This window comes from Cupressus sempervirens, chromosome 3, assembly GCF_028749045.1.
Source record: "Cupressus sempervirens isolate cs-2001-9-10 chromosome 3, ASM2874904v1, whole genome shotgun sequence".
Classification (NCBI taxonomy): Eukaryota; Viridiplantae; Streptophyta; class Pinopsida; order Cupressales; family Cupressaceae; genus Cupressus; species Cupressus sempervirens.
This window is the reverse complement of record NC_143120.1, coordinates 191,821,122-192,109,479: the sequence shown is the minus strand read 5'-3', so window position 1 is coordinate 192,109,479 and position 288,358 is coordinate 191,821,122. Positions and strand designations below refer to the sequence as shown.

General features: G+C 35.5%; 1 protein-coding gene and 1 pseudogene across 1 annotated transcript; one reads left to right on the top strand and one right to left on the bottom strand.

Moving 5' to 3' along the window:
* The first annotated feature begins 3,873 nt into the window (after positions 1-3,873).
* Positions 3,874-4,260, top strand: LOC149565464 (secreted RxLR effector protein 161 pseudogene; annotated as a pseudogene).
* Positions 4,261-78,793: 74,533 nt separating this feature from the next.
* LOC149565463 (Transducin/WD40 repeat-like superfamily protein) lies at positions 78,794-283,522 on the bottom strand. Its single transcript, XM_089818994.1, has 8 exons — positions 283,306-283,522; positions 253,331-253,538; positions 224,435-224,533; positions 198,599-198,673; positions 198,227-198,337; positions 169,228-169,319; positions 157,711-157,795; positions 78,794-79,549 (listed from the first exon to the last, which is right to left on the bottom strand). The coding sequence occupies exons 1-8, from the start codon at positions 283,443-283,445 to the stop codon at positions 79,163-79,165; spliced, it is 1,197 nt and encodes a 398-aa protein (XP_089675120.1). The 5' UTR covers positions 283,446-283,522; the 3' UTR covers positions 78,794-79,162.
* Between the last annotated feature and the right edge of the window lie 4,836 nt (positions 283,523-288,358).

Below are 288,358 nucleotides of genomic sequence, written 5' to 3'. Positions count from 1 at the left end.
AGCTCGGTGTATGCTTTCAAATGCAGATTTGGGAAAAGAATTATGGGCTGAGGCATGTAATGCAGCCATATATCTAATTAATCAGAGTCCTTCTTCAAGGTTGAACTTTGGAATTCCAAAAGAAGAATGGTAAGGCATAAGAGTTTCATACTCTTATCTTAAAGTATTTGGTTTTTAGGCTTTTGTACATGTGCCCAAAGAAAAAAGAAGCAAGCTGGATCCTAAATCCGAGCCTTGCATATTCGTTGGATACAGAGAGGATCAGTTTGGCTTCAAACTTTGGAGTTTAGCTGATAAGAAAATTAGTAGAAGCTAAGATGTAGTTTTTAATGAGAGTATTTCCTCATTCCAAGGATGAGATTACTACCAAAGAATACATCCCTCTATTTGAGATGATAAACAATGGTACAAAGTTACAACATGGGCACTCTGTTAATTCGTCACAGACATCACAATCTAGAAACTCATCTCACTCTTCTATGAGCAACGAATGGCAGGTACCAAGACAAAATAATTTGACACAAACTAATATGGTGGATGAAATTTCTTACCCACTACATAATTGTTTCTCTCCTCATGACTATAGAAGTCTTGACAGTCCCAATTCTATAATGAATGAATGCCATGGTGGAGCAAATGAGGATCACCGTCTCACAATGGAGACAACGGCTTTACACTCTGTAAACCATGACCCACACATTCCCAATTATATGGGGGGGCCCTATACTACCACATAATTAGTGGAAAAAAAAGCCACGACCACATGGCTAATAAGTGGCAATGCCATGGAAGGTAGGGCAATTATAATCACATGGAAATCACACCTCACAATAACATTGAAAACCTACAATATTATGCCTGTGTTGCAATTTCTAATGAGTAGGTTCAATGTAATAATGTGCGAACTCCCCTTGACAATGTTTACATTCAACACGATTGGAGACACTCAATGCTGAGTCTTTGAACCAACAGCTACCAAATATTACTAGCCCCCATGACATTGCAAGATCACACATGATACAAGATATGTGATTGTTCTCCATGGATGGTCCTCCATCCATGCACAATGACCATCAAGGCTATACTCTCGACAGAATGGGAGGTTCTTTAACCTCACACTATGACTTGCCATTACATTCATGACAATTGGAAATATTTGTAGAACCTCTAAATCATGGTCTTTCACTGCAGGCTCACACAAATTCTTTAATAAGCCAAATTCTAGTAGACAAATATGCTAGGCATAATTCACAAAACAATTCAGGCATATCACTTTAGAATCATGGGTGTGCTAAAAAAAAGAGGCAGGTAATTGTGAAATCCAATCATATAAGTAAATAGGGAGTTAAAATTTTGAATGGGAAAACCTCTATCTCTGGTTCTCCATTCGAATTAATTCAAGCTCAAACAGAGAATGTTGAAACTCAATTAAGAAGATCCAATAGAGAAAGGAGAATGTCGGCTAAATTTTTAGATTATGAGTTGTTATTTGCTGAAGAGGCAGAGCCTTCACTTTTGATTTTTGAATTCTTAGAACCAACAACTTGAAGATGTAAATAGTGAAAAATGGCAAGTTGCGATGCATGAAGAAATGGATTCTTTACTCAAGATTCAAACTTGGGATTTGGTCTCTCTTCCCCAAAATTGAAGACCACTCAGGAACAAGGGGGTATATCGACTGAAAGAGGAAGTGGTAGGAAAAAAATGCTTCAAGGCCAAATTGGTGGTAAAAGGATTTGATCAAGAAAAGGGGATAGATTTCAATGAAATCTTCTCACCTGTTGTCAAGATGGCAACTATCTAAACTGTTTTGGGATTAGCAGCATCTTGGGATCTTGAGTTAAAATCCCATTCCTACATGGTGATGTAGAAGAGGAACTGTATATGGAGCAGCCTCAAGGGTTTGTAAAGAAGAGACATGAGCATCTTTATTGTAGATTAAATTGAAGATTGTATGGCCTCAAACAAGCCCCAAGAAAGTGGTATATAAAATCTAATCGCTTCATGGCTGAACACAATTTCACAAGATGCCAATCAGATCCATGCATTTACTTCAAGAAACTTCCTAGTGGTGAGTTTGTCATTCTTCTTCTTTATGTCAATGACATGTTAGTAGTTGGCACAAATAAAACAATAGTTAATGAGTTGAAGGAGAAATTGGCAAGCAAATTTGCAATGAAAGACTTAGGGGCAGCCAAAAAGATTCTTGGCATGATGATCATAAGGAATAGGAAAAAGCGGGAGATCACTCTGTCTCAAAAACAATCCATTTACAAAGTTGTTGAAAGATTTGACATGGATGATGCAAAAGTAGCTCCTATTCCTCTTATTGGTCATTTCTGATTAATTTTTGAGTTGTGCCCAAAAACTCAAGAAGAAAAATAATTCATGGACTTGGATGCAGAAAAGAAAGATGATCCAGTGGAAGAGCAAGTGGATGAAGAGGAAATCATTTGCGAACCTAAAGTTGAAGAAGATGAACGAGAAGAGGAAGAGCATAAAGATGACAAGACTTACGAACCCGAAGTAGATCAAGATGATTTGAAGATTGCAAAAATGGAGGAAGAATATAGTGCCTTCGTTGGAGATCAAGCAGGTGGAGTAGTTGCGTGCATTGTTGACGACATAAAAGAGGCAAGCAAAGATGAAGATGTCAAACAGGTAAATTCTTATGAATCATGGGATGTTGTCTTTGATATGAGTTTAAAAGATATTGATGATGGTTTGCATGAGGATCTTGTTAGTCATGTATGGTATGCAAAGGAAGATTGGTATGGTGTTGCTGGATTTATTACAGGTGTGATTAATTCAACAAGATTGGATGAGGATGAGAGTTATACTTGGATAGAGTTCATTGCAAAGGAGTATTTTCAGCAGCAAACAGTTGTTCCGACTAGGTGTTGGAAAAGAAGAAAGAAGGAAATATATCGGCATCGGATACTTGTTCCAGCTATGTGTTGGAGAAAAAGAAAAAAAAACTTTCAACAGTGGCTACTTCATTTTGTGAATCCATATTCACAAAATTTTTCCTACCATGGGAGTCGGATGCAGGAGCATCATGCATCAGCAAAAATAAAATAAAATAAAATGTGGAAGATTTGTATGTTGGTTTTCTTGTCCCTATTGAGGTGGAAGCTTGTGGTGAAGATGAAGATGGTTCTATATCTTTCTTTTGACATCAAAGTGTGGGACACACTTTTCTATCTACCAAGGGAGTCTGATGCAGGAGCATCTTACATGAGAAAATTAAATTATTAGAAAAAAAAAAAAAAAAAAAAAAAAAAAAATTTTGGAGGAGAGAGAAAGTGACGAAAATGGAAGGAAAAATAATTAAAAATAGAAAATAGGAAAAGTGGAGAAAAGAGGAATCTCTATTTTCAAGGTGCATGGGTGGCATAAATAGAAAATAATAAAAATAGTTGTCATTCCATTAATCGAGGTGTGTAGGTGGCAAGTTCCTTAAATCATGCATTTAATATTTGTTGGGTGCTTAGTTGTATTTGAGTGAGAATTTAATATTTATTTAAAGGTAGTTGTATTTACCTTTTATCCCACATTGCTTGTATTTGTAATGTCTTGGGTTAGAAGTGCCTATTTAAGAAAGGCCTATTATCATTTGTAATCAAGTTCAAGAAGTTCAAGAAATAGAAGTTCAAGAAGGTTCAAGAAATGGAAGCTCTTCTAAAGAAAGTTGGAGAAATAGAAGCTCTTCAAGTGTAAGCTCTTGTAGTAAAGCTTTTTGTATGTAATCTCTTGTAGTGAATTTCAAGTATTAATGGATGATGCTTTATGAAGCATTTTTTTGTGATCTCTCTTGTCTCCATATTATTGCATTTTTGGTTGTGAGTTGGTACGGGTGGTGTGGCCGTCATCATGGACAAAATTCCTTACAAATCAGTTGTTGGTAGCATTATGTATGTGATGGTTTCTACTCACCCTGACATTGTTCATGTAGTGGGAGTTGTGATCAGGTTCATGAGCAATCCCATAAATGCTCATTGGGAAGCCGTTAAATGGATACTAAGGTATCTAAAGGGCACTTCAGATTATGTCTTATGTTTTGGAGGAAACAAGGTTTAGCTGCAAAGTTACACTGATTCTGATCTTGCCAGATATTTGGACAAACGAAGGTCTACCACCGGTTATACCTTCATTTTTGTCGGAGCTGCGATTAGTTGGGCTTCACGGTTGCAACATTGCATTGCTCTTTCTTTGACTGAGGCTGAATACTTGCTCTTTCCGAAGGTGCAAGGGAAATAATTTGGCTTCAATGGTTGTTTGGTGACTTGAAAGTTCATCAAAGTGAATATAATCTATTTTGTGACAGTCGCAACACAATTTTCATGGCACATAATCACTCATCACAATGTCACTCCAAGCACATTGACGCAATGCTCACTTTGTTCGTCATGCAATCAAAGAGGGCAAGCTGAAAGTTGTCAAGATTGATACCAAGATCAATCCAACTGATATATTCAGCAAGTTACTCAACAATATCATTGATATTGAATCCACACATTGCATATCTTGCAAGCACACAACTCCAGCTCAAAGACGTATCATTGAGGTACTTTGTGAAATGATTCACAAGACATGACGATGCTTTAATATTGTGCATGCATTTTTATCATGACACAAATAATGAGAACACTGGTCTAATCTCATACCTTGAATTTTCTTAAAAAATTCAAAAAACACTTTAAAATATCCATTTTGTGCATAGATTATTCTGATGCGTTGTATGTAATGCCACATTTTGCTCTTTTGTCTACAAGTGACCTAAAGAAAAATCCTTCTTGGAATTATCTAAAATATGTTTAACAAGTTGGTCTAATTGTGCATGTCCATAAAATGTCAACGGGTTCCTTTCCCTGAAAATCTGAAGAATTGCTCAACAAACAAGTTCCTTTCCTTGAAAATTTGAAGAATTGCTCAACAAATTCATTTTGTTTGGTCGGTACCGAATTGCCTAAACATTACATTAAGACTTAATTTTTAAACTAAAAATATTAAATAGCTAAAATTGACTTACTTTTTTTGCATTTCATTTTTTAGTTGCTATATGATGTTTAAAGATGGTCAGTGTGATTATGAAGTTTAACCACACAAAGGCATTTGACTGAAGCCAATTTTGTACCACTAAATACAACACAAACTGGCCTTAAAATACATGTGTTCAAAGATTCTTCTTCTTGTTGAGGTCCTTCACAAAATTTGATCCAGGTTTCATTTCTTTTCAATACTAGTAAATGACAATCGGAGTCACGCACTCTCTCTGGGAGACTTATCCCTAGTGAGCTCTTTAAGAAGCTTTCAACTTCACCAATAGACCAAAGACCCATTGACTTCATCCAAGATTTCAGCCACTTGAAATACTTAAACAAAATCTTCATTAGAATTTAAACATGTTAGGATGACCTTTTCCATTGAAATAGCATTTGTAAGTGTAAATATTGAAATCACACATTCCATAAGATGTTATATCTCTCTTCTATCGAATAACATGTATGAGAAGAACTATTATTTTTCTATGGATTCAGTGTAGAACCAATTCTTTTCTGATGCTTATTACAGATGCATGTGTAATAGTACATTCACTGAGGCATCAATATTTTCCCCAAATCCATGCTATATTACTTTAAGAGTTTCAGAAGCTGATTAAATTATTCGCATGCATGTTTGTGCAACGGTTGTATTCCATTAGTTACCATCTATAGGGAATCTATTCTGATGATTATGGATCTTTTAAAATTTCACTATAACAAATTTCGGCTTGCGAGAAATTTAACATAATTATTTTAGATATTAAATATTTTACAATTTATAATAATTGTTATCAAAGGTTTCAGAGTTGATTGTGTATGGAGAAAGATGGTCATAGAGTGTGACTTCAAATGTTGACACTAAAAAATATACTTAAAACACACACAATCTAATTAATTACGTTTTTCAATTTTTCAATTGATTATTTAGTTATGAGTTAGGAAATTATTTTCACACCACCAATCTCTCTTTTACTTTTGAATTATCTCTTTGCAATTACTTATTACCATTTATAATTTATTTGTACTAGGTTTTTAAAACTCACAATTAGATTATAGATTGTAGATTTAAACCTCACAACAATTTTAACTTTTCACGATTCAAAACTTACCTCGCATTCACTTTTCACTTTCTAGAATGTTTTACATTCATTTTTAGAAATTCATAGTGGAATTAGATGTTGTACAATTTGATTTCACAATGCATGATTTGTCAAATTCACCTCTTCTTTTTCATTTTTCCATTTTTCCATTTTAAAATTTTTTTATCTTTATTTTCAAGAAGTGAATTCAGTTTATTTTTTATTTAAAATTTTTCACTTCTTTTCCTTCCCTTTTGAGATTTTGTCACAACTTTCAATACAAAATTAATTTAAATTTGAAAATTTGATCAGGTGCTAACAAGGGTTGGGTGACCATAGGGAAGATGAATTCAGTTATGATAGTTTTCTAGGATAAAATTCTAATGCTTTTTGAATATAGGTGATGGAAAATATAAGCATTTCAATATCATACACTAAACATTATGTTGTCATAAAAATTGGTCATGTGACATTAGAGAAATATCAAAGACATGTCCTTATATAGGTTACCTTGACATTTTAATCATTCTCACTTCTTGGCCAATAGGTGACATGACTATACATGAAAGAAATGGAGGTGATGGCCCTAAAAAGTACATAAGCACACATTTTAAATTTGAGCCTAATATCAGATTAATTAATATAAAGGTTCAAAAATTGGTAGTTAAAATTTTTGGGTAATAATTGGATCTGACCATGGAAAAGGACTACAAAAGACACATGATGGTCTTACAATTTTCATCCATGGGAAATAGAGTCACACAAAGGAGACAACATAGGGAAAAAATGGACATACTAGACATAGACCAAAAATGGAATGCAAAACAAAAACTTTAACTTACAATATGTACAAGGTAGGTATCCTTAGCTCAAGAAACTTTAGAATGATTGTACAAATCCATTGACTGCTTGAGAGAAACATCTTGGAAAAGAGTTGTGGACCTATGCAAAACTTGTGAGCTTAGTGAACAAGATTACATACATGAGATGAGAAAATATTTTGAGCTATAAACCAAATAGCCATCTCTCATCGTAAATATTTGAGCTTTCCTAAATCAAATTAGTACTAGCTTCAATATTGTTGGTCATAACTCATGGAATATTTTGAAGCATACCAATATCTTCCATCTAAACATTTTCTTGATTATTTAGACTAGAAAATATCAAGCCACAAATTGGACAACATTGATAAAGTTTGCAATGTGGGGAAACTTAGAGAAAATGCATGTACTGAATTTGGTTTATGAATTTTACCTTCTTTGAAATTACCTACAAAAATATGTTCATATATATATATATATATATATATATATATAACACAAGAGTTCATTTCATTTGGATCCTTTACCAAATACCCACTTACTTCATTTTCCTCTTCATTGACGTGTGCCTCATATGATAAATAATGGTGACAAGACATCAAAGGATGATATGCAATTGCAAGAGTTCCTAAAAGTATGTATTCAAAAATAAAATATCTAAAAGTTGGACACTTGAAATAATTTCCTTTCTCAATGCTTCTTCATAGTAATCTTTATTAGTGAATTGTGGGAGGTCCCAAATTAGTGTGGCCCACTTTTTTGGACATTTTTTTTTGAAATTACACATTTTAAAGAAAATATGATAATTTAAGTCTTGAAAGGTCCCATTTGAAAGACTAAATTGAAAATGGTTAGATAAAACTCTTTTTAGTATAACTTATCTATTCCTTAGCCACAACTATAATCGTGTCAATGCTACTAAAAAATCACTTTAATATTAGCTTTTTTGTGGATCAAATAAATTTATTTGACAATACCAAATTTTAAATGATAGTACTTAGATAAATCTTTCTTATGATTATGAGTTTTACATATATTGAGTTTATTTTTTATATTTTACTAAAAATAGGTTGTCTAGTCATTCAAAATGTTGTCTTTTTGGTGCTTCAAGAAGAATAGTAAAATGGTTACAATGTCATGAAAAATATGTTGGAAATAGGTATTTTTGTAACCTTTCTAGTGAAAACAAAAGGAAAAAAAATTGATATATACAAATCAAGTTAGAGTGATAAAAATGAACCTATTTCTAATTACAGTTATTATCAGTTTAGAACTTAATAAACTATAAAATATTGAGCCAAAATGAATAAAACCAATTCCATCCTCTAGATATTGTTGTTCCAAACCTAACTTCAAAATAATTACATCATTGTTATTTTTGAAAACAAAGTTATGCCAATCCAAGTGACTATGACTCCTTAAGACACTCATTATTCCCACATACCACTTTTTGAAGGAGAAGGAAAATTGGATACAAATCATTTTTAATAAAAATATATTTAGAAACTATAAACAAAATGCTAAAGACACTAGTTTACATCATCTTGAAATTCCTAATAGTTTTGCATCAATAGTTGTTTGAAAATGGAGTTTTTTTACAATGTTGATCTTAGTGTCAATGTTGGACACACTATTGTGTTTTGACCCTTCAAACACTTCATATTCAGGTTGAATAAATGACAAAGAGTGAAAAATAGGTGTTTCAAATCCTTGTGTTTGGAGCCAATCTTCAACTTTCAAGTGAACTATACTAATTCTTATATTGTGATGTTGGTATCAAGATTTAACTATGTAGTATTGAGTCAAACATTGACCCATGTTTCATGAGTAGTGATTTACACATGAATCCATCCCTCATGAGAATAAATGGAACACTTAGCACTGAGTGGATCTAGGTGATGCTCACAGAGGTGAAGCACCGAGACTTCCTAAGAGGTCACCCATTTGAGTACTACTCCAACTCAAGCGTGCTTAACTACATAGTTTCCTCCATTTGAACCCACTCTGCTTGCAATCCCATTTGAAAAACCTTCACAAAGTGTTATACATTATGAACCATTCATTAGAAAGCCCCTTAAGCTCATCAAGTGATAAGTAGGAGATATTTCCACAACAAGTCAAATTGTGATATTGCAAATGGGGGTGCAAGTAGAGTGGATTTAACCATGGAGGAAAATTTGTAATCAAGTGTGCTCAAGTTGGAGTAGTACTAGGATGGGTGACCTCTCGGGAAGTCCCAGTGCTTCACCTCTATGAGCATCACCTAGATCCAATGAGTGTTAAGTGTTCCATTTATTCTCATGAGGGATAGATTCATGTGTGAATCACTACTCATGAAACATGGGTCAATGAGTTTGATTCGAAACTACGCAGTTAAATCCTGATACCAATATCACAAATTGACTTGCTGTGGAAATTGTTAGAAATAGGGATTACTGAAGGGGGGGGGGGGGTGAATTAGTACACACATTAATCGCCAACTAAATATTATTACTTACTTAAAATCATGCATAACAAAGCAATAAAGTAATGTTGAATAGTAATAGTAACAATGCATAAAGATAACTCATAACACCATATTTTGTTAACTAGGGAAACCCTGGCCAAGGGAAAACACTAGTGGGGATGATACCCACTAGATAATATACTGATATATAAGTTCCTTGTTAGAGGATGGACCCTATTAGGAGTCAATGAGAAAATTCAGGATAAGCAGTCCCTGTTAGGAGACTTTGAATCCCTGTTAGGAGATTTCAACCCTATTAGGAGTTGTGCTAATCTTGTTAGGAGTTGTGGTATAATGTATGCAAGAAGAGCCCACTGCCCAAACATGCAATTTCAACAACAAGAAGAGCTCATTGCTCAAACAAGTAATTTACAATTATCTTTCTTCCTTAACTGATCTCTAATCTTCAACTTGATCTTGGATCACCAGATAGCTTATATAAAACTTCACATATATCACTTTCACAAAAATTCTCTCATTACAATTCACAATTCACAATTCACAATTACACAATCTTACATGATAACACACTTCTTATCACAAGAAGTCCTTTGCATAAATACCATTCCTTTACACAAATTACTACTGGGTCACCTAAGACCACAATTAATTTTCCCAACTTAGGGTAAACATCTAGGATGTCGGCCCTAATTGGACAAGTAATTTTTTTGTAAACAAAACAATTATTTCCTTAAGTTCTGCTGTCCTACTTCATCAAAACACAAATATCTCTATTCTGTATAGTCTATACTGACTTTTGAGGTTATACATGTCATCACCAACATGTATACTATATCCATGTAACTTTGCTAGTCAGAATATGATGTCATCAACAAGTTATAAACAAAACAATACATTGTCGTAAACCAAATTCTATATTTAGATAATCTTCTGACTACTAAACACTAAGTATCTTTATTTCCAAGGTTTCCTATGAACATGTACATCATGTGTTTCTATAAATAACAACAATTACCTATCACTATTAGCCAATTGTCAAAAATATCCCCCATTGACATTGATGGCAACAAGATAGGGAAAATTGGCTAAGTGACAAAAACTTAACATAAACAACATATAAACATTACATCTATTACAACATGTTCAACTTTAGATATGCTCCCCCTTACAAAATACTTTACAATATTTTCTTCTTTCCAACTACTACTCTCCATGTATCTCCCCCAACAATTTCCCCTTTTGACATGTATACAATTTTCACATGTATCTATCCCCCTTTGACATCAATGGTAAAGGTCAAAATGTCAAGATTCTATCCAAAAAATTGTCCAAAAACTATCAAATCTGTTGTCCTTCCTTATGCTAATATGATCTTCATACAATCATAAAAAATAGTCTTTAGGCTATCCATACCTTTGGTCCATGTTTCCTTGGTAGACTCAACTGATGTGAGAATTGCACGTAAAGCATATGATGTAATCTCAATTGCATTAATATCTAAATACAAAAAAGTTGGAATATGTGTCCTTGGCCTTGACACATTCCTCTAGTTGTTTCTCAACAAAAGATAATTTTAGAGCAATGGATTCTCTGAAATTAGATGTCCTCTTCAAAATATGTTCTTTTCGAAGTTCCAGTTTCCTGATGTCACTATGAATACTGACAACTTGACTTTCAAAATCATCTACTTTGCAAGATGGATGCTGGATCTAGCTAGATAAAGCTTCTAGCTCACTCATCTTTAACTCTATTTAACTGTCCATGTCTTTAGTCAACTTGTATGATAGGGTACACTTAATATACAAAGTTTTCCCTTCTTATTGGCATTTTTGAAGTTCATTTATACAAGTATCAAGATTAACAATGTCATTCTTGATATTCTGACAAATGGTGCTAAACAAGTTAGGATCATGAGAAATTTGTGCCTTCACCTCAGCAACATGCAACAAACTTGTAAACTCTTCATCAAATGATTTTAGCACTACTTGTGCTTTTTGTTCAAGATTTGGTTCAGTGTGCTGAACTGCCAATGTACTGTGCAGTCTGTCTATCACTTCCATTAATGTTCTCTGTAAACTCTTCACTTTCCTATTTTTCTATATAAGTTTATATAAGGATGAGATCAGATCTATTTGATCATCATCATCAGCTAAACTAGCAAGAGAGAGCAGAGTAGATGAACTAGATGGTTTAGTCTCATCTTCCCTCTATTTCTTCACTGCTTCTTTTGCTCTTCTCTCTTCTTCTTCTTTCTTTTCCTTTTCGTCTCTTTCTCTCTTCTCTTCTAATCTTTTCTTTTCATCTTCCTCTGTTTTCTTTTTCTTCTCTTCTTCTACAATCCTTCTCTTATCTTCCTCTTCCTTTCTTTTCCTATCTTCCTCAAGGAGTTTTTACTTGGCTTCCTATTTTCTTCTTTTCTACTTCCAATAGCCTTTTCTCTTCCTCAATTTGTTTCAACTTATCCTTAACATCCTCGGTGCTTGGTTCATTTGGTTTGAAACCACCAAATGGATTGGTATCATCAATGTTAAGGGTAACATTGGTTTGATCAATTTGTATAGTGTCACCACTTACTAACACTTCTAAGGTTCTAAGAGTTGGAGGAGATTTTGCCTATGACTCTGACATCATTTGACTAATTGTTACTACAATCTCTCTTCTCAACCTATCTTTTTCACCAATCATGAACAAAAATGGCCTCAATTTATTTCTTAAGTATGGTGTGAGGTTATTCAATAATCATTTTATTTCATCTTCATCATCAATCTTGCAAATGGTTCTGAGAATAGACTTTTGAAGTTCAAGGTCTTCCTCCCTTGTAGGGGCCTTCTTCTCAATAAGTCTCTCATAGATTTTCTAGATTATAATGCTCTCAAGGTCCTTTAATTTCAGATTATTTGATACAATATATCTCAGAGTAGATATATCTATTTGATCTTTCTCAAAATTGCCGTAAAAATCATAAAACTTATTTATCTAAACAAAATTACCTTCATTTGCAATAGCTATATTAATCTTCTCAATCTTCATCTTCCAAGGTTGCCGAGCTTTTCCTACTGCTTGCTTAGGCGGAGTCACCATTTTTTCTTACTTGGTTACTTGTTCCTCATCTTCTTCATCACTGGAGTCAATTGTCAACAATGTTTTCTATCTTTTATTAGGTTCGATGGCCTGTTGTTAGACTCTCTTTGTCTTAATAGATATTGCTTCCACTAATCTCTTAGATTTTCTTTTCTGTTCACTGGGTTGAACATTGGACACTGCTGCATATGGAATGCTTTGTTCCAAAGATGTCCCAGCAATTGATATTGACAAAGGTTGTATGTTTAGTATACCTTGCTTCATTGTCTATCTTACAACCTTAGATTCACTCTTTGTAATTCTAGCTTCTGATAGTGCCTTCTTCATTATAGATTCAACCTTCTTATGTGATGCTTTCTCTAAGGTCGCTTGATGATCTTGTTGTGTGATCTCATTATATGTGCCAAATCTATACTCTGCTTTATCTTTTTCTGAATTGAACAACAAATAAATATAACCAACTGCATCATCATCATTCAATTCACAGCTCAAGGGATCAAGAAATGTCTCCCAAGGTTCCACTACTTGAATATATGTATGATCTGTATTAACTAGAATACAAATGTCTTCCTTGAATCTATCCACAATTGTAGGTGCAATTCTAAATCTCTATTTCATCTCATTCTAAAATGTTTTCATTATTAGATTTCCACTGTCCAATATCTTGTCTTTAGGATGCCTTTTGCATACCTCTAAAATCTTCTCCATTGTGCATCTGTCACTACTCATGATGTCTGTGACTAATATGTAAGGAAATCTCTTAATTACATGAAAGAATATGTGATTGATTAATGACTAGAATCTAAACACACCATTCTTTGTTCTCTTAATCTTTTCAAGGATTTCTAGGAGTTGCATTCTCAATATTTCACTCATATTCACTTGTTCTTTCTCTATACATATCTCATATGTTACGTGAATAAATCCTGCTGAGAGTTTATTAATCTTAGAACTTGCACAAACTGAATAAGAAATAATTCTCCTTAGAAATTTCACATCATCTTGATTGATGGTGTTGATCACCATAGCCTTTCCATTGTACACTACCTTAGTATAGATTTCAAATTTCTTCTTTACCATCTTCTTACCTATAGGTACATTCCCTTGTTTACTAAGACCAATTACCTCATGAATAAGGTCGACAGAAATGTCAACTACATTATCTTGCATCCACAGTTTACCATAATGTATCCTACTTAGTATAATCTATGTCCATTCATCTATGTCTAACTTACAGTAGAAGTGATATTTAAACAAGTCTAATTACCTTAAATGTTCAAATACAGGCTTCACTGCCATGTTGTGGTTGAAAACCAATTCCATGTCTTTGTTCATGAATTCAGTACCAATCAATTCAAACTTGCTATTCAAATAACTACCCACATCTTCAAGATAAACTACATTGTTTGGAGAGATAGACAACACTGAGTTAGGGTTTCCTTCATTAGGTTTTACAGAAACTATCTTTAATTTAGGGCTATCCTCATTCTCAACACTATTTACTATTGACATATCCATGATCTTATCAATTATGAACTTTTTCTGAACAAATTTGTGGAAAAATGATAAAATGCCTCTTTTCAAAAATAGGTTTGCTATGAAATCACTCTGACAAGTCGCTTCTAAATGCTCTTCACTTCAGATGTGTTCAAAATGAAATAAAAATCAATTCTATACACCATTTATTCCATCAACTTGAACTTGCATTAATTGCATACCTTGCAAATATGAAAAAGTTGTTACTTGTGTTTTGTAATCAATTAATTGTTCAAGATCATCTATCTAATCTTCAAATTTCACCCAAGGTTTACTATAGCCTCCTTCCATCATGACAAACATCCTCAAGACTTTGCATCATGAAATTCTCTACAAAAACATACTTTTCATCTTTTGCTATAGAATCAACCTTTACTACAATACCAGTAACTTTGAATTTCATCATAACTTGTTTAGATGAGCTCCAAATTAAAAGCGAGCTTAGGTACCATATAAACATAACTAGATACACCTTTTTCCAACTTTGCTACCTCAAATTCAGTCTTTGAATGATGTTCTTAAATTCTAATGTTGTGAACAAGCTTAATTCAACTTAATTGAATCAAACTCAACAACTGACTTTGATCTTCTTGATTCACCATCTAACTTTTCTTTTGAGATATCTACTCCTTTCATGAATGCTTTGTTAAGCTCTTGAAGTTCACTCACAACATTTTTGTGTTCCTCATTGTCTTTGTTAGTTCTAGAGTTCCTTTCATGGTTCCTTCTATCATTTCTAATGTTCCTTCCATCATTCCTTCTATTCCTAAAGTTTCTTCCATTGTTCCTTCTATCTTTGAGGTTTTTGTCCATTCTGCAATACTTCATTGTGTGTCCAAAGTTGTTGCAAAACTGACACACAGGTACTTTGCTTCTAGGATTTTATTGATCATTAGGTGCATGAAAATTCCAAGCAATGTGTCCTAAGTTGTTACACTTATAACACACGATATGTCTTTTGTCTTCATAAGATCTTCCTTCTCTTGATGTTCTTTCATTAGATCTTCTTCTATCTGTTGGGTTAGTATTTCTAGACATTCTTCTATTTCTTCTATCATTATCATGCTTAGGTTTCCTACAATCAATTGCATTATGACCCATACCATGACAATTATGACAATAAAAGTCCTTAACATGATTAAATGACTTATTAGTACAATCTCTTTTCATATGACCTATTTCATAACATAAAAAGAACTTAGCTCTAAATTCATACCTGGTTTCCTTAGGAGTTTTTACTTGCTTTAGTTCATCCAAGATTTCAACTTCCTTGCTTTGCTCATCTTCTTTAAGTTTTTGAGAAGATTGATTGGAGTCAATCTTATCATTGCCTTTTTCTTTTTCTTTTGGATCTGATCTAATCTCAAGTTTCTTTGTAGATGTGTTAATTAGGTAACCAAGACTAGTCTTATCATAAGTAGCTCTCTGTATTGATATTGAATCATCAAGCTTTTCTTTGCTAGAATAAAGCTTCTCAAGCTATTGTTTGCACTGTGTTAATTCACCTTTCACAATAGTATTGTACTTGTGGAGTTCTTTGTGAAATTCTTTCAGTGTTTCAAACTCATATGTTTTCTTTGCTAGACTTGCTCTCAGATCTGCATTTTCAGTCTTCAAATTAGATTGAACTTTGCTAGGATCATTTCTCAAAGTCAATTTTAGATTTTTAATCTTCAACTCACGCTTCAAGATCTTGTACTCTATCTTCAATTTTGAATAATCATCATCACTAGTTCTAGATTTAGTAGATTCAAGCTTTTATTTGAGATGTTCAATCTTTTCCTTTAACTGACCAATGTATACTTTGGAGTCCTCATATATGTCCTTCATCTTATCTCTTTCTTCAGTAAGGAGGTCAATTTTTTCAAGAGCTTCTTCAAGGTTCTTCATCAACTATTCCATATCCATAGGTATCTTACTTAAGTTGTTAAGGCTCTTCAAAGTAATTAGGCTCTGATACCAATTGTTAGAAATAGGGATTACTGAGAGAGAGGGGGGGGGGGGGGGGTGAATTGGTAATCTACAAGCTTTAGTCACCAACTAGATATTATTACTTACTTTAAATCATGCATAAAAAAGAAATAAAGTAATGCTGAATAGTAATAGTAACAATGCATAAAGATAACTCATAACACCATATTTGGTTAACCATGGAAACATTGGCTAAGGGAAAATCTCGATGAGGATGATACCCACTAGATAATATACTGATATATAATTTTCTTGTTAGAGGATGGACCGTGTTAGGAGTTAATGAGAAAATTTAGTATAAGCAGTTCTTGTTAGGAGACTTTAAATCCCTATTAGGAGATTCCAACCTCGTTAGGAGTTGTCCCGACCTTGTTAGGAGTTGTGGTATAATGTATGCAAGAAGAGTCCATTGCCTAAATATGCAATTTCAACTACAAGAAGAGCTCACTATTGAAAAAAGTAATTTACTATTATGACTAATCTTTGATCTTCAGCTCAATCTCAAATCACTAGATAGCTCATATAAAACTTCACATATATTGCTTTCACAAAAGTTCACTCATCACAATTCACAATTCACAATTACACAATCTTACACAATATCACACTTCTTATCACAAGAAGTCCTTTGCATCAATACCATGGCTTTACACAAATTACTACTGGGTCAGCTAAGACCACAATTCACTTTTCCAACTTAGGGTAAACATCTAGGATGTCAACACTAACTGGACAAGTAATTGTTTTGTAAACAAAACAATTCTTTCCTTCAATTCTACTTTCTTGCTTCATCAAAACATGAATATCTCTATTATGTAGAGTCCATACTAACTTTTGAGGTTAAACACATCCTCATCAACATGTATACTATCTCCATGTAACTTCGCTAGTCATAATATGATGTCAGCAACAAGTTATAGACAAAACAATACACTATTGTAAACCATATTCTATACTTTAGACAATTTTCTGATTACCAAACACTATGTATCTTTATTTTTGAGGTTTCTATGAACATGTACATCATGTGTTGCCATAAATGACAACAATTACATATCACTATTAGCCAATTGTCAACATAAATATCTCCTACTTATCACTTAATGAACTTAAGGGGGTTTATAATGAATGGTTCATAAGGTATAACACTTGGTAAAGGTTTTGCAAATGGGGTTGCAAGAAAAGTGGGTTTAATCATGGAGGAAAATTCGTAGTTAAGAGTGCTCGAGTTGGAGTAGTACTGGGATGGGTGACCTCTTGGGCAGTCCCAATGCTTCACCTCTATGAGCATCGCCTAGATCTAATGAGTGTTAAGTATTCCATTTATTCTCATGAGGGATGGATTCACGTGTGAATCACTACTCATGAAACATGGGTCAATGAGTTTGACTCAAAACTACACAGTTAAATCCTGATAGCAATATCACAATGTGACTTGCTATGGAAATATCTCCTACTTAATTCTTATATGTTCATTGATTTTTTCATTCTTTCTGCATTGATTCTTCTTTGTGATAACCTTCATGGAATTGAAAATAATTATACTCAGGTTGCATGAAGGGTTTGAGATTGTTATTATTTGATGCATTCCTCTCCTCTTGGAGTTTATCTCCAACTTTTATGCCAACTATACTATTCATGAAAAGTTCATCAAAGTCTTGAAAATTGAAGGTCACAATTTATTAAATTGAAGAAGATACTTGTGATGCTTCACTTAAGGTTGTCTTTTCATTAGTCATATCAACACAAGATTTTGTGATAAATGTAAAGTTTTGAATTCATCAATAGAGTTACCATCTTCAATTATCAATTGTAGATGAACATGAATACCTTCTCCACATTAAAAATTACCATATGGAGATTTGAGACATGGAATAAAAATAACACATGATTCATCTTTCAACATTCTTTCTTCATGTCATTATCTTGAATCTTGTTATGTATGCATTTGTGGAAATTAGTGGATGTCTTTTCTTAAAACTCCTTATTTTCGAGTTCATAGAAGATTTCTTCTTTGGTAAGACAATTTTTACTACATTTATGACATGCTTCAATATAATCTTTCTCTTCCATGTTTTCCACTTTTTCTTGATCTTTCTCTTGTCATGAATCATTGTGAGTGGATACAATTTCATCTTCTTTGACCCCAGAATATTGTGACAAGTCTCCTCCAAGATTGGATTGCTATACTTCTCATCAATACTATGTATATCATCAAATAAATGGTTCTTTCCATCTTTTTATTTCATCTCTTACAAATTTTATAGGTACGAAGGATGAGTTTTATCAGGATCAAGTTGCATATTTTAATAGAAGCTTTTTAGATTATGAACTTGTTTAAGATCATCAAGATCTTGATTTATTCAATCAATATGTGAATGAGGAGGTGCAACATCATTGCTGTTTAAAATACTCCATTTAAATCTTTCATTTTCATCATAATAAAACTTTATTGCAAGAACAAAGAAAATATCTATAGCATAAGAACATCAAATAGAAATATGATAATGTCCATCATATAACTATAAACACAATTTATATCTAAATATAAAAACAACTAGATATCATCATAAAGAATCATGTCACATCACTAGCATTATCATGTAGATATGATCAAACTGGACAATATAGCATCTAACATCTATCAGCTATGATATTGACAATAAAATTAATGTCAAATCATAGAAGCATCTCAATACACATATATACATGAAAATCATAAAGTATCTCTCGAATCAAAATAGGATATGGTACAAAATGCAAACATGATAGGCACTATAGAAAATATTTAAGAAGTTAACTGGTTTAGGATTGTCAAGAGTCTGATCTCCTTGAGTAATAGGTGCAAGAGAAGGATCACTTTATTTCTCATTATTTTCTCTAGCCACTAATTTATGCAAGTGATCATAAACAAGAATTCCAAACTTTGTTCCTTCCATTTCTTTAATCTTTTTCAAAACTTGAAGCTATGAAGGGTGTATATTGTTAGAAGAAATTGCATCCCACCATAGAAACTTTTTAAGAATTCAACTTGTATTTATTTCAATATCTAGATATATATCTATGTTATCACTTCCACCTTTTTTTTCTTTCTTCTTGTTATTACATACATACATACATACATACATGCATACATACATATATATGTATGTATGTATGTATGTATGTATGTATGTATGTATGTATGTTATACATATATATATATATATATATATATATATATATATATATATGTATGTATGTATGTATGTATGTATGTATGTATGTATGTATGTATGTATGTATGCACACACACACATTCATGTACACACACAATATTTCTCCTCTGCCATCCTTTACTTGGCAAGATGTTTTTCTTATCATTGCTTTTGGTCTTGTGTGACTTTTCTTTCATATTATATCCTTTCTTTTATCTTGCATGGTTATGCCCCTAGGCTTTTCTTTTGGTAATCTTTTCTCTCTTTTTTACAATCTTCTCTCCCTTACTCATGGTACGACATGACTCATTCTTTAGAGCCTCAACATTTCTAGGCAATAAAGCTATAATAATTTGGTAATTTGTTAGCTCCCAAGGATTATGGGCTATAAGAAATTTTCTTTAAAATAAATTTTCCCTCTTTATAATAAGAGGGAAATGAAATCTTGAGTAAGTGAGCTCAAATGGATACATCTATCTGAATAAAAGCTAGAAAGGTAGAAATAGTTTCTTGGGGATAAATATCATATCTCAAGATTTAAAAAGATAATGAAATCCAAATACAATTTAATTCTTAGGGTTGTGTTAAGAATTCTGGGGAAGATTTCTCCAAGATGGTGGATAGGCCCAAAACTAGTATTGAAGTCATAATTGTATTTTCAGCTACAATTCTTTGATTTCTAATTTTTGAAAGAGCTTATTCAAGAATTTTATGCTATAAGAGTTGGAAGCTATCTTAGACAACATAGATGATAACCAATGTATTCCTAAAAGAAGTGACTATGGGGTGAGGAACCACCCGGTCCTAGTTTCTTTTTGTTTTGCCAATTACTTGGGCTTAGCCCTTTCTTGCATGTTTTGTACCTTGTTGGTTTTTTTTTTCATGTCCCTCTCCTTTTTTCTTAGTCAACTTGGCCTTCCCTTTGGTTTCCCCTTTTAGTTGCTTCTTGAAGTTCTCTAGTTTCCCTTCCTTGTTGAGGTCATCATTTTCCCCTCTTCTTGTGGTCTTTCTTGGTCTAGTTTCCATTTGGCTTTATGCAATTACATGCACTCTATCATGTGTGTTTGTCCATCTGGGTTGCAATGTCTACTCTCTCCTAGATCAAGTCCTTTTCATGGTTTTTATTCTATATATATATATATATATATATATATATATATATATATATATATATATATATAATATTTTACATATATAACATTAAATTTCTTATTTTATTCTTTATTTTAGTTTTATTTTGCAGAGCTATGTAAGTTAGCATGCAAAGAACATTTGGAAAAGGTTATAACATTCTCAAGCCAAAAACATAACTCACATATAGATTAAACGAAAGAAGGTGCAAAAGAGAATGCAAAGCATAAGAAGAGCACCCAAAAAGCCTCCTTGATTTTATACATGCATCCAATGATAGTGATGTATTCTCAAACATGCTTCAAGCCTTCAATGGATGGGAGCCTTCAAAAGGGTAAAACATGGTGTATAGGGTGAGTGAGGATTCCTACATGGAATAGGTATAATTTAGTGATTTGTTCTTCAAAGGGGCATTATGATTTTGCATGAAAGTTGATTGTTAAATTGTGAAGTGAGAGGGTTTCATTTATAGGACAAGGATGTGAGGATGGGGGGCCAAGATGCAAGGATGAATGAGGGATGAGGGAAGGTTAGTATGCAAGGAGAGGGGAGCACATGGATTGTGCTTCTTCAAATCCATAGCCTTGTGACAAGTGTCATAAGGGGATTGGATGTGAGGGGATGGCCAAAGTGGAGGGTCAAAGTGAGTTATGAGGGAGAATGAGTGTGGAAGAGGGATGTAAGAATCTTTAAAGAGCCATTAAGTCATGTAAGAGCCTTAAAGTATTTTATATAGGAATGTAAGAAGGATAGGATAGAAGTTTGACTTTTCTTTGGCTTAGGACTTCTTGACGCTTGGTTAAAGTTGTGCACATGTTTACGGTCAATTAGGCTTACCTTATGAGGGAATTAAGATGAAAGTGACATGTTAGAGGGATGCAAGTGGCATAGCACTTATGAGGTGGGTTAATTAGTTGGGTAAATAGGATTATCATGGGTGAATAGGTTATATTTAGCTAATGACATGGATTTAGGGATAGTTAGAGGTTGGGGGATTTGATTAAAATGATTTATCAAATCAAAGGGGAATTTAGGATTAAATAAAATAGATATTGTTCATTTGTTTAATTTAATAGGAGACTAGGGATTTAATTTATAATTAGACTTTTGGTTGTCATTTGATTTTATCAATTGGGCTATAGTTGATTAGCTAAATTAACTGACTAGTAGGTGACATTGAATTAATTAAATATTAAATACTTAATCAGTGATGCCTTAGGAGATGACTAAATAAGATTACTTAAGTAATGTAATCATATTTAGGTGTCTACATTATTAGCTTATCTCTTCTTTTGTTTATGATTTTCTCCGATAGAACTATTTTAGATGGGTGGGCTATGACTTTCATAATAATAAGCCCATTCAAGAGCTTTCAAGGGTTGATCATTCTAGTGAGTATCAGGATATGATGAAGATTGTAGGCAATTTAGGAGAAGTGTAGGTAAAAGTATAGTTTGATGGGGCTTCTAAAGGAAATCCAAGGAGTGGTGCATGTTGTGTCATTTTAGATGCAAAGGATAATATTTTAACTATTAGTGTAAAATCACTACTGAAAGGGACAAATAATGTTGCTAAATGTATGGTGGCAATCTTTCCTCTACAAGTGGTGAATAATGTGGTTGCAAGAAAGTTCACCTTCAAGATGATTCTCAGATTGTGATCAACATGATTGTGAGGGGTAAAATAGAAACATTGTTCCTAGACAAACACATTAGGTGCATTAGAAGGCTTGTGGAGGGGTTTGAAGAATTTTGTGTAAGCCATACACTACATAAAGAGAAAACTATAGCTGATAAGATGGCTAACATTGTAATTAATTTGAATGAAAAATATGAGTTGGTGGAAGATTTTAAAAACCTTTCTTTGTAAGCCATTTTTTCTTTTTGGGGGTGAAATAGTAATGATGGTGCAAAATGAGTGAGAGAAATTGGATTGTGAGATTATGATGCAGGGAACATGAGAAGGATTTATGGGAGTGAAATGATAATGAGTTGATGGAAGGGAATCACTCATCACTTCGTTTGATGTGCAAGAAAAACTTTCCAGATATAAGAGGTGCTATATTAGTCTCACACAACATTCTTTCTCTCATGAATAGTGATTGAAAAAAAATGAAGAGAATAGACATGGAGGATAATTTCTACTTTTTGAATCTAAAGAAGAAGTAAACATCCAATTTTAGAGGGGAAATCATGCCACCAAGATTGGTCGAGGTGTTTTAGATTGATGATGAGTTTGTGCACATAGTTTGCAATTTTTTTGGTGATGAATTCATTAGTGAGGAATTTTTCTACAAATAAATGTGGATGTTTCTTCCCTATTTTGTGTATGAGATTTCTTGTTGCCCTAGAGAAAAGAAGAAGCATTGTGGATGGTGAAAATGTGTTTGAAGCCAGAGTGATGATTGGGGGTGATGTGATGGTTGGACATGGAAGATATTTTCATGGGTTTCCCTATAGTAGAAGGGCACTGGAGGTGGGTCGACGATGCAGTTGAAGGATTCCAACCTTTTATCTTTCTCATTGAATATGACATCTCTACTTCTTACAATTTTATGAGTTTCAAAATCCCAAAGCCTATAACCAAATTCATCAATGCCATATCCAAAAAATACACATTTCATTGACTTAGCTTCCATCTTGGTTCTATTTTTAGAATCTATATGTGCAAATGCTTCACAACTGAAGATTTTGAGAAAAGAACAACTCATCTTCTTACCAATCCATGCTTCCTTTGGAATACCACAACTCAAAGGAGTAGAGGCACCTCTATTAATCAAATATACAATAGTATTGAAAACATTTTCCCATGTATTTAAAGGTAGCCAAACATGCAACCTCATGCTCCTTGCACACTCCATTATTGTCTTGTTCATGCATTCAACCACTCCATTTTCTTGTGAAGTCCTTGGAACAATTTTCTATATGCAAATACCATTAGTGGAGTAATAATCTTTAAATTATTTCCTACAATACTCAGTACCATTATCAAATATGAGACATTTTAATGTTTTACCGGTCTCATTTTCAACCAAGCATTTCTATTTCTTAAAAGTTTGAAACAAATTAGATTTCTGTCTAAGGAAATAAACCCATACTTTTCTAGTTTCATCATCAATAAATGTAACATAATAATGAGAGCCACCAAGGGAAGATACCTAGGCTGGTCCCCATACATCTGTATGCACAAGATCTAATTTATCATTTTTCTTTTCCTTCCCACTCTTCACAAAACTCATTCTCTTTTGTTTTCTACACACACAACTTTCACAGAAATCCATATTGACACATTTTAGACCTGGTAAAACTTTTTTTGAATGAAGTAATTTCATACCTTTCTCACTTATGTGCCCAAGTTTTTAGTGCCATAGCACTGTATTAGAATCTACAACAAGAAGTTGTTCTCCCTACTTAATTGCAACAATTATTCCTGAACATTAATTGTTCTTGTGAACAATTAAAGTAGAAGGAACAATATGACCTGTACAAAAATATAAGGTGCCTACTTTCACACCTTTTGCTACTACAAGAGAACCTTTTGAAAGCTTTCAATTTTTATCATTAAAAGTAACTACACAACCCTCATCATCGAGTTGCCCTATTAAAATTAAATTTCTACTCAGCCTTGGAACATGTCTTACCTCATGTAGTAGCCAATGATTTCCATTCTGCAACTTAATCGTAACTTTTCCCTTTCGAACAATTTGACAGGGTTCATTATCCCCCAAATAAATAAAACCCCAAAATCCCTTTGGACATAATAAATAAAATAACCTCTATGGGGTGTAGCATGAAATGAAGCCCCATAATATAAAATCCAAGAATCATCAACACTTTCTAAAGAAAGAAGCAAAGCATCCTCTTTAGATTTGTTACTTACCACATTTGCCTTCTTCTTTACTTTTGGTTTATCTCCTTCCTTAATCTTTCAAGTCCAACAATCTTTCTTCTTATGCCCTGGTTTCCTATAGTAGCAACAATCTCTGGGTTCTCTGGATTGAGATCTCTTCCCCTTTTATTTTCCTCTTTATTTCTCATGATTTATAGAATTGTTTCCTCTCTCAATTGATTTGCCTCTTATTTGTGCATTCAAAGCACTTTCTCATGTAGATCCACCTAAGGTTTTCCTATGAGTTTACTCACTTAGAATATCACCAATCACATCATCAAATTTAAGGGTATTAGATCCAAAAACATAATTATTCACAACCATTACCAATACATTACAACTTTCTAAAAATGAACACAAAATCAAGACAGCCCTAATTTCTTCATCAAAGTTGAAATTCACAGAAGATAACTAACTAGTAACATTATTAAACTCATTTAAATGATCTACAATAGATCCACCTTCTTCCATCTTCATATTAAATAAAAACTTCATGAGAAATACATTATTTGAAGCAGAGAGCTTTTTATACAATTTTGCTAGGGTTTGCATAAATCTTCCATTGTCTTCTTTTTTTTAATGTTAAATGTCATTGATGGTTCCAAGCATAATCAAATACTTCCAAATGTCTTTCTATCTAAAATTTCCCAGTCCTCATCTATCATAGTTTCATGTTTCTTGGTTTTTCCATCCAATGGCTTCGATAAATCCTTCTGATAAAGATAGTCCTCCATTTGCATTTTCCATTTACCCATTAAACTTCTTAACCTTTTACTTACTCTCGTCTAGCATTTCTCCCACTCAACTGTGAAACCTTCCTACAGAGGATAGCTAAACAAATAATGACGACAATTTGGCTAACAAAATAAATGATGACAGTTTGGCTTTGATACCACTTGTTAGGATTAACTGCAAACATAAATAATAGTTACATGCAAATGTAACCAATAATAAATAATAAATCACATAGAAGAGAACACAAGACACCAATATTTAACGTGGTTCACCCAATCCCTGGGCTATGCCCACTAACAACAAGTCCAATATTATTATTATTCAATGATTACAATCCATAGTCCCTTACAACTCAATACCACCACAAGAAGCTACAATATCACCATACATTATGAAATCCCTAACTCTAAGCCATTTTATACAAGCTTTTGCCACTTACAAAATTAGGGTTAGAATAAGCCATCTAATAGAAAATAGTGAGATCTCTCTCTCTCTCTCTCTCTCTCTCTCTCTCTCTCTCTCTCTCTCTCTCTATAAACCCCTCTAATTTGTGTCTCTTGGAATTCTATTTATTCTGGCATTTTTGAATATTTTGATGAGAGCTTAGAGGCAAAATAATATAGAAAATAAAGTGATGTGACATAATAAAATATGATTTTTCATTCATCTTGCTATTATAAAATGATTACACCCTTTTCATAGGAAATTCATATTACTCTAGAAATTTCTAACTTTAGTTGTCATAGATAAATATATGCCACATTCTAGAAACTACTACAACTGACACACAAAATACTTTAACCTAATATTCTAGAAACATCTTAATGACATAAATATTAACATAACAATGAATCAATTATAGAGAAATATAAATTAATACTTCTAAAACTCTCCCCCAATATATATATATATATATTACATAAATATTTACAATTCCCAAAACTTCTCTCAAAAAAGAAAATTGTCCTCGATAAACAATATCTTTTAAGCTTCTAGTTTTCTTGCTAGTAACCCTTAATCTCAATTGTGAAAATGTAGGATTTTCATTATGTACTTGTGGGATTGAATATTATCCATGTTGAACTTCATTTTGTGAGTGATCTCCTTGTGGAATTCTTGGCGGAGTTCCTCCTTGGTCATTTGGTTGATCCTTTTGATCTTCTTGATCTTTTTTTCTTCCTTTTCATAAGGTATTGCTGTAGTACCTATAGATATTTTGTCTATATTTCCATCCTAATATTCTTCCTCTTTAAATACAACATACCTACTCACAATTAATTTCTTGGTTATAGGATTAAACAACTTATATTCCCTAGAATTCCCATCATAACCAATAAAATTGCATTTTTCACTCTTATCATCTAATTTACTTCTAGTTTCCTTAGGAACATGTGCATATGAAATACAACCAAATATTTTGAAGATGAGAAATAATCCAATTCTTACTACTCTATACTTGTTGTGGAATCATGTCCCTCACAATCTTTGTTGGAGTTTTATCATGACATAAACTACACGAGAAACTTCTTTAGCCCAATACTCAATAGGTAGATTCTTTCCTTTCAACATTATCCTTGCCATTTCTATTACTATTCTATTCTTTCTTTCTACAATGTTATGCCCAAAATAAGGGCAAAAACACACCAACAAATTTTAAAAATTGAGGTAATAACAACTATCTTAAACACATAATAACATCAAATATGCTATGGGAGGATGACAAAAAGATAAAGTTATTTTCAAGTCACAAATTCTAGGTAACAATTGAGTTTCAATTACATTTCATGAGGCTACATAGTCAGTAGCTAGACATACTACACTAGTTCAAAACCATAACTCATAGTGCTACAAGAGCTCCGAGTTCAAGTTGATTAGTTGATTGATTAAACCATTTTTTCATGTTTACTAAGGTATGACATCATGTTCAAGAAATATTTGATCAATAACATAAGTTATGCTAGGATTTATTTGATACCTCTTACACTTATTTCATAATGACAAATTTTCTAATATCCCCACCAAATCATTACATTAACTAAACTAAGAATACTTGATAATCCTATTACTAACCTAAATAACCCTTAATCCTACTTACCAAGCCTACTACCTAAACAATTTTAAAAAAATACATTAACAAATACTTTTTCCAAATACATGAACTAATCATAATAAATAATAATAAACATTAATTACTATTACTAATAACTAACTTAACAATATCTAAACTACTTACTAACTACAATTTATTTGCAACACTAAATTTATTCACATACCTACCAACATCCTACATGCCCCTGTTAAGTGGCAACACATCCACCAAGGTCTACTTGGGCACTCCCCAAGGCTTGGTGTACTACCCAAGACTCGACATGCACTGCCCAAGGTTTGCCCAAGGTGGTACACTTGTAGGAAGACCCAACATAAGATAAGTTGGAACAAAAAGGTGGAAGGTGGTTTGCAATTTAATGTTGTCTACCTTGTTTTAAACTTTTAAACTTGCCAACTCTTTTACTCAAGTCAATGCCCAAGTCTACAATAAATAGTGAGGTGGACACTTGGTAGGGGTAATTTTAGATTTACCAATGCATGGAGATTGGAGGTGTTGAAAATAATTGTTCAATTACATATTGTCTTTGATGTTACACAAAATTTTAAGTCTTTGTCAGTTAGTATGTGCCGAACTTCACTCGTGCACCAAAGAAAGTTTGCAAGAAGACAGTGTCTACCAATTCACTCAAGCACCAAAGAGAAGTAGGCACAAAACCTATGTTAACCAAGCTCACACGATTACCAAATGAATTCAGTTTAGGATGTAGTGTTAACTAAGTTTACATGGCTAACAAAGGAAGTCTAAAGAAATTTTTTTATGAGCTAGTGTTGACCAAGCTAGGTTGGCTAACGAAGGATTTTCTTGAATCAACATATTTAGTTTGATGAATTTATTTTCTAAGTCTAGCTGACTTAAGGGATGAATATTGAATATTTGTAAGTATATTCAAGCCAACTTGACAAGGAAAAAGATATAAGTATAGGGTCAAGTTGTGGGATTGAAGAAGAGAAGCATGAGATTGAAGAGATAAACTAAGGAAGAAAATTGGAAGGATACCAAAGTATCCTATGTTGACTGAGCTACAAAGTTTTATTTGATCAAGGAGGATCAACTATTCAAGGTAGGAAAAAGATCTAAAATCAGCAATATAGTTGTGTCAACAATCAAGTCATATCATTGTTACTCTCTAATAATTGTAGTAGTGTATCAAATCTCTTAACATAATTATCTTAACAACTATTTGTCAAATCCTCTAACAAGGTGGAATTTCTAGATTGAAGTGTCTAAAGACCTGTAACAAGGTCACTCCTAATAGGGTGATCAAATCCTTTAACAGGGTCACACCTAATAGTGTATTTTGTAACCTTTGGCAGGGTTTTCTCCTAACAGGGCTCACTTTAGAAGAGTGAAAAATAGTAACTAGTTGCAATTGGTGATTTTTCCCAAATTGGATTTCCACATTAAATCTTGATTTCATATGTCTTCACGTTATTTTCTTTCTATTGCTTCAACTAAGTTAATTATGGTTAATAACATTAAACATCTTAAGAAGCATTTATTTTAGTAATTACCGAGTTACAAAGATTCTTAGTGTTTGTTGAGTGATTTAGTGCTAACCAAGTTACAATAGTATTTTCAGTTGCAACAAAGTTTGGTTTTGATTTGTATTAACATCTAAGGTGAGATTTATTTTTGTGGTAACTGATTCACTCCTCCTTTCTTAGTTACTCCTCTTTTATTTCCAACAATTGGTATCAGGGATTTTGGTGCTTGCAGAGAAGGTTTCAAGGACCTAAGCTAAAGATCATAATGTCTTATAGAAGGGAGATCCCTTAGTTGAACGGAGATAACTTAAAGATATGGAAGGAAATCATGAGATTGCATTTGGAAACCATTGGAGACTCAAACCTAAAGTACCTAGACACCAAGTACGTGGCACTTACTGGAACTATGATTGTTGAAGAAATTACAAAAAAGAAGAATCATAACATTATGATGATTGATATTGCTTCAACTCTCAGCTATGATGAATTTGATGAAGTCAAAGACTATGATACTGCTCATGAGATATGGATCAAGCTAAAAGACATCTATGGAGGAGATGATAATGTAAGAAGAGCCAAGGTAGAAAGTCTCAGAGGTTAATTTGATCAAATGATGATGAGAGAAGATGAGAACATTTCAAAATATAGTAAAAGAATCAAAGCCAGTGTGTGTGCAATTAGAGCCTTAGGAGGAAAGATAGAAGATGACACAGTGGTAAGAAAGGTTCTCAAAATGCTTCTTCCTATATATGCAATTAGAGTGTCAAGAATTCAAGAGATGAGATGCAATCCCAAGAATGATATAACATTGGATGTAGTAGTGTGGAGGTTGACGTCATTTGAATTAGATAACTGTGATAACTATGTTCCTAACACTAGCAACCTTCAATCTACATTTCAAGCCAAGTTATCACTCAAGAAGAAAGCTACAAAATCTAAAAGGAAATATGAAAATGAGGATAAAGATGGTTCTTCTGAAGATCTTGAAGTCATTGAAGCATTACTTGCAAGAATATTTCCCAAGGGCAAAGGGAAGTGCAAAGGAAACATTCCTTTGATCTACTTTTCTTGTGAAGAATTTGGTCACATTGTTGCAAGGTGTCTAAATAGAGAAAGCAAAGAAGAAAAGAAGAATAAAAAGTACAAGGGCAAGAAGGATTTCAAAATCTACAAGGACTACAAGGATAAAGGTAAGAAATCTTGTTACATTGCTAAAAATTTTGAAAGTAGTGAAAAAAGAAGATGAAATGGTCTACATTGCTATTAAGGATGAATTAGATGAGGAGAATGATAAGATGACACTTATCTCACATATTAGTAAGAATGATACATGGATTATTGATAGTGGTTGTTCTCACCATATGACTATTGATAAATCTAAACTTAAGAACTACACTATAATGGTGGAAGTGTTAGATTTGGTATTGATGAGTCAACTTATGTGAAAGGTAAAGGTTGTATTGCACTAACTAATGATCTCAAATGTGATAATGCTTATTGGGTTGAAGGACTGAAGCATAATCTACTTAGTGTGGCTCAATTGAATAACATTGGATTCAAGGTAGAATTCATGAATGGAAAGGCTAATCTACTTGATGGAAAATGTAATCTAGTTGGGATTGACGAGAGAAAAAAAAGTAATATATTCTACCTAGATCTTAATGGAAGTTCACATTTTATTGCTTAAGTAGAAGAAAGCTGGTTATGGCATAAGAGGTTATGTCATGTGAATTTTGATAACTTAATAAACATAAGCAAAAACAAAAGGGTTAGAGGCATTCCAAGCCTGAAGAAACCTGACATGGACATGTGCAAGAATTGTTAAATTGGTAAGAAGGGCAAGACAAATTTTAAAAGAAAAAACTATCATTTTGAAGAAGTGCTAGAGTTGTTACATACAGAACTTTGTGGACCAATTGGTATAGAAAGCTTCATAGGAGATAAATACTTTATTTTATTTTTTGATTATTCTAGAATGACAACTATTGTGTATTTAAAAGATAAATCAGAAGCTTTTGAAAATTTCAAATGGTATTTGGGTAGAGTAGAGAAAGAAATAGGAAAGAAATTAAAATGTTTAAGATCAAAAAAAGGTGGAAAATTCATTTCTAATGAATTCAATGAATTTTGCAATGAGAGAGGAAACAAAAAGACAAGTGTCTAGACTTGGCACACCTCAGCAGAATGGCATTGCTTAAAGAAGGAATAGATCAATCATGGATTGTGCAAGGACCCTTATGACAGAAAAGAATGTTGCTATCAAATACTAGAAGGAATCAATCAACACAATAGTTCATACCTTGAACTGAGTTCAGTTGATGAAGGATTCAAATCAAACACCTTTTGAATTATGGTATGGCTATAAGCCTAATGTGTGTTACTTCAAAGTATTTGGAAATAAATGTTATATTCTGAATGAGTCTAGAAAAGGAAAATTTGATGTAAAAAGTGATGAAGGCATATTTATGGGATATTCCACTAAGAGAAAAGCATATAAATATCTGATTTTCTCTACTCATAAAGTTATAGAAACTACACATGTGAAGATTGATGAGTTTGCATAAAAGAGCAAAGAAAAAAGGAATAAGGAACCTAAAGACTACATAAACTTTGTTTACTATGAGCCTAATATTGTTCCTAATGTTCAAACAAGTGGAAATCAACAACCTTCACTACCTGAGTCTCCAAAATCTCTAGTTCAACTTGAGTTGCAGCAAGTGCAACATGAGTCATCAGAAGGACCTGAGTTTTAGCAAGAGGAAAACTAGTCACAATCTAATGGACCTGAGTCATAGATAGTAGTACCTGAGCATGAAACAAAAGATCATGATGAACCTAGTGATTTCAAAAAGAAGGAGTTGAGACTTTTTGGATATGTCAGAAGGCATCATGCACTGAGAAAATCATTGGAGATTAGTCAGTTGGTAGAATGACAAGGAACAAGTTAAAAGGTACATGTTTTCTTACTAAATTTAAACCTAGATTTGTAAAAAATGCATTAGAGAATGAAAGTTGGATTGAAGCTATGAATGAAAAAATTGATCAGATTGAAAGGAATAAGACCTAGACTCTTATTCCTAGACCCAAGGATAAGAATGTAATTGGCACAAAATGTGTATTCAGAAATAAGTTGAATGAGAATGGAGAAGTTTCAAGAAACAAGGCAAGGTTAGTTTGCAAGGGCTATGCTCAAAAGGAAGGCATTGACTATGGAGAAACCTTTTTTCCTTTTGCTAGACTTGAAGTTGTTAGAACACTCAGAGAATATGCAAAACACAAAGAATTCAAAGTAAATCAGATGGATGTGAAATCAACATTCTTGAATGGAATATTAGAAGATGAAGTCTACATGGAGAAACCTGAAGGTTTCACTGACCCTAGCAAAAGGGACATGATTTATAGACTACACAAAACTTTTATAGTCTTGAACAAGCCCCCAGATCATGAGAGATTACACAAGTATCTCATAAAGATTGGTTTTCAAAGAACCAATGATAACAAAAACCTATACATCAAAGAAGGACCAGATAAGAAGATTGTGTTGGTAGGAATCTTTATGGATGATATATTATTTATTGGAAATGATGATTTGTATAAATCATTGTTTGAGGAAATGAGTAAGGAATTTGAGATGCCAATGTTTGGAGAGATCAAATTCTTTTTTGGCTTGCAGATTCAACTGAAGAAGGATGGTATTTATATTACTCAATCAAAATAAATCAAGGTGATACTAAAGAAGTTTGGAATAGAGGATTCTAGACCAGTTGGAACACCTATGTCTACTAGACACAAGCTTTCCAAAGATGATGATTCAAAAGAAGTAGATTAGACTACACACAAATCAATAATTGGAAAACTTCAGTATGTGGTGCATACAAGACCTGATATAGCATTAGCAATTGGAATGGTGGGTATATTCTCTATTAATCCAAAAGAAAATCATATGATGAAAATCAAAATAATCATGAGGTATCTAAAGGGTACTGAAGATTATGGTTTGTGGTATAAGAAAGGAGACAACTTTGAATTGAAAGCATTCATTGATGTTGATTGGGCAAGAAACATTGATGATAGGAAGAACACTAGTGGTGGAGCATTCTTTCTTGGAAAAAGGCTAGTATCTTGAACAAGCAAGAAGAAAAACTGTATCTCTCAGTCAACAATAGAAGCAAGATATGTTGCTGCAATAGTCAATTGTTCAAATATTGTTTGGTTCACACAACTATTGATAGGTATGAAGGAAGATATCAAGGATCCAGTTGTTGTTTTATGTGATAACACTAGTGCAATTAACATTTCCAAGAATCCTACGATGCATACCAAAACCAAGCACATTGCAATTAAGTATAATTTATTAAGAGAATTGGTGCAAGACAAGTAAGATCTGAATATGTGAATACAAAAGAACAAATTGTAGACATATTCACCAAGCCATTACCTAAGGATGCATTTTTGTATCAAAGAGGTAAGCTAGGGGTGATTCCCCTATCTGAAGCTCACTAATCAGATTTTAGTGATGCATCAACCAAGCATGTTGAAGATCAGTCAAGTTGATGCAATATTGTAAAGAGTAGATTGCATATGAATCAATACATCAAGTACATGGAAGTTCACTAAATTCTATCTTTGGCATGAGGTGTCAAAGAGGGAGAGTTTTGTCATACATTAGAGACATTTTATGTTTGATAGAGAAAGTTTGTTGTCATGTATTAGAGATATATTTTTTATATGTTGGAGAAGTCAAAGAGGGAGAATGAACTTGAGTTGATATCAAAGAGGGAGAGTTTGATATTGTAGTCACATCAATCGAAGATTGATCTTAGAGGGAGTTCACACTGACAGAGGCAGTTCTCATGGATGAGAATCAGAATGAAACTAAGGATATTATCCTTACTTTTATTTTTCTCTAAAGTTTAATTGTATTATGACATGTGGTGTTGCCATTAATGCCAAAGAGGGAAATTATTGAAAAAAAATGTTCAATTGTATATTGTCTATGATGTTACACAAAATTTCAAGTCCTTGTCAGTTAGTATGTGTTGAGCTTCACTCAGGTGCCAAAGAAAGTTTGCAGGAAGACAATGTCTACCAAGTTCACTTAGGCACCAAAGAGAAGTTGGCACAAAACCAGTGTTAACTGAGCTCACTCGATTACCAAAGGAATTTAGTTTAGGATGTAGTGTTAATTGAGTTCACGCGGTTAACAAAGGAAGTCTAAAGAAAGTCTTTTCTAAGTTAATGTTGACCGAGCTGGGTCGACTAACGAAGGATTTTCTTGAATCAACATATTTAGTTTAATGAATTTATTTGTTAAGTCTAGCTGACTTAAGGGATGAATATTGAATATTTGTAAGTGTATTCAAACTAACTTGACAAGAAAAAAGATATAAGTATAAGGTCAAGTTGTGGGATTGAAGGAGAGAAGCATGGGATTGAAAAGATAAACCAAGGAAACGAATTTGAAGGATAACAAAGTATCCTGAGTTGACCAAGCTAAAAAGTTTTACCTAATCAAGGAGGATCAAGTATTCAAGCAAGAACATATATCTAAAATAAGCAATAGAGTTGCATCAGCAATCAAGTCATATCATTGTTACTCTCTAATAATTGTAGCAGTGTATCAAATCTCTTAATAGAGTTAGCTTAAGAACTATTTTCCAAATGCTCTAACAAGGTGGCATTTCTAGATTGAAGTGTCTAAAGACCTTTAACAAGGCCACTCCTAATAGGGTGATTAAATCCTTTAACAGGGTCACACCTAATAGTATGTTTTGTAACCTTCAATAGGGTTGGCTCCTAAAAGGGCACACTTCATAAGAGTAAACAATAGTAACTATTTGCAATTGGTGTTTTTTACCAAATTGGGTTCCCACGTTAAATATTGGTGTTATATGTGTTCATGTTATTTTATTTCTATTGATGCAACTAAGTTAATTATGGTTAATAAAATTAAACATCTTAAGAAGCATTTATTTCAATAATTATTGAGTTCAGTGCTAAGCAAGTTACAACAATAATTTTAGTTTCAATAGAGTTTGGTTTTGATTTGTATTGATATCCAAGGGATCTGGGATTTATTTTTGTGGTAACTAATTTACCCCTCCCCTCTTAGTTACTCCTTTTATATTTCCAACAGGAGGATGGCGTTAGGAGGGAGAGAGGCAAGTGGGGTTGGTAGGATGGTAGCTAGTCTTAGGAAATAAATGAATTTTATTTTTATTTTTATAACCTTTTCATTCAACACAATGGTCTACATGGGTGGAAAGGTAAATGGGGGTGATGGGTGGTGTGGGGCCCACCCATCCCCTCCAAACTTTATTTTTTAATATATATATGTTTGATGCTATAAAGGAAATTATTTTTTGAATATTGATTTAATAGGGTATATATGCCCAAGTGAATATTATATGCCCCTATTATAATGACCGTTGAAAGGGGAATATTGTATGGGGAAATTTAATTTCCTCCCATACAATTCTTGCATCATGTAGATGCACATTTTGGATTTTTCTAAATGCATTTTGGTGAAACTTGAAAATGCTTACATGGTTTTTTTTGGAACCTTTTTTTTTCTCCATAGCAATATTACTAAATTTATTTTAAAAGGTTTAGGGATGAGTTAATAGGTAACATAAATGTAATACAAATAATATTTTAATAAAATGATTTACCATCTACTCCACTATATTTAATTAAGGTGCAACTATAGGAGATATATCAATTTTAACCTTGATTTTAATTTATAAACCTAGGGAGATCTATATTTCATACATGAATTTGATAACTTAGATAAATACTAAGAGCATGCGATTATCATACTTTTATTTCTTCCATGATTGGAAATATTTTACAGGATATAAATTGGGAAGCAAGTCTCAACATTAGAGCAATATTTCTTTTTCATTCCTTTAAAAAGAAAGAGTCAATCATGAAGCTACAAGGGATATGTTACACAATGAAGCCATGCATATATCTTCATGTAATTCATTTCTCTTATTAATAGATATGGAATTTACAATATTGGATCCTTTTCATAAATCAAAATTAAGATATAATTCCATCTTCATTACATGAATGCAAGATGAAATAAGAAGGTATCACAATGGAGCAATCTCCAACACAAGTGACTCAAGGACACCACCAAGGCTCTAAATCCAAATTTTCTCTACCATAAGAACCTACCAAAATCTTCAAATACACATAAGACCAACCATTGAGAGCTCACCTCCCAACCTAGGTCTCAAGGAGACTGCCCATTGAGCTAGGAGAACCAATAACCAATGGGTGAAAATCAAGTCCAAACCACAATAACACAAACACAACAATACCACCCATCCAAGGTACACACAATGAGAGTCACCTTGAACCCATTACAAAGGGGTAAAGGTGGACTAACATGTAGGAGATGCCAAATGTAAAACATACAAGAAACATGCCTCTTCCAAGGCTAGAATTCACATACAATTTCCATACTTTCTTCTTCTTATCACCCCCAAAATAATATCAGTAAAATTGGCATGCAAGGGCCCATATACCTTGCATTTCTTCCCTCTTCTCTCCATGAGAAGCGACTCTTCACTTCCAAAGAGCTCAACTAACCCCTTCCCCCATACATGGCCACTTCTTCCCTATCCAAGGGTAGGTAATGTCATCACTCCCTTCACAAATAATACAACAAAATCAAGAAATAAGAAGAACAACATTGAAACCAAACACAAAATCCCATCCCTTACATTAAAATATCACAAAATACATAATGCAAATATGCAAGTGAATACAATCACATACTAATCTATGTTAAAAAAAATAAGAACATGATTTTCATGGCAATGAAAATGAGCAATTTTCACAAGTGTTATGGTAGAAGGAGTTTGAGAAGAGCCCAATCCATTTTGCTTGCTCCAAATCCAAAACCCTAATGTCTATAAAATTATAGAGTGGGTGAACACCCTCTAACTCCTCTAAGGGCCTCTAGAAAGGCCTCCAAAATCCACCCACCAACTAGCAATAAATTTAGAATTAACCCTAAGTTCATTGGCCATCATCATGTCCTCTATCATAAATGCAAGATTGGAAAGGAATGTGGGTTTGGGTAAATTCATGAACTCACTCAATTTTGCAACATGTGGTAATTGGGATAATTAAAGGGCCACCAAAGCCACTAGGGGTTTCTAGTAGTGTAAAAAATGTCCCTAAACCATATCCATAATACTTAGACACTTATATTTCACTAAAATTGGCCCCCTAGGACCACTTTTTGGCCTCTAGAAGTGACTAGAAAAAATTGAGCCCAAATAACCTAATTGGTGGGACTTTAAAAGTATCTCAAATCAAGGCAAATTTAATAAGGCTCCTAATAAGTTAGTTGGGTTAAGGATTACATTTCCAACCTTAGTAGACATATAATTTACACATACATAAGACAAGTGTCAAATGACACTATAAAATCACATTACACAATATCTAACATGTCACTAATTGTATAATAAAATAACCTAATACATACATACAGATTATAGTCATGAATTGAATCATTGGACAATGAGGTTTAAATATCTTCATTAGATTCAAGATTGGTTTTATAGTTTGTACATATGGTTGGTTATTGTTTCTTCAATAAATTTCCATGGTAACTTTCCTGCACACTCAATTCAAATATCAATGGTTCGATGAAATCACATGTATATATGAACCGAATTGCATAATCAATTGACTGAACATTCTACATTCTCATTTTAATAAATATTTCCCATCTCTACACATTGATTAAATATAACTAATATGCATAATTAAATTAACCATTTAACATCTATAATCTTATTTCAATGAGATTATCATTTAAACAACATCAGTATAAAACACTTATGTAATTCAAACACTGTGATGTAGTCTATTGGTTTTAGTCATCAACTTTTTAAAACATAATTCATGAATTATTCTAAATCTAATTCCAATCAATATAATATTATCAAGCTGAACTATTTGAATGCATATAAAATAATTATTAAGGTAGCATAGATAACATCATCATCATAAGGTAAAACACCACATAACATCGTTAGTACAAATCAATGTTTAAATAGTCAAACAATGTATCAAGTCTCGAATCATAGAGTATCAAAACATTAATGTATCAACTAATATCAATTTCCATTAGAATACCTAAAATATAAAACCTTAGTTCATATCCATCATCATTATCATCTAACTCCATAACTTCTATCACCTAGTTATGTGGATGTATCCCAGATAACACATGCAATGCTTATGATTTAAACCATAAATTTGAGCAAGCAAATAACTCATGCCAATACAAAAGTATAACCTCTTGTATATAATACCCTAACAACCTTAACACATCATAATATACTTTTAATATTTAAACATTAATCTACTTAAGGGAACTTCTAGTGAGTTGATAATATTTATCTTCAAATTTCTAATGATTCATAAGAGGGTAAATATTAAGTTATATTATTGCAACAATCATAAAATCATTATACGTAAGATAACCATAATTATCATAATATCCTCTACATGGTTTCTAGAAAGAACAACGACATTTTACCATACCATTGCCTTGTTGTGCTCATATATCCATTCAAATCTCATATAAAGGATTTAACAGATAAATTAATTTTTAATTAAGTACATATGAGGAGGGGTCTTACATGCAACACCATTTTTTTGAGGCATGTACATTGTTGTAAACTATTTTTTAATTCAATAAAATCTAAAATAATCAAAAAATTTATTTGACTTATATTCTCTTTTTGTATTAGATATCAATACCTTGATGCATAAACCAATTTGCTTTTAAACCAATTTCTTGAATTCTTTAAATTTGCCAAATGTTTTAGATTTTTATTTTTGAAAATAAACCCATGTCTTTCTACTAAAATCATCACCGAATGTTAGGAAATAAATTCTCCCCCTAATGATGGTGTTTCTATTCGACCACATATATATGAATGCACAATTTCTCAAGGTTCCCTTTCACTACAGGACATTACTCTTGGAAATCTTTCTCTATGATGTTTAGCCGAATACAAATTTCACATGATGAACTCAATGATGCTTCGATTGGGGGTAAGCCTCTTACCATTTCCTTTATTTGAAATAAAGATAATCCTTTAAAATTTAGACGAGCATACCTCAATTTTCATATCCATGCTTGATCTTGATTTTTTCCCTTGAAACTTGCTTCAACTTCTTGAACCATATTGTTCTTCATCTGAAGTGGAAACATTCATTTATTTTTTAGTTCTACCCTTACAATCACAATTCTACTAGGATGCATATCAATATAGTGCACACATCCTTCTCAAAAGTAACTCTATGACCTTTTTTACTAAGATGTCCCACACTTATAAGATTATGCTTCAAATCAGGTACAAAGAAAACATCAAAAATAAATTTCTTGTCATGCTTTGTGATCACACTGATTGTGAATTTTCCACTTACTTTCACTATGTTATCATTGCCCAACTTCTCTTATGATTTTACTAAACTATCCATGCTTGAAAAAAAATTCTTTATTTCCTCTCATATAATTATTGTAACCACTATCTAGAAACTTTATTTATCTTTCCTTCAAGATCTAGACTCTTTCTTTCTTCTCTTTGAAATTTGTTTATGTCTCTTTATTTTACTCTAAATCTTGGATTTCCTCTTCCTCTTCCTCTACCAAATTAAATTTTTTTTTTCAAATACATTATATAGATAAGTACCATTACATATGTTCAACCTATCTTCATGATTCTACAAAGATCCAAACAACTCATCCACAGATAATGTTGTCAAATCCTGGGACTCCTCAATTGCAACCACAATATTATCAAATTTAATAGAAAAATTTCTTAAGATATTTTCAACAACATTTTGATCATTTAGATCATCACCATTAGTCCTTATTTAACACAATTTAAAAATCGCTCCATAGAAATAGGATCTTTCATTTGTAATTTTCAAATTCTCTTCAAGTGTTTGTAATGTAGCAATCTTTACCTTACTTTTACCTTGATATGCCATCTCAGGAATGTACCATGCTTTCTTGCCTATAATAGTTGTCTTAATCTTTCCAACAACTAAATCATCCAATGCTTGTCTAATAATTTTCAAATATCTTCTCTTCTTTTACCTAATTTCATCAAGCTTCTTCTTAATGGAGACACAACCCAACCACAGAATGGACACAATAGAAAAGAGAAATTATATTACTGAGAAAAGAGGCTAGTACAAACAGTGCTGAGAAAATAAACTTCAAAACATGCCCTACGGGCTTACAATAGCATAAATCTGGAGAATATTTCTCCTTATAGCACCTCCTCTCAAACTCCAATCCGAACTGCCTTTTACAATGCCAGAAATCTCCTTAAATAGACCCCGGAGGGTTAAGGACTAGGAGTACATTCTAGAAAGTGCTAGTAGGCATCCACCAACAAAATGGAAGGTTCTAGAAGCTGCGTTAGAAGTCGGTGCAAATCTAGAAGAATCCAGAAACGGTAGTCGAACTTCCGGGAGGCATAACTTTTGAACCGTAGCTTCGATTGACGAACCGTTTACATTTTCGGAAAGCTCTCAAAGTGCTCTATAGCCCTATGGACCAGTTTTTCTCGTCCCCCATTTTTTGGCCCTTTTCAAGGTCATTTAATGCTCCAAACTTGACTTTGAAGCATTCTTAGGAGGTCTCCAAAACTCGAAAAATTGCAATAACTTTCAAACCGTGGGGCCTTTTGACTTGATTCTTTTTCTGGAATGCTCTAAATCTCAATTACATTCATCTGGCCAAGTCGCACCTTCTAGGTCACCAAAATGATGGTCAAATTGCCAAAATGATGGTCAAATTGCATGCTCCTATTTTTTTGGGATTTTCAAATGCACTGATAGTTGAACTATGAGAGTTGGAACCTTTATTTGAGCCAAATGGGTATCCAAAAATGTAAAGACATAAAACAGAAACTAAGTCTAAGTACATTTTTTTTGGGTGACACAGGATTGCCCTTATACCTTTGGATGCTCCTGCATCAGACACCCAGGGTAGATTGAAAAGTGACCCTGTCACTTTATGGATGGTAGAGGAAATCCCAAATGGGAAACCTCAGCTGTTGAAATCCAAGTTGAGTCCTTGATCGGTCGTCCTTTCCATTTTACCAAATACTCTTCATACTGCTTGTTTCTGGTACTCCTACCCACACGTTGATCTAGAATGTCTTCTATCTCCTCCTTCTTAGAAGCAGGAATTGGACATGGCTCTAAAACCAACTCCTCATCAGTACCATCATCATGATACTCTGTCAAATTTGCAATGTTGAAAATGGGAGAAATGTGAATACCATCTGGCAGCTCCACCTCATATGCATTTCCTGAGTTATGTTTCTTCAAAATTTTGCAGGGGCCAAATTTCTTCATTTTCAGCTTGTTGTAAGTACCAACTAGAAATCTTTCTTTTCGTAAGTGCACCATGACAAGATCCCCTACTTGGAATTCCTTATGTCTTCTCCTTGCATCAACCCTAGCTTTATACTCTTGATTCATCTTGATAATGTGTGCTTGAACCTCCTCATGTAGACGCTTGATGTGTTCAGCAAATTCCTCAGCTTCAGCACTTGTTCTCTCCCCTTGTTCTATCTTCCTCAATTTTGGTGCAGTCCTTGGGCTATTCCCATATACAATTTGAAATGGTGATTTTCCAGTACTCCTATTTACAGAGTTATTATAAGCAAACTCTGCCTGTGGTAGAATCAAATCCCATCCCTTGGGCTTATCTCCAACTAAACATCTCAGCAAATTGCCCAGACTTCTATTTACCACTTCTATTTGGCCATCAGTCTGTGGGTGATGTGTGGAACTGAATTTCAAGTCTGTTCTCAACTTCTTCCACAATGTCCTCCAGAAATACCCCACAAATTTAGTATCTCGGTCAGAAACTATACTCCTTGGAAGACCATGTAGTCTTACCACCTCTTTGAAAAACAAGTCCGCAATATGGACAGCATCATGAGTTTTGTGGCATGGAATGAAATGTGCCATTTTGGAGAACCTATCAACCACCATGAATACTGAGTCATTACCCCTTTGTGTCCTTGGCAATCCAAGAACAAAATCCATACTTATGTCCTCCCATGGCCTTGATGGAATAGGCAATGGCTGATATAGGCCAACATTTTGACTAAACCCCTTGGCAACTTGACAAACCTGGCAACTCTGTACAAACTTCTTCACATCCTGTGTAATTTGAGGCCAAAAATAATGTTCTCTAAGAATGGCAATGGTCTTATCCCGACCAAAATGTCCTGCCATCCCTCCACTGTGTTTCTCCTTAATCAGATTTTCCCTCATGGAACTCCTTGGAATGCACAATTGACTACCTTTGAACAACATGCCATCCTGAATCAAATAGTCTAACCACTTGGTTCTATCTAAAGCAACAGGTTCTTTACAAGCTTTCCATGCTTCAGCAAAATCAGGATCCTCGGGGTACAAATTCTTGAGTTCATCAAACCCAACTACTTCAACCTGCATTGTTGTAAGCAATAGTTGTCTCCTACTTAATGCATCTGCAACCCTGTTAGATTTTCCACTTCTATGCTTCAACACAAATGTATAACTCTGCAAGAATTCTACCCACTTCATATGCCTCTAATTCAATTTACCTTGGCTATTTAGGTACTGTAATGCCTGATGATCAGTATACAAAACAAATTCCTTTGGCAATAAATAATGCCTCCATTTCTTTAAGGCGTGAACTATCGCATAGAACTCTTGATCATAAACATAATACTTCTTCTTTGCATCATTCAATTTTTCACTAAAATATGCAATAGGCTTACCTTCTTGGCTTAATACAGCCCCAATAGTGCTACCACTAGCATCACAGTCCACCTGGAATACTTTTCTGAAATCTGGAAGTGCCAACACAGGCTATTCAGTCACCTTCTTCTTCAGCAATTCAAAACTTCTCGCAGTTGCTGCAGTCCATTTGAACTCTTTTCTATCCCCTCTTATTGTATCAGTTAGAGGTGCACATATGCCACTGAAATTCTTAATAAACTTCCTGTAAAAGCTAACCAGACCATGAAATGATCTTACCTCAGTAGCAGACCTTGGAGTAGGCCATTCCAAGATGGCTTTTACCTTCTCTGGATCCATTTTGAGACCTTCAGGTGATATAACAAATCCCAAATACACTAACTCCCTTTTTGCAAAGACACACTTCTTTAGATTAATTAACAATTTCTCTTCCCTTAGCCTTTCAAGGACACTACGAATATGCAGTAAATGTTCTTCCAAAGTCTTGCTGAAAATTAAAATATCATCCAAATAGACAATAACAAATTTTTCCAAGAACTTCTTAAGTACCTCATTCATGAGCCGCATGAAGGTGCTTGGGGCGTTCGTCAATCCAAAGGGCATGACTAACCACTCATAAAGACCCTCCTTGGTCTTGAAGGCTGTTTTCCACTCATCTCCTTCTCGAATCCATATCTGATGATAGCCACTCTTCAGATCTATCTTTGTGAAGTACTGAGCTCCGCTCAAGCAGTCCATAAGATCATCCATCCTTGGTAAAGGAAATCGGTACTTGATGGTTATCCTATTTATAGCTTGAGAATCTGTACACATCCTCCACTCTCCATCCTTCTTTGGTGCGAGTACTGCAGGTACTGCACATGGACTTAGGCTCTCTCGAATCAAGCCCTTCCTCAACAGCTCCTGAACCTGTCTATTTAGCTCCTCTGTTTCAGTAGGAGTCATCCTGTGAGCAGCCTTGTTAGGCAAACTAGCTCCTGGAATCAGATCTATCTGATGACTGATTTGCCTTACTGGTGGCAATCCATCTGGAACATTATCAGAGATAATATCTCCAAATTCCCTTAGTAAATCTGAAACTTCAAACGGTATTTCACTACTACCTTCTTTATCTTTCCTAGGAATCAAAGCATAGCACATACGCTGATGTTTCATGCCATCTAAAAACTTCCTTCCATCAACAAGACAAATCCTAGCACTGCTACATACCTTTTCACCTTCCTTTTTCATGGGCTTCAATTTGTGGCGAACTCCATCCTTTGTCAGAGAGTATGTGTTTGCATGTCCATCATGTATTGCATGTCTATCAAACTGCCATGGTCTACCCAACAATAGATGACAAACATCCATCGAAATAACATCACAGAGAACTTCATCATGGTAACTCCCAATTTTGAATTTTACTAAACATTGTTCACTTACCAGGACCTTATGATCATCTTTTACCCAAGAAATCCGATAGGGTTGGGGATGTTTCTCCCTCTTGAGCTTCAGCTTAGAGACCATCTCTTCTGATACCAGGTTATCAGTGCTACCACCATCAATGATCACATCACAACATTTATCCTCACACTTGCATCTAGTACGGAACAAACTCCTCCGTTGCCCTGGTTCATTCTCACCACTTAGTAGGACTCTTTCATTTACCAAGGCCTCTCCTCTTTCTGCATCCTCTGAATGTGATGATTGTGCATCCTCATCCACATGAGCAAACCTAGCTTGGCCCTCAGCTCTCCTATCTGTCCTTCCTTGTCTTTGAGGGCATTCAAAGGCACGATGACCTTCTTCATTGCAATGGAAACAGGTACCACAGAAGCCTCCTCTTCCTTGCCCACGTCCTCTACCTCTTCCTCTTTGATTTCCAAAGTCTTGATCACGGGAGCGGTTGAAACCCTCATTCCTCTGGTTCTTGCTAGTACCCTCATCTTCATTTTTCTTTTGAGTTTCATTGTGGCCTCCAGATGATCTACCACTTCCCCTTCCTCCTTGACCGCGCCCTCTTTGTCTTCCTTCAAACCTTTTACTCAGCTTCTCTTCAACTCGTAGGGCAAACTGGTATGCTTCTTCAACGCTGGTCATTCTTACCAGACTTAGTTCCTCCTGGATGCTAGGTCGTAACCCACTGATATAATGAGAAACCTTCTCCTTATTTGCTTCTGCATGCCCCGCTCTAATCAGGAGTCGATAAAACTCCTCTGTATATTCTTGGACTGATCTTCTTGCTTGCTTTAACCCATGCATCTTCTTAAACAGATCAAGCTCGTAGTCCACAGGAATGAACTGCTTCTTCAATTTGTCCACCATGCGATCCCATCTTGTGATCTTCTCCTTTCCTCTTCTAAGTCTTTCCAGTTGAACCTCTTGCCACCAGATTTTGGCATGGCCTTTCAATTTGGCCTTTGCAAACTTAACCCTATCTGGGTCCCTTATATCCTCATACTCAAAGTATTCTTCCAGTTCATTGATCCAATCGATCAACTCATCTAGTTTCAAATTTCTCGAAAATATACCCACTTCAATTGTAGGTCTTTTCCCAAACCTAGTAATGGCCCTAAAAAGCCTTTCCTCTACAGGATTCAGAACTTCCCCGTCAACTTCCATTACTTCCTCTTCATTGTCATCCTCACTATTGTCATCTGCGGCAATATTTGCTCCTCTACGAAGCTCCTCTTGCAATGCTTGTACCTGTCTCTGGAGGGCTCTAACCTCCTCAGGATCAATAGCTCTAGCCCTTCTGCCATGCTCTCTTCGTGGAGGCATCTTCTAACTCGAACCCACAACCACACAGTCCTGGTGCAAACTGCCTCACAGTCGGCGCTCTGTCTACACACTCAGGAAAACCCGCTCTGATACCACTTAATGGAGACACAACCCAACCACAAAATGGACACAATAGAAAAGAGAAATTATATTACTGAGAAAAGAGGCTAGTACAAATAGTGCTAAGAAAATAAACTTCAAAACATGCCCTACGAGCTTACAATAGCATAAATTTGGAGAATATTTCTCCTTATAGCACCTCCTCTCAAACTCCAATCCGAACTGCCTTTTACAATGCCAGAAATCTCCTTAAATAGACCCCGGAGGGTTAAGGACTAGGAGTACATTCTAGAAATTGCTAGTAGGCATCCACTGACAAAATGGAAGGTTCCAGAAGCTGTGTTAGAAGTCGGTGCAAATCTAGAAGAATCCAGAAACGGTAGCCGAACTTCCGGGAGGCATAACTTTTGAACCGTAGCTCCGATTGACGAACCGTTTACATTTTCAAAAAGCTCTCGAAGCGCTCTATAGGCCTATGAACAGGCTTCACTCGTCCCCCATTTTTTGGCCCTTTTTGAGGTCATTTAATGCTCCAAACCTGACTTTGAAGCATTCTTAGGAGGTCTCCAAAACCCGAAAAACTACAATAACTTTCAAACCGTGGGGCCTTTTGACCTGATTCTTTTTCTGAAATGCTCTAAATCTCAATTACATTCATCTGGCCAAGTCGCACCTTCTAGGTCACCAAAATGATGGTCAAATTGCATGCTCCTATTTTTTCGGGATTTTCAAATGCATTGATAGTTGAACTATGAGAGTTGGAACCTTTATTTGAGCCAAATGGGTATCCAAAAATGTAAAGACATAAAACAGAAACTAAGTCTAAGTACATTTTTTTGGGTGACACAGGATTGCCCTTATACCTCTGGATGCTCCTGCATCACTTCTTTTGATCAACATTCAAAACAGACTCATCTAATGGTTCAATATAACCATTTAAAACTATTTCTAGTAGCTCACATGATTCAAATGTTAACTTTATCCTAATAGCTTGATTTTTATAATTTTTACTAGAAAACATTGGAATTAAAGGCTAAAAATTGCCTGGTGCCATTAGAAAACATTAGAATTTAACCTAATGCCATTTGGACTAGGGAAAAGCTTTCAACAAGAGAATTGCAATTCCATTCAAATGTAACCCAAATAGGGCACTAAGAATTCAGAAACTTGAATCATTATAGATAATACATATGCTATTTGTGTATTCCCAATATTTCTAACATAATCCATAATGCTTTGAGAATAAATCCTTTTTTTTTTTTTTTTTTTTTTCTGTTAGGAAAGGAATCAAGGTGCCAAAGGTTTCCACTAAAATCCTTGGAGAAATATAGAGTTTATATGTGGTGTCACAAACTTATCCTTCTCCAAAGCTAAGATTATCTATGAAATTGTATTCATGCCAAGTGAGGATACCTATAAAAGAGTGATTTTAGGTAACAAGAACAACAAAGATCAATACAAAAATATATTGATCATCAACCACCAATTTGATGATATGCGATTTAGATATTTCAATAGTGCTTCTTGTGCTCCCTCAACATTTCCTAAAGTATCATCTATATTCTCCTCAATAATATGTGTAAGACATATCCATAAAAATTACCATGCTTCAATATTATTATTTGATTGATATAAATAAAAATAAAAATGAATGAAGCACTCAAGTGCCAATTCACCTTTCTGAGAAACCTTGGTAGCCAATTCCATGAAGATATTACTTAGCTCTATGGTTGATTCCAAATTTTGAAGAGCTTCAACTCTTCTTTTAATATAGGTGTCTTGTAAAGGAACCATTCTATTGATGTTATGTTTGTGTCCTTGTAGGGGCAAAAGACTCTAATCTAATTGTCACTTATTTCACATTAATACAAATTGTAAATTAAACTTATCAACTAATAGTAATGTAACCATAAAATAAACTAAAATAATCATACCAATTCAATTATATAAAATGGAATAGAACATATAAAATTTGTAAAAATTTTGAAGTTAGAAGAACCCTAGAAGATAGTATAAGAATAGCAACAAGAGAGCTTATGGCAGGTGACAAAGGATAGGTATTTTGTACTAGGATGCAATAATTCATATGGTAGAAACTCATTGGGTTTTTATCTTTGGATACCAAAATTTAAATTTATTGAATTTATAAAAGGATTCTAGTTCTGTAAAATATTGGCCTTTCCTAGATTAAATATTGTCATGTTTCTCGATTTCACAAATTAAAATTTAATAACTTTCATTTATATTTTACAGAGAAGTTCTTGTAACTTTTTTCTTTCAAGTTTATATTCTTTGTAGCTTCGATGTTCTTTTACCAAATCTTATTTTCACTAAACTTGTACGAAGAGACCCTCCAAGTTCTTCAGAGGTTATATAATGAGTTGATGGATGGTGTCAAAACCTCTAGATTAGAAAGGTTGACATCCTTTCATCAAGCTAGCAAGTGAGGCAAATTGTAGAAACAATAGTTATTTTACCAAGGTGGTAGCATACTTGTAATTGAAGTGCTCCTATAGTTGTACAATGATTTCATGTATTTCCCCTATCACTTATCATGGAAAGTTTATTAGATCCATTTAGAGGCATTTTCCATTCTTAAAAATTTATAAGATCATGGTCAACCATAGTGATGAATGCATTCTCTTGTCAATCTAAACATAAATGTTTCCATATTTCTTAAAGGGTATTTTATTTTATTCTTTTACAAAGGTCTATTCAGCATTAGAATTTATAGGAGCTAGTTTTGGTCTATTTCAAAGACTTATTTGACACATATTCATGGATTATATCTACATTGTCGGGTGGGCATAAGAAAAACAATGTTAATGGACTTGTTTAATGAAAATTTATAAGAAGATATTTTTTGAAGTCTTTAATTAAGCTTTTGTTCAACATTTTATATATATATATATATATATATATATATATATATTGATAGGTGAAAGTTTAAATAAATAAATAAATAAATAAATAAATAAACACACACACACACACACACACACACACACACACACACACACACACACACAGATATATATATATATATATATATATTGGGCTTAAATATGATAATATACATACTATACATTTATCATGACTAATCTAATATTTCTTTATGCTTTCTAGGACCTATTATAATGAGTAATAATGACAAATAATTGTACCATCTTAGGAAAATGAGTGGCTACGAATCTTTCAATTAGTGAAACACAGTTGGTTCAAAAAGTACTATTTGATTAAATGCTAGTAACTCTACTATTATCTTTCACATTGAATGTTTTTATCTTGGTATAACCTATATAAGATGACACATAACTCCATTCTCATCTACTTCCTATAGCATCCTCTTAATATGTCTAGCACTTTGTAGGTGTTTTTCTTTCTTATGACACTTTCTCATCTATTCATGGACATGAATGCACTTCATCGTGTAGATATCATCACAATTCTTTTTTTTCTAAATAAATTGTATTGTTGGTGTAATTGAGTATTTACTAATTACACTTAAGTTTTCTTAGGATAATGCATTTTTATATTAGTTGTCATATCGACACCTAGGAGTTTGCATTCTATTCTAGCACATGGTGTGGGAGAAATCCACTTGCACATAGTTGTTGTCTCACACCTAATTGTTTGTGAGCTATACCTTTGTGTTGTTACTAAATTATCATCCTCTCATTGTTGCACATGTTGAACATACTTTGTTGCATAATGAAGGATGATCTACCTTTAGTGGACATGTGATTAAACCTTGTTTAGTTGATAGGTCATCACTTTCATCAATCCTAGTTATCACCCATTTCCTATATATTCAAGCACATCTACATTGTACTTAATCTAAATCTAAATATTAATTAGGCAATAGGTTATTAAGCATTGTACTCTTGGTCATTATTAACTTAATTAATTGATCTTCATTTTTCCTATCTCTCTTGTGCCATCTCCTGTGCTTCTAGATCTTGGAATTTACATTTATTACTAAGGAAAATTCTTACATTGTATCAAGCTTGAGGTAGTTCCATACATGGTATTAGAGCCAAATGAGCATTTCATTGCATAGCCACTAGAGAGCATTTTGCTTCAACCTTTTCAAAAGACATGATTCAAATCTAGCATGAGAATTTTTTGTAGGAGCGTTTTGAGTAGATTGGACCTCACCATTGCATCCAGGTGGTCATTCTAGTGAATTTTGACTATAAATATGCCTATATTAGTAAAATTCAAATTTGAGGTCAATTTGACTAGGAATTTTCCTATATTAAGAAAAAGTCAAATTTGAGGTCAATATTTTTTTGCAAATTGGGTTGGGATTGCTTGATCTACAATTTGATGGTATGATCTAAATTTTTAATTGAAAAAAATCATTTGTAAATTTATTTTTTCAGGGCCAAAATTTTTCTGGCCATGTCAACTTGTTTTGTTAGATAGATTTGAAACATATATAATGTTCTCTTCAACATGTTGGTTGTAGAGGACAAGTTAGCCTTAGTTCACAATCTCTATACATATCGGGCTTTGTCTTAGTCCATCCATGCATCTTGATTCTTTTTAATTTCTCTTTTTTGGGGAGGGTTTTTCCCATGATATTTTCCCTCTTTTTCTTCCTTATGAGAGATTTCATTTCTTTTTCATATTGTATATGGGCACCTAACATGGCCTAGTAGTCAGAACCCATCATGCATTGCCAGGTAAATTTTGTAAGCTTAAGTGCATTCCCCTAAGTTTCACTTAAGGGGGGAGGGGGAAAGGGGAGGTGATGTAATTAAGCATTTAATAATTATGCTTTACTTAGGATAATGCATTTTAGTTGTCATGTAGACATTTGCAAGTTCATATTTTAGTTTAGCACATGTTATAGGACAAGTCCACTTGCACATAGTGTTTTGTTGTACACCTAATTTTTTATGAGCTCCACCTTTGTGTTCTTATCACATTATCATCATCTCATCTTTGCACATGTTGCACATAATTTTTCGTACAATGGAAGATGATCCACCTTTAGTGGACATGTGCTTACACCTTGTCTAGTTCATAGGTTATCACTTGCATCACTCCTAGTTATCACACATTACCTATATATTGAGACAAATCTATATTGTACTCAATCAAAATCTTAATATAAATTATGTAATAGTCTATTGAGCATTGTAGTCTTGATCATTATTGATTTAATCACTTGATCATCATTTTGCCTATCTCTCTTAAGCTATCTCTTGAGCTTCTAGATCTTGGCATTTAGATTCATTACCTTAGAAAAATTATTACATTTTGTCAATATTGAGACAAATACTTACACATATTGATGTATCTTATATTGTTTATCAAGGTATCCTAATTTTTTATAATACCATTAGGTATCAAAAAATCATGTTTTATTCAAAACTGCATGAATGTTTACAAGTTCTAGAACACCAAAAGTCACCACAACCATAATAATTTGAAATGAATATACAGATGTAAGAAAAATAAATAGAACTATAAAAATTCTCAAAAATGTATGATTTTTTTAACTCCATATTGGTGAGGTATTAACTTTTGACTCACTGCTCAATATTTAGAACCATTTTCTCTATTAGAAAGAAAAACTAGAAATCTAGTCTTTGTTTAGAAAATAGCATGCCTACAACAACTTAATTTAAGGTACAGATGAAAGTCTCAACTTCAAATTTTTACTACAAAACCTATGAAATTAAAAATTAATAGAACCTAGAAAGAAATTTTTAATTTTTAATTTTTTTTTTCAATTTTCAACCTTTTTAGATATATGCCCTTGAACACTCTTGATTAGTTACTCTTAAACTTTTATGACAACCTCATTTACCTAGTAAAAATATAGTACAATGACAACTTAAGCCTTTACAAGATTCCACACATATCCATCTTAGTAATAAATCTTTAACAATATTATAACTTTCATCTACATTTGTCCTTGTATTTTGTCAGTCATATATCTTTTCAAGATTGATATAATAACCCTTTTTTCTTTAGTAGATGTTATGACTAATGATATTTGTGAGAATTTATCATCTTTGTTCTTTGTTTGGGAAACTTTCATATACCATCATTATGTTAGTATGAATGCTTGATGTTTCTAGAGGTATGATAGTATGGGGGATATTGTAAGTATGCCAAAGAGATGATTGAGTTCTTATATGTTGCATTCATAGTTGTGTTTTTCATTGATGCCAACATATCAATTTTTTGGACAATTCAATTAGAGTTATAGATCAATATTCATCTAGCAAGATTCGTGGTCAGAGAGTTATGTTCTATGCACTTAGAGGAGAATTTAGGAACATGTTTTGGTGTTGTGTCTATGTTTTTATAAAGAGATATGCATATTTGTGTGAGTTACATAATATTTTGTGGAGACTTCTCTTAGAGTGAATTTCTAGAAAGTGAGTACTGGTAATTATTCAATACCTTTTTGGTGAGACCAAAGATCATTCAATAGGATTGGGTTATGGTTGAAGACATGTTAAGGATTCCATGTTTAACGTAGTAGAATTAAATGTTCATTCTATGAAGATTTGTGATGTTTCTTCAGTGTGTTGTTCCTAGGAGGCTGAGTATTGTTAATATCATTATGGGAAGTGTATACTGAAATGCAATATCTTATTGTGATCTTGCACTATTGATTATACATTCAGAAAGACTCAAGGATGACTCAATTTTTCATTAGGACTTGGTATAAAGGAAGGATACTTTTCTTATTTTTGAGTATCCTCTGGGGATGTTTTTGTAACCAATGACACAAATTATGTAAGATCAGAGAAGATATTAATGTTGAGGATGTACTGTGAGATTCATAGGAACTTTATTGGTAAAGAAGTTTTTTTTATAAAGTTATATCATGTACTTGGATATGTTATCTTGAAGATTTTTTAGTGAAGATAGTCTTGAAGCAATTTGGACTATGGGTTCAATTGACTTCCAATCAACTCCTAACAGGGTTGGAATCTTTTGAGAGGGATTCAAAGTCTCCTAATAGGGACTCATATGTATGGATTGTATTTCACTTGATCCTAACATAATCTATCCTTTTACAAGGAACTTCTATATTAGTACATCATCTTGCGAGCATCATTCCCACCAGGGTTTTCCCTTTGATCAAGGGTTTCCCTAGTTAACAAATATGGTGTTATTATGTATGTTTATTCTTTTATGGTTGTTGCATCTCTTTATCACAAGTTTTAGATTTGATAAAGTTATTATAAGTTGTTTTAAGAATATAAGAGATTCACCCCCCTCTCAATTATATTGATGGAATTTACTTTCTAACAGTTGGTATCAAAGCCTTAGGCCCTTGAAGGAAAAGTTTAATAACATAAGGAGATCCATGGCTTCATTTAGGAATTTTTATTTTGAAGTTTGATGGAGTGAATTATGAAAATTGGAAGGAAAAGATGAAGACTCACTTGATGTGCATGGGTCTAAGATTTTGGAAGGTTAAACTCAAGAAGAAGGAAGTAATAGATGAAGATAAGCTTTATTCATGTGAATAAGAAGATAAAGATCTATTCATGCAAAATACACTTATTAAAGAAGCACTGTTGTTAGCTCTTCTAGAATCTGAATATGTAGAGGTAAAAAATGTAAAGGTTGCACATGAAATTTGCATTAGATTGTAGTGTATATTTGAAGGTGATGTGTATACAAAATAGTCTAGATTGTAGAGTTGGACATATATGTTTCAAAGTGCTAAAATACGGTAAGATGAAACTATAAGGGGATAATTTAATAGAATATCTTAAATTGTTGCAAGAATTGGAAGTTGTGGTGGAACCAAATTAGAAGATGAGATTGTGTGGAAGATTCTAAGAAATTTGACACCTCTTTATTATTAGAAGGCACAAATGATTCAAGTTATTCCTTGTACACCTAAACCTTTTGGAGAAAATCTTCTTGTAAATTTGTAGGAATATGAATCATGGATGAGAAAAATGAAGGAGTACCTAGAGTTGAGAATGTTTTCATTGTGCAAAGAGATAAACCTACATGAACTAGGAGTGCAAGTACAAATGGAGATTATGCTAAAGAGTGGACAATAAAATAAGAAAAAGGCAAGAAGTTTGATGAAGGAGTTGCATTGCTTATGAAGAGGTCATTATTCACCTTGTTGTCCTAAAAGAGAGAAGAAAACTAAGCCTAGGAAACCCTACAAATCTAGAATTCAAAAAAGATTCCTTCTTTGTTATTGAAGATGATGAAATTGATTTAAAGATAGTAATTTATTAGATAATAATGATAAAGATGATGAGATAAGATTTGTTTCTATTAAGGATGATGCAGGAGCATCCAGAGGTATAAGGGCAATCCTGTGTCACCCAAAAAAATGTACTTAGACTTAGTTTCTGTTTCATGTCTTTTCATTTTTGGATACCCATTTGGGTCAAATAAAGGTTCCAACTCTCACAGTTCAACTATCAGTGTGCTAGAAAATCCCAAAAAAATAGGAGCATGCAATTTTGCCATTATTTTGGTGACCTAGAAGGTGTGAATTGGCTAGATGAATGTAATTGTGATTTAGAGCATTCCAAAAAAAGAACCAGGTCAAAAGGCCCCACGGTTTGAAAGTTATTGTAGTTTTTCGAGTTTTGGAGACCTCCTAAGAATGCTTCAAAGTCAGGTTAGGGGCATTAAATGACCTCAAAAAGGGCCAAAAAATGGTGGATAAGAAAAGCTTGTCCATAGGGCTATAGAGCGCTTCGAGAGCTTTTCGAAAATGTAAACGGTTCGTCAATCGGAGCTACTGTTCAAAAGTTATGCCTCCCAAAAGTTTGGTTACCATGTCTGGATTCTTCTAAATTTGCACCGACTTCTAATGCAGCTTATGGAACCTTCTATTTGGTTGGTGGATGCCTACTAGCACTTTCTAGAATGTACTCCTAGTCCTTAACCCTCTGAGGTCTATTTAAGGAGATTTCTGGCATTGTAAAAGGCAGTTCAGAGTGGAGTTTGAGAGGAGGTACTAAAAGGAGAAATTATCTCCAGATTTATGCTATTGTAAGCCCTTAGGGCATGTTTAGAAGTTGATTTTCTCTGTACTGTTTGTACTAGCTTATTTTCTCAGTTAATACAATTTCCCTTTTCTGTTGTGTCTATTCTGTTCTTGGGTTGTGTCCCCATCAAAGGAATAAAGTATTGAAAAAGAAGAAGCAAGGGAAGAAACAACCTTAGTATCACATGTTGAAAAGAGAAAGTCTACTTGGATTATAGATAGTAGATGTTCTCATAATATTACTGAGATATGAAAAAGTTTTTTGAATTCAATAGTTATGATGAACGGAAAGTCAGAGTTGGAAATAATGCACCATGTCATATTAAAGGAAAAGAATCTATTACTCTAGATGGAAAGACTAACATTAAATATGTCTACTTTGTGGATGGATTGAAACATAATCTTTTGAGTGTTAGACAACTTGTTGAAAAGGGATATCAGTTATAATTTATAGAGAAGACTTGCATAATCAAAGAAAAAGATGACACACTGATTGGTATAGGTGCAAGAACTAAAGGTAATATTTTTCAGTTGAATCCCATTGAGATGACATTTTTGTTTGAAAATGTTGATAATAGTTGGCTATGGAGTAGTAGATTTTGTCACATTAACTTTGATAAAATTGTGAAGATAAGTACAATACATGCAATTAGAGATTTGCCTAAGATTATGGAACTTCCTAAAATAATTTTCAAAGAATATGTGATGAAAAGCATAAGAAATGTTCATTTTCGAGAAAAAATGTTTACTACTACAACAAACTTCAGAGATTGTGGACACAAATTTGAGTGGTCCTACGAGAAAAAGAAGATTTCATGGTAAAAGATACTTGATGCTTCTTATTGATGATTTTACTAGGATGATGTGGGTAGCATTTCTTAGAGATAAATCTATGGATTTTGAGAAAACCAAGATATTTAAGAGTAGAGTTGAAAATGAATCTAGTTTGAATATTAAGTGTTTGAGATAAGCTAGAGGAGGATAATTTATTTCAAATGAATTTAACATATTTTGTGAGGATAATGGTATAAAGAGACAAATTTTAGCTCCTAAGACACTACACCAGAATGTGATAGAAGAAAGAAGGAACATATCAGTAAGTGAAGCAACTAGAGAATTGATGTTGTAGAATAATGTATCACATGCATTTGTTGGAGAGAAACAATGAACATCATAGTATATACAATTAACAGAGTGCAAATTAGATAAGGCAATGGCAAGACACCTTATGAACTTTGGTTTGGACATACACCTACTTTGAATACTTTAGAATCTTTGCAAGTAAGTGTTATATCAAAAGGAATGATGATATTGAGAAGTTTGATTCTAGAAGTGATGAAGGTATGCTTCTTGGATATTCATTAAAGAGTAAAGCATATAGATGTTTTAATCAAAGATTCAAGCCTATTTTTGAGAGTGCTAATGTGAGAGTTGATGAAAAGTTTATAACTCAAGAGAGGATATTTGATTATGATTCTAACGGAGAAGCTAATCAAATGACTAATAATTAGAATGTTGAGTAGGAATTGTTTTATGAAAAATTGATTGATTTGCAGACTAAATTACAAAGGGAAGATTAGAGAGAAGAACCAAAAAATGAACCGAGATCATAACCAAGAGAAGAAATAAGAGTTGAGAAGGGATCACCTAATAGATATGTTGCAAGAAATCAACCTATGAACCAAATCAGTGGGAGTGCAAACAAAGGAGTTATGACAAGAAACAAGGTGAATAAAGAATTATGTTTAATATCACAATTTGAGCCTAAGAGCATAGATGAAGCTTGTAATGATAGATTTTGGATAAAAGGCTATGAAAGAATAACTTGAGAAGATAGAAAAGAAAAAAGCTTGATAATTAATTTCTAGACCTAAAGACAAGAAAATAATTGGAACAAAGTGGGTCTTCAAAAACAAGATGAATGAGCAAGGTGAAGTAGTGAGAAACAAAGCAAGGTTAGTATGTAAAGGTTATTCAGAATAAGAAGGAATTGACTTTGAGAATGCTTTTGCACCTATTGTTAGACTAGAGGGAGTTAGATTTTTTTGGCAAAAATAGATAACAATAATTTTAAGGTTTATTAGATGAATGTCAAGTTACTTTTTCTTAATGGAGAACTTGATAAGAGGCATATATTGAACAACCTGATAGTTTTCCTTTGAAAAAAGATAGAGATATGGTTTGCATATTAAAGAAAGCATTGTATGGACCAAAGTGAGCACCTAGAGTTTGGTATATGAGGTTGGACAAATATTTGATCAGTTTGGGATTTGAGAAAAGTAACGTAGGCAATAACTTGTATTTAAGAAATAATGAAGATGGTTTACTGATTATTTTAGTGGTTGTGGATGACATCATTTTTTGAGGTAATGATGAATCTAGAAAGAAATTTTTAGAAGAGATGAAGAATGAATTTGATATGAGTATGATTTGTGAATTGAAATATTTCTTGGGATTACATATTGTTTAGAATAAGGATGGCATTTTAATATCACAAACTAATTATCTAAAGGACTTGTTAACAAGATTTGGATTGGAAAATTGTAAACCTATTGGAATACCTATGGTGACAGGATATAAATTATTAGGCAAAGATGAATCTCTTGGTGTATTACAAAAAAGGTATAGAGATACAAAAGGGTGATTTCAATATTTGACATATACTAGACTTGATATAGCTAATGTAGTTGGAATTGTATCAAGATTCAAAGTCGATCCTAGAGAGACATATCTTGTAGCGGTAAATTTTTTTTTTAGATACTTGAAAGGAACTTCAAATTATGGGCTTTTGTATTGTTGAGTGTTGTTTTGCACAATGCTAAACAACAAGGATCCATTCGAATCTCTCTCTTGAAAAGCTAATCAAAAACCAACTTCAAGATTCAAAGTGGGTTTTTCAATAGACTAGGTAACTCAATTGAAGATAAATGTGTATGTTCATGAGGAGGCCTTTGCGGGTTCTAAACCAATCTGCATAGTTTGTTGTTGTTTGAAACGTAACCAAAAAAGAGATACATTTTTGTATTTTCTATTTATGATGAATGCAATTTATTATTGAAACTATATTAATTCCTATTTTAACCAAGTGTTTGAAAAGAAAATAACAAGGTAGAGTAATTAGAGATTAAAGAAAATAATTGAAAGGGGTACTCCTAATAGACATAAACCAAGGTAACAACACATTTACAAATTAAATTACCAAAAGGATCGGGTAGGAAACCAATGAAATTAGGAGTAGTGCTTCCTCAATTCTGGTGATGCAATAATTGATGGGAACTTCAATAATAACTAAAATATGTTTCACATTTCATCAAATTGTGAGGCCATGGAAAGTGTGCTTATGTGAGATAGGATGCTATGCAAGAAAAAAGATGATCCTTTCTCCAATTTGTCACAAATTATTGAGTCGTCCTTGAGGATTTCCCAATTTATAATTATAATATAAGATCATCTTAAGATGTTAAATTTACATGTTATATTATAATATTACAACTTTTCAATTACAACCAAATTGTCGTTTCACAATCTTCACATCTCTTCACAAGATGCTCATCTGCATGTGTGCGCTTGACCACATCATCTTCATAATATCTTCTACCTCTTTCCATGTCTGCATGACCAGATTCATTCTCTATTAGGAGATATAATTAAAACATCAAATATTGCTATCCAAAAACTTTGTCTGATCGATATAAAAAATAAATCTTGAATAACTATCCACTGTCTCCATATTTCCACATGTGCTCTTAACCATAGAATCAAGACACTTTGCAGAACATGTCCTCAATTTTATATTAACTCATCTTCAATCCTCAAACTACGTTACCTAAATCTCTATTTTTTGTTCTTCCAGTCATTACATAATGACCAATATGTTGACATCAATGACAAACAGAGTCATGAATGCCACACACAACCTCTGAATCATCTCTCTAGTAATGCTAGGATTCTACCCCATAGGAATACCATCAACATTCATGATATTAGGATTTGTGTATGAATCTCATATGGTTAAAAAGAGTGTTGAATTTACTTTCTTTTTCTTCAAGTCTAACTTATTTTTATTGAGAAATGAGTAAGTTATGTCCACTAGGGTATATTTTTTAGAATTTTGGTTTCCCAAATCTACACTCTAAATAATATGTAATAGTAGCTACGTATTTTTGACTAAGGAACTAAAAAATTGGTGCGTGAGTAGTTTATTACATTTTGATAAAATTTATTTCCTTCAAGGAAAATTCATTTTGTCATTTGATGGGTCAAACAAACCGATTTCTAAAAACTATCATGTTTATGTGGTTTCCTATCACTATTGCTACAAGATGGTGGTGGAATCATTTATATGATTATTTGTGTGCTTGCTGACCATGTGTGGCCTTGGAAGGTCTTATTATTCAATTCAAAGTGACTTAAGGTTTTTTCTTGTAGGTTTTGAATGCCCAAATCAAGTTTTGCTTTGTAGCCATTTACTAGGAAGTATTCCCATTCAGTAGTAGATTATTTCCAAGTTTTGTGTAAATCTTTTTCTTTGCATTAGAGTGGTATTAGAGCTCAGAAAGTCTTGGAAAAGAAGAGTTTTGGTATTTTTGATTTTTTTTTCAGTCTGTGGAGAGAATGTAGTTGCCAAAAGACTAGGTGGAGAGGAGAGACCAAGGTGGTGCAAGGACAAGGTCAGGCAGAAGGACATAGAATTGATTGGAGGAATGTACCTTTTGAGGTAATATTTGTGAGGCAAGGTTCATGGAAGAAGATACAAGAAGAGAGGAAGAAGAAAGAGGAAGAAGAGGAAAAGAGGAAAAGAGGAGAAGAAGAAGAAGAAGAAGAAGAAGAAGAAGAAGAGAGGGAGACAAAAAAGAAGGAGAAACAATACTTGAAATATGAGAAAGAGTTAGAAAAAAGAAACTTGATGATGTCATGTCCCAAAATTTCAATGTAATAATTAAATTAAATTAATCAATTAATTGGTCCCAAAATTTAAATATTATAATAATAGTACCTTTTGATTAGTTACTTTAATTAATTAATATGGGGTCCAAGTTGATAATATTTGTATTTTTGGTTTTGATTGATTTGGTATATCTTGAATCTATTTTTATTTTAATTATTTCCATAGGTGTTGGCTTCGGCTATCTTTGCAAACCCTTGGGAGTTCCTCCAAAGGGTATTTAAGTACATCATGTAGGTAGTAATTTTCATGAAATTTGGATATTTATTTGTAATATGAATTCCTATTGGAGTTTAGTATTCATCATTTTGGAAGTGAAAGATCTTCCCTACTTGGATAATCTAGTTTTGGTGGTATTCAACCCTCACCCTACTCCATTGTTGTATTACTTTCTTGGATCTAAAAATTCTATGCACCATCTTTGTTTGCAAATATATATATCTATATATCTTGGATTGGATTTTGAATACTTGTACTGGCATTATTTGGCATGTTTGGTGAATATATTTTTCACATGGTTTTGGCATCTCAAATTGGAGCTCAATCCATGGAAAATGAACCTCCATCATCCTCTTCCCTCTATTATACGGTCACTTATAACTTTTAGAACATAGGGACCCATTTCTGCTCCACCATACGGATCTCCACCTCGCTTGGCTACCATACAACCATCTCCCACATCTAGACTTGGCCACCATATAGTCATCCAAAAAATACCATATAGAATCCCCCACACCTACCGTGTGACTTTCCATTGGCAAAGCATAGCACATTCCTTACTGCTCTATAGTCAACTTGGAAAATCGTTCGGCCAACACATCCCATACTATACTGACATCATTGGATTGTGTTTTAGGGTGTCTGAAGCTTACTTATGGGTTTGGCTATCAAAAAACATGTAGTCGGGAGTAGAACATTACAATGGTATTAGAGAAAATTGTCTTCAGGCCAAGATTCCCTTCCGACTGAGTTCCCCTTCATATTGAGTTCCCCTACAGTTTGAGATTCCCTTTGGATTGAGATTCCCTTCGCATCGAGTTCCCCTTTAGATCGAGATTCCCTCCAGATTCAGTATCCCTTTGGATCAAGTTTCCATTTAGTTTGAGATCCCCTTCGGATTGAGTTCCCTTTTTGGATCGAGATACCCTTTGGATTGACATTCCCTTCAAATCAAGTTTCCCCTCGAAACCAAATCCCCTTTGAATTGATTTCTCCTTCAGGTCAAGATTCCCTTTAGATCAAGTTCCCTTTTGGATTGAGTTCCCCTTCAAATTGAGTTTCCCTTTAGATCAAGATTCCCCTCAGAACTAGATCCCCTTCAGATCAATTTCTTCTTTGGGTTGAGATTCCTATCGGATTGAGTTCCCCTTTAGATTGGGTTCCCCTTTGGGTCGAGATTCCCTTTGGATCGAGTTTCCCTTCAGATTAAGTTCCTCTTTAGACTGAGATTCACTTCAGATCAAGATTCCCTTTAGATTGAGGTCCCCTTAGGATTGAGATTGCCTCTAGATAGAGTTTCTCTTCGAGTCAAGATTGCCTCCGAGTAGAGATCCCCTTCAGGACAAGATTCCCTTCAGATTGAGATTGCCTTCAGACTGAGATCACTATCAGGTTGAGTTCCCCTTCTAAAAATTGTAATGCTATCAAAGCTAATGATCTTTCTAGCTTGCTAGGATGATTGGGAGATTTTGGTATTTGGATCACACTATGGTGTTGAACAACAATAGAGAGTGGTAGTTGAAGGAACTACAAAAGATTGGAAAATAGCTCAGTGAGGGTGATGATCTTCCATTAGATATATTGGAAGTATGCCTATGTAAGGTGAACAATTAACTTCAAGATTTATATAGAGAATCCTCTTATCGATTAAGGATGCCTTAAGTCAACCTAGGATTTTGAGACATCATGACAAGGAAAAAAGGTTGGCAGTTGTAACATGTCTCAGTGAGGTCTTGAGAATTTTAGCTTCTAAAGCACCCTATGATGATAACACCATGTAGAGATATTGCATTTGATAGTTGACAACTTTCAGAGTCTTGATGATTTTAGAAGTGACCCTTTTGATAGGAGATCTACAATATTGGAGAATTGTGCAAATATCAAAGTAAGTAACCTCCTCTTAGATGTCAAATTAAAAAATTTGGTCCATGATATGTTCCATCACTTCTTGGTCGGCATCAAGGAAGATCATGATACTAATATTTCAGTTGCTATGGAGATTCTTATGATTTTGTGCATTGAAGAGATGGATGAAATATCCCAACCCATCATATCTATGTTATGGGCTGTCTATAATCTAGAATGTATCCCCTCTATAGCAACATATAGATTGGTCAATAATGTTTTCAAGCATTTTGAAGAAAAACTAATATCTTAGTTGCACAAGTGGGAGAAAATGGATGACAATGATAAGGGTGATGCATTATGTGGGTGGAATGAAGGCATGACTACAGGGCTACTCTAGGAGGATTTTCTATATCTTTCTACTACACCAACATGGGGAGAACACCTAGATATGAAGATGTTGCTTGCATGGATCTTGTAAAGACAGGGACAAGTCCAGTTGTGCTCGAGGTTGTGCCCATCATTGAGGCACTATCTGTCATGGAGGTTCTATTAGTTTTTGAGGTTGTGTCCATCATAGAGGTTGTGTCTATTATTGAGGCTCAATCTTTCATTGTGGCTCTATTCATCCCTAATATTGTGTCTATCACCATGGTCATGTTTGTTGCTGAGGTTGTGTGTTAGTCATTGAAGCTATGTCCATCATCATGGTCATGTTTGTCGCCAAGGTTGTATGTCTATCACAGTTGTATCTGTCACCATAGTTGTGTTTGTTTTCATCACCATCACCATGTCTTTCACCATAGTTGTGTCTATTTTCATCCCCATCACTCTGCCTGTCAATGTGTCTATCATAGTAGTACTATCTATTTTTGTCACTGTGACCATGCCTATTTCTATCTCTGTCAATGTCATTATGTTTTTTGTTATCATTGTCACCATGTCCATCATCGTCATTATGTCTATTATCATCATCACTATCATATCTCTTGTCAAGTCCATTGTCATGTTTGTCACTGTCATCATTGCCATGTCTGCCATCTTCATTGTGTTTGTTGTCGTTACCACCATCGTGTTTGTCATCAAGTCCATTATCATATTTGTCACCGACATCAAGTCTATGTCTATCATTGAGTTTGTATCCATTGCCATAGTTTATTTTATCGACGTCTTCGTTCCTATCTCTGTCATCATAGTTTGTTCGTCATTGTGGTTGTGTTTTTCATAGTAGTTACATTTGTCACCATTAAGACATTGCTCGCTGTCAAGGCTCTATCCATTATTAAGGCTTGAACAGAGGTTCTATGTGCTGTTGAGGTTTTATCTATAGCTAAGATTTTGTTCGCTACCAAGGTACTCTCCATTGGGGCTTTCTCTGCCAAATCTCCCTTCACTAAGGTATTCATTGTTAGTGTTCCCTTCACTGAGTTACTCTTTGTCAAGGTTCCCTATACTAAGGTACTCTTCACTGTGGCTCCCATCATTGCAACGCCCTTCTCCAAAGCTCCTATCATCGAGGTACTTATGGCCGAACCCCCTTCACTGATATTCTCACCACCAAAGCTCTCTTCATCAAGGTTTCACCTGTTAGGAATATAATAGTGGTCGTTGTGATTGTGTCAGTGGCCAAGTTTGTGCCAGCATTGACATCTATGTGCATGACCATACCAAAAGATATTTTAAAACATAATGATGTGAAAGATTTCATCAATTTGTGTCATTGGAATCTTGCTAAAGGTTACAATTTTTTTTATATCAGAGTGGTGTAGCGGATGCTAAACACCAGTGTGGTGCAAGGGAAATTTGATGACAATTCACTCATTTCTCTTGTGTATTTTGTTTGGGATCCTGGTGACTTAGGACATGACAATATTTATATCAAAGTGGCACAGTGAACGTTTAATGACATTGTGGTGTTGTAGAGGATTGATGTCATTCCACTTGTCTCACCTATGCATTTGATTTGGAACCCTGGAGCTATTGGCATTTTGTCTAATGATGGATTGCTTGAGGGCAAGCAATCTTTGGGCAGTGAGGATTTTTCGTGTCCCCAAATTTCAATGTAATAATTAAATTAAATTAATTAATTAATTGGTCTCAAAATCTAAATAATATAATAAAAGGACCTTTAATTAGTTACTTTAATTAATCAATATGGGGTCCAAGTTAATAATATTTTTATTTGTAGTTCCAATTGATTTAGTATATCTCAGACCCATTTTTATTTTAATTGTTTAGGTAGGTGTTGTCGTCAGCTATCTTTGTAAACCCTTAGGGGTTCCTTCGAAGGGTATTCAAGCACGACATATAGGTAGTAGGTTTCATGTGATTTGGAGATTTCTTTGTACTGCGAATTCCTGTTGGAGTTCAATATTGTTTGCCATTTCAGAAGTGAAAGATCTTCCCTACTTGGCTAATCCAATTTTGGTGGGATTCAACCCTCACCCTACTGTGTCTTTGTATTACTTCCTTAGCTATGGAAATTCCACGTACCATCTTTGGTTGAAAATTCATATAACCATATATCTTGGATTGGATCGTGAATACTTGTACTAGCATTATTTGGCGTGTTTGGAAAATATATTTTTCACATGGTTCTAAAATTTCAAATTGGAGCTCAATCCATGGTGAACGACCCTCCATCATCCTCCTCCCCCCACCATATGATCACTTGTAACTTTTAGAATGTAAGGACCCATATCACTTCGCCGTACATGCCTCCATCTTTCCTAGCTATCGTATGACCATCTCCCATGACTAGATTTGGCCACCGTATGGTCATCCAAAAAATATTGTACGAACTCCCCCAACTTACCATATGGCCTATCATCAATGAAGCATTGCACATTTCATAATACCATATGATCAACTTGGACAACTGTTCAACTAACACATCCCATATCGTACATAAATAATTAGATTGTGTTTCGAGGTGTCTAAAGCTTACTTGTAGGTTTCGGTATCAAACAACGTGTAGTTGGGAATGGAACATTACATTGGTATCAGAGAAAATTGAATTCGGGTCAAGATTCCCTTCGGACTGAGTTTTCCTTTGGACTAAGTCCCCTTACGGATCAAGATTCCCTTTGGACTGACTATCCCTTTGGTTCAAGATCTCCTTTAGATTGAGTCCCCCCTTTAGATCGAGATCCCCTTTAGATCGAGATTCCCTTCGGATTGAGTTTCCCTTTAGATCAAGTCTCCCCTCAGAACTAGGTCTTGTTCAGATCGATTTCCCCTTTGGGTCAATATTCCCTTCAGACTGAGTTCCCCTTCAGATCGGATTCCCCTCCAGATTGAGTTTCCCTTCAAATTAATTTTCCCCTTGGAACCAAATGCCCCTCGAATTGATTTCCCCTTCATGTTGAGATTTCCTTTCGATTGAATTCCCCTTTGGGTCAATATTCCCTTTAGATCAATTTCCCCTTTAGACTAAGATTCTCTTTGGATCAAGGTTCACTTCGGATTGAGGTCCCCTTCAGATTGAGATTGCCTCTAGACAGAGATTCCCTTCGGGTTGAGATTGCCTTAAACAAAGATCCCCTTTGGGACAAGATTCCCTTTGGGTCGAGATTGCCTTCAGATCGAGATCACTTTTAGGAAAAGTTCCCTTTGAGAACATTATAGATGACTTAGAAGATAGAATTAAAGAAAATAAATTGATTTGGCACCATACACCTAAGGACAAGGTAGTATGGCCCATTCAGGAGCTCCCAAGAAGAAAGAAGGTAACAATGAAAAACACAAGAGGAAACGGTTCAATTTGAATTCATTGTTAGAGTTTAACTAGGTACATTATAAATGCATGTTGATCCACTTATGTGTGAAGATGAACAAACTTTTTTACTTGTTGATGAATCAATGAAAGAGTGTGTAGATATTGGGGTGCATGATGTGATTGATGCTAATGACCAAGCATTTGATGGTATTGTTGTTGATGAATCAATTAGAAGGGATGACACTATGAATATTAATACTAAGGGTGACATGGAAGGACAACTTGATGCATATGATAAACATACTTAAGAGGGTGTTACAATTTTGATTTCTAATGATTTGTATGCATTTTTACAAGAGTTTGATGCAAGTGAATATGTTGCTACAATATATGATTTAAGACATCAATGAATTTTTTATTATTGGAGTAATTAAATATTACTAATTACACTTTACTTAAGTGTACTTAGGATAATGTAGACACACAGGAGTTGCACTTTATTTGAGCATGTATTGTCTCACAACTTACTTTGCATGATACATCTCTGTGTTCTTATCCTCTCATTGTTGGACTTTCATGTACAATGGATGATAATTCAACCTTTCATGGACATGTGCTTAGTTATGATGCTCATCACTTGCATGACTCCTAGTCATCTTGCATTGCATACATATTGAGGCACTTCTACATGAATTGTATTTGAATCCAAATCTAAAGGGTATGAGCATTGTACTCTTGATCATTATTGACTTAATCAATTGATCATCATTTCCCTATCCCTCTTTTTCTATCTCTTGAGCTTCTAGATCTTGACATTACATTCATCACTTTAGATAAGTTCTTACATGGCAACATAGCTTGAGGAAGATTCTTACATGGTATCAGAGCTTAAGGCTGATTCTTACATAGTATCAAAGCTATAGGAGCTTCATTTCATAGCATATCTGGAGATATTTTTGTAGGATATTGGAGTTCTCTAGTGCAAATCAGATATTGGCATCACATTCAAAAGGTCAAAAAAATCCTAATTTGACTTTTGTTTCATCCAAATTGGACATCTAAGTCCAAATCTAGGATCATTTGAATTTTGGAGGTTCGGTAGTAGTGATTAGGAAAAAATAATTATAGAGATGATTTTCAAATAGTGATATCTCACTCATCCAAACTCCTTTTTTCAATTTTTTTTTTCTTTAGGGATAAAATTTTGTGACCTACGCATCAGTGCAGATTATTTGTGATCTTTATTACTGAATTTTTTTGAAAATCACAAATCCCAAATTTTACAACTTCAGAGGCTTTGTTCGAGCTCATAAAAATACATTTTCAAGTGTCATTTTTTAATTAGTGCATATTTTATAGAGAGCAATCTAGATTTTCTATCATAGAAAGGGCTTATTTGAATGGAAATTTTCACTTTCATCTTTTGATCTATTTTGGCCTATAGGGTACTTTTACTTTGTGGATCCTTTAGAGATCCCGTGTCCTAATTGTATTGAGTCTATTATTTCTTCATATTTGGTATTGTAATAATCAAAATTAAAAGTTCACTTTAGCCAAATTGAGCAAGTGGAAATTGTACTCACACTACATATAAAGTGCTAAAATCATATTTAGGGGGAGTTTCTTTGATTCATTTCTCTTTGAGGGTGATTTATTGATTTAATCATGACACACCACATCTAATTTTCATATAGTTAACTAGGGATGTATACTTTTACATTATGGGAAAAAGACATCATCACACATTGTATATGGCTTAATATCTTGCCTCATCTTTATGGACTCATACTTGAGCCAAAAACATATTGGAAGAGATATTCTTGGGAGGTTAAAAATGAACATATTACAGGTATCATTAGAATGAGTCTCCAATCTTTTATATATCATACAGTCATGGATGATAATAATTTTAATGCTTCTCCTCTCCTAGAACAAAATCTTATTTAGGAACATTTTGGAGATCCAAACATTCCTCTAGTACTAGTTGATCCAACTTCATCTTGTCTTAGTCCACTTGCTAATGTAGATAATATTCCCTATGATGTTGATACACTAGAGTTCATCACAAAGCATACAAAATATGAGTGATGTGATGATCAAAAGATTAAAGTTGCATCTTGTTCTCCTCTAATTGAGATAACTTCATCTATTGTTGTTCATGATGATACTTGGATTCACACAGCCATGGATTTAGGTGATTGAGTGCAACAAGAAAATCCTTATCTTCCAGTTACAACTCCTTAGGATGACTTATAGAAATTGTAGGTTTATTTGTGGAGTCCTACATTGAGGATTTGAGAGACATCATTGATAATTATTAGAATTAACCATAGACAAAAATAACAATTACATGCAAACATAATCAATCAGACAAAAGAGAACACAAGACACAAGGATTTAATGTGGTTCATCCAATCCCTAGGCTATGTCCACCAACAAGTCAAATATTATTATTGTCCACAGATTAAAATCTGTAATCTCTTACAACTCAATACCACGCAAGAAGCTACAATCTCACTATACATTATGAAATCCTTAACCCTAATCCATTTTATACAAGCTTTTTGTCGCTTACAAAATTAGGGATAGAATAAGTCATACAACAAAAAAATAACAAACAATGCCTTTTACAATGATAGATTCATTTTTGGCTTCAGTGGCACTACCCCTGAAAACCCCCATGGGGGAATTGCCCATCGACCCCACCCTATACTACAATAGGGAGTGCACCTAGGGTGCTACCGCAAGATCTTGCAAGGGGCATTGCTCCTTGACCCTATATTGAGGGCACTACCCCCAAAGCCCCATAGAGATAATCTAGGGGGAAACCACATCGAATAAACCTTTGAATCTGATTAGGCTTTGCATCACAAAAATGATATGGATTGAAGATGGTCTTTCTTTAGTTGTTGTGAGGGAACATTCTGAACCTCATCATTCTTCACTTGATCATTCCTTTGAGTTTGACATATTGTCGATTTGTCGATATAACAATTGGAGGATATCTATTTCAATTTAGAGAAAATAGTTCAGTCTTTGAAGATTGCTTTGCACGAGTCTCAAACTTCACTTGAGATGTCATATTGCATGGTTGATCATTCTCTTGTGTTGGAGATTCAATATCCTAAGACATCCTATATTTTGATGGTTTTTCCTATTGATTGGGGAAGATTCTTTGGTACACCTATGACACCATTTCTTCCTAAAGGGAATAAAATCATTCAATTTTCATGGTGCAGCTTCTACATTGATCCAAGACCATATATCAAAGGCATAGATTCTACACTAAGGGGGAGCTTCTTTGCTTCTCTTCCTACTTCTTTTGAAGAGGCATATTTGTGTTTGGAGTTTTATCATCATTCCTACATGAAGCAGGTGGCTTTGGTTCCTTGTTTGTCATCTTCTATTGGGCTTGATCTTTATTGGTTTATGGCATCTTCATCAACCAAGGACATTGTGACACATCAACAGACTTCATACTTCATATGGATTCCCCTTCCTTCTCCCTATCCACAATGGGAAGCATTCTTGAACTTGTACTTGGTGTATCTTCTTTCTAAGGGGAGAAATGTTGTTTGTAGGCATTTGACCATATTTTGTCTTCAAGAACTCACCTTACTTGTTGGATATTATTCACTATGGGGGGGGGGGGGGGGATTTTATTTCTCCTTGTTTCCTTCCCATGGAGGGACTCTTTTTTGTTAATGCATGATGTATGTCATAATAGGGGGGTCTTGATTACTCCATCCATCCATGCATGCATCTTGTCTTCTTTTTCATCTCTTTTTGAGGGAAGGTTTTTCCCATGAGGTTCTCTCTCTTTCTCTTCTTTACGAGAGATTTCATTGCATATCTTTTACACTTGCATTTTGAACATGGGTGCCTAACATGGTCTAGTAGTTAGGACCCATCATGCATTTTCATCTAGCTTTGCAAGCTTAAGTGCATTTCACTAAGTTGCACTTAAGGGGGGGTGTTAGTGTAACTAAATATTACTAATTACACTTTATTTAATTTTACCTAGGATAATGCATTTTCATATTGGTTGTCATGTAGAAACATAGGAGTTTGAACTTTATTTGAGCACATGTTATATCACATATCACTTTATGTTATATACATTTGTGTTCTTATCCTATCATTATTGCACATACTTTCATGCACAATGGGGGATAATCCACCACTAGTGGACATGTGCTTAGATGTGATGCTTATCACTTGCATGAAACCTATTCATCTTGCATTGTATCTCAATCCGAATCTAAAGGGCATGAGAATTGTACTCTTGTCATTATTGACTTAATCAATTGATCATCATTTTCCTATCTCTCTTGTGCTATCCCTTGAGCTTCTAGATCTTGGCATTACATTGATTGCATTAGACAAATTATTACATGGTATTAGAGCTTGAGGAAGATTCTTACACTTATGATATATGTTGAAGACTTGGAGTTTTGGAACATAGAGGTTGAGATCCTACTAGATAAAATAAGGCACAAAAAGAAACGAAGGGAGAGAGTACCAAATCTATTTTTCAGGGATAAAGGACCATGTGCAAATAATTGGAAGAATGTGAAGATGAGTTTCATTAGCAAGGGGTGCAGTTGAAGGTCAAGATGCAGGCCATAAACACCATTAGATGAAGATTAGATTAGTGAACTACCACCTATCCAAATGGTGGAGTTAGAGTGCATTTTATACAAGGAAGAGCTCAATTAGACAAGAAGGATAACCTACTAATAGTACCTGGTCAAATGGAAATGGATATCAATGGATCTAATTAAAACAACTTTTATCAACCTTATTAAATCTTAAGTGCAACAACTATATCAAGATCACCATACACAATAACACCAAATTTGTTAACTAGGGAAAACCTCGGTGGGGATGGTACCCACAAAATGATGCACTAATATATAAGTTCCTTGCAAGAGAAAAGACCTTGTTAGGAGTTAATGAAATATATTCAATACATATTAGTCCTTGTTAGGAGACTTTGAATCCCCATTAGGAGTTGTGGAAGGCAGAAGGGTCCACTATCCAAATAGCTTCATGGGCAAGATCTCCAAACTCATTGTCCAACTAACCTTAGTACTATCCTTTGCAAAATAATACAAATAAATAATTGTCCACAAAAAATTCTTTGCCAAATACAATCTCTTTGTCAGCTCTATGTGCCTTATTCACACAAAATACTTCTCCAATCTTAAGATATTCAATATCAGGTTCACTAGATCTTACATCCAAGTTCACATACTCGCATTACATAAAATCCCTTAGATTGTTTATTCACTTACACAAAATCCACATAATCACAAACTCACACTTACAACCAAGGAAAACATCTTTCCTTTATACCACGTCCTCACACTAATTATTGAATTGGTCTTGAGGCTTTCTCAATTTACAATTAATATAGGACCACATCAAGAAAATTACATAATATTGTTAGCTCACAGTCTTCACAATCCTTCACATGTGCAACCTCACACTTAGTGCGATCAACTATGCCATCTTTGTCAAGTCTTATTCCTTTGTACAACTACGCTTAACTAGACTCTATCTTTGTTAGGAGATATAATCTAATTACCAAAATTGCTTCTCATGAACTTTGCCAAAATGTTGTCTTCAATAAATCTCAAATAACTGTCAATTGTTTTCATATTTTTGCATGCACACTTAACCATATGATCAAGACACTTTGGAGAACATGTTGACAACTGTGTATAACCACATCTTCAATCCTTGAACCACATGACCTCTATCTCTATATGCTACTATGTTAATCTTTACAGGATAACCATTATGTTGACATCAATGACAAACACTTTTATGAATGTAACATATAATTATGCTAAAAATCTCCCCAATGTTCCAGCAATGCTAGGATACTCCCCCATAGGAATATTATTAGCATTCATGCTAACAATATCCCCCTTTGGCATTGATGAAAACATAGATGAGAAACATCTAAGTTCCATGAATACTAAACACATATCTCTATTGCAACTGCTTAGTTTACTCTTTCTTTTCAAATCCTCATCATCAATCAAATCTGAAACTTAGGAATATCTCTTCATCAATGTGCTACTCCCCATTGATTATCTTCCCATTCCTATGTACAATGAGATTTTTTTCATGTACATCTTCTCCCCCAGTGAGATCAATGAGAAATGTGTCATTATGTCAATTCTGCTACAAGCTCAAGTGTCCAAAGACACTATTAAATACCAATTACCAAGAGTCGTTTATGATTCAACTTAAACACATAAACTCCCCCATAAAGGAGCATCAAGCATCCAATCCAGATAAACAATAATGCTTTGTACCATTGAACATAGTTCTTCTCTTTGTACCTTATTCCTTGTCATCAGTCCTTTGTCCTTGCTCATAATAATTTGATTAATAGCATAATTCTTTATTGCATTCCTATTACCAGCCATTGTCTTAACTCTATCTTTATCTCCAGGTTCACTCCTTGGTTCTTCTCTTTGTTCCACAATTTGTATGTCATTCGAAAAATCTCTATCAGTCTCACAAAAAAACTCAATATTCTCTTGGTTAGCCTTTGGATTAGTATCTTCATCAGAATTATAATCAAGCATTCTTTCCTGAATTCCAAACTTCTCATCAAACTTAACATTTGCACTCTCAACAATAGTCTTAACTCTTTGATTAAAACATCTACATGCTTTACTTTTCAATGAATAACCAAGAAACATACCTTCATCACTTCTTGCATCAAACTTGCCAATATCATCTTCTCTCTTAATGTAACACTTATTTTCAAAAACTATAAGATCCTTAACTGAGGGTGCATGTCCAAACCAAAGATCATAAGGGATCTTACCAATACCTTGTCTTATTTGTACTTTGTTCATTATGTATATTGTTGTATTAATTGCTTCTATCCAATAATGTCTTTGAGATATTGTTCTCAAACATCATAGCTCTTGTTTCCTCTGTTACTGATATGTGTCTCCTTTCTACTATACCATTATTCTTAGGTGGGTTGAAAGTTATCTCTTAATGTCATTTACTTCACAAAAATAGTTAAACTTATTCGAAGTAAATTCTCCACCTCTATCAGATCTTAAGAATTTAATACTCAATCTAAATTCATTTTCAACTCTATCTTTGAACACCTTAAACTTCTCAAATGCTTCAAATTTCTCTCTAAGAAATGCTACCCATATCATCCTAGTAAAATCATCAACAAGAATCATGAAATACCTTTCACCATAGAATGTTCTTGTCTTTGTAGGATCACTCAAGTCTATGTCTACTATCTCCAACTTCGTTGATGTAGTAAATGTTTTTCTCAAATTTTTTTCTTTTGCTTTGCTATAACACATTCCTTGCATGCCATGTTAGTAGGCTTCATAATTTTAGGCAAATCTCTAACAGTAAGTGAGTGCTTACTTTCACAATGTTACAAAAAATTATGTGACAAAACCTCTTATGCCATAACCAATTGTTATAAACTTTAGCAACCAAGCATGTCATCTCAGTAGGATTCAACATAAAAACATTAATTCTTGATCTTGTACTAGTACCAATCAGCTTGCCATCTTTATCCTTGATAATGCATGTTATTTCTATAAATTGTAACTAATATCCTTTGTCAACTAGTTGCCCAACACTTAAAAGAGTATATTTCAAATCATCAACAAAATAAGCATCATCAATGTTAGCCTTTCCATCAAGAGTAATATATCTTATTCTCTTTATGTGATAGGTTGTGTTGTTTCTAAATCTAACAATTCCTTCATCACAACAGTTGAACTCAACACATTTATTCATATCACTAGTCATATGATGTGAACAACCGTTGTCCATGATCCAATTAGATTTCTTATTTTCAACTTGTGACACTAATGCCTTTTCTTCTCTAACTTTTTCTTGTTCAAGAAGTTCCTCCTTAGTAGCAATAAATCCCATTTCATCACTTTCATTATCACTTTCACTCAAAAAACATTTCTACACTAGCTTATAGATCTTCATCATTTGCATAAAGACCTTCTCTAGGCTTTCTAAGCTTGAAATTCCTTCTATAATTATTTACTCTTTTAGGCCATTTAGAAGCATAATGACCATACTCATTACAAGTCCAACATTTAAATATTTTTGCCTTCAGGTTCTCTTCTCACAAGTAAGGCAATTCCTTCTTCAATCTTCCAATCTTCTTTAGATTTCCTCTTCTTTTGCTAGCATAATCTCCACTAGCACTCACACTTCTTGTCAATGTAGGTCGAAAACTTAATGCCTTGAAAGTAGTCTCAATCCTAGTTAAATCTCCACTTTGTCTCAAACTTATTTCAACTAATTTCAATCTTCCCAGAAGAGTCTCTCTTGTGAAATATCATGTGCAAGGTATAACTTGTTCAATCATTTGTGTTATCTACTTATATGTAGGTGTCAAAGTTTTCAAGATCTTCCATACAATTTCAACTTCATCCTTTGTTCCATCACAAGCCTTAATTCCTGCAACAATCTCTGTAATCTAACCTTCTTAGCATGCTTATTACCTTCGTAAGTAGATTCCAAAGCTTTCCAAATCTCATATGCTAATATTAAAGATTTTACCTACTTTTGCTCATTTTCAGGAAGAGTTGTCATGCCTCTCTAGCAAGCATATTACACATAAATAGATCTCTTTGACCTTCTCTACAAGATTCAAGCTTGTCTTCATCAACTATTTCCTTCTCATTCTTAGTGGTCAACCAATATAATGGACCCATGCATAAAAAACATGTCTTCATCTTCTCTTTCCAACTATCATAGTTAACTTCATCAAACCTCGAACTTCCTTTTCTGAAATGATTCATCATAGATATGAAGTTGTTAAGCTTTTCCTTTAAGGACCCGGAGCTCTAATACCAATTGTTAGAAAGTCAAGTACACCAAGATAATTGAGAGGGGGTGAGGTAGGGACGGGGGTTGTGGGTGAATCAATTATCCAATTAAAATAACTTTTATCAACCTTATTAAATCTGAAACATGTAATTAATAAGTGCAACAACCATAGCAAGATCATCATACATAATAACACAAGATTTTTTTAACTAGGGAAACCTTTGATCAAAGGGAAAGCCTGTTGGGGATGATACCCACAAAATGATGTACTAATAAATAAGTTCCTTGCAAGAGGATGGACCCTGTTAGGAGTCAATGAAATACATTCAGTGCATATCACTCTCTCTTATGAGACTTTGAATCCTTGTGAGGAGATTCCAACCCTATTAAGAGTTGTGGAAGGCAAAAGAACCCATTGTCCAAACAACTTCATGGGTAAGATCACTAAACTCACTATCCAACTGATCTTAGTACTATCCTTCGCAGAATAATACAAATAAATAACTGTCCATATCAACTTCTTTGCCAAATACAATCTCTCTATTAGCTCGTTGTGCCTTATCTGCACCAAACACTTCCCTAATCTTAAGATATTCAATATCAAGTTCACTAGATCGTACATCCAAGTTTGCATACTCGCATTACAGAGAATCCCTTAGATCGCTTACTCACACAAAATCCACATAACCACAAATTCACACTTACAACCAAGGAAAACATCTTTCCTTTATACCAAGCCCTCACACTAATTATTGAGTCGCCCTTGAGGCTTTCTCAATTTACAATTAATATAGGACCACATTAAGATAATACAATACACATTAGAATGCATCTTTTCATAATTACATAATATTGTTGGCTCACAGTATTCACAATACTTCACATGTGCAACCTTAGACGTAGCGCAATCAACCACGTCATCTTCATCAAATCTTCTTCCTTTATACAACTGTGCTTAACCATATTCTATCTCTGTTAGAAGATATAATTCAATTACTAGAACTACTTCTCAAGAACTCTGCCATAATGTTGTCTTCAATAATCTTGAATAACTATCAATTGTCTTCATATTTTTGCATGTGCACTTAACCATGTGATCAAGACATTTTGTAGAACATGTTGACAACTACACATAACCATATCTTCAATCCTTGAACCACACGACCTCAATCTCTATGTCCCGCTATGTTAATCTTCACAGAATAACCAATATGTTGACATCAATGACAAACACTACCATGAATGCAACATATAATCAAGCTAATAATCTCCCCAATGCTCCAACAATGCTAGGATACTTCCCCATAATAATATTATCATCCATGCTAACAGATGCTACTTGGATGACTGAGGAAAATATCATCAAACACAATTATATTATTGCATGCTTAACTCAATAGGAAATGAGTTCTTTTTCTAAGGGTGTATGGTGTAGGGCACTATACACACTAATTAGCCTCATATAGGCAAAACGATGATTTTTGAAGAATTTTACTTAGTTCTAGTTGAATAATATTTTGTAAGGTTATTTTAGACCATTTCCAATCATTTCACAAAGTTGCTAGTTTTTAGACTTACAAATGCAAAGACTTTTTCAAATTGGAAAAGTTGTAAAAATCAATATTTTTGCTAAGGGGGGATAAAAACATGCAAAAGAGGTTAAAAAGTCACCCCATGAATGTGGATCAATTACATTAAACCAATGTTGACTTAAATAAGCCTTTTGGGCTTCATTTGTAAGAACTAATCAAGATTTGAAGTGAGTTTTTCAATGAAATCTCTCAGGTTCCCTTCTTAATCTAAGTGTAAACAGTCTGATAATGGCTCATTATAATTTATTTTTCTTCATTCCCACAATTTCATAGTGTTTGGGGTTGATAGTAATCTGAATCTACTTTATTTTTCCATTGGTTTCATGCTCTTTCATTATGTTTTGACTAAGATATCATTATATTTATGTCGAAAGGGGCAAAACCGTACCTACGGTAACTTTTGAGCTTCTAAAAGGTAAAACTTTCATTTCGCAGGGGAAATTGCCTGAATCTTGTTAATTAAAATGTTTCTTTTATCTTTCTCATTGGCTCATAGGTGTAGGACATGAGGACATTTACAATGGTTTTTGAGATGAAAAAGGACTGATATTTCATATATATCAGTAAAAATAGTATATGTTTTTGGCTTGCATGTTTGAATGGTAGATGAATATTGAAGAGTATTGTTTTGGGAATGTCAAGGAGGTTGAGTGAGGACCTTATTCATGATCTTACCTTGAGAGAAGATCTGGTGTATTATAAGCAAGTCCCTTTATACGGTTGCCCCTGTGAAGGTGACTGTGACAGTCATAACAACAACATATAGAACATTTGTTAAAAACTAGAAATCATTTTGATACAAGGTTACATGCATATGGAAAGCATTCCTAGATGTGTTAGGGTCCTAAACATGTGGACATGTCATAAATACACCATTGATCCATTAGATTCATGTTAGAAGTTGTGAATTGTCCTAGTTGTGTCTTAATTACTGGTTAAAATTTTAATTTTTGTATGTTTCAATGTTTTGTACTATTTTGTACAGAAGGTTTGGGGTATCAATCTCATATGGTTGAAAAAAGTATTGAATATATTTTATTTCCTTCAAGTCTGACTTATTTTCATTGAGAAATGAGTAAGTTATGTCTACTTTTGTAAGGACAACCTTTTTTGAATTTCGGTTTCCGAAATTTGCAGTCTAAAGAATATGTTATAACAGCTATGTATGGTTGACAAAGAACCTGAAAATTGGAGTGTGAGCATTTTATCACATTTTGAACAACTTTCTTTCCTTTGAGGAAAACTCATTTTGTAATTTGAGGGGTCAAACGAACTGATTTGTAAAAACTGTCATGTTTATGTGGTTTCATGTCGTTGTTATAGGAGGGCGGTAAAACTCTGCTATATGATTATTTGTGTGCTTGGTGACCATGTATGGTCTTGGAATGTCTCATTATTCACTCATAGATTTTGAATACTCAACTCAAGTTTCAGTTTGTAGCCATTTTCTGGGAAGCATGCCCATTTGGCATTAGATTATTTCCATGTTTTGTGTAACCTTTTTCCTCTACATCAACTGACAAGGGAAGGAATAAAGATGCAAAAGTGGGTCACAAGTGAATTTCACCTTTTGAAAAGTGCATTGCAAGTGGGAAAATGGATATAATACTTGCACTGAGAAAAATGAAAATGCATTTCGTATGTGCAATGAGAATATACATAGACCAAATTTCAAGTGATTTGAAACACATTTTTGGTTCCGTTCAAGTTTTGGAAGTGGATTACAAGTGAAGAGAAGAACGTGGTATTTTATAAGTGCAGAATATACCTCCTAAGGCTACATTCTGGGTTTTGGGGAACATGATACAAGTAATGCACTCTGTATTTGCAAGTGCAATAAAAACTTGCAATGAAGCTCCTCAAATCTGAAAACACATATCAAATGTACAGTTCAATTTGAAGGTATTGTCCACAAGCAAGTTAAAATGTTTGTTGTATTTGCAACTTCTAACAAGAAATTGTAACAAATTGATAAAGGCCCAAAATTCTCACTTCACAGAAGAATAATATGTTGAGACTGGAAAATATTTTGCAAAACTTGACCTTATAATCAGACCTGGAAGACTTCACTGGAGTTGACATTTTTGTGAATGATTACAAGGAAACCTTGCAAATAAATATCTTGCAAAACCATTGTGATTTATTTCTAATAAGTAAAATCATGTTTAAATTCGTGCAGATTCATCCTTAACAAACACACAAAAAGAAACACATCTTGAATGAATGAAATCCTAAAGCAACACACAAAATTGCAAGAAAATGCAACCAAAACACGAACACACTTGTCAACTTGAAAATAACGCTCAAAACACCAAAACACAAATTTTGAAATGCCTCCACGTGCAGAAACCTGAATGGAAACACATTAAAAACGAACTACAAAAGAATGAAATTGAGGGTCAATCATATCATTTTTAGAAGAGTTTGAGTTCAAACATAAACCAAATTCTTCAGGTGTAAAGGTGTTTCCATGAAAGTAGGGTTTCAAAGTTAAGGACAACACCATGCGCCATTTATCTGAACCAAATTACTATCTTTCTAGTCAAGCTTCATAACAAGAGAATGTCTTATTTTTACAAGTCAAAAGTTAAGGACAACATAGGCTGACACCATACACTGTTTATTTGATGAAGATTAAAATCAACCAATTTACTATCTTTCTAGTCAAGATTCAAAAGAGGGGAAGAAATATGAAGATAGTTTAAGGTCATAATCCATTGGTCCCTTAGACTAATCCATCTTGTGGACATCATTAAAACATTCATTCAGTTATACAAGCCAATAGACTTGTAGTCCTAGAGCCATCATATTTATGAATCAAAGTAAAATAGGAAAGAGGGATTGCACTAGATATATAACTCTTCGTACAAAATATGGACTCACTCTGTCATACCAAACCCAGACTATCGACAAATTATCAACATATCTTTCTATTTCAGTTGCTGAGTGCAAATTGTTAACAGCATAATCATTATATTGTACCAATGGAGGATTCGTAACCATGATAGAACAAAGTGTGATACAGTTTGAATACAAAGTCACCAAGTTTTGATTTAAATACATTTTCCCATAAATAATTGATATTTCTAAGTCATTAAGCATTGATTGATTAATTGAAAGCTTCATTATGGTGGTTTTTTATATATGATGCTTCAGATAAGCTCAATAGAGTTCTCAATGGAGTGCCTTTACTGTTATTTCTATTGTACTTGTGCAACGAGTAAAAAACATTGATTAGATGGAACGATTGGGCTATTAAAAGCTTCAGAACTTCCCCTTAACAGAATATGACTTCCCCTTAAGACTGTCTTAAGCACAATCCACATGTTCAAATCTCCGCATTTATATTTTATCGAACATAAAAATGTCAAACGTAATTTGTACATAAACATAGCATATTGTAAACACAAATACTAAAAACTAAAAAGCCAAGAATAGTATACATGAATCAAGTTGTCTTTAATATGAATAATCAACTTCAAAAAACATAAATGAAGCTATACTTCTGGAAATTCAGTATGATTAACAAGCAGAAAACAAACAACCAATAAAATACAGATAGCTTTCACAAAGGCCTTTCTTTGAGTAGACTTAAAGGGTATTACATTTGTATACTCCAAAGTCTTTCAGTGCAGCAAATCCAGCTCAACATACACCTAGAACTGTTGGAATCTCTACATGTCAGTCTCCAGAAAATACAACTTTATATACTCTAAACATTTCATCAATAATGTTGATGCGTATCATGCTTCATTCTTTTTTATGCTTAATGAATTGAAGGAAATGCTTATATGGCTATAAGTTTCTCATCAATAAGGTCGATGTCTATTGTTCTTTGAGTTTCTTGTTGCTTTCATGATGAGTCCAGGGGATATCCAGGCTTTATTCTTTGCAGACATAACATCCTCTGACCAGCAACACAGACGACCATCCTCTCCTCCTGTCCAGACAATATGTTGATTATGAACGGGATCAGCTCCCACATTAAATTGTGACCAAACAGATCTCACAACACCTATATGACCACCATCAAGAACTGCATTAACTGAACCGATTACACCAGAGGTTGGTTGGCATTGGCCACTTCTTGTGTTGTAGCTGACTGGAAAATAACCTAGTGAACCATCATTTGTGCCTCCCATAAGCCAAAGGTTATCTTGGGATAGAGAATAATGGCAATCAACAAAATAATCTACCTGCAAGAATTAGTAGATAACAACCCAAATGTTTAGTAAGAATAATAGTAAACAAAAGCTCCTCAGACCCACGAAATGCCAAATATTAGTTGAAGAAGATATTTATTAAAAACATGAACTATATACTGTGGTAAATTGCATTAATTTCAAGTACTTTACTACATTAATGCTTCCCGATGATATAAAGCCTCAGGACATTCCAACCTGGTCATTCTACAAATGATTTCATTAGATGAAAGTGAATGTCTTACATCTCATATGCTTGCAACCCACAAAAAGTCATACTTCCTAGACATATGTGAAGTAAGCTTTGGTAGGAACTGCAACATAGAAACAACTGACACACTAATATAGGAGGCATAATCTGCATATGGGTGATGATGGGACATGTTTTCAGTTTTTCTCTGAGATTCTGAGACAGGGGATTGGAAGATGCAAGAATGGGTATGGGGGATGGAAAAAGTTTCCTGGATTTTGGAAATGGCAGTGGAAAAATGACGGTGTGACTAAAGGGAACGAGGGGTTTGATGATAAAATAATATTAAAACTTAAAATAAAATAAAAAATTAAAACCAGCTATAAGTAAGTGAAAAGAAGAGATCCAAGAGTAAATTTTCTATAGTTTTAGTGTTCCTATCTGCTGGAGTTGGTGGAAATAAGCAGCAGCATCAATTATGGCCCGCCACTAATGATTGTGCCTTCAAAGAAGGCCAATGCAAATTATGTCAAACTGTTAAACCTTATTGTTGATAGGATGTTAATGTATAGCATATGACCAATTATGTTTAAATATGTAAAAATATCAAGGTTGCATGGGGAAAGGGGTACTTGGGTACTTTGGATATAGGAACGGGTATGAGTACAACTATTTTTCAAAATAAGGGATGGGGCTACTTGGGTAAATCAAAATATAATTTAGTATTTTATGAAAATATGAGTCTTGACAATGAGTTTTCAAAACAAAAACAGGGATAAAGTTTACACATGAAATGGATTGATTTCAATTTCAGATTTGCAATATGTTTGTAACTTAGCTACTGGATTTGTGCCCAGGAGGCTGGATTCAAATTCGGATCCTATCCGGATCTAGATTCAGGCAGGATTGTAATGTCCCCACTAGCGAGGACAATAATACCTGCAAAACCAATATTAGAATTTATACAATGATAAAATATATTTCACTATTCTACCCTCTATCCTGAAAAGGGACTCTCTTGATCCTATACCATTGACCATTAAGTCATGTGTGTTATCCAATTCGAATTACATCTTTACATATACATATGTATATGTATAAATTATCCACAAGTATGATTCATTAATATAAATGAATTTATAAACATAATTAAACATATATAATCCATTGGCATACCTTTCTTACCTTCATTTTTGCTTGGTCCATGTGGCTCTATCATTAGTCGGCCCTTGAATGAATTAGTCCTTCTAGATTATCTCAACTCTATATTTTCTTTCTATAATTCTTCATTTTCTAATTATAGAGAAAGGATAAAATATACTTTTTCTTTCTTCTTTTCCAAGAGTCACAACGTTTCATAATACAAATCCTTTGAAAAGTCACAACTCTTTATGGTTATAATCCTTTCGAAAAGTCACAACACTTCATAGTTAAAATCCTTTAGAAATGTCCCAATACTTTATAATTATAACATTTTTTGAAGAGTCACAACTATTCATGATTATAACCCTTTTGACAGTTCACATCTTTTCAATATCATAGATACCTTTTTAGAAAGTTACTTATTTTCTTCACATTACTTTCCTCTTCCATTTTTCTTTTTTGAACTCCTATCTTCTACTCTTCTTTTTTCCTCCTGTCTAAAATAAACTCTCCTCTCTTTTATATTTTAATTTTAAAGAGTCATATCTATTTGTTAAATATCTCTTGACTTTTCATTAGATTTAGTTAGTTTAAATGATTCTATGTTATATTATTTATTTACTTACTTATTTGTGTTTCTTATTATTTATTATTAAATTCTATTTAGAAAGTTAACATACTTTCTACAATATTTTCTCTTGTATTTAATTTTGTTTCTTTATTTATTCATTTTAATTTTATTTTTTTTAATTATTAAAATATTATACTAAATATTATTTCATTGATAATATAGATTAGAGAATGATTATTTCCTATTTTTATATTTTATTATTAGTTTCAATGTCTTTATTATCATTATTTATTTAATAACATTGTATTATCTAATTATTATTAAAATTCTATCTTAAAATGGGGATATGACAAGGATCCTTGTTTTGGATTGTGGATCTCTCTTGATCCACAGATCGAGAATCTAGATGAACACATGGTGCAAAACAAGGATCTTGCACGAATTTGTAATGAATCCCCAAGGACCCACAGGCCAAACATGGAATAAAAATATATCCTATGCATATATATTTTTATATAGAATGCATTGTTAGGAATATAGCTTCATTCGGATTGAAGCATTTATTGTTACTATGAATTTAATATTGATATATATATATATATAATGTATTATGCATAAGCTAAATCAACAATATCATTAGTCTAAGTCATGATTGGTTTATGACTTGATTTGTTTCTTGCCGTCAGTTATGAAATGGTATGAAAGGGAGTCACGGCCATGAAGGGCTATGACTCCCGTCACAACTCTTTATGATTGTGACCCCCATTCCTTATATTTATTGTCATCAATGGTAGTGTAATGTAATCAATCAAAGTGACAATTACATTATACATCAAGTGTCGAATAGTAATAGGTTCAAATCAATATATCAATAATCAATGAGTAGTAATAAGTTTGAATACATTATCAATAATCTGCATACATCAAACGATCACTTTGGAAGTCTACTCCTATCATATATATATTAAGACTGCAGTATAAACTGGAAGTAAACTTCAGATATACATTGAAATAAAGGACTGCGCTTTTCTCTATCATCGATCTATATTCCTTTAACATACACATATGTTGGTGTAAATAAGTATTTACTATTTACACTTACTTAAGTTTACTTAGGTTAATGCATATTTTATTATTTATTTATTAGTCACCTAAGAGTATGCGCACTCTTGTGAGTTGTCATGTTGACAACACAAGAGTTACCACTCTAATTATGCACATGGTGTCTATGACATAGGAGTAAGCACTTTATTTGAGCACATGGTGTCTACGACATCTCCACAAGTGGGACACCTCATAATGCTTATCCTCTCATTGATGCATGTACATTCATGCACAATGGAGGACGTGTGCTTAGTTGTCATGCTTATCTCCTAGTACATTCTAGAACCATTCTAGATGCATCTTAGAGGCCTTTATATATAGGCTCTCCTAATGTGTACGTACATGCTATATAATTGAGATAATATATTCTCATATTGATCATACTCTCTTGGTACTATTGTGCTTGTGCTTGAGTTCCTTGATCTTGGGTGAATTTTGCTCTAAAGAAAATTCTTACATGGTATCAGAGCTCGAGGAGATTCTCTTCACATAGTCGTTCAAGATCAATCTTGCTTCACCTCTTAGAGGACACCTTCGATCCAAAAATCTAGAGAATTTGCAGAAATTGGGAGCGTTTAGAGCCAAAGTGGACTCGCCATTGCATCTGAAACGTTGATTCGGTGAATTGACTATAAATTCGCCTATATTGGGCCATAGTCAAAATTGAGGCAACATTTTTTTGCAAACTGGCAACCTAAAGGCCTGATTTGCAAAATTGGTATGATCATTTTAGATCTGTACATTTAATTTTCAGATCTACATTTTTTTTCATCTGCATCTCTACAATTTTTTCGGATCTACATTATTTTTCGAGAAATTTTTGGCCATTAGGCCAGTAGGAGAGATTTTTGCAGGTGAAAATTGAAGGTCGCTGGTGCAAATCAAATATTTGCATCACATTTAGAAAGTCAAAAAAACCCCAAATTAGATTTTGTTTCATCCAAATTGGACCTCTGAGGCAAAATCTAGAGCCATTTTATTTTTGGAGGTGCGACGGTAGCAATTTAGGAAAAATAACAACAGAGGTGATTTTCAAACAGCGATATCTCCCTCATACGGACTCGTTTTTTCAAGCAATTTTTTTTTGTTTTAGGGTAGAATTTCGTGATCTACACATTGGTGCAGGTGATTTGAGATCTTTGTTCCTAAATTTTTCTACAACTCGCAAATCCTGATTTTTTCCATTTCAAATGCTTTGTACGAGCTCATCTAGACTCCAAATCAAGTTCCATTTTTTTTTAAAAGCAAATAATGTTTTGTCTACTTTCTAGATCTGCAATCGAATTATAGGTTCTATGGACAAAAATAGTGCTTTTAGAATTAGGCCCTAAATTGGCTATTGTAATCGCACTAAGTATAAAGTGCCTGAATCATACATTAGGAGGGGTTTATTGATCCTTTTTGCATTTGGGGGGGTGCATACATTTATTGATCTCATGGAGTCTTGTCACATATGTTAGTCTGGTATAAAACAGAAGTTGACACCAAGGAACTATCAAAAATGGAGTGCCTCAATCATTGCTCATCTAAGAGAACATAAGGAAGTGTTTCCTTCTTTATACTCGAAGATACCGCCTTCATTCGACTATCTTCATCTTTTTCTTCACTTTATGTATAGCAATATGAGTAAGTAATCTTTTGCTCCTCTTAGACTGACAAGTTTTCCTCATGATGTTTAGATGGCTCTTTGGGAAGCATATGGAGATCCACGAGTTCCTCCATTTCCTGAGGACATTCTATCTCCAGTCACTCCTATTATGATACCTCCAACTCTAGTTGAGATCCCACCTCCTGATGCTCTTGTTGATTCTACTGATCTAGTTCTAGCCATAGATGCTTTTGATTTAGTGTAGTAGGAAACATTATGTCTTCCTACTTCAGCTTCATGGGACAACTTCCTTCCAGATATTGCAAGTCTGTTCGTGGAGTCTCATATTGAAGATGTGGGAGACATCATTAATGATATTCGTCTTCTCTTTGTTAAGGTGAATACCTCATCTATTGCCATAGTGATAGGTCCAGCATAGTGGGGTACACTTTGCCTTCCAGTTCTAGAATCTGCAGATGACTTCTTGACAGACATTGCAGGTTTTTTTGTGGAGTCCCACATAGCAGATTTGGGAAACATTCTTAATTATCTACATCTTCTCTTTGATGATGCAGGATCTTCTTCAGTTGTCACGAGGGCTCATTCTGACCCTCCTGTCCATTCTCTACATGATAGATCCTCATAGGTTGACGTGATTGTGGATACTTATGAACAACAGTTGCAGAGGGTCTCTTTATTAGTTGAGGAGATAGTTCTTTGAAACATGTTCTACATACATCCCTACTAGATCTGCACTTCTTCTCAACAGTATTAGAAGGAGCGACCATCAGTATCGACACAGGGACAATTGAGCAGGTTTCAGAGACACCTTTCATCATCGAGATTCTTTCTACACACAAGGGAAGCATCTCACCTATACCTCTGCCATTGTTTCTTCCAAAGGGGAGGAATATTATTTAGCAGTCATGGATCAACTTCTACATTAGAGCAGCTATCACTAATTGACACTCTACATTTAAGGGGGGAAACTACCTTGTCTTCTTCTTCTTCTCTTTTATGGGGGGGAGGGACTTTTTTCTCTTATGGGGTTTTGTCCTTCTCATACTTCACTATTGTATATACTTGATGTATGTCGTAATGGGGGGGTCTTGATTACTCCATCCATCCATACATCTTTTCATCTCTCTTTTTGGGGGAGGGTTTTTCCTATGAGGTTTTCCCTCTTTCTCCGCTTTATGAGAGATTGCATTTCATTATGTACATAGGTACCTAACATGGCCTAGTAGCCAGGACCCATTATGCATTTTATCCTAGATTTTGTGAGCTTAAGTGCATTCTCCCAAGTTTCACTTAAGGGGGGGTGTTGGTGTAAATAAGTATTTACTATTTACACTTACTTAAGTTTACTTAGGTTAATGCATATTTTATTATTTATTTATTAGTCACCTAGGAGTATGCGCACTCTTGTGAGTTGTCATGTTGATAACACAAGAGTTACCACTCTAATTATGCACATGGTGTCTACAACATAGGAGTAAGCACTTTATTTGAGCACATGGTCTTTACAACATCTCCACACATGGGGCACCTCATCATGCTTATCCTCTCATTAATGCACGTACATTCATGCACAATGGAGGATGTGTGCTTAGTTGTCATGTTTATCTCCTAGTTCTTTCTAGAACCATTCTAGATGCATCTTAGAGGACTTTATATATAGGCTCTCCTAGTGTGTATGTACATGTTATATGCTTGAGATAATATATTCTCATATTGATCATACTCTCTTGGTCTACTGTTGTGCTTGTGCTTGAGTTCCTTGATCTTGGTGAATTTTGCTCTAAGGAAAATTCTTACAATATATATCTATATTTATAAATTATGTGTGTCTGTAATCACGAATCCTAATGGGAAAAATAAAAAATCACGAATCCATGAATCCAATTCACGTGCCTAAATCGGATTCATATCCTGAATCGGTAACTAAGATTTGTAGTAATGATATATGTTAAAGTGTTTAGATGCATAATAGAGAAGGAAAACTTTTAACAGGAACAAGAAGATCATAAATCACATAACAATGACATATTGCAAATGATAAACTTCTAACTCGAATAGTGATAAAGTTTACTGTTAATCAGTATTGTATCAAAGTTTCAAACTGATTAAACATTGAATTAAGTATGATAAAGAGAAAGATGATAGGCAAACAGAAAACTGAAACAAAAATAAAAAATCTTAATAAAGGTCCTTAGCTATGATGCTCTCCATTGAGTACCTTGTATCTGGTACTTTGTTATGTCTACCAATACCCACTACACATCCCAAGGGTATGATACGAGTACCCACGCAACATAGGAAAATACGTAAAGAAATCATAGCGTAGATCACATTACAAGTAAAAACATTCAAGTAATACCTAAGTTTTTCCACAAGCATCGTCAATATTGCCTTTGTAATCTGACACACTCATATTTTTAACCAACTATTTTGCAAAATTGTGAAACTTTTGAAATTGAGCACGATAACCATGTAAAGGATCTTAGAGCTAAGAGGGCGTAATCACTTTTGAGACCGATTTTGGTAGATGATATACAAGTTTTCCATTAGTATTAATTTGATTTTCGCCCTCTTTGAAATGACTAGGATACCAATAATGTTGGACAGGGAGTACATGCACAAGAATGATCAAGTTCATGAAAAAAGGAGCATATTCTTCAATTTAAAATTTTGAGCAGAACGTATCTCAAAGAAAATACTAGTAGCTTGGTCTTACATCCAACAAGTTCAATGAAAGATCATATGCAATATTCTTCCTCTAGGTTTTTTCGATTTCATTCAGAATTCTTGTAACAACCACTTTTTCATGGTCTTAATCAACAACTAACATATCACAAAAATACAGTTATTACTTCATTTTCATAAGAAGACAGTTATGTCAGTCATGTTCATATGAATGAAATTTACGGTTAAAATCAGTTAACAAAATTTCATAATTAAGAATTAAAAATACCATCAATGAATTTACTATGGAAATTAAAATCTACATACCATGGAATTCGAGATCGAAATCAATCTAGAGATGCTTCTGCAAGCACCTAGGTTAGTCCACAAATACCACTATAACATTATCAAATGACGACTACCATCCAATACCACTATATCAAAATCAAATGACGATTACCATTATATCAATTAGGGCATCACATACCACTGTATCAATTAGGGCATCGATTACCACTGGATCATTTAGGGCATCAAATACCACTGTATCACTTAGGGCTTCAGATACCACTGTATCATTTAGGGCATTAATTACTATTGGATCATTTAAGGCATCAGATACCACTATATCATTTAGGGCTTCAAATACCACTGTATCATTCCTTCCAATTTGCTAAACTGTGGCATTAACATAAGATTAGAAGATATACTCATAATCATTATTCTTATATATGAAAAACTAAAATAACAATCTTATATAGATATTCCATATTCAGTTAGAAGATCAACCAATCTAACTGGTTGCCAATTATATTGACGATAAGAATTGCTTTCATTTTAAGAAATAACTGTAATGATGATACAACTCAATTAATCTTACCTCCTACTTGAATATACATCATAAAAGTAAAATTAACTATTTCCAACAAACGTTTGAATGCATAGCTTATCTTTGTCTGTTGCACGTCCGACAACTTATGGAGAGGTGAAACATTGTCAGGGTCTTAGCCACCCAACCTCGGACCATAACTTATCCTAGCACAATCTCTAATGAGAAAGACCCTCCCTACCTAGAATAGACATGGAACATCTTCTCATCCACTGAGCATCCTGGTATCTAATCACACCACTTGACTTGACAGCAGGAGAATACAAAAAACATGATCATGCATGAGCTACTAAATGATATTAATCCAGATTTAATGTATCATATCTGACTTTTATTTCTATGTCATTGCAGACTCCATCTCACTTCATCTTTTCCATGGCTATATAGTCGATGAATCCTAGGTGCTCGGATCTCAGAGCAATATACTTTGTCTGTTGATTTTCAACTAATTTATGAATAATATATATATTCTAGCTTATCACAATCTGTGATTTGAAAAAGATTTTCTTAAAGATTGCAAAATTTATTATTTAATTCTAATCTCCATTGGCAAATGATTTATGGATTCATATTATGTTTTCTTGGCTTTTACTTGCCATGACAAAGCAAAATTTAAAAGAGGATCAAATCTATAATATCAAACAAGATATCATCATGATAAACATTATTGCTTACTACTATGAAATTCGATGTTATTGCACCTTTGTTTAAGAAAATCAAATTGGAAATATTGGTTTTGGGTGTTACACATAACCTAGACAATTTGGAGATGATGTCTTGTTGAACACTCAGCTAGTTGCCACACCTTTTATTGCAAAAATATTTAACACAGCTCCAACATAAGAGTACTCACGATTTCTGACAGAATATTGAAAAATGTAAGCATGAGCAAGGTAGTCGGGTGTTGGAAATATAAGAATGTCTTCCAGGCGTAACCATAGTGTATAAATACATCTTCAATCCTTAGCATAGAAAAGATCACATATGGCAGACTGCATTAAGAACAACATTGATATGAAAGGTAAAGGATTTCGAGTGAAATTGTAAAAAATTTGATTGCTTAAGTAGAGTATCTCTTATGGATCGAAGCCGGAATGAACAAGGAAAAAGTGATAATAATATATGGGAATCGAGTAAAACAGTTGCAATTGTCATGAAAGATACTCAACAAACTTGGGAAATATTTGATTACATAACCTGAGACTTCTATGGAAAGAAAGGAAGTAGGAACCCAACTAGCCGTTGTAATTCAGCCTCCCACATACGTTCTTCAAGCGCTAATATCCAATGTATAAATGCATCACGTTTTCTGCAATCAAGACTGTAAAATAAAAACTTGGAATGCTATGGCTGTAGTGATTCTCCAAATGGTTTTCTTGCAGGTTTTTTGACTTATGAAGGAAAGTCAAAATAAAAGGGAGAGAGTCGGAATTAAGAGGAAGGAAGTCAAGTGCATGAAAAGAGATACCCCCGTCTCTCACTCACGATTTCTTATTAAAGAACAATGTGATTCTTGGGCTACTGAAACATAAAGAATTATCTTGGCAGTTATATCTAGTAGGATTGACTAGTTGCCAATTATATTGACTCTCTCGCGGGGTGATCTTGTATTCCCCGACCCCTTTTTTGTGAATTGTATTCTAAGTGTATTTTTTAATAGAACAGGACTATTCATCAAAAAATTAAATGCCAAATGTTTAATTGGTTTCAAACAAGGAAAAGAATAAAAAGATGGAAAAAGAGTTGGAAGGTTATAATTTGAAAATTATTATGATTTATATTTATATACACACATGTAAATATATTGGTGAGGTGGCATCATTTTATTATAAGAAAATAATAAGATGGTGTCACTTCATTTTTATATCTAGGTGTACGTATATAGATATGTATTACAATAATATGGTGAAAGATCATTTAAAATCTTTGGAGGTACGCATTATATTTTAAATTAATTTATTTTATGTTTTAAATTGTTTATTTAATAACTCATGTAGTTCCATCGATTGTATCTTGATGTTCAAGTCGCTAAGTCCTCAACCCATTTGCCCAGCGATGGTGACGCTCCTATGCCTAATTCTTTTCTGACAATGCTTCCACCCCTTCGACGTGCTTTCTACAAAGAAATTCTCCATAGTTAAATCATATTATTATAACAAGTTATAAATAATCATAACAGCTAACCGCCTTTTCAATTTCATGAATTCGTGATAAATAATCAACTAGCATGTTATCTTCACATAAAATTATAACGACTAACCATCTTACCATTTTGCACGATTATAACAAATTTAACTGTCAACTGACTTCATGTGAACCTCAACGGCTATATTTTAAATTAGGTCAAACATTGGGATGTAACAATTCTATTGGGGTCAAGCAGGGCTGCCCACTTTCTTCCATGTTTGGTATATACATTGATGGGCTTGAGACTTATCAGAGGAGGTTCTTGCATCCTAAGGACGGCTGTTATCCTCATCAAGTCTTGATCTCCATCATTTTCTTTGTTGACGATGTGGTGCTCTTGTCCTCCTCCCTTGATGGGTTACAACGTCTTTTGGATGGCTTGGCCTCCTTTGATTCTTGGTAGCTAGTGGTTAACTTGGGTAAGACCCGGGTTATGGTTTTCAATTGCTTAAAAACCTCACATCTCCACTTCTTTTTTAGAGGGACCGAGATCAAGCTGAATTCCTGCTATGCTGATTTGGGCATCAAGTTTTTTGGGACATGTTTCAACTTGAGACCGGCCATGACGCCACATGTCAGGAAGGGGTTGGGTTTACTTTCTTTACTTGAGAGACAATACTTCAGACACCATTTCTAGGATACCACATCTAAGATGTCTATCTTAGACTCCTTGGTTAGGCCTATTGTCCTTTATAGCTCGACTGTTTGAGGGCCCTCCTTGTTGGCCACTAACTGGGCTTCAGTAGAGAGGGTTCAGAATCTTCATCTTCGGTGCTTCATTTGCTGTCAGTCAACTGCTCCTACCAATACTATCTTGGCCGAGTTTGGTGTGTATCCCTTCAGACTTTGCATGATCTTTGATTTGGTGAAGTTACTTCATAGACTCATGAGCTTTGCAGATTCTGTGATTGCAGATATCGTTATTCTTACTTGGCTTATTGATCCTTAGCTTTGATCATTGCCTCGGATCCTACTGGTCATGCTCGGTGCTGGTATGCTAAAGCTTCTAGTCTCCTTAGCTCTGTGGGTATCGATATTGACCACCTTCCTCCCCTTCAGAATTCCTTAGACGCTCTAGCTCATCTCCTACCCCCTCAATCAGAGTTGAATGAGATTACCAGGATGGACATGTATAGGAAGTATACTCACGAGACTTGGGTCAACCCGCTAGGGGGCCTCCGCCCTTGTAAGGCTTTCTATGCAGAGCACTATATTGACATTCCAGATGGCATCATCGTTTGACCCTAATACTCTTCCCAACAGTGGCCCTGTGCCTTGTGTATCCAATTAGGTTTTTTCAAAGTTGGCTCTCACCAGCTTTGTATCCAAATAGCTCACCAGACCAACAGACATGAGCGGATTTGTCAGTATTATGAGATGGGTGTGGCTAAGGTTGAGATCCATTTCCTATTCTCTTGTTTGATCTACTACGAGATTTGAGGGAGGTCCCATTGTTTATTCAGAGAGCGCAAGTCCCTGTCCTTCAGATATGTCGATCAATGATGTCTTGCACTCTATCTCCAGGCTTTCTGTCTTTGAGATCTCACTCTACAAGAGTTACCCCTCTGGATTTGTGTCCCCTCATTAGCTTATCACTTTTTTCTTCACTCCGGTTACCTCTACTAGAGGAACCAAGCAGTCTGGGAGCTCGTCCACAATTACTCACACTAGATAGGTGAGACTACATAGAGATCATATGCACATGCAGCATCAACAACAACGGTCCTACTCTCTGCAGCAACGGGGTTAGACTTCTCCGCACATAGATAGTCCCCTTTGGTTTTGAACTACTTTTCAACGACTGTGAACTGCTAGTTATCTTGCAGTTTCGTGGTCTCTCTTTTGTGGGGTTGTTTTTCTTTCTTTGCTTCTTGCTCTTTGGTTTCCTTTTTCTCAGACACCGTTTGGCGGTCCTGCTATCTTCTAGCCTCTTGTTGGACATTAATAATTTATCTTATCCTCTCTTATCTTTCCAACTCCCAGAGGCCAACAACCATCCGTCATAAAATTAAATCATATATAAAGTGGCACAGATTGAGCAGGTTATAAAATGTGATGCATAGGGATCATTCTGACAGTAGAGATGCTAGGCCAACCTGTAATGTCCCCACTTCTGTTTTTGAGTAATGAATACTAGAACCTGCAACAATTTGTTAGTACATGATAAAATATATAAAATTATGAAATCAATAATATGTAGATCTTGCAACATGTTAGTAAAGGATAAGATAATTAACTATTAAACTAATTATGTATAATCCCACACTAACCCACTTAATCCTTCAAGGATACAATACTCAAACTTATCTAACCCTCTAGTGAGAATAGCTCTTGATTAAGCAACCATCACATTGAAAGTGTGCCTCTGGGATCTCTATTAATGAGCGCACTCATTAACAATATTTACTTGGCAGAGGTCTTGCCTCTGACCAAACCTTTGATCTCTAACATATGCATAAGATTAACCACTACAATATATATATATATTGTATCTGGAGATTCATGATGAATCTTTCGTTGGATTCCAATTTGGAATCTCAACATTCTTATAGAATGCCCTTTGGTCTTTGAGTTCTCTTTTAGAGAATCCTCAACATTCCAAATGAATGTCCTCTAGTCTATGAGTTCTCCTAAAGAGTAACTCGACATTCAATGTCCTCTACCAACTCTCCATGATCTCTATTGGAACTATAAAGTTCTAATTCCAATAATATTTGATTTTAAATATCTCTACATCAATATTTGAACATACCTCTAGTTCTCTTTTGGTCTCGTACTGTAAAAATATTTCAGAAATAATTCTCACTATTCCCTCAATTATCTCTTTTCTCTATTGTTTTTTTTTCCTCTTATTTCATTGAGTTATTAAACTCCATATATCTGTTGTCTTACCTCTGCACTTTTTAACCTATGTGATACTGTAGTTAAATTTTTTATTTAAGATTCTTATCACTACCTCTAATTATCTTCCACTCTTGTTATCACTGGTCCGTTCAATTCTACTTAGCTTTATTTATCTTTGATTCTTCCTATATTGTCATTGTTATATAACGTATCACCTTTTTATGGTATTTCTTAGTCTCTCCAACTTATCGCCATCTCTAAATTCATTTATTGTTGCCTTCATATTTTCTTCTCTCCACTTATGACTGTCGTGTTTCTACTTGCTTAGATTTGCTTTTGTTCTACTTATCCTATCTATTTTTTGTCCGCTTCCCTCCTTTGTCTTCTTTTGTTGTCCACTATCATATGTGTGGTCTATGGTTATGAGGAGGGCCATTGGTTGCTACCAAGGTCACGACCATTGGTCGCGGCTTTGGTCTTGCAGCCAATGGTTCTTTTTGATTAAATTTATATTTTGTTTATGATTGGTCACTTTCATTTATATTTATAAAATTTCTTTCATATGTAATATATATATATATATATAATTTGTGTAATTAAACAACATTTATTCAAGGGAAAATTTGTAAAGAAATTCGTATAGATTTGTCTATTATCAGATAATTCATTTAGGAAATTACATATATATTTATTATAAAAGGATTCATTTTGGGATTATTACAGTCCCACTGTCTCAATTTTGCTCGTCCTCAAGCAATCTAAGACCCTCTTCTCTTTCCCAAGTGGCATCTTCATCTAGTAGCCCTTTCCATTTGATTAGATGTTCTTTTACAATTCTATTCCTTGGTGCCTTCTCTCCAGTATCAAGGATTACTCTCGGTTCCAAAATGAGTTGTCCATCATCGAGTGGGGTAGTTCTACACATGGCACTACCTGCTGATCCAAAACCTTTTCAAGTCTTGATACATGGAATATGTTGTGAATCTGGTTGTTACTAGGGAATTTCAATTCATACACCACTTTACCAACCCTTTTGATTACATTTTATGGTCCATAGAATCAGGGTTTGAGTTTCTTTGTTCTATTCTTGTTAATAGATGATTGCTTATACAATTGTAGTTGTAAGACTAGTAGATCTCCTTCCACAAATGATCTTTCCACTCTTTTCTTGTCTACATAGAGCTTCTGTTGATTTTGGGCATTATGCAAGTTCTCTTTTAAAGTTTTCATAATGTCGATGTTTCTTTGGATAAATTCTTGTGCACTAGGAACCCTACTTCTTGAGATGATTATTCCTTTGATCGTAGTAGTTTCATACCCATATAATGCTTTGAATGGACTGATCCCTAGGGACATAAGGTGTGTGATAATATAACAATATTCGCTAGGTGTAGTCACTTGATCCATGTTATTTGTTTGCTAGTGACATAATTTCTTAGGTATCGTTCTACCCATTTATTTACAATCTTGGTCTGCCCATGGTGCTAGGAGTGAGTGAGGTTCCTATTAGCTTGAATAGTTCTTGCCAAAATTTGCTAAGGAATTTATTGTCTCTGTCACTAACAATATTCTGTGATAATCCATGTAGACAGAAGATTTCTTTGACGAATATATCTGCTATTTAAGGCACTTTATATTTTGTGGAGATCAAGAAGAAGTGAGCAAATTTTGTGAGTCTATCTACTACTATATAGTTACTATCCTTTCCTTGAACTTAGGGTAATCCTGTTATAAAAACCATAGATATACTCTCCTATTTTTGGTTTGGAATAGGCAGTGGTTGTAACAACCCTGCAGATGTGATTGATCAGAATTATTTTGTTGGCAAAGCACACATTCTTGTACATCCCTTTTTAATCCCTTCCATGAGTATTCCTCTCTTATGTGTTTATATGTTTTATAATACCTAGGATAACCTGCTAATTGATTATCATGGTATTCCTTCATAAGGAATCCATTCATTTTGGATTTTGGAGTCAACTATATCCTTCCTTTGTAAAAAATGGTGGCATTTGGAACTCCAAAGTCTCGTTAGGTATCTTCCCTTCCAATACTTCAGTTGCAAGTTGATATTTGGCATAGCCTTCTATTATCTCATTTATCCAATCTCCGGAGATACTGGAAACATTGTTGACGTGGGGTCCTTGATAAGATATCTGCTGCTCTGCCATGTATACCTTTCATAAATTCTATGTCAAAATCATAGGCTTGGGTTTTGCTCACCCCCTTTTGCTGCCTGTCATTTAGATCCTTTGATTTGAGAAGCACAGACTATTATGATATATTTTTATTATGAACTTCCCACAAACTAGGTATTGACGAAATTTTGCAAAGGCATTCCTTATTGCCAACATCTCTTTGTCATAAATAGATTAGTGTTTCTCAGCTTCTATGAGTTTATGGCTTTCGAAAGCTATTGGGTGTTTCTTCTACATTAGTACAGTTCCTATTCCTTCTCTTGATGTGTCACATTGCAACTGAAAAAGGCATAGAGAAATCAAGTATGGCTAATAATGGGCATGAACTCATAACTTCTTTTAGTTATTCAAAAGCTTATTGTGCTTTACCGTTCCAAGTGAATGCTCCTTTCTTGGTTAAGTCTGTAAGGGGGGCTGCAATTTTTGAGAAACCTTTAACAAATTGCCGATAGTAACTGCATAGTCCCACAAAACCCCTAAGTTGGGTAAGAATTCTTGGTTTTGGCCATCCTTTGATAGCTTTGATCTTTTCCTAATCCACACTTACCCTCTTTGTTGATCTTATGCCGAAGATAGACTATTTCATGAAGTCCAGACTCGCACTTCAAATTCTTAGCATATAATGATTCTCTTCCCAATATACTCAAAACTTCCTCAATATGTTTTAGGTGCTCCTCCCATGTTTTTCTATAAATAAGGATGTCAACCAAGAATATAACAAGAAACTTCTGTAACTGTTGTCTAAAGGTGTGATACCTTATTAACTTTAAACTCACCCATTTCCACATCATGTCTCAGGTTTCTGGTGTGTTGGAGGTACCTAATGACATATTTGTGATACTACTGCGTGAAGGTGCCATGATGCTTTACAAGGAATACATTCAATCAACACATTATGTTGATACCTATTCTCATATGTTGAACTAGGAGGAGATGGAACATCTGAAGCAGCTTGTCAAAGATAAGAACATTGACATCAAAAAAGAAAAAGAAAGATTATAGATAAGAATGAGAAATTGGGATTGAGCTGGGAAGCGGTTGCTATCATACCCCCAGCGATGGATCCTCCAACTGCTGCCTTTCACTGCAATAAGGAAGAATGCAGTAATAACATTATAGGAGAGTGGGATTAAAGTAGAAGTCTATTTTCTGTTGCTTATATGTAAAATGATCAACCATGTATCTTCTATATTGGTCAATTTTGTATAATGGTAGATATTTGTATAGGAGTTACAGGCTGCACAACTGATTCAAATATAGTTTTGAGAATGCTACTCTGAGACAATCTTGTTGATGCTAATTTGAGTTTTACTAAGTACTTTAATATTAAAAAAATTGGGGAGATGGACATTTGCTTGTATTTAAGGTACTAGATTTTCAGTACACGTAAATGGTGCAGCAACATGATTGTTTCCTTCAACTCAAGGTATTAGACAAAGTGTTCCTTTATCACCCCTTTTATTTATTATCTTTGGTGGAATCTTTGAGTAGGTCCTTAAAGAAAGCCCATACAGATGGGGTTATGGAAAGGTCTAAAAATCCCACACAGATATTGTAGTCACCCACTCAGTATTTACAGATGATATTCTTCTTTTTGCTAATCTAAAGCTAAAATCATTAAGAGTATATTGGATATTTATATGTTGGCTTCAAAGAAAAAGATTAATCCAGGAAAATCCAAAATATGTACTTTCAATTTTGACCAATAGGTAAATAATACAGTACACAAAATTTTGGGCTGTCAATATACAAAATTACCATCTCAATATCTAGGATATTCAGAAATGAATTACAAGTTGGAAAGGTAGCTGCATCCCCTTATCAGGCATAATTCTTATGATCAAAACTATTTTATTAGCTGTTATAAATTATTTTATGACTGTCCTAAAAGCGCCCAGATCAGTTGTTTGTCTTTGAAAAACTAATAAGATCACTTCTATGGAGCAAAAATATGGATGACAAGGAGAAAATCCCTTTCATTTCTTTTAGACATGTTTTTTCAGATAAATTCAATGGAGGAGAAGTAGTACATGATTTAATAGCTGTGTGTGTCAATAATTGTCTTAGTTTTGCAACCATAATTCAATATGTCATTAAGTCAATGGTTTGTAACATCAAAATCATTTGAAAAGCACAGGAAACTAAAGGGAATCAGCATATTGCTTCGTATCTAGAAATATTAGGATCCAATTAAGCTTCTCTCTCAGATTCTTAGCCTAGATCGGTGACAATTTAGTCCTAACATGGAAGATTTAACTAATTACAAAGCAAACATATAAGATTATCATGATTCTAGCTATAATTTCAAATGCAATTGTGCAAATAAACTCTAGGAATGCTCTAGATAATAAAGAATTAAGCTCCAGATGAAATTTGACATTATTTAGCTAAGATGAATGAATTCCATATGAATTGAGCTTTGGGTAAGTCTCTTTTATAGACTTGAGATCAATTTGAACGGTGTAGATGCATCCTTGAGGCACAGTTGTGATTCATTCTCACTTGATCCATGTGAGTGATCCTTGATTGGAAGGATTTAAATTGATTATCCTACTGTGGTGAGATGGAAATAGGACATTTTATAGCCATGAGATTTTGAACTTTGATTTAACTAATTAGGCAAAGAGTTTTAGTTATTAATTGATCATGCTTAATAGCCCTTGAAGCTTGATTGCTTGATTTTTTATTTAAGATGAATTATGCAAGTTAACTGACGAAATTCACCAGCACAATTGAATTGATTGAGTTCATTTGAAATTTAGGACAAATTTAACTGATTTTGCTTAATATAAGCCTTTTGATGACAATAGCCCATTTAGATTACATTTGGGCCTTTGAATCAACGTGCGATCAGCATGTTAATTCAAATAATATCTAAGAATTGATGCAAAAAGCAGTTTGATATGGATTTTGACAAAACTGCTACAAGTTGGTGTTAATTTCGAGATTGCTCGAGACTAGAATGGATAGTTTGATGTGAAGTGATAAAACTGACAATTAGACTAAGGATGATGGTGATGTCAACATGTGAGCAATTTGATGTGAGGCGATGAAATTGATAACTTTCCGAAATTGAGGGTGTTAACAAATAACCGATTTGGTGCATGAAGCAACAAAAATGACCATTGTTAGAAAGATTTTGAAACCATTGTTGACCCTAAATGAAATGTTAGTATTGTCTATTAGTGCAAAACACTTAAGTCATTCACAAGGTAGAGTCGGTCGGTCTACACTGTGACCGAGCCACAATAGAGGCCGAGAGCTATGAAGAGAATTAGTATACAAGTTCAGTATGTGCCGAGGTAGATACAGTCACCGAGCATTTTAGTTGTTACCAAGTGATATTTGCACCGAGCATGATCGAGCATCAGAGTCTATATGTGTCGAGTTATACGGTTTTTTTGTATTTTAGTTTGGAATGGCACAAAACTATATGTAAACCATTTTGCCGAGCCTGAATTGTGTTTGTAAGTTCGACGAGCTAATCAAGGAGGTAATTACGCTTATGATTACGCATCATTAATCCCTATGCAGTATGATGGACCAATTAGAAATTGGAAAGGTCAAGCGGCAAAAAGGATGAATGTGGATTGTTGATTGTGATCTAGAAACTTCTTAAGATGACTATTTACGAAGGGTTTGAAGACATAATATGTTGTTGCGAATTAGAGGAATGTGTGTCTGTGAAGTTGAAGGAGAATCAACAAGTTGTGAAGGAAGGCGACTGAGTAGTGTAGTGACAAGATATTGCAAATCAGTCGGAGTGAGGTGATTATCTATTGGATAGATAAGATAAGATAATGATATTAATGTCCAACAAGAGACCAACAAAGGGTGTAAGGGACAGAAAGTGTACAAACAAGGGGGAGAAACTCAGCTGGAACACCAAACTGTGTCCGAAAAGGAGTGAACAAAAAAAGACTAGAGAGGAAGCAAAAGAAGAGAGAAGGCCTAACTATCCTTTCTCAGTAAGAAGTAATTCAGTACCAAAGTATACGACCTTGAATGATCAAGAATATGGGATTGCCTTTGAGTAAAGTTGGAGGAAGGGTGCCACTGTCTGATGAGTCCATGACGAGGTCTGACGGATCTAGTGAAGGATGGAGACAGGTGCAGTGAGCATCCGCTCCGTGCCCTTGGAGGGAGACGTGAGTGGGAAAAAGGTGGTGATGAGCTGATCCGAGGCTTGGCACTGGGGATAGATGAGCTGCAGAGTGTGGTCATGGAGCTGAGAAGCCTCAAGGAGGTAGAACGCTAAGCATCATTGATTATGGTAGTGGAAGAAGGCCGCAAAGGATTTGCGATCTCTAAATAAACAGTAGAACCTACCTTTGATCTCATAGTAAAAAGGATACCTGAAAATGAAATGGATCTTAATCTCAGTCTTCAGTAAAGTGCAAAAGCGGCAGACCTGATCGTCTTTGGCGAGGTGGTGATCCCTCTGGCATTGAAGCCGGTGAGAGCCGACTCTGAATGAACCTAGAGAGATGCAAAGGGAAGGACATCAACAACAACTCAAGTAAAAGGGACACAAAATAATCTCGTCCTTAGTCTCCAAAACGTGTTGCGAGTAGATGGCCATCCGCGGGCGCAGGCCCCCAAGGGGGGTTAATCCAAGTCATAGTGATGTACTATCTGTAAATGTCGAATCTGACGTGCCCATTCAATTCCTACTGAGATGGGAGGAAATGGGTCAAGGCATCCAAAGAGAACTAGTAAGGCACAAGATGATCGATGTCAGTCCCAATCGAGCTCAATAAAGTAGTGGCCTGGATATACCAACAATGAGCCCTAGTCATAGTCACAGAACTGGCAATATCAACTGAGGAGTAGTAAGCGAGGTAGAAGTATCTGTGGTGACTGTTAGTAGAGTCCGCAAAGCCTTTAAGGCGGTGGATGAACTAGACCAAATCAAAGATGGTGCTGAGCTTGAAAGGATGTGCCCCAAACTCAGCCAAGATAATACTGTGTTGAGTATACCTGCGACATTTGATAATTAGGCGGAGGAGAAGGGTTTGGACCAGCTCAACCGAGGCCCAATCTGAATCAAGAAGAGGTCCCCAAATCACAAAGCCGTATAAATTTGTCAATCTAACCAAAGAATCCATAAGAGAAAATTTGGACTCAGTGTCCTAGAAGTGGTGCCAAAAACACTGTCTCTCAAGAAGGGCGAGTGAACACATCCCCTTGGCAACCTTGGGCAGGCCTCAAAGTGACGGGTGTAATGTCCTCGATTTTGGCAGGTCTATGCAGTTGATAGAGTTAGCTCATCATAGCAACCCTCGTGAGTTGACAGGATGTTTTGGGGTGTCAATTCTAGACTTGCTATTTTTAGTAAGTCTATTTTTCGACAATTGCTATTTTTGGCAATGCAGTGGGTGGCTTCAGTAGTTGGTCATCACCTACAGTTAATAAAGCAACAAATTGCATGAGTTCTTATTTATTTATTAATCATTGAGTTGCATTATTATAATAATGACTTTAAGAGATATTTCTTAAAAAGCAAGTTGGAAAGTTTTTATAGTTGAGTTTTTTTTTAAACTCCCACAATTTCTGAAATGGAGTTTTAGGGAAACTTTGGCCAACAAAAGCTTATCATTTCATTGGGAAAAGGATGCTTGAATATATATTTTCTTTTGTACGTTTGTGGCTTTTTCCTAAGTTTTGAATTGTGAACCCTTGTTGAAGTATCAGGGTCTCATCTAAGAAGTTATTGGCAATTATGCTGAGGCATACAATTGGCCAACATTCTCCTACTGTGTCTTTTGTAGCTAAGGAGAATATTTTGAAATATTATATTTCTTATTGTAATTTGTTGCTGAAGTATAGCAGATGTGCAAATTCTCCTACTGTTTACACTATGGCTTGGAGAATTGAATTTATTGTGGAAGTTGGATTGGGGAATTGAATTCGATTGGGTCTTTATAATTTGGAGACTGCAGATGGTGGTCAAACTGGATTGTGGAACTGTCGTAGACTGCTGGCAGGGAATGTGGGCAATCAAATCGCATCAAGCAATTACCTTAGAGTTGGACATCTACTCCCAGGCTTACTACGATTTGCTGCCTAGGAAAATTGTGGGTCAATTGGTGCACTGTTGGAGAGTTTTGGGGTGGTTGTGTGCTGCCTAGGCACACCTAACAGACAGCTGGGCATTTCCTACTAGCCATGGGTCATACTAGTGTCGATAGCATGCATTCATGTGGGGTAACCAACCATTAGTGGCAGCCTGCACATTATTGAGTTGGCACATGGCAGATCACATTGAGAGCCAGCTAAAGTTAAGCAGTTATAAATCCGGTTCTTAATACTTTCAAGTTGATTGGTTACAAACTCATTATGCATTGTATATGCCTCTTGGAATAAGAAGTGGATTTGAGTGTTAATTTCTATGCTTCTTTCAGTTTTAATATCATTTAAATATGTTCCACAAAATATCATAAAAAATCAGAATACAATAAAACAAAAGAATACCAAGATTGTTCTCATTTACAATATTTAGTTCTAGCCGGCTAAGGGTTGTTACAAGCAGGGGCCAAAAAACTTGACCCCAAGATAAGTATATGAGAGAATCTCGATCGGCCGACTCTGAAAGCTAAAGTGATGAAAGGTCTTCAAACAATTAAAGACTATTACCCGAGTCTTGCTCAAATTCACCGCAAGCTGACGATGATCACAAAAAGAGGCTAACCCATCAATAAGACATTGGAGCCCCTCCAGAAGGCAACTAAATGCTACATCCCAATTTTTGACCTAATTTAAAATGTAGGCGTTGAGGTTCACATGAAGTCAGTTGGCTGTTTAATTTGTTATAATCTTGTGAAATGATAAGATGGTTGGTTGTTATAATTTCAAGTGAGGATAACAAATTAGTTGACCATTTATCATTAATTCATGGAATTGAGAAGATGTTTAACCGTTATGATTATTTATGATTAAATAATTTATTATGATAAAATAATTTAATTACAAAGAATTTCCTTGCAGAAAACACGTAGAAGGGGTGGAAGCATTGTTAGAAAAGAATTAGGCACAGGAGCATCACCATCACTAGGCAGATGGGTTGAGGACCTAGCGACTTGAAACAGGATACATCTATAGGACCCACATGAGCTATTTAAATAAATAATTTGAGAAACATAAAATAATTGAGTTAAAACATAATACGTACCTCAAGGATTTTAATTTATCTTTCATTATATTATCATAATAAATATTTATATACGTGCATATAAATATAAAAATGAAATGACACCATTACATTATAATAACTTAATATAATGATGTCACCCCATTGATATACTTACATGAACGTATGCAAGTATATATTATATTAATAATATTCAAGATATAATAACATTCGAATTATAATAATAGTCGAATTATAACCTTCCAACTCTCTTTCCATTCCTTTATTCAATCCTTGTCTATAATCGATTTAATACTTGGAAATTTGAATCGACTATAATCTTTTCAACTCCTCTTTATTTAAATTCTTTCTTCCCTCTCTTTCATAATTGATTTATTACTTGGTAAATTGAAATGGCATATGTTACATAACCAGCAGAAGCCAAGAAGGCACAACCTTCCTTTTATTTTAGCCATGAAAGGAATCCGGCACTTTTCCATATATTTTCGCCTGCCTTGCCTTAGCATCTGCGTTACCATCAACCTATTACATGTTTGCTACGTTTTCCTTCTAAGTCGTGTGAATCATTCAAGACGTGAGTTCCTTCTCAGTCCAATCTTTCATTTTGTCCACACCCTCGTATCATACTGTTCTCTTCCTTGCTCCACCAACGTTTTGCATTCCACAACCCAAGTTTCAGAGCTAGCGGGTGAAACAACTTGCCAACAGGGGTTCCAGCCAAGGACGGGAGGAGCCACGTCCAGACCAACTGTAATCACAATCATAGGTCATGATTAAATACAATCATATTTCAACAGATTCCTTCTTTTGCTAACCATATGCCCAACTATAGTCGGCTACAAGAAAAATAACATATACATTTGTGTTTCATAGTTTCTTCTTTCTTTGATTGTTGTCGGCTACATATTGATAAAGCTGAGATTAATGCAAATATGTTTTCATATACATAACTTCTTTTCCTGATTTGAATGCCTGACCATAGCCGACTATGCATTGTTAGACTAAGATTGATTTATAATACCTCGTTGTTGGTTCCCTGCATTGACTATCCTTGTGATTAAACATCATTTATGAATTTAAATGATAGATGTAAAACTTAAATGATTGTATGAACCGACATTAATAACCATGCTATCATAATTTTCGAACAAAATCTGAATACTTATAGATTCTCTAACATCGAGGAATTCACTAGCAAAGAAGCCATGAAATGGTGAAGAGGTGGAATGAATCTGCAAGAACGCAGAAGAGAAATCAGATATGATTAAGTTAATTATTTAAACAATAAATTCTGCAATCCTTAAGAATATCCTTTTTTTAAATCATAAATTGTGATAAGCTAGAACATATATGTTAATCATGAATTTGTTGGAAATCAATAGACAGAGCCGATTGCTCTGAGATCTGAACACCTATAATTCACCAATTGTATAGCCATGGAAAGGGTGAAGAGGTGAGATGGAGTCTGCAATGACTTAGAAAATAAAAGTCAGATATGATACATCGAATCTAGAATAATATCATTTAATAGCTCATGCATGATTCTATTAATGTAACACCTGTTGTCAAGTCTAGTGGTGTGGTTAGATACTAGGATGCTCAATAGATGATAGATGATCCAAGTCCAATTCCGAGTAGGGAGGGCCTTTCTTGTTGGAGATTGTGTGGGGATTAAGATTAGGTCCAAGGTTGGGTGGTAAAGCCCCTGACAATGTTTCACCTCTCCCCAAGTTGTTGGATGCACAACAGACAAAGATAAGCTATACATTCAATTGTTTGTTAGTAACAAGTATTTTACTTTTTATGATGCATATGCAAGAAGGTAAAATTAATTGACTTATTTCATCATTACAGTTATTATTTTACACCTAGTTGTGAGAGATAGTTTTATCTGATGGATTGTTAAATATGAGCATATCTTCTAATCTTGAGTTATTGCCATAGTTAAACAATCAAAAGGAAAGGAATGGTATAGTGGTATCTAGTGCCCTAAATGATACAGTGGTATCTGAAGCCCTAATTGAATTCCGTGGTATCCAAAGCCCTAATTGATATAGTGGTATCTGATGCCCTAAATGATCCATTGGTAATTGAAGCCCTAAGTGATACAGTGGTATCTAAAGCCCTAAATGATCCAATGGTAATCGATGCCCTAATTGATACAGTGGTATGTGATGCCCTAATTTTATATAGTGGTATTTAATGGTAATCATCATTTGATTTTGATATAGCGGTATTGGATGGTAGTTGTTATTTGATATTGTTATACTGGTATTTGTGGACTAACCTGGGTGTTGCAAAAGCATCCCTACAATGATTTTTGATTTCAAATTTTATGGTATGTAGATTTTAATTTCTATAGTTATTTATTGATGGTGTTTTAAGTTCTTAGTTAAGAAATTTTGTTTAACTCATTTTAACCGTCAAACAATTTCATATGAACAAATTTGATTTAACAGTCTTCCAATGACATTGAAGTAATAACTGTATTACTTTAAGTATGTTAATTGTTAATTTAAGACCTGGGAAAATTGGTTGTTACACTAAAAGAGCCACATCATCGGCAAAGAGGAGAATGGAGATCAAAACTGGGTGTATGTGGCAGCCATCAATCGGGTAGGCCTCTCTAAGAAAAGTCTTAGACCCATCAATGTAGATATCGAATATAGGGGGTGAAAGTGGTAGCCCTACTTTACCCCAATAGTGCTCTGAATTGGATCAGAAAAGCCATCCGAAGTCCTCAATTTGCCAACCACTAACTCATAGAGTCTCATGATCACAGCCAAGAGAATATCTTAAGTGTTAATGTCCTTGAGTCTCTGAAAAAGGGCCCCTCGAGGAACGGAATCAAAAGCCTTGCAAAGGTCTACAAAACAATAGTAGACTTCCATAGCACGATGTCTAGCCACCTCAATGATAGCCCGTAGTGTCAAGATGTGATCCACAGTCTGGTAGTCAAAATAGAACCCAGCCTGCCCTCTAGCACGACACTACTTCCTGTCAAGTTGTCTAGTAACAATAATGTTCAGAACTGTGGCATAAAGCTTAGCAAAGGTATGCCCAATCATGATGGTGCTATAGTTGTCGGGGTCAGAAGCCAACCCGGACTTGTAGATCAGGTAAATCACATGTCTCGACCAAGAAATAGGAAACCCAGTACAAACCACTCTGTTAAAGAGTACTGGAAGAAAGGAGCAAAGAATCGAAATACCGTGGTTGAAAAGCTCTACCTGAAATATGTCTTCATCGACCGACCTACTACATCTCATGAATCTAACGGCCTCACAAATCGTGGAGGGAGTGAACAAATGACAATGGGGGGAGGGGTAGGGTGAATGGGCAGCCGACTAGGGATATCATAAAGAATGGATGCATGGGGCACCAAAGAGTGTCATTCAATGGTGGAAGGTGGGGGAGGGCAGCAGGGGAAAACGGTATGCTAGAAAGCTTTCGGGTGCCAAATGAACATGTCATAGAGGGATCTACACTGTGAAGCCACAAACAACTGCTTCCTATGACGGAGAAGGTGATAGTACGAGGAACACAACTGAATGTAGGAGGAGGAACAAGCAGCAAAAGAAGCACATAGTGGGAAGACTTGGAGTCGTCATCATACCACTGGTTCGTAGGGCAGGATTTTTGATGAACAGGGCCAAGGGGGAATGTGGAAGTGCGGTGAGGAATGGAGAGGAGGGTAGACTCCTAGATACTAGTGGCCAAAAGGTCAAACAATTTCAAAGCCTGACAGGGATCTCAGAAGCGGTCAGGGAAGAGAAGTCATTGGAGGTGGAGGGTGAAGAGGTAGCAGTCAGTGTTTTAGGGTAAGGTTTTCCCACTTAGATGTAGCAAAGCCTAAAGTACAGGGGAATCAAGGTGATTCTCATTCGTTGGCCATAACTAACTGTAGAATCTTGTAGGAGAATTGGCAAGCTCTTGGATTTCCAATCTGTGGTTTTGGGAACCAACACCCACTACACAAAGAGTGACAAGACAAAGGACAAGGGAAGTTATTGTAGCAGTGACTAAGCCAAAGCTATAAGGCCTGCTCAAAGAAAAATATTGACAAAGAGGAAGAATACCTCAGTAGAAGCCGAGTCAAGCAAACCAACAAAGAATCAAAGAAGAAAAGTAATAATACCTAAGGACAATGATGATGGTGATGAAGAGAAAACTGAGCCAAAGACACAAGTCAATTCAAAATTGCAGTTCACAAGCCACCCTCGACTATTGATGAGTTTTGTGAAAACATTAGGGGGAGTGCAAGTATGGTAGGTTTTAAATTTATCAAGTATGATACACTGAACGCTACAGATAGAGCCAAGGTTGAAGAGGTAGTTTTGGATATGATGGCAACTTTTAAGTATACACCATTGGAGCTAGTTAATTTGATACCTAATGAATTGTACAATGGGATTGATGAAAGATGGAAATATGCTTTAAAGACTCAGAGGCAGATCAAAGATGACATACTTGCAAATGTTATATGCCTTAACTAAGCAGGGAGCAAATTTCAAAAGCCATGAGTGGGTATAACAGTAAATTTATTCCAAAAAGAAAAACATTTCTAATTTTGAAAAGCAAAATAGAAAATGTAGTGGGAGAGAGTAAAGTAATATGGAAGAAAATTTATGGACTAATGATTGATGATGAGAACAAGGATGAGGGAGAGCATGTTAGGCTTGAGACTGTTGAATTGGATATCACGTAAGATTTCAATGGGGATATTGTTCAACAAGGTGGAGAATAGATTGACATAGTCACAATTGAAGATGAACTATAGGGAAGTCCACTTAAAGATGTAACAAATGAGGAAAATGTAAAGACTGAACCGAAAAAGGAGGAAGCTCCACAATTAAAGTTAGCACAGGAGATATTGTTGAATCCAAACCCTATGCTAGAGCAAGTGAAGGATTATCCTAAGATTGACACACGGGTGAGCACTCAATAGGTAGACTCAGCACCTGTTATTCCAACTATTCCTGTTATTTCATTAAGTCCAGATGTTAGTCAAGGGAATGTAAATGTTAGTGAAGCCGAGCAAAAGAGTCAACCGGCTACTAAAGGAAAAGACACCCAAATGCCAGAACAAAAAGATGATGCCACTGAGGGAAATGACAATGTAAATACAAAGAGTGAGACGAATGAGAACAATCAAGAAGGTAAAGCAGATCAATCTGCTATTAGTGAAAGACCGAGTGCCTCAGGACCTCTTCAAGAAGGAGAAAAGGACACAAGACAACCGAGTTCAACCAATGAACTCAAAATTAGTGAAAAGAAGAAAAACAAATCAGCACAGCAGGAGAGTAAACTTGAGGAGAAAAAGAAAGATGAAGTGCCTCAGAAGGCGAGGAGACCAGAGAAGAGACACAAAGGCAGAGTTTGGAAGTACAAACACAAGATAAACAACAAACAATGCTAAGCTCTAGCACACTAGACTCCAAAGGCAAGAAAGTGAAGAGAAAGATGAAGTAGTTGTTGGGTGGATATTTTGCAACCGATAGTTTTAGGTAAAAATTCAGTTGCAAAATAGGATGACCAGCCATAGCGTGTGAGACAGAGTCTCTCCTACCTTAAAGGGAAAGCTCCCCCTTCTCACTGTTCCTTGGATCAACTCAAGGTAAGCAAAAAATTGAGAAATTTATAAACTGGGTGTTACTATTATCCTTTCTTCTTAACTTTCAAGAAAGAATCCACTTATTCGTAGGGCGAATAATGGGCAAGGTGAATCTCTAATTACACTTCTATCACGAGCTGGAAACAGTGATACCGATAAATTTTAACTAACTCAAAGGCTAGCCAAAACATACCAGTTTGGCTCTAAGTCCTGTTGTACTTCTATGTGGTAAAATTTTTACAATTAGGGCACAAAGACTCCTAAAAGTAATAACAATCTAACTATTTTACGAATTAAAACGAAAATACAAGCCACAGACAAAGCTTCTAGCTATGGATTTTCACAATTGTTCCTGATCAAAGCTCAGGATTCAATTGTTTCTTAACTCTTTTCTATCAATCACAAGATACAATATCAATAACAAAAGATAGTACGAATCAAAGGTAATTTGAATGAATTATAGACACAGCTTACAATCACACAAATAACAATTTCACTTAATCAAAGTTAAGTCTCAAATGCTCCTTTGTATTCACTTTCTCTCAAAATAGTGCTACACAAATAAAGTTCTCCTGGCACAATTTCTCCAGAGCTCTCTTGTATAAAGATAATGATGATTTTACAATGAGAGAGGCACTCCTTTATATAGGCAAAGAAGTTGAAAAAAAGGGGGAGGAAAAAGTGGGAGCAACTCAACCAACTTTGACCAAGTCTAACTACAAAAACTAAAGGGTTACATGCAACTCGCATTACATCTTTTACATACATGCAATTCGCATTACATGCAATTACACTTTATCATGTAATGCATCTTAAACAACTATGAAATAGAAATTACATAACAATCTTAAAGATTGCTTCTTAATGCTTTGAATTTCACAATGACGTCACACATTGTAGGAAGATCAGCAATCTCCATTGTCTTTGATATGGCTTCAATCCTCACTGCATTCTTATATGCTAATTGAACAACTTTAGAATTTGCTGTTGTATTATCCAACAAGTGTTTTGTCAAGGATTTGTACAAAACAAACTTGTTCATTGTGTGCGAACCAAATTCTTCAAAATCTACATCAGCATTGATTTTGATTGTATATTTTGAATTCACTCTCTCTGTTGCCAAAAGATTATCAAGATTATTAGTAACATAGCATCCCAATTGCTCCAAATCACAAGTAAGGCTTGTTTCAATTGCTTGACAATCTTCAAGAGCCACTTGCAATTTTGTGATCAACTTTCTTAAGGTCTCTTCCTTGTAACCAATGAGTCCTTGAAATCTGAAGAACATTTCACATGACGGAAGAATGTCACATGAGACCATAGCATTTAGATCAAATTTTATCATTTCATCCCAATCCGCAAGGATTTCCTTCAGGTTATCTGCTTCTTGAGTCAAAGAAGAAATTAAGCTTAGTTCCATTTTGTTAATCTCTTTGATACGCTTTAGAAGTGCAAGTGTTTTTGTGATAGCTCGAACTCCTTCAACAATGATTTCCTGTATCCAAGACTTAGCAACTTCAATCAACCTTCTTTCTTTAGATGTTTGTGATGCAACAACATTCTGAGACGATTGCTTCTGGATGACCTCATTCAAATGAGCTATTTCCTGTTTCAATCGATTCTTCTTTTCCCAAAGCTCATGACTGCTTTTTGATACATTTGCCAATGCATCATGAGCATCTTGCAAAGAACTCAAACGAGATTGCCTTCCAACTTCAACCTTAGTAAATTTATAATCAGAGCTAGTGAGTTCTTCAACAGGTTTATCTACTAAGGGCTCAGCAACCTCAACATACTTGGTTTTGTCAGAATCAACCAAAATTCTAAAAACAATCTTGTCCTTTAGAGATTTGGATTTAGTCTTCTTCACAGGAAGATTGTCAAGAGGAACAACCACCTTCTTTCTCTTCGTTGTTATTCTACTCAACCATGCAGGTAGGCTGAAATTTTCATCTATAGAAGCAAGCATAGTGGAGACCATTGGCATTGATCCAAATTGTATATCTATAGTGACTGAACAAGATTCAGTTTGCACTGCTCTAAGCATAGGAACATGTTGTGAAGATTCTGCCATGAAAAGTTCAAATCCTATCAAAGATGTATCAAGTTGGGAAACTTGACTACTAGTAAGAGTCGGAAAATCTTCAAACACATTTGCTAAGTGTTCAAATTGATCATGTGTAGGAACACGAGGAGCAACAGATAAAATTGGAAGAGCCATGGTATTAACTTCTGAGACGGGAATAGAGTGAGTGAAAATAGTAGAAAATGAATCTACATCATCATCAACCTCATGCAAAAAGGGCTCTTCATGTGGAGAAGATGTGCAAGCTTGTGCAGGCTTGGGAGGAGATATGATTCTTATTTCTCCTTCTTCATCTGAATCTTCTTTCTCGGATTCTGTTTCCAATTCTTCTTCTGATTCTGTCATTGATTCTTGAATTGGTTCAGGAACTTGGGATGATTTAGTCCCTTTTCCACCCTTTAATTTAATTTTGAGAGTATTCCTGACATTTGAAGATGAAGCACCATCTTTCCCTATAATTTCCAGTTGTGACTTCCTACCAGGAGGACCAAAGCTTCCACAATCCAGACCCATTTTAGGATTTACTCTTTTTAAGCCTTTACTTTTCAACCACTTGTTAATGTTTGCTAAGATGGATTGAAACCTGTCCATAATAGATGTACCTTTTTTTTGTTGCCATTGAATAAGAAAAGGACACGTTTTATCAAAACCAGCTTGATGAAATTCTAGATCAAGGATGTTGCCGTCATCTTCAACTTGGAAATCTGGAGGGATTTCCAACATATTAAGATCGATTATTTGTTGCAAGGTTAACCTGCAATAATCCATCTTCATAATATCAAGCTCTGTTCTCATATCAATCCAAATGTCTTCAATGTGATGAACATGAGTATAAGCCCTCTTTATCTAAGAGTTCATCTCTCGATAATCAAAGTCAAATCTAGCCTTAAACCTCTTCAATGTAATCAATTGTAACTCTGCTTCCATATTCTTCGCTTTAGGCACAGAAACAATTGAATAATTGCCAATAGATAAAGGCCTAGCTGAGGTGATGCCAAATCCAGGCCTATGTGATGCATGCTGATCATTCTGCACGTCTATGAGTTGTCTTGCTAACTCCATTAGAATAATTCGATCTGTAGCATACCTAGGTAAGGTATATGACTCTCCTTTGAAATACCCAACTGTCAAATATGTGAAAGTGGGAAATTGAAGAAAAATGCAGCCGTACTAGTTTACCTTTTCCCATGCTGCATTAGATACTCTTTTGATACACAACTGTTTGTCAAACAGACACCTGTAATGTCCAAAGAAAGCATCTTGGACTCTTCTGTAATGATACTTACTGTTAGCCAAAGTAATTTGGTCATAGTATTCCCAAACAGGTACTTGAAGACGATCACCTTTGATGGAAAGCCTCAAAAAAGGCCCCATAGCAGCAGCAATGTAAACTAAAAATGAATTCGTGTAAAAAGGTACTGATGTTCCTACATTGCATATCTGCTGACAGAGTGCAGTACTAATAAGCTCTCCCCAAAAGACATGTTCTTTGTTCTCTATGATTTGAAACATAAATTTGTACATCCATGGCTCAAAGTTGGAAGAATCCTTAAGACCACAGATTCTGTTGAGAAGAATGATGAGGTCCTTGTATTCCTGTTTAAAATTGGACAGATGAAGTCTTTGGCCACCTGGAAAAATTACTTCTTTTGTTGTCTAACCAATAAAGGTTGACATACTTCTGATAGTTACTTTTTTGTTCATTCCAACAAGCCAATGAGGAATCTTTGGTCAAATCAACACATTCTGATTTATGAGGAACTTTAAAGACTTGTTCAATCACTTCAAGGTCAAGTCTAATAATAACCTTGCCGTCAACATCTTTGATATTCCTTGTCTTAGGAGTGAAGTGCCGAGCACATTCGTAGACAAAATCAGGTTTTATGGCCGCCATGGGAAATGTAGAAACGAAATGGATGTTGCTTCTTTTAATACATTTCATCTCATGCGTAGCTGGAGCTTCAATCCTTTGTAGAAAATCGGCTACATCTACGTGACCAATCTTGGTGTCTAGTATGTTATCCAGAACAGATGTAACTGAAGAAGAAACTGCATGAGCCAATTCTTTGTCATATTGGTATTTCATCTTGCTCTTGGATTTGGAAGGTGAGGACATTTCTTGTGCTTGTACTGTAACACAAAAATTCCAAAACACAAATACATCGTCAGAAGGAATCTCCATGTAAGTGAATTCCAGAGCAGCAGTGAAGATTCGAAAATGAGTGACTTTTGAAGAGGAAGCATATGCATATGCATATGCAACGGAATGTGAAATGAAATGAAATGGAAGTATGAATATGGAAAATGGAATGAAAATGCGCGAAGGTGAAACGCATGGGAATGCGTGCAAAGTGAAAGTTGCTGATTTCAAAAGTGACTTAAATGTTTTCAAAGCTTTATTGAATGAAGCATGCATATATGTAAATGCAATATGTAACGGAAAGTGAAAAAATGAAATGAGGTGTAAGTGCGAATGTGTATACTTTACATGTATATGCGGATGCGGATGGAGGGTAACATGTAAAATATGTTATGAGGTGGAAACATGTAGTTATTCATGTAAGTGCAAATGCGTATACGAAGATGGAAATGAAACAATGGAGGTGAGATAATGAATTATATAGTCACTTTTGGAGGAAGAAAGAAGTTAAAATTCATGGAAAGCAAAAATAACATCTTTTTTGTCTTTTCAAAATATGACTTTTGATCAAAATCAGACCTTTTGGATGCAATTACACGTAAGACATTTTGTGTAATCGTATCTTGCAAATGGAAGTGAAAAATGAGATGGATGAAAATGGAAACGGAAAATGAGATTACATGCATGTGTGGATGGCGAATGAAGTGAAAAACATGTAATCGCATTTGTCGGATGAAATGTGAGATGTAATGACATGGAAACGGAATGTGAAATGAAATGGTAATGCTTTCACATGTAGTGAAGGAAAAACAAGTTTTTGGGAAAAAACTTGCAACTTCTCCAAAATGGAGAAAAACCGGCAACAAGCACACAAAACCAAAACAAGAGAAAAACATACCTTTGAAAACAACTCAAAACATGCCAAGATGTAATGCACTCCCAAAGATAAAATTCGAATTTGGAACTTGGGGAAGAACCAAAGACATCAAAATGAAGAAGAAATTCATATTTAAAGAAAAAATGCACATTCTAACGCAAAGATTTTCACAAATGGCATCCATCCAACGATTTCAAGCATCAAATCAGCAAGGATAAGCATGAATTAAAACACAAGAAAGAAGAAGTCCACTTACTTGATGAATATGTGCCAAAAATGAAGGGAAAGAGGCTCTTTCTTTGAAATTTTCTTCAAAAATGATGAGAATTTGTCAAATCTCCAAAATCCGAATGATAGAGGGCAGCAAACAAGGAGATTATTATGCAAGATCACAAAACGTGCCCCTAAATTAGCTCCTCATTCCCATTTTTAAAGATTTGAAAGTTCTTGAGCCGTTTTTGTCAAAACAAGCAAAAAATGTGATTTTCAAAGTAAAGTATTTTGATGATTTAACACCAAAATAATGATCCTCAACCACTGTAATCACCTAAAAAGGTAAAAACGACTTGATCTCATGCAAAAACATGATCAAATTTGGCAAATTTATGAATTTTTATGCAAAAAACGTGCCCTAGCTTGAAGTTTCAAACACGTTTTTGGGTGCAATAACTTGATTTTTGATGAGGGCAAAATGATCACCTCTCCAAAACATGATGAATGCAATTGATTTCATTCAAATCCATGAAGAGAATCAAAAGTTATGATCAAAATAGGAGGTTTTTGGAGCAAGAACATGTTTTCTTCACATAATAGGACATTTTTGTGTTCATTGCATATTTTAAAACATGTAATAAGGTAAAATAGGACCTTTTTGATGCAATTGCATGTTTTAAAAAATGTCTTTGGTTATAATCTCACTTTTTGAAGCCCATTACATATTTTAAAATGTGCAAGTCTCCAAAATCTCACTTTTTGGAGTTACATATTTTATAAACATATCTCACCTTTTTCATGCACAAGCATGAAAACTCAACTTTTCATGTCATTGTATCAAAAAGGTCCACTTTAAAAGCTTTTGATGTAATGACTTGAAAAAGGTCCTCAAAATGAATTTTTATATGCATTAGCATGAAAAGTTTCCACTTTTCATAGTTTTTTACATGCATATGCATATAAAATGTCAATTTTTAGACTTTTAAGTTATGCATTTCACTTATTTTTATAAAAATGTCAACAATATGGATCAAAAATAATATTTATATATTATATTAATCAATATAAGTCATAAACATTAAGTTAAAGTGACATTTATATAAGTATTTGATTTAAAAAATAAAAAATTTAAAAAGTAACTATATAGTTCTATAGTCATTTTAAGTGAAAAATTAAAAAGTAACTAAACTTAAAATTATAACATAAAGTGCACTATAGTCACTTTAAGTTATAAATTTAAATGAAAAGTAACTTTAAAACATAACAAAAAGTGAGTAAAATGTTATAGTTTCAAAAAGTGAATGTCAAAATGAAAATATAACATCATATTTTTAATTCGTGCTGTTGCACCTAAAATGTCCACTTTTGAGGCACTAAAATGACCATATCTCTTGACTAACAACTCCGATTGACCTCTAGGTTAGACCGAATCGAAGGGGAAAACGAAAGGCATAAGATGAGCGAATTCAAAGGACCAAAAACAAGCAAGCACAAACTCAAAAGCAAAGAACAAACTCTGAAGGCTTCAAAAATCAAGCAAAGGCTCCACAGAAAGAAAAACAAAAACGACTTGACAAAGGCCTTCAGTAAAACAATTTGATATTCGAATTGAAATGGATCAATCGATCAACATTAAGCAATTGAATATCAAATTCAAACTTAGAGAGACACGAAACTAGCTTGGAAAAGTTTCGTGCTGTTACCAACATTTTGTGGTGACAAAATGCTGGACAACAGTAGTCACCACAAGCTATAGAGGTAAACATGTTACTCTTGATAAGGAGATTGTGATCCCTACTTGTGACACATCCAAAGAACACTAAGTGACTTGCTAGATAGGAAGGCAAAGCAAGAGGATATGAGAAAAGAGCATCAACATAGGCAAATATTATATGATATCAAAGATGTATTTATTGATACTGTTGTTGTAGTATATTTGGATGAGAAGGCCCCTATAATTGAACAACTAATCAAAATAGTGGAGAGGCTGAATGACCCTAATATACATACTAGAGAAATTCATGTAGTGGTCAAAAAGAAAAATTGAGAAGAGTACTAGAAAAGGTTGCAAATGAAATTGAAATTTAGAAGGTTGAACTCTCCAATCTAATTATTGATTTGGAGCAATTTGTTACTAGTGCCAATACATTATTTTCCGAAATATGCAATGTTGCAGGATCAGATCTGAACTTGGATCCTAGTTTTAGTTCAATACATTTCTCAAAGATAAGATTTTTATAGGGGAAACAATCAAAATTGCTACACGAGTGCAACACCAGAAATGAGGTTACTTCTATACAAGCATTATTATTACCTCATTTGGAAGTTATGCAAAGACATTTATAGGATGCTAAGGATCTTATGCAAAGTCAGCAAGTGTCTATAGCAGTAACATGGTGAATCTCGCATCCAGATTGGAGATTGAAAGACAATTTCCTGAGACACTCAAGAATAATTGGGATAAAACTATGGCTATTGTGATGAGATTGTACCACCCATTTTTGAATGAGTTTGGTATAATCCCCAAGCCACAATTGAATGTCACTACTTGGCATAAGTGACAAAAACAAGGGGGAATTGTTCATATGATCAAGTAAGAGTATGAAGGGGGAAATATGTATGCAGATTTTGAAATGAAAAAGTTATGTATATTATGTCTAAGAAGTACAAGGAGGAACTTGAGTAATAAGGAGTTGGAGCTGAACATGTAAGAATTACAAGGGGGAACTTGAGTAATAAGGAGTCAGAACAAAAAACTGAAAACAAAAAGATGTTTGGAAAAGAATTTGAAAAAACAAATTACAGCGTACTATATGATGACCGAGCTATAGGTATGGAGTACACCCTAAGGGGGATTAAATGTCTTGAAGTATTTATTGTGTCAAATTTTGATCATGATAACTGTTTTTGCCACTAATGACAAAGGGGGAGATTGTTGACCCTAAAGGCAATCTTAGTATTGTCTATTAGTGCAAAACACTTAGTCATTCACAAGGCAAAGTTGGTCGGTCTACACTGTGACTGAGCCACACTAGAGGCTGAGCTATAAAGAGAAGAAGTATACAAGTTCAGTATGTGCGAGGTGTTGTTAAATAGATTATTCTTTTTTATTTAACTCTTGGGTGCCCAAATTTTATGAACAATATATGGTTACAATAGTTGGAAAGTTGCTTCTAAAAAGACTAACTTTCCTTTAAATTATTAGGTACAGCTCCCTGTTGTAGATTTGCAATGAATTATGTTTGTTCCTAAATCTAAAAAAGGGTATGTTCTTAACCTGAGAACAGGAGACGTACATTGAGCCAAACCTATACAGGATCTAACTTGGGCAAGAAAAGAACAAGGGAATGAAGCTCTGTTCATTCTTTGTTTTAATTTAGATAAAAGAGAGAACAAACAATTAACAACTAACAGAATGGAATAGAAAATAATTAACACAAAATACCATTCAATTGACTTTGCAACATCAAGTATTTCACACCAAAATTCGCCGACCTTTTATTAATCTTTCATTCCAATACATATATATGGTTACAACAGTTGGAAAGTTGCTTCTAAAAAGACCAACTTTCCTCTGAATTATTAGGTACAACTCCCTATTGTAGATTTGCAATGAATTATGTTTGTTCTTAAATCTAAAAAGGGGTATGTTCTTAACCCAAAAACAGGAGAGGTACACTGAGCCAAACCTATATAGGATCTAACTCAGGCAAGAAAAGATTTCAGAAGATAAATTAAAATTATGAACTCACCCATCTTATGAACTCATAAGACTTAAAGATTCAATATTGCATAACAACCAATGCTAACTGATTCAGCGAGAAACTAAATACGGAGAAAGAAAGATTAACTAGAAGGAAACATTAAAGGGGTCTCTCTTGAACCCATGATGACAATACTTATCATATTCAGTTCGCTGCCTCAAAACAAGGGAATGAAGCTCTGTTCGTTCCTTGTTTTAATTTAGATAAAAGAGAAAACAAACAATTAACAACTAACAGAATGGAATAGAAAATAATTGACACAAAATACCATTCAATTGACTTTGCAACATCAAGTATTTCACACCAAAATTCGCCGACTTTTTATTAATCTTTCATTCCAATACATATAGGACTCTAAGACGACTGTTACAAAAGAAGTTTAACCAATTCATCTTCTCAAAAATGACAAATGGCAAGAAGCCAGTTTGTTGATTACAATGATTACATCAAAATTTGGAACGGGGCGGAATATGAATCTAACTATAACTAATGTAAGTTAATATAGTAAAGAGACATGTCTCTTCAAGAAACATGCCTCTTTATATCTCATATATATATGCATTCATATAGTAACTTGGAAAACACATAAAATATCCACAAGTGCTATTACAAGTTACATAACAGATTAATGAATCCTATCTTTAACATGGTATTAGAGCAGGTCGACTCCCACCTGTTAAGACAACCACAACACTACAAATCATAATAATATCATCAATATCCATTACTATATGGGTTGGACATTTGATGAACTTTCATACTACTGAAGATTTATTATTGTTGTTGCACATCGTACGTGCCAATATCTATAATGCATTATGGAATATGAACACCTATTCAGAGATTACTGAAGTAAGAAAACATGTACGAAGTGCTACTTTGTTCTTATGTTTCGAAGATGGGAATAGCATAAATCATTGATAGCAGTCTTCAAGTATCGAAACTGGTTTAAAATGGATAAGAGGATCCCTGTAACATTTGATTCTGCCGAACCAAATTATGAATTTATTTGATGCAGATACATAGAAGCATATCTATATTATTTCCTTCTTCCATGAGGGAAGAGATGAATGGGAGAATCATTTATCAAGAGGATAAATTTCGTAGGAACATGGATAGAAGAATAGCTTTACACTTTAATGCAAAGACCATGATCATCGAAGAAAGACTTTACACTCTAAAACTCTGGTACCAGAAAATTGTAATTACTCTGCAATGATGATTGAAGTAAATGAAAGTTGCATTGAAACAAGGGAGAAGCCAAAATTTGGTGATTAAGGATATCCAAGGTGACTGTGTGCATGATTTGTGTCCAAGAAAGCTTAGAGAACTAAGCATTTAGAGGTTATCATTTAAAGCAACCTATGTGGAAGAGTGTGCAACTATCAATGGAAAACTGTGGTAGTCAAAAGAAAAATAAATAGATAAAAGAATGCTCAGAAATTGATGCAGTGCCCAATACTATATTAACTACCTTTCAAGAGCAGCATCTAACATCGAAGAATGACACAACAGAGCTTTCAAAGGATGCAGATTTAACCCTTTAAGTGGTACGGATGTCTGGGACAGAAGTATACAACAACAAATGTCTATCAATTTGCAGATCTGGTCTATTAAACCCCCACCCAATGGCCCAGCAATTTCATACCAAGTCCAAGAAGATTTTCAGCTAATATAGCTAATAGTCCGTGTAGTATCCAACGATACTTCATTCCTAGAGGTATGTTGTATTATTTAGGATGTGATTCTCAGACGGGAATGAATGTCTCTATTGGACAATGTCTATTCTCAAGCGAAACCATTTACTACGAGGCTTAGAACTTCGTACAACAAATAGAGATTAAAGTTTCTTGCAACATACAACACCATCTTTGATGACAATACAAATATATAGAACATGAAAAGAATTGCAGGGAAAGGTGGCTAAGGTCTATGAATCATCGACAATCACCATATATTCCATCTTCAGCAACATTCAAAGGAGAACACACAAGAAAGGAATTACTGGTGATCAATATATTTTTCAAGTGTCGTGAGTGGTATTTCAGCATCAAAACTTTAGGGACTACAACCCCTTGCATAAATGAATGTCACTAGAGTTGGAGTGATTCATCAAAGGCTTGTTGATTATTAATGTTGTATCTCTTACTGGGCATCAAGAAACCTATCTATGAATTCTATTGGTTCAATCTGCATATTCTGTGAATGCTATCTCAATAGTTCTTTGATGACAGATAAGTTTCTCCTGGTCATAAATTTAACTTTCTACTGAATGCGCAAATTCTATATGTGCGAATGAGAGAACTGATAAACCCATTGTGGGAATGGTGAGATGCTTGAAGACTCCTAAATGTTCATATCCAGAGAAAATTTATTGGTTCCTATTTAAGAGATGGTATGTCATGCGAGTGAAAAGGGTGAAAACTTGTTGTGTTGAGAGTGTGTTTAAGGGACGTAGCATGAAAATCATATGAATAGGCCCATGCCAAACTGATGTCTGAGAAATGGAAGTTTTTGGGGGTGTCACGTCATCGAATCTACAGAGCTTTGACTAAAATCAAAATAGCTCAAGATTGCATGTAATGAACAATAGTTTAGATTAATATACAATCTACTATTATTGGAATGGGAAAAGCATGAAAATTAAATTACAATCTACTATTCGGAATAACCATTGAAAGCTCTTAGTGTCATCGAAGATTATAGAGAAGATAACAAGTGACAATATAATGGAGCATTTTTATAGCTCGTGGCTAGCGAGCATGTAGATGAAATTCAACCATTAGAGATACGCAAAGATATAGCCAGTGGTCTCCCTGCTATAGAGGTCACTGAGGAAATTCTTTAGACGATGGTTTATAAAGCCTCCTCAAGGCACAATATACAAATATGTAAATCGGACTTAAGGAAGCAACAAATCATTGATCAGGCATAATAGAGAAGAAAATTGTAACACATTTGATGTACCAGAGGGTAGAATACATTCTCCTAGATTATTGGTCGATAGCAACATACACATGTTTTTAAGTTAATCACACCAAGGAGATGCATTTAAAAGAGTGTCATTCCATCAAGCTAAAATCAACTCAGAAGGAGGGATAGAAAACCTTGCATGTTTATCATTGGTATATCCGTGTGGGATAGTTAGTTGAACTATTTGAAATCTCTCTGAAATTCCTTTAAGATGGATCAAGAAGCATAAGAGATTGCATTAAAGAAAGAACTTGATAATTTCTACCATGAGACTTGAGTTGATGACTAACATAGTTAGAAGGTGATATCATTCATACATGATTGTCTCTCATTGAACTTGATAGTGACTGGCAAATGGAGAAAGTGGGAATTTTACATTGTAGGGGGGAATATAACCAATGTACCCTTCCCATTGTTTGACAACTTCTTATATGAAGGCATTTTCTTATTGGAGAAATGTGTATCAAGGAAGTTGATGTGTAGATAAGTATTTATATCCTTGAGTATTACTTTAGTCTCTATCTGATTTGTATTTTCATATGTACTATAAGAAGCTATGTGCCTTGATCTTTTTTGTTTTCTCTTAGATGTTCTTGCAGGAAAAGAAGAGTGAAGCATTAGTCATATGATGATCATGAAATTCTTGAAGCAAGATATACTTGGACGAAGAGGAATGATGATCATGAGGCTCTTGAAGCAAGATATCCTTTTTTATTGAGATTATTAGTATCCTTTTATATCAAGAAGGAATTTGACAATTCTATAGAGATAACCTTGGACAAAGAGGGTGAGTAGATATAAGATATGCTTTAGTTAAACTTTTGATGATCTTTATTGTATTGATTCAGAGGGAGTAGACCATGTCGAGATGGATTTTCCAATGATTAGATTAGAAACTAGAGCAGTTAAAGCACAATGATTCATGGGATAAACTTTCATGTATCTAAGTTGGAAGGCCTTATGCTATCAAGATACTTATTGAATTAGGGAAGCATGACATGACTTGTTTCCAAGAGGTTAGAAGAATGATAACAGATTCAGAGGAAGTCTGACACTTCATTGGAAAAAACCTTGTGCTAAGAGGTCAAAAAAGTTGATATCAAACTAAGAGGGAGAAACCTTATTCTCTGATATGTTTTATGGTGAATGTTGTGACAACACCACATGATAGTATTCGTGGAGACTTCATGCAAACTTTTGATGTCATACATGTATGAGTTTGTCCCCTATGTACATCATGAAGAAGTGACAACCTCTAAATGATTATCACTTGTATTAGAAGTTATTGAAAGGTGACGACCTTACAATAACTTGTATCATGATATACATTTTGTGTAAATGTTGAAATATATCATGAAAGGCTTTATCTTATAAATCAACAACTAGGCATTAGATGTTATTAATTTAACTATCTACAAGTTGTTTGCATAGATATATTTTAGGTACTTGGTGAATATCATTTAGTTGATGTTCTAATAGGCCATTACTCAGAGTACTTGGTGAATATCATTTGATTGATATTCTGATAGGCCAATGCTCATGTTACCTAATATGATATCAAATAGTAATTGGTAAATATCATATGTTGATATTCTGATAGGCCAATACTTATATGATATCATATACTGGAAATCTTAGAAGATTTCCTTTATGTATTATTTTTGAAATATTGCCTATGGTGTAACATTTATGTGTTTTATCCTTCTTCATTAAGAGGGAGTGTTAATGTTATAATTCTAATAGATAAATTATATTATATATATGAGATATATAATGTGTGACAAATATTATATATGGAATAATTAACTTATATTAAGAGTGATATATATATATATATTTAAAATCATTATAATCATTTGAGAGTATATTACTTGTAATCTAACTATAACTAATGTAAGTTAATATAGTAAAGAGACATGTCTCTTCAAGAGACATGCCTCTTTATATCTCATATATATGCATTCGTATAGTAACTTGGAAAACACATAAAATATCCACAAGTGCTATTACAAGTTACAAAACAGATTAATGAATCCTATCTTTAACAGAATCACTTCGCCTTCTTTTTCTTTTCTGCTTTTGTCCTATAGGCCTTAGCGGCTACAATGATTGGAATTAATTCTTCATGCTTATGAACATGTACATTAGTATATCTCAAGAGCCATTTAGAATGCTCTCTAGCCAAATCCTTGATAGCACTCAAACGATCTTGTATTTTCTCCAAGGCCACGTGTATACAGCCACCAAGTTTTTGGAGTTTGAAAATTCTATTCTGGTGACCGGAAGATATTCTCGTCAGACTATCTATGTAATTGGAGAAGTTTGATTGCATGACGGCTACTCCAATTATTCCCTTTCCTTGTCCACTAGTCTGTGAATCTGTATGTAGACCTCTCAAGAGTTCGTAATCTCTGTCTTGATCCTTCTTCACTTTAGCCTTGGTTTCCTTACGCCCTTCTTCTGCTGCTAAGATCATTTCGAACTTGAACTGCATGCTCTGAAGCCATTCAAATAAAGGCTCATCTCCTTTAGGCAGGTTCTTTGCTTCTACAGCCTCCTTAGTCTTCATATGAATGATCATCTTCAACAGAGAGACACAATCTTCACTCTTTCTTCTCTCCACGGCCAAAGTGGCTCTATTTGATGAAATATTATCCTCATCTATTTCCAGCCTCAATATAGCATTGCCAATTTGCTCTGTAATGGAGAGTCCCTCCAACTTGAGTTTCCGGCATCACTCTCTACCAATCTACTCAAAATATGTCTTCTTGGAGTTGAGAGATGAGCTCTTGAACATTTGCAGCAGTGGGATCTTTAGTAATAGGCATTCCGGAGATGCTTGCCAACGGGGTGACCAATTGCCTGATGAAGCCATTCAATTCTTGTATTTCCACCTTCATCCAGACCTTTGACAACTTAAGGCTCTCTAGTTGTCCTTCAATCACTTCATTTGTTGACTTCCATAAGCCAACTCTGGTATCGTGTTTGGCTTCCCCGAGATCCACTGAATGCAAGCTAAAATCATCAGTAGACATATCCTCAATTTTTCCCTCTTTGGTGGGTTTTGCTATCTCCATGGTTAGGTGCCCTGTTTTGGGATCTTGTCCGAGAATGGACAAAGTCTTTTGCTTCTTAACCTTACTCAATGCCAATCCGGAGTGGATAGCAAGAGATAAGGTATCCTTGTTGGGGACTCCATCTTTCCTTTTTCTCTCCCTATCTAGAGTATCCTCCAACCATGAATCTGTGATTATCACTTGGGAGGCTATTCCAAGGGAATCTATGCTAAACATCTTTCTCTTGATCAAAGTGATTGCCTTCGAGGTCAAAGAGAAGGGATTATTTGGGGCTTGTGAAATGAGCTTCGAAGAATCTTGGCGTTTCTCCGCCTCCAAAGTCTTCTTTGTTGCCTCATCAGATTCAGTGGATTCGCTGTCACTACTTCCTCCATCTCTTAAATCTACTACCTACACTTGAGGACTACTCGGTTGGAGAAGTGTAGCACTTTCAGATGGAACTGGGCTACTATGAGGTGAGGGGATTGGAGTGGCTATAGTATCTTTAGGATCTTCTGCTTTCTTCTTCTCGGCTTCTGTTGGAGTTCCAACCACTGGGGGGGTGCCATCATGACAAGTTTTAGCCAAAGGAATATTCTTGTCAGGAGGTTGATCACCTCCGCCTGATGCTTGAGCCGGTCCTTGAGTGATAACCAAGGTTACACTTGATGTGCCACCTTGAGAGGAGGAAGTTGCTGCGACTATTGGAGAAGCTTAAGCGGGTGTGCTTTTACTTCAACTCCTTCTGGCTATGGTCCATTCAACCCACTTCTCAATCCTTTTAATAATCCAGGCCATCATGATCTCTAGCTCTTCTCCAACATCTTCATAAGGTTCTGAGCTAATAGGAGTATTTCTTAGCTTTGTTAGATAGGTGTTACTGTACATATTCTATCCATCATCTTCTACTCCCTCAACATTGATATTAACTTTATACATCCTCACTTTATCTACTGTAAGTCTGGCGAAAGCACGATCACCGCTCTGGAACTCATCCTTGCAATCAGCCCAGTAGCCTTAAATGGTGGTGATGTGTTTGATCACACTTCCAATCTGCAAAACCTCCCTTGCATATCCATTCGGATCAAACATAGGTCTTAAGACCTCATGCATCTCCAATTTATATTTCGATTCGAATACCTTTAGCATGTTCTTTGCATCAAGATGGGACTCACAACTGAAAGCTCTCACCTTCATAGGAAACTCGTACCCTTTCTTCCTCAAACTCCTGCTCAGCACATTCACTTGGATTGCCTGCCACACAATCTTGATCAACATGATCATTTCACTAGGATATCTCGGCAACTTCAAGGGAAAACCATCAAAAGTTGCAAGACGCAAATATGAAAAGGATGAAAACTAGATGAAATAACTCCCAAATTGGCTAATGGCTGCCATGGCTTCAGAGTTGAATCTCCTCTCTGGGCATCCCTGTAGCTCCCTGCAAATTCTCATGTTGAATGCATCGTTAATTCTCATTTATTCTGCATAGCTATTTTTCAATTGTAAACATGGGTAGAATTCATAAGACTTCACATCATCAGGAAAATTTTCCACCCTTGGGAGGCCTAGCCATAATTATACAGAAGCTAACATGTAAATCAACAAGGACATGTAGAATGTGTTGTAGAATTTTGCAAAGAGCATTGGACAGAATCTCGCTTACCTTGTGAGCCCAATCAATATATTGGGTATCAGAGCAAATAAGATAAGATAAAAATATTAATGTCCATGAAAAACCAAAACGGTTTATGGGACTGAGCATACAAACAGAAGAGTCGGCTAAAGCAAAAGCACCAAACGGTGACTGAGAAGAAACAAAAGCAAGAGACAAACAATAAAAAAGACAAGGTAAGGACGAAGGGTCCTTCCTTGCCACAAAGAAATCAGTAATAGAGAGGTACACCCGTGAACTATCCATAGTCTTAGAATGCCGTGAAGAACTACTATAGGACTGTCACTACCTGGAGAGATTGGTACAATGTCTGACTAGCCAGGAATGAGAAGTAGTGGAAGGCCTTTTCAAACCCCGTGGAGGAGACAAGGGAGAGAAAAAGGTGGTAATGAGCTGATCTAAAGTATGCCCTTGAGAAATAAAAGACTTGATGCAGGAGCATCCAGAGGTATAAGGGCAATCCTGTGTCACCCAAAAAAAAATGTACTTAGACTTAGTTTCTGTTTCATGTGTTTTCATTTTTGGACACCCATTTGGGTCAAATAAAGGTTCCAACTCTCACACAGTTCAACTATCAGTGTGCTAGAAAATCCCGAAAAAATAGGAGCATGCAATTTGCCCATCATTTTGGTGACCTAGAAGGTGTGAATTGACCAGATGAATGTAATTGTGATTTAGAGCATTCCAGAAAAAGAATCAGGTCAAAAGGCCCCACGGTTTGAAAGTTATTGCAGTTTTTCGGATTTTGGAGACCTCCTAAGAATGCTTCAAAGTCAGGTTAGGGGCATTAAATGACCTCGAAAAGGGCCGAAAAATAGAGGACGGGCAAAGCTTGTCCATAGGGCTATAGAGCGTTTCGAGAGCTTTCCGAAAATGTAAACGGTTCGTCAATCGGAGCTACAGTTCAAAAGTTATGCCTCCCAAAAGTTCGGTTACCGTTTCTGGATTCTTCTAGATTTGCACCGACTTCTAACGCAGCTTCTGGAACCTTCTATTTGGTCGGTGGATGCCTACTAGCATTTTCTAGAATGTACTCCTAGTCCTTAACCCTCTCGGGTCTATTTAAGGAGATTTCTAGCATTGTAAAAGGCAGTTCGGAGTGGAGTTTGAGAGGAGGTACTGAAAGGAGAAATTATCTCCAGATTTATGCTATTGTAAGCCCTTAGGGCATGTTTTGAAGTTTAATTTCTCTGTACTGTTGTACTAGCTTATTTTTTTTCAGTTAATATAATTTCCCTTTTCTGTTGGGTCCATTCTGTTCTTGGATTGTGTCCCCATCAAGTGGTATCAGAGCTGGTTTTCCTGAGTGTGTAGACAGAATGCCGACTGTGAGGCAGTTTGCACCAGGACTGTGTGGTTGTGGGTTTGAGTTAAGAAGATGCCTCCACGAAGAGAGCGTGGTGGAAGGGCCAGAGCTATTAATCTTGAGGAGGTTAGAGCCCACCAAAGGCAGGTACAGGCATTGCAAGAGGAGCTCCGTAGAGGAGCAAATGTCGCCGCAGGTGATGACAGTGAGGATGACAATGAAGAAGAAGTAATGGAACCAGAAGGGGAATTTGACGGGGAAGTTGTGAATCATGCAGAGGAAAGGCTTTTTAGGGCCATTACTAAGTTTGGGAAAATACCTACAATTGAAGTGGGTGTATTTTCAGGAAATCTGAAACCAGATGAGTTGATCGATTGGACCAATGAACTGGAAGAATACTTTGAGTATAAGGATATCAGGGACCTAGATAGGGTTAAGTTTGCAAAGGCCAAACTGAAAGGCCATGCCAAAATCTGGTGGCAAGAGGTCCAATTGGAAAGAAACAGAAGAGGAAAGGAGAAGATCACAAGATGGGATCGCATGGTGGACAAATTGAAGAAGCAGTTCATTCCTGTGGACTATGAGCTTGATTTGTTTAAGAAGATGCATGGGTTAAAGCAAGCAGGAAGATCAGTCCAAGAGTATACAGAGGAATTTTACCGACTCTTGATTAGAACAGGACATGCAGAAGCAAATAAGGAGAAGGTTGCTCGTTATATCAGTGGGTTGCGACCTAGCATCCAGGAGGAATTAAGTCTGGTAAGAATGACCAGCATTGAAGAGGCATACCAGTTTGCCCTACGAGTTGAAGAGAAGTTAAATAAAAGGTTTGAAGGAAGACAAAGAGGGCGCGGTCAAGGAGGAAGGGGAAGCGGTAGGTCATCTGGAGGCCGCAATGAAACCCAAAAGAAAAATGAAGATGAGGGTACTAGCAGGAACCAGAGGAATGAGGGTTTCAACCGCTCTCGTGACCAAGACTTTGGAAATCAGAGAGGAACAGGTAGAGGACGTGGACAAGGAAGAGGAGGCTTCCGTGGTACCTGTTTCCATTGCAATTAAGAAGGTCATTGTGCCTTTGAATGCCCTCAACGACAAGGAAGGACAGATAGGAGAGCTGAGGGCCAAGCTAGGGTTGCTCATGTGGATGAGGATGCACAATCATCACATTCAGAGGATGCAGAAAGAGGAGAGACCTTGGTAAATGAAAGAGTCCTACTAAGTGGTGAGAATGAACTAGGACAACGGAGGAGTTTGTTCCGTACCAGATGCAAGTGTGAGGATAAATGTTGTGACGTGATCATTGATGGTGGTAGCACTGATAACTTGGTATCAGAAGAGATGGTCTCTAAGCTGAAGCTCAAGAGGGAGAAACATCCCCAGCCCTATCAGATTGCTTGGGTAAAAGATGATCATAAGGTCCTGGTAAGTGAACAATGTTTAGTAAAATTCAAAATTGGGAGTTACCATGATGAAGTTCTCTGTGATGTTATTTCGATGGATGTTTGCCATCTATTGTTGGGTAGACCATGGCAGTTTGATAGACATGCAGTACATGATAGACATGCAAACACATACTCTCTGACAAAGGATGGAGTTCGCCACAAATTGAAGCCCATTAAAAAGGAAGGGGAAAAGGTATGTAGCAGTGCTAAGATTTGTCTTGTTGATGAAAGGAAGTTTTTAGATGGCATGAAACATCAGCATATGTGTTGTGCTATGGTTAGTCATGCCCTTTGGATTGATGAACGCCCCAAGCACCTTCATGCGGCTCATGAATGAGGTACTTAAGAAGTTCTTGAGAAAATTTGTTATTGTTTATTTGGATGATATTTTAATTTTCAGCAAGACTTTGGAAGAACATTTATTGCATATTCGTAGTGTCCTTGAAAGGCAAAGGGAAGAGAAACTGTTAATTAATCTGAAGAAGTGTAAATTTGCAAAAAGGGAGTTAGTCTATTTGGGGTTTGTTATATCACCTGAAGGTCTCAAAATGGATCCGGAGAAGGTAAAAGTCATCTTGGAATGGCCTACTCCAAGGTCTGCTACTGAGGTAAGATCATTTCATGGTCTGGTTAGTTTTTACAAGAAGTTTATTAAGAATTTCAGTGGCATATGTGCACCCCTAACTGATACAATAAGAGGGGATAGAAAAGAGTTCAAATGGACTGTAGCAGCTGCGAGAAGTTTTGAATTGCTAAAGAAGAAGGTAACAGAACAACCTGTATTAAGCCAAGAAGGTAAGCCTATTGCATATTTTAGTGAAAAATTAATGATGCAAAGAAGAAGTATTCTGTTTATGATCAAGAGTTCTATGCAATAGTTCAGGCCTTAAAGAAATGGAGGCATTATTTATTGCCAAAGGAATTTGTTTTGTATACTGATCATCAGGCATTACAGTACCTAAATAGCCAAGGTAAATTGAATCAGAGGCATATGAAGTGGGTAGAGTTCTTGCAGAGTTATACATTTGTGTTGAAGCATAGAAGTGGAAAATCTAACAGGGTTGCAGATGCACTAAGTAGGAGACAGTTGTTGCTTACAGTAATGCAGGTTGAAGTAGTTGGGTTTGATGAACTCAAGAATTTGTACCCTGAGGATCCTGATTTTGCTGAAGCCTGGAAAGCTTGTAAAGAACCTGTTGCTGTAGATAGAACCAAGTGGTTAGACTATTTGATTCAGGATGGTATGTTGTTCAAAGGTAGTCAATTGTGCATTCCAAGGAGTTCCATGTGGGAAAATCTAATTAAGGAGAAACACAGTGGAGGGATGGCAGGACATTTTGGTCGAGATAAGACCATTGCCATTCTTAGAGAACATTATTTTTGGCCTCAAATTTCACAAGATGTGAAGAAGTTTGTACAGAGTTGCCAGGTTTGTCAAGTTGCCAAGGGGTTTAGTCACAATACTGGCCTATATCAGCTATTGCCTATTCCATCGAGGCCATGGGAGTACATAAGTATGGATTTTGTTCTTGGATTGCCAAAGACACAAAGGGGTAATGACTCAGTATTCGTGGTGGTTGATAGGTTCTCCAAAATGACACATTTCATTCCGTGCCACAAAACTCATGATGCTGTCCATATTGCAAACTTGTTTTTCAAAGAGGTGGTAAGACTACATGGTCTTCCAAGGAGTATAGTTTCTGATAGGGATACTAAATTTGTGGGGTATTTCTGGAGGACATTGTGGAAAAAGTTGAGAACAAACTTGAAATTCAGTTCCACGCATCACCCACAAACTGACGGCCAAACAGAAGTGGTAAACAAGAGTCTGGGCAATTTGCTGAGATGTTTAGTTGGGGATAAGCCCAAGGGATGGGATTTGATTCTACCACAAGCAGAGTTTGCTTACAATAACTCTATAAATAGGAGTACTGGAAAATTACCATTTCAAATTGTATATGGGAATAGCCCAAGGACTGCACCAGAATTGAGGAAGATAGAACAAGGGGAGAGGACAAGTGCTGAAGCAGAAGAATTTGCTGAACATATCAAGCGTCTACATGAGGAGGTTCAAGCACACATTATCAAGATGAATCAAAAGTATAAAGCTAGGGCTGATCAAAGGAGAAGACATAAGGAATTCCAAGTAGGGGATCTAGTCATGGTGCACTTACGAAAAGAAAGATTTCTAGCTGGTACTTACAACAAGCTGAAAATGAAGAAATTTGGCCCTTGCAAAATTTTGAAGAAACATGACTCAGGAAATGCATATGAAGTGGAGCCGCCAAATGGTATTCACATTTCTCCCATTTTCAACATTGCAGATTTAACAGAGTATCATGATGATGGTGCAGATGAGGAGTTGGTGTTAGAGTCATGCCCAATTCCTGCTTCTAAGAAGGAGATAGAAGACATTCTAGATCATCGTGTGGGTAGGAGTACCAGAAATAGGCAGTATGAAGAGTATTTGGTGAAGTGGAAAGGACGGCCGATCGAGGACTCAACTTGGATTTCAGCAACTGAGGTTTCCCATTTGGGATTTCCTCTACCATTCATAAAAGGACAAGGTCACTTTTCAATCTACCCTGGGTGTCTGATGCAGGAGCATCCAGAGGTATAAGGGCAATCCTGTGTCACCCAAAAAAAAATGTACTTAGACTTAGTTTCTGTTTCATGTGTTTTCATTTTTGGACACCCATTTGGGTCAAATAAAGGTTCCAACTCTCACAGTTCAACTATCAATGTGCTAGAAAATCTTGAAAAAATAGGAGCATGCAATTTGGCCATCATTTTGGTGACCTCGAAGGTGTGAATTGGCCAGATGAATGTAATTGTGATTTAGAGCATTCTAGAAAAAGAATCAGGTCAAAAGGCCCCACGGTTTGAAAGTTATTGCAGTTTTTCGGGTTTTGGAGACCTCCTAAGAATGCTTCAAAGTTAGGTTAGGGGCATTAAATGACCTCGAAAAGGGCCAAAAAATGGGGGACGAGCAAAGTTTTTCTGTAGGGCTATAGAGCGCTTCGAGAGCTTTTCGAAAATGTAAATGGTTCGTCAATCGGAGCTATGGTTCAAAAGTTATGCCTCCCGGAAGTTCGGTTACCATTTCTGGATTCTTCTAGATTTGCACCGACTTCTAATGCAGCTTCTGGAACCTTCTATTTGGTCGGTGGATGCCTACTAGCATTTTCTAGAATGTACTCCTAGTTCTTAACCCTCCGGGGTCTATTTAAGGAGATTTCTGGCATTGTAAAAGGCAGTTCGGAGTGGAGTTTGAGAGGAGGTACTGAAAGGAGAAATTATCTCCAGATTTATGCTATTGTAAGCCCTTAGGGCATGTTTTGAAGTTTATTTTCTCTGTACTATTGTACTAGCTTATTTTTTTTCAGTTAATATAATTTCCCTTTTCTGTTGGGTCCATTCTGTTCTTGGGTTGTGTCCCCATCAAGACTGCAGGGTAATCTCTTGAAGATGGGTGGCCTCCTGAAGAAAAAGTGCAAGACACCGATGATCAATATAGCTGAAGAACACCGAAAGAGAAGAACAGTGTCTGAAAAGGCAATAAAATCTCCCTCTGATCTCATAGTAAAGAGGACAACGAAATATGAAGTGGATCTCAGTCTCAACCTTCGCCAAAGTACATAACTAACATAATCTATTAGCCTGATCCATATGATGGTCAGTCTGAACCCTGAGGCGATGAGAACCAACTCTAAATGAGCCTAGAGAAAACCATAAGGCATGATTCCAGCGCCAATAGAGATAAGCAGGGCGAACAACAATACCATCCTAAATCTCAAGAAAATGCTTAGCATAGAAGACCATCCTAGGTTGCAGACCCCCCTGGGGATTACTCCAGGTAGTGGTAATGTACTGTCTATAAATATCCTGTCGGACATGCTCATTCAACTCTTGACATAAGGGGAGAAGATGAGCAGGAGCATCTAGCGAAAATTGATAAGGAGAAAGACGATCAATGTCAATCCCAATCGAACCCAACAAAGAGGTGGCCTGAGCGTACCAACATCGAGACCTAGCAAAAGTGTCAGATCTCACAATCTCCACTGAAGAACAGTATGCCAAATGAGAGTATCTATGCCGGTCAACACATGTCTCCATAAAACCACGAAGTCGATGAAGAAACCAAATCAAGTCAAAAATGACGGCAAGTTTGAGAGGATGAGCACCAAACCCAGCCAAGACAATGCTGTGAGGGGTGAGTCTGTGATACATCCCAAATTTTTGCCCTAAATTTTAAACTAATTATAATTGTATCAATTTATTTCTTCTTGATCATCTGAAGCAAGTTAGTTAATTATAGCCATTGTATCAATTTATTTCTTTTTGATCATATGAAGCGAGTTAGTTAATTATAGCCGTTGTATCAATTTATTTCTTCATGATCATATGAAAGTGAGTTAGTTAATTATAGCCATTGTATCAATTTATTTCTTCCTAATCATGTGAAAGTGAGTTAGTTAATTATAGCCATTGTATCAATTTATCTCTTTCCGATCATGTGAAATGAGTTAGTTGAAATATATATATTTTCATGAACATGTGAAAAGAGTTAGTTATTCTCACATTGATGAAATCTCTAATGGTCACTAGATGATTTTGAATTAACAATTTATAAATCTTGAATTGATGTGTTGGCGAAAATGTTGTTTTGAATGATTACAGGAAGAAGACTGAAGAGAGAGGGGAAGCATTGCTAAATGGGGTCATCGGAAAGGGATGGTCAAATGGTTCAGTCATCAGAATCGATAGGTTTGACCTAAGACTACCTTGGCAAGGCTACTAGGATTTGACAACATGTTACACAGTGAAACCGCATGAGCTATAAAAGAAACATTATATAAATAATATAAATTAAACATAACTCTTACCTTTAAAAGAATTATTGAAGAATTTATTATTTAATTATCATTAGACACTCTCAAATACAAACATATGTATATAAAAACAAGGTGACACCAATACATTATAAATTATAATCTAAAGATGCCACCTTATCAATACGTACACATGAACATAGATAAGAATATTTAATAATAATAAAATAATAAATATAACTCTTTAACTTCTTTTTTTCTTTTCTTCCCTCCTTTTCTTTCTCTTTAATCGATTTGAATGGCTATTGAATGGATTCTTGTAATTGAAGGAAGTCGTAGAGTCAAGCTCCTCTCTATATTATTGAGTCTCTTAATCGTATTGCAAGTCACCCTTCTTTCTTTCTCACTGTTGTTGGTGGCTCTAAGTATCTGAGATTTGTTTCCTATTGAAGTTACTGTACTTCCATTTTCTTTTCTTTCCCACATCCCTTGCTGCGGAAATCAGAATCATTAAGTCTGCATAACCAACCTCAGAGCATTCAAGGATATATCTGTGGAGCTGAGTAAGAGTACTGCCGAAGCAAGTAATGCCATTTACGTTTTCTTTAATGCTAAGTCTGTTTGTATTCATATGTTTCCATTGTTTATAAATATTTCGTTAATGCTGAGTCTGCTGAATCACATAACTCCATAGTGTATATTCTTCTTTAATGCTGAGTCTGTTGAACCACACATGACCATTGTGTATAATACTAAGTCTGTTGGATTCATGTGGAGTAAAAGAGTTGAATGTGTATACCATAGAAACATGTTTGCATTTTCATTCAATAAATTACATCACTCGTATTAGTTGTGTATTGAAGCATAGAATTCATGATGATGAAATATATTTACTTCAGACCGAATCCCAAGTAATAACATCTAGATTATAACATATGGAATCTGATAAACATTGATGTTACTTTAGCATATCAATCAGATTCAGAATTTAAAATATAAATACATATATATGTTCATATCACACAAAGATGGACATGAAATCATGTAACCAAACACCAAGGAATTAACCAATAATGATGCATGTTACGGTGAAGAGGTGTACAGCAACATCCAAGGAAAAGAACTCATGAGCACCTGGGAATCACCGGCTTGATGGCCTGAATGGTGAGGAGGTGTAGGGAGTCTGCACAAATAAGAAAGAAAACAGATCAAATAAATAATATACTAAAGAAATACTATAATAGCTCATGCATGTTCCATTTATGTAAGATGTTGTCAAGTCGAGTTGGTGGAGATCAGGTTTGTAGACTCAATTTGAAATCCTTGGCTAGGGTAGAATTAGGTAGATATGCCGAACATGTGATCTTTGTTGATTGTCCAGACGCTTCAATTATTTTGGAGAATAACTGATGGGACTTCAAACCACCTGACCACTCTGATGGCTAGGCTTATAAACATCCCAAGCCCGATCCCGAGGTAGGGAGGACCGTTCTATTAAAGTAGAATATGTGGGGATAAGTAATGGTCCACGGTTGGCAGGTTAAGCCTATGTCAATGCTTCTCTCACCAATGTCAAGGCTTGGGCAACGAGTTAAAGAAATTTCTTCATTTATATTGTATGTTTCTTTTAACCCCTGAATGAATAGATGGTTATTTTCATTTGAAGATAGAGAAATCATTTACTTTATGAACAGTCGTCACTTTATTTTCAATTGAATATTTAGAAGTAGTTAAAAGTTAGCAATACTTAAATATCTCTTTTGTTTCTCGTAAATATGTAAGATAGATTGAAATGAGTTTCTTTTAGTTATAATCAGATGGTATAAATCAATGTCATGTGAAATGAATTCAGTTATTTGTGAAACTAGTTTAAGTTGAGAATAAAATTTGTTTATGAAAATTTGTATGTTATAGTCTGTGACATCTAATGATACGTCGTAACAACAATGTTTGAACCCGCTCAATAGAAGCCCAATTAGAAGTAATAAGAGAAGGCCCCCAAACAACTGAACCATAGAGAACTGTCGGACGAACCAAGGAGTCGAAAAGGGACAACTTGGATGAAATATCCTGAAAATGATCCCTGAAGCATTGTCTCTCTAGCAAAGCTAGGGAACCCATACCCTTACTGACTCTGGACTGAATAGCAAGTCTCAAACTAAAACGTGGTCCTGAAAACTTCACACCGAGATACATATAAGAGGGAGTAATCTCAACCTCTTGTCCTTGAAAGAAAAAATGAAGATGTGAGGTCTTTAAATAGTTAAAGACCATAACTCGTGTCTTAGACAAATTGACCACAAGCTGCTGCTGAACACAAAAAGAAGCCAAACCATCGAGGAGTCTCTATAAGCTGTCAAGAGAAGAAGCCAAGAGAACCACATCATCAGCAAAGAGGAGAATGGAGATCAAGATCTAATACAAATAACACCCATCTCCGGGTTGGGATGATTTTAGAAGGAAATCCTCCAACTCATCAATATACAAACCAAACAGTGTAGGAGAAAGATGACAACCTTGCTTCACCCCAATGGTGCTCTGAATTGGATCAGAAAAGCCCATAGTGTAAACACATGATCCATAGTCTGATAGTTTGCCCGAAAACCAGCCTATCCTTTAGCCCTACAACCTCTTCTATCAAGCTCATTAGATAACATGGTGTTCAGAGCAGTGGCATAAAGTTTGGCAGGAATGTCTCTTATCATAATAGTTTTGTAGTTAACCGGATCAGAAGCAGGCCCAGACTTGTGAATCGGGTAAACCACATGTCTAGACCAGGAATCAAGAAACCCAGTGCAAACCACTCTATTAAAGAGTGTAGGAAGGTAAGATCCAAGAACTAGAGCACAAAGTTTGAAAAGTTCTACCTAGAAACCCTCTTCATCTGCTACTCTGCTACATCTCAAAGATTTGATGGCCTCCATAATACTAGGGTAGGTGAACAAGCGCCAGTAAGGAGGTCGAGTGTAGTGGAGAGGTGGCTGCCTAGGAATGTCGTAAAGCATAGTAATATGGGAGGTCAAAGAGCAGTAGTCGAGAGTGGAGGACGAGGGGGACCAACGAGGAAAAAGGGTACGCCAAAAGATTTGGGGATTCTGAATAAGCATGAAGCAAAGGGTTTTGCACTGAATGGAGGCAAAGAAATGTTTCTTATGACAAAGAAAATGGAGGTACGAAAGGCGCAAATGGGTGAAGGTAGGAGACTGAGCCTCAAAGGTGACACGAACAAAGTGATGGAAAGCTTTGCAATCAACATCAAACCATTTATTCATAGGACAGGTATTTCGACGCTTAGCTCTGAGAGAGGAAGGGGAACGGTGAGGAATAGAAAGGAGAGCAAAATCCCAGATGATAGAGGCAAGCGAATCAAACATGTTAGAGGCAGCAAACGACTCATTAAAGCTAGCGGGTGTCAAAAATCTCCTAAGGTGATACGTAAAAAGCTCACCATCACTCTCAGGGAAATGAAAGCGGGTAGGGAGGGAGATGGTACTAGCCGAGTAGAGCGAAGGCGGGGACAAATGGGGTGAAACGCAAACTGAAATGCTAAGAAGAGCATGATCAACTAAGGGGAGACGTGAAAAGGTGAAACTGCAAATGGAAGAAATAAAGAAATGAGAGGAAATGACATAGTCAACAACACTCACACCACCACAGTGCGGCCAGCAAGTAAAGAGGTCCGATCCAAGAAGGATAAACCGTTCAAAATCAACAACCCAGAAGACTCACAGAGCTGGAGGAGATGACGGCCATAAACTTAGAGCAATCCAAGAACATCCTTTGAGGTGCGCTGCAGGCCCATAGTAGTCGGATCTAACTCGAAAGTGCAGTTCAAATCAAAGCCACGATCATGTAAAGGAATTTGAAGATCCTTGGTTCAAGCATTGAAGTCTCCAAGAATAATACTATCACCCAAAGCTTTGAACTGTGAAATACTCTCATGAAGGTCACAATAGGGATCTCCATTCCCCGAGTCATAAATGGCATAAGGAGAGGAGGCCGGTGGAAAATAACAAATAGTAATAAAAATCTCTCTGTTGATATTTCCGCCGACCAATCTAGATCCACGTAAATCTAGCATAAGCGTCAAAGTGAACAACTAAAGTAACACTGAAGATATCATCTCGAACCAAACAAGCAACACCCCCAAACCCACGGACCTTATCCCTGCAAACTGACAGCCACTGATAACCAAGATAACCTAGAAGAGGGCGCATAGGGCTCTTGTGAGTCTCAGTAACTGCCAAAATATTTGAGGAACCCACCACATCCTGAAAAAGACCGAGTAATGACCATAAAAAACCATTACCATTCCAGCAGTTGACAAGAAGAGGAGGTCTCCTCTTGTCAGACTATTGTCGGGACTGTCATGCCGGTTTGGAGGTTGTCCTCTCTACCCAACCAATAGGAGGAGAATCACGAACCACCACTCTAAGATTCCTAATAACAACCCATTTCCCAACATGCCTAGCATCTGCCACAATTCCCCAAGCTTGTTTGAATTCTATAACCTGTGCCTTAGTAAGATCTTTGTCAAGATAAATTTTCGAGGGGAGCAAAAATAACTTTCTCTTCTCTCTAAGGGCACGAAGCCTATCTTGAAAAGAGAAGAATCTGATAAAAAGGATGTCCGCCGTACCAAACCAGCATCTATCCAAGGTAATGTCTGAGATACCAAGTTGATCAGAAAGAAAGGAATGTCCAGTAGCAGTAGGGTCAGAAGTGGGTGTAAGACCACAAACACGCAAGTTGAGCTCACGTGCCCGCCGCACCCACTCGTCATCAATCTTACCTTGAACAATCTTATTTATACTCAGTCTCGGGGTAGTAGTATTAGTATTGGTGCAAAGTGAAGCCCATGATTTCACCTTTTGTTTCGTTTCTGCAATTAGAGAAGAGTGTATGGTTGCCATCTCAGTCTATTGTTTTTTGATTTTGTCAATCCCGTCCAACTGTTCAATGACAGCCTCTATGTTGGATTTTAACCCAGCTATTTCAAAGATGAAAGTATTTGAAAAATGTTGAATCTTCATAGTGTTCGATTTTGTGGATTGTTTGAGGCTCGCAAGATGACTTGCACCAAAAACAAATATTGCTCAACAAAGTTTAAAGCTTCAACCTCACATTTCAATCTATGTAAGAGGACCATGATGTCGACAATCTCAGGTTTGAGATTAGTCCAAAATAGAGTTTTAGGAACCTTATTCTTGGCGCTCCATGGTTTTTGAAACCATGATTGCATGATCTCTTTTCTCCAAATCATCTTCTTCGCAGAGAATTCGGAAATGGCTCCTCCAAATGTCAAATCTGAAAATAATTCCTATTCCGGAACTTGAAGGCAATTCATCACAGTTTGCCTATCAATGAAGATCAACACTATGTCATCTAGCAATACAAGTTGTCTGGTGTCCAGTTGTAATGATTTGTGCATTCATAGATTAATTCCAGAGCCTGGACTACAACAGGAAAACCAACTGCCTCGACAAGCCCACATCCTCGAAGCTTCTCAGTAATGGGATGGATTGGCTCCGATACTCTCTTCTGAAAATCTTGCATATCATAGAAAAAGAGAGAAGTATCCATGAAATTCTGCAATGAAGACTTAATTCCATTCAACCCGTCGAAACTTGCAAATCTAGTTGCCATTTCTGTTTGAGAATGAATTTTGAATTCAGAAAAAGAAAAGAATAGCAAATGCACAAATACTGGCTTTTTGAAAAAGTTGTGCAAATTAACAGAATAATAGTTCAAGAAAGAGCAGTAGTTTTTGTAACTATTCATGTTTCCATCTATAGAGGAGTTGCAATTCATCCATTGATCTTTAGAATTCGTGCCACACGAATGAATTGAAGGAGAGATCCGTTGGAACAGTAAATGCATGGTTTTGACGGATATCTAGGTGTCTTTTCACTATTCCGTTGACCCAACAATAACTTTCTATCTTCCCATACTGACTTTCCCGTTTCCCTTTAAGTTTCGGGAAGTTACAAATAGAGTTCTCCGTGAGAAAATATCTGTTGAGTTGAACTTTGCTTAATAACTCTTTCCCGCAATGGTAAGGATGTATCCTATCATCATCTTGAGAAGTTCTATGCACAAATTGTGGGTCCAATCTGCTTACAAACTTGATTTTCTTTAAAATCCAAAAAATTATCCTCATGGGTTGAAAACCCGCTAAGGAGAAGACAATTTCCATTTCTTCACCCAAACTTCCCTTTTACTTTACCTTTTGACTATTGTTTCCTTTGGGTTCAGAGATGTCCAAAAGGAGTGCAAATATTCATTAGGGATCCACCTTTTGTTTCCTTTCCTTCAAAATTGCCTTTTGCGGAAAATTCACTTCATGGGTTGAAAACCCACCCAGGAAAAGTCAATTTTGAGTTTTCTGCTTGGAATGATTATAAGAGTTGTGACGAATCCTGAACATTCCTTGAGGTAGATAAATATAAAGGAACATGAATTTTCCATAGGGCGCCTTATTATTTTCTTAATTTGATCTAACTGCATCATTTGGTGCTCTTTGTGGGAAATCGCCTTCAAGGGTTGGAAACCCGCCGAGGCAAATATGAAGTCTGGATTTCCGCAAGCTTCTATTCTTATTTGAGAAAATGACAGGCCTCAAACAGATATAACTCCGTAAATAATCTTTGCATGAGCAACGTGAATCTCCATTGGATTAGGCAGTAAGCTACTCGCAAAATCCCTCCACATAAAGGAAAAACCACCCGGCTATGAAATGTGGAGGAGAGGAAAATGAAAAATCCGATGAAGACTTTTTCCACCTAAGGGGGCTTAGACCTAGTCTTGAACACACATAGGAAATTACTAAGACACAAGTAATCACTTTTACTACTCGGGTACAGGATGAAAAGTGAGGCAACACGAGGTAGATACAGTCGCTGAGCATTTCACTTGTTACGGAGTGATATTTGAGCCGAGAAATTCATAGAAATCAGTTCAAGCCAAGGGACAGCATGAAGAACCAAGCATGACCGAGTGTTCGAGTCTATGTGTCAACTTATATAGTGTTTTGTATTTGAGTTTGGAATGGCAAAAAATCCCATGTAAACTGTTTTGTCGAGCATGAATCATGTTTCTAAGTTCAAGGAGCTCATCAAGGACGTAATTACACATGTAGTTATGCTTCATTAATCCCTACGTAGTATACACCAATTGGAAAATTGGAAAGTAGCGGCAAAAAGGATGAATGTGGATCATTGATTGTGATCTAGAAGCTTCTAAAGATGACTATTTAAGAAGGGTTTCAAGACAGAATATGTTGTTGTGAGTTAGAGGAATTCATGTATGTGAAGCATAAGGGGAATCAACAAGTTGTAAAGGAAGGCGACCAAGCAGTGTAGTGAGGAGATATTGTGAATCAATCAAAGTGAGGTGATTATCTATTGGATAGAGAAGATCTATTATCAGCATCCTAGCGCAAACAAAAGGATCAAGGTATTGTTGCATTCTAACAAGTGTATTAGGTGAATCTCTTAACAAAGTGGTCCTAACAAGCCTATTGTAGATCTCTTAAAAGAGTACTCAATTATGATGTTAAAATCCTTTTGTAAAGTTAGACTTAACAGTCATAAGCTTTCAATAGAAAAGACCCCTCACAAGTTAGATCATCAGAATTGATCAAATTGTAGCCCTAACAAGCACTTTGTTACTTTAGTAGTGAAGATTTTGTGGGTGTCATCCCCACCACAGTTTAACCTTCACCTTGGAGGGTTTCTCCATTACCAAATCTTGTGTTATGTGTTGAGTACTTGTTTATGTGTGTTATTCATGTTATTAGATGTTCGATTTGATATTACATGTTATTACATGACGATGCGCGATTAAGGTTAAAGTTGAGGTGTGTGGTGAATTAAGTTTTATATGGGTTATGTTTGAAGTGGTAAAAGGTTTTGGGAGATTCCAATTCACCCCCTCTCTTAGCGTCTCACTTCTCCATTAGATTTCCAACAACCATGAGGTTGATTTGAATGACCAACTAGCTTGATGTAACTATCTATTCATTTTTCCTTTTATCCTTTGGTAATTGCTAATCTCTAAGGTGGTGGTGGCAATGATGGAGGCAGTTATGGTGGAGGAGGTGGAGACAAGGACCAACGCAGGGTAAGGATGAGAGTCGTTACTCCTTGAAGAGATCCTAGACCGATTTCGCCATAAGCTTAGTTGCACAGACAAGGTGGAGATGGAGGAGCGAGGAAGGATGATCTTCTTGAGCAGGGAGGTGGATAGGCACCACTAGTACTTCCTTTACATTGTGTAGACAAAAGTGCATGTAGTTGAAAACATGAGAATCCATTTTTGAGGCTCAATTAGCCGATATTACAAATTAATTGGTAAAATACTTGCTTGTCATCAATATATTAATATATACAAATGAATAAACGATGTTTCCTTAGGAAACAATCGTCAAGAATAGAAACATTATATTCTAGCTAACTGTTAACTAACATGTAATGTCCTCATTTTTGGTAGGTCTACACAGTTGATGGAGTTACCTCATCATAGAGACGCTCATGAGCTAACAAGGTGTTTTGGGGGTCCCAGCTGTAGATTTACTATTTTTAGTAGGTCATGAGCTGACAAAAATGCCAAACATTTGATTGTGAGGAAGAACTAGTGAAAATTTAGTGAAGATTGGAATTGCTCAAGTTATAACGGATAGGGGTTTTTACAATGGTATCAGAGCAGTTTCCTGCCAGCCTACAGGAATTACGGTCAGTTATTATTGGTGCCGACTTTGAAAATTTTCAGATTGATTTTGTGATTTGATTACCGACATTATGGATGGCGATAGAAGATTCATTCTAGGTAGATATTATACGTACAGAGGGTGTACTTCTTCGCATAGGGATGCAGTGGTAATGGGGGTAAGTGTGTGCGATGATAAACCTATAGCTACTTCTATGATAAATGAGCCATCTAGTGAGGCACTTAACAGTAGTACCTTAGATGTTCAGGTGTGTGTTGTTGATAGTGCGCATGTTATTGATTTTGAGGTTGACAATGATCACTCACCTAAGTGGAGTTGGGCTCAATTTACACCATCTGCAAATACAATTCAGTTTCCTATAGTGGTAGTTGGTGGTGTTTTTATATTTGCCGATTCTAATGAGGATTTGGACGTTGTGGATACAATGGAGGTGAGTGCATTTGTTGAGAGCAACAAAGAACCACATACTACACCTAGTTCTCTTGTGGCTTCATCTTTTACAAGAGTTACTAGAGATGATCAGGATTCTAGTGAGGAATGCAATGAGTTATATTTTATGGGGAGTCCGTACTACTTCAGATTTGTGTAGGATTCGTATGTTGTGCAGAGATTGTTTGTACCTACATCCAATGATTGGAAAAATGATTGGGTTAGTGCAGAGGACATAATGGGACCTTCTATGGATTTGACCACAAATGACACTTTGGTACAAGTGTTTGACGTTATATTGTAGGCCATGTTGTTGGTTTTGTTGATGGTATTGACATTCTATTGGTTTAGTGAAGACAAGGACATCGCTTGCTTCTTATGGGATCCCAATGGAGGTTTTTGTATGATGTCGGATTGCTTGAGGACAAGCAATCTTGAGAAGGGAGGACTATAATGTCCCCATTTTTGGCAGGTCTACACAGTTGATGGAGTTAGCTTATCATAGCAACCCTCATGATAGAATATAGGTGTTTTGGGGGTTCCAACTATAGATTTACGATTTTTAATAGGTCTATTTTTGGCAATGTAGTGGATGGCTTAGGCAATTGCTCGTCACCTACAATAAATAAGTTTAATAATTGCATGAGCTCTTATTATTAATTATTAAGTTGCATTATCATAATAATATTTATATTATTATAATAATGACTTTAAGAGATATTTCTAAAAAAGTCTGTTGGAAAATTTCAAGTGTTGAGTTCTTTTGGGAAACTTCCACAATTTTTGACGTGGAGTTTTTTAGAAAACTTTGGCCAACAAAAAATTATAATGAGAGCTCATTTCGTTGGGAAAAGCATGCTTGAATATATATTTGTTTTTTGTGCCTTCGTGGCTTTTCCCTGATTTTTGACTTGTGAGCCCTTGCTGAAGTATAAGGGTCTCATCTGAGAAGTTCTTGGCAATTGTGTTGAAGTATACAATTAGCCAACAAGTAGATAACCATTAAATAATAATAGATAATAATAGAAGCTATCTATTATCGTAATACCCTTCCTTAATGGTTAATCTATCCATGACACTAAGTTGTCCTCTAAATTTGATAAACTTACAAGGACCAAGAGGCTTGGTGAGAATGTTTGTAGTTTGATTTGTTGTAGGAATATACCGCAAGTCTATTGTCTTGTCTTCAACTAGTTGTCATATATGATGCCAATGAACACCCACATGCTTGGTTCATTCATGGAAGACTAGAATCCGTGCTAACTTGATAATGCCTTTGTTATCAAAAAACAAAGTGGTCGGTCCTACTAGTGACATCTACATGTCACCAAGCATTCAACAAAGCCAAACAACTTGACATCCTACCTTAATTGTCCCTTTGTATTCAACCTATGTAGAGGAGAGAGAAATTGCTTGCTACTTCTTACTAGTCCATGTGACGGCACCAGATCTCAAATTGAACACATCCAAAAGTTGACTTTTTGTTGTCAAGAAGGCCTACCCAATCTGAATCTGTGAACCCATTAAGTTTAGGATTAGAACTCCGAGAGTAAAGAAGTTCGTAATCTATAGTGCCCTTCACATAACAAAGCACATGCGTTGCTGCCATCCAATGATCAGTGTTAGGAGTTGTCATAAAACGTGAGATGTAGCTGACTGCGTAGCTGATATTAAGTCTAATAGCAAAGAGGTAGATGAGTCTGCCTACTAATTGCCTACATGTAGTATCTGACTTGGTTGATAACTTCAAACAGTTTTCCATGAATGTAGATGCAGGCTTGCAATCTTGCAAACGAAATTTATCTAATAGAGCCCTGGCATATTTAGACTAAGAAATGAATATACTTGAAGACCGTTGCCAAACCTCAACACCTAGGCAATAATGCATGAGTCTGAGATCAATGATATCAAAACACTGGCATAAACTCTATTTGATTCCCTAAATAAAAAATGTTAAAAATGACCATGATTTGGATTAAAAATCTGTTAAAAAGCCAACTGCAATTTTGAAAAATGGCTTGTTGATTTGTTGCAGAACATGGCAAAAAGTAAGGTTTATACAAACGTATTTTTTAGACAAAGGGCCACAAAAAAGAGACTTTGGGCGCATAGCGCAGATGAATTTACAAATGAATAAATGATGTTTCCATAGGAAATGACTGCGAAGAATAGAAACATTCTATTCTAGCCAACAGTTAACTAACAACTAACTAAATACTAGAAACATTCTAATATTTACAATAGCTTACAAATAGATAATAATAGAAGCTATCTATAACGGTAGTAATCAAGAAAGATCGCCGGATCAAGGAGTCAATCACTGAGAGAGATCATTGAGCATTTGAATGAGGTTGAGCGCAATGTGGGGCTATGCACTAGGGTCTGTAAGAATCCCACTTCCTAAGTTGATTCTTGCTTAACCTTCTTGTTTGAAAGAGCCTATGAAAATGGTTAGTACAATGCAAAAGAGATACACAAGTATTATTGAAAGAAGACTACATTCTATTCGCCAAGTAGTTCCCTCTTAATTAATTAAGAACCTATGTCGGATTAATTAAGAACCTCCTCTCTATACTCCCCTTATTACCCAACTGTCCTCTTTTATTAATATCCATTGTGTGAGATTATTCTTCAACTGTCGACCTATATATATATATATATATATATATATATGTTACACCATGGACAAGTCGAGCCTGCTAGGACAAGTCACAACTCATTTAATGTTTTTTAGTATTTGTTCTATTATTCTTTAAATATATAACAATTAATTGGATAATTTCAATATATATTTTTAGATGGTAATATTTTATTTGTAATTATTTAATATAGCATATCTTCATTATGTTATAATGGTAATAAATAACATTACCATTTAATATACTATGTAATTTTATTTATTATTTATTATTTATCTATTTACACAATAACTATTATGATTTCTTACTATGATTATGATTACAATTAATTTAATAATAACCTATAATTTATTGATTTATTATCAAATCTTATTAATAAAACAGGGGTATGACAGGGTCACAGAGCATCTTATTAGTATGGTCTTGATATTGGTGTTGTGCTAGATCCTTCTTAGAGAGTGCCCCATATTCCAGTTTTTTTTCCAATGTGAGGGTGTTGTCCCTTCCTACCAGAGTAAATGTTCCTCCGCCTTGTCTATCTCTATCTAGTCCAAAGGGTGGAAACAAGAACTGATCTGAGACTCTGCTTCTTTATTTTTTGTATACTGATTCACTAACTATATCGGTGATATATTGATATATACTGACCCCTTGATGATCACTTGATGTAATTTGATTCACTGAGATTTTTGATATATTGATGACACGATTCGATGTCTCATTTTGATCTCATTGTATGTCATTCACTAATATATATATGAGATGCAACTTACTTGATTCTTATCTAATGTGTTATGATGCTTATGCTATAGATGCATTTAAAAAAAAAAAAAAATTTACACATGGTATGTATGTATTGATCTTTATGTATGCAACGAGTTCTCTCTTTATGTGCTTCTATACTCCTTTCTGATATGAAATGCAATGTAACATAATCTGATAATGCAATGGATGCAAAGAATTTATGAATCACAAAATGTAATGATGCCACTAACATGTGATGTAAATCCTTTTGATACCAACGATAAAGATACTCAATCATGAATATGATTTAGAGGATGATTTTACCAGATTGGACTTAGTATCTCATACTTGATTTCAATTTAATATAGATTTTCCACCTCAAAAAAATGATATTATTAAGCACGTTTCACCAAAGCAACATGGTGTATACAATGCTAAAATGAATGCACTAGCTATGACCACTAGGGCAATTACCAATCATGTAGATATGTTATTTTTCATCATTGAGTACGTCGAGGCTAGTGGAACCCTCATTGATTGAAGTAGCAAATATGAGAATATGAAATACTACCTAAGTTGAATTCAATGTTGAAAGAGAACACAAGCATTAGGGCGAAAAAAGCCAAGAGGACCTAAGTGTTGCTTTCTTTTTGATATTGCAAATCAACACAAGCATCAAGGTATGAAGAACCCAAATGACCTGAGTGTGTCTTGTGTGACCCAAAAACATAAGAGATCCTTATGTTTGTGTGAAATGAAGGATGTTATGTCCGCAATGACCCTCAATCTTTCATATCCTTGGACATATTATGTTAGTTGCACCTTACTAAGAAATATTCAAGAAAAAGGACAAGGATATTTCTCCAACCTCATCATGGTGTTCAAATAAAAAGAGTCAAGGTATGTGCAACATGCCACATGAAATGTAGGCTCTTAGCACATACACCCAATTTGTTTTATGCTTTTGGATCATCGAAACAAAATGCTACAATATCAAATAAAACATTACGCCCCGTTTATTGCTTCTCTAGTCCATAGACGTCCTTGAGTTGCTTGGAAGACATAACAAGAGAAAATTAATGATAACAGATAATAAATAAAGAAAATTTCATAACTTCCTTCTCATTCCTCTCGTCTGTGGAAATCTTCAAGTTACTTGGAAAAGCATGGTCATCATAGCTCAAGCAAGTTTTTGTCTAGTTGTCAATTTAGTTTTGATGTCTACTTTTAGGTAGATGTTTGATTGTTGTTAGTGTTGAGAAACACCATTAATTGGGTGCGTTTGATATTCTGTTGCGCTTATGATTATAGCTCATTTATTGAATTTTAAGAAACAATAGTGATTGGTTGTGTGGGTGTTGAGAAACACAATTGTTTGAGTGTATTAGTGTTGAGAAACACCCTTGCGTTCTATGTTAGTACTAAGAAACACCTCTGTCCATTGGCAAAATAACTCACAGCTGGGATCTTACTGATTGATTTTGATTACCAAGATTATTGGTACCAAGACGACAATGACCTAATGGTATTTCTAGGAATATTCCCCTAGTTAGGTATGATTGTACTAGGACTAAGACATAAACTGATTCCACACCACAATTTTAGGATTTTGAACCAAATTCTTAGTACAAGATTGTGAAAGCAACTGAAGGTATATGCAAGCTTAAGCCACAAAAGGCAAGATAGCCATGCTACGCATTAATATATGGAGCATTCATTACAAGTAGCATGTAGTGTCCCCACTGCTAGCTTAAGGGATGAATGTTGGAACCTGCAACAAATTGTTAGAACATTATAAAAAATATATATAAGTCCTAAAACATATTAGAAACGCTAAGTAACTCAAATATGAATCTAAATGCTATCCCTTACTAACCCCTCCTAATCGTTTGGGAGGTACTCATCTCCAATTCACCTAAACCTCTAATGAGAAACAATTCTAGATTAGGTAAATGTCATATGCATAGTTCCTCCTTAAGGCCTGTAGGATCTTTATTAATGATTACACTCATTAATGATCAGTGATTGGTAGAGATCCCACCTCTATTCGAGCCTCTTATCTCTGACATATGCATATAATTAACCACTACAATATATATATTGTCCCTAAGAGATTCTCTATAAATCTCTCCCAGGATTCTGCTATCGTATCTCGACATTCATGAAGAATGTCCTTTGATCTCTATGAGTTCCCTTAAAGAGAAACTCATCATGACAACTCTCTACCAAGATCAGCTTGGTCTCTTCTAACAAAAAAATTGGTAATTGATCATTTTATTATATTATTTATAATCAACAACTTATATGAATTATTCAAAGTCTCATACCTCTCCCTTATCTTATTCCACTATCTCTAGTGTTCCTATTCAGGATTTTGTTAGTATTGAATCCTCTGTTGTTATTCATTAGATGAGAAACCTCTACACTAGAGACTACAATTGTTTGGTAATTTGACCTTATTGGTTATAATATTCTTGGTACTGGCGACTTGGGGAGTACTGTCCACGGTGGAATTGTATTATCGTGGTGCCAATATGGTTTGTGCACTTATGTTACTTTGTTCTTTGGTTTAGACATTATTGTCCTTCACACGTAGTGTCATCGGCAATGTCTTTTCCCTACGCTTCCTTCCATTTCATCTTTTGGTGTCCCATATACTATGAGATTAGAAGCAGGTTCCACTATTTATTCATAGACTACAAATCCCTTTCAACATTTTTCAATTACTCCGACCAGCGATGTTTAGTGCTTTACCTCCAAGAGACTTTGCAGCTCTGTGACCACTCTACAGCTCAAGTTTCCTTAGAGCCAGGCCTTAGATCTACTCAACACCACATTTTTCCCGCCCATGTCCCTTCCAGGGCCATGAAGCGGCCACTAGCTACACTAGTCTCTAGTCATACCAAATCTATTAGGCCTCGTCTTGGTTTCACCAGACAGCGGTACCTAAAGACGAGCCGAACCCTTGGTCACCCTAAGCCTTATCTTTTGGCCCTAGACATCTTTTTATCGAGAAAGGATATTTGGTCCTCTCGTTTGTTGTTGTTCACTTTCTTTGCTTTCTTGTTTGTTCTTCTCAGACACTGTTTGGTGCTCCTGCTAGTTGTTTTTTAATATTGTTGTTTCTTCCAATCCCTTGGACCCTGTGTTGGTCTCTTGTTGGACATTAATATCATTATTTTATCTTATCTGTGTCGTTGATTTTTAGGATTCTTTCTTAGCAATGTAAAGTTTCTGCTAAATCCTTATCTCTTAATCAAACTTTTAATCCAGTCTTATATGCTGAGAATGATCTTCTAAGTAGTATGAATATTGATGAAATTAGTGCTTGTTATAATGCAGATACAATACTGAATATTTAACCTTTTATTGTGATAGAGAATCTCAAATATAAATTGTAGGATATAAAATGCTTATAGGAGCAAACTGTTGTAACTATGTCCTATAATCTGCATTTACAACCTACTTATATATCCTTTCTAAAGGGTATGTCCCTCAAGGGACATAACCCTTCCTAACTTGGCACCTATAGGAGAGATATATATATCATTAAATGCCAACATTAGAGATATATTACTATTAAGAGGAAGTACGGTTTGTACTGTTAGACCTATAGGTTTATCTTGGTTAATATTCTTAACACTCCCTCTTAACCTGATAATCCTATAGAGAGATATTATATCTAGCAACACCAATACAAATGAATAAGCAAGAATTAATACTCTATATATGTCTGTCTCTTCTTAGTATGTGGTATCATAGAACACATGATACAAAGTCATATTACTAAACTTGTGATGTCACAAATCACTACTACTAGTGATATTATACAAGATAAATTTGAAGAGTAATCTTTTTATTTATCCAAGTTATGATTTCATAGAAACTGGTATTTCCACATCACAACATGATCTTGAGTTTTAAGATCTACCAAAATACAGGATAAACTTGGAGAATACTAAGATTTTTCCTTTATCCAATTTGTTAACCATGAACATAGCAATGTCAACATCACAATATGATCTTGAACTCATCTAGATCTTACAGTAGAACTCTACTATTTAGCACATTATCTAAGAGATCGTCACCTCTCATAATGTTTTATACAAGTGTTCATTATTTTTAGAGATCGTCACCTCTTAAAATAATGAATACAAATGGTGGAGCCCATAACAATCAATAGCCTGACAAAATAAAATTATTTTATTAATAATCAAGAGAGTACAAATGGATTACAACTCAACCATACCAAGTCTCCTCCTGAAGTGTTCTATCTTCACTCTAGATAAAGGTTTGGTGAGCATGTTTGCTATCTGATCTGCAGTTCAAATGTATTCCAATTTTACAGAATTCCTATCTACCATATCTCTTACATAATGGTAAGGAATTTAGATATGCTTGGACCTGTCATGGAAAACTGGATTCACTGAGAGCTTGACGAAACTTTGATTATCACAATGAATAATCGTGGGATTCATAGCTTGCCCAAATAATCCCACAACTTCCTCGACCATACTGCTTCTCGGGAGGCCATTGCTACTACAATGTATTCAGCTTCTATGGAACTCTGTGCTACTAAAGACTGCTTTCTACATATCCAAGATATCATTGCTGGTCCCCAATTGAAACAGCATCCTGAAGTACTTTTCCTATCTTTAACACTTCCACCCCAATCTGAATTAGTGAATCCATGTAAGTCTAAAGCAACTTTCTCATATTTGAGTCTGAGATTAAGAGTGCCTTCTAAGTATCTCATAATGTGTTTAACTACGACTAGGTGAATCTCCTTCGGTTCACACATAAACTGACTTAAGGCATTAACTGCAAAGCAAATATTTGGTCTTGTATTTACTAAGTACATAAGAGACCCAATCATCTGTCTGTAGAGAGCAGAATCTATGGATGGTGATTTTGCAACTGCTTCCTTAAGTTTATGTAGATTAGTCTCCATTGGAGAAGACATAGGTTTGCAATTCCACATTCCAAATTTCTTTAAAATATCTGATGTATACTTCCCTTGATTTAGTATGATACTGTCAGAATTCTGCCATACTTCCAGTCCTAGGAAGTAATGAAAGAGTCTCAAATCTTTCATCTCAATTTCTCTAGTTAGATCTTTCTTGCACTGATCTATGAGATGATCATCACCTATTATTAGTAGATCATCAACATATAGTATCAAAATTACCATATCATCTTTATCTCTTTTATAATATAAATTTGGATCAGTTTCATTCTTGGAGAATCCTAAGCTGGTGAGATACTTATCAACTCTTTTGTACCAGGCCCTGGGAGCCTGTTTAAGCCCATAGAGAGCTTTCTTGAGCCTGCAAACAAAAGTGTTAGGATCATGAGTTTCAAATCCTTCAGGTTGCTCCATCTTTTGAAATCTTTCCATTTAAGAATGTTGTTTTCACATCCATCTGATGTACCTTCCATCCCTTTCATGCGGCAATTGCTAAGACTGCTCTAACAGAGGTATATCTGGCAACAGGAGCAAAGGTTTCTTCATAATAAATCCCTTCTTTTTGAGAAAATCCTTTGGCTACAAATCTGGTTTTATACTTCTCAATACTACCGTCAGCAGCATGCTTTATTTTAAATATCCACTTGGAAGAAACAACAGATTTTCCTTTAGGTCTTGAAACAATTTTTCAAACATCATTTTTCATGATGGATTGGTATTCTTCTATCATAGCTTCTTTCGAAGCTGTATGTTTAATAACATCTGAGGGATTGGTTGGCTCTATTTTGGATAAATCACTTATGTTAGCTATATAACCAGAGAATCTTTTAGGTCTTTTGCTTCCTCTGACTGTGCTAGAAGGTGCAGCAAAGTCTTGAGCTGCTTCAACTATTTTAATGGCCCAAAGTGGTCTTTTCTTTGAATTGTCTTCAAAGTTCATATTTTGAATTTCATCTTCAATTTCTTCTAAGTTCTCTCTCTGGGACCCTGATTCACTATTTCTTTCAGAACTAGATCAAGGAGAAGGTTCATCAGAACTTATGGCTCTTTTGAATGCAAGATCTTCTTCAAAGATTACATCTCTGATAAGTTCAATAGTTTTCTGTCTAGGTATAAAAATCCTATATGCTTTAGAAGTTTCACTATACCCTACAAAAATACCTTTCCTCCCAGAAGTTTTTAACTTGGTTCTCTTTTCTTTTGGAACATGGATATATACAGGACATCCAAAAATTCTTAGATGACTTATATTGGGTTTTACTTTAGTAAATACTTCTTCAGGTGTTTTATCTTTAAGATAGGAGTGAGGACTTCTGTTTTGAATATGTACAGCAGTACAAGAGGCTTCTACCCAAAGATAATATTCTAGGTTTTGGTCAAAAATCATAGCCCTAGCAGCTTCTATAATTGTCCTATTCTTTCATTCTGCTACCCTGTTTTGCTCTGGGTTATAAGGAACAGTGTACTCCCTCTTAATCCTTGATTCTTTACAAAATCTTTTAAACAAGTCTAAGGTATATTCTCCTCTGTTATCAATTCTAAGGGCTTTAATTTTATGTCCTAAAAAATTTTTAGTTAATGGTTTGAATTCTTTAAATCTTTGTAGGATTTCTTCTGATTCCTTGCATTCTAAAAAGTAAATCCATGTTTTCCTAGAGAAGTCATCTATGAACAAGATATAATACCAGAATCCTCCAAGAGAAGGAACAGACATAGGTCCACATAAATCTGAATGAATTAATTCTAGTACATTATTTGTTTTCCTAGTATTATAATGAAAGGGACTTCTGGTGCTTTTACCCAGAGCACACCCTTTGCAAATACTAGGGTGGTCTCTATTTAATTTGGGTAACAGTAACCATCTTTTCCATAGTTGATAAAGTTTTAAAATTTAGATGCCCTAATCTTTTGTGCCATATTTCATTTGAATCTTCAGCGTCATGGACTAGGGCTTGAATGGATCGACTAGATTCTGTATTCAATTCATACAAATATCCCTTTCTTTGACCAATTAACTTTGCTTTCTTGATGGAAGAGTTCTTGGCCCAAGTTAATACTTTGTCATCCATGAATGCAACATTGTGTCCATCATCTTCAAGTGTTGTCATTGAGATTAGGTTTCGTTTAATCCTTGGTACATAAAGCACACCTTTAAGAAGAAAAGTATTTCCTGATTTTAGTTTCAAAATTCAATTTCCAATTCCTTCAACGGAGTGTGCTGAGTTATCACCAATGGTAACTTCACCGTTAACCTTCTCTGATAAAGAATCTAGAGTTTCTTTGTATTTCGTTATATGTCTAAAAGATCCACTATCAATTACCCATGCTTTATTTGAAATTTCATTTGATAGAGAGGAATACAAAACACGGTTCTCGGGATCATAATGTCATGTCCCCATTTTGGAGGCAATTTGATTTAATTAATTTAATTAATTAGGTTGTCCAAAATAATGAATATTTTATGAGGATGACTAATTAATTATTTTAATTAAATAAATAAGTGATATTAAATTAATTATTTATAAAGTTATCAAATAAATAAATATTAAAAGGTAACTTTATATTTAATTAATTTAATAAAGTGACTTGAATTATAAAATATTTTTTATAAAGTCACTAATAGATAAAATAAAATAATGTTCTAGAAGTTTCTAGAGAAAGTGGAGAAAAAGAATAAATAGGCACCCCGGGCTTCATTCTAATCATCCAGTTGTTTATTTCTCTCTTGACATCAAATTGTGATTCAGTCACATAGTCTATTGTGGAGCCAAGTGGTTTCAGATAGTCAGTTGATCTTTGGGAACGAAAACTCCCTTGGATTTGCATAACTGAGGAAGTGAAATATCTTCTGAAGGGTTTCACATTTGGAGGTGATACTTCAGTCACTTCAGTTAGGGCATCATTGGGCCCAAGGCCATTTCCAGCATTTCAGGAGGTTTTTTTAGCAGGGCCGAACTTATTGGAGGTCATTTCTAGCAAGTCCGCAGGCTAAAAAAGCAGTCTGAAAAAAGCAAGCCGAAAAAGCAAAACCGAAAAAAAAGCAGTCCGAAAAAAGCAGGCCGAAAAAGCAATACCAAAAAAAAAGCAGGCCGAAAAAGCAAAACCGAAAAAAGGCAGGCCGAAAAGGCAATCCGAGAAAGCAGCTCCGAAAAAAGTAATCCGAAAAAGCAGTTCGAAAAAGAAAAACGAAAAAAGCAAATCCGGAAAAAAGCAAGTGGAAAAAGAAGGTCGAAAAAAAGCAAGCAGAAGGGGCAGCATTGAAGGAAAATATTATAGCCATCCACAGTCAGGTTCTTCACTTCTCATTTGGCATATTTTATGAAAAATGTAGGTTTTCAGCTAAGTACAAAATATAGCTTCAGCACTTCACTATTTTCATATTGTACTTGTCTTTGTTTACCATTTGGCATTATTGGTATCAAAGGAAGGCTAGGATTTTGCAATTGAAAGAGCATTGTAATTTTTAGACTATCTATATTGCAACCCTAGAGTTTGATGATCAGTTTATTAGTTTGCATTCCAATTGTATGACAAAATATCAATTGGTTGTAAGCTCTCTTTTTGGCATAAATAATGTTATAATTTTGCATACTAAGTGTTTTTATTAATGCCACTTGGTTGTAGTGCATTAATGCCATCCTAGGTTGCATCCAAAGTAATTGTCATAATTACTAATTGCTGTAGCTGCATATTGCAAGTAGTTTAAGTCACATATTTGTATTGAATATTGTCAAAATTAGTTGCACATTCATGGTGGGTCATTTTTTAGACAATTTGGAGTCTTTTTGTAAGCATTCTCTTTGATGCAAATCGAAACTAGAATCGTTGGAGCAATTTGAAAAAGTTATATCAGTCAGAGGACCCTTGCTTGCAAAGTGTTTGACGAAATGTCAAACAACTTAAGTATAAAGATTTTTGGTGTTGGAAGAAGTTATAACCTATTGCGGTTATTACACATAAGTATCTTCTTCTCTAATGACATTTGTACAATTTGCTTGTTGTTTGGAATTTTCAGGACAATTAGATCTATAGTGTCCAAATTTTTCACATTTGAAACACTTTATTTTAGATAGATCTTTCTTGGGCTTTCCATTCTTTTGATTTCCCTTTTTCTTCTTGAAATGTTTTTTCTTGCCTTTATAGTAGTTTGTATTAAGAACGTGAAGTTCTTCATCTTCTACTTTTGGTTTCCCTCCTTTCTTTAGTTTTCTAGATTCCTCTTGAAGACAATCATTCTTGAGTATGTTAAAGTTCGAGAGCTAATCTCTGGCACTTATTCCTTGTGTGAATGTCTCCCATGAATCTGGCAATCCATCTATAGCCATAAGTGTTAATTCTGTATTACTAATGATGGTTCCTATGCTTGATAGTTCATCTCTAATGCCAACAACTCTTAAGAAGGAAGAACTTATTGATTCTTCTTTCTTTATGTGAATGTGATTCAGTTGCCTTTTTAGTGCAAGAACCCTGGTTGCATTGTTTACTTCATAGGTATTTCGTAATGCATTCATCATATCAAAGGCAGTTTGATGTTTTGTAAGCATAGGTATAATATCATTTTTAACTCCATCCAAGATAATTTGAATAGCTTTTCTATTTCTTCTGCTCCAACTGGATTTGTAAGGTTCAACTGGGGGTTGTTTGTATGCTCCATTAATGAATTGTTTTACATTGTTCTCTTCAAGAATCATCATGATTCTGAACTTCCAGGTTTCAAAGTGCTCTTTCCCATCAAACCTGTCCTCGGGTCTAATTGTGTAAGCCATGGTAGATAGAAGATTGTTGCTTGATGTGTACAAAGTCTGATTACTGAAATTTAGCAGAGCCTAGGTCCGATTGCTGGAGCTCTGATACCATGTAAAGTTTCTGCTAAATCCTTATCTCTTAATCAGACTTTTAATCCAATCTTATATGTTGAGAATGATCTACTAAGTAGTATGAATATTCATGAAATTAGTGCTTATTATAATGCAGATACAATACTGAATATTTAACTTTTTATTGTGATAGAGAATCTAAGATATAAATTGCAGGATATAAAATGCTTATAGGAGCAGACTGCTGTAACTGTGTCCTATAATCTGCATTTACAACCTACTTATTTATCCTTTCTAAAGGGTATGTCCCTCAAGGGACATAACCCTTCCTAACTTGGCACCTATAGGAGAGATATACATATCATTAAATGCCAACATTAGAGATATATTACTATTAAGAGGAAGCACGGTCTGTACTGTCAGACCTGTACAAGCAAAAGATCTCAAACCCAAAATACTATATGGAAAACATTCTTGTTGTATCATTTATACATTCTCTTATTATAGAATTTCAAGTAATAAAACATACGTTGTCTACGCTCATTTAGTAATTCTAGCTCTTCAGTCCTTGATATTCTATATTCTTAATTCATTAAGAGAACTCTTTGTAATACTCTCAAGGATTGAATCTCGACTTAGATGGCTAGGACTGCTTCCAATTTATATACAAGAGAAAAAGGTGTTGCCCCTTTTGGTGTTCTGACACTTTTTTTGCAAGCCCATGGTGTTGGATTACACTGCAAACACTAAACATTTCCTAATTTACTGACTCGTATGTACAAGATCTTCAAAATTGTTCTGTTGGAAGTTTTTGCTTGTCGATTTTCTTGCAGATAATAGATTGATGAACGTTAATGTTGTGTAATGTGGAATTATGCACATAACTGTTAAACAAGCTAAATAACTGAGAAAAGGGTGAATCAGATATTTCACACTAAAAAACATTTCAAATGTTGGCTATAGAAAAACATACATCCACTACTAGTATAGATATTTTGGTTAATACATAACAATACACCATCAAATGATAAGCATTAAGAACACAAGTACACCAAAACAATGAACACCAGATATGATGTGGAAACCCAAACTAGGTAAAACCATAGAGAAACTAATTTTAGTGAAATGAAAAACAAGATCTATTAAGGAGACATCAATTAGGTGATTTGATAAAATAAGGCTAACTGCTAGGAAGATGAATGGGTACTACCAGTTGGCTAACTGCCTGAGTAGCTATGCCCCAAAGTACAAAAAGGATCACTACTGAGATAAAAAGTGTAACCAAAATAGAATATAGCATCAGGCATTTGCAACTACTAGTTATGAACTATTTGCAACTCCTCGATCAACTTGTCTAAGTGGTTTGCACTTCCATTATAAAGAAATGTGAATTGCCTACTTTACATGCTTGAGAACTTTCATATATGTGAGATACATACTAAGTGAAACAATATATACCAAAGTCACCCAATAAATTTGTCAGCCAAAATAGACAAATGAAGGGACACACCACCTCAAGCAATGCAGAGACTCTTGAGCACACCAAAATGTGTATACAAACATCAATTCCAATAGTTATGATGAAAACACTATGAGTAACTATTTGTACCAAACAACAACATGCTTTGTAAAGGAACACTCCAAAACATAAGCTCCACACAACACCAAAATGATCAAAGAAACCATCAAGGCATAAAATAATGAATCAATTGATGTTTAGCCAAGAGTCATGAAGAAACTATGAGTCTAATAGCTTCTCAATTTTGTTCATCAAAATTATCCTTCTCTTTGCCTTCATCTGTGCTAAAAGATTGTCACTATGTGCTGCTTCCAAGTGTTGTAGTTTCAGCCATTGAATTTGACTACATTCTAACACAATGTTGCTAAAAGATGCCATTGCATGCTTTTCAAAGTATGAAAAGGGAAAAGCCTACATGGCTGAACACATAAATTTGAATGTGTTAATTACAGGATAGATATAGGCACATATTACAATGCGAATCCTCTGGTACAAAATTTGAGGCACCACATCAAAACACCCAAAAAAAATAACGAAGACAACACAGTTGAGGTTTCAAAAAGCCCACCAATTTCTAAATAACATAAAATTTTGGCTGCCACAAAATTTGAGGCACAAAATATGAGACATTCAGAAAAATCCGAAGACAACCTAATTAAGGTCTCGAAAAACCCACCAAAAACCTGCAATCAAACTTCAAATCTGGCTAAAAAAAGAGGATTTCATAAAAACCCTAGTCGGGTCTGTGGAACCTTTCTGAAAAATGACACAAAATTTGGGGAATCACTAATTGCAAGTGGTGAAATCCCTAGCTGCGAGTAAGAGACGAGTCCAGAAAGAGGTTGTGTTCAAATAACACTAAATATTGTCCAAAGGGAAGCAAAGACAAGATCACAGAGTTGCAGAAAAACGGTTTGAAAAAGCTCCAATAAAGCAAAGAAAGTGTTGTCCATTTCCAAAATACCACAGTATAAAGAAGGACAACTTGTTGAGCAAGAGAAACGAGCCCAAATCACACAAAAAAAAGGCTCAAACAACATGGGAAAGATAACACGAAAAATATCTGTAATGTCAGATGAAGAACAAAAGCCATGAAAAATGGAAGTCTCAGGGCTGAAGCCCCGTATGTCGCAGAGGAAAGGGGGCAGGAAATCAAGCTACTAGCATAGAAGAGGTTGAGCACGAGAAAAAACAAGCCATCTGAACCTGTTACAAACAAAGGTAGAATCCCTTCGTAAATGTGGAAGCACAAAAACAGAATGTAAAAAATATGTGTTGATGCCCATAAAATAAACTACCAGAAAAAAACATTCACGTACAAAGATAGGATGTGATGTTTTTTTGAAAATAATAACAATTTTTTTAAAAAAATCATTCACTAGAGGATTACATAATTTTCGAAGAAATTTTGTCTGTTGCTCTGATAATTGTATGATTGATTTACAAAGAACGAAACGTTCTTATAGGGTTTACAAGAGATGTTTCTAAAGAGAAACATACAAATGACATATAAAATCCATTATACAAGATATTTAGAATATCTAGAAGTGACCATTAAATATAGAAGTAATCTAACTTAGGAGACATTATTTTAATATAAATGACAAATGTACACCAAACTGAACAGAAGAAAGATGAGGACAAATAGATGGACCGTCAAATTGCATTGATTTATTCATGATGCTTTATGAGAAGAATCACCTACATAACACTATTTTATAAAAAAAGATCTTCTCTTGTAACATGGAAAACTGAGATACCAGAACATGAGACAAAACATTCTTACATGTGGTAGGTTCCAGTTGGCAGAGGCTGTTGTGCGTGCATCACCAAACACTGCCTCTTGCAATGCATCTTCCAAATTCCAAATGCTGAAGAATGTAGAAGAGATTCATAAACATTATTCAAAAAACATTATTTCGACCATATGAACAATAATGGAGTTGCAGCTAATTATTATTAAAATATGAATTGATGAAGAAAGCATACTAAAATAAACTCTTGAGGCTTCATTTTATAAAGTATAACAAAACATAATCAAACCTGAACATCAATTGGGAAGGTTACAGAACAACATCAGTTTCAAGGTTCAGTCTTCATGAAGTTTGAATCATTCAGATAGGTAAATAAATTTATGATTATTATATATTTATAAAACTGAAATCAGACAAAAAATTAAGAACTAGTAACCACACCTATAGGTGCCTATGAAAGCCTCAAGTGACCAATATTTATTCTCTTATTTGTCAGACCTAATCAACCACATCATTTACTCTTATTGTTATGTCAAATATAATATTTTTAAAAAAAAATTCCATTAAATGATGTAAAATTACATCAACATCATTTACATATAAGTTGCAAATCTCTAATATCCACATCATTTATGCAAAATATGGATTAAGAAATATCAGAGTATCATCCAACTTGAGTTTATTTTTTCACTATATTTTTATAAATAAAGTTGTGAAAGCCTCCAAATACAAAGGATAGAGTTCAAATATAATAAGGCATTAGCTATCCAGTTTGATCCATGCAGCACACCATCTGCCTCTTCACAAGGGAACAAGTGGCACAAAGGTAGTTTATCCTCCTAACCTAGCAACAAAGCATTGATTCCCCATCCCCTTCTTTGCTCAAGGGATAATCTTTGCTAAGGAAACAACTGCTAGTGACATTGTAAGCATCTAAAATGTTTGCTATCACCAATTTCTTTACTATTTTAGTAATGAAAACAACAAAATAAATGGCATTTCTTACATTTATGGCTTTAATGACCCAAATTTGAGACAGCACATAATGTATAGAAGATGCCAAGAACGAATGTTCCATCTAAAGTTTAAACAAAAATGTTCCTGATCTGCCCAAGCTTTCATCAAGAATTGGAAACACTCATCTAGGATTACAGACAATGAAAGATTAAGAAAAACAAATTACTTTTGGAAATTGGATATAATTTTGCACAAAAAACATTTTTCAATCTCTTAAGTCTATGAGAGAAGAAAGGAATTGCAATTTCAATAGTGGGCACATTGACTGTTGGCAATCGAAGTAAAACCATAGAGTTGGAATATTTTCAATTCATATTAGTCAATGCCTAATTTGCTATAACATCATATTTTAGCTTTGTCGAGAAACATGAGTGGTGGCCCATGTCAAGGCTTATCTGCTTTGCATTAAATTTGGATTTGTAAGTCTTGGAAATAATCCACACCCAGACTGATGATGAGCTGGCCAAAGAAAGGCTAGGTTGAATTGAAAGAGCACTCCAGCCGCAAATGGAAGTCCTACATTTGAGTCCTAGCTGGTCCATATGAGCCGTAGGTCAAAATGTGAAATCAAAACCAAGCTATGAACCAAGAACCTAAGGTTTTGCTTCATGGTAGATAGGGACTGTGATAATTTTGTTAATCCATTCATGCACATCATTATTTAACCGGGACATTCAACTACCTTAAGGAAGCCATATTTACTCTCACTCTTTACCCACACTTGGTTCAATTTCTTCACTTTGACATTCAGAGCATTGGGCAAAAATTACATTCTCCACTACTTACGAGTCATCTTCTTCAACAATATTGACATATTCTTGTTTGTTCTTCTGCTTCCACTACATATTGCCACTTGAAAACAGCTTTATTTAAGACACTTTATTATTGGATGATATTTTGGCCAAACAGTTGTACCAACGATTATTTACATCTCAAATCCTTTCACAAATTGGATATTTCTTTTGGGATCAAATAGAATTACTAGATTTGGGAGCTCCTCCAAATCGCTTCTTTGGCTTCTTTATGTCATCATTCCATGATGCTCCTCACTATGCTCTTGACTCAAAGACTCGGTTTGAGTTCCAAGATGGTTTAAATGGAAAGCTTGTTGACCAAGGCCATGAGAATGTAGGTGCCCCCTAGGGCCCATCATTGGTGTGTGCTTCACTACTTGACTAAAACAACAGAGATACTATACAATACAAAAAGTTGCACTCAAGCCACCATAAAGGTCCACATTGGAACGCCCATTGAGTCGAATGACAAATTAGCTCACACCATTCCATATCTAGTAAGGGCACATCAATGAACTCAACATGCTTCCTTCCCAACAATTTTAAGCACTTATTCTATTTTCAAAACCATTTTCGTTGATTTCGTTGCAGTACTTGTTCACTATCAATTTCTTGCCTATATTTAGCCTTCGATGGAATTCCCCACCTAATTAGGGCTTCTTTCCTAGACCACCCAACTATGATGAAGTGGCAATCATCTTTTGTAAGGGCTTTACATGTTCTCAAATAAATTGGCGATCGAATTCAGTACGGGCAGTCTCAAAGCCTATGTTGTGTTTGCAGATGACTATAACGACACCATAGCCTAGAATTTTCATACCAATATTGTAGTCCTATTTTCCAACAAATTTGAACATAATACTCTGTTATGTTTTTGAAGCCCCCTTTCAACGCTCTTGTTGTTTACCACAATATAAAAGATTAGAACATTCATGAGCCACCCTAGAACACCTTTTTCCATCAATAATGTACAAGATTAATAAACATGTTGTGATATGAGCACAAAGAATCCCAACTTGTTCTAACTTAACCATTGTAATCTCTTGCAAAAACTAACTTTATGTTACCAAATTGAACCCCAAGGAATATCGTCAAACAATTGTCATGAAACTTTTTTCGCTTGTTGATTCAGATTTTAGTCTAATTGTTCTTGCTAAAAATGATACCAGATGCGCTTTAGAATGATAACTAAATTTTCTACTCAAATATCGACAATGCAGATGCCATTTATTTTGGTTTTCTAATGCAAATATAAGACCAATGCGTAAGAAATAGTGCCTACAGCTCATAGATATTAATGCAAAGATTTGGCATGCAACATGGATACAAACAATTCATTTAACCCTTGGCACACAATTTCTTATTTCTTATTAATGACCAATTACAAGGCTGATAAACATGAATTCCCAAGTATTTTTGCAACCAATAAAGTCTGATATTATCGAAAGGAACCTGTAGCAGCAGCATGTATTCAAATTTACACCAAATCTGATATTGCAGCTCTCTGAGAAGATCATAGATTGTCACCAAAGCTTGCTAATGGTGATTGCGGACACAAAATATTAAAGAACATGCCCTAAGTCTGCCAATGCTGCCTCTAATATATAACTGGAACAAGGATTTTTGAAGGATTTTTACTCATTTCATCACAAATTCCCTGATTTGAACTTAAGTTCCTTGACTAGCTTAGCCCGGCTCTTACTCACACCCCTGACTAGCTTCAACAAACCAAAGTTGCCCAAACTAATCCCTCGGACGTGGGAACTTGAAAACTATCACTAAGACCACTACTCCTATTGCCAAAACAGATAGAGGAGGTCCCCATTTTCGATGGGGCGATGGTATGAAAACCTCACAACAAATGTTATGGATGCCTCAATATAACAAAATTAAACATAAGAAGAAATGTTGCATAGTATTACAAATAAGCATGTCCTCTATGGATACTATTGTCAACAGAGCACTGATATTAACAGATATAACTCAAGATGAAAATGATATTATCCATATTTCAGTCTTCTATTTCTTTGATAGTCTCAACTTTCAACTGTATAGTTAGTGATAACAGTAATCTAGTCCATCTCAGCCTTGATCTAATAAGAAAACATAAGTCATCTCTGCATAATTCAACTCACAATAATGTACACTATTTAGGTACAATAATTAATTACTTAATGCATCAAATCTCATCATGGGTGGAAGTAAGAGATGTTGGTAAGCAAGTAAAAGGGTGCCATCTAAGAAAGCCACCTTAGTGGGTTTCAAAGTCCTACCACCAAGGCCTAGAGGATTGAAGTCCAGTTCTTGGGCTTTGAATGGATAAGACAATGGCCCCACTACAATCTCCCGACCATTTCTATTATGATGAGCCATTCAACTATTAGGTATGAGTATAGATAAGGAATCAAGACAAGCATCCTACTAAGTAGGCCATTTTGCATGGATGTCTTTGTCCTGCCATCGAGGCCAAGGGGGCCAAAGTTCCGCTCTTAGACTTAGTAGGGTTGGCTTAGTCAAAATTATCACGACTCCATCCCTATGAACCAAATTTGATAAAACTGATAATAACATAGGAAATTGTATTTTTGAATTTAAATGTATTTAGCTAACTAATAATATTAGTCTATATGGATATATGTATGCACTTGCGTTCCCTTTGTGGTTGCTGGGTTTTTAATTAGTAATATAATGGAGAAATATTGTGCAAGTCATCTCCTTGACTATGACTTATCACAAATTGTGATTGTAGAGCTTAATCTAGAAGGTGAAATTATAGCGGTGACCCTACAAATACACTTAGAAGGTGATTCCTAAATAATCACAAACACCATCATTAAGGGTAAGTTTGAGAATTGGAGATTAAATGAACTTGTAAAAATATCACATGCGTCCTCTTAATGTTCTAAAATTTCAAAATTTCCCACATTAAAAGAGAGAAATATGATACTAACAGGATCTCCAATTGGCAGTTGAGTCAGTCGACAATGTTGACAGCATGGTATAAGAGAACCTCTGGGATTGTCTGCAAGTTGACAAGAGGACTTTTTAAGGCAAATACAGAGGATAAGTTGCGAACAATAATGTGAAGCCATAACTAAAAGCCCAATGCAAAATGGTCCAAGTGGGATGGGAGAGATAGCACCATGCAAGTGTAGTCACTTTTCACATTTTTCTCAACAGGCAACCATAATTTGTGTCTCTAGCTCTGTTCAGTAGCGGCTTTTGATGACTGCAACAATACAGTAAATGCTCACCAACTCTCCCTTCAAGCCTTGAAATCCATAATGGCATTTTGGGGAAGTCACCACCAATAGGTTGAAGAATGTCTTTGCATTCAAAGACAGGGAATTCCTACACAAAGTGACAGTGGTTCTAGGTGACGACTACTTGCAAGCAGAGGATCAATATCATACAGATGTGCATAATGCCTCCTTGTTCATGGGCTTGTGCCTAGAGCTTGGCATGAAGGCAGACATTAGATTTGTTTATGAAAAATGCATTCAGGAAGAATGACTAGGTGGTTTGGAGGAGATTTTGGCGTGAACAAGTACAAGGTTGGGGACGGTTGCCGTTGAAGGGGACTAATACCAAGTGGGCTGCATTGGCTCTCCTCTGCACCTGTTCCTCATTTGGATTGCACACGGTAACAAAGATGTTTGACAAGCAATGGAAAATATAGGGTTAAGAGGAATCAAGGACTATCTCAAGATAAAGGAACCTCAAGCTCACAAAGATGACCTTCCTCCCATGCAGGAAGGCCAGAAAAGAAGGCATGGTCGTCCCTTTGGAAGCAAGAAAATGAAGAGGCTTGAGGCTGTGGACATGAGACTATCAAACTAGAGATAGTAAAAGAGGCAAATGTTTTGAACAAATGCAGACTTTTCCTTTTTGCTGGCTCTGAGTCATGTTAGCCATTTAACTTGTTGAAAATGTTTTTCAACATGATTTTTATAACTGCAATATACTATCCTTTACATATAGGTACATATAGGTGCTCATAGGTGTGGCTTGTCTGATAAAGGGTATTTTTGTAAAAGTTGGGGTTCGGTCAAAAATGACAGGGGTGTTAGAAATTGTCAATAAATCTCAAATTTTTTGGTTTGCAGAGAGGGATTTTGAGCTGAAATGTAATATTAGTATATCTACATTTTCTGGAAACTTTAATTAATAGCAAAAAATTTACCAATAAATAAAACAGCTCTAAAATCTTTGAAAACTTAGTAAGACCTCAAAACAACTGCAATAAATGTGTTTGCATTCCAATAGGATAAAAAAACATTTTTTTGACTGTAAATATTTTCAAGTACCAAACATCAAAAAATATATCATCCAAATAAAAATATAATCAATCGATAAAAGAAAAACCATCTCTCATAACACTTGGAGTCAAATGGGCATATATTATGCATTTTCTAAGATTCAAGGTACAAAACCAAGTCTCATTCAAACTGTTTTGCTAATAAACCGAACATTCAAATTCAATCAAAGTACTGACTCGTGTAAAGTAGAAGTAGAAGATAGACACAAAACAACTTTTTGGATAATCATAAGACCAAAATTTTGATGTCACAAAGATTGGACATCTTGGTGCAATATTGGATTATAAACATTAAGCTTTTGAGCCAAGGGTTTTCGTACAACTTGAGAAAATGAAAAATTGTTAGGAAAACAAAAGATGGCCTACACATAACATTTCCTATTCACTTCTAGTAATGAGACTGTAAAATATAAGTCAACAATAGCATTGTCATATTCATCAAGCAAAGCAATGATATGATAAAAAGCCTAATTTAACATAAATTCAAGCCATAAATTCAAGCCATTTAGCCAAGAATATGGATCATTTCTTTTCAGGAAACTAATTTACAAGGCTATATCTATAGAAAATGATAGACCATCAAATGTTGTTAGGACTAAATAATCAATAAATCTTCACAATAACAACTCAATAGTGCAAAAAACAACAAAAGAAGTAGACACAAAATTAGATCATTATAAAGTTAAGCTTAAATATGAAGTAGACATAGCTAACTAAAATATAGCCTCAGAATATAGACCACTCAACTATCATAACAATAAAATGCTATCTTTAGATGGAAGCCTCACCAAAATAAAAATAAATTTTAATGTTTTTTTATCTTGCAAATTTAAATTGAAAGGTCTTGGTGATATGTACATTAAAAACTCTATTTAACATTTAATGTAGATAAGAAGTAGACGCAAACTTAAATCATGTGTGACAATGTAAGATGATATTACAGAAGTCTGAATACAGATAAAATTAAACATGATAAAGTAAACACAAAATATGAAGTGATTAGCAAGTGAAGATATATCCTCATAATATATATCATTCACTTCACATAACATTAAAATATTGTGTCTTTCGATGGAAGCACAACACCAAAATAAGATTGATTAAACATTTTTAATCTTGTTAATATGATCTTTGTCATGTGCACATTGAAGATTTTATTTAATGACTATATTCATCTATTTGTATGTGAATTGTTTTTTAAATAAGTAGTATCAAGAGGGTGCAAGCTCGTGGTACAATCATAGCACTCTTAGAAGCACTTTAACAACACATTAACAACAAGAATGTAAAAGTTTAGATTCAAACTCACAAACCTACCTCCTCCATCTCCTCCATCATTTGCTTCAAGGACATGTTGAGGCTGGCAATTTGGTACTTGTGGGTACTAACCAGACCACCACCTATTTTTCCTTTATCCAAACTATCCACCATAGCATTTCTTAGATTTAGCAATGGAGACATAGGAAGGGTAGGGTTGAAAGTATTTTGCAGGGATCGAGGGGAGGGAGAAGAGGAGGGATTGATAGTAGGAGTTGGGGAAGGGTCCCTCACAAGGCTCAGGGTCTCCTTACATGAGGGACTTTCAAGCTCACTGCAGATTTTGTTTCTTCAATGTCCGCCAAGAATGCCTCTTTCTTAGCAAGGTCTTTAATGGCTTTCTTATCCCTTTCCTTCGCCAATGTACTGGAGCGACAGGTTTGGTGCCTAATGGTGTCCTGATGACTATCTTCAATGTTATTGGTATTGTTCCTAGGGTTTTTACCAGGGCAAGTGTCAAAGGCTTCCATGGCCTCTACGGTTTTTAGCTCCCAGGGTTTTTGGAGTCAAGGAAACTCTAGATGAAACTGGGCTCACATTGGGGGTGGCCAAAGGGTGAAAAAAAATCCCACTATGATCGTAAGGATTCATGAGTGTGTGTGTACACATATGCATATATATGCATTATATATATATATATGGATTCATGTGTACTTATTCCAAGTTTGGCCTACGAGTCCTTGGAGATTTACGTCGGATTGTTTTAATCCGCGTGGATTTGTGTTGGATTCTCCTGGGCCTGCGTGGATTCATATGGATAAGCACAAAGTCTGGATTTGACCCTATGGGTTTGTCTAGATTCATGGGAATTTGGACAAACCCACAGGGTCAAATTCAAACCCTACATGAATCTAGAACAAACCGGTCTGCGAATCCGGACCTAGATCTGGTTCGGGGCCCGGATGCACAAATCTAGTAACTAGGGTTTTGGAAAATACTAGGAGATTGTACAAAGTGGTAAGGTCAGATCTTAAAACTATAGGTTCCTTGCTCTGTAAAAGAAGACTATTTAGGCCTAATTTTGATGCAATCAGCACTAGTCCATACAGTTGTTCCAAAGGGACCGTATTTGAGTTTAACATATGTTAGAGTACTCCCAAAAGGCTATCCAAAAGTATAGTTTATTTGGCTAATGTTTTAGAAAGTTTGGGTGAAAGGTGCAAAAATCAGTAAAAAAAAGACCTAATTGAAGGATAGGCCTAGTTGAGGGCTTAAAATGTGTTTTTGTGCAAGATCTATTTGTTGGGTTTTCTGATCAGTGGAAAAAAGTTTGTTCTAGTCCAAGGAGGCATACCAAGGTGTTGGAACAAGTAGTCAAAGGGTAGATCAAGTTTTGTACCTTTGAGGGCATTTGAGGGTTTTAGGAACATGTAGCAAATTGAGTGTTCTTTCAAGGTTTCAGAGTCATATTTAGAGTTTGAGTTGGAATCCTCTTGGCTTTGCATCATATGACCCCATTCCCTAGGTGTATGGACATTAATTGTTTTGTATAAAAGGGAGACCAATAAAATAATATGAAGTAATGCTTTTGTCAACGAAATCTTGGGGAAGGCATTTTTTTAATAAAGTCGATAGAGATAAAAGACGAAAACCCTTAAATGGTCAACTTGCTTGGAGGACATCTAAAAAAAGAAGCTTGGGCCTCAATTTGCATGATCTAGGTTATTGGTATCCGCTGAGCTCTCATTATGCAGGGTTGTAGCATTATCATTCTTCAAGAGAAAACTCTTGATACTTACAGGCTGGACATACCCCCAGCTTGCCTTTAGAGAGGAATTACATTGAATCATCAGCTGATTAGAGCAATTTGGTGATTGATGTGGTAGTTGTTTTGGATGAAAGAGGAGGCAGAAGTTTCATCTCAGAAGTACAGATCAGATTCATGGAGATAAGTTAAGGAAATTGTTTCATTCATAGCTGGGTCATTCATCACCAGGAAGAAGCAAACACCTTGAATTGAGAGAAAATTCAGTGTTTCAGCTAGGGTTTGGACTGAATGCGGGGTCTGATTCAGATTGGGAGTTGAAAATTTTGACTTTGTGCTGTGGGGGTACTTTATACTCAGCCATACCATTCATTTGCCAGCCCAATACCATTTCGAGCTGGATATGGGGTCTAGGTAGCAGAGCAATTCACTATTTTCCAGCAAGTTGGACGCCACAGCAGTTTATTTTCAGCTGGGTCACCTTCAGATTGGCTTTTTGTCAAAATTTCTCAATTTCTCATTTGTTGATTGTACAGATCTAAGATAAAAAGCTCTACTACATATTGTTAGCATTAGCTGGGTTGGAATAAGAGTTTATATTTATTACTTTGTGGTGTGCCAATTCATTTATAGGTATTTGTTATTTAGTTGCTAGCAGTTTATTGCATTTCTATTTCTATTTCTTTGAAAATCCAAAAAAAAATCAGAAAAGACAAAATCCTAACTATAAAGCTTGCAAAAAGCCAAAAAAATAGCTTCCATTCCCAAATGCCAAGTAAATAAGAGAAAACAATTCAAATTTCTGCCTTGGAAACCTAACAAGGTGTAATGTCCCGATTTTTAGCAAGTTCCTGCAGTTGGCCAAGTCGGTTCACCATAGCGACCCTCGTGAGCTGAGTGGGCGTTTTGGGGGTCTCAGTTATGGATTTATTATTTTTAGTAAGTCTATTTACAGTAGTTGCTATTTTTGGTAGTGTAGTGGGTGGCTCGGCAATTGGTCGTCAGCTGCAGTTAATCAGATTAAGAATTGCATGGGCTCTTATTTATTTATTATTTATTGAGTTGTATTATTATAATAGTGTTTATATTATTATAATAATGACTTGAAGAGATATTTCTAAAGAAACAAGTTCGAAAGTTTCTAGTGTTGAGTTCTTTTGGGAAACTTCCACAATTTCTGAAGTGTAGTTTTTCTAAAAACTTTGGCCAATGAAAGATTATAAATGAGAGCTCATTTCATTGGGAAAAGCATGCTTTGAAAATTAATTTTCTTTTGTTGCCTTTGTGGCTTTTTCCTGAGTTCTGATTTCTTTGCCCTTGCTGTGGTATAAGGGTCTAAAGTTGAGTGGGCAATTCACTGCTGAGGTATAGTGATTTGTGATATTCTAAATATTTATTATATCTCCCTAACTGTGTCTCCTGTGCCTGGAAGTTATTGTCTTGCTGAAAGATTGAATTCTGAAGGTAGTTTAAGAATTGCATTTGCGAGTAAGATTGCTCTGTTCTCCTACTGTTCTTTTGGTATCAAGGAAAAGAATAATTATGGGAAATTGTTTGGCTCTGTGAAGGCAATAATTATCTGTGATCTGCTATTGAAGGAAGCGAGTGATTTGATTGGAGGCTGCTGTCTCATATTACAGCAGCAGTGATCTTATTTATGACTGCATTTTATATTGCAAGGTGATGAGTCCAATCCAATACCCATGTCATCTGCAAGGGGGCCTGAATTCTTAATTACCAGCAGCTACAAATTTAATCTGGCTGCCAATATTAAAATCGTGGGTCTGAGAATTGATAGTGGGAGCTTTGTTTATCTTCAGCAAGGCTACATTAGCCATTTCTGGGCAGTGGCTTGTAATTTCTAGGCATTTGGGGGTTCAGCCCTGGTTTCGAAGGCATTGGGATTGGCGATTTTGAGAGTACGAGTCTATTTTGCAGTCAATATTGAAGACATTGGACAAGGAAGCACCAGTTTTGGGGCTGTTATTTAATACTGAAAAATCTGGGCAAATAATCAGGTTCCTTGTGAATGTTATTTGAATTTTCTTTACTAGTAATAATGATGCAAGCAATTTGTATTACCAGCAAGGAGTACATTAGCAATAAAATTCAGATTTAGTGTGTGAATTAGTTTTCAGACTTCTGGTTTTCATTCGACAAGTGAACAATCTGAAAATCGTACCTTGCAAACTGAATTGGTTTGATCAACATTATTGCTATGTGGAAAAAAAATGCCTTACCTTAAGTTTGGAGAAGTTACAATTACAAATCTATGAACATTAGAGCTCATTGCTATATTAGAATAATGAATGATAATTGAGGAGGGTTTTTACACAGGGATCTTTCATATTTTGTATTTTACTTACCCAAAAAAGTAACCAAGTAGACTAATTCTGACCTGAGTGTTTCAATGTGAGTCAAACACCAAAGTTTCTGATTTGAAGCTCCATAAAAACCAATCCGGGCAATTGATGTTCCAACATTCATCACCTATAAAACAAGCATACATTATACAGTGGTTAAAAACAATAACCAAAAATGTGCATGTCAGGCCTTTGTATGGGAATTCATTATTATTCAATCAAAAGCCAACATTATCCAAGTTGCAATAGAGAGAAAGGATTTAAAGAAGATAAAGTAAAAACTAAAAGCTCTAATGGAAGAGAAAAAAGTATAGTGCACGAAACTCATACTTTAAGATCAGCTATTTTTAAAAACTTAAGTTCACTAACCAAGATAATTTTGGAAATGTGATCTATAGCCCCCAATTGGAAACCATTGTTTAGTTTAAAAGAATAATATAAATGATGAATGTAAGTCAAGATCCATCTACAAAAAGATGATGATAGAAATCATGCACTCTTCCTCAAAAGGAGTCAACAAATAATCAGAAGTAAATTCCAAGCTTGATCACGTGGTAGTTTAACTTAAACCTATTTGCTCCATCCAACTGCAACCAACAAGTTTCAGTTTGCACAACAGCCATGGGAAACTCTGATTGCATTAGAGAAATCCAAAACAAATCTGTTGAAAATTATGCATATTTTAAGATTACTAAGAAATTCACCTAGTTTCTAAGGTATACATGGACGAATGATATCTCTTGGTGCAATGGAAGACAGAGACAATCAAGATCCACAATTTAATAACTACTATAATAGAGTGATCTATTTGAGAGCTATAAAATATGAAAAAATGAATCCAACAGTTTGTGACAAAATATGGCACTTATCAAGACTGATGAGTTTTTATCTCAAAAAGATCTTCCACAAAGGTTCAAGTGTGTATTCGAATATTATGATGTTTCTCTAATGGTCATCTTAGTCTTTAGTTTATTAAGTAGTTTCTATTTTCATCTTTAGTTCACAATTGTTTCTTTTAAAAACATCGTCTTTGTAAATCTATTTAAGGAATTTCCAACTCCACTATTAAATACAACTACAACAACATCAATTTACCATAACAAGGTATTAGAGCAAGTCAATGGGATTTCATAAAATTTGGTGATTTTTTTAAGAAAAATTTGAGCCTCTTTTGATCTGGAATTTTTCCTAGAAATTTGCTTTTCGATTTTCAGAAATAAAAATCATTAGAGGCATTTTATGAAACTTTTGTGGTTTATATTCAAGGATTTTTGCTAAAAATCGCAAGATTAGTGAACAGTTTTGATCTGATGATTTTTTGGTTGCAACAGAAGTCTCTGAGTTTTTAGGATTGCATGTAAAAGAAGTTTGTTATATCAACATGTGTTTGTTTACCATGCAAAGTCTCATGTTTTTCTACCCTTAAAAAATTATGATGGGTTTTCATAAAATTTTCCCTAAAATAATTTGGTGATGGGTTTTCATTAATTTTTCCCTTAAAAATTTTTCTAATGGGTTTTCATAATATTTTCCTTTGAAAGATTTCTGATTTTGTAATTCGCAAAGTTGTGTGGGATTCTTTTGTAGGTTTATAATTTTCTTAAAAATTTATTTGGTGGGTTTTATTGTTTTTCATAAAAAAAGGAAGCTTTGTATTATTTGGTTTTGATTGATTTTCCACCTCAAAAATCATGTTGGGTTTTGATCAATTTCTCCCCTCTCAAACCGTGTTGGGTTTTCATCGATTTTTCTGCTTAAAAATTGTGGTTGTTTGTAGTCCATTTTGGGGTATCTTGCTCATCTGCAAAGTTTGGATGGTTTGTCGATTTTTTCTAAAAATCGTGCTAGTTGTTCTCAACATTTGTCTCTAGTCTCGAGGAAAAGCGGCTTCGTTATCCAACATCAGGTTGGATATTTTATAATGATTTCAGGGCAGATATTTTGCTGACTCTAGGAGGGTTAGTGGCAGACTCATCTCAGTGAAAGAGTTAGTGGCAAGCTCTTGTCTCTTGTTGCAAAACATTCTAAAAAAGGGGACACCCTTCTCTATTTTTTCATGTGAAAATTTTTGCTTCTTGGCCATTAACATTTTTGTAGATCCAGGGAGGGTCATCTTAGTTAGTCTTTAGCTTATTAAGTAGTTTCAGCCCCCCTCCCCACCCTCTCAGTATAATCGTTTGCTCTTCAAAGTGTACCTAAACACATCCAAAACCTCGAAGAAAAAATTCATGTATCCACGTACCGGGTTCTCATACCCGCATCCGCATACGGATTCAAAGTAGTAACTAAGGAGATAATTGAAGAAGTGTTCCTATGCATGATTGCATTATTGTGTTATTATACACATGACTCTTGGAACTTGGTAAATAATAATATTATGGTGGATAAAGTTTAAATTGGTAAAAAATGGTTGTTACACTAATTCACATCTACACCACTCTATAGAACTATGTACACTTCAATTGTGCAAGTCTTAAATAGTGAGGTTTCTCATCTTAACCTAGGGTGTCATCCTCTTAATGCAAGTCTTGAGGCCCTTCATGGCCTCTCCATTAGATCTAAGAAGCTATTTAAATAGAAAAAAATGGGGTTGAGAAAGTAGCATGTTGAATGAATGAGTTGGTGAAGTTCATTTTTCCATCCTTAAACAATGATCTCCCATATGCGATCATTTTAAGTTTGTCCCCCTTGTAATTGTTTGGGATGCACTCTTCGGCCCTACCCATATCCTCATAAATATAACCCATTGGGTTTTGCTCCCTATCTCCCAAACAAAGAACTATAACCAAGATGTAGGTATGGGATGGAAAGTAATGGATTGTCCACCTTTTCTTGATATACAAAATCGGAAGGAAGCCCCACTAGGATCAAAATTAGATTCAATGAATAAAATAACCTAATGATGCACAATAAAAGACTAAATAAGAAAAAATGCAGTTTCGAGAAATACAAACTGGCAAAAACAGATAGGAAGGTATAATAATCTAAAACCAGAATATGAAAATTGCACTAACATGTAATCTTAATCTGAAGGTGATTTGCCAGGTAAAAAATGTTAAAGCTATTTCCAGGGAATTTCCGTGACAGGGATGTGTTTCTGGTACGGGTATAGATCAAAGCCAAAATTTAGGGGACGATATTAAAAAAATAGGAGAATTGTTTTATATAGAGCGAGAATTGAAATATGCATATCAATACATTGATGAGCCATTCACCATAGACATTTTAGAAGCACAATACATAGCAAATTAACAAAATTCAAATACTTTCATTGTAAAAATATGGCGTACATATAGCAAAAATGCCCAAAGGCTCCAAGTTTCATGCATGAAATGATATAAAATATTGAGATGTAAACAATGGATGTCCTATTATTACTAAAATACTTAAGAGTGAACAATAACATAGAAGTCTAACTCCATAATCAGATGTGCGTAAATATCTTAAAATGTAAATACTATAACTAAACTACTAAACAATATACGTAGGAGCTTGCAATAATATAATGCTATCCATAATCAGAAGGTGGTATGTCTAAGAGTCTAAATTTGATGCCATAGACTCCTCTTTCAACTACTGTTCACTCCTTAACTAGTTGCTCCTCATCTTGCTGCTTTTCTCCTTTGCAAATGTGAAAATGATTTTTTTTTTCCATTTTATGGTTATCTTATGCTTAGATTAGGTTTCTGTATTGTTAAATGTGGTTCGGGTGTCTTTAAGGACAAGCCAGCCTTGTTTTTCAAATTTAAAAATGTCTCTTTTTTTTAACCTTTATAGTCCAAAAATGGCTTGAGACATAGGGGATGGCTAAAAGTCCCCGGAACAGTTAGGGGACTTCTAGCCTCCCTACGGACTTCTAGCCATCCCCCTGTACCCTATTGTTCTCGAAGCATCGATTCAGAAACATCCCCTTTTTTTTGGGAAAAAGGAAGCAAATTTGAGGACAGAAAATTCCCATCTACGAGACGAGAGCGGGGGAAATTCAGCAGGGGATGTGTACTCGTGGAGCATAGTGTTAATGTTCTAGTAGCAGGGATAGAAATTATTCATACCTATGTATCTAATTTCATTAGATCTGAGTTGGCTTATATGTTTGGATAGTGGCATCCAAACATGATTGTGCACTTACAACATTACAGTCTTCTCAATCAGAATCGTTTGAATCTTCTTTTCTCAACATCTCCATTTTGATTGGCTCTCAGTCACTATCACTTCCATTTGGCTTTCACATCTTTTTCTTACAGCAAGAAGTAGAGTGGTGTGCCAAATTATTCCTTTTGAAACAACACTTACTAATATTTGTGGTTGGTTCTAACATCATGAGAGTCAGAGTTCATATTATTCTTTGTAATCTATTTTGCTCATTCACTACTCTCTCAACATTAGATTAGACTTTATCCTTCCGTGTCCCTCTAGTCGCCGCTATATAATTTGTCATATTTTGAGGATATTTGTCTCGTAGTTCCTTGTATCTGGCTTCGCCCAACTTTAATGAATATATTATTATTATGTTTCCTTATGTGTTAGCTAACGTGGAAGATATCAAGTGTTTTGTTTTTACATCTCACACAGATGTGGCATTGCTGGAAGATTTCTTTCATCTTTTGTGACTATCGATGATTTATTGTAACGACAAACCCATTTATTAAGATATTATCTCCTTAGTTAAATAATTTCTATAATGGTCAACTACTTGTCTGTAGTCCGTCTTTCAATCTAGATAGGAATGTTTCCTATCCTGTCTCTTTTGTCTTTAGTCCAGATAGGAATGTTTCCTATCCTATCTTCAGTTTTGTTTCTAATTTCGTCTTCAGTCTACGTTGTTTCTTTTAGAAACGTCCTTGTAATTCTTTATAAGGAACACATTTGTTCCTTTGTTAATCAATCAATCATTCGAAAATCCGTTAATCTACCAATTCCTGAATCTTGTAACATGGTATTAGAGCCATAATACCTTCTTCTTTTTTTGACAATTTTTTCAAATAAAAATTTGAAGTGAATTTTTAGTGTTTTTAAAAAAATTTCAGTTTGTCAAAATTGGCTGGTTTCTTTTAAAAATTTTGTGGCCCTTGCTTCTGTTGAAATCGCATTTGTTTGGGTGGCATTTCTTTGCAACTCGCGCCCAAGTTTCGTCTACAAATCGTGCCAGTTTTTTAGTCATCTCTGGTTACATATCTCATCTGAAAATTGTGTCCATTATTTCCTCCTTCTGTGGACATGTTTTTAGCTGCATTTTGAAAAGGTTTTTTTGAATCGCGGCTCTGTTTAGGCGCATTTTTGCAACCAACGTGACGTTGGATGTTGACTTGCACAACAAACACCATTATTTCCTCCAGATCGTAGATAGATTTGTTGTATTTGGTGCCGTCCAAGTTTTTTAAAACCCTCAACATTTGTTTTGCACCCAAAATTTGCCATTTTTTCTACAACATTTGTCATTGAAGCTCTTTTAAAGACCTATACTTTTTTTATGAAACCCTAATTTTTGGGCTTGAAAAAGTATTTTGAATAGATATTCTTGGTGGGGTTTTTGAGATCTCAAATGGGTCTTCATCAAATTTTTGTGGGTGCCTTATTTTCTGTGCCTCAATTTTCGAGCCTACGGATTTCAAATCCAACTTCAAATTCTTTCTAGGTTTTGTATCAGTTCTTTTGGGTACCTGTTGATTTTTTTTGGATCAGCTAGGAATTTGCCTTGAAATCCGTGCCTATTGAATTTTAGTCTTGAAGTTTGTACTTGAATTCTTCGAAATGGCATCTTTGACTAATCTGATGGATCTACAATTCAATTGCCGCAATTATAACCACTGGAAGCAGCGCATGTTAACCATCTTCAAGTATCATCATTTGGATGAGCTTGTTCTAGGCACAAAGACTCGTCCGACCTCCGACCAAGCAAAACAGGACAAGTTTGATGATCGCAATCGAGAGGCTATTATGCTTCTCAAGCTCTTTGTTATTGATGATCAGCTACTGCAGATTCCTTCTGGAAAGTCAGCTACAGAAATCTAGAAATATCTTAAGGAGCTACATGAAACATCTGACAAGATTCGGGCATTCTTTCTAAGAATCAGTTGTTCTCCATTATGATAGATGAACGTATGTCCTTGCAAGAGCATTTGACAAAGAATAAGGACATCCATGATCAGCTCGAAGCTATTGGTCAAAAAATGGAGGAAGAGAATATGGTAGTCATCACTCTGAAAAGGCTACCATCGTCCTATGAGCACTTCATAGAAACACTCAACATTACATCAACTAATGTTGATCTGAAGTTTCCAGAATTATGCACGAAACTTCTGCAACAGGATCGTTGGAAACAACAGTTTGGCAGCAGTGCTTCTACAGCCTCCTCAGAGCAAGCATTTGCTACAAAATCCTTTCAACAGAACATTGGCAACCATCAGTCTTCTCAGCCTTTCCAGCATCAACCTTCTACTCAATCCCTGGATGGCTCTACGAAGCAAAATGTACAGTGTAATTACTGTCACAAATTTGGCCATATGAAGTTCGAGTATTGGAAATGTTTGGCTGCCCAAGCAAGGCAAAATGCTTCCTAGCCAACAGCACAAGTTGTCGAGCTTCCTGATCAAGGTGAAGCTGCATTTTTTGCCTTCTGAATTTGTTTCTGTTTTTTCTGGGTTTGTTGATTTTCTCCTTAAAAATCATTTCATGTTGTCTGTAATATGCAAGGTTGCATGAGATTCTGGGTTTTACCGTTTTTTTCACAAAAACGAAGTTTTGTAATTGCAATCTATTTTGAGTCATAGCACTCTTCTAGCAAAGCTTCTTGGTTTCAGCATTATGTAGATCCAAGGAGGGTCTCAGTTATCCCAGAATGTTCCGACATCTGTATGTTGACCATTAAGGGAGGGTATTAAGATATTATCTCCTTAGCTAAATACTTTCTATAATGGTCAACTACTTGTCTGTAATCCATCTTTCAGTCTAGATAGGAATGTTTCCTATCCTGTCTCTTTTGTCTTCAGTCCAGATAGGACTGTTTCCTATCCTGTCTTCAGTTTTGTTTCTAATTTCATCTTCAGTTTACGTTGTTTCTTTTAGAAACAATGTCCTTGTAATTCTTTATAAGGAACACATTTGTTCCTCAGTTAATCAATCAATCATCTAGAAATCCACTAATATGCCAATTCTTGAATCTTGTAACACCATTTGAGTTCCACCTCTCTCTAATTCAAAATTTTAAACATCTTCAATTATGAACGCGAAGCGATTGTATTTTTCTCTTTTATGTGACCATATGTGTCATCAATGTGTGTGGTTTCATATTCAGTTTTCATCAGGAGTTGCCTGTGTGTGTAGGCACATAGTGTTCTATTGTAAGAAATGACTCAAAAGAGAGTTTCCCGTTCTGAAGATTATGATCATTTTTACTGTACAGGCATCATGTGCATGACACAAATTTATTCTATGTTTGATCTATGAATGATCACCTGTACGTTCATCATTTCTTTGTCTTAAGTATCTGCAAGATACATTAACTCTAGTATGTTCTGTAATTGCTAAGTGGATGTTGCCAGAATTATTATGAGGCTTACTACTTGATTGTTAAGTGTTAATAATCACTGGTCATATGATATTTTGATCAGCTTGAGAACATTGTATTGAAAGATTTGAGCTCTCAATAAAAGGATCTATATTCTACATGGACTGGAATTTTTCCTTGAGAGGGTTTTCCCAGGATAAGACTTTGTGACATCTTGTGTGTTTTGAGTTTTGGTCGTTTGCATTCCATTGTATTCTGGTTCAAAATTCAACATAGTATCAGAGCCAAGTTCAAGTAAACATCCAGAACCAGAATAGGTCAATTAAATTCTAGAGGAATGGTAATGACTAATGGGAGTTGAGTTTGAATTCAAAGAGTGCTAGCCTAGTTTGGATCAATTTCAATGCCTTTGTTTAGGGCTGTGGTTGATAGGTATGCAGTCAAGTTTAGCCCCTTTCTGAAGAATTGTTTGGCTTTGGCATTGCTCCAGAATTTTGGTATTATCAGCAATGGTCGGCAACATGTCTTGGATATTACATCCAGTGAAATCAGTGAATTTTGGCCTTGTGTTTCAACAGATTATTCGATTGTTCATGATCTAATTTCAATGAGTAACTAGTTGGTTTGGGCAGTGGCAATGGTTGTGCTGCAAATCCATTTGATAATTTGGAAGATCGTGCTCATTAGGTTCACTCTATTGATTGAAATGTTGTTTGCTAAGGCAGTTTCTTTTGTGGGTCTTGGGAAGATTCGTTTAGACTCTGGAAAATCGATAGACCTCAGTCTTTGCATGTATTTAGAAATCATTCTTATTGTGTCTTTCCTTCAGTTTGAATCCCAAGTCATGTTGTTTTTGTTCTCTTCGGCTCAGGAAATTCCATTACGAAGATTTGGAATGTGAGATAACCCAAATGAACAGTCATAATTCCAGGTCATGATCACAGTCAAATACAGTGATTGTATGCTGGTGACTAGGTATATTGATAAATCACAATCAAATACAATGATTGTATGCTGGTGACTAGGTATGTTGATAAATTGTTAAAGGAAGTGTTCCTTGAGCTTTGTAAAAAGATGTCTTGAGGGTAGGTCATGGACTGGCGGTTCAAGAAGCCCTTTTAACCCTTTCCAATGTCTCCCATGCATGGATATCATCAATCTTTTCTTCTTCAATTGTGTTGTCTTCATTTCTGAAAATCTGTCAGGAGTGAGGTATATTCTCAGGGTTGTTCCTCTTTCTTCAAGAGCTGATTGTTCAAGACATGGACTCTTGCTGGCACATGTTTCCTGATTCTCAAAGAGCTCTGTCAACAAACTGTATTTTCATGGATGGGAAGTCTGCAATTTCAGTTGTGCTGGTGTTGGAAGTTTTACTTTCTCTGTCTGCACTATAACCATGTGATGGCAAAAGTACAATTGATGGATTGTGAGGAAGCTTAGGCAATAAACAGATAAGTATTTATTATTGATCATGAATTTATATAGTTGACATAAATTCATGTTATATCTCTAAGAATAGTGTATCATGTATGCTTTTAGCTTTGTCCCGAGATATTTCTCTTAAGAATAGTTTGACTCTATGAACTATTTCTAATCCCTCTAAAACTGTTTCATGATGAATCAAGAAACAAACATGCGGACCCACTCACAGTCACTGAACCTCACTCTTTTTCTTAAAGATCCAATCTGTGTACTTTTCTAAAGGATAAATTTTACCATGGGATGGTGATGAGAGGATTGGAATCTTTGTGAGTTGCTGTAGCAGACATATTAATGATGTTTCAGATTTTAAGACCTGTCTTCTCAATCATCAAAGTAGGAAGCTTTGTTTACTATCATAAGAGGACACAAGCCATTTTATTTAGGGTTATTCTTCACTACTGAGCCCTCTGCAAGGGTGCATTGAGCTTATTTAGCTATCAATCCCAGATCAAAGATGCTTAAGGATTATGAGAGATTCCACTCCAGGGAGGTAGAACCTGATGCAACCCAGAAGGAAGTTATGCAGGTTAAAGAATGAAGACTCAGACTGTCTTGTGACCAATTTCTTCTAAAAGGAGATGCCACTCAGAGGGAGCTTATTTGCAAATCTCCGAGGCAGCAGAGATGAAGAGGGAGCTTTGTGAAGAAATATTTATGTCAGCTAAGAGAGGTTACAGTGTTGCAAGGCCGGCTTCTAAATCATGTGGCAAAAAACTTCAATTGCAAAAGCATAATTGCAAGTCAATTTGGATTTGACATTTGGTAGCTTGACAATGTTTCGATAGTGTTTGGTAGCTTCACAAGCTTTTTGTATAGTGTGATTTGGAATGTGGTCAAGGAGGACAGTCCTTCAGAAGTTCTGAAGGTGTGTGTAAGCATTTCTCTAAGGCAAGCATTGTAGGCAACCTTGAATGACAACGTCAGGAGGTTGATGCAGTGCTTGAAGATTTAGAGGGAGCTTGAGTAGCAGAGGGAGAGCGTCAAATCCTTTTGATAAGACACAACAAGCTCGTGTAGTAATGTGACTGTGAAAGGTTCTTGTTTGGTCAAAACTGGAATCAGTTGAATTGTTTTTGTGATAATCAAAGCAGTGAGGATGCTGCCATTGTTAAGAGGGAGTGATGTAGGAGCACCCTGGGTGTAAGAGCAATCTTACATCACCCAAAGATATTTCATTTCAGTTGTTTGAATAAGGGTTGTCTTAATGCAAAGTTGTTGTCTATGGAGGCTAGCTACTTAGTAAGTCAGTCATACGATCTCAGAATGTCCTAATTTTAGAGGTGAATATTCATCTTGGATATAGAACCCTACCAGTTGAGGCTCAGTGCCATATCATGAGTATTCATGGATTTATTGCGGATTTTTGGTGTGCAATTTTGGTATAAAAAACTTCAGGCTCACCATTGGAGGCCTAAATGTGCCCGCATGAGGCCTGAAAACTTAGTAGATGGGCACTTGCGCAAATTAGAGCTTGTAGATGAGAAGCTGAGGTTTCCGAAAAGTGGTGATAATAGCCAATCGGAGCAATGGTTCGAGACTTATGGCCTTCTGAAGTTGGGCCGACCAAAACTTCCAAAATAAATGTCAAAAATGTATTTGGTCAACTCTATATGTATTATTAGGGTCTGTCAGCCCTAGGTATTATGTTTGAGTATCTAGAACCTTTCCAAGCGGCACAAAATGCCTATTTAAGAAATGTGCAGACATTGTCTAAGATAACTATGGGTGATAGCTCGCAGCTTTGTCTTGCAGATTACTGTAATGAAGGCGCCCATTTGGGTTATCATATTGTAATTCCGAATTCTGTAATTCCACATTTGTGACGATAATAAGAAGCTCATATTTTGTTGTCACAAATGATTGTTTCTCTGTTTCTGTTATGTGTTTATGGTATTAAGGGGAGCACCCTTCATCAAGTGGTATCAGGAGCATACCTTCATCAGTGGTCAAAGAAGTTTGAGGCGAAATCTCATGTTCCACCCTCTACAAGTAGGTATGGTGGAAATGCATTCTTCTCTCGGAGAAGTCTAAGGTGAAAGCCCTTGTTCCACCCTCTGTGAGTAGGCATGGTGGAAGTCGTGTTTGACTCCATAACATTATATGATGTTTCTTTGTTTCACCCTCTAGGAGTAGCTATGGTGAATATTCTTGTGCTAAGATAACAATTTTTATTGAGATAATTTATGAAGAGATTCTTTTGTTAACATTCCTAGTTTGTTCTAGCTTCTTTATGCTTGTCATGTTTGTTGAGTAACAAGGATCGCTTCTACAAATGTACTAACACGACCATTGTAATTCATGTGTTCCAAATGCAGATTTGGATCTCATATAAATAAAAGAGGAGACATGTCTCTATAATGTAATCATCACGAATATTATATTAACATAAATAATAACATGTACAACAATATATGTATTATAATATATATATGATACACTATTTTATATATATATATATACACAATGATAAATGTATGTATGATATACAAGAATATATATTATTTAACATAGATAAGTATATATAGGAAATAATGATTTACCGAAACAATAATGTACATCAGGTTGAATCAATCCGATTGAAGTTACAACTTTAACACCCTTTCTTAGCTAGGGAGGATTTGAAGAACACACACATTATGCTCCCACGTATATGAAGAGGTATCATCTCAAATATGATATTCAATTCACTATGAGGCTAAATTTCTCACCTTTCATAACACACAATTGAAACAATTTCCGTAACTTTAATATAATATAATACAAGCTTAAACAACACCTTAAGTGTGGTCTAGAGTAGTAACAATGTCATGGTGTCTAGCAAGATCCAGCCCAAAGAACCATAACAAGTTGGTTATCATGGTGTCCAGCAAAATCTAGCCCAAAGAACCATGATGAATTGGTTATCATGGTGTCTAGCAAAATTCGGCCCAAAGAACCATGATCTTGCTCCTAGACATCCAACACATTTAGGTGCTACAAGTCAATGTAGCATATCTAGGAGAAAGGTCAAACTATTGATAAGGTCATCACCTTACAATAGTGACCTTACACACATTAATGATCGTCACCGTTCATTAAATATCATATGCGAAATAATAACTACCATGAGCCAAGTCAGAGGATGGTACAAAGGCTTTCACCTCAATTCTCTCTCACAAAGAAGAATGCATTACAAGGAATTTCACTTAGAACTTCTCCTCATAGAGAAGATATCATTCACAAAGGATTGCAACTCAAAAAATTTCACTCTGAACAATGATCCTAGGAAGTCAGGTCCAATAGTTACTCCTTTAGAGACTCTCTTCCCCCAAGGATTCTTGTTAGACTCACACTGAATCTAATATCAATTTTCTATTTTTCTGGTGATAAGTCATCACTTCCTCATGATATACATAGGAGTAGGCCCATCAACATCATGCAGTCACACACTTGTAATTCTAGACTCCCTCAAAGTATCAATCTTCTAAGCTCCAGCATTGCCTTAGAATAAGTGTCATACTACCTCTTAATGTAGAAGGATCTCATAATCTCAATTATCAAAGATGTTTGCTTCAAAACCCTCACTATATCCATTTTGATCATCAAGGTCTTTGTAGCTACTATGATTAGATTGAGTCTGCACAATATTTGGTAGCATGTGTAAAGTACCAACCTTCTTTTACTGTAAGAACATCCTCAAACATAAAGGAAAAAGATCAAGGCAAATAACCCTTATAGTATGTATACAATTACGAATAAGAGAGAGATAAATGTAAAAGACAAGAATACTTATCTGCTCATCAATATCCTTTATACAAATTGCTTTGATGAGGGTCCATGTGCAACAAGTCAAAGAACGTCTCCATATAAGCATTTGTCAAACAAGGGGAATAGAACATTGACTCTTATTCCCCCCACAATGTAAAATTCCCGCTCATTCCATTTGACAATCATTCATAAGTTTATCAACCTCTATGTCTAAAGTCACCATCAAATGCCTCAACTACCCAATCAGTCTAAAGTATTTGCAGATGTAAATTATTTGCCCTCAACAAGATATATCACATCTAATTATCCTATTCCAAATTTAAATCCAATGTCTTGTTGTAAGTTTTTGACATCTATTTCCTTCCACCTCTTGTAGTCAAAAGGTAATGCCCTTCAGACAATACTTGATCCCCTTTAGCAACAGATTCTTCAATTGGATTTTGCTTAGTCCTCACAAGGATTAGTGTAGAGAGTCTTCCTTGATAACTTTGTATTTGAAGAAGTATCTGACAAGAATTTAAGATATCCTAGCTTCTCAAGTTAATATACCCTCAAAGAAGTCAAATCTCCATGGTCAATAGGATGATTAAGCCTTAACAAACTTAGCCTAAAGATCACCCATACTCAAGTTATTGTAATTTGTGAATGCATGTGCATTTGTATTCCTTCATCCATTTGTCTATATGTAATAGGAAGGTCATTTGATCTCATATGATTTCTGTTAAATTGCTCTAGTCAACGTGCCATTATAGTATTTGATATAACTATCATCAATATTATAACAACTCCACTATGTATGACTTGGAAAGAGTATATCATTGTAGAACCACCTTCGAAACATCGCTTGAAAGTTTGAGTCACCCATTCAAGCCATGCTTTATTTGTGGGTACCATAGCAAGATAAGTGGAGTCGTGCTCAGTTACTTAGATTTCTTTTTGTTGGGCGAAAACATTAATAGATATGAATATGATGCTCGTTGGCATCTTGTAATTCATTGGACATTCTGATATGTCATGCAAGGCAGTTGTGAGGAACAACTGTGAGCAATTTACTATATGATCACACCTCAACACAATGATATATGTAAGTGTTGTCTTCCTTCGATGTAAGCAGTCAACCAAGACCATATCATAGCTCTCAGGAAGTCATCACTTTAGATTATGTTTATCGTTGATCCTTACCAAGCAATCATAGATTGTAATCTCCATGAGCATCCGGACCCAATCTGTCTATTCAACATAGTTATTGTATTTTGTTGTTACGAGTTTGCAAATGTGTAAACATTTAAAAACACGAGTTAATTCCATCAACTCTTATCAATCTGTTGTTGTAGATATGGAAAGACAAACTATCCAATAAATATAAAATACTAGACATATTGTGAAAGAATGTGGTCTTAATAATGTTTATTTCATGTGAAAATCTGGCGCGATTGGAAAACATCCCAATCACCATTGACAAACTTAACCAAATCTCTTATAGACTTCAAATTTGATGCTACAAATATTGATTTTTGAGGCTGTTGTCATGTTTAGGTGACCAACAGATCAGATTTGTTAGAAATCAACAACCACATATATAAAATTTATCGTATCTAGGTCATTGGCCCAATATTTGCATTGTCATAGTTATGACCAACTGAATTACTTCTTGTAGTAATCAGAGACGTGAATCGACATTCTTGACAATTTGCATTTGTAAGCTTCAAACACCACTATCATTGTCACTTCTAGCACCTTCTATTCATTTCTAAGGGATTATTAAAAACGCCACTATCACTGTCACTATTAGCCCCTTCTATTCATTTCTAAGGGATTATTAAATGTTTTAGATAAACGTTTAACAAAATAAAAATGTTATAATTCAAATCAAGATCACTAGCAAGAATTATCAATGAAAACAACCATATTTAGATGATGCAAATATTGTAGACAAAGAAGAAAGATTCAAACAATAACTTTTGAAGATCTATGTATTTCCATTATTTTTTATGGAAGATTTGATCTCTACAATAGTCACACCTTCAATGGCATCTTGATATTGGTGGGTGATAGCTATGTTTCGCTACTTTAATCATACATTTCATGTTATTGCTTTCATAAAACATTAGCACGACTATATTCATATCCATACCTTCAAAATGGTGTCGCTATCCTAATGCATATATTTACAAACTTTAAGTAATGACAGTGGTCTCCAATACATACCGACCTAGCACGATTGTCCTTACTACCCACTGTATAGTGAAGTGGTTGGATATGCGTGATCAGGAAATGCCTTTATTAATGATTATACTCGTCCGCAGCATTTGGTGCTTTCTACTTTCCCTTTAAATATATTTTACTATTTTCAGGTGTCTTTTACATGTAGCACTCAAATATATACATTATTTCATGTATTGCAATCTTAGTATTATTTACCTAGTAGTATCTGAAGCTATCCTGAGTACTACATCTAATCATAGTTGTACACGAGGAGGAAAAGGTGAATGCATCTCAATCTGAAATTGCATCCCCATCGTGCATAGAAAATCTTCATTGGAAAGAACTGGTGAATTCTCGCGCAGGCCTGTAATGCTCAAAGCCACGCAGATCTCTTCATACCCCAAGTGCCAACAAGCCATTTCTTTCAATGGACTCAACCATATAAATGCACTTCTCTGCTCGGGAAATTGAGCGTTGCGTGCTGATAACCTCCCTTCTATGCATCTATTATTCGATTTACATTTGCAACTTAGCTCTGATACCATGTTGAGTAACAAGGATCCCTTCTGCAAATGTACTAACATGGCCATTGTAATTCATGTGTTCCAAATGCAGATTTGGATCTCATATAAATAAGAGAGGAGACATGTCTCTATGGTGTAATCATCACTTAATAATATTATATTAACGTAAATAATAATATGTACAACAATATATATAATATATATTATTTAACATAGATAAGTATATATAGGAAATGATGATTTACCAAAACAATAATGTATATCAAATCGAATCAATCCGACTTAAGTTACAACTTTAATAATGCTACGAGATGTCATCATATATGAATAATCTCTCTTGCTAAAAGGAAGTGTTAATATTCTAGTACAAGTGACAGAAATTATTCATACTTGTGCATCTAATTTCATCCGACCGAAGTTGGCTTATATGTTTCGAAAGTGGCAGCTTCACACAATTGTGCACTTACAGCATTGAAGTCTTCTTAATCGGAATTGATTGAATCTTCTTTTCTTAGCAACTCTATTTTGATTGGCTCTCAATCACTATCGCTTCCATTTCGCTTTCACATATTTTTCTTACAGTAAGAAGTAAAGTGGTGTGCCAGATTATTCCTTATGAAGCAACACTTGCTAATATATGTGGATAGTTCTTTTATCGTGGGAATCAAAGATCATATTATTCTTTGTAATCTGTTGTATTCATTCCCTACTCTCTCAACATTAGGTTCAATTTTATCCTTGTGTGTCCCTTTAGTCGTTGCTATATATTTAGTCATATTCTAAAGATATTTGTCTTGTAATTCATTGATTCTGGCTCTGCCCAACTTTCATGAATATATTATTATTATGGCATCACTAGAAGATTTCTTTTATCTTTTGTAATTGTTGACGATTTATGGTAACGACAGACCCTTTTGAATTCCACCGCTCTCTAATTAAGAATTTTTAGCATCTTAAGTTATGAAGGTGAACCAGTTGTACTTTTCCCTTTTTATGTGACCATGTGTGTCATCAACGTCTAGGATTGCTTCAATTTTCACTCGAAGCTTTTTGTGTATGGAGACGTATAGTGTTCTGCTATTAGAAATGATTGAAGGGAGAGTTTCCCGTTGCTAACATTATTATCATTTTTACTCTAACAAGCATCATGTGCATGACACAAACTTATTCTATGTTTGATCTATGAATGATCACATGTACGTTCATCATTTCTTTGTCTTGAGTACTTGCAAGATCCATAAACTCTAGTATGTTCTATAAATGCTAAGTGGATGTTGGCAGAATTACATGAAGCTTACTACTTCAAGTGTTAACAATCACTAATTGTATTATATTTTGATTAGCTTGAGAACATTATATTCAAAGATTTGAGTTGTCAATAAAAGGATCTATATTTTGTGTGGGCTGGGTTTTTCCCTTGAGTAGGAGGGTTTTCTTAGGATAAGACCTTTTGCTTTCTTCTATGTTTTGAGTATTGGTCATTTGCATTCCATTCTATTCTAGTTCAAAATACAACACAAAATGCTTAAGGCGTTTTGTTCTTGAGAACAAGAAGCCTAGATGTTTTGTTCCCAAGGGTTCTACCTTCATGAACGGAAATAGAGAATGTACATATTCATGAGGATGCTTGATGTTGCTAGAATTGTAGTTGTTATCCTTGGAATGTGTTGATGCGAGTTTTGTATCACTTACATAACATATTAGTAATTGAATATCCGATACGAAGTATCAAACATACAATTCCTCTCTTGAAAAGTTATTGCTCATGGGATATGAGAATAACTCCAATGTTCCTTACACCTGTGGATACTCGCTTAGTTTTATCGATGTGATTTGTTGGTAATAACGTAGGCGGCCTTACGCTATTCATTCAAGGATGACTTGGGTTTTGGTGGGATGATGGAGGATGGTGATGGATTTGCAAAATATGCGGGTGGCAAATAATGTTGATGGTGGTGATGATGGAGGATGTCTCTGCCAATGATGATGTTGATGGAAAGCGATGGTGGTGGAGGGTGAATGGGTGTGTTCTGATACTTACCTTACTCCTCTAACTTGCTTCTCTAAGCTTCGACTACCCAGCTACTCACTATTCTACTCCTACTCCTATGAATGGAAGGTTAGCAAATGGACAAGGATCGAACCTAATGAGAGCTGACCAGCGGCCTCACTTCCACAAGTGCAATGATTCAAAGGAATAATAAACTATTTTACCACACAAAGCTTTCCAACCAGCCGCTAGGACGCTAGTGGTCTAGTATTGATCCCTATCAAACATTTACCAATGCTACCATACAACTATTCATCTACTTTAACCTCACTTAAACAACTTGAAATGAAACCAACTTTAACAATTTGAAAAGAAATCTAACTAAATGGAAGTAGAAAACATGCAATAATACCCAATGTTCTTAATCAACATGCAAATCACAACAATGAAAAAGAAAGCAATTTTGGTATTATCTTCGCAACAATTTCTCCAACCACCTTACAAATGAGAGCAAATGGCCTTATATAGAGGCCAAAAATACAACGGACAGTGGAGATCAAAACAAGATCAACGATCCAGATTGGATCCTCAAAACCCTAATTAGGGTTGCCATCCCATCGGCCAATGAGAAGCTGCCACCTCATCAATGGACCAATGAAAAAAGTGCAAAAAGTGACAACCAATGAGAAGGCACCAAAATGGTGGCCAATCAAAAATAGACACTTGTCCTATTCTAGAAGAAAGGGAAATTGCCACTTGGGCTTACATCAAATGATCTTCTAATATACATCTTCCCTTTTCTTTCATTTTCTTAGCTAAGGCAATGAACTTAGCTAGCCTTTCGTTAACTTCTTCCATAGGAGGACAAGGTGTGTGCTTTGCCTTGAGTTCCGCTGACTTCACCACGCTGCTTGCTGCTTGTAGCATCTTTTCAGGATCTTTCTCATATTCCTTTGCAAATCTTATAAAAGCACTGAGAGAGGAAAGGGTGCCCAAATGCTTCTTCTTGATAGCAACCTTTCCCAACTCATCCAACCTCGATCCAAAATCTATCTCGTTGACATACTCTTCTCCGATGTCTTCAAAATCAAGGGCTGCTCCATTGTCGCTCATCATGGTTGTAATGGAAGTGTCGATGCCTGGGCTGTGATGTGCAACTGCCTTTTGTATATCATTTTATTGTACCGCCATTGGTATCAGTTATTCGCCTCATTTTCAAGAAGAAGGGTGCTTTGGGCATCATATCCTCTTTGTCTTTCTTAGTGTTTGTCCGCTTGGGATTCTTACTAGCACTAACATCCTCCATGCTTGTCACCCTATTACAGGATGGTAAAGTGGTGGACCAGAAGGCAAGTAGAACCAAGGGAGGCAATCTTTAGACTAGAACAAAAGAGAGAAATCTGCTTAAGGACCCCTTTCAACTCTAAATGATTTGAAATTACCTTTACCAATAGCCAAGGGGGATTATCCTTCCTTTAGTCTGTCCTTCATCCGTATCATGTCCACTGTAGTGATATTGGTGTCGGTTATTCTCTTCATTTTCGAGAAGAAGGGCGTTTTGGGCATCATATCCTCTATCTTTCTTAGTCTTGTCCGCTTGGGATTCTTACTTGCACTAGCATCCTCCATACTCGTCACCCTATTACGGGATGGTAGAGTGGTGGACCAAAAGGCAAGTAGAACCAAGGGACGCAATCCTAAGACTAGAACGAAAGAAGGATGTCAGCTTAAGGACCCCTTGCAACTCTAGATGATGAAAATTCACCTTAACCAATAATCTTACAACGACTTTTCGAAATTAGGACTTGACCTTAAGAACTTCAAATCCCTTGCAAATCAGAAATTTATCATGCAATTCAACTCCAAATAAAATTACCCAACCTAGGGCAAAAATCGCAGCCTCTTGCAAAAATCAGAATTTTATCTCCAACAAACTTCGGCTCCCACAAATTTCGCCCTCCACAAAATTCGCCAAGCAAGAAGAGTGCAGATCTACTCTTACAAAATCGCCTACACCTTGAGAAGGAGAAGTGAGAAGTGAGGAGGAAATGGGAGAGAGGCCTCCTCTTATACCAAACATTCTTACTCACCCCAAGCTGGCCGACTTGGACCCTAGGAGAAAGAAGAAACAAATAATTAATGCAAAATTATGGCCCACAATTAAATACTTAACCAAAATTAATTTTGCCAAAAGGAAAATTGCATTTTAAAATTGCCAATAGGTTCTAAATTGCAAAAAGAAATTAAATGGTGTTTTCGAGATGTTAAATATTTCCATTTAATGAGCATTTAGTAATTAATACGTCATTAAAATTGTATTTTGGCTAACCAAAAGCCATTTTTCAATATTAAATTACCAATTTCATTAAAGACAAAAAGTTTTCAAGGCAATTTTAATCCATTAAAAACATTTTTTTGCAATTTCATTTAAATCGATTTTGCTAAGCAATTTTAGCAGTTTAACACATAAAATTATTTCTCTAGAGCCTAAAAATCGATTTTGCAATTTGACTTCACCATCACAAAAATTAATTTTCTTCACCCAAAAATAATTAAGAATTTCCAAAAGACCAAATTTAACAAAATTTTCATTTTTTGAAAATTATCCAAATTTATATAATTATATCCAAATTTTCAAAAGAAAAAGTCTAAGTAAAAAATTTACAATTTTATCCCGCCAAGTTGGAATTAACTTTGAAATTTGTTCGGCCTAAGGATAGAATTGGCGGCTCTAGAAAATCAAGTTGAAACTGGGTGAAAATAAGCTAAGCCTCACCACATTGGCCTGAAGGTGTCCAAGGCTCAAATTTTGAAAAAAAAAACAAAATTGTTGGACAAAACTAAGAAATTGCCAAGGTGATAAAAAAAAAGGGGTCCCCAAAGAATTTGGGGTGATGATGTGAAAACCTCACAACAGAATGTAGAAAGGAATCGAGGATACCTTCACAAATGCATGGATCTATGAAAGCCACTCTTAGATCTTCAATGTTGTTATGTTGGATTAGACACTTTCTATGCAAGAAGAGTACATGAGGATTGACAAAGAAAATTCTTGCTTACTTGAGAACTCCTCTACTCGGTCATTATAGGAGAGAAGCTTGCTACAATGTAGAAGATTGCCTTCAATATGATGCTTGAAGAGATGCTACATCTTGGATGCTTCCCTCCAAATCTTTGTGGCTGCTTGATAATCTTGATCACGGTTACCAAATTGAAGAGAGATAGAGTGTTTATATGCCTCATCACACATTTTGGGATTCAAATAAAAAGTCAAGCCGACCATGGGTTCTAATTTCCCATTGAAACACCATAACAGCACTCCGGTCCAAATATGGGCCCAAGGCATTTTGTTCGTAGGAACATAAAGCCAAGGGCATTATGTACTTAGGAAAAAAGCACCAATATTCAAATGGGGTGCCACAAAGGTGGGATAAATGCCTAATTAGGAGGGTAGGTATTTGGGTCAAGCATAACGGACATAAAATCTCCAAATCACCAAAATGAGGCCTAATTGAGCATCCAATTATGGGTGGTAATGTTTTATGACAGTACATAACGGCTCTGACTCCTATGCTTAAACATGCAAAAAGACTGAAGTTACAATTCTATAATGAAAGACTGAAATTTAAAATATTAAATTTTCAATTGAAATTCAAATTTAAATTATGAGGTTACTTTCACTATTGTTACAGCCCTCTCCTTCAACCTTCTTCAAATATGATGAGAATAGCCATGCTTGACTTGCAAACATCTATTTCAAGTAAGTCAACAAACCAATAATGCTTTACAACATTAGGAAATCATTACCAACTCTTGTAAAACCCAACAACTCTTTCCCTTGGGTATAATTTCTCAACCTAAGAACCCAGCGTTGATTTTCAATATAGTTTGCTATGCTTCTTGTATCATCTACAACTGGTCCTACCCAATCAAGTTTCTCATATTTCCTACAAAAGAAGATCCAGGCACTGTGTTGCACAGAGGGCAAAAAAGTGGTCAATATCTCTCTTCGAGCAATCTCATAGTTGGCACATATGTTGTTGTATTGTCAATTATGACTTGAACTACAATCTCAATGCCCAACTCAAAGACAACTATCTCCATCATTTGACTTCAAAACAATTACCTCACCACCTAAAGCTACCAAAAAGTTCATAATTGTGTGTTCTTTTCATTCATTCTCCCTTCTAAAAGAATAGCACCCTTATACTTTTGTCATTGCTTCATATGTTCTTCCACTAACTTTCTTTGTTTAGTTGCATTCGTGAGCAAATTCCCTCTTAAAGTCTTTTAGATAAAGTTCCCTGAAGCCTTTTCCCACTATCAATACAATTACCAAATTCTCCCAATAAGGTTTCCTTGCCGGTGTTAAAACCATAACTTCGATCATCATATAGATCTGACTGTGCAGATTGCACATACCTTATCTTACTATATTACCTTATGATGGCCTTTAAATATATTGCTCCTTGAAAAGGCATGATCGGCGATTTCATAGATAAGTGTGTGTTAGCATTTACCTTAACTAACTTTAGTTATTCTTGTTTGCTGAACATTATCTCCTTGGGCACCAATTCTGAGAATGCATTGTTTGGGCTGACCTAGTTAGGGTCATGTCCCTAACTAATTTTAGTTATTCTTGTTTCCTAAACATTATCTCCTTGGGCGCCAATTCTAAGAATGCATTGTTTGGGCCGACCTAGATAGGGTCATGTCCCTTCAAGGGACATGACCCTTGGTTAAGGTATTTATAGAAGGTATGATTGTAGTTAAAGGACACACAAGAAGAATAAGTCTGCTCCTTTAAGCAATTCTGCCTATACGAATTTATTGCAGAGATAAAACAAATTTCAGAACAGCATTTAATATTCTGATAACACCTCCTACATTCAGAAGATAAAGAAGATCATCTATAGCAAGGAAAAAAGATATTATCTAAGTTTGATTCAAGTTCAGAATTTGCAGAAACTTTACATGGTATCAGAGCTCTGGTAGTCGAACCTAGGCTCTGCAAATTAAATAATCAGACTTGATATATATCTAGCATCATTCTCCAATCTTCAATGGCATACACAATCAGACCCGAGGACAGGTTTGATGGGAAAGAACACTTTAATGCTGGGAAATTCAGAATCATGATGATTCTTGAAGAAAATGATGAAAAACAATTTGTTGATTCAGCATCCAGACAACCTATTGTTGAACCTCATAAAACTATCTAGAGTAAAGGAAATAGGAAAGCCATTCAGACCATATTAGATGGAGTGAAAAATGATATAGTACCAATGCTAACAAAACATCAAACAGCATTTGATATGATGAATGCATTACTAAATGCATATGAGGTTAACAATGCAACTAGAGTTCTTTCACTAAAAAGGCAACTAAATCATATACAATAAAGAAGGGAGAATCAATGAATTCTTATTTCCTAAGGATCACCAATCTAAAAGATGAACTTGCAAGTATAGGAACCATCATTAATGACACGAAAATAACACTGATGGCTATATATGGATTACCAAATTCATGGGAAACATTCGCACAAAGAGTAAGTGTCTGAGATAATCTTACTAACTTCAATAGACTTAAGGAAGATTGTCTTCAAGAAGAATCCAAAAAACTTAAGAAAGGAGGAAAATTAAAACTGAAGATGAAGAACTTTATGTTCTTAATACAAATTCCTATAAGGGCAAGAAGAAGCACTTCAAGAAGAAAAAGGGTAATCAAAAGAATGACAAACCTAAGAAACATCTATCCAAAATAAAATGATTTAGATGCGAAAAGTTTGGACACTACAAATCTAAATGCCCTAAGAATTATAAACAGCAAGTGAACTATACAAACATTACTAGAAAAGAAGATAACTATGATCCTAAGAATCGTGTATTATATTCGGCACTATCAAATGAAGTCTCATGTAAAGCATGGATGATTGATAGTGGATCATCTCAACATATTACAGGATACAAAGAAGCACTAGACTCTATATCAGAAAAGGTTAATGGCGAAGTCACCATCAGTGATAATTCAGCACATTCCGTCAAAGGAATTGGAAATTGCACCTTGAAACTAAAGTCGAGTAGTTCTCTTCTTCTCAAAGGAGTACTCTATGTACCAAGAATTAAAAGGAATCTAATCTCGGTTATAGCACTTGAAGATGATGGACATAAAGTTGCATTTATGGACAGTAAAGTCATAACCTAGGCTAAGAACTCCTCATTTAAGAAAGCAAAATTGATTGGTCAAAGAAAAAGGTATTTGTATGAATTAAATTCAGAATCTAGTTGACCTATTCAAGCCTTAATTCATGAAGTTGTTGATATAAACGAAATATGGCACAAAAGGTTAGGACATTTAAATTTCAAAACCTTATCAACTATGGATAGATAGATAGATAGATAAAATTTTAAAATCCACGAGGCTAAAAATAGCCTCTGGGACAGCAAGACAACTCAAGAAGACTTAAGTAGCACTGTTCGCTTCTTGTGCAGGATGATGATGAGTCCACCAATTGCTCAATGTACTCTTCGTTGAATAAGTTATGCCAAGAACTGTCACATATAGTATCCGCAAATTTATCTCTGATACTCTTGTAGGCCTCACATTCTAAAATAAAGTGCTGTTCAATTTCCACTTTCCCAGAATTGCAAAATCTGCAAATTCTCTCTTCCCAAGCCTCCTTTGGCCTCTTCCAACGCCCGGTCTCACACCGAAGTTGGTGAGAGTTGGTTCTCAGCTGAGCAATAAGAATTTTAGCCCTCTAAGAAATGTTGGCTCCTATGTATGCTTTTTGGAGTTGATCACAAGTGGAGTTGAACTCATTTATATAATATAGTTTCTTCCTCTTGATCTCGCTTCCCCAATTTCTCTTGTAGAATTTCTCCATAACAAAGACCTTTATTTCTTTATTATTTGTGGGGCACATATTGAATTGAATATTCCATTTATTCATTCATTTGATGTTTTGTTGCATCCATGTCCTTTTTCGCTTACATAGTGTGTCACTAAAGAGAATTTTAGGCCATCTATCCTCTTCCATTTTTTCGATTCTTTTTAAATACCTTAGAAGGCGAACCATAGCAAGTGCCTCAATAGGAGCAGCCCCCATTTCACTTAGCATGATATCGTATGGAACAGTGCTTTTGATTTTAAACTTGCTTGTGATCAAGCGCTTTTGGATTCCTTCGATTTGTTTCCATTGTGCTATAGTAGTGTTGCTGGCCCATAATTCACACCCGTAAAGAACAACTAGCAACACAAGAAGACCGAACAAGGTTTGAATAGTTTTCCAATCCCACAACTCCGCTTCACAGCACCTATTCTGAAGAGCATAAAAAGCCTTCCACTCACCTAATATCCTTTTATACCTGCAACTAGACAAGCTTAGTTTTTTGTTGAAATCGATGCCAAGGTATTTATACTCCACAACTTCTTCAATAACACTTCCATTGTAATAAAATTCATGTTGATGCTGTTTTTTATTATTAGAGAAAATCATAACCTTAGTCTTGCTGATATTGACCTGCATCCCCACCATTCCACAAAAGCACTCAAGAGAAGATAGATGATCTTGCAAACCACCAGCAGATTTGGCAATTAAAATGTGATCGTCCGCATATAAGAGCAGCTTTATAACAAATTCACCTAGCTGAATGCCTTCACCCTTTTGCATGTTTAACCAATCTTCCAATTTGTCAATATATAAACCAAACAAAATAGGAGATAAATGACAGCCCTGTTTGACCCCGATATTGCTCCTAAAACATTTTGAAACGCCATCTGAAGTTCTAATTTTGACTTTCACCTCTTCGTACATCCCATGAAATGCTCGGCCACAAAACATTTTTTTCATCCCTCACAAAATCTCAAGCCACCTGTCTTGCCAAAACTCTTCTGTGTGATTATGCCACTGAGAATATGTTCCTTAATTTATTCGCTGCTAACATCCCCTCAAGTGATTAATTTTACTTACATTTGCAGCTTGGATTTGATACCATGTTATTTTTTAGGATCGCTGCAAATATACTAAGCACTGCCTATTTTGGTATGTGTTTTCCAAATGCAGCAACCTCTTGTATTTATAATGAGCATAAGCCATGAAGAGACGTGTCCCTTCATGGGACATATCTATTCGTTAATTAGATAATTAATATAATAACTATACATACATACATACATACATACATACATACATACATACATACATACATATATATATATATATATATATATGTATATATATATTTCTCTCATATAATAATAAGCTTATATCTCATATATAAGGAACATGTATATATAAATTATATCTCATATATAATTATATTCATAGGTTTATCCGACTGAAGCTAGCAAAAATCAACAATATCTGCATTTGCAGACCAACTTGATGATAATTCAGTGATCTTTCTTCCATTTGTGTTCATTCTCATTAGTTTGTTTGGGCATTCATTGTGGTATATCTAGCTGCAAGGATCGGACATCTCCATTAGAGGTTCTCTTTCGTTGATTGCATCCGAAAGATGTTATAATCCAAAAATTGCATGCTTCTCCTATAGCTGACCATTCAAGGTTTCTCAAAACATATCAAGGGAGAAGCAATCATTGTTTTGTAAGAGTATGGTGGAAGCTATTTGAATGTTTCTAGCCCAATATGAAGTTTGTCAAAGATATGAGTAAAACAGTGAAAATTCCATACCTACTCCAACCCATATTGATTCCTGAAATAATATTGACAAGATATATCCATGAACTGCATTGAAGGTTGTCCTATACCTTATGGGAAGACACTCAAATCTACATTGGTCAACAGACAATCAAAATACACTCATTTTTGTGGATTGCAAACAAATATTTAGAGAAAGTGATGTGGCAAAGCTTTTTCAGACAATATTCTTTTACAGCATGGTGTGCATCAAAAAATATTGTACATAATAAGGACCCATTTTTACTAACATTTTTTACAGGAAGTATTTCAATTGTGTGGTACTCATCTCAAAATGTTTTCACCATCAATCATCCTCAAATAGACAATTAGACAAAGATTGTTGATAAGTGCTTGGGATAGACTTCTAATGTTGGCACACTATAATATCAATGAGTTAAGAAGTTACAGAAGAATGGTGGTTGATTCTTTTCACCAACAGAGATGACCCCATCTGAGGTGTTGTAAGGGCAACGACCTGTTGCTATGCAAGATTATCTTCCAGGATCTTCGAAGGTTGAGGAAGAAGACAGATTTTTATGGTAGCAACAAAAGGTGATTAAATAGTTGAAGGTCAACCTTAATCAAGAAGAAAAGAGAATGAAATAACATATAGAACAACACATGTCGAAGACATGTTTTGAGGAGAGTGATCAGGTTTTTTTAACACTTCCAGTTTACTCAAGGCTAGAGGAAAGAAGAAGCTGGCTCCCAAGTTGTATGATCCCTACAATATGGTCCATCAGAAAAGTGTCATATCCTTTGGATCTTCCACCGTCTTACAAAATAAATCATGTTTTTCAAGTCTCGTTCGTTAAATCAGTGTTCGCAAAGAATCTGCAGTACTGCACCAAGCTTTGAGAGTTAGATGAAGTTGCAAGTTAAGGAGAAAATTAAATGAGATCTGCAGATTGATAAGAAGCAATTGACAAGATGAACGGTGAGTGAACCATAGTTCGCTAACTCAAGTCAAAGAATTCTTGACAAACTCGACATTTTGAACTTGGCAAAAACTCCACAACATAAAAATACTAATATTTCAGTATTCAATAACATAATAGATCAAATGAGTTTAAAAGATTGTGAGGAAGTGTTTTTTAATTAATTTCATTCTTCAATACATGTGGATTACAAAATTGCATCATCATGCAAAATTGGATACTGGATACAAATTTACAATAGCTGTTGCTATAACTCATTAAGTACTATGAATTTGCAATGATTGTCTTTAGAAATCATCTTCATCAATTTCATATGTAACCAAATAAAAAATATGACAATTTGAGATCATGTTTTAATGTGGAGCCAGTTTTGTGTGTGTAGCCCCTTTGCCATTTCAAGGGCATTTTGGTGAAGCCATCACGAGGAGCTGAAGAAATTTTTTTGAGACTTTAATTTTGGCCATTTTTACAAATTTCTCATGTTTTATTTTAGAAATTCAAATGCTTAGAAAAAGGGGGAAAAAATCATGTCTTGAGATTTTTCACCATGCCCTCACCGAGTTTTGGTGACTACTCGGCCTAAAACCCAGCAAATTTTTGCAAGAAAATTATCCCTACAGACTTAAGAGCTAAACCAGGAAAAATAGCACAAAAAAAGCCATGGTTACTCAGAAACTTGACAAATACTCATACGGTTTGCAAACTATGGCAAGAACTCCTTATCAAGTGACAAAACCTCTTGGAAGAAGATGCCACTTGGGAACCAAACAATTTTCTACAGCAGTTTCCCACCTTGTCATCTAAACGTTTTGAATAGGTAGTATTCATCCAGGCCCAATATAGCCACAAAAGGTATTTTATATTTTACTGGCTCAAGCATTATGTTTGGTTTGAACCTATTAGTTATATCAGCTCAACTCTTTATATTGGGATTAGCTTGGCCCTTGAGCATAATTAATTTAATCATTTAGTTATCTATAAATAAAATTGAAGTTGAGGTAAATAGGACATCATCAAATCAAATTTTCTTTTCCTTTCATCATCTACAGATGAGTGTTGAAGAACTGCCCTCTCAAAGTGGTGCCTGTAACTTCCAAGGAGTACTATTTCTGCAATTGGCACTTGCTATTTTAAGCTTGAAAGTCTGTTATACATATTACACCACTGGACTCATTTGATGTGAACAATGTACTTTTGCTTCCTGCTTTCATCATAAATAGCTTTTGTTGATTTGCAGAGCTGTATCATTGCACACCATTCTCCATAGGTTACAGCATATACCTTAATTTGAACTAGTTCTTTTTTCTTTTTCTTGAGCATGTGATCAGGAAATGACTTATTTATAATTTATAATAATGACAGTACCAAACTGTATTTTCATGAATTGCAGACCTTATACAATATGAATACAACATTATATTATGGAAGGATAAAAATTATGGTCTTAGGTTTGACTTCCACATAATTACAAAATTGTATGTCTAATAGTTCAAGCGTACAAAGCTTTTAGGCAGCATCTCTAATTTCAAAGTTACTTGGCAAGCTCAATTATGTCTTGTGTATTTCTTAATTAATGAAGAATATTCAATATACAATTTTCCTTCCACATTGAACTAGTGTACAATCAATATTTTTAAATATCCTGTAAACTTATAGTTTGGAATATTCCATGCATACTATCTGACAATAAAAAATTTCAAATTCCATCCACTTATCTGCATACTAAACACATAAAAAGTTAAATTCAATAATCAATTCGGTTTCCCATCTATCTTGTTATTGACATAGATTATTTCAGAAGCACAACACCAATCCAATTCCTTCTACATATTCATTATTAAATCTACTTAGAGAAGATTATGTTCTTTTTTTTTTAATTATTCTTTAAAATTTAAATCCCAGTTGCTGAGTGGAGTTATTGCAGGAATACTCACAGAGTCCAGTTGATCATCGTCATTAATGTTGCCACTAGCATCATTAACACAAATCAATCCATCCACAGAACCAGAAAGTAATTTGTCTCTTTGGTTTGGATGAAATCGAACCTGACAGAAAATAACAGAATTTTAAGCTGACTTTAAAAAATTTACCAAGACATAAGACCTTCTACAGCTTCCAGCAAAAGCAATTGGCAATCCTTGGTCAACACAAAAGCAGAGTCAAAAACCAAACCGTAACCTCTAATCATATCCCTTGCATAAATAAATGCATACATCCAACAATCAAGATCTTCCTCGTTGAAATCTCAGAAAATAGTAACATATTTGACTGGTAAACAATAGAAAGCCATTATGATAGGCACACACCTGAGTCACATCTTCCATATGGCAGTCCTCCAAACATGCTACTTGTTTTTGATTTCTCCAATCCCAAAATAGCACCTATAGACAATCTAAACAACGTGTGGTTGAAATTTAATGCAGATTGAAAATGACACATAATATGTAATATCATCTTTTCACTTTGATGTAAGAGCAGCCTCTTCAATTATGGTCAAGAAACAACAACTATCGAATACAAAATCATCATTTATAGAAGTTAAATAGTTCAACAAATAAAACACCTTTGACAAGTGAAACAGAAGGTTTCCTGCAATTCCTTCTGCAATGCCTGAATTTTCAATGGTCAGCAATTGTAAACGTCTGAAGCCATCTGCTTATTTCTTAAAAGCCAAATGCTATCTAACAAAATGTAGGTATGTTGCATCTGATTATTAATGAGCAGTGAGCTATCTAGAGGAAAATGGATTGCACTATCAAGTGTAATGGAAGGACTGAAACGAAAAAATAGAATAATGCCAGATTTATGAAGTATTTCCTAAGAGTATATTCTCAGAGTAAATCCATGCTTCAAGAGAAATTTAAAATGCGGGTTATTTCTGTGGTATTCTAGAAAAGGTTTTGATGGCAGTGAGTGAGGAAAATGTCGTAAAAATAGTCAGTGGTAATGTAGAAAAGTACGTTGTTGCAAATAGATTAATGGAAAACCCCTCTGATTTTTATGAACTTGTTGCCCAAAACATTGCATTGATATAATATGCTGATGAACACTGAAACTAGAGTAGATCAGTGAAGTTGCAGAGCCTGCACAAAATATTTGCATATATATTCATAACCATGCTTGGGTTTTTTTTTTCATAAAAGAGTTCAGAGAAAATTCATTAGCAGTACCAAGCAGGTCCAACAATCTTTACATCCTAAGTGAAAATAGAGGCAAGAAATGCTTTATGACAAAAGAAGATGAAAATTGGCTCTGGCACTGAAGAATGGGACACATCAATTTTGACAATCTAATCAAAATTAGCAATACACAAGCAGCAAAGAATATGTTAAGAATCTCTAAAACTTCAAACACTACTTGCAATTATTGCCAGTTAGGAAACTGGTGTGAGGTTTTCACATCATAGTATCATTGCAACTGGGGACTCCCTCTTTTGTTTTAGTAGGAATAATTGTCTTAGGTGATCTTAGGCGATAGCAATTTTCAAGTCTCCAGCTCCGAGAGTGAGTTTGAGTAATTTTGGAAGTCAAGTCTGTCAGGGATATGCAAGAAAGCTAGGCTAAGCTAGTTAGGAAGGTGGAGTTGAAAGCAAGTGATTTGTGGGGAATGACTTAGAATCATTAGAAAATCCTTGTTTCAGATTCAATTTGATCTTAGAAAGTAACGTAAGATTATGGGAGGTTAGAACACTAAAGGCATATTGAATCCTGAAATTTGGTTGTCTAGAATTTCTTGAAAACTTCCAAAACCTAGAATCTTTATTATAACTCCTATGAAGTTGAAACCTGTCTCAAACATCCTAATAGTATTTATATAAATATAACTTTAAGTAACTTAAAGGTTATATGTATATAAATCCTCCCACCTCCTAAGCTGGAAAACGACCAAGCCTTGAAAGAGTGTTGCAAAAGAAAATTCCTCGAAGGGTGGCAAAATATGCCTACCCTAGAGGAAAATTCCTCATCCCCCCAAGATCTCCACCAAGATTAAAAAAGGCCAAGCATGAACACAATTCCCAAACTTGCACTATGATGAGAACGGATGATGATTAAGTGTTTGAGAAGACATTATAGGCTGGCAGAAATTAGTACTAAGTGAGGAAAATTTCACAAAAGGTGGCAGAATCCACCAACCCAAGGGAATCCTCTTTTCTCTTATAAGCTTGAATTCTGCCCTCCTTGTGAAAGGATGACAGGCAATTTGGAGCGAGGTATAACATGAATTAATGCCCTAGACTTGAAGGATGATCAAAATGAAACAAAGGGAAGGTAAGAGCATCACTGAATCCAACGAGATAGGCACAAATGCCAAGGATCAATCCAACTGATGATGATGGAAAAATCCCTTAAGGGTGGCGGATTCCACCACCCTCCATAGAATAAAATCCTCCTCCACCTCTAATTCCAGCCTTATGTTTTTAAAGCTAAGACATGCTCCCTCTTAACTTGCATAATGGAAAGTAACAAAAAATGGTAATGAGATTGATAATAAGCTGACAATTCAGTAAGAAGGTGAATCTGAAAATCAGACTTAAAGGATTGAAACCAAGGCTCTATATTGATGAACATGAGACAAAAGCATAGCATGAATAAGAAATGAAAGATGAGAAGCTAAGTGTGGGCAAGAAGTCAAGAAGATGGAGATCGGTAAATTGAAGAGTTTGAAGGTGCGAAAATCCTCAAGAGAGTGTGAATTCCACCACAAATGAGGACAAATCTTCATCTACACTCAAACTCCCTTTGAGTTGTTTGTCTTTTCACCTTATGTTTCAAGGCAAAATGTTTAAGTTAGTGGCATCTTCAAGAAGGAAGATTTTATTGTCAAACATGGAAGTAAAATGAAGAAAATCCTCAAGAAGGGCAGAATTCCACCCTCTTTGACAATAAAATCCTCAAAAATTTCAAAATTTCGCCCCATCTTGAGAGTTGTGAAGACATAAACTAAGTCTATACTTTGAGAGCAAAAACATGAGATTCATAAAAACAACACTGCAAGAGGAGGGTCAAAATCAGATTTTTTACTATGATAAAATATTTAGAATCCTTGAGGGGGATGCAATTCCCTTTCCTCTAAGGATTTTTGATCCCTAATAAAAACAAAGAACTTTACATAAAAAAGACAAGGCAGCCTTTGATGCCCAAGAAATAATTTTTCTTCTAATCTGAATTGAAAGTGCAAACTCAAGTCAGTGAACTCGAAGTTGAAAAACAAAATTGGAAAGATGGCAAGTGAGAATCAACCAAAACTTCACCTCTTTGAAAATTCAGAGTTAGAGGAGGTGATTGCATGTTTTAAATATGCAGTGCACTTGTATGCATTTCGGTGGCCAAGCCGAAATCGGGTTTAGAAAGGAACTTTACATATTTTCATGACTTGCATTTGCATGCATTTGAAATCCTTTGACAAATTGTGATTACAAGATGCCATTGCATGTAATGCATTTTTGCATGTCAAGAGGAAAATCGGGTTCTCTAGGATGCATTACATGTATTTCATTTCAAAAAGAACATGTAATGGAGTTGCATCACTTAAGTTTTCTCTTTAGCACATGTCTAATTGAAAATATCACTTAATTGAACATGTAATGGAGTGACATCATTTAAAGGGGTCAAATACATATTTACACTATATATTTTACATATTATATGTAAAAATGTTCAAAAAGTGATATTTCACTTAAATGATTTGAATTAAAACATTAAAGTAAATCTCAACATCAAATTATAACATAAAGTCACTTAAGTGATATATTAAAAAGCAACTCAACATCAACTTATACTATAAAGTGTACTATAATGACTTTAATCACTTAAGTGATAAATCAAAAGTGCTAAAGTAACTTACAAACATAACATAAAGACATTTTAAATTATATTTTTCAACAAGTACTACTCAACATTGTTGATTTCTAGAATTGCTGCAGATGTATTAACAATTGCCATGTTATTGATTGTGTTCCAAATGCAAATGAAGCCTTATAAATAAGAGAAGACAAGATGTCTCTACAGTTAATCATCACTAGTTAACAAATATATTAGTAATATAAATAACCATATATAATATATTACTTTTTAGTATGTATAACAATATATATATATATATATATATATATATATATATATATATGTAATATATGTAATATATGTTTACCGAAGGGGTGACTCAACTGTCACGTGACCTTTCGAATACCAAATCAACCCGTCAACTACAATATAGTTTTTACTGACAACAATATATACAATAATATATATTATTTAACATGGATAAGTATATCTGGGAAATGATGATTTAGCAATAACAATAATGTCTATCAGATCGAATCAATCCGACTGAAGCTACAACTTTAACACTCCCTCTTAGCTAGGGAGGATTTGTAGAACACATTAAGCTCTCAAGTATATGAAGAGATATCATGTCAGTATGATATTCAATTCATTATGAGGCTAAATTTATCATCTTTCATAACACACAATTTAAAAAATTTCCATAAATTTAATATAATACAATATTGTAAAGAACCCAATCAGCTCATTCCACTGCAATGCTAAAAGAAATTGTTTCCATTTGATTTATCTTGTGATTTTGTGGAGTTTACAAATTACAAGAGTTTTAGTTGGATAAATATAACTGATTTGCAATGACAAATTAAAGATAGTACTCCAACTCTTTATCTATAGCCCTTGCATATGTAATGCCAAAATATAGAAAAATCACAATAGATACACAATTATCAATCTAATTAACTATTCTTCCTTGCTCATACATCACATGCTGAAAAAACTCAATAAATAAATAACTGATGAACCTAGTGATGGTACTCAATGAGAAAAACATCCGACTACAAACAAATATTAGACCCAAGACAATTTGTTACAGTCTCCTCCAAGCATCCACATATGCAAATTGATTATATTCACTGCCTCCAATCAGTGCACAACCCTTAGAATGTGCAGAACTGAATCTCCAACCAGACTGGATGTGAGAATATAAAAGGACATCTACAAGGGTAAAATATATGCCCAGCTTGTTATCAAATTATAACAGACTTAATTCCAAACAGAAAAGATTTAGCGTTCCAAAATCAAGGAAGATTAATGCCCAAAATCTAGGGAGTTGTCCGCTCAAATAGTAGTCACCAATGTCGTTAATCTCCCACAACGTAAGCTTGCCAATATGCCGTCAAATATATCACCCAGCAGCAAGGGTTTCAAAATATCTTTTATGAATAGTAGACACCTAATGCGCAGGAACCCAAACACCAAAGAAAGCCCTCGATTGCAGGTGATCAAAGGGCCCAAACAGAATGAATTACTGGGCACTCAAACTTAGGAAATTCAGAAATTTAATTTTTCAACACACAGAATTATGTATTGCCAATGGTTATGAAATCCAGTAATGATGAATTCCCAATTTACAAATTGCATATAAAATGTATCTCCAGAAAAACCCAATGTTCAAATTTCAAAAGCAGATCAATCCCCAATCATAATGCTGTGGATTTCGAAATCAGAATTACAAATTGACAATAATCAGGAGTAGGAATTACCAATAATCAGGATTATGAACCACCAATCTCTATGTTAATGAAAAAGGTTAATTTAATTTCATTAATTAAATTACCTTTTCTCCCTTACTAAGATTTCGCTTTATGCACTTTTTGCATTCTCTATTTAATAATTAGTAATTATTAAATAGCTTTTACCTTTTAGGTTAACCTTTGTAACTTTTTAAGTTACCCTTTCGGGTTTTGATCTCCTTTTATAAGGATTGATTAGCGTATTTGCTCAAATCCTTAATGGTATCAAAGCCAAATCTATTGTAGCTTGCTCAATATTTGGAGAAAAAGGGGAACAAAGGTTTGACAAATCAGATCTAGAGTTTTTTCAGGTATTTCTTGAGAAAACAGGGGGGTCACTGATTTTTGGAGGAGTTTGAGGCCAAACGGACTTCACAGATAGATTCGTAACGTTGATTCGGGAGGCAAAAAAAATTTGCCCCGAAGGCCATACGGCCTCCTACACACACATCGAGGCGATTTTTTTAATTAAAAAAAGAGGTCATAGGTCATTTTCCAACCCACAGCCTCCTTTTCCGGCTGGCAAAGCGTTTTTCCGACGCTGACATCACTTCCCAACGCCGCTGTGGCCTTTCCTAGCCCCCAACGAGTCTTTTTCGACCCACCACTGTCAAGTGTTGTTTTCGGCTGCCGTTGTTGCTGGACACCACTACCACTACTGGACGCCGCCACTCAGCTCTAACACCGTTGGGACCTCCACCATTGCTCCGCCAGCCTCCACCATCTCTACCTCTGCCTGGCCTCCTCCCTGCTCACGTGGCTACCTCAACACTTGCCACGTGGCACTAGTACCACGTCAGCACCTGCCACGTGTCAAGTGCCACGTCAACTTTTATGGGCCCACTACCACATGGCATGCCACGTAGCACTCTTTTTTGCTATGACGGCCCCCTAGCCATCAATTTTAAAGCAATGAAACATGACGTCAACACTGCATCATCCCTCGTGCAAACCCTTGAAGTCTGTTTTTGACCTATTGTTGGTTTTTTGGCCATGTCTCGAGCAGACAAAGATCCTTTTTTGATCCAAAAGAAGCACCGAAAAGCTAGTTCCAAGACGGAAACAATGGCACAGGAATTTTTGATTTTTGATGTAGTTCGGTTGCCTATTTAGGCAACCAAAGCCAAGTGTTCAATTATTCACTCTAGAGGGCATATCTTGAGTATCCCAACTCTGCTTTTCAAAAACGTTATATTTTTGGAAAGCTGGTCCAGTTCTCTTTCCAGAAATGTTGGTTTGCCTTCCAAATTCTGCTCCAAGCTCTATCTATTATTTTTTTTGCTTTATTGCACTATGGTGTAAATCTTGGGTGTTTTAGGTTCGGGGATTGTTTTCGTGGCATGGGATCTTTTCTTGTGGGTTGTACTATCTGTTGTAACAGCTCTTTGCCCTTTTTTATCATTGTTGATATCATTTTTTAGCATGTTTAGGCAATCGCACTGAGAAATGTCACTCCTTGCATTTGCAGGATCTTTTTCATCATTGTGACTTATTGTACTCGCACTACATTATAAAGTGCCATGGGAGGATAGTTGTTTGTCTTTTAGTGCCCTCTTCCTTTGTCAAGTGAGTGTTCCTTCCACGACATTAGCTCCATGATGTATCCATGACACATGCCTTTATAAGTGTCTATAACTCTTCCTCACTCTTGATGTTCTTGGTTCTTTCTATTTTGTAGGAGTTATTGGCCCACTTTCCCAGTTGCATGTCACCTCACCCTTGTCTGCATTAGGGGGGGTTCTTATGTTGTTTCTCACGCTTCCTTGGTTCGATGGAGTGAGCTATGTATTTAGTTTTTGTTCCTATGTACTAGGTGGCTGCAGTGGTTGGGTACCTATGAATTTCAGTGAGATGGATCATTTACCATATAGACACTCTTCTTTTTGGTTCCTACTTTGGTTGCAGCCTTCCATGTTTGATTGATCAACTCTTCAGGCTTTGGTGTTTCATGTCATCTATATCTTCGAGTTTAGTTGTTTTCCTTTCTATGCCTCCTGATTCGATGCAAATTACAGTCTTCTCTACCTAATCAAGTTCTATTTCAATGGAGGTTCTTCATATCAACAGTTACTTTTGACAAAGCTTTCCAGCTTCTACAAGCTTCAGTGATTTTCTTCATGATTGCTCTTTGTTCCTATTTTCTGGAACAATCCTGTAGTTGGAGGCTTTTGCAGACCTTCACTAGGTTTTGAGCTATTCCTTTTTGGAGTAGAGTTTTTCCCACTGGATTTTCTCTATTTCTCTATTTCATAGAGATTGGTTGTGATTGGGTACCTTATCAAGCCTTGTTGTTGGGACCCAAGTTTGCTTTCAGCATTGCATTGTACTTTCCTTGCTCATTCCTGCATTGTTTGTAATTGTATTGTTGCTCATCTTAAGGAGGATGTTAGAGAAAAAGGTTAATTCAATTTCATTAATTAGATTACCTTTTCTCCCTTCTTAAGATTTCGCTTTATGGACTTTTTGCATTCTCTATTTAATAATTAATTAGTAATTATTAAATAGCTTTTACCTTTTAGGTTACCCTTTGTAACTTTTTAGGTTACACTTTCGGGTTTTGATCTCCTTTTATAAGAATTGATATTTTGTAATAATCTACATCTTTTCTTTATCTAAGAATACAATTAGCATGTTTTCACAGCAAACCCTTGCCTCCTCTTGTCTTTTTCTTCTCTGTGACAGGTTTTCTACATGCAGGTATTTGAGGGCTTCATGGATTTGATTTGTGCATTTGCTCAAATCCTTCACTCTTCAGTTTTCCCTCTCAGCCACAGTTGATACAGTAAGAGAAGACACTGAATCCCTTCAATAGACAATTTCTCCTCAGCCACAGTTGCTACAGAAAGAGGAAGCTCTAAATCCAGACCCTCTGATCTAACCACTATACCTTAGCAGTGGAATGCACAATCAACTACAAACCCTTATACTTCAACAAAGGCATACAAAATCAGAATTCAGAAAAGCCACAAAGTGTTTTTCTCAACAAATGGGCTTGTATTTATACCCTCCAGATTCCCTTTTGCTGCCAAAATGTAACTTCACTCAAGAAGACTCACCACACAACATTAATTAGAAGCTTCTGTTAGATTCTCTCACTTGACTTGGCTTAACTAATTAATAAATGGCTCTTTCCAATGATAACTCAACCTTCAACTTAAGTGAAATTATAAAGTTAAATTATAACTTTATAATAAGCCATTTAATTATTTAATAATAATTTGCAACTAAATATATAATAACTCCCAAAATACTCATCATTTAACTATGTCATCTGAAAGAGGAATCATACCTAATATTTCTCCATGCAACCAAATGCACTTTCCAAAAATAAAAAGAATCCATCTCGATCAACACCAACTTACCACAAATATTAAGTACACAAAACTAAGCCCAAACGAAGTCAAATTTGAGCCAAACGAAGACCAACCTGTAGCTTGTTGAATTGAGGAGAAGACAAGACCCTCCCAAGCCAAGCCACTACCTTAAAAGACCCTCTATCCACAATAATTAGCCTACGAGGATCACAATATTAGGCTAATCTCTCAAACTCTAACGCTGACAAAAATGGGGACATTTCAAATATATGCTTAAACACCACCTTAAGTGTGGTCTATAATAGTAACTATGTCATGGTGTCCAGCAAGATCCGGCCCAAAGAACCATAACAAGTTGGTTACCATGGTGTCTGACAAATTCCAGACCAAAGAAACATGATGAGATGGTTATCATGGTGTCTGGCAAAATCCAGCCCAAAGAACCATGATGAGTATCATATCATCGTGTTTGGCAAAATCTAGCCCAAAGAACCATGATGAATTGGTTATCATGGTGTCTAGCAAAATCCGGCCCAAAGAACCATGATAACACTTGCTCCTAGACATCCAACACATTTAGGTGCTACAAGTTAATTTAGCATATCTAGGAGATAGGTCAAACTATTGATAAGGTCGTCACCTTACAATGGTGACCTTACGCACATGAAAAATCATCACCTTTCATTACAAATCATATGTGAAATAGTAACCACCATGAACCAAGTTAGAGGGTGGTGCAAAGGCTTTCACCTCAATTCTCTCTCAGAGAGAATGTATTACAAGGAATTTCACTTAGAATTTCTCCACAGAGAAGATATCATTCACAGAGGATTGCACCTCAAAAATTCTCCCTCTGAACAATGATCCTAGGAAGTCAGATCTAGTAGTTTCTCCATTAGAGGCTCTCTTCCCCCAAGGATTCTTGTCAAACTCACTTTGAATCTGATATCAATTTTCTAATTTTTTGGTGATAAGTCATAACTTCCTCATGATAAACATAGGAGTAGGCCCATCAAAATCATGTTGTCGCACACATGTATTTCTAGACTCCTTCTAAGTATCAATCTTCCAAGCTCTTGCATTGCCTTAGAAGAGTTGTCATACTCCCTCTTAATGTAGAAGGATCTCATAATCTCAATCATCAAGGATGTTTGCTTCAAGAGCCTCACTTTATCCATCTTGATTATTAGGGTCTTTAGAGCTACTATCATTAGATTGAATCTACCCAATATTTGGTAATATGTGTAAAGTACCAACCTTCTTTTCCTATAAGAACATCCTCAAACATAAAGGAAAAGATCAAGGCAAAAAACCCTTATAGTATGTATAGAATTACAAATAAGAGAGAGACTACAGATAAATGTAAAAGATAAGAATACTTATCTGCACATGAAGATTCAGAAATTGTCTTCTTAGGTTATTTGAGAATGGAACATCTCCTCTCTAAAGAAGGTTCAAGTAGGAATGGAATATTGACTATTATTCCCCCCACGATGTAAAATTCTCACTCATTCTTATATTGTTGAACAATTTTGTATCAACCTTCTTTCTACTTAATAGATCTCAAAAATCTTAGTCTATCTGATCAATATCTCATATGATAATCGATATTTTGAAAGATAATCATTACTGCTTGGAAAACTGGAAGATTCAGTTTATTATATCACTAGCGCATGTCGTAGCTTTTATGTGCAATAAGACCTTGAGGTACTACCGTCACTTTCATTATGCTTTTGTGACCTACAACTTCTCCAAGTAACGCACCTTCAAATTCCTTATATGATTCTCTTACTTCAACATATGCTTTGATCACCAACTCCGCACAAGTAGATCCTTCCATCTCCAATTCTTGAAAACCATAGGTAACCCCAGTGTATTAATGTTTTTACTTAACAAAATATCGTCATCCCTAAATCCAACATCTTCAAACTCGCTGCAATATTTTCAATAAAATTAATCCTCATTCATTAAATGTAGATTGCCTCTTATTGTTTCTTGAAATTCACAACCTCTGTAATTATGAAATCATAGTCTCCTTATTTACTTTCATAATCGATATTCCTTTCATATTAACATTCCACTTACATTACTTATAATTGGGACTGCTAATAATCTATGTGATCAATAAAGACTTGATCCATCATTGCTATTATTCCTCATATCATCACCTCCTTGGTGTGAGTATGTAATGTTCCCTCTATACAATTACTTCGATTCTATCTGATTTCCCAATTTCAGGAGGGTCCTTGTAGTTTTATTGTAGAATATTTCTCACTTTCACTTTGATATGTAGTAGGGTTTGCCTTGGTTTTAAGGAGAACATATATGTTTTACTCTTCAAAATACATGTTAATACAATACCTCATGTTAAGGAGATCGTATATTACCTCAAATATAAAAATGGTTTCTAGAATGTCAACTCATTTGACTTCCCAGTTTATTAAATGCCAACTCATTTGACATTTAGAAGTCAAGTCATCTAACATTTGAATGAAGTTATTCTAAGATCATCACCTTACAATAACTTCTGCAAATATAAGTGTTAATCATTTAGAAGTCATCACTTCCTCATGATGTACACAAGGGATAGGCCCATATAGTTATGACAAAATTCATAAATCGCAGTCCTCTTAACTATGTACAATTTATTGATTGGTGGAGAGTCCTTCTCAACATGATCTACTCCCTCTGAGTCAATACATTTGTGATAACTAAAGTTTGACGTTCAGTGACAGAACCATATCCTCTATCTGCTCCCTCTCTTTCAAAGTTGCATCTAATGAAATGCCAAGCTCTCTCTGAATCTCAATCAATCTCACTTTTCCTACAAGAACATTCTGAGAGGAAAAGATCAAGGAAAATAACTCTTATAGTAATAAAAAATCACCTTTAATAATTATTTATGATAATGAATGGAACTAATTCCATTTTAACTCAATGTTAGGATTATGGAAACTCATTTAGTTATATTATTTCATAATTACAATAGACTATTAGAATCTTACCTTGGTTCCCAAGTCTTTCTATTAGTTCATACCTTAAGAGTACCTTTGATTTATTAATGTAAGGGAGCTTAGATATACCTTACCCTAACTTACCTCATTATGTGTGGCCCACCAATATTATATAACCCAAGACATGACCCTTTTCATGCATGATTAGGTTTTCTTGCCGATAGATATGGCTTCATGCACTACTCGCCATGTATAGAGTTAAGTCTGGATCTGCACTCTCCTCTATTCCCTTAGTCATCAGGTCGAGCCAATAAGTGAGGCTCTACTTCACCGAATGTAATTGGCATGATCCATCTTCCGTGATGTACTATTTGATCTTGTTTGACTTGCCCAATTCCATCTCGTTATTGGGATCATTAATGCATATTTATGTGCCACATCAATGTTGATGTCATCTTCTTTCCATCAATCTCCACGTTATTTATAATATAGTTTGCAAGTGCTTAAATATCTCATTTTGTATTATTTGATTGGTCTCCATTCAGCTATATATTTATTATTTCATTCATGTTCCAACCCTCAATAAACACTATCGATCCGAAGACATTGCCCAATCTCCTCCAAATTGGATTTTCATTGTTCCAAAAAGGAAGCCTGACGCCAATCCTCCAAGCACTTCTAGGACAAGTCACAGTTTGTACACTCCCACCCAACTTGCACACAAGGACCGCACATTATCATATCCTCAGTGGGAAACACAAAAACTCCGACAACAAGTTGAGTCCAACTTGGCGACTCCCAATCTTGAAGTCAAGCCAATCTTCTCGCATCCCAATTCGCCCATCTTAGCATTTGGTCAAGCCCAACTCACCCATCACCTATGACACTCTAATCTTCCCGCGTGGCCTAGCATTGCTCATTCACAATTATTACAGTTTCGATTGGGTCCCATGACTATTCTCGATGATCCAAGATGAGCTTGGCTAAGTCATAACCTAAGCCAAATCAAGGAATTATCCAACTCGTCATCACCAGATTGGTCCTGTGAGGATAAAAGTACCACAGATGGGCAATGCGACATTGTTATAGCAAACATTGGACTCGAGTCCTCAATTAACAAGCTCCTTTCCAAGCCATCATTGGTGAAATATTTTGATTGTCTTCAACATAACGCAGTAGAAATTATTTCTAAGTCTGTAGATCCTTGTTAGTGAAACATTTAATATTCATAGAGTTTCCCATTAGCAAAGGATAGATGCTATGTTCTTTTTTACAATTGCAGTTGGCTCTAATACCATGTTGGATTACTGCAAATGTACTAACAATTGCCATTTTATTGATTGTGTTCCAAATGCAAATATAGGCTTATAAATTAAGAGAGGATGAGACATGTCTCTACGGTTAATCATCACTAGTTAACACATTAATATATTAGTAATATAAACAACCATATATATAATATATTATTATATGATATGTATAACAATATATATATTATATACTATAATATATATATACAATTTTATATATATATATATAATTAATTTAACATGGATAAGTATATATAAGAAATGATGATTTACCAATAACAATAATGTATATCAGATCGAATCAATCCGACTAAAGCTGCAACTTTAACAAACATTAGGAATATAAGGCCAATATCTTAAATATGCAATTGAAGTTGGAGAACTCACTTTTTAGGCACTTAATCCTTGATATCTTTTGACCAGCAATTCCAATTAAGCCCCAAGATATCTCGAATCGAAGGGAAAACCGAAAGTAAGAGAATGAAGGAAACAAAAAGACTAAAACAGTCTAAACAAACACTCAAAAATGCAAAAGGGACTTTGAAGGCTTCAAAAATCAAGTATATGCTAAGAAACTGAAAAAATGGAAAAGACTTGACAAGAGCCTTCAGTAAAAGGATTCATTATATGAAATTGGGAATGATTGGTTGATCAATCTTGGCCAATCAAATAGTGAATTGTCTTAGAGAACCGCAAAAATCAATTGAAAAAGTTTTAAACTATTACCTCCATGGAGGACAACACTCTTCACCAAAGCTTGATCAAGTCTACAAGATGAAGATAATGAGGTGGCACCTAGTTGTCTTCTACCAATCGAGAAAATTTAGTTGTGCATGCTTCAATCATAATATGCTATGCCAAGTGTACAATTTTCTCATTGGCTCTCAAAAGCTTTGTAATTTTCTTATCAGCCAATGTGGTGGTACCTTCATGTAATTGGTTGATAGGGTGGCAACCCAAATTATGGTTTGCAAGGATATATCTCGTCCCTTAATCTCGAATCAATCTTAGCCCATGTTGCAATTGAAAACCTATAAAAGGCCAAGGCCTTCTCATTTGTAACTCATTATATTGGGAGATATAAGCTTAGGAGATTAAATTAGAGAGCTAGAAGTAGAAGTAGGTTTGCTAAGAGAGAGACTTGATGAAATTGTTGCCATAATGATTCATTGTTGGTCTTGAAGAGGAGATGCTGATTTGAAAACCATTTAAGAATACCTTAGAAGCTTGCGCTAGGTGGATGGAGTTGCTCACAAGAATGCATCTAGTAGAGTCCAAGTTTATCCATACTTCCTTCCGTTGAAGTAGAAGTTAAGTTCAAGTTGAAAGTTCAAAATTTGGAAAATCAAAACTATATTTTCATTACACAATGTAAAGCAAAATCTTTAGGAGCAAGTTGGTATCCATTTAATGAATAGCATAGGACCCCTTAGTGATTACCAATAAATCACATTATTTCACTAAGCGGGTATCCACAATTGAAGGGAACCTTGAAGTCAATTCACGACCATACTTTGCAAACTTAGCATGTGAAGTGATTTTATTCAAGAGATGATTGAATATTTGGTATGTCATTTTGAAACATTGAGTGTTTGATCCTACACGTTGTAGTGAAACAAAACTCAAATCAGCAAGAAGTAAGCAAGAGTCGCATTCATATTGAAGGAATATTCAACATCCAATCCACTGGATTATTCATACAAACCTTGGTGGACCTGTTGGTTCCCAAAACAGCAGATTGGAAATCCAAGAGCCTGTCACTTCTCCGATAGGATTCCACAATCAATTCTGGCCAACGAACGAGAATCACCTTGATTCCCCTGCACTTTGGACTTCACTACACCCAGAAGGGTAGACCTTCACCTCAAACACTGACTTCCTAGTTCAAGGCTTTTCTATAGAGAATTCAAGCTTTGGTGAGTTTTTCAGTTGGCAAAATCCTTGAACTCAATCAAAATGGAATTGCATGCTGAGTGTTTCAATTGAATGAATTGTACAAGGTTATAATAATAGATTTGAGGTTTGAAAGAAGGAAGTTATAGATTTTCTGACTTCAAATATAAATCCAATACTTCAATGATAAAAGACCAATGCTTAGCTTATTCGGGCAATAGAGTCAACTACAATGAAGATTATAACGTATAACTTTATAATGTTCTAAGCACATAAACTATTAACAGTTTAATGATCAAGACACGACAGATCAAATATATATACGCAATTCTAAACTAGTCCAGATTGCATTTTAACTCCTTATGTCGGGGAGACAGACTAGACACAGATTGAGAAACAATTAAATATTTCATAATATCTGCAATGATCGAGTTTAAAATGCCATAGATCACCATGTCCACTTATCTAACATAAATTGTTTATGGAATTTTTTAAAATAACTATAAAGGACAAATCAACTGAAGTTTAATTCTCCATGTCTCATATAAATATAAACAAAGGATCTTTTATTTTATTATTAAAATAAAATAAATGAATTTACATTACAAAGGCATATTATTAGCCCCTTATTCCTCCAAACAAATAAATATGAATGTTTTTCTTCTTGTGACTATTGAATCCAAATATGTCTTGTTTGTTTTCCGTACAAGGTAAACGCTTAAACACATGTAGGATAACACAATTCAACGCAGAATAGATACTTTATTCATATATGCATTTGCTGATTGCAATCCGAATACAATGACTGCAATGATCACAATGACAATTCCAAAGTCCATCTCGAACGTGGACATATACCTTTCTGAAGGGGTAACTCAAGAGTCACGCGCCCGTTCGGATACTACTCTACCCATTAGCTACACTATACATTTTACCGATATCATCCCCCCAAAAGAAAAGTCGTCTTCGGACGACTATAGAACAAAATTCAAAATAACAAAATATATAAATGCATAAGTACTAGACAGAGGGATGCGTCCGTGTCCTCAACTTGTTCAACTCCATCCATAGCTTGTAGACCTGTTCTTTCCTAATCTTCAGCTCTACTTCTACTTCCATTTGAAGCTCTATGGCTAACTGCATCATCTCTCTGAATTCTCCCAACTCCTCCTTCTCTGCTGCCATCTTTTCTTTTTCTACAGCCAACTGTTCTTTTTCTGCTAACAGGGTCGTCCTCTCAGATTGCCAGGTCGCCCTCTTAGATTCCCAGGCTGCCCTCTCTGAAGCTAACCTGGTAGCTGACTCCTCCCAAGCTCTCTCAGCTGCTACTTGATCCACTTGACTACTCCGAAGAGTGTACTACGCCTCCCTGTGCAACTTTTCTATCTCATGAATCAGAACCTCTACCCGACTCTCCATCTCAGGGTCTCGCGTCGTGGACCAATCCTGCCGCATCTCCATGGTCTCCACATCTAGCCATCCCCTCTCCTCAAAACAAACCGTAAAGGCAACTGGACATCCCAACCTCATGAAGGATACAACTCCCTCCAGCTCCTTCACCACTGACTCCAATACCTGAGTCTTTGTCGAAGCTAACCCCTGGCAAGCCTGAGATGCTAGAGCTGCGACCTCATCCAGAAAAAATGCCTCTGTCATCGATGTCTCCTATGCTACTGGGTGTTCCTGTTGTGTACCCATAGCCCTCTCCACAGCCTCCACCATACGCTCAATAGCGCTATGCGGTACTTCCTCCCTCTGTGTCTGCCCAACCTCCTGTAATGGGTTCTCTGGAACTACTTCCTGTGTGATTACCAGTACCTTCTCATCACACGTTTCAATACTTAATAGATTTACGCCTTGCTTTGGACATTTTGAATCTTCGTGGTCCCCTGGACCACACCATCTGCACAGTAGCTCTAGCGTCTCCTTCGTAGGACAGTCCCTGGCGAAGTGACCCCAAAGATTGCATGCCCCGCACTGTATCATCGGCCATCCACTCACATCATACTGTATTCTACTTCGGCCTCTATTGTTATTATTATTGTTTCCACCCCTTCTGCGCCTATTATTATTTCAATATCCACCCGAAGTTGCATCATTGCTCTTGTTATTGCTGTTGTCGAACACTTCCTATGTTAGTAATACCTGTTGGTGTCCTTTTTCTTTCAAGTTAAATGGGCTCTCCTTTAGGGAATGTCTTGCTACCTGGCATATGTCACAAAATTTCTTCTTCGAGCATGAACCCTTCGTATGGCCATCCTCTTTGCAATCTATGCACCACAATTCCCCCTTCACTGTGTCCAGATTCTTTTTCAAATTCTTGAATTCTTTCATCATCCGCAACATGTCTTTCTATAATGCTTTCACCTTCTTGTTTAACTCCTCATCGCTACTACTACTTTCCGAGGATGAATCATCTGAATCAAAAGATTTATGTTTTTTCTTCTTACTTGTCTTTTGTTCACTTTCCAAATCCATGGCACGAGTATACGCGTCGGTGTACGACACCGGTGGTACAATCTTCATCTTCTTTTTAAGAGCCGGTCGTAGCCCCTCCACAACCACCGTTTTTTCAAACCATCTGCTGGTTGACTCTCCATCTTTCCAATTAGTTCTTTCAATTGTCTGGAATAGGTCCGGACTATTTCATTCTTTCCTTGTTTAGTACTATATATCTCTGCCACTATCTCATTATCATCTCGGAGCAATCTGAATTCTACTATAATTTAGTTTTTAACATTCTCCCATGTATTGAGTTTCTGAAGATTGGTATTGGAAAACCAATCTATCGCCACACCCCGCAGGGTCGCTAGGAACTGTCTAACCCAATCGTCTTCATCCATCACGCCATTTGCTGTCCATATGGTTTCACATATTTTACAATGTCCGATAGGGTCTACTGAACCATCATCGTGAAACTTGGGTAATTTTTCTTTAGGACCTGTCATCATTACTTTCCTTTGATTCTGAGGGTACTTGTGTACCTGCGTTGTTCTACACTCCCGCGTTGTTTTGAACTCCCACGCTCTTTTGTATAACAATCTTGTTTCCAACAACCGCGTTGTCTGGTGAAAGGTCTTCAAGTGATGTTGTTCTATTCTCCACTTGTATCCGTCCGTCTGGTGTATCGGGAACAAAGAGATCACTCCATGCTCGTGCTCCCTCGGCACTCCGAGCCATGCGAGTTGCTTCCCTTCCATTCAAACACTCTCCCCTCGATGTATACAGGTTAAGGAACTCTTCCTTGTTTCCTCCACCAAATTTAAGTGTTGTCGAGTCTCCTCCAGCAATTCCTCGGCACTCCTCAGCCTACTAGGTGAGTGCACTCCCTCCATCTGTGCCTCTTCACCCCTTCAATGCCCCTCGGCAATCTGCTGAAGTCTCTACCTACGTTCTACCTGCTGCGCTAAAATTAAAACTTCTTGTATTGTACGTAGTTCATCCTTATTTTTCACCTTGTTCCTATCCTTGTTAAGAAAATTCGGCATTAATCTTCATATCATTCCTTCATTCCAAGTTCGTCTGGCAACAGCACCAAATATTTTCTGTACAGGGTAAAAGCTTAAACACATGTATAACACAATTCAATGCAAAACAAATACTTTATTCATAAATGCATTTGCTGATTACAATCCGAATACAATGACTACAATGATCACAATGATGATTCCAAAGTCCATCTCGGACGTGTACATATACCTTTCCAAAGGGGTGACTCAAGCGTCACGCGCCCGTTCGGCTACTACTCTACCCGTTGGCTGCACTATACATTTTACCGACAACATTGTTCTTGGCTAAAACATCTTGTAGTTATATCTTTATTTCCTTAAGGAAACGACTTTTCAGGAATAAAAGGTCATATCATTTTATTAAAAAATCATCTTGTTTAAGCACCCTTTCGTAAAACAATTTGAATTAATTTCTAACATTATCGAACCTTTATTTCCTTATCCTTGGCGATAATATTCAATGGATATCATTTGTATATTAACGATCTCCAAACAAGTATTAATAGGAACACTACTGGCAATCAAATATTCTTCTTTCAGTTCAATAGATGCCGCATTCGATCATGACCATAAATAAGGTGTCGAGCATCTTCTGTCATCGCTAGCAAAAAAATTTATATGCAAAGGTCTCCCTAAGTCATCCAGTTCCTTCTATAATCATATAGATATAAATTCATGTTCGCCGCTCAAACACCATTCCTTGTCATTTATTAATCTTCTATGTAATGCCAATTCATACTGTATGATACGAATTCCAGTGGCCTATTTTCTAGAGGTCAAATTCTAGTGCCCGTGAAAGCACAATGATTTGAAGGAGCAAAGAATAGAGTCGTGTTTCATTTTTTTAGATTTGTGGCTCCATTAGATCAACCTTGTTTGAATATGTTCACTCATATTGCCGTAAATCTTCTATCCTTGACCAATGCTATGGATTTCAACATCATCAAAATTTCTTTACTCTATGTAAGCATTGTTATTTGTGTTTCCCTTTATTGAACTTTACAGAATTTTGGGGCATTGAATAGTTGCACTTGGAGCAAAGTCTCACGTCATATGGAACAGCCATTGAATTTGATTCCTATTACCACTAACGTTTGCTTTTATACATGGTTGCTAAGTCATGTTTGCATGATGATTCCTGAGGAGACTCAACGATGATGTGTGTTAAACGGCAATGGCCTTCATACACATAGATTCTTCTGAAGGCTTTCAAATGGCAACCTTTCTCATAAACTATTCATAGAAAATAATAAGCTTTTTACTTCCTACAGCAAACACCTCTACAACACATCTGATAGCATATGTATTTGTCTTTGCTCAATATTATGAACTCACTGTGGACTGTGTATGCATACCTCCTTGCATTTTCTTTGGCACCATGTCATGCATATTCTTGACCTCTATTTTTGGAACTTTTATGTTTGATACGCTAACTTAGGATCTTGTTACTTGCTAACATCTTTTGATTGCAGTCCTCATGTGTTCACCATGATAGCAGTGCATACTATGATATAGATACCTTTAGTTTTGTATATTATCGAAATGAATGTATCATAATCAATAAATAATCTTCTCCGCCATTATTTCTTAAATGGAGACTCTAAAAATTAGAGTTCCATTAGGACCAACTCAAACCAAAAGTATATATTGATAGGAAAATTAATATAGAGTTAATGATCTTTCAATCATAAAATCTTCCACAACTCTTCTTTCTAATAACTTTATTTCTACTTCCCCTGATGATGAATCTATCAAACCTAGTGATATGGATTCTTGTTTTGGTCTTGGTTATCATAGATTCACTAAAAATGGATTTGGTAAACAACAACAAAATCATATGCCCTTAGGCAATGGGGGGCATGAGTACTATTTCCACAACATTGTCGATCATAATTTGGGATGTGTGTAGTAAGGTGTTGAATCTCATTCTTTGTCCACATCCTCTCCTTTGTCATCTAAGATATCTTTAATCAAGAAAAAACTTCACCTAAAATTCTTCGCACTAAGGTGATTACTAGGCCTATACATAGAAAGAAACATAGTCAAGAACTTATGAATCTTCCATTTTGCATGTATCACCATTATCATGACCACTCTACTAATGATTGTCAAGCTTTACATTACAGTCTTCAACAGCTCGTTGATAATCAGGTTATTCACATACCTCCTTATGATGAGTTCAATTTTAATCCTAATTTCTTCAAATAACATCAGAGTCCCTATTATGTTGTTCCACGCCACGTAAAATTGTTGGCCTTCCTCTTGGGGGCTCATTGTCATACATGGTTTAATTTGTGAGTAGCGTAATAGGTCCTCTCTTCTCTTGTTCCTACACTTGGGGGCAAAAAATCATATCCATATTTCTCATTTTCTCAAGGTTCCACTATTTCTTTAGTTGTATGTTAATTATTTATCATGTGACATCCAATCTTACATCATTGCAATTGGATTTTAATGGTAAACAGATCACTTACCTTGAAGCCTCATTATAGTATACTCTCCTTTTCAAGGATTTCCTTTTTCACTTCTTGTATGGTGTCTTGTTGCATTCCTCCCTTCCATCGCCTCATAGGAGTTGTGACCTCTTTGGCTTGGACTGGGTGTTGCTTGTGCATGCTATCTTGATGTTGAAATTGCTTTATCATTCTTCATCATTTCCTTAAGTTGTTAATATAAGCGGTTATTTTCCATCTTAAGGGGGACCATACATGGCCCCTTATTTTCATATGTTTTATTTCAAGAACAACAAATAGAGTACACTAGCATAACACAATTTGCTAGGGCCAGATACTCTTACTTTTTTATACATGTCTTGGATCAGTTAACTAGCATGCATAAACACTTGCTAGATCATTTGACCTATACTAGCACATGTGCAAGCCAGTTGTAATGTCCCTTGTACATTTTGGTCGGAATGTTGAACATAATGCTATCATTTCTTTGGGCTAGATATTCTGATTCAACTCAAAGAGTTTTGAAATGAATATTGATATGTCAAGTCTTACTATAATAACAATTTGTATAAGAAACTAGAATAAATCTTTTCCTATTAGCCACTTTTATTTATTGTAGTGAGCAAGTGCCAACTTATTCATGAGAAAAGAAATGATACCATTGCCATAATGCTTTGAAGTATATAACTCTCTCTTTATAATTCTAATATATTGGTATGTTGCTTCTTCCTTAAATATCTCATTAAGTCTCCTCTTCAATGATTCATCTGTTTGGAATGTATAACCCCTAATCTCTGATTTGATGTTATCTACCCCTGTTGCCTTCCCATCTCAATATTGATTACATTACTTCTCAACCTTTTCGTATCTCTTTGAATACTGTACATGTGAATTGATGACTGTAACTTCTTCTGAATGTGGAGATTGATATACTCGTCATTATCTCATATTTATGCTTAGCTTTACTTTTTACTACTCTTGCCCTCTCTCGCAAGTTGTGTAGATCCTCTTCTCTAGATATCCTCAATCTCTTATAAGTTATATATAATGATCGTGACCCCTTGATGCTGAGTCTTATATCAATGGATTTGAATGATCTGTTGCTACCATATCAACCCACCAGTATGTATTGGCCTAGTAGAATATATTGAACTACCCTGATTATCCAAAATGTGTAATTATTCTCTCTCTCTCTCTCTCTCTCTCTCTCTCTCTCTCTCTCTCTCTCTATATATATATATATATGTCATCATTGTGTGTATGTGGTACTGGTTTTTTTGAAGTCTATTCCCTCACAATATTTCAAACACAGCTCCTCAATGATAATGGTAATGTTAATGTGTTTGGAAACTACGATGAACGGCAAATGCTTTCCAACAATGCCTTCTCTGATTCAGTTATGGATATCTCTCTCCATAATGCTTAATTCACTGCTTGGGGTCTTTCCCTCATCAGACTATATGCTCCAGATTTCTAACTGTATCGTACTCTTTCCTTCTTAAAAACAGTATTTGGATCATGCCCTTTCTTAATGTAATTTTTGTAGCTTCCCCCATCACTTATATTTATCAGTTGCAGATATAATTGACTTGAATGCCCTTTTCTTTCTCCCCGCTTCTTCTTGGTCTTACTTGTTGTTGACTACGATCGGAGTGCCACTCTTTATGCGTTTATATTCTATCGCTTCTTGTCAAAGGAAATTCCTTGGTAATTAACTATGTTTCGGTCTTGATCTTTGACTTTAATAATATTGGCAGAAATATATATATTATTTATCCTTGTTTGTTCTGTGTTTGTTTGAATTGACCTCATTGGAATGGTTCGCATCCAATATTTTTCTTCTACTCTTATATTCAACTCCTACTTAGTCAAGTTTAGAATTATCTGTCTGTACAGGACTTTACCATCTTCCAACTGACATATGTATTGATTTCATCTGCTTCTACCAAGGCAATAGTATATTTTCTTCGATTGGCAAATGAAACTTGACTTGTAATGTTCCTTATTTTGTAATGTCCTCCCCCCCTTGATCCGTTCTCCTCTAATGCATATTTGTATGTAGTTTGACCAATGTATTTTGGTTAAAGATTGTGTCTCTTGATAACCAAACGATTAGATCATAATTTTATGATTAGATCATAATTCTAATGTAATAATATTACCAATTATAATCTCTCATTATAGTATTTGACATAGTTATTTGTCATACACGGAATCATTTGTATCAAATAGGTATTGAATAATACTTAGTTTATTTTTTTTTATTTCATAGATGCAGACCAATTAAATGCCTACATTTTTGCATGGGCTCTTGTTGTTTTATAATGTTAAAAGTATATATTGATTTATTTATCATTAAATAGTATTTTACTATTGATTATTATAATAACTTTAATCATAACTATATATTATTATTTTAATTATTTAATATAATGATTATTTTTGTAAAACTTCATTCTAGAAGGGGACATTACACCAATCTCATGGTATAGGAGTACTATATCATGGGGGTGTAAAGTTGTCGCATTGTGCAAAATTTGTGGGATTGACTATTGGGTATACAAACCCGCTAGATCATTCAATCCTCCCCCTTTTTCCTTTGTAGGATTAACTAGCGGACACACAAACCTATTAGACCATTTGACCCTACCCCTTTTTTTCATGGGACTGACTGCCGACTGCCGAACACACAAACCTGCTAGAGTATTCAATGCTATCCCTTTTGTGTAGGGGGCTTGGTAGTTTCTTCGTCTCCTTAGTCATGATGTGATCAACTTTTGTTTTTGATCTACTTTACCGTGAGTTTAAGATGACTCATACTACCGCTAAAGTCGGGACTAAATGTATCGTCCTAAAATGGAATCACCCATCATTTAAGACCTTTTAGCACCTGTCCCATAGCAGCTTCATGGACCATGGATGGACCCATGCTCAATGTTCTCTTTCTCCTACTTCTTTCCTCTTTTCCCCATCCTGTCTACACTCTCTCTGAGGCCTTCAGGACCTCTTTTTGGGCACTTCCTCAGAAATAGGCCAACCTAGGTCGACCTGTTCCCAAGAAAAGGTCGACCTCTTCCCCAAGGGAAAGAGGCCTCAAGGCCCAAGGTGTCTTGGGGTTTCCACTTATTTTATTTTGATCTCTAGTCAGCCTGCATTGTTGTCCCGCCAAAAAACGAATATAAAAGGAGACTTGGATCTTCATTTTAATATCCAAGAATTCCAAGACATCCACACGCGTACTCAAGGCATTCAAGCAAGCTATTTTTCATCAAGCCTTCAAGGCACTCAAAGTTCCAATGACTCTTTGTGAGCATTTCCTCTTCAAGATCTAGCATTTTGTTGGCCATCAAAGGAGGAGGTCAACATTGAGGCATTCATCATCTTCTTCATTGATGCACATTTACATCCATGGCTTCATGATGTGGTGTTGGTAGATCCATTGCAATTGTGGAGATATCCTATCCTACATGGTGAAATCAATATCTACAACACTCGAGCAACACAAATCCTTATTGACAAGGGTTTCTACAAACAAGGTGAATACTTACATTTATCTTATTTCCTTTACATACATTTACATTCCAATTTCAAGGTTGATTCCTCAATCTAGAGCTTGATAAAGGCAAGCCCTCACCCACCCAAAAACAAAAAATTTACTATGTGCTGGAGCAGGTTAGCGAAATTATGGTTACAAATATGGAAATAACTCTCGAAGACCTTTCTAGAAAACTCACGTCAACCTAGTTAAAGGGTCTTAAGAACACGGTGACTTCGTGGAATGGTGTTAAACAGTTTTCCTCCAGGTCGATCTGTTCTTGAAGCCTCCACAAGAAAAACTATTTTTGGGTTGTTCTAAGTTTTCTATTTTATTCGGGGATCCACAAACAGAACTTCAAAATCCAGCCTAGATCCGCACTATTTGGAGCAAAAAGACACTTTCCTCTACACATTTCAAGAAGAGTATTGTATCATTCATTTCAATTTTCAGATTAAACATAATTGCATATCTTAATTGGGCTGATTGTATACATTTCGCATTTAAATTCACATTCTATTTCACACTTAGTCCATTAGTTCAATTACACAATCACATTCACATATCACACACAGGAAAAAGAGCATTTCCTTGCATTGCATTCATTCCTTTTCGCAATTCTAATTCCGTATTGTCATCCTTTCCTCTATTAAATTTGATTTGATTAAAAATCTATAAAAAAAAATCCCTCTTTGTAAATAACTGTGTAATTTTTTTTTAATTTGTAATCTTGAAATAAACATATTGATCATCTACATCTTTGAGCTTAAGCTGGCAACTTCGATTCACACAAAAAGAAAATTTATGCAATCCTATTGTTATGCTGATCTAATTACCAGATCATTGCTTTGATATTAGATGCATTCCATACACACACACACACACACATACAGAGAGATGTGTGTGTGTCTAAATTTTTTTTTTCTTATACGCTCTATACTCAATTTTCTACAAAATTATGCAACCAATCCAATACACAGATCTACTATATTGGATTAGCCACAAAACAGGAGAAGTGTGCCTTTTGGCACTTCTAGAAGTTATATCTAGGGGCAGGCAAAATAAGGGTAGTATAGTTATTCAAACAAATATTATGTTCAAATATTCAGAGGAAATGTAAGGCCTGAGAATATTCAATATTAAAAGTTTGGTGATGGCCACAACAAGAAATTTGAATATGTATTGACTCGCTTATTGAATATGGAACAAGGTGTCTGTGCACTTCAGAGTAAAACTACAATTCAAAGGCACAAGAAGATAAGGTGGAAAAAAAATAGAAGGAACCTAATAATTCTTTAAATTTCAATTGAAAATTAAAATTACCCAATAAATCAAAAAATATATAATATACATTCCGACACCTTAGCTTTAGAGCCAACAGCATTGCAATAACAAGAAATTTCAATATGTAGTGAATAACTTGTCTAAATAAGGGGGAAAAAATTGTGTTTCTGCACTTCAAAGTAAATATCGTCATTCAGAAGCACAACGTTACAAGGTTAAAAATGACAAATAGAAAGAAGCTAATTCTAATTTAAAGTTCAATTAAAATAAAATAACCTAACAGATCAAAAGAAATACAATACAGAAAACAAAACCTTGGCTTTGGAACCAGCAGCAACAAGATCACCAGTGGGCCCACCAATGTTTAAGCTATACATTTCGTCAGATGAAGAATTACCCCTAAGAATAGAAACCTGCAACATAATATTAGACTTTAATTAGTTAAAATGTCAAAATGTCTTAAAAGTCTGATGTGGAGAATCAGACATTTATGCTGTTATTGTTTAACAATACAATACATAAATGATTAACCAAATAACATTATAAGATTTCCACAATCCATTTGTAAAGCAAGTTCATTCCTGGATTCGATTAACCAAATGTTTTGCCCATTCTTTTAATATAATATAACATGCATCCTTTTCAATAATAGTCCCAAAAGACAAGGAATTCTGATGTTTGACCGAATGCATGATGTGATCATTTAAGCAACACAACAGTGACATAAGACAACTGACTCAAGAAGGCAATTTTCAAAGCAATGAGGTACATCATCATAACATAGTTCTGCAAGTACAAAAAAACACATATAATGCACTCTACTACCAAAATAACGATACCATCCATTTAAGCCAGATAACTTCATATTGAGAATAGGTATATTTTGTGATACAATCATCTCTTGCTACAAGCAAATTAATGTTAAAGGCCAGTTTGATTCTGAAGAGGATAGGAAAACAGGTTTGATAGTTAACTGATTGCATGTTGTCAAAGCATCATTTATTTGTTGATGAGAGTATCATGAGACCACGAATCCCGTGGCCACTTCCTGGCCAATACTGGTATTTACATCTGAGAACTAGTGCCTAAGAAAAACAAAAAGTACAAAGCTTGTAATGAAACCAGACGAATCGTAGAAGAAAATAGAAAAATTAGATGCAGAAGTCCAAACTCCTTTAATCATTTAGAATTATGGCACCATTCTCTGCTCAAAAGAAATAATAACAATATGACATATTATGTGTTAGTTGTTTAGTGTTTTCATGTGAACAAGAAATAAAAGAGCCTAAAATTAACAAGCTGCACGATATGATGAAACTTAGTTACCAGTTTGGGTTGGGATAGACAGATTCAATACATGGATATGGCCAAAAAACTAGTTGGGGCTTGATTTTCTTTGGGTTTGTCTGCACAAAAAACATAAAGTATAATATATACACTTTGCCTTATTCAACCCAATTTTCCACTACATCCTCTAAGTGTCTATATTTAAGTAGTAAACCCTAATAGTCTTTTCAATTTAATAATAGTCAGATGCAATAAAACCTCCAATTTAGAAATAGAGTCCTCTATTGATTTATATCTTCACAGTTTGTTTAATTATAGGTTCTTATTTATTGAAGATTGAATGAAAGATTAAATTGTAGACTTTCATTTTTATATTCCAGCTAGCCAAAAATGTGGCATTGGGAAGAAAAAACTCTCCCAATAATAGATGATGGAGAATGGGGGATGATAACAGAGTCTCCATTATATATAACTACTTTGATCAAGCCGTAATGTCCCATTTTAAAATTCCTTATTACTCCTAAAATAAATAACCCTAAGTCACAATAATGATCATATAGTAAATTATAAATATAAATTTATCCTAAAAATTATAACTTCAATTATATATTCAGGTTTGAAGCTTATAATGTATCTCTATAAAAAAAATTAATATATAAAAGTTATCTTTTAGCCCCTGCTGTAATTCCTTCAAATTAGCAACTGTCTCCCTTTATATTAAGTCTTTGAAACATTTCTAACTTTTGCCCAAGTAAAGGGTTTTCATCCACTAACTTGACAAGAGAAATTAAGGATTTTCACCCTTCAATTTCAGGCATAGAAGGTTTTTGTCCTCAGGTTCTTAGAATATTGATTCAATCTCCGCAAGGAGTGACAAAAAATAAAAAAATGTATTACTCCAATGATATTTATTTCTCCTTGTTTGGTGTCTCATATAAATATACATAAATATTCCTTCAATGGTTGTGATACATCATATGCCTCTTGATTTTTTTATTAAATTTAATTTTAATTTTCATATTTTACAATTAGATTATTATTTTTTATATTGTAATTTTTATTATTCTAATCTCATGCTAAAAAGGGGGACAGAACATTTCACCCTTTTTAACATTATTTGTCCTCAAGCAATCACATACTAGGATGCTCTTAGAATTTCTTCGTCACTTGACTGAGTCTTTCTTGGAGAGACGAGGATTCCATATTAATCTTGGACATATCATTTATCTCTCTAATGTATTTCTTAATTGCTATTGTGTTGCTAGGTCTTGCTGCACAACTTTTTCTTTCTTGACTTCAAATAGTTTTTCTCAATGATTCATTTTGCCTTGAAAAACTTGTTGAATCATACCTTACTGCCAATTGTTCTTTACCTGCAACTCGTAGCACTCTTGGGAGTTGTTCTTGAATCTTTATGAAAATTCATTTCATCATTCAACATAAGATGTGCTATCACAAGTTCCAAAACTTGAACCAAGATATCTTTCCACCTTCAGTTCCAAGAGCGGGTTATCCCAATATACAATTCTCTCTATAACCATTTCAAAAAGTGAGTTATCCACAATCCAGTGGAAAATTTGAAAATTATTCCTATTATCAAATTGGATATCAGTTTCCTACATGGAAAATCCATATTGGCCTAATTCTACACAATTGTCTTCTAAATCATTCATTCTTTATTCCTGCTCAGTGTTAACATTCCCAGATTGCTTATTGTTTGTTATTGATATAGCAACTCTAGCATAGCCAAACCAACAATGATAACAACTTAAATAAATTCTTCAGTTTGCGACTCCAATACATTTTCTTCCTCCTCCATCAAAAAAAAAAAGTTTATTGAGATCTCCTCAACACCTTCATTTTTGTGACCCAAAACTTTCAAATTTGGGCTAAAAGAAATGTCCTAAAAAGCAAATGCACCCTCAACGCTATTTTGAAAACCAATCAATGACTTAACATGATTTAGTGCATGTTCCTTTAACTTGAACTCTTCCATCCAACAGGTGGAACCCTTCAGGTATTCCCTTAATTCATATTTATTTTCTCCAAGAAATATAAATATGGAAACTATAATATATCCTTATGTTCCTCTTGTTCTTGCCTATTGATCTATTTGTTCTCTTGTAGCTCTATGTCTAGTCCTTCTTCCTTTGGTTTACCAGCTTCTTGTGATTCTCATTCTAATTTGGACTTTATTTCTTCTATCAGAATTGATTATTTTGGCTCTTTTTGCCTAATCTCCTCCTCCGCCATTTTCATATGTATTCACATAGGCCTCGTTTGTCAAGATGATGGCTCCCAATTGCCTCCAAGTACTCATCAAAGGGAACACTAGAGCTGAATCATTTGGCAAACTTCGATATTGATCAAAGACCTTAAGCTTGGACCTCTCTTTGTCCTCCTTCAATTTCATCAATAACTCTTGAACAAAATCTATGTCCTCTTATTTTTGTATGAATCTTGGTTTTAAAATATTATATTGGGCCTTCATATTTATCTTCCTTATAGACTTATGTCTATGTGTCTGAAATGCATCCAACATGTTAGCTTTACCCTGCAGGCAGGCAAGATCACAGCTTTGATGTCATTGGCAATGTCCTTTAAATTCCTTATTTTTCCTAACATAAATAACCCTAACTCATAATAATGATTGCATAGTTAATTATAATTATAAACTTATCCTAAAAATAGAATTTGAATTTTGTTTATATATATTGGATTCAAAGCTTATAATGTATGTCTAAAAATACAGACTAATCCTTTAGCCTCCAATGTAATTCTTCTTTCACAAATGCAGTTGTATCCCTCTGTATAAAGTCTTCGAAATGTTTCTAATTTCTGCCTCAGTCAGGGGTTTTAGTCCGCTAACTTGACAAGAGAAATTAAGGATTTCTGAAACTAAATTTCAGTGCTAGAGGGTTTTCGGCATTAGGCTGTTAAAATATTGATTCAAACTTTACAAGGAGTGACAAACAAATATAAAATGTTTTCTTCCCATGATACTTTGTTCTTGTTCTTTAGTGGCCCTTTTATGTCTTTTTCTTTCAATGGTTGTACTCTTCACATGAGCCTTGAATTTTAATTATACTTCAATTTTATATTTTATAGATATATTTTATTTTATTTATATATTTATAATTTACAATTATTTATTAATATTTTGTTATTGTAATCTCAAGTAAAAGAAAGGGATGTTACAGAGGGCACCTACCAAGCAACAGCTGACTTACAATGACAAGTGAATGGTTATGGACAAATGGAACAACGTCATTGTCTTCAAACAATAATTTCTAGACATTGTCTTTGCATGCTTACCACAAATATGCTGTCATATAGTTGAAGTCAAAGTAACAAAATAATTTTGCATAGGGGTTCATGAATATATGTGTGTGTGTGTGTGTATACATATACACACACACATATACATATACATCTACATACACACACACACACACACATATATCATACATATACATGTGTATGTATTTATATATACACACACACATATATCATACATATATATATATACATGTGTGTGTATATGCATATGTGTGTGTCTATATATATATATATATATACACACACACATATGTATATGTATGATATATGTGTGTGTGTATATGTATGTGTATATGTATATTTATATCTATATCTATATCTATATTTATATTTGTGTGTGTGTATGTATATGTGCATCCATATCTATATCTATATCTTTGTGTGTGTGTGTGTACATATGCATTATATATACTAAAAATAAGAGAACTATACATAATTCTAAAAACTAAATCATTTCATAAAACTATGATTCTAGTATGGATTTATTAATCTAGTACGCTTGATTATTGATTTGTTTTCACAATTATAAAGAAAATCAACACATTCACATTGAATTACAAAATTACAAAACGAAATTATCAAAACTCAAAATATAGATCATGAAACTTAAAGTTCGTAACATGATTCACTCATAAAAGAGTCAAGAGTCAAAACTAAAGTTTTTGATTTCAATCATCAAATGGATTTTCAAGAAAATCTGCATCAAAGGGGTACTAATGAGCTGCAAGTGCCATATCTACATCACCAAAGGAACCCAAACCAGCTCCACTAGTACAAGAGGGGATTGTGAACTCATAATCCTCCTCCTCATCATCCACATCGCCCAAAGTGGATCCAACAAGATCCTAGATGATCATAGCTGAATCTGGAGTCACAAGTGCTACATCCCAAAGCTTTTTGGGCCCCTTCTTGTAATTAGGATCCTTCTATGACAACAAGTGTAAATTGTTGTGAATAAACACAAGGTCTTATGCTTTTTTGCAGCCAACCGGATATGTTTGACCGAGTGGATAAAGGAGTACTTCAATTCCACTCACTTGCAGAAGAGCTGGCAACCTAGAGAGAAATTAAAAGAATATCAATACAAGAATCAAGATAAATTCAAGGAATCAAGAGTGTTAACTTAAAGTTTAAGAAATGTTGAAGTTTAGAAACTCACTTGGGATAGGATCTTTATGGCAAGAGGTTGGAGGTACGTGAAGTCTTGCCCATGAAGGTACCACCATTTAATGCCATCCATTCTACTTTGGTCCGGTATAGCAAGAGGGTGGAAATCATTTCCTGAGATGAAGGCAGCAAATTCATTCCTCACAATCACCCTGATTTTTGAATCTTAGAAAAGTTTAGCTAGTGCCCTCTTCTACCCATTTGCAACCTCTACATCTCTAAATGGTGTCACTCTACCTGGAAGGCGAAGTACTACACTATAGTACTATGGGGGATAACGTAATACAATTGAACATTATCAAATACCAATAGCACAAACATTTGATAAGCGCTACAGTACCTCGGGGATAGAACATGTGGGAGGAGGTGCAAAGGTGTGGTCATTTTGTTCCATCGATGATGAACAACTGCTTCCACCTTTTTGTAAAAAGTGTCTTGAGGATCATTCTCCCTCCTCTATATGACCTAGGCTATGAGATATGAATAATAATTATAATTAGTGATTATGTCAATTTAAACTTTAGAATCTAGATATCTCTCAAATAAACAATTGTAAAAAGAATATAGAAGTTACCATTTTAATCTTTTCCAACATAGTGTCCATGTAATCATAAATATTGCCAAGGTATGGCTCATCACCATTTGCAAAGCGAAGCATTGCCATTATTGAATAGGTGAATTCCAACACATAATTTACAAGACCCCACCAATCCTCATCTAGTATCATTCTTCTCACATTTGCCCTTGTTGTTGTTTAGGGGGAAAAGGGAGACACTTTAATAGGGTTGTAGGTCTCCGCTTATCCGAGCCACTAAGCCATTCAAGTATGTATGAAAGGGAAAGAAGGGAATTTCCAAATAAATTCCACTTATGATCCAAATAAGATTAACTAGAACACAAAGTAAGAAGGGCACCAATACGAAATTTGAATTATAAAGAGGAATGCAATACAAGGAAATGTACTCTTTGGCCCTTAATCGGATAATGTGAATGTGAAATTGAACCAATTGCTTAAATAATGTAACTTTAGATGATGTGTATGCAATTAGCCCAATTAAGATATATATCTCCAGTAAAGATACGAAGGAAAATAAAATATGAAAGACTCACCTTGAAATGTGTAGAAGAAGATATATTTTAGCTCCAAAAGTCGCTGATCAGAACTATTTTTTGAATATCTAATCGTAGATCTCAAAATGAAACGACGAAAGGAATGAAACACAGAAATCTCCCAGCATAAGGGCACTGAAGAACTAGGTCGACTTGGAAGGACATCCTACAACCAAGTTAACATAATCCGGCGACTCTGCAACAAACTTCTCTAGAAAGCTCTCAAGGAGTAGGTCTCAAATTTGTATGCTCTAACTGATACCCTACAAATAAACACAAAAAAGAAGGGATTTTGTGGAGGGGCTTGCCTTGGTCAATCCCTAGGTTAAGGAAATAAACGTAAATGATAAATGTAAATGTAAAGGAAACAAGATAAATGTAAATATTCACCTTGCTTGTAGAAACCCTTATCAACAAGGATTTATCATGATGTATGTTGTAGATCTTGAATTCGATATGAAGAATGTAGGATATCTCCACAATTGCAATGGATCTACGATGACCAAATCATGGAGTCATGGATGTAAATGTGCATCAATTAAGAAGATAATGAATGCCTTGATGTAGATCTCCTCCCTTGATGACCAACAAAATGCTAGATCTTGAAGAGGAAATGCCCACAAAAAATCCTTGAACGCTTGAGGAAACTTTCTCGCTTGAATGCTTGACGCCTTAAGCTTTAGAATGCCTCGAGTACTTGATGATTTGTGAATGCTTGATGACATGAGATGTGAAAATGAAGCCTCCAAGCCTCCTTTTATACTAGCTTTCCGGTGGGAAAATAGTTAAAGGTCAACTTAAGGTTAACTATTGAATGGAGAGTTAATCGCAAGTTGACTGATAAGCAAAGAGTTAACAGCAAGCCGACTATTAAGTGCAGAGTTAACTACAAGATGACTATTAAGCGGAGAGTTAACTGTAGGCTAACTGTTAAGCAGAGAGTTAACTGCAGGCCGACTGTTAAGCTAAGAGTTGACTGCAAGCCAACAGGGGAGAAAGATAACTCAATTGGTAAACTTAAGACTTTTCGAGCCCCGAAACTCACAATCATCAAGGATCAAGTTGACCTGGGTGGGTTGACCAAGTCCGAGAGGATGGAGAGAAAAGGCCCAAGGAAGGCCTAGGAGGATGCGCAAATGAGACTAGAAGATATGGTGCAAAACGAAAGAAAAAGAACATTGAATAGGGATGCATTCATGGTCCAAGAAGTTAATAAAGGATGGGTGCTAAAAGGTCTTAAAAGGCAAGTGCATCCATTTTAAGATGGTACAATTGTATTGGGACAATTTCAAATGCCCCGTTAGGGGCTAATGACCATCTATTTCAATCCATCTTTTGTTGAGAATGTTAGCATCATAGTCAATTGAAGCAAATCCTATAAGTATATAATATATGTTAATGTTGATGAGAATCTAAATATAGAAGTTTGATTTAATATGTACACATATAATATATATATATACATATACATATACATATAAATATATATATATATATATATCATCTTCTATTTTACATATATTATTAAAATGTTTAATATCGATCAAATCATAATCGAGTATGTTAAAATAGCGATCAAGTATCAGCTATCGTCTTCATTGAATCAATGGTGTTTGGGACATGACCACATAGGGTCATGCTCCTACATGGCCATGCCTCAAGGGCGGAATTAATTCTTTGGGAAAGGGGAGGATGGAGAGAAACAGCAAATGGCGAAGAAATTTCAACAATGGCATTTTTGCAGAGAGGAATGGAAGGAGGAAATGACACAGAGAGGCATTTAAACCTAACTAGTCCAGTAAGGACTCAGGGGACAAGGCCAAAAACATTACTATAGAACTTCCTGTGGAAACTGAGGAGGATGCAATGATATGGGAGAAATCGGCAATTATTGGTAGATTCGTGGGAGACCGTTTGAAGAGAGATTTGATTAGTGAATGGGTCAGGAAGCAATAGAGTAAGGAAGTTGTTATCAAATTTATCAATTATCCCAAAGGGCTTCTTCATTGTCATTTTCAAAAATGTTGAGCAACGAGAATAGATCCTCAAGCAAAATTGGAATTTACGGTCGCTTCCTCTATATCTACAACCTTAGCAAAAAAAAATTGATCTAACTCCTTTAGCGGTGTACCAAAAGCCCATATAGATTCGGTTGTACAATTTACCAGAGTATTGGGGAGATTCTAGATCGGAATGCATAGGGAAATCTTTGGAGACACTTCTGGAGGTTGATGAAACAATTATTGATAATGATTCCTATTTATATGCATGTATGAAGATAGTGGCAGTTCAGTCCATTCCTTCATTCATTTTTTTGAATCGAGGTAATTGTTCTTGGAAACAACAGGTTGAAATTGAAACATCTTCCATGGTGTGTGATAGATGTGGCCCGAAATCCCATACCAAGGCGAGCTGTCAAGTATTTGTGAAGCCTGCCAAAGCATGGCTGCCTAAGAAAAATCCGTAGAAAACAATTCAGAAAAACCATTATGCAAGAACCACAGAATCCACCTCTATCCATTCCGGCTACCACTCCAATGGAGGAAGGAGAATGTTCTGGTCATGTTAAGGGGAAGGAGGATATATTGAAGATTCCGACAGAGATTCAAAATCACAAGGCTCGTTTGGATTCGAAGATAGAATATGATATGGATTCATTGGAAATTTTTGTGTCAGGTGATGTTTTAGATAATATAGAACCGAGGGTCATAAGTCAATTGGCTAATGTTCTTTTAGGAAAAGCCAAAGGTGGAAGGGGGAGGAGATCGCTTAGGCAATTAAGAGAGGAGAGGACAAGGGAAAATGGGATTGTAAGCGTGGCAAATTCATGAAGAAGACCATGGGAGTAGGGATATCCCTTGGAGAGAAATGAAGGTCAGCGGGGGGCTCGGGATTGCTGTGGAAGTCGAAATCTACTCAAATGCACAAAATGGAAAAACATGAAAACTGGCTATATGGTAGAGTAGTACGCAAAAAGGATAATCTCAATTTTCATATATTCAATGTCTGATCCGATCAAAACGGAGGCCAAATCACAGTTGTCAACAACTATATCTTCTAAGATTTCTAATATTAGGGATGATAAATATATAGTTGCTGGAGATTTTAATGCAATTTTGGATTTGGAGGACAAGGCGGGTGGATTGAGAATGTCAAATCAAGTCATAGCTGATTTCAAAGATTTTGTGTTTAGGAACAATTTATTTCATGTGGTACCTACTAATGGCAGATTCACTTGGACTAATAGAAGGGCAAATTTTGCTAGGATTTCTGAGAGATTGGATGGATTTTTGATAGGGCCATTTTGGCTCAACTCCTCCATCGATTTGGATGCTAGCATTCCTCCTTTTTCCCTGTCTGACCATTTTCTTGTTTAGTTGAGTTTTCTGAATGATGTTAAGAGTCCTAAAAGTAGCTTTCATTTCTAGAATATCTGGTGGATGGGTAAGGATTTTCTAACCAATGTGGAAGGTTGGTGGATAGACAATAACCTTTATAAGGGCACCCCGAGTTACACTTTTGTTCAAAAACTTAAGAGGATCAAGAATAAAATCAAATTCTGGAATAAGTACACATACAAAAACATTTTTCAAGAAAAGCGTAGGGTGGAGGCTGGACTAGAAGATCTCAACCAGATTGTATTTATTGCTGGCATGACTAAGGAGGAATTCGAAAAAGAGCAATCTCTTAAAAATGAATTGATGGAGTTATTGCACAAAGAAGAAATATACTAGAGAGATAAGTCAAGGGAAATATGGATTCAAGAGGGGGATTTGAATACAAAATTCTTTCATGCCTCTGTGAAATCTACGAGAGTTACAAATGGTATTAATAGCATACAAAACGAGCAAGGGAGGTGTTTTGATAGACCGGAAGAAATAGAACATATTGCGACAGGTCATTTTCAAGCTTTATTAGGAGCCTCAAATGATTCAAAGATTAGTAATTCTTCGGATTCTCTAACAATACTACACAAAATCATTAAGGATGAGGATAACTCATGACTCATGTGGCTTGTTACTCTAGAAGAAATCAAAAAAGCTACCTTTGATAATCCTTCTTACAAAGCGGCGGGGCCAAATGGCTTTCCTTCGAAATTTTTTCAGAAATGTTGGGCTTTCATCGGTTCCGATCTATACAAAAGTGCGGAATCTTTTAGGAAACAAGGGCATTTTTTAAAGGAGTTGAATAAAATAGTTATCGCTTTGATTCCTAAGAAAAAGGAGTGTCTTTTTATGGATGATTTTCATCCTATCTCCCTATGTAATGCTCTTTATAAAATATTGTCTAAAGCATTGGCTAATAGACTCAAGGAGATTCTTAACAAGGTCGTCTCCAAAGAACAACATGAATTTGTTCTCGGCAGAGAAATTGTGGATAGCATTCTAATGAGGGTGAATTAGTTCATAGTTTATGCTCCTCGAAGAAACCAAGTACGATTGTCAAGCTTGATGTCAGTAAAGCATATGACAAAGTTAGATGGCCATTCCTATGGCAAGTTCTTTCCAGAATTGGTTTCTCACAAGAATGGATTAGATGTATATCTTTTTGTATGTCGTCAGTTCATTTTTCCATATTTGTTAATGGTTCGATTTGTGGATATTTTCAAGCTACTAATGGGTTGCATCAAGGAAAGCCTCTATCACCTTTTCTTTTTGTTTTGATGGCAGAAGTTTTGGGTAGACTCATCAAAAAACAAACCTCGATTGGTAGATGGAAAGGTATTTCTATACACAATAGGTTGGAACCATTCTCACATTTTCAATTTGTTGACGATGCAATTTTGTTTGGGGAGGCAACTACTCAAGAGGCAGCGATTATAAAAGAAGTGTTGGACACTTATCAAAGGAGTCGAGTCAGTGCATGAACATTCATAAATTGAAGATTTGTTTCCTCAACACTACCCATTGCAGGAGGAATGCCATCTCTGCGATTTTTGGTTTTGAGCAAGGTATTTTCCTTATTACATATTTAGGGCTACCTTTATTTGTAGGCCGGATAGATAAAAGTTTTTGGGAGGACATTATTAACAAGTGTCAAGGAAAAGCTTCATCATGGAAAAATAGGTGGTTGCCTTAAGCAGGGAGAATTTTAATGATCAAGTCAGTTTTATCTGCTATCCCAATATATTATTTATCAATTTATAAATTTCCTAGCAGAGTGATTAATGGCTTGGAAAGTATGTTCAAGAAGTTTCTTTGGGAAGGCGCTAAGGATGAGAATAAGATTTCCCTCATCAATTGGGATACTGCTTGCTTGGCAAAAGAGGACGGGGGAGCAGGTCTTCGAAATAAGGTAGCGGATATTTTGGCTAATTTGGGAGTAGAATCCCTGACAAATTTGGAGTTTGGTCAGGACGCAGTAATTCCTATCAGTCTGAGTGATGTCTTATCAGCAAACGCAGCTGCTCTTCCGAGGGTTGAAATCGAATGATACAGTCAGATAGAGGGTGTGTTAGGAGCGAGGTGGGAGTTGGAGTACACTTCTGTGGTCCTCCATATCTCTTTTTAGATCCATAGTATCCACGATATGGATTTGTTCCAGATTTGGTGCAGGCCAGGCACTCGATTTAAACCGATCGTGATTCATTCAGCCATTATGGAGAGGAGTCATGGCAGATATTCTTGGAGTTCAAAACAAATGTTTGCAAGTGGAGGGGTGGGAGGAGACGTCGGAGTTACAGATCAGCAAGATATTTATGAAGGCAAACGACCAGGAAAAGGAGACTATTATTATGTTGTTGGGTGTTGACTAAATGGGGGACAGTCACAAACATGATGGCAAGCTAGTCCATAACTTGTTCCAGCTGATCATTCAGATTTCAGGCCATCCATTGACAACCTATGGAATTAAATGTAGGATTATTAATGAGGAGATGTATCTGGAAGTTATGAATGCCATGGAGCTAATTGATTCCAATTTATCGGGTGGTGATCTTTTGGGCTTATTTTGCTTGGAGGCAGAAGGTAAGAAAAGATAATGAAGAAAGCTTGGTCGCTATTCAAGTCATGTGTGATGAAGAAAAATGATTTAAGTAAATTTGAAACTTTTTACCAAGCTAATGGTAACATTTTCCTGGTTGAGGTAGCAGAAAGGATGGTCAATATTGGTATTGGTATTGAGTATTTGATCCATTGAAGTAAGGTTGATTTAGTTCGTTGGTCTTGGTTTATGTAATGTAAAAAGAATAGAGATCTCTAAGATCAATATGTAAGTCTTTTTTGATAAATAAAAAGGGTATTACCCCCTAGGTAGAACTTGCTTTAAAAAAAAAAAAAAAAACTCTTAGAAAACACAAAACTCCATATATATAAGTTCAATTGGCCTCAGTATAGTTCAAAGGGAGGTTTGCACATATCAAACAGAGTTGTTCATCAGCACAAGGAATATATATAAAAGAAATAAATTAAACTCATATCAGAATTCAGAAACAGAGTTAAATATTGCTCCGTTCATTATATCATTCTAAGAATACGAATTAGTTAGTCTCATCCAAAGTAATGAGAATCGAAATTGGATCGGAATCAGCAAGGTCGAATCGAATCACGAATTTGCCATGAATCGGAATCGAATCAGTCACGAATCGGCAAATTTTAAAAACCCTTGAAATTTAGTAACTTATTTCATAAACCCTTTATCGCTGATTTGATTCACCGATTCACAAAAAATCATTTGGCTTGAATTGAATCGCCGAATCATGTGAATCATCGCGATTCTCGTTGCTATGGTCTCAACAAATAATGATGTCATGTCCCCCCTCTAGTCTGACTAGCAGAGTCATGAGAGTTGGCCTATTATTGGAGTCTCGTAGGCTAGCAGTAATGGATAGAGACTCATACTGAATGCTCAGTGACCAAAGTTGATTCTACAATCAATTTGAGAGCCAGTCAAGATAGTTCCTTAATTTAAGGGATTTTTTCTAAAATTTAGGAGGTTGTGGCAGTGATCAGATTTGAGGCTCCTTGGGACCAGTATATGATTTGAGTTTCAAGGTGACAGGCCTAGTTTCTAGGAGCATCCCTAGTTTTTAGGCATGGGACTGATTGTTGGCTCACATTGTCCGACATCAGTCACAAGCAGGTGTCAGGAACCATTCCTTTCCAGTTGAATAAAAGGAAATATCGTTTAAATAAATTAAAATAAAACTATTTATATAGTTAATTGGAGTAATAAGGGGATTTTGGCTTCATCTGGTCAGGCAGGCCTACGTGTTATAGCTCGTTGGAAAGGTCTTGAATTATTATAACTTATTTTCATCATCCAGAGACCTTCAGGCACCTAGAGTTATGTTATTTGAGGAAAGAGATGTTTTTCCTATACATAAAGGCCTTTTAATTGAGAAGATGTCATTTTATAATAAAGGGAAAAGCATATTCTCCCTTTAGAGTTCGATTGGCTTTAAGAGGGAGATAAAAAAAGATATTGGCTCATTCTTTCATTATCTTTTACATGTTCATTCTTGGTATTTGCGATTTTTCTCTAAGGAGCGATTCTAGTGGTCTGGGACGCAAACCCTAAAGCCTAGCTATTGGAACGCAAACACCAATAAATGGTTTCAGCAACATTCTACAGTATTGTTTCAGCAGTTGTCAAAGATTGTTAAGTTCAGTGTTTCGAAGTGATTGTGCATTGCATGTTGAGGGTTTGGCTGGCACATTGGGATCTTTTTGCTACCTTGGCATGACTATAGAAGCCGTACGGCTGCCTTTCAGCTGGCACGTGATTTGTTAGTTGGCTTACGTTAGCCATCTCTACCCTTTTGGTGCATGGCTAGTCCATTCTTGCAGCTGGCATCATCATTCCTTGTTTGTAAACACCTTTGCTGGCATACTGATTACATATCTTGCCTGGGATGATTTGTAGCTATTCTGGTTGGCCAAATATTATATTATTTGATGTTGTTATTAATTATTATTTTATTTATATCTAGAAAATACAAAAAAGAAGAAACAATCTTTCTGCAACTTCTGTCTAATTCTCTAAGACCATAAGGAAAGCACAGGAAAATATATTATTTTAATTAAAATTTACAGAAGTTCAGTAAAAAGATCCTTTTTGGATCTTTCAATGGTATCAAAGCCTGAATCCTGCCAGCCTGTAGGATTTCGGTAAAATTATCACAATAGGTTACAGAAAAGGGTTTGATAATTCATTTCAGCATTTGGCATCTATTTTTATATTTCTATGCATCCTGGTGGAGAAATACACAGGTTTTACGAGCGCAAGAGAAACCAGTGGCGAGTAGAGGTTGCCAAAGATGTAGAGACACCAACTATGGGTGAGGCATAGGGTGTTGTTGGTGACAGCATGCCTACAGAGGCTGAGGAGATAGAGTTCATGAGAACTCTGATTTTTCACAGCCCAGGATAGTCTAGACACTAGACAGATTACAAGAGACCCTCAAGCGGATGGAATGGGATAGGCATAAAGGTAGACAGGAAAGACAGGGAAGGAGCATGTTGGTTTCTGTTGCAGGAAGCCAGCTCAGTCGTCGATCCCATGTCTCAGCAAAGAGCTCCCTTCATTCTCATAGGCAAGAACGTCCACGTACTCCTGCTCTAGATAGACCATTATTGACTCAATTTGGGTAAGTTGAGCAGCCGACATAGATGGAGCCACCTGAGGTTGGATTCCAAGATTCAGTCATGGCAGCTATAATTGAGTGGAGAGGCCTATCTTGAGAGGTTAGGGATGTTTTTCCTTTTCCACAATATTGTGCACAGCGTAGGGATAACACAAGGTTCAGAGGAGACAAGGGCTACAAACCACAAAAGAACAATGACCTCAGTAGAGCCACTGGGAAGATCACACTGGCTACCTATGATGGCACAGGTGATACGAGTGCACGAGCTTGGGTGCACAAGCTGGATATCTATTTATCATTGAGACCTATACCTGAGAGAGAGCTTACAAGATTGCCTATGATTGGTGGCACCATGGATTGGTCACCCAAGATCACGTCATGGTTCACTCCTATGCTGAATTCACTGAGCGACTCATTGCTAGGTCTGAACGTAAAGACACAAAGCTTAACTACCAGGAGTTGGCACATATTAGGCAGACAGGGAACATGGAGTCTTTTGTGAATGAGTTCCAACGTATTGCAGTCATGGTTCCGAACATGTCTCATAGTCGTTGTGCGATGTTGTTCATAGAGGATTTGCAAGACAGGCTAAAGGGACTAGTACGAGCATTCAGACCAACCACCCTCAAGGAGGCCATTGATGTTACATTTAGATTGGACATCCCTCCTACTCCTTATCAGGTAGATAAGAAACCTTTCAGGGATTCTTGGCCTTCCCAGAAGGCCAACACTTCCCAGGACAGAGGGGAACCACCTTCTAGACCACCCAGGATGGACCAGGAATTGAGGAATGAGCTGAGGAGGAAGAAACTATGCTTCTCCTGTAAGTAGCCATGGGAGCCTAGACATTGTTGCCCTGGTAAAGTCAAGGTTCATTTGATAGAGGTAACATCTGAGACAGGTGATGAGGAGATACCTGATACTGATACTGAGGATATTCTGGAGGAGGTTGAGCAAGAACACCCACAGTTAGAGATAGACACTCCAGAGCCTTTGGTGTCAACTAAAGTGACTATGGCTATTCTCTCCAATTATCCTAGATTCATGCCTTTTGTTTGAAAGGTACATTGAGAGGCCAGCAGCTTATGAGCTTAGTAGACACTGGTGACACGCACAACTTTATTGACTAGAACTAGTTGACAAGCATGGGTTCCAGTCTGAGGAGTTTGTTGGTTTTGGAGTGAAGGTTGCAGAAGGTGTCGTTTTGAGTTGTACTCAAAGGATTCCTCAACTTAGCATCCAAATGGGGGACTATACTTTGACAGATGATATTTATGTGCTACTACTAGAGGATTATGATGTAGTTTTGGGCATGCAGTAGTTACAAGGTATTGGGTGATACATCAGTGACCACCACCGCATGCAACTGGAGTTTCTTTCTAGAACGAAGAAGACTATCTTAAGGGCGGTTTTAGATGGTGGTCCTATGGAGGTAACTTCCCACAGGATGGAGACTATCATTCGTCATGATGACATACTTTGGGCTACACGTTTTATGAAGTCCAAAATACATACACCTCATGATGGCAGGGCCTTTCATGTAGATATAGAGTTCATCAAAGGGAAGAACAATACTATTGCTGATGCACTTTCTAGAAAGCCATCACTTGCTACCCTGTGTTCATTGAGTGAGATTTCAGCATATTGGAAGGCTCAACTTTTAGTTGAGTATTCCAAAAATCAGCATGCTTGTGAGATCATGGATGGGTTGACACAAGATGATAGATATAGTGTAGTGGATGATGTCTGTGATGTCCCCATTTTGGCAAGTAATTTAAATAATAATAATAAATATTTTATATAAAGTAGTATTAATAAATAATATTAAAATAATAATATTATGCTATAAGTAATATTATAATAATTATATTATGTCGTATTATAATAGTAATATGAACGAAATAATAAATAATGATAAAGACACGCTTTAATTTAGCAATACTATATTAGTAAAAGTATTATAATAATATTATTTATAAGTAATACTATTATAATCCTATAATACTTTATAATCATATTCGACTTATAAATTCAATATTATATTATAATCATATAATAATGTCATATTATGTATAAAGTATTATAATATAATCAATGAAATAATAATAATATAATATAATGATATTATGATTACTAAGATATATTTCAATGTGACAATACTATATTAATAATGAATTATAATAATGTATAGTTGATATATTATTAAATTAATATATATTACAATATAATTATTAATATAATATATTAACTAAAGCTTATTAATATAAATATATTATTAATATAATATAATTATTATTATGAAAAGATGTGTCTTTTACTATTAAAATGTATATATGTGGAATAGTAACTTTGAAAGGGGATCAGACGGAATCAAATAGAAATTATCAAACCCATCCGGAGAAAAATATGGCAAAAGAATTTATTTAAAAGAAAAGTCGTAGATAAATGATGGACCCCTAACTTGGGTTCATTACAATGTCATCTACTACAATGCCAAGGACTACCTTGTTCCCGAATCACAGTTGAAGGAGCACGTTTTGCATGCTTACCATGATACTCCTACAGTAGGACATTCGGGTCATGGTCAGACCTATAGGGCGGTACGGAAGAGATTTTCTTGGAAGGGTCTCAAGGATGATGTCTTACGCCAAGTTCGTGAATGGATTTATTTAAAAGAAAAGTCATACATAAATGATGGACCCCTAATTTGGGTTCATTACAATGTCATCTACTACAATGCCAGGGACTACCTTGTTCCCGAATCACAGTTGAAGGAGCACGTTTTGCATGCTTACCATGATACTCCTACAGCAGGACATTCAGGTCATGGTCAGACCTATAGGGCGGTACGGAAGAGATTTTCTTGGAAGGGTCTCAAGGATGATGTCTTACGCCAAGTTCGTGAATGCATGACTTGTCAATAGAACAAGTTAGAGCATACTTTTCTAGCTGGATTGTTGCAGCCTCTGCCTATACCGGAGCAGAAGCCTCTGCCTATACCGAAGCAGAAGTGGATAGGGATATCTATGGATTTCATTATAGGTCTTCCTTGAGTTCAAGGGAAGCACTGTATTTTTATTGTGGTTAATAGGTTGACTAAGTATGGCCACTTCTTTCCTATTGCAGTGGACGTCACAGCTTCACAGTTAGCTAAGTTGTTTTTTAGAGAGATATTTAGACTCTATGATCTCCCCAAGACCATAGTGAGTGACAGGGACAGCAGGTTCATGAGTTCCTTCTAGCAAGAACTTTTCAGGCTAGCAAGCACAGAGTTGACCCCCAGCACTAGCTACCATCCTCAGACAGATGGACAGACTGAGGTAGTTCAGAAGAGGGTGGAGGGGTATCTATGCAACTATGTGTCAAGGTAGTAGAAGGCATGGGTGCGTTGGCTATATTTGGGTGAATATTGTTATAATACTATGCACCACATGTCCATGGGCATGGCTCCCTTCAGAGCTCTTTATGGTTATAAGGCATTATCTTCTGTTGATTTGGCTTTCAGTGACAACGGAGTTCCCTTGGCACAAGGTTAGTCGCAAGAGAACCAAGATATCATGAGATCTCTCAGGGAGAATTTGTAACATGCTCAAAATCAGCAGAAGATGTAAGCTGATCGGCACAGGACGGAGAGAGCATTTGAGGTCGATGACATGATTTTCCTTCATCTACAACCTTACAGACAGAGCACCCTTAAACGGGGAGGCGCTGAAAAGCTCAAACCTCATTTTTATGGACCTTACAAAGTACTCAGGCTAATTGGAGAGGTGGCCTATAAGATCGAGCTACCACCAGATAGTAGGTTTCATAATGTGTTCCATGTATCATGCCTAAAGAATGCAATGAGGCAGTATAGTACAACATCACATGATTGACCTCGTTTGGATGAACAGGGTAAATTGACTTTGGTCCTTAAGGAGATTTTGGAGGTCAGGGAGAGACGATTGAGGAGTAGGGTGATTCGGGATTACTTGGTGAGCTGGAGAGGTCTACCCATAGAGGACGCCACCTGGAAGGGTGAGTCCATTTTGCAACATCTAGCGTTGCAGTTGCTTGTGGGCAAGCATCTCCAAGAGTCAAGAGGGGAGGACTGTCATCTCCCGTCTCTAGTCTGACTAGCAGAGTCATGAGATACTCATACTAGATACTCAGTGACCAGAGTTGGTTCTACAGTCAGTTTGAGAGCCAGTTGGGGCAGTTCCTTAATTTTGAGGATTTTTCCTAAAATTTAGGAAGTTGTGGCAATGATCAGATTTGAGGCTCCTTGGGACCAATATACGGTTTCAATTTTAGGGTAATAGGGTATATTCCCTCATTTTTAGGAGCATCCCTAGTTTTTAGGGATGGGACTACCAGTTGGCCCACATTGCCCGACATCAGTCACAGACACCTGACAAGAACCATTCACTGATTATTTGGTTGGTTTTGCTTTCCAGTTGAATAAAAGGAAATATTTTTCCTAAGTTTGCATTTAAATAAATCAAAATAAAGCTATTTATATAGCTAACTGGAGTAATAAGGGGATTTTGGCTTCATCTGGTTAGGCAAGCCGCAAGCCTATGTGTTATAGCTCGTTGGAAAGGTTTTGAATTATTATAACTTATTTTCATCACCCAAAGACCTTCGGGCACCTAGAGTTATGTTATTTGAGGAAAGGGGTGTTTTTCCTATGCATAAAGGCCTTTTAATTGAGAAGATGCCATTTTATAATAAAGGGAAAGGCATATTCTCCCTTTAGGGTTCGATTGGCTTTGAGAGGGAGATAAAAGGAGATGTTGGCTCATTCTTTCATTACCTTTCACATCTTTATTCTTGGTATTTGTGATTTTTCTCTGAGGAGCTATTCTAGGGGTCTAGGACGCAAACCCTATAGCCTAGCTATTGGGACGCAAACCCCAATAGATGGTTTCAGCAACATTCTATAGTAATGTTTCAGCAATTAACAGAGATTGTTAAGTTCAGTGTTTGGGGGTGCTTGTGCATTGCACGTTGAGGGTCTTGTTTGGCACATTGGGATCTTCTTGCTGCCTTGGCGTGACTATAGCAGTCGTACGGTTGCCTTTCAACTGGCACATGATTTGTTGGTTGGCTTACATCAGCCATCTCTACCCTTTTGGTGCATGGCTGGTCCATTCTTGTAACTGGCATCATCATTCGTTGTTTGTAAACACCTTTGCTAGCAACCTAATTACATATCTTGCTTGGTACGCTTTGTAGCTATTCTGGTTGACTAAATATTATATTATTTGTTGTTGTTGTTAATTATTGTTTTACTTATATCTGGAAAATACAAAAAGAAGAAACAATCTTTCTGTAACTTCTGTCTAAGACCACAAGGAAAGAACAAGAAAATCTATTATTTTAATTAAAATTTATAGAAGTTCAGTGAAAGGGTCCTTTTGGGATCTTTCAAACGATCCTATAAAATAACATGGTATCAAAGCCAAATTGGTAGAGAGATTGCTAAGTTAATTTCTTAAAATATAAGTGACATCATGACAAACAATGTTAGAGCCAAGGACAGGCTTGAAGGAGCAACAAACTTCTTCTCATGGAAAATTCGAATTACAACAATCCTCAAAGAATTGGAATTAGAAGCATTCATTGAAATAGACATTTCAATACTTGTAGACGAGGCAGAAAAAGCCACTTGGAAAAGGCGAAATAATAAAGCCAAAAAAATTATTGTTGATTCATTAAAAGATCATATTCTTCCTTCCATATCAAATCTCAAGAAAGAATTTGAAGCATTAAAACAATTAAGGATACATTTCAGATTAATAACTCAAGTAGATTGCTCACATTAAAAAGTCAACTTATAAATGTAAAAATGAATAAAGCAAAGTCAATCTCAACCTATTTTGGAAGAATTCATGAAATAAAAAATCAACTATCTTCAATTGGAAATAAAATTGAAGATCGAGAATTATCTATAATAGCACTTAGAGGAGAACCTATATCATGGGAAGCATTTATCCAAGTCATTAGTAGACCTTCAACACCAGCTTTTGATCAACTTAAAAATGATTGCACCTCAAAAGAATCAAAACTAATTTCTAGAGGGATCATTTCAAACCAAGAGGGAGAAAATCAAGCTCTTTTCTCAATCTCTAATAACAAAGGGAAGAGGAAATTTAAATATAAAGAGAAGAAAAATGACCAAAGAAAAGGAAACAATAATCACACTAGGAAAAGACTTTTCCAAAGTTCAATGTTACAAGTGTGAAAAATTTGGACATACCTATAGATTTTGTCCAAAAAGGGAAAAAAATTTAGCTTCCATAGCCGAAGTTAAAAAAGAAGAAAATCTATTATTCTACTCAGCTCTATCAAGTGAGATGAACTCCAACGAAAATGTGTGGATAATCGACAATGGTGCATCCCGTCACATAACAGGATTCAGAGATAAGTTTGAAAATCTTGTAAATTATCACACTGAAGGAGTCACCACTGGAGATAACTTCACCTATCCAGTAAAAGGAATTGGGACTTGTTCTATACAACTAAGATTTGTAATCACTCTGAAATTAAAATATGTTCCTCTGTACGTGGCATAAAAAGAATCTAGTATCCATCTCTGGATTTGCAGATGAAGGGTATCATGTTACCTTTATGAAGACAAAGTATTGTACTAGCCTACAAATTCTAACCTTAAGAATGTCACCCCCATAGGGTCTAGAGATGAAACTCTATATAAATTGTGTAACATCCAAAAGAAAGCCCTAAATCATGAAGTCTCAAACCCTAATGAAATATGGCATAGAAGGCTCAAACATCTCGGGTTCAGTACACTACTGAATATAGGAAAAATCACCACTGCAACCCCTAACTTAAATTCAAATCATATAGGCATTTGTAAAGGATGTGCTCTAGAAAAGAATGTAAAGAGATCTTTTCCCTCAAGTGAACACAAATCTAAATCAGTTCTGAAACTAGTTCACACTGATTTGTGTGGACCTATACCAACACTTTCTCTAGGAGGATACTCATACTACATAATCTTTATTGATGACTTTTCTAGGAAAACTTGGATTTACTTTCTAAAAGTCAAAGAATCAAATGAAGTTCTTTTGAAATTTAAAAAATTCAAAGCAATTGTGGAAAATCAAATGTCAAAAAGAATAAAAACTCTAAGATTAGATAATGGGGGCAAATACACCTCTGAAAGTTTCAAAGATTTCTACGCCTTTGTTGGGATTAAGAGGGAGTATTTTGTACCTTATAATCCTCAACAGAATGGAGTGGCATAAAGGATAAACAGAACCATCGTTGAGTTAGCAAAAGCCATGTTACATGATCAAAATTTACACTTCTCATTTTGGGTTGAGGCCACTAATACTATTGTATATATTCAAAACAGATGCCCACACCTCAATTTGAGAAAACATAACCCCTAAGTAAGCTTTTACAGGAATTAAACGTGACCTAAGTCATCTCAGAATATTTGGTTGCCCCATTTATATTCACATACTTAAAGAAAAGAGAACCAAAATGGAACCATCCAGGAAGAAAGGAATATTTCTTGGGTACAGTGAAAATACCAAAGGGTATAGATGTAAACCTGGACAGAGATCAGTCGAAATCAGCAGAGATGTCAAATTCGAAGAAAACACTACTTTCAAAATATCCACAAGTACAAAAGATGAGCCCATCATAGAATTAGATGAAAATAAGCAAACTGAAAATCAGAGGGAGAACATATCAGAAGAGAATGAACTATTACTAGACACTGAAGATAGGGACATCTCTAATATCAACAAAAGGCCATTATGGGCAAGGAAAATGATTGACGAAAATAATGTTGAACCAAATGAAATCTCCAGAGAGAGTAAGAAAACCAAAAATAAATCATGTCACACTGCACTAGTAACTAAGCATACAAAATCTGAACCATCAACTGTTGCCAAAGCCCTATCATGTCAAGCATGGAAAGATGCTATGGTCGAAGAATATCAATCAATATTACAATATGATGTTTGAGATATCCTACCTAGGCCAAAAGACAAATTAGTTGTTTCATCAAAGTGGTTATACAAAATCAAGTATGCTTCAGATGGTAGTATTGAAAAACATAAAGCAAGATTTGTTGCTCGGGGTATTTCTCGAAAGGCAGGTATTGATTATGAGGGGACATTTGCTCTAGTTGCCCAATATACTTCAATAAGGACAATTATTGCAATTGCAACATCCAAAGGATGGAAGATACATCAAATGGATGTCAACACTAGAATTTTGAATGGTGTCATTAATAAATAAGTATATATCAAACAAACTGAAGGTTTTACTATAAAAGACAAGAACCTATATGAATGTAAACTAAAGAAAGCTCTTTATGGCCTTAAACAAGCACCACGAGCTTGGTATGAAAGGATAGATAGCTATCTCTCGAAACTAGGATACTCCGAAAATGAAGTTGATCCTAACATTAATTTCAAAATATATAACAGTGACATGTTAATTCTTGTTCTCTATGTTGATGACTTATTAATAACAAGTGAAGATAATTTAATTGAAAGATGCAAGCAAGATCTTGCAACTGAATTTGAAATGAAAGATCTAGGCCTACTACACTATTTTCTGGGTCTAGAAGTATGTCAAAAGAAAGATCATATTTTTCTAAATCAAAGGAAGTACACCCATGACATCTTGACTAGATTTGGTATTATGGACTGCAAGCCCCTAGCAACTCCTATGGAAACAAATTTACACAAGCTAAAAGAAGCAATGAATTCAAAATCTATTGATCCCACTCTCTACAGACAAATCATTGGATCACTTATGTATTTTGTAAGCATTGGGCCTGATATCTGCCATGCCACCAATGTTTTAAGTCATTTCATATGTGAACCAAAGAAGATTTATTTGATGGCTGCTAAACATATCTTGAGATATCTACGTGGTACTATTGGTCTTGGTTTGAAGTACAAAAATGTTGAGATTAAATTTGAAGGATATACTAATTCTGATTGAGTTGGTTGTTCCATAAACCACAAGAGTACTACAGGGTGTTGCTTTAGTCTTGGATCAGCAATGATACCTTGGTTCAGTAGAAAACAACAAACAGATGCCTTGAGTTTCACCGAAGTTGAATATATGGCAGCCTCCATGGGAGCTCGCGAAGCAGTATGGTTGAGGAAGTTATTATTTGGACTTTTCGGAAAGAAACTAAGTTTCACATTGATTCATTGTGATAACCAAAGCTGCATCAAACTTTCTGCAAATCCTGTCTTCCACAATCGATCAAAGCATATCGAGACTCCATACCATTATATAAGAGACATGGTTGACAGAAATGTTATCAAACTGATTTATATCAACCTTAATGAGCAAAATGCTAGCATTTTCACGAAGCCGCTTGCAAGGATGAAAATAGAGTACTTCAGAGGTAAACTTAGCATGACAAGTTTGTGAATAAATTTGTAAACTTAATATACTCACATCAGACTGACTAGGAGTTTTATGTGAGTCCCTTGGGCTTATGGCCTCAAGGACGTCATTAAAAATCTTTCATTCATGAATAATTAAAATTATGTTTTGCAAATATGTGTTATGTAAGGTGACGATCTTTCACATGTATGAGGTCACTATTATAAGGTGACGATCTTATCAATAGTTGATCTATCTCCTAGATATGCTACATTAACCTGTAGTACCAAATATGTTGGATATCTAGGAGCAAGTGTTATCATGGTTCTTTGGGCCGGATTTTGCCGGACACCATGATAACCAACTCATCACAGTTCTTTGGGCCGGATCTTGTCGAACACCATAATATAGTGTAAATCATAGACGACACTTAAGGTGGTGTTTTAACCTTATAAAAATTGCTTCAATTCCCTCCTTGCTAAAGAGGCAGTGTTAAGAATGTTAGCATCATAGTAAACTGAAGCAAATCTTGTAAGTATATAATATATATTAATGTTGATGAGAATCTAAATATGGAACTATGATTTAATATGCACACATATATTATACATACATACATACATACATACATACATACATACATACATACATACATACATACATACATATATATATATATATATATAATATTATCATCAACTTGTTTACATATATTATTAAAATACTTAATATCGATCAAATCATAATCGGGTTATGTTAAAATGTCGATCAAAAAATACCAGTCAAGTATCGGCTATCGTCTTCATTGAATCGATGGTGTTTGGGACATGACCACGTAGGGTCATGCCCCTACATGGCCATGCCTCAATCTATATGTGTGTGTGTGTGTCGTGCAAAAAACTGCAGAAATATATCAATAAAAACGGCAATATAACTTTCAATTAGAAAATACAGAACTCCATATATATATATATATATATATATATATATATATATATATATATATATATATATATATATATCAAGTTCAATCTGCCTCAATATAGTTCGAGGGGAGGTCTACACATAAATAAAGTTTTTGTACATCAGCACAAGGGATATATATATATATATATAAGAAATAAATTAAACGCATATCAGAATTCAAAAACAGAGTTGAATATTGCTTTGTTCGTTATAACATTCTGGGAATAAAATTTAGTTAGTCTCCACCAATAACGATCTTATAAAATAACATATTTTACCTTCACAAGTCGTCTCTAAACGATTGTGTGACCAGCAAAGCAGATTTCAGCAACCTAAGAACATGTTAAACTTAAGTTAGTAAAAAATTAAAACAAGTTAATGTAAACAACCAAAAAATTAATATTATATAATCCAATAATATATAAATTTAATTTTAAATTTACAAATTTACCTTCAATAATTCCAAGTCCAAGCAATTCCTAAAAATTGCTTGTGACATGTGATTTGTCACAAATATTTGAATCTATTTAGCCTCCTCATATATCTGTTTCACCCAATCTATTTGGGTGTCAATTGATTTCATCACCAAATTGAGAGAGTGGACAGCGCATGGTGTCCAAAAGATATGATCATATCTAGACTCTACCAATAACCTTGCAGCCTTGCATACTTTCGCATTGTCCGTGACCACTTGGACAACATTATCAGCGCCCATTGACTCTATGGCATCAATGAGAATGCGGGAAATAAATTTTGCACCTTTGGCTTGCCCTTCACAATAAATTTCCTTCAAGAACATTACCCCCTTAGGGCATACAACAATAGTATTGATCAATGGAGGGCTTCTACAATCTTTCCATCCATCCAAAATAATAGACACCCGATTGAACCCAAGTATCTCTTATTGGTAGATGTTCAGCCTCCACATTTTTCCTCTCATCATGTAATACGTAACTTTTCAAAACCAGTTTCTTTGTAACCAAGGGGTGCTTCATTTATGGCTTGCACCATCTCTATCCAATAAGGTGATCTCACTAAATTGAATGGAACACCATTTGCAATTAAACAATGTCCAACTTTATCATCAGCAATGTCTCTCAATTTATTTTGGAATGCCCTATCTAGTGGGCCTCTCTTGTGGGTGAGTAGAAATGGATCAGCAGCTTCATCATTGGCAGATGGCATAGACAAAAAATGATGTGTTTTGTGATTGTTTGATTGGATGGTGGTTTTTTTTTTGGGGAGGGTGGGGGGGGGAGCACTATGTTTGCCTTTTGCAATTGCTTAATTTGCATCTTGCTGCTATTTGTGCAGGTGGTAATCCCTTCTTATCTCCCCCACTACCCTCACACGTGTTAATTCCTTCACCCACAGGACCAAAAAATGTAGTTTCACTTAGGAATAGAAGCTTCTATATTGTACGTTGCAATAATTACATTTCCATATGTATGCTCCACCCCCAAGACATTGTCTGATTCTTGTTGTGTGTCTCCATAAAGGAGACCCCTTATTAATTTTGAATTTTGGTGATTCATCTCCAACCACTGAGCCTTGACTACTCATTGTATGATTCTTGCAATCTAGAAAAAAAAATGAAAGAAAACCATGCTTCAACACTTATACAAAAACTTGAAAAAAAATTAGAAGTTTAAAAAACCTTGAAATAAATCAATAATCTATGAAAGAACTAAAACGGTTGAAATGCATACCTTAATCACTTCTTGCAAGGTATTTGCAGCTCCACAATTGATCTACTTCGAATCCAAGCACTTCACTTCAAACTAACAACTATGGGGGAGCAAAATAGAGAGCAAAAGTGAGATGAAATGTATTTGCATCATGAATAAAAGGGTCATTTTTAGGGTTTGGAGAAAAAAAAAAATTTAATCTAGTTGGGCCCACTTGCAAACATTTTTTGGCCTTGGATTCCCGTGGATCCGTGCGGGATCCTTGAGCTATCAGTAGGATCCAGGCAAGGTCCATGATCTTTCTTGGGGATCCGTTCGGATCCGCGGCCCGAAAATCCAGACAGATCCCTAGGCAGATCACGGATACTAGCCTGAATCAAGATCCGGATCAAACCCCGCGGCCCGCAGATCCGGACAAATCCCCAGGTAGGATCACAGATCCTAGCTCGAATCAAGATCCAGATCGAACCTGAATCAAGACCCAAATAAAACTCGAATCCAAATCCAGCCTGTTTCGAGCGAATCCAGTAACTAGGATTATTTTATAGCATTGATTGGTTAAAAGGCTTTGGAGTGACCAATGGCTTCCAAGCTAGAACAAACTCTAAATTTGAAGTACATCCCCCACAAACTTTGTTACATTATCGTTCTCCATATTTATTTTCAATTCAGTTCTGAAATTATCTCTACACTTTAATCGCTTATTTTTACATGCCTCCCTCTCCAAAGCATATTAATGCCCACAAATTATTTGCTATCCTCTAGAATAAATATCTAATCATTTAAAGAGTGGGAAAAATTTTGACAAGTTTAAAAGTTGTTCAAAGCTAAGCATCAATAAGTTTAATTGGTTGGAATGGACTCAGCACAAACTCAGCAGCCCAAAATTTAGACTAAAACGAAGGACTGCAGAAAAAACTTGGCGAAACCTGAAAGAAAACCCATAATCACCAAAAAAAATGTATTTAAAGAATATATGAATCTAGTCTAATCATAAATTTCAAATTTGTCATAATTCAAGAGTGACTGTTGTAAGGATTTTCAGATCTGCATATATAGATAGATAGATATAGATATAGATTTATTTCTGTGACTAAATATTTTATAGAACTGTTATTTTTATAATATAAAATAATAATTCATAAAATAATAAATTTTACTAATTGTCATTATTTAGAAACTAAAACATTAAGGCTATTTATTTAATAAAAAATTACTTTCATAACAAAATAATAATAATAAGTGTTTTTTATTTAAAAAAATTAATAAAACAGCCAGTTTTTGTTGGTGAAGGCCAAAAACCAAAGCCAGGCGCAGAGTGCGCAAATATACCATGACATACAAAGAAGCAAAAAAGCATATCATCAGGAATGCAGAAATTATCTCGTTTTGACCAAGGTCTTGTCCCCAGCAGGCATTGGACAGGTGGACAGGTCCACATATAACCTAGTACTTCACCATTATTTCATGACACTGTAGAAAGTATAGAAGGGCTTACAAAGGAGCATATGATCAGTCAAGGCCCAAAGATTTGAAAGCAAGTCTCCTTAAATATAGTCAGATCCTTTTTAGTGTCAATATAACTGTTGTTAAAGTGTGCCTCAATGCACAAGCATAAATATTGTACACCAGTGAAAGAAACCAGCACTTGCCTTTCACAAAAGCATGGAACCAAAAGCATATTCATATGCCTATTAACTAACCTGTTGCCGGTTTCTCGTGTCCCATGCCCTGATAGTACCATCAACAGAGCAAGAATGCAACAGTTGTGGAGAGTTCACATCTGAAAATGAAATTTCACTTATTGTACCCTCGTGGCCAATAATGTCTCCCAAGTATTGGCTAGTCATCGGAGAATAAAGCTTGATCACATTTGTGGATAATGAAACTGCCATAATAGAACCGTCTCGACTGCAGCCAAATCCAACAAGATAGCATTATCACTTATATAGAAATGAAAATTACAGATTAAACAGAACCATGATTAATAATCCCTGTACACTGACATGACTATTTTCAAGAGTATAACCAAAGACAAAGCTATACTTTGAGGAACAGAATAACAGTCTGAAAATGCATCTCTTAAAAGTCTCCGTGCTTCAATTACCCTAGAGAGCACTAGGAACAAAGTCTAAAATATTGGAACTTTGCGCATCATTCCTTGGTTATCACAAGACAGAGAAAGAGTATAAGCAGTATCTACTAACAAACAACCCTTTCTGAGACAAGAAAATTTCATAACTAAGGGTATGGCTTCTAATATGATAAGATACATGCTTCTGAAACTCCCTCTTTTAGTGATAAACAATATTAATCAATTCTACCTCCTATTGGGAGATTGGTTTGTTTTAATGTGAGACTTACTAATTTACAATCTTAGCTTTGTGAATGGTCTATACATCTTGCAATTTTAGTGAAAAAAACTTTAGCTCTATTCTCAGACAATCAGATCAGTGATGAAGCACTTTGAACCCTTGTATCACACCAATTAAAAAATTCTAACCCCAAAGTTTTGGGACCGTATCTTACCCACATAGAATGAACAAGATTTCCACGATACCCCATTAACTTTTATCAGATCTAATCAAAGAAATGACCCATAAGAAGGTGTGCAAGTTCAGATACCAAAGAAATTTATGTATATATGAAAAAAGGAGCAAACGTGGTTAGTCATTAGACATTCGCATAATATGAATCTGTGCCTTTTTTTCATCTATTTTTCATATGCTCGTAGCTCATTATATCACACATCTTCAAATGCCTAGGCCTTCCTTCTGTTAAACCAAAAATGTAGACAAAATATTTCATTTGCCTCACTAGACAATCACTTGACACATTAGTTATATTTCAGAATTTTAGAGATGTGTTTGCTTCCACAAAAAATGATGCAAGAGGTACTGCTCAGCAACATTCAATTCAAAACTCAAAATAAATCTTTAAAAAGCCAAAACAGACTCTTTTTTCTCAGTGAAACAATTAGATTGCATCCACAAATTTCTCTCTCTCTCTCTCTCTCTCTCTCTCTCTCTCTCTCTCTCTCTCTTCCCACCATGTCCCTCCACCTTCCAAGACTCCTGCATGGCATTATTCAAGATGCCTCCAATTATTCCTTCATTGCATGAGAAAGAGAAGCTGATCGGGTTTCTTACACCTGTCAACATTGTAGTCTTGCCAAAGTTCAAAGGCCTTTTTATTTATACCTTGCTTCAAGACTCCTATTACAGGCCGCCAAGCATTGTCAAAGGTTGCCCTACACTTCTTGTGATCCATGAACAACGAATCTTTGAGGCATTGGTTAAACAATTTGCATGCCTATTTATGGTTCCACATTTTGAATGTTTGCCTACCAAAATAGTTATAACTACATCTGACAAAACTTCCCCCTTAAGCTCGGGTGGATATGGTTTCAAAGCCCCCATTTTTGCACAAGCTAGGTGGACACTGAGAAAGTGTTGTGAAGTCTGGTTTCAAACATCTAGCAAATACACTTGTCTAAAGCCTTTTTAACAAATTCATTATGTGCATACCTGCAGTCCACATGCTAGGTCTGTGCTTCCACATTTGCATACCTATCCAATAGGGCATTACCAATTGTTTTAGTTTGCAAGTTTCTAAAGTCTTTTAGGCTTCGATGAAAACCCATACCCTCTTCTAAGACAAGCTTGTACAAACCTTGAGGATGCTGGTCAAGTTTGTTTAGTTTGACTTTGAAAATATCTTTGATGACTCAAGTTTGTGCATCCTCCAATCATTTGATCCGTGAGACTATATTTTGATAGGGCATTCTGTCAAATAGTTCATCACCCCTATTTAAGTTTCTTGCATGCATGCATACCCAGACAGTTGCAACTAAAACATCTAAGAAAATTTTATCCTATATAATTTGATGGATGTCCATGCCTTGAACCATAGCTCTAACATTAACTTGCTTATCATAGATAACTGAATAGTAAACCAGAGCCAACAATCATGAACAGATGCCAAAGAAAACTGAAACAAACCAAAAACTCAAAACAAACAAACTAAATATTATTTTGACCAATGTTGATTGCCATATGCCCAGGATGTTCTTACATCAAAAAACCAAGAGCTTCTAATGTCATTAAATAAGTTAAATGAGTTGACTCATGCTTGCTTCTAATGTCAATTGTCTTCAAAGACTGCTCCCTAAGGGCAATGTAGTGGCATCATCATACATCTTCTCCCCTAGACTCTAATCACCTTAATGAGATTCATCTTATTGAGCCCATTTAGATTAGAGATGAATTTCAATGCCTTTAATGTCATTAATGAGAAAGAGAGTCTCCTCAACACTATTTTAACTGACTATGTCCCTTTTTATGATTTGGCATGGAATCTACAGTCTAGATTTTGAAGCCCAAATGAAATTCCATCCAAAGCACTAATACTAGTGACTCCTACACAGTTTTTTAACGTCTCGTTTAATTTAAGCTTTCTTCTTTCTTGGATCCAACATTATTAACCCGGGCTTCCATGTTTAAGAATCCATCTAGAATATTACTGACCTCTCAACCAATATCTGTCTATTTTTTTTATATTGCTCTTCCTCTTCCTTACCTTTTTAGTTTTACTCATGATCCCTATGAGCAATGTGTTGGAGGCTTAACTGTTTGGTCTATTTTTCTCCTATGAAAATCATAACAAATACATCTAAAATATTACTGACCTCTCAACTGATATCTGTATAATTCGTTGATATTGCTCTTCTTCTTCCTTACCTTTTTACTCATGTTCCCTATTAGCAATGTGTTCGAGGATTATTTGTTTTGGTTACTTAGAGTCCTAAATGAAAACCATAACTTTAGAGACAACAAAAGAAAATGACTTAACCAACTACCCATGCAAAGTGATCCTACCAAATCATGAAGAAGTTTACATGTCAATTTTATTTCCTACAAGGTACCAGATATCTTCCTACATAAGACCCCTAACATAAGAAAGCACCCAAATCATGTTATTGTATTGTAGGCACTTAAATTCCACTTCCACATTTCAACCTAACAATGTAACACTTCCATCAATCTGCACTATTAATCTTGAATCATACATTCACTAACTAATTAAATATATCCAATGTCTATAATATATCATTCTAAAGAGATTGTTGGAGAGTTGTGAGACAATAACATCTAAGTCAACATAGTCAAGATTTAGAAACTAATTACTCGTCACCACCTCATTGTAATCAAGTTTCTTATGTGACATGAGATGCCAAAAATTAGTGGAGATCATTCTAAAGAGATTATTGGAGAGTTGTGAGACAATAACATCTAAGTCAACATACTTAAGAGTTATAAACTAATTACTCGTCACCACCTCATTGTAATCAAGTTTCTTATGTGACAAGAGATGCCAAAAATTAGTGGAGATCTGAGGGCAATACCCCCAATAGGGTTAAGGGGCAGCACTACTCATGGCTATCTACAGAAAACAGCCCTAAACAAGGTCAAGGGGCAAAGCTTCCACCACCAAGCCAGAATTAAGGTCTCTGAAAAAACACAAACTTCATGGCAGATGCCATTTTCACAATTATATCACATTAGGGTGACAATAAGTATTTGACACTTTTTTGTTTATTTAAAAAAGTGGATGAAATTTTTTTAATTTTTTCTTCTTTGGGCAGCGCTAGGGTCCTCTTGAATTTTCCTAGGGTGCCCAAGGGACCCTAGGCAGACTCAACTGTAATGTCCCCTTGTTCAACCTATGTGTTCAAAGAGAACCCTTTAGCCTATTTCAATCTTGCAGACATATTTGGGGATTTAGAGAGGAATAATTTAATTAATTAAGATTGCCACAAAAGATTATCTTTTGGGAAAATCATAGTTTAATTATGTTTCTTTTAATATTATCAATAAACTTAAGTTGGGGCCAAAAGTAAAATAATATTGTTATTTTTTGGAGAGTTCAAAGGTTTGTTATTTCAAGTGTTATTTAATTTATGAACTTCTCGTAAGTTCACAAGAGGAAAATATGTAATGTCCCATTTTTGGGATTGCCCTAAGTCTTGCCCTAAAATCATAAATTCCATTAAAATAAGAAATGTAAGATAGAGAAAATTTTACCAACTGAAATGTTTGTTAAAAACAGATATATATATATATATATATATATACTTCCAAGTTCCAATTATTGAGGTTAGACAAGAACACATTGCAGCCATATAGTCTATAGAATTATACAACACATTAGGGTTTGGAGGAAGAAGTAGTCTGTCCGAAGTAATAGCCACACTAAGCCCAAGAGTTGATTGGCACTAGAGCCCAATTGGCCTCAATGGACAGTCAACATGGAGATCCACTAGGGAGGCCAGCTTAGTGGGGTGTTTGTACATGGTTTCCCTATCTATGCCTCATCTTCCTTAAGACAAGTGCCATCATTGCAGAGTTGGAGAGGAGATTGTCAATGAGTCTCCTCGTTGTTCTATCCAAGACCACGAGTGGATTGATATCAGAACCCACTTGGCCCTGAGAGCCAATAGGATGGTCATCCCTAGAATGGCATAATTAGAAAACCATCTTATAACTCCCCTCTTACACCACAAATCCTTCGTAGAGGATGGATTTCAAACAGTTCCATTATCAGGCATATGCACTTCACATTTTATTATATGAATGCACATACATAGGAGATAACCATTGTCAAAAATGCATAAACACAATATATACCACAAGACAGTTGTGGGTTTATAGAATGCTGAGAAGAACTGATCTGGAAAGAGTATCAAGTTGCTGCTTTCAAGCCAGGTCTGAATAGTAATCACTGTGTATAACACTTGATGTATTTCTTGTTAGATGAATACTTCTTGTTCAATTTGCTGATTATCTTCTTTGATGTAATTTGCTTGATAGATTGATTGTGACAATCCTTTCACTGCAGCCTTCTTTGTTTATAGCCCATCATTTCTTTGAGGATATGTGAACTTTGATATTGGATGTCTTTTATGTGAAGAGACATGCCTCTTGTTCAATTGCTAGCTAACAAAGTTTTCTTTCTTTGATCACACATTTTCATAGATTTACTAATAACTTTAGTTACTTTCTTCAATCGCTAATTATTATTAAGATTGCCGCCTTATGCATTCATAATGTTTTCTGCCCAATACATAGCTGCTTGTAATCAGCTCTTTCTACATGATTGATATCACTTCCCTACTCGGGGAGTGACAGTTTGCCCATCCCAAATATGCTTGCTCTCGAGCAATTTCAGACTGGGATGATTGAAAATCTCTTCTCCTTCCCAAGCATCTTCCATAGGCAAGCTCTTCCATTTGATCAAGAATTCGTAGTAAGGGAAACTTTGGGTTTCATAATGAGTTTACCTGTGTCATCAAGCAGAGGTAACTAAATGTGTTGCCCTCGGAATTCTTGAGTCAAAATACGTGAAAGACATTGTAAATACAGATGGTTTCAAGCAGATCCAATTCGTAAGCTACTTCACCAATCTTCCTTAGCCTCTTATATGGCCCATAAAGTCAGGGTTTTACTTTTTCTGCTCTGTTGACCTTAACTGAGGATTGCTTAAATGGTTGCAGCTGTAAGAACACTAAGTCTTCAACTTCAACTTTCAGTGCAGCTTTTAACAACATAGGTATTTTGTTGATTTTGTGCTTGATGCAAATTATCTTTGAGGGCATTCATGGTGTTCATACTTCGCTGCACGAAGCTTTTAGCACTTGGCACTCAGCTTTCTCGTGAAATCAATCTTCGAAAGGAGGTTGCTTCAACACCATACAATGCCTTGAAAGGACTCATCACAATCGACATGCGGCAGGTTGTATTGCAGCAATATTCAATATGGTGTAACCGTTTTATCCATGGGTTATGTTGGCTGGTAACATAATTAATTTCTCAGATATCCCTCCACCCACTTATTAACAATTTCAAGTTTTTCCATACATTTAAGGATGGTAACTTGTATTGGGTGCAAGTTTAGTCCCTACTAAGCGGAAGATGCTAAGGAATCGACTATCTCGATCAATGACAATGTTTCTTGGAATACCATGTAATTTGAAGATATCCTTTTTAGAATACCTCAGCTATTTGGGGAGCTCGACACTCGATGGAAATTGTAATGAAGTCCATAGGGATTCCTTCCCTTGAGCTTTAGGTAATCTCGTAATGAAGTCCAAAGAGATGCTTTCCCATTATTGATTTCAAATGCTAAGGGTTGTAAGGGTTGTAGAAGATTTGTTGGGGACTTTGTTAAACTTTGTTTCTTTGACAAGTTATACATTCTTGTACATGCTTATGGACATCCTTCTTGACACCTTCCAGAAGTATTTTACCTTAATTGTTTGTATTCCTTAATGATCTTATCTTTCATCTTTAATTGAGCACAAAGAACATCCTATTTTTATATAGAATAGCTTCTTCTACTACTTTGTGTTCTTCATTGAATAAATTCCCTACTAGGATACCATTAGCTTTTGGGTCTTTGATATATTCGAAAACAATATGATTATTCCAATCTGCAATGATGCTTATTATGGAGTTCCAATGGGGTCATTGTGAGAAGGCATTTGCTACAACATTGTTTGCCACTTTTATGTACTCAATATCAAAAGCGTAAGCTTGTATCTTGCTTACCTGCCTATGTTGCCTATCATTTAAATCTTTTTGATGCATAAGAACCCTAAGCTATCATTATTTGTCTTAATATTGAATTTCTCATAAATCAAGTATTTACGAACTTAATTAAGGCGTGTGTGGTGACCGACATCTCTTTAATATAGATAGAATATTGTTTCCCCAGGTCATGGTGAACTTAAGGCTTTCAAATGTGATGGTAAGTTTATTTTGCATAAGGACTGCTCTGATATCTTCCTCAGAAGCATCACATTGCAATCCACAAGGTAACATAAAATTAAGGATGGCCAAAACAGGGCAGGAGCTCATTACTTCCTTTAGTTTCACAAAAGCCTATTGAGTCACTTCATTCCTCTCAAAGGTCCCTGTTTTAGTTAACTTTATAGGTGGGGCAGCTAGCTTAGAAAATCCTTTGACAAAACGTTGATAGTAACTGCTATAAAATACACCCACTAACAATATCTAACACCTGATAACGTTGATCTAACAATATTCTTTTGCTATAAAAGACACCCGCTAACAGTATCTAATTTTTTAAATGCCAAAGAATATCTGACTGCTACGTATGTCTTCAATGGATGATCAATGTTCATACAAAAACTATCGCTGTTTAAATATACTCGTAGACAACAACATATTGATGTATTCCCTATTTAATATGTTCAATCCTTGACCAAGCGTAATGGTAAATGTTGTTATACTAGTCATCGTTTTATAATGACTTCTTATAGATTGATGGATTTGTCTTATCAGGCCTTCGCAAGGATATTGTCTGTAGCGTATGATCTGCCATAGTCTGTGGCTACCGAATATTTATGATGCCTGCGTCGTTTATCTCTATATAAAATATATAGTCGATATGCTTTGGATATCTAACCATCATTGTTAATGAAATGACAGGACTTTATGTATTTATCCCTGAGCATTTCTGCATACTTGGTGATCATTGGCAATAATAAGGATTTGTCACTGTTGTATTTACAGCATATTACTAACTCACTCAATAATAAGATCTCCATATGTATTTGAATATTACTACTGTATATCTCCTTAGTTTTATTAGTTGTTACTTCCTTCTTGGGTGTCGATTGCTGATGTTCATTGTATGCTTTCGTCAATGATGTACAAGTGTTGTTGTTCATTAATATTTTATAGCTCTTTAATGACAATTCTTCCATCATGAATATCCAATCATACTTCTCAATGGAGACCCAAAACTTTTGCTCAAATTTGGGCTCCATCATCCCCAACCACGCGAAACATAAGTCCACAAATCCAAGCTCAATGTGTCGTCAGGAAATAGTGTATCAAGATGTATCCGTTAGTGTATCAGGTGCATCCCGTTAGTGTGTCGGGTGCATCCCGTTAGTGTGTCAGGGTGCATCCCGTTAGTGTATCAGGATGTATTCCATTGGTGTATCGGGATCAAGCCGACAGGGTGTGTATCAGGATGTTTCGGAAAAGTTCTATTATTCTAGCCAACATGTTGTATGTGGCTGACGGATACCTTCGGGAAGGTTCCTCGAAAAATATTTATATCCCCCTTTGGGATCATTGTAATCATCGATCTCATAGCATCATAAGCATAATGTAATATCTTGGCGTATGCGAATATAATTATGCTATTCATATCTGTTATTCCGTTCTATTATCTGTATGCATTGATTTCTTTACCCAGTACGATAAACATTTGGCGCTGTTGCCCGATGGACCTGGAAAGGCAGGAAAATGAAGAGTAATACTGAATCAGCTGAACAAGAATATGAACAAGCTGAAGGACAAGGACGAATTACGCACAACACACGATGATCTAATTTTGGCGCAGCAAGCCGAACACAGGAGGAGGTTCCAGAAGATTGCTACCAACGGACGCATAAGCGCGGAAGCAGACTCGACAACAAGTTGAGTTGGTGGAAAAAGCACGAGAGGAGTTTTTGAATTGGTGTTCGCCAGGGGAAGAGAATCTAGACGGAAGAGAATTGACTCGCACGGCTCAAAGTGCCGAAGGAGCAAGAGCATGGAGTGAACTCTTCGTCCACAACACACTTCCAAAAGGGACAGATTCGCTTAACGAAGATCCTTCTTCACCAACCAACACAGCTGCCGGGATACCAAGCGTCAGTGTCAAGATACCGAGTGTGAGCGTCGAGATACCAAGTGTGAGCATCGGGATACCAAGCGTTAGCGTCGGGCTACCAAGCGTCAGCATCGAGATGGCGGGACCAAAGGAGAAATTGCCTAAATTTGATGGTGATGAAGCAGCTGATCCCATCCGACATTGTAAAACTTGTGAAACGATTTGGAGGGCCAATGGTGTAACAGATACAAACAAATGGGGGAGGCAATTTCCGGCAACCCTACGGGGTGTCGCAATTGATTGGTTTACTGGTACCAATCCACAAAGTTAAGCAATTGGGATGACATTAAAAAAGAGTTTTTTGCAGAATTTCAACTTTTGCGCGATGATAATGAAATTGTAGCAGAGATATTCAACACTAAGCAAAAGAAGAATGAAACAGTTCGGGTCTTCGCCAGGAGATTGAAGGACTTGACCAGTAAAATGGAGAATAAGCCAGCGGATGGACTCTAGAAAAGATGGTTCATTGAAGGCCTTCAACCGAAGTTACGAAAGAAGATGAAGATCGTGCTACCATCGACATACACTGAAGCGTATAACCGGGCAATGAAGCTCAAAAGTGAGCAGAAGACAAAGAAGAAGAAAAAGAGTAGCTTGTCCGATTCAGATGACGACAAGCCTTCAAAAGATGATAGCAGGGACGATGAAGGCAGCAGCAAGAAGGTCCGTGCCCTCCAGAAGGACATGATTCGGATGATAAAGGAGTTCAAGAACATGAACAAGGAGACTAAGGGCAATGAACTATGGTGCACGGAGTGCAAGAAGGAAGGCCATACGAAGGGATCCTGCCCGAAAGAGCAATTTTGTGAGATCTGCCAAATTATGGGACACTCCGTGAAGGAATGCCCTTTCAATCTGAAAACAAGAGCACCACAGCAAGTGTTCCTGACGCAGGAAGCGTCTGCAGGGAGCGGGAACAACAATACAGAGGGTGCCACGTCGGGAGGATATAGAAATAATTGGCGCGGTCAAAACAACAACAACAACAACAATAGCGGCAACAACAATAATGGCGGGAGGAGTTGAATCCAGTATGATGCGAATGGCCAGCCGATAGTTCAATGCCGTGCATGCAATCTGTGGGGTCACTTCGCCCGAGAGTGTACAACGACGAACACACCGAAGTTGTTATGCAGATGGTGTGGACCTGGCGATCATAACGATGCTAAGTGTCCAAAGTCGGGAGTAAACTTGATCACCGTCGAGACGAACGAAGAAGAGGTTCTGGCAATCACTCGGAAGCAAGCGAAAGTGTATCCCAACCCGACAGAGGAAAAGAAGAGACTAGACAAAGCCCAGGCAGAGATCCAAAAAGCAGCGCAGACAGAAACGGCACACCTGAGGGACACGCCTGGTACCTCCATACGGAATTGCACAAAACAGAACATCGTACGGCAAATTTTGCAAACGAAGGTACCAGTCAAGATAAATGATTTGCTTCTTACAATGCCTCAACTCCGATCCGCTCTCACAAATATGGCACCAGCTCCAAAGATACCAGGAGAACAAGGTAAAGGGAAGGAAATTGTTGCAGGTGGAGAAGACCAAATGTTGCTAGCCCTCACATCCGTACGGCATCCGGCAGTCGTCGAGATGGGGATCCTCGGACATGTTCTCACCGACACAATAGTTGACTGAGGGTCCAGTGTAAATGTCTTACCAGAAGACACCTGGAAAAAATTGGGATAGTCGACATTGTGGCCTCATAAAATTTAGTTGCTAACAATGGATCAACACGGCATTAAACCTTTGGGCGTCCTGATGGCACAGCCGGTGACGATTGGCGCACAACCACTCCTGCTGGACTTCGTCGTGATTCCGCTGAAGAGGAAAGGATACGATGCCATTCTGGGCCGAGGGTGGCTGATACAAGCTAAGGTTAAGCATGATTGGAAAAAGAATACCCTATCAATGGAGCGCGGAGGCAAAAGATTCATAGTTGACCTGCACACAAATGGTAGGTGAGGAGGCAGCATTGTCAGACTCAGAAGGTGAAAGTGAGGATGATGACGAGGGGAAGAAGAGAATGGAACTTGACAAAGAGGGAGCATTGAGACTGGAAGGAGGGTCGAGTGAGGACGATCTAGACTCATTGAACGGCCTTTTTCACTAGCAGATGGAGGATTATGAACTCTTTCCGAGCTGTAATATGTTAAGGGTCGATGAAGGTAAGAAAGCAGAAGGAGATGAATGTCCGAAGGATCACAGAGAAGCCGAAGAAGGAAATGAATGTCCAAAGGAAGGAAATGAATGTCCAAAGGAACACAGAGAAGCCGAAGAAGGAAAAGTGGTTACGGCTGAAGCTGAAGGGAAGAACATACAGTATGAACCTAGAAGAAGGAAAGATTCTACCGTACGACCGCGCAGAAAGAAAGTGTTACGACGAACCACAGATATAGCAAAAAAGTGTCGGCAGCAAGGAAGACACATCATACAGTCTGCACAGGAAACAATGAGGAAGGGTTCAATAAAAGTTGCAGTAGTACGGAGTGGAGGTGTTATTGACGGCCAGAAGGGGCAGCTAACGGAGTCCATGGTACCGAGCTTCGGGAACAAACTGGGCGATATGGAAAACCAAATGGACAGATCATGTACTTTAAATAAACTTGATGAGCGATGATCGCAGGTATAGTGGGCTACGAAGGTGACACAGAACAGCCGTAGAGCATGGCACAATAAGCACTTGAAACTGAATAGATTTCAACTCGGACAGTGGGTGTTAAAGTACAACGACCGGAATGAGATCAAACCAGGCAAGCTTAGCATCAAATGGGTAGGACCATACAAGATATTGGAAGTTGGTGATAATGGAGCAATGAAATTATGGATGCTAAATAAAAAGGAAGTGGTCGATGCAGTGAATAGGTCGAAGTTGAATGTCTACCACGAAAAAAGTAACGCACCTCCGTGGACGAACAATTGAGAAAAGAATGATTGTAAGTACTGTATATATGTAAATATTGTACATATGTCAGATAAGGAGTAGTAGAAGAAAGAAAAAAAAGAGCACTGTACAGTCAAGTGACCGTACGGCTTGGTGAATAAACAGTGACCACCGTACGGTGTATGGGTTCACCACCGTACGGCATAACAATCTCATTACCGTACGACCTTCAAAGATCAACCACTACATGGCTTGGAATGGAGATATAAGCCCATACGAACTCAGTAGGAGTGCAAGTTGTCACCGTACGAACTCAACAAAAGTGCAGATTGCCACCGTACGATGTTTCCAGTCACTCACCGCACGGCTTCTAATTCATATCACCGTACAATAATTCAATAGCGGTATCAAGGCACATAGTAGGAGAAAACGTGAGGCATTCATTCTGGAGGTACAACCACGTACGGTGTCCTAGGCTTGCATTACCGTATGGCCTTTCCCAGATAACATTCCTGTATGGCGTGTTGGTAAGTTGGATGCAGTAACTCAAGCCACTGTACGGCGTTGCAATATGTTACTACGCGGGAGCCTTTGTGAAAGTCGTTAAGTATGATTGATTGCACAGACAATACCGTACGACGTGGCAAGGATAGCACTATGAAGCGGCACACTGTACGACATAAGGTATTGGAAGGACTTGCATACAATGGTTATAGAAGTACAGTGTTCAGTGAGGAAGTGAATCGTACAATATTACAGAGTCCTCTAGGAAGGCAGTACGCAGGTCAGAAGAAGGGTGACAGGAGGGTTTCTAAAAAAAGAAAAAAAACAAAACGTCGACAAATCAAGAATGTTCATAATGCATAACGGATGATGCCAAAGGGAAGGGGAAGCATCAAGGGTTGCCAGAAAGAGTGTGGGATCAGTAGTAAACAAAAAAAAAAGAGTGTGTTCCATTCATTTTTTTATGAGTTTCGGGGTGCTAATTTGGTCTTGGTGGTGAGGGGCGCTGCCCCTTGACCCCGCCCTGTATCGCAACAGGGAGAGCGCCTAGGGCGCTGCCCCTCGACCTCGCTAAGGGCGTTGCCCCCTGGACCCCCAGTCGTTGCGGATATCAGTCGTGGGAAGTGTGACCAGTTGATGAGACCTAGAGCTGCTATAGACTTGGAGTGTCTGTGTACCAGAGGTAGAGAGAGCAAGCAAGTTCCTGGCAAAGTTGGTGCTTACAAAGAGAAGCAGGGTAGAGGCTGGGCAGGAAGCTCGGGAGACGATGGAGAAGGCTTGGGAGGAGATGGCCAACCGACTTGCCACCCAGCAAATTGCAAGGGAAGCAGCGGAGCATCGTTTGGTAGCAACACTTCAGCTCTTCACAGTTAGAGACATAGCCTTCGCGTTCATGATGTATAAGTCCATGTTCTTTTCGTTTTATGAATAATGCACTTAATGGTGGGTTTTTGTTGTCTAGTCGTCAGGAGACGACTTTTCTTTTTGGGGGGGATGATGTCATCAGGAAATAGTGTATCAGGATGTATCCGTTAGTGTATCGGGTGCATCCCGTTAGTGTATCGGGTGCATCCCGTTAGTGTATCAAGATGTATTTCGTTGGTGTATCGGGATCAAGCCGACAGGGTGTCTATCGGGATGTTTCGGGAAAGTTCTATTATTGCAGCGGACATGTTGTATGTGGCCGACGGATACCTTCGGGAAGGTTCCTTGGAAAGTATTTATATCCCCCTTCGGGATCATTGTAATCATCGATCTCATAGCATCATAAGCATAATGTAATATCTTGGCGTATGCGAATATAATTCTGCTATTCCGTTCTATTATTTGTATGCATTGATTTCTTTACCCAGTACGGTAAACACAATGCTCCTACATACAGAATTGCTAACTACCCTAGGATGCTCCTGCATTAGTTGGGCAGCCACTTCTTACCCCAAGGGGGAGGGCATGGGCGAAAAAAAGGTCATGATACACTGATCTGAGGCCTGGTGCTAGGGGAAAAGGAGTTGTAGCGTGTAGTCGCAGAGCCTCCCAAAGATAAAGCACGAGACACCTTAGATCTGTGTATCTAAAAAAAGTAGATAGGGATCGGCTCTCCCTAAACAAACAGTGGTTTCTCCCTCTAATCTCATGGTAGATGGGGTACTGAAAAAGAAAGTGGGTCTCCATTTCCACCTCAACCAAGGTACATAACCGACAAATCCAGTCCTCCCTATCAGTGTGGTGATTAGTCTGAATCTGAAGCATGCGTGAACCAACATAGAAGGAACCCAAGACGATAAGCAAGGCACAGATCTAGTGCCAAAACAAGTAGCTTGGGCACGTAATAATCCCATCTTGGATATCTAAAAAATGCTCAGCATAGAAGGCCATCCGCAAATGTATATTTATTGCTCCAGGTTGTGACGATGTAATGCTTGTATATGTCATCTGATATGCTCGTTCAACTCCTGTTGCGAGAGGAGGTGAGCGGGAGCATCCAACAAAAACTAAGAGGGGAGGTAGTCAATCTCAATTTTGATTGATCTCAACCGAGTCATGGCTTGAGCATACTAACATCGAGCACTAGTGGCAGTGTCCAAGTCAGCGACAACAACGAAGGAGCAATAGGCTAGGTAGGTGTAACGACAATGACCATCCATGGAAGTTTGGAAAATCACAAAAACGGTGAACAAACCAAATCTAATCAAAGATGGCCCTAGTCTGAAGGGATCAGCACCAAACTCAGCAAAAATAATATTGTGCAAGGTGGAACGATGGTATTTGATGATACACCAAAGGAAAAGCGTTAGAACTTGCTCAATCGAGGCCCAATCCGAGTCTAAGAGAGGACCCCACACCATAGCACCATAAAGCACAATCGATCTAACTAAAGAGTCCATGAGGGACAAATTGGAAGTGGTGTCCTAAAAGTGATGTCTGAAGCACTACCTCTCCATCATGGCAAGGGAGTCCAACACTTTACTAACCCTAGGTTGAATCGTGGATCTCAAGGTGAAGCATAGCCCAGAGAGCTTAACCGCGAGATAAGTATAAGAGGAAGCAATCTCTATCTCCTGGCCCTAAAAGTAGAAATGGAGATGCAAGGTCTTAAAATAGTTAAAGACCGTGACTCAAGTCTTACCTAGGTTCACAACAAGTTGGCGTAAGTCAAGAAGATGCTAACCCATCAAGAAGTCTTTGAAGATCATCTGGAGAGAAGGCCATAAGAACCACATCATCTGCAAAGAAAAGGATGGAGATCAAAACTTGGTGCAAGTAACAGCCATTGCTAGGGAGCAAGGAGTCCCTGACAAAGGCCTCGAGGTCATAGATATAAATGTTGAATAAGGTGGGTGATAGAGGGCAGCCTTGCTTCACACCTACGGTGCTTTGAATAGAATAGAAGAAACCCTCGGGAGTCTTGAATCTGCCCACCACAGTGTCATAGAGCCTCACAATAGTTGTTAGTAAAGTCTCAAAAATTCCAATGTTTCTAAGCTTTTGGAAAAGGACCACCCAAGGGATGGAACCAAATATTATGAAGTATGTAAAGGACTTTGACAATTTTTGAAGTTTTATCCCTGTTTTTCTACCTTAGGAATTTTGTCAAACACTTCCCTTGCAGCCTCAGTTTGCTGATGTTTGTTGTTTTGCTATGATTTTTGAATGCCAATGATATTGATGAATACAAATGATTGCAAAATAACTAATTAGAAATCAAAGTGATATGCAGCTTCTTTTTATTATTTTCCAAATGCAAGTACATGAAATTCTGATGTAAAATGCACACTTACAGCCAAGAGGTATTTTCACAAACACTTGGCATGCATCCTATGAATGACTATGCAATGAGACATTTTTACAAACATTTGGCATACAAACTGAACAGCTAAATTAAGTTGATTTCCCTTCAATTCTTCAATGTTTACAATGACTGAATACTTTGGTAACAAAAAGACATATATTACTTGTCAAATGTACTCATCTAAAATTGCCAAATGTAAATACCAAAAGAACTTGAAATAAGTAGCTGAGATGACATGCTTTTTGGCTTTGCTTTTTTCGGATTTTCTTTTTCGGACTACTTTTTCGGATCTGCTTTTTAGGATTACTTTTTCGGCTCTGCTTTTTCACTTTGCTTTTTCGGATCTGCTTTTTCATACTGCTTTTTCGGCTCTGCTTTTTCGCTTTTCTTTTTTCGGATCCGTTGCGAAAACTGAAACCTTTCTCCTTGCCAACTGATGTCAAAAATTAGATGCACGGGCTAAACAAAAATCACTGAATGTTGTCTCCCAATTAATCACAAATGAATTGGCTGAATAGCAATTCCTCCACTCCCAACTAGGGTTGATATCTCACAACCGAAATTGGCACTTTAGAGTCTTCAAACCCCCAGGCAAGTATGCAAGCACTAAGGCTCTCAGGCTCTCAGCACAACAGATGAATATGCAACTCAAGATGTGTAAAATGACCCCCCAAAGGCTCCTTATAAAGATTTCACAAGCAACTCCAAGAAGCTTCTAGAGGAATCCAGCACTTTATTCTTTTAAGTGACTTTTTGATATTTTATTATGTTAGTCACTTTAATATTAAATCAATTAAATATAAAGTTACTTTTTAATATTTCATTGTTTAGTAACCTTATAAGTAATCAATTTAATATATCTTTTCCCCCTTATTTCTTCCTTTTTAGCCTCCGGGGAAAATTAAGGCTAAAATAAAATAAGTTGCTGGTGTCTGTCAAAAAGGGGACATTACAAAGTAATTGCTGAAATACTTGCTTGTATTAAATAGAGACCAAGAGGTCTATATATACAAAAGAATAAAGCAATATTTCCTAAGGAAACAATCGTAAAGAATAGAAATATTCTATTCTAGCTAAAAGAAAACTAAAGAAAGCTAACAAATAACAACAGCTAACTAAATATTAGAAACATTCTAATGTTTACAATAGATTACAAACAAATAACCATTAACTAATAATAGAATCTTTCTTATTATCGTAATGCCCTCCCTTATGGATTAATCTATCCACAACACCAAGTTGTTCTCTGAATTTGACAAACTTATCAGGACCAAGAGGCTTGGTGAGAATATCTGCACTCTAATATGTTGTAGGAACGTACTGCAAGTCTATTGTCCCATCTTCAACCAGTTGTCGCATGTAGTGACAGTAAACATCCACATGCTTGGTTCGTTCATGGAAGACTAGATTTTGTACTAACTTGATAATGCATTCGTTATCAACAAACAAAGTGGTCATTCCTGTTGGTGACATCTGCATATCCCCAAGCATCCGACGAAGCCAAACAACTTCAAAACCTGCCTTCATTGTCCCTCTCTATTCGGCCTCTGTAGAGGAGAGAGAAATTGCTTGCTTCTTACCGGTCTATGTGGTGGCACCTGATCCTAAACTAAACTCATATCTAAAAGTTGATTTTTTATCATCAATAGAGCCTTACCAATCTGAATCTAAAACCCAAGGAGTCTAGGATTAGAACTTCGAGAGTAAAGAAGTCTGTAATCTAAAGTGCTCTTCACATAATGAAACACACGCTTTGCTGTCATCCAATGATCAACCTTAGGAGCTGTCATAAAGCATGAGATATAGCTAACTGCGAAGCTGATATCAAGCCTAGTAGTAGAGAGGTCGATGAGGCTGCCTAGTAGTTGCTTCTATGTAGTATCATCAACGGGAGGAGAATCAGACTTTGCTGATAACTTGAGACCTTTCTCCATGAGTGTAGATGCGGGCTTGCAATCCTTCATACGGAATTCGTTTAACATAGCCCTGGCATATTTTGATTAAGAAATGAATATGCCAGAAGATTGTTGCCAAACCTCAACACCTAAGCAATAATGCATGAGCCCAAGGTCAATCATATCAAAAGACTAGCATAAATTGCGTTTGATTCCCTGAAACAAAGATGTTGAACTGCCAGTGATGATCAAATCATCCATATAAATAAGCAAAAGGATGATGTTACTGTCAGTAGTCTTGATGTACAAATTTGAGTCTAAAGAACTCCTCTCAAAGCCTTGATCACTAAGGTACTTATCAATTTTTATGTACCATGCCCTAGGGAACTACTTTAAGCAATAGATAAATTTCACTAATCTGAGAACATGATGTTCTTTACCAACAACCTTCAAACCAAGAGGTTGCATCATGTAGACCTCTTCATGGAGATCACCATTCAAGAAAGCACTCTTGATGTCCATTTGATGGACCTTCTAGCCAAATTGTGTTGTCATGGCTAGGACTAATCTGATTGTGCTCATCTTTGCAATAGGAGCAAAGGTCTCCTCATAATCAATGCCTTGACACTGAGAGAAGCCCTTCGCAACTAAATGAGCTTTGTACTTATCCAAAGTACCATCAAATTTGTATTTGATTTTGTCAACCCATTTGTGGCCAATGGGTTTCTTCCCTAGTGGAAGATTAGAAAGGATCCGAGTGTTATTTTTTAGCAGGCTCTGGTGTTCAAATGTCATGGTATGTTCCCACTTTGGAATTCCTTTAGCCTCAGAATATGTTTGAGGTTCAAACACACTATGAATGTTAGCCATGAGAGCAAAGTTAACAGACTTTGTAGGTTTGCTCTTTTTCCGAGCAGTTCTCCCATTAATGAATTCATCATCACGAAGATCAGCAAGTGTCTTAGCCCACCACTTAGGGCAGAGAGGAGAACAACCAACATTAGTATCAGGAGATGCTTGGTGATCAAGTTCCTCATCAGAAGAATCTGGATCAAACTCAAGTGAAGCATCTACAAATCAAGGTGATCCTGTAGGAGAAGTTGGAAGTGTTTGTACAAGGATCACTAGTATAACTAGAGTTACTGGAGCCCTCCCATCAGATGGACCTAATGGAAACCTAACTCCCAAATCATGAGCCTTCATAGGTTGGTCAACTGGATAAGGAATAGGAGAAATAGGCATGAATGATCCTTGCTGCTCATCAAAGACTACATCACAACTATACAGGAGACGAGATGTCTCAATGTCAATCGAGCTATAGGCTTTGTGAAGACTATTGTATCCAGCAAGCATGAGTTTATAACTCTTGGCATCCAACTTGGTGCGTGATGCATCAGGGATCCAAACAAAAGCAAGGGAGCCAAAAACCTTCAGATGACTGATCCTGGGCTTGCGACCTGACCAGGCCTCTTTCGGAGTCTTACCATTGATCGCCAGTGTAGATGACCGGTTCGAAAGATAAAGTGCACTGTTAACTGCTTCTACCCAGAACTCCTTTGGAACATGTCTGTGTTCGAGCATGGATCGAGCCATTTCGGTGATTGTTCCGTTCCGACATTCAACTATATTGTTATGTTGTGTTCTATGGGGTGTGGTTGATTGGCATTTGATGCCATGAGCATAAAAGAAGCTAGAGAATTCATTAGGAAAAAATTCCCCCCATTGTCTAACCTAAGAATAATAATAGATTTCCCAGACTCTTTTTCAACTAAAAGTTTGAACTTCTAAAATACAGGAAATGCATCTGATTTCTTTTTAAGAAAATACACCCAAATTTTTCTACTGAAATCATCAACAAACAATAGAAAATACCTGGACCCAAGAACAAGAGTGGCCCTAGGGCTGCAGATATCGACATGAACAAGATGAAGTACCTGAGAAGCTCGCCATGAATTGCCACTGGGGAAAGGTGTGCGATGTTTCTTCCCAGCCTGGCATGCATCACAAACTCCAAGTTGCTGAGTTTGAATCTCTGGCAAACCAAGGACAAGCTCTTTCGAGCAAGCTGAGAGAGATAATGCACATTTAAGTGCCCATACCATTGATGCCAAAGTGTGCTAACAAACAACCACCAAGCAACCATAGCTAAGTCCCAAGAATCACCAGAATCAGTAAGTCAAAAAAGACCATGATCCTCAAGACCCACTGCAACAATAGATTGAGTCACCTTATTAGTGATGGTACACTAATGTGAACTGAAGGTGACATCCAACTGTGGAGAATGTCGCAACAACTGACTGACTAAAAGTAGATTTAGTTCCATCCCTCGAACGTAGTACACATCAAGGAAAATGAGATTCCTCCTAGTAGACTGAATCTAAATGTTGCCTTTGTCAACAACAGTGTACTCTTCTCTGCCACCAAAAATAACAAAATCTAAATAAGGTTGGTAGTCAGTGAACTAGTCTCTATGGTGGGTGAAATGACGAGAGGCACCTGAATCAATGTACCAAGCAGACGACTTTACATGATCTACTGGTCTTTTAGCCATGAAGGCGTAAAAGGCAAATTATGTCTGCTCAGTGTGCTCTACACTGTTCGCTTTGGGCTGCGAACCTGATTGCTTAGATTGGGCAACTAAGTATTTTTGAAATTCAACCTTCATGTGACCAAACTTGTGGCAATAGTTGCATTGATTGTTCTTCTTTCGAGAGCCTTCTGAATCTAGAGGAAAGGATTTCTGCTGAGAAGATTGCTTAGACTTGTCTTTATCCTTTTGAAAGAATTTAGCAACAAAGGTTTGCTTTGTGGAGGTGGAGTTGGAACCGCTACCGAACTCTTGTTTCTAGCGATCTTGCTAAAGTAGAAGTATGCAGAGATCGGTGAACTTCAAATCAATACCAGAAGACGTGATGTTGAGAGTCTCGATAAAATGGTCATAGGACTTTGGTAAACTCTAGAGAGTGATAACCACAATGTCCTCTTCCTCCATCTTGCAACCAATGGCAAGCAACCGATCACGGATTTCCTGAATCCTATTCAAGTGAGCCTGGAGTGAGGTTTGCTCATCCATGATAAGAGAAAACAAAGTGTTCTTCAAGAAGAAAGCTCTGCTTTTGTCAAAAGTCTCATGAAGATTCTTGAGATGTGCCCATAACTCGACAGTTGTCTTGCCGGATGGAATATTAAAGAGTTGATCATCAGCTACTATATTTGACAAGCATCACCACCTCCCCATTATTCAAATCCCATGTATCCTAATCAGTACCAAAGGCAATCGGACACTATGTAACAACTAGAACAATCTTATCAGTATTCCGCTATTCAAAAATTTCTATTATCCGCTACTTCCAAGTGCCATAATTCCAACCATTGAATTTTGAATTGCTCTCAAGCAGAATATTAGTCAATGATGCCATAGGACGTTTTTCAATGAAAAAACGTGAAAATCTGTGAAGGCTAGTTCTTTGATGCAAAACACAAAACAAACAAAAATGAAAGACCTAGAAAATTTGAAGGGGTACCTAGAAGAGAGCTCGAAAAACCTAGAAAGAATATGTTGTCGATCTCTAGATCCGCCAGCTCGAAAATCGAGGCACCGAGAAAATTGGACAACCCAATTGAGCTCTCGAAAAACCAACCAAGAATTTGTAATCAAAAAAATTTCAAGCCCAAAAATTAGGGTTTTGAACAAAAATGGCCCTGCTACAAAAAATGGTAGAAATGTGTAGAAAAACATATGTCAATTGCAAAAAAATGGTCGTAAGAAGCAGATATCATAGAAAATAATTTCGAAAAATATTGCTCTAATAATTTCAAACAATAAATTATAATATTGCTCTGATATCATATTACGAAGTAATTGGTAAAATACTTGCTTGTTATTAATAGAGGCCAAGAGATCTATATATATACAAAAGAATAAAGAGATGTTTCCTTAAGAAACGATTGTAAAGAATAGAAATATTCTACTCTAGCTAAAAGAAAGCTAAAGAAAGCTAACAAATAACAACAGCTAACTAAAAATTAGAAATATTTTAATATTTACAATAGATTACAAACAAATAACCATTAACTAATAATAGAAGCTCTTCCATTATCGTAATACCAAAGGCCTTATGAAAGTCTACAAAATAGCTATAGACTTTTGCCAAGTGGTGTCAAGCCTCCTCAAATATAACCCGTAGCGTTAGGATATGATCCATGGTCTAATAGTCTGTCTAAAACCCAGCCTAACCCCAAGCCTCCTCAAATATAACCCATAGCGTTAGGATATGATCCATGGTCTGATAGTCTGTCTAAAACCCAGCCTAACCCCTAACCCAACAAAGTCTCTTGTTGAGCTCTCTGGATAAGATAGTGTTTAGCACAGTGGCATAAAATTTGGCAAAAGTGTGACCAATCATTATGCTCTAGTAGTTTACCAAGGTCTGAAGCCACCCCAGTCTTATGTATCGGATAGATCACATGCCTCGACTAAGAATCCGGAAAACTTGCGCACACCACCCAATTAAAAAGTGTGGGAAGAAAGGAGCCCAAGAATGAGATATCAAGCTTGAAGAGCTCAGCATGAAACCCTTCCTCATTTTCCGCCCTACGCATCTCATGGATCTGACAGCCTCGTAAATGCTAGTGGAGGTGAATAAGTGGCAATGGGGAGTGGGGTGAGGTGCATAGAGGGTTGGTCAGGAATGTCATAAAGAGTGGGGCTATGGTTGGTGAGGGAGCGGAGGTCAAGGATGGAGGGATGGCGGAGGAACAAAATGCACTAGAAAAGCTTGGGGTTGTGAATAAGCGTGTCACGAAAGGATTTGCACTACAATGTGATAAACAGTCGTTTCTTATGGTGAAGAAAGCGATGGTAGGAGAGTCGCAGCTGAGTATAAATGGGGGAGTCAGTAGTAAAGGTTGAGCGCAAAGAGCAGCAGAAGGTCTTAGAATCATCATCATACCAATGGTTGATAGGGCAGGTGTTCCGGCGCTTGGGATTGAAAGAGGGAGTAGTGCAGTGCGAGATGGAGAGGAGAGCCAACTGCCTAATCGCAACAGCCAATAAGTCGAACATGGAAGATGTCTAGCTAGAATCAGAGAAGCAATTGGGGGGGAGGAATTGTTTAAGATGAAGGATGAAGAAGTCGGGGTCGCTCTCAAGAAAGCAGAAAAAGGTGTGAGGGTGGGTCACCACAAACAGGGAATGAGCAAGGGGAGGTAGAGAATGGGGGGGAAAAGTGGAACACGAGGTTAAGAAGGGCATGATCAGCTAGCGTAAGGCAAGAGATAGTGAAACTACGAACAAAGTGGGTGAAGGAGGCACAGGTAAGAGCATAGTCCATCGCGCTCACACCACCACAATGATACTAATGATTTATTTGGCTTAGGCCCTTTGCCAAGCAAAAAAAATGATTACATATTGAATTAAGCTTGGTAAACAGCAAACTGATATGCAAATGAGAAACTGAACAAAAATCAAACATCCTAATCTACATGGTAAATTTTTAAACATTTTTCAAGGAGGGAAATATTTGTGAGCTGAAGTGGCATTTCCAGCTATAGGGTAAATACCAAGGGAGGTACTCGATATGGGATACAAATACTGTTACATCCCAATTTTGGCCCAATTTTAGATATTCCTTTATTGTGTTCGTTAAAATTCCAAAGTTCATCGACGACGATGAAACACAAGGGAGAGGGTATGTTACATCCCAATTTTAAATATCCCTTTATGGTGTGGTGTTTGTTAAAATTTCAAAGTTCATCAAGGGCAATGAAACACAAGGGGGAGGGTATGTTACATCCCAATTTTTGGCTCAATTTGAAAATGTTCATATAGTCGTAGAGGTTTCATGTGAAATCAATTGATAGGTAAAATTAGTTATGATCAAGTCAAATGGTAAGCTGGTTAATCCTTATAGTTTCATATGAAGATGACATGTTAGTTAATCATTATGATGCTATTATAATTTTACCTTGAAATCTTGGAAAGTTGGTTATTCATCATAAATTCATGGGAAGTGATATGGTGGTTAGTCATTATGATGATTTATGAAAAATAACTTGTTATAGTAATTGTGATTACATTGAGGAATGTGATATTATCGTGGAGTAATTCTTTCCTTGCAGGAGCACGTATCATTTCGGTGTGGCTTCTTCCTTTGAGAAAATTCTTAATCCAATGCGTTGCCATTCATTGTCAAATCGAAGCCTTTTGGAGAAAGCCTTCCGCACATTCAATCGAAGCTTCATGTATTTGCAAATCCAACCAACACCGGGTCATGTTGTTAACCTTTGTATATGTATCAAAATACATTTTGCATTCAGAATCGCCATGCTTGGCTGAAGCAACAAGATTTTACCATGCTATTTACTGATTGAACAAGAATCGATGATCTATTATTTTCCTTTATAAATGAACGGCAAGACTAGGCCGATATGCATGTTTTTCTATTATGAAAATGATATTGAAATATAAGCCAGTGCAGAGCAACTTATACAGGAACATCATTGCCATATGTTTCCTATGATGAGCAATCTATATTTTGGAGAATTAGATATGTAAAAGTATGCCTTACACCATTGTGTTTCTAGCCAACTGAAAGGCAGATTATTGAATGAATTTAATAGAACTGTTTTTGTGATATCAATGCCAGAATGGGCAGATAAATTAGCTGTTATTTTCATATATATGTTTAAACCTTCTCAGTTTATTCCTTGTTCCAATGCCAAGAAGGCAGAAAAGTTGGTCATACATACTAAGATATGATTACACATTTCTCTTTCATAAGCCAAGCCGGATAGGCAGATTTTTTGTTGTGATTATTCTACTTTACACCACCCGATGAATCATCCAAGAAAACTAGTATGGTCGAGATGAAGGGTGTGAATAATGGATACTCCTGCACAATAAAAAGAAAGAACCATCAGTAACTCAAGCAACTGATTAAGATTTGTTTAAAACCAGTGTCAATTCATGGTAGTCCAAAGTGAAGGTCTTGTTACCTAGTTGAATGGTGGGTTGCTACTCTAACACCAAAATGCTCAATGGTTGGACAGTGGTGTCCAAGCCTAATCCCACGATAGCGAGGGCCTTTCTCGGTTGAGATTGTGCAAGGATACTCAAGGGTCCATGATTGGGAGGTTAAGCCCCTGACAATTGTTCTCCTCTCCACCAGATGCCAAGACTTGCACAAGACGGTAATATGATCTACATTCAAGCCTCTTCCAGTAACAAGTATTCTACTTTTATGATCTTGGTAATATCAGGTTGAAGGTATGTTAGATGGTAAATATTGTTTAATTAGTTATTCCCTTCAATACTTAGAAATTGGTTTCCTTTTCAATGTATTAGAAATCAATTAAATTAGTTGATTGAACATGAAATGTAACTACTTGAATGATGTTGATGTTTGATAGCTTGTGTCAGATAAACATATATATAATTATATGAGATATAAATATATGAGAGAAATTAATATAATATATCTATATATGATTAAATATATTAATATATTAATTACCTTATTAACAAATAGACATGTCCCATGAAGGGATATGTCTATTCACGGCTTATACTCAATATAAATGTAAATGATTATTGCATTTGGAAAATACATATACCAACAATGGCAGTGCTCTTACATTTGCAGTGATCCCGAAAATCCAACATGGTATCAAAGCAAGGCTGCAAATAGAAGAAAACATGAGATATTGCAAAAAAAACGTATACCTTAAGATATGAATTCAAATAAACATCCAAAGTGCAGGAAATTTTGGATTGCTTGTGAAAGAGGCTTGGATATTGGTGGACTCAGGGCCTCATGAGAGCCTCATGCTTGACGCCTCTCCATTGGAGATGGAGAGTATAACAAAACTGAATCATGTTTCTGATTGCGAAGTTATTCTCCCCTCTAGGTTGTGTTGGATGATGTCATCAATCCTCAAACTTTGGGGCAATTAATCTGCTTATTTCTTTGGAGAAACATGTATTACAGTGCAAAGCCTTGGGAAACTCAATCTTGCACTCAAATGCACAAAGACAATTGTAAATAATAGATAATGGAGTTAAAACTGGGGAAAGGGGAAAAAATGTAGGGTTTGTAGTACATACAAATAAATGGTAGTGCATTGTCGAATCCAAGGGAAGAGGAGGCAAAGAACATAGCCATGAGATGAACGAAAATGACTATAAACTTTCAAGGAATATATGAATTGCGACATCTCCTGATAATGTGTTATGCGGTGTATTGTGTTTATCAAAGCTTGAATGAGGAACTTTGTTAAAAAACTGAGAAAAATGACAAAGTTTAAGTACCTATCACCATGCAAATTTTACTTACAAACTACATGAAGATGAGCAATACTAAAGCCCATTTGCTATATATTAACAAAAAAAAATCAAGCATTTCCATTTGGTATGGCCTGTGCATAGAATTCAGAACCGAAGTCAAGGCGAGTGAATTCTTTGATAGAATACGTCTATTCTCATTAAAAAGAAAATGATTGTGGGATATAAATAGATTATGTCGATTGGGTTTGAGAAACTTTAAAGAAGTTGAAATGGGCATGTATGAATCCAAAGCCCTTCCCAACTTTGAAAACAAACAGCAACTCCAAAATAATAAATAGAAGATCAAACCCTCAAATGTCATCAACATATTGACTTAGATCGTTCACCAATAACTTAGGCATACTCTCCAAGTTGTGTGTCATTGGTGGTCCCCAACACATGGTAGTTGATTCCTCTTATCTTTTGGCCAATATAATTACTTGTACTTTATTTTCATTTCATGTATGGTCACGCCAACAATCCGTAAGAGAAAAATAAGGGACCCATAAAGTCCAAACTAGACAAACCCCTGTTAACTCAGTAGAATGATGACAATACACGATCCCCACGTGGTAAGAGGATCAAATATATGTTCTCTTGTACATACATTGGTGGCCAATTTATAAACAAAGAGTTACATTTTATCTTTGTTTATTAAAACACAAAACTTATCAAATGATATGTCTCTTACAAGGAAAAATATTATTTTTAAGATAAGGGAAAAAGAGGGACATTGAGATGGAGGATGACATTTAATTAAGGCAATCTTGAAGGAGAGGGAGCAAATAGAAAAATAATTCAGTCAACCTTTGGTGATCACAATCATATTGATTCAGAGGGAGTAAAACATGTTGAAATGGATTCTCTGGCGATCAATAAATTGTAGCAGTCAAGAGGACAGTGATTCATGATTATACCTCATGATTATGTGATTTTAATGGGCCTACCCCTTGTGTACATATGAGGAAGTGACAACTTCCAAATGATGTCACTTGTATTTGCAAAAGTTCTTGTAAGGTGACAATCTTACAATAACTTGTATATGAGATCAAACAAATTGAGTATATAGTGAATGTCTTGCATCTCAACATTTTGGAAGGCCATTACTCAAAGAGTACTTGGTGAATATTATTGATATTCTAGGAGGCCAATTCTCTTGATATCAGATGTGATATCAAAGCATTTTGAGTACTTGGTGAATATCATTGATATTCTGGGAGGCCAATACTCTTGATATCAGATGTGATATCAAAACCTTTTGAGTACATGGTGAATATCATTGATATTCTAGGAGGCCAATACTCTTGATATCAAATGTGATATCAAACTTAAATTTGAGCACTTGGTGAATATCACTGATATTCTAGGAGACCAATACTCTTGATATCAGATGTGATATCAAACCTTACTGAGTAATTGGTGAATATCATGTATTCTAGGAGGCCAATACTCTCGATATCAGATGTGATATCAAAACCTTTGGAGTACTTGGTGAATATCATTAATATTCTAGGAGGCCAATACTCTTCATATCAGATGTGATATCAAAACATTTTTTAGTACTTGGTGAATATCATTGATATTCTAGAGGCCAATACTCTTGATATCAGATGTGATATCAAAACATTTTTTAGTTCTTAGTGTATATCATTGATATTCTAGGAGGCCAATACTCTTGATATCAAACCTTTTGAGACTTGGTGAATATCATTGATATTCTAGGAGGCCAATACTCTTGATATCAGATGTTATATCAAACCTTATTTGAGTACTTGGTAAATATCATGTGTTGATATTCTAGAAGACCAAAGCTCATGATGCGATATCAAATGGTGGAAATATTTTGAAATATCAAATGAGATATCGTCAAAATCTATCATTCCTAATATTATCAATGGTGTAATATATGTCTTGTGTTTATCCTCCCTAGAGAAGAGGGAGTGTTGATGTTTGATAGCTTGTGTCAGATAAACATATATATAATTATATGAGATATAAATATATGAGAGAAATATATATATATATATATATATGAATGATTAAATATATTAATTTCCTTATTAACAAATAGACATGTCTCATGAAAGGACATGTCTATTCATGGATTATACTCAATATAAATGTAAATGATTATTGCATTTGAAAAATACATATACCAACAATGGCAATGCTCTTACATTTGCAACGGTCCCGAAAATCCAACAAATGAGATAGGCTTACTTGATAGTTGTTATAACTGTCCTTCATCCATATGAATATAAATATGAGTGTATCTTTTATTTAAATTTTAATTGTCATAATTAGAAATGGGAAAAAGGAGATGTTATAGTGATTTTGTTGCCCTAAATGGTATGGTTATTACGATACAGTGGTATAACTTTTCGTGCCCTAAGCAATATATGAGAACTAACCTAGGTTTTGCAAATGTTGACCTAGGCGGATTCCAGTTTTGGAATTTAGGGTATAGCAAACTTAAAATCCTCATTTTGGTTTTTATTTGATTATGCCTTAATTGAAATCAAGATTATTAATTAGTTATATGGATCAAACTAAATTTTGAATAGCCATATGTCCATAGGCATGGCAATGTAATTACATGTTGAAAATCTTGTTTACCTAAATTGATTTTCAATGTTTAACCACTTGTTCTGATTGAATACTCCTTCAATTGTTAGTTATGATATTTCAGTTAAACCAATTGTAACCGTTAATCTCTTTCATATGAACATATAAAATAACTATTATAACTACCTTCTCATAAATATGAAGTAGTAACAATATTTTTATGATATGCTAGTTGTTAGCTAAGGCCCGAGAAAAAGGGGTTGTTACACATAATAGTACCCGATATGCATACCACGAGTCTCGGTACGCATTCTATGCAACCTTGAGATGTGTGTGTGCGTGCGCACATTTCTGTATGTACACACATACTTATGTATGTCTATATATAGATACAGTTGTCCCCCTACAGTCTCCGAAATCGAATTAGGTTCCATCCAAACATCATTCTTTATCTAGGAGACCCATAGAAACACACTGGTAAATAGTTACACGGTGGTTGAAGTTAAGCACCTTAAAAAGACTGCAATATGCTCACATACTATTTAAGATGGATGTTTCGGGAAAGAATAATGTTTTTAAAGACCTTTTTTCACTCATTTTGTCGATGATTATAATTCAGTTGGTAGTTACCAGGTGGTTGAAGTTTCAAAACTCTAAGATTCTGTGATACAAATGCTATTTGAAAAATATGTTTTAAGGGAAACTGATTGTGGGCTTTGTAAAGTGTTACATTTCATGAAGTTTCTTCCTCCATTTCTCTCCGTTGATTCATCCAAGCACATTTGAATGATTGTGCAAATATTTACCTGCGTGCATGACAATCCATCCAAAACACTAGATTGGTCAAAAAGATTCTCTCCCTTATACTTCTGGACAGTAGAAACCGAATGGCACTTAGGGACTTATTGCTCTGCATATACTCGGATCTACCCCATGTTTACCGGCACCTCAAAGGTGAACTCTATGTCTGCACTCTTCAAGAGGCGAAACTTGCAAAAGCAGAGGAGAGTTGAAGCTCAAAATTAACAACAGAAGGCCCTCCAAAACAAGGTGACAAATATGGAGCGCTGAATTTGATCTTGATGTTAATGATTCACTCTTAAAGCAATTAAAGATTGCAGTAAAGCTCAGGTTTAGCTCTGTGGTCTCAAGCATTATTTTTGCTTCAGCGGGTGCTACTGAAATCATTTCAATCTATTCATTTTTGTTTAATAACCTGAAGAACAAGGGTCGGTGTATTGCCTACATTTTAGTAGATGGCAAATCCAGCCAGTTGTTATGATTTCAATTTTCATTAACGCCCCTTTCACTTATATTCTATGGTGTCAAAAATAGAGCTCAGTAAGTTTCTCTGTACATTTCAAATATTATCCAAGTGAGAAAGATCAGAAGTTTTATAACAGATTAGGGCATAAAGCTTTTCTAAGTTTACCATCGGAGAGAATACAGAAAAGATGAAGACAGCGGGAAAATACCTGGCCACAATGTCAAAAATATAGTCCGGGTCGTCGGGAGCTCCATAACTAGCCTGGATAGTGTTGGTCAGTCCTAATCGCCTCGTGATAGAAACCTCTCCAAAACCCATGTCATTGTCCATATCGGTGTCCATATCCATTTGCTGTTTATACCTGGGCTTGTTTGGCTGCCACTCTTAACCGATTATAGCTTCTTGTGGAGAGTCTAGTTAGCCTTGGAAATTCCTAGTTTGAAGACGCTTATATATACCCTGGGTAGTACAACGGCTGTTTTTTTATCGCATTTATAATTAAACGGGGAGTGGAGTGATCTACCGAGATTGGTACTCCATTTCAATAGACAACTCTCAATTCTTGACTTCTCGTCTACCTTTTCTCTAGGTCCTCAACATAAAAATACTAGCAACTCTCAATTCTTGACTTTGAATTGACTTTTAGTCTAGCTTTTTTCTTAGTCTTTAACATAAAAATACTAGCAATCACGTCTTGGGGTACAATGAGTACACTGAAGAAATATTAAACATAAAAATACTAGCAATCGCACCTTGGGTGCAACGAGTACACCGAAAAAATATTAAAGATCAATTTAAAAATTAAAAAATTGGTATTTTTTTTGCATATATTATACAACTACTAAGGTAACTAACTTATATTGTCATAAAAATTGTCACAAATATATATTAAAAAATATTGATCACAAACTTTTAATACAAAATATTGCAACAACCCTAACCCTGTTCTTGACATAAACCTTAACTTTTATCTTAATTCAAACTCTAATAAAAATCACAACTTCATCAAACAAAAGACAATCATATTCTTAAGCCTAACCTCAACCTAAACTTAACCTTAGTACTAATCAAAATTCAAACCTTAAACATAATACTAACTATAATGTAACTTTCCACCTTAATCATATTAAATCTACCTCTAATCATGATAGTAACCACAAAGTAGATAATGAAAATAAAATGAATGAACACAATAAATTGTTGATAATTGTGAATAATTAGTAGTACCACAAAGTAAAGTAGTAAACAAATGTCATTTATGTCAAAATAAATATCTATCTTGATATTGTGATTTTAAATAAGTCATTTTCCACTTAAAATCAAATGTATTATAATCCAAAAATAAAAGTAAACCACAAATACATTAAAGTTATCATATTTCTATAATTCATTAGAAATGCATGACAATTTTTTTGGAATTTAGATTGTCCATAAAGTTTTAACATCAACATTTCTGAAACATTGATGCTAAAAATTTAACACAATCTAAATTCTAAAAATTTGTCATGCATTTCACAAAGACATTTTAAAATATAATTTTGATACTATCCAAAAAAATTTATATATATGATATCTTTTTTTGTAAAAAAAAGTTAAAATAAAATTAAATATTCTCTAACCTTTGCATCTTGACTACATGGGATGCAACTATATCTTTCATATTGTATGAATGTATAGGCCATTGATAGTAATGCGCAATGATTTTATTTTTAAAAAATTAAAAAAAATTAAAGAATCTATGAAGTCGCGGGAGGAAATAGTGTTTATATTCAAGCTCTCATGCATTATCATTGTTGCCCAATAAAAAATAGAGAGAAGCAACATTCAAATTTAAAAAGAAACTCAATGCTAAACTTGGTACAATAGAGTTTTTAAAATGATGAATTTTGTAATAAATGTTTTACGTATACAAATTAATTGTGCTTTCAACCGATACAACCGACATCTATAGATTAAAATGTAGACAAACTTGTGAAAATTTGAAACTTACTTTTTATTCTTAAAATGTTTCTTGAATTAAAATATAGTTATATTAATTAAAAAATAATGATGTTTATGAAAATAGGAAACGGTAGTGGATGGTTTTCCCACTTTGTTGTAGTTTATACATATAAAAGGCAATTACATTGTTAAATATAAACAAATATGTGAAAATCTTGGATCAAAAATTAGTTATATTAAGTGAATTTTAATGAAGTTAGCCATGGTTAAAGGAGAAGAGGGGCTATCTCGGTGAGGAAATTACGTCGAATTAAGTTTTATCTGTTTTGAATATGTGGTCGGGAATTAGGTTTGATCTGTTTTGAATACATGCCCAAGTAGTGTTAATAGGAGACCCTTAAAGTTAGTTTCAATCGTGTGAGAGAATGATGGGAGGAGACTGGAAGGTTGGGATTATTTCAATCGTCATGCCACCATTTTATGCATTTGAAGTCATTGATGAGAAAGTGAACTAATTTCTTTCAGTATAGTATGCCTTTAGCATAAATATAGGTGATGTGGTACAATTATTTACGTTAGATTCATTTAACAATTAAAATATTTTATTAATTTTAAAAATTCTTAGATTTTATTTATATTTTTAAATTTATATTTATCAGTTGTTATGTGTATATTATGATGGTTAGATTAAGATGATGTGGTTCTTGTTACAAAAATTCAAATTTAATTAAGGGTTTGTTTCATTGGGAGAATAGGAAATGGGAATAGGAATTTGTTATTCTGGAATTTGAATTTAATATTTTAGATTCGTTTGGCTTGACAAAATTGAAATTAGAATTACAATTGAATTTTCATCAAATGCTACCAAACTCGTTCAACACTTTTTTAATCAAATGCTACCAAGCTCATCTGGTCAAATGATGAATTTCCAAGGAGTTGATGGAGTGATAATATGCATCAATCATGATCATACACGTCGAGTGGAAGAGGAGAAGATGGAATTGCTTTAGCTTGTGTTAATAGTCAGATGAATGATAGGCCATAGAGAATACTATGGCGTTGTTGTCCTTGTGAGAGAATGCAAGAAATTGTCTTCTCTATTGGGAAATCCCACACAGAGGCTCGAACATTATGTCTCTGATGCCTTAGAGCAGAGAGTCCAATGCAACACTCTCGACATGTTAAGCAACACACCTGAACCATTTTCAAATTTTGCTTTCAATATTGATGGTGACTTTGAGAAAAATGATTCTTTTCATAGCATTGCTTACTATATTAGGGTTTTGCCACATATGAAAGTGTTATAATGGCCCTTAGGAATTTTTTTTCTTCTCTACCTCTCTGGATCTAAAATTTCCATCAAATATGAAAAATTCAAAATCAGAATAGGAATTGAAATTCCAATCACACCTATTTAGGTGGAATAGAAAATGCTCATTTTGGGGCCAAAATGGGAATGCAAATTCCTATTCCCAATTTCAATTTGGGGCACCTAAACTGAGGATTTGAAATTTTGAGAATTTGTTGATTCCTATTTTAGTTCAATTCTAGCAGCCAAATAGGCCCTAAGGGTTTGGTTGAATTCTCATTTTTGAGATGAGGTCCCTTGTTGTGGTCTCATCAATTCATAACCTTTGCTAGCAGTGTTCGACTTAGCCAAGTGTTATAAGCCCAAATTTATAACCTTTGAAAAGTGAACAATGAAGCACAATAATATGTCTAGATAAGGAATAGCTACACTTCTGAATATTAAACTTTTGTGACCCCACTAAACAAGTGTGGATGCAAATATCAAATAAGGATATAAGAGGTGTCTAACAAAGTGAGATCTCATGTTTCAACCACATTAGTTAAGACAAAGTTGTAAAATTTTAAGTGGAGAATTGAGCAATGTGAATAATGTTATCTTTGAGTGCATGTTAAAAGCTAATTGATTTTAAAAGGGCATCATTTACACTAAGATTTCCCTTAAATACCACTTACAAAGTAATCTATGCAATATGATAGTGGGTGTGAGCTACTAGCCTATTATATATTGATTTGAAAATTTCTAATAAAATGAAGTAGATGAGAAAATCCAATGGGAATAAAATTCTCATCCAAAAGTGAAATGAAAAAAAAATGAAAAAATGTACATGAGATGAAGATAAGTGATAGAAGGAAAGACTTGTGATAACCCTCTAAGGACTACCTCTAGCACATGGTACAATGAATGAACAACCCACCCCCCCCCTCCCGCACAAGAGAGGAAAAAATAAGACTATGAAAACCTTCATAATAAGATGCTCAAATGTTCCATATGATGTTCTATAGAAAGAACCTCGAGATTATATTTTTGAAGCACCTCTAGATTTGATGCAACAAGAGATGTACAACAAGAACAAGAGAAGTCGTGTATTGTTGAAAAGAATCCCTAGAGGTTCTTGAGAAACCAACTCTAAGCTCAAAAAATAGTAGTAGATAAGGAGATTTGAATGCCTATCATCGAATTACATTTGTAATCCTTAAGTGATTAGTGCTAAGGGGAAAAGCTAAGGAGGGATGTAGAGGTACTTAAATAACAACTCAAAAATGTCATCAATGACTCAACTCAAGTCACACCTCTTGATCAATATTAGATCACTTGGATTTGGCATAATATAATAATAGTGTGAAATCATTTTCAATAGGTACGAGGCAAAAACATATTCACTTTGCTATGTTTTCAGTGAATACTTGAATCACTGAGTTTTCAAACCTAAAGGATCCATCCAATAGAGAGTTTGAAGGTGATTGACATATTGTGGTTAGTAAAAATAGAAAATAAAGATTGGAAAGAGAGGCTAGACATGCTCTTGCTACTTTGAAACCATGCTTCCATATACGAATGGTGTGAACTTCTCTAAAAAAATTCATGGTGAAATTTATAACATGAGGCATAGCCCCCCCTCCCCGCCCCCACCAACACCAACAAAGCGGTAATATTTCTACCAACATTCGTAGGGTAGATCTTGGCATCCCTATCATGCTCCTTCAAATATTACAAATTTTACGTGAAAGTCTAACACCCCTCCAGGGAACCCAAAGGAAATTAACCTAAAGTTTCACTAAGTGTGTCAAACATTTTTTTAAGATAAAGATAATAACATCAATAACATAATATATAGCGAAAGCAATAACTCACATACATACAACCATCAAAATAGATTGCATTTCTTAAGGGTCTCATGACATTGAATCACATTTAAGTTTAATTTTAATACTAAATCAAATATATAACAAATCCACATCAAGAATAATTACAAGTATGAATCCATTTAAATAATATACAATTATAGGAT

Coding starts and splice junctions, on each gene's coding strand:
- LOC149565463 (XM_089818994.1), bottom strand. CDS start 283,445: ATGGATATGGACACCGATATGGACAATGACATGGGTTTTGGAGAGGTT. Junction 198,338..198,598: donor ATATGGAAGATGTGACTCAG/GTGTGTGCCTAT, acceptor ATTTTCTGTCAG/GTTCGATTTCATCCAAACCA. Junction 157,796..169,227: donor ACTCACATTGAAACACTCAG/GTCAGAATTAGT, acceptor TACATTCTTCAG/CATTTGGAATTTGGAAGATG.